Source organism: Aythya ferina (assembly GCF_964211825.1).
Source record: "Aythya ferina genome assembly, chromosome: 1".
Classification (NCBI taxonomy): domain Eukaryota; kingdom Metazoa; phylum Chordata; class Aves; order Anseriformes; family Anatidae; genus Aythya; species Aythya ferina.
The window spans coordinates 51,066,700-51,355,057 of record NC_140296.1 but is presented as its reverse complement, the minus strand read 5'-3'; the positions used below and the strand labels follow the sequence as shown (position 1 = coordinate 51,355,057).

General features: G+C 37.8%; 1 long non-coding RNA gene across 2 annotated transcripts; it reads left to right on the top strand.

The window, feature by feature from the left end:
* The first annotated feature begins 63,037 nt into the window (after positions 1–63,037).
* Positions 63,038–201,787, top strand: LOC311430307. Of its 2 annotated transcripts, none has more exons than XR_014688687.1 (2): positions 63,038–63,279; positions 198,625–201,787. It is a non-coding gene; the product is annotated as an uncharacterized lncRNA (long non-coding RNA). The 2 variants fall into 2 exon arrangements; XR_014688688.1 differs by lacking the exon at positions 63,038–63,279 and adding an exon at positions 195,041–195,721.
* The last annotated feature ends 86,571 nt before the right edge of the window (positions 201,788–288,358 follow it).

Below are 288,358 nucleotides of genomic sequence, written 5' to 3'. Positions count from 1 at the left end.
GCAGATGGTGTCAGGTGGAACTGTTGTATTTGTGATCCTTGTGCCTCTTTGAGGATCAAGGACTGCTTGGAAGAGATGAAATCTACCTGAATACGAGGGGAAAACAAACAAACAAACAAACAAACAAACAACAAAAAAAAAACCTTTGTCAACAAGCTCTCCAATGTGATTAGGAGGGTTTTAAATTGGTAATGACAATAGAGGAAGAAGATAAAAAACACTGAACTGAGGAAGTGTAGTAGGACCAGATTGGCAAGTAAAGTGCTTGGGGTCATATGAACAAAAGGGATATCATAATCAGCAGGACAGGGCTGAAGTGGGTTCATAACAAAAGTATTCATCATGGCTAGGAGATTAACCTCAAGATTTGCTGTGGAGGTAAAATCTGGGGGCATCATTTGACAGAGCTATACCTTGACAGAAACAGACAGCAAAGATTCAGTTAAATTCTGTGTAAATAAACTCATCTCCACTGAGGTCCTTGACAAGTTGCAAAACAGGCAGTCACTACTGGTGTACAATAGGGCCAATATAGTTTAACATCTTTATTAATGACCTGGACAAAGGAACAGAATGCACTGTCAGCAAGCCTATAACTGGCAGGGGGATTGGAACTAGATGATCTTTAAGGTCCGTTCCAACCCAAAACCATTCTATGATTCCATTCTACAAATGATACAGAACTGAGAAAAGTTGTTGATATGCCAGATGGCTTAGAGGGAAATCAAAAGGCTGGAGAAACTGGGACTGGAAAAACAAACAAAAAAATTTCAGCAAAAGGGAATGCAAAATTGTATCCCTAGAAAGGAGTAATTCCAGGCACTAGAACAGGCAGTGGCCAAACTGAAGGAAAGCAGCTTTGCAGGAAAAGACCTGAGCATTCTGTTGCACCACAGATTGACCATAAGTCAACAATGTGCCCCTGTGTCAAAGAAGGCCCCTTGGCCTAAGCTTCCTTGGCTGCATTAGAAAAAAGCATCACATGAAAATCAAGGAGATGATCCTTCCCCTCTATTCAGTACTGATGAAGCCGCATCTAGAATGTAAGGTCAAGATCTGGGCTTCCCAGTACAAGACATGGAGCTACTAGAGTTAGGCCTGAAAAGGGATACAAAAATGACTAAAGGACTGCCCCATCTTGCATCAAAGAGGCTGAGAAAGGTGGAACGGTTTAGCCTAGAGAAGAGAAGGCTCAGAGGAATCTGACCTATGTGTGAAAATACCTGGTGGAGCAGGAGGAAGATAATGCAGCCAGATTTTCCTCAGTGGTTGGCAAGTTGGAAGAGCATGAGGCAATGCTCACAGACATACAAGAAATTGTTTTTATATGTAAGGAAAAAACTTTTTTACTGTAATGCTGATGGAACATTGGAGCAAATTGCCTCCCTGAGATGTGGTTGAACCACCTTTTTGTAGGAGAACCTAACTAGCCAAGCCCTGGGATACCTGCTTTAGGTCACCCTGCGCTGAGCAGATTGGACTAAATGACCTCCAGTTCTTCCAAACTCAGCTTTTCATTATATATATATATATATATATATATATATATATATATGAAGAATTAATTTATGGAGGCTCTGACTTTTGATTTACTTTTATATATATCATCTATATCATGTATCATATATATATATATATATGTATCAGAATACAGCTTTACTTCCTTGTAACTTTTTTTCCCCACTCTTTCTAGTTCCATCCTGACCTTTTATTTCTTACCTTAACAACTCTCTCAGTGCAAATCAACCCCCCCAAAACAAAACAAAACAAAACAAAAAAACAAACATACAATAACAAAAATGGAAGTAAAATATTTGATTTTGTGTGAAGATATTTAACTAATAAATAAAGATATTTAACAGATGTTACAAGCAGATGTAAAGTACCAATGTAAAATATATTAACAAAGTTTATTGACAATCAGACCACGGACTCATATTTATTAGACACATACTTACTTTCAGATTTTTTTTTCATGCTTCCAACAGTCAAAGATGACCTCTGAGCTTTGCTGTCACTACTGCAATCAGATTTCCAGCTCCTAAATGCTTTCTACAGTAGAAGGCTTTTGTTGATCTATCATTTTTTTAAACAAAAGTCACTTTCACTTTTCCACTTAATTTGCTCTCTAGTTCAGTCAAATATAATTCCCGAATCAATTGCTGTTCCTGATTTTTAGAAAAGAGCAAATATTTAAAAATATATATATATATTTAAAAAAAGAGCAAAAATTTATCTCCATTTTGAATGGAGATAAAAATATGAAAGGCCACCAACTTACTAAGTGACAGATCAACATGTTAGAGTTCCAGAGAGAAAAGAATGTTGTGAAAATATTTCATCTTCTGAGAATTACGTGTTGTAGACATATATTCACAGCACCATGGGGAAAAAAAAAAAAAAAAGAACTTCAAAATATCAGACTGCAGGTTGCTCTACCAAACTCAGAAAAAAATATGTCATTTATAATAGATGTTTGTCAGAAGGATCATAATTAAAATAAATAAATAATAAAAAATAATAATAAAAAATAGCACTTCAAGTCCACGATAATGTTAACGAGCTCAAAGTTTAGTTTTCTCCAGAATACCTACTTTAACATCATTATTAATTTATTTCCATGACTAATTTACTAATTTTCACAGTGGCAAAGTATAAACATTAGCTGGTAAACCAAAAATTCCCATACGTTTTGAAATCACCAGGGTGATAATTAAGAAATCTCAAAGATCAGTCTGTTTCTGAATTCAGGACAAAATATACATAATAGTTTAACTCAAGATTTATCTTTTTTTTTTTTTTTCACTTTAAATTTTAACAAAACAGCTATAAATATTTATACTAAGAGGACAACATTTTTACTCCATTTCTTTCTTAACTGAAATACATGCACAACCACGTTGTCCACGAAATGATTAATTAATATACATTTGAAAACAATGTTGATCTCTTCATTACAATGAGATGCTATGTTATAGCTTTGTTAATGTAATTATTAAAAAATGTATCTTCAAAACATTTCAGCTGTTCCAAAACTGAAGAATAACTAAGAATAAGTATATGATTATATACTAATAATGTAACAAGCTCTACAGTATGACTGTGATTTGCCACAAAGAATCTAATAAATTGCCACCTCAGTTCAAACATCTGCCACAGTAAGTGACAGTGATTACCAAAGAGGGGTATTAGGCATCTTAGCCAATAAAAACATTGAAGAATCTTGATATACTGCGATGAAGAATGTTTGAGATTTCATAATTATATTTTTAACATCTGGAAAAAATATGGATGTTTCTGAATCTTAATGTTGCCCTGAGTTTCTTGTTCTAAGACCCTGTTTTCAGTTAGTTTCATCATAACTTTGTCAGAATTTAACTATGATGCCCTCTGGTATCATGGATGGCATTAATATACACTGTTTGATGATTACTATTTTCTACCTAAAAGATTTTGTCTTTTCTGAGAATAATGTTGAATGTTTTGTTTTGTTTTGTTTTGTTTTTTTTTCTTGTTTACTCAGATATCATTATGCTACAGTTATTTTATTTTCTACACATGGTGAAGAAAGGGAGATAATATTTAAAAATGTGAGGAGTTTTTTTTTATTTTTTTTTTTTTCAAAAATAAATCTTTCCTTCCCCAAGGAAAAGAAAAAAGTCTGTTTGAGTCTAGTGGAAATATTTGATATGTATTTTTATATCATAGACACAATGTATACACAATCCTGATAAAAATGGGTCTATGAGAAATAGTCATTAAATCAAGAGGTTCTGTTTGATTAGCTTGCGGCCAGCACATCCTTAGGCAAGCTGTGCTCTGCCTCATGTCAGGTTTTTTTTGTCAATAAGATTTCCATTTTCTTGGTCCAGATTTGAGCCCAAGAGCTAAGAAATTTAATTTACTGTGAATGATATTATAACTTGATTTTTTTATTATTATTTCTATTACTATTGACATTTTATTGCTAGTAAAAGAAGATAGGCTTCATATTGACATATTATTCAATGAAGGGTCTCAGGACCTGCCAATACACATTTTGGCCAATGTAGAGTTTATTTTGCTGTAACAGCTATCAAACACTGAAGTGTGTATTTCCTGATTTGCTTCAACTTAAACTCTGTGACTGTCACATAGGATAAAAGTCTGGCCAGCCATAATGGTCATAGTGTAACAAGTTATATCCTTGTGTAAAAAAATAATCTGAGTAAACTCTGAGAATGAGGATGAAGGAACCTTATCTCCATCAAGCTCCTTTTAGTGTAGACTTGGGACAGTAGTAACGCACAGAAGTTACATTGCCTTTCTGCTTGAAGAAACTGACACCATCAGCATTATGACCCAAAAGTACCCCAGAAGGGTGTACATTTAGGGTGACCTAAATGAAGAAGTTGGTATGAGTTTTCTCATATATGAATTTTAAATGTATTATTTATATGACTTTTCTGTAATAATTGGGAGTAAATGTTATTGTAACTGGAGAAATAATAACACATTTTTAGATTGTTAAATCCTTAATTAAGGTAACAATAAAGCCTTTATTCCATAGAAATGGTGTTTTCTGTTTTGGTCATAGCAATATTTTGAATTTAACAGGAACAATGATCCTGGGAGGGAAAAAAAAAAAATTAAAAAAAGAGGAAAAAATAAAAAGCAAAACAAGTGGAAAGGAAATTCCCCAAAAGAAAATAAAAAATAAAATATATGAAATATATAAAATGTAATAAAAATATAAGTATAAATATAAAATAAAAATATAGATTATAGATTATAGATTATAGATTATAAATTATAAAATTTAAAATATAAAATAATATAAAATATAAAAATTAAAAAATATAAAAAAAAGGAAAACTTTCTATTGAAGTTATTTTGTTGCAGCAATTTAGAGATTCCATTAAATTTGGAGTTGCTTGTGTAGATTGTTGCTTATGTATTATGTTTATGTATTATGCTTATGTGTTTTTGGGTGACAAATCACTTTACTGTCCTGAATAGCAACGTGAATTTTCCTTAAATTCTGTAATTCTGTATTTTTATTTATTTATTTATTTATTTTTTATATGAGACAGGGAAAGACAAGTATCAGAATTGAAGATAGTAGGACTATCTTGGAAATATTGTATGGAAATATATATAGAAATATTTTCGTCCTCTTATAAATAAAAACCCAATCTGCCTCTCTGTTATAATACAAGTCAAATCTGATCAAAAAGCTTACCATGCATGTGTGAAGTTATTATGGATAAATCTTGAGCTCTGTGGTGTTTGCAGAGAGTGTCTTTTTCAACTTGAGAGTTCATTTTGCGGTATTCACTTTATGGTTTATGAACTGTCTGTAAATCTCTTTCAGGTATTCCCTAAGAGAGTACTGGGTAGGTAATGAATATGTTAATTTGCTGAATTGTTATGAATAATTTGTTAATACCAGATAAAACTAAAAGATACCCTTGGCTACCTTAACTTCCATGTCTGGATATTTGTTCAGTTATTCCTTAGTCTAGTTTCTTACAGGATCAAAACACAGAAGTGCCTAATTCTGAGGTTTGCTCAAAACCCAATAAAATTTATCAACATGAAATTGTCTCAAAGCACTGATGATTTTAATTCAAATAGGTGGTCAAAAGGTGGTTCATTGCCTCCCATCCCATCCTTTTCTTAAAATATTGTAAGTTGATGCAATGAAGAAAGTCTCAGTATAACCTTCTGCATAAGAGGACTCAGGAACAGAACCCCCATATTTCAGGAGAGTGCAAAACCTACCAAAGTTCAGGTAAACTGGAGAACTATGTGCTTTTGTGTTGAAATATTGACATCCAAAAATCAGAGTTGCAAGACAAGTAGTAATTTGCAGTGCAGGATTAAAAAGGGGTAGACTTCTATTGTGTTCTCTTTACAAAGAGCTCAGAGCTATTATTATTATTATTATTATTATTATTATTATTATTATTATTATTTTAGCGTAAATTGATTTATCTGTTCAAGACTTCAGTATTCCTGGTATACAGCTTCCTCAGGATAATTTTTTATTCCACTCCTCATTTTTACTTCACCCATTGTATAACCCAGTCATTAAGGCCTGCTAATCCTGCTAATTACACTGTGGATTTCCTCAAGATAAAAACAGAACTTAATCTCAAGTTTCCTGTTCCTTGGTAAATGTGATTAGCACTGCATTATACTGCAAGGAGTGGATGATACCACGCTTCCTTGTCTATGCATACTGTTAAAATAGTAAATTCTGCTCAGATAGATACTTGAATTTAAGAGAAGACTGTGCAGGATCATGAGTGAATCTACATTGCAAGTACATCTACAGTGGGCTGCAGCTCAGCATAAGGTTTGGTCAGGACTCAGATATATAGCAATAAGAGTTTATCTACATAATAAGCATCTCAGCATATCCCTGCTATTTATCATAAAAGTCAAGAATGAATGGAGACTCAAAACTTTTAGGAGCAGCAGTGAAATTTGAAAAGGGAAACGCTACACAGTCCACTAAGTGTTTTGAGTAGGTAGTCACTGTCTATAAAAAGAACTTAAACATACAGAACTTAACTCAACTACAACACTTAAGTGTCTAGTGTACATATATATACATAAATATATATATAAACATGAGGTTAAAATGATTTAGGGTGGAAAATGAATGATTTAGGTTGGAAAAGAACTATAAGATCATCAAGTTAAATTGCTAACCTAGCATTGCCAAGTCTACCACTAAACCATGTACTAAACCAAGTACCACATCTACGCATCTTTTGAATACCTCTAGGGATAGTAACTCAACTACTTCCCTGGGCAGCTTGTTCCAATGCTTTACAGTAAAGAAATATTTCCTAATATCCAACTTAAACCTTTTCTGGTGCAACTGTAGGCCATTTCTTCTTGTCCTATATTGCTTTTGGCTTGTGAGAAGAGACCTACCCCCACCTGGTTAACACCTTGTTTAAGGTAGATTTGTAGAGAGTGATAAGGTCTCCCCTGAGCCACCTTTCCTCTAAGCTAAATAACCCCAGTTCCCTCAACCAATCTTCATAAGATTTCTTCTCTACTACCTTCACCAACTTTGTTGCTATTCTTTGGACATGCACCTCAATGTCCTTTTGTAGCAAGGGGCCCAAAACTGAACAGCGTATTAGAGGTGTGGCCTCACCAGAGCTGAGTACAGAGGGATGATCACATCCCTAGTCCTTCTGGCCACATTATTTTTAATACAAGCCAGGATGCTGTTGGCCTTCTTGGCCTCCTGAGCACACTGCTGGCTCGTATTCAGACAGCTGTTGACCAATGTCCCCAGGTCCCATTCTGCCAGTCAGAATTCCAGCCACTCTTCCCCCAGCCTGTAGCACAGCATGGGCTTCTTGTGCCCCAAGTCCAGGACCCAGCACTTGGCCTTGTTGAACTTCATACAGTTGTCCTCAGCCCATTGATCCAATCTATCCAGATTCCTCTTCAGAGCCCTCCTACCCTCAAGCAGATAAACACTCATGCCTAACTTGGTGTCATTTTCAAACTTACTGTGGGTGCACTTGATCCCCCATCCAGATCATTGACAAAGATACTGAAGAGAAGTGGCCCCAATACTGAGCCCTGGAGGACACCAGTCATGACTTGTCTTTGTCTGGATTTAGCTCCATTCACCACATCCAGACAATTTTTTTACCTACGAAAAAGTATACCTGTCCAAGCTATGTGCATTCAGTTCCTCCAGAAGAATGCTGTGGAAAATGGTATCAAAAACTTTACTGAAAGCTAGTTGGACAACATCCACAGACTTTCCCTCATCCACTAAGCACATCACCTTGTCATAGAAAGAGATCAGGTTAGTTAAGCAAGACCTGCTTTTCATAAACCCATTATGATTGGGCTTGATCAACTGGTTGTCCTGTAGGTGTCACATGATGGCACTCAGTATAATCAGCTCCATGAGCTTCCCCAGCACTGAAATCGAACTGACAGGCCTATAGTTTCCTGGGTCCTTCTTATGGTCCTTCTACTAGATGGGTGTCACATTTGCTAGATGTCAGTTGACTGAGGTCTCCCCTGATAGCCAGGACAGCTGATGAATGATAGCAGCTTGTTGAGCACTTCTACCAGCTCACAGTACCTGAGGAGAGATCCCACTTGATACCATTACATATAAGTGGTACAGCAGGTCACTAATCATTTCCTTTCGTATTATGGAGGCTTCATTACGCTTGTCTTCCAGTTCAGTGGGCTGGGTACCCAGAGAGGAGCTGGTCTTACTACTAAATACTACTTCGGGAAATAAGGCACTAAGTACTTCATCCTTTTCCTCATCCTTTTTCACTGTGTTTCCCCACACATTCAACAAAGGATGGAGAGTCTCCTTAGTCCTCCTTTTCATGTTAATGAATTTATAAAAACATTTTTAATTTTCTTTAATGACAGTAGACATATTGAGCTCCATTTGGGCTTTGGCCCTTCTAATTTTCTCCCTGCACAGCCTCATGCCATCTTTGTAGTCCTCCTGAGTGGCCAGCTCCTTTCAAAGGTTTTACACTCTCTTTTGTTTCTCAAGCTCTAGTCAGACCTCATTGTTCAGCCAGACTGTTTTTCTTCCCCTCTGGCTCATCTTTCAGCTTCTGAGAACGGCCTGCTGCTGTGCCTTTAGGATTTCCTTCTTGACGAGTGTCTGGCCTTCCTGGACTCCTTTGCCCTTCAGGACTGCCTCCCAAGGGACTCCACCAACCAGTCTCCTAAACAGGCCAAAGTCTGCCCTCTGGAAGTCCAAAATGAAAATTCTTGCTAAACTCCCTCCTTACTTTTCCAAGAATTGAAAACTCCACTATTAATTCATGATTGCTATGCCCGAGACAGCCTCCACCCTCACATCACTCATAAGTCCTTCTCTGTTCAAAGGCAAAAGGTCCAGCAGGGCACATTCTTTAGTTATGTCACTCACCAGCTGTCAGGAAGTTATCTTCCACACACTCCATAAACCTCCTAGACTGTTTCCTTTTTGCTATATATTGTATTTCCAGCAAATATTTGGTAAATTGCAGTCCCCCATGAGAACAAGAGCTAGCTATTATGAGACTTCTCCCAGCAGCTTACAGAATATCTCATATGCCTCTTCATCCTGGGTAGGTGTCCTATAACATACTTCCACCATGGCATCTGCCTCACTGGAGTTCCCCTGATTCTTACCCATAAACACTCAACCTCATTGTCAGGATTATTAACCTTTAGACAATCAAAACACTCCCTTATATACAGGGATACCCCACTGTTTCTCCTTCCTAGCCTTTCACTTCTGAAGAGTTTATAGCCATCCACTGCAGTGTTCCAGTTGTGCCAGTCCATGTTTTTGTAATGTCAACTATGTCACAGTTTTCCTGCTTTGCAATGGCTTACAGCTTCTCCTGTTTGTTGTCCAAACTGTGTGCATTGGTGTAGATGCACTTCAGCTGGGCTAGAAAACCTGTCACCTTTTTTTTGGGGGGGGAGGTGGGAGAAGTCCTAATTCTTGTGTGGCCTTTCTCAGGCACTTCTGTCATTTCCAACTCATCAATATCCCTTGTGCCTTTGCTGTCACATGTTTCTCTATCTTCTACCTCTACTGCGATGGCAGACCAAGGGACCTTGCTAACACACCATCCCACAGACACCGGCATAATGCCCCCAGGCTTATCTCTAGGAAGCCCATTTTTATCCCTTTCCCTCTTCAAATCTAGTTTAAAGCCCTTCCAATGAGCCCTGCTAACTCCTGAACAAAGATCCCTTTCCTCCTTTGAGACAGATGAACCCTGTTTGTTGCCATCTGGCCTGGTGTAATGTAAAATGACCTATGACCAAAAATAAAAAAAAAGTTTTGCCAGTGACACCAGGCTCAAAGTCAGGTGTTGATCTGCTGGCTTCTCCTGTTTCTTCCCTCATAATTTCTAGCACCTGGAGGGATAGAGAAAAACACTACTTGTGCTCTTGATCCCTTAACCAGTTGTTCCATGTTGGCCCTGAAGTCTCTCTTGACTGCTCTCAGACTTCTTGTTGAAACTTCCTTGCTACCTACCTGAAAAATCAGTAATCAGTAATAACCTGAGGGCCACAGAAGGGAAGAAAACTTTCTTCACATCTCTAACTTGGTACCTAATGAGGCAGCAGACTTTCCTATGAAGTGGATCTGGTCTGCATATTAAGCTTTCTGTTTCTTTCAAAAAGGAGTCTCCTATAACAATGGCCTGCCTTTTTTTTTTTTCTTGATGGGAGCTGTTTTGAGGCAGGGTGTAGGCTGACTTTACCTTGGTGACATTAAAATGTCAATTATTTTTTCATCTCAAGATATAAGATTTTTATTTTTTATTTGTTTTTTTCATTTTCTCTTTTTTCTTTAAATCTTATGACCTCTGCAAGTTATCAATTTCCTAAAAGGGATATCTACTTTGGAAAACTTTTGTAGTAATTTTCTGATCCTGTCTATTTCCACCTATGCAATTTTTGAGTGCAGCATTGATTGCCATTGAACACTATAATTTTGATTAAAGGATTTCCAGCCTTTATGTAGCAAAGATCTGGGTAAGAGGAATAGGATGGAAAGATCATTTTATTTCACAACATTCAGAACATAGTTTCATACATACCTACCAATGCCAAGATATGTTTATTCAGGTGGTCTGTCCAATTTGCAGAATTGAGGACATTTACATCTGTGCACGTCTGTCCTTCTATTTATTTATTTATTTTTTAATTTATTTATTTTCAATGGTGCAATGGGCAGCAGACACCAAACAGGTGACAATGTACAGATTTTGAATATGCTTTTTGTACCTGAAAATGATCTGACAGTAATTAGTCTCTCCATCTTGACTCATTTTTATGAGCTATCACTGTCCTGTATCATTCAGTCTTGTGCGTCCTGAGAAGCTGCACATGGATATGTGCTGCAATCTGGATGACACACTAGAAAAGGTATCATAACACATTCTATTTTATAGTGTTTTTTACATTTTTGTGTGTGTGTGTGTGAGTTTTGTTTGTTTGTTTTTCTTTACAATTTTGGTGCTTCTACACATATAGTCTGCAACTCACAATCCATTCATAACAATCTTCACATTTCTAGTACAATTCCCAACATCTGGGGTCTGCGATACAGCTAGCTGCCCTTGTGGAATTCTAACCTAAAATATATTCAAAATGGGTCTCTGAATAAATTTTCATTTCCATATAAATATGTGCTTTTTCTGTCACAGCAGCAAGCAATAAGATTGAAATGAATATGTAGAGCAGTAGAAAATCTGCTGGTCTGGAATATAAGTTTTTGAAATCTGGAATATTTGAAGGATGCTCATGATATGGAATTAGTTCGTTTTCCTTAATGGAAGCAATAGTGAAAGTGCTGAAGGATAAACTCTTAGGAATAAACACAAGGAAAGTTAATGCTGACTAGTGAATTTAGGTTAGCTGATGAAATGTTAATATTTTTTTCTAAGTAGAAGTCAGATGGGTGTATGGTGTATGTAGATCAGAGAGAAAGAGTTCAATAAAGGAAGAATGAGTGAAAACTAATGCTGGCTTCACACAGTTTCAATTATTAAGTTATGTAATATGTTTGATTGAGACAGAGTTTATTTTCTGCATAGCAGACCCTGTGGGGCTATGTTTTGAATTTGTACCTAAAACAGTGTTGATAACACACCCATGTTTTAGCTATTGCTGAAAACTACTTTCACATCATTAAGCTTTTCTTTTTCTCCCACTCTGCACTCCCAGTGAGTATGCTGCAAGTGGACAAGAGGCTGAGAGGTGACACAGATGGAAGTTAAGCCCAACTGACCAAAGAGATATTTCATATAGTACAATGTCATACTCACCAATAAAACATGGAGTAAATGAAGAAGGGAGGAGGAGTTGGCTCCAGACATTCAGTGTATAAAGAAAGGCCTGCTTGTGGGAGTTGATTACTGTTTATTTTTGTTGTGTTGGTTTGTTTCTCTTTTATTCATCTATTAAGCAGTATTTATCTTGATACATAAGTTTTCTTGTCATCCCTCCTCTCCCCCCCCCCCTTTTTTTTTCTCTTTCTATTTTCTTCCCCCATCTTCATGAGGGGCAGTAGAGAGGGATGGAATGTCTTTGTGGGTGTTTGGATGCTGGCTGAGGTCAAGAAATCACACTCAGAGATACCTTTTTCCACTCCTTACCATTAATTTTCCTAATTTCCAATCAGTGCTAAAAAGAATAAAAAATTATTTGAATTAATTTTTCATTGCCCTACATTATTATTAGAATGGTCACATCTCTACTTCTTTTTATATACAAAAAAGCCAGCAGAACAATAGCCAGCTTGGAGTGTGGATTCACAAAGAAATAAAAGATTTTGTGTAAAGATTTTTATTTTATTTTTATTTTTCATTTTAATTTTGAAAAGGTAATAATTTATGAATAAAAAATGAACAGCAATATTAATAAGATGTGGTGTAGCACCTAATGCTACAACCAGCATACTTGTTAGACAGAATTTCACATTCCATCAGTCTCTCTTTCTTCTGCTCTGAAATAAAAGAAGCCAGAGGGAAATTTTAGATATGTAAAAAAAATAAAATAAAAAAAAAAATAAGGAAAACGGTACATGTAACACTCAGCAGCATTACGTTGTTACAAATATGAGGAGGTATTTGTTCACATGTCGTGTAACCATCATAGAGAGTTGTTAGCAGTGTATGATAGAGAGCTAGATGTAGTATTTATGAGATTGCAGATCCTTAGTATAAGTCATGCTTGTTAAATGACTTTTTTTTTTTTTTTTTTTTTTTTTCCTAAACAGAACAGGTATCAGATCAAATTTATAGGTGAAAATATTATAGTGGCTAGGTGAAAAAGTACCGGAATTGAAAACTGGAGCTTTCCCTTAAGAAAATAAATTGGTGTGTTAAAAAATTGAAGATTAATTTTTGAGAAAATTATTTACACTATCAAAGGGAAATTGTGTTGATTTCAGGAGACTTTGAAAATCTTCTTGAAAGTCTTCTTGTGGTTTTCACATGAAAATATTTTGTTTAGGCTCTGTAACTGTAGTCACAGAAAGATGTAACAACAGATATTAATAATTTCAGCCATATTAATAGAAAAAAGTTTATGTTTATTAAAGTTGATTCATACAATTTCAGGTTTGTTATTGTTTCTTAATGACTTGAATGGTTTGTTGTTGTTGTTTTCTTTGTTTTGTTTATTTGTTTCTCTGCTGGTTTATTTTTAATATTAGCAAGGATGGGATTCAACACCAGGTCTCAGATGCCCAAATACAAGGTGTAAAAGTAGGTGTCTATATATGAATCAGGTCTCTAAATTCCTATGATAGTCAATGCAAGTCTTCAAGTCATGTCATATTATCTCTTCTGCATAGATAACTCAGATCTCCAAATGAACCTAAATGGCACTAGACATATGTCTCTGGTAAAGAGCACTAGGGTCATTTTAATAATGGATAGAATTCCTCTGCTAAACACAGAGATCACAACACTTGATAAACCTTAGGCTGAACAATACACCCAGATGTACTGCATGGCAGATATAACACAAGATGTCTAAAGACCTGTATTATTCTGATAAAAACAAACAAAACTGACCCTCCACCTAAAATAAATAAGCAAATAAATAAACAAAAAGATTAAAAAATTGTCATCCAAGCAGAAAACTATAAAATGGCATTAGAAACCTAGAGTTAGCAGCAGAATCCTGCCCATTGGCCCTTATAATTAACAAAACTTTCTTTGTAACATATATAAAAAACATTGGGGTCATCTCATCAGATTTTAAGCACTGAATAATTAGTTGGCCTCTTTAATCTAATATAATTGTAAGCAGGGATAAAAATTGCAGAGGACAATCGATCTGATACTGCAATAAATTAGACAGGCAGAATGAATCACTCACTGAGCTAAATTCTGAAAAAGCCTAGTAATATAATCTAAAAATAGACCAATCTTTCCTTATAACTTCTAACATTCAATGAGAATGTCCCCTCATAGTGACTCACCTTTATCAAAATCAATGTGTAACTTCAGTATCTAAATTTAGAAGACTTTTAATCCTTATGGCCTTAGCTAAATAATACATTCACTACCACTTTCAGAAGCATAGTCCTTTTTTACCTAGCAAAATGTTCCTAATGTAAAGAGTGATCATTTTCTGTTTAGTTACAGCATTTATCAGGGAATAAATCAGGAATAAAACAGGTAATTTATCAGGGGAATAAGGAAATAGAAGCTATTAGGAGATTAATTTATGTTTTCAAATATTATAAATACTTTTGGCCAGAAGGAATACATAATTTAAAAGTTAATTCTGACATATTAACATAGAGACATTACATTCTGGAACTGCCAAAATGTTTTGTTTCAGAGCTATTCTGAATGAAATATTCCTCTGGTTTGTTTGTTTTAAAGCACATAATTAATTTAACAATAATGGCAACAACAACAAACAAATAAGACAATTATTTCAATTCCAAAAGTAACCAAAATATTTAATCTCCTCTACATTCTAGTTTCACTTTTTTTTTTTTTAATTTCATTTATATATATATATATATTAATTCCACTGTTCAGATATACACCCCTCATTAATATAATATATAACATAAAATATAATAAATATAAGTATAAATAATATACAAACATACATAATATATAAATATATAATATATAAATATATAATGTATAAATATATAGTATATAAATATATATATATTACTAATAAATACAATTATTTATTTATTTTACTTAAATCTACATAGCCATTCAATAAACTTCAGTTTGCTTGTCAATGTAAAGTAAGTGTACAGCAGATTTTTATGCTATCAGAAAAAAAGATATTTCCGTAACCTTTTCAATAGTTTAATAGGCAACAAGTTGTGGTAAAGAATTGAAAGGTTGGAAAAGATCTCCAAGATCAACCATAATTTATACCTACATAAGAATATCTTCATAGAAAGTGCGCTGTCTATTTTTTAGTCCTTGGAAGTATGAGTACTCCTTGGAAGACTGAGCATTTTATTGGGGTTAATCTATGGCCTACTCCTGGGGAGGTCCACAGGACTTACTAATAACACTCATAGACACTCATAGACAGCGGCATCGGGAATGGCTAAGAAATGCTGTGATTGTACTGAGAGGTTAGACAACTTTAAAATCCACTATAAGATTTAATATTCTTCAAACTACGCCAAGGCCTGAGAGGAATGTTTTGAATTTGCTTCTCAGGAAATATTAGGCTAGTGTTTAAGATCAGAATTCTTGTTTTTTTTTTTTTTTTTTTTTTTTTGGTTTTGTTTTGTTTTGTTTTGTTTTGTTTTGTTTTTTGGTTTGGTTTGGTTTGGTTTTTTAATTATGTGGATCTCTGTATGTCCTAATTTTGTCTGGGATAATTTTCTTCACAGCTGTTGCGAGGACATTTGTTGTCGACGGAAGGAAGACACAGACGCTCAATATGAGTGATCAGTGAACTTCGATTTATTGGATAGCTCAGTCGTCTTTTATCTAATTCAATATAATTAGCTCATACATATTGCAAAAGTTAAGCTCATGATTGGTTAGTGCATTTCTCTATTTTATCAGCTAGTTTCTCACTCCCATCAACCGAAATAACACAGTTAATACTTTCCCAAACCACCAACAGATACCGTGTCCTTGTGCCTGATTAGCTCCCAGATGTTACGTACTTTCTCAGACTCATATGAGCTGCGTTCGATACTTTTTTAGCTCGCGACCTCCTAGTTGCTCAACATTCACATGACCATTCCTCCACAATTCCCCCGTTTTTATTTTGGGCTACAAATGCCTTTTCAGTGAGTTGTTCAAGCTTCCTAGATAAGCAGTTAAAGACTACCCACGCAGCAATTATAATCAACATAATTATAAGCAAAAAGCGAAGTCCCTCTTTGATTAAGTAAAAAACCCATCCCCCCGCATTTCCAAAGACAGATTTAAGCCAATCATCAAACCAATTATTCTGTATCGTATTTTTTTGTGTATGATCCTTTAGCCATTTCAATTGATTGTAAATCGATTGACCATGATCAGAGAGATTAAAGCAACACATTCCTTCTACATCTTCACATCCATGTCCTTGAGCTAGTAACAAAAAATCAATTGCGGCTCTATTTTGTAATACAGCATGTCTTAGACTCTCCATGTCTTGTGACATTTCAGAAAGAACTTGTGTTGTTACATTTGATTGTTTAACAGCCCAACAAGCAAGCTTATTAATGTTAATCAAAGCGTGTGCAGTTCCCACACCAGGCACCAAAGAAGCAAAGAATCTTTCTGCTGGACCCCATAATTCTACACCATCATTACAGTCAGAACCCAAAGTTTTTAGTTCTCGTTTAATTCTTCTGCTCCTTGTCGAGTTCTGCCACGAGTGCAAATCTGAAGCAAAAAGTGTGAGTCGTCCTAGGTAACACGGACCTCCAAAAGCATTGGCTGGTATTCCTTGCCATGCACGGTCCCCACAGATTAAAAACACGCCAGGTGGCAAAGCTTTGGCCTGACTTTGAAGCCAGGTCAAATTGGTGTCACCTATTCCATACGCCCCAAGTGGTACACTAATGTTACCGGTGTTGTTCCATCCACAGTAATGTCCACTGGCCTCAAATCCAAGGGTCCTTGATGTTACGTTGGTCCAGTGCGTTTTATTTTGTTTCCCTTCATTGAGTACAAAGCATGTTTGTGTCCAGTTACTACTGCTATTCCCTACTACCACAGACCCCAGGAGATTCAGTTCTTGAGGGTCCCATGGCAGTGAGTTATTAAGAGCTTGCAGGGCAGCAACTACTCCATCCGAGACGTTTGCAGAAAGGGATCTACTGAGTAGAGCAATACTGGCAGAATATGGTGCTAACATTTCACTCGGTTCCTTTGGATCCCCTATTGGGACCCCAAACAAGCATGTTCTGAAAGGGTACATAACATAACACAACTATACAACTTAACCCTAATAACACTACAATTACTGTAAGCACTTAATGGTAACACAATTAATAGTAAGTAACACAACTTAATAGTAACACACTTAAACCTAATCACTCGATAGTGATCAAAGGCTGTTCTTGACAGTCCTTGAGGTGTCACAGCCCACGTCATTGTCAGAATAATTATCAGGAACCTCTTCCTGGTCGTCTTCGGCGTGTGCGGATTCTAAAGCTGTTTCAGTCCGCTTTGCAGTGATCCACTGGGTACCTGTTTCTGGCACCACTTCAAAATCTCTATAACATTTTTGCAAGTAACCCTTTAACCACATTTATCACAATACTACATGCAATGATGATTGACACCACAGCGAACAAAATCTTTAATCCCTCTTTGATTAATCCCAGTAACCATCTATGCATTGTTTCAAACAAATCAGTGAACCATTGATTGAAAGGATTGATACCATATTGACTCTTTCTCATGTGCTCTTTCAAGAAAGTAATGGATTTGTGAATTGACTCATTACGATCAAAAAGTTTTAAACAGTACGTTCCCTTAAGTTTCTCCAAGTGGCTACTTCACACAATGACCCCATACTTGTGAAACATGATTTTGCTCGACCAGTACTAATTTCCTATGATTTCAGCCTGTACTATGGCAATAAATGCGCTCTCACTAACACAGTACACAGCACACTCACACACGCAGAGCACACTTGCACATCCAGAGCACACTTGTACACCCAGAGGCCTCTTGCACATCTCACTCTCAATCATACCACAACCTCAATCATACCACAAGAATATAATTTAGAATGATAAGCAAACAATACGTGCGGCCAATATAATTTAGAATCATAACCAACCAAACAAGTATTGTCTCTCATTGTGTTCCTCATGAAGTGACTTGCAACACTTTGTTTTAAAACCTTACCCTTACACAAATACTTTCAACACAAAATACCTGGACATTTAAGAATAACACATACAATTATTAACACTCCAGTTAGTATCCCTTTTGCATTGCAAGGTAAACCTCTTATAAAAAGAATGCCAGAGAGAAGCAGCACAGCCGCTACTGCTTCCATGGTTATGTCAGACAGGCTGCAGGGTCCTGATGTCCATCCCTCTGCTCTGTGCCGACTCGCCACACAGTGAGGGTCGGCTGACATTCAATTCCGCGGAACTCCGAGCACAACGCTGCTCGTGGCGGTGACTGAGGGGGGGGGAGGCTCCCATTGCCCCGTAGCCCCCTGAGGCAGCGTTACCGTTCTCACTGAAGGCGGCAGTGGGCAATCCCCAACTCCAGCACTTCCCGGTAATCCCAGTTGCTCTGTAACGGCAGCAGCGACTCTCTGCTCAGCCTGAGGTGTAACTAAAGTGTTAGTGATTGTTCTCCAAGGGTTCAATGTTCAATAATTTTTTAGCAGCCTTATTTTCATTAATAACTTCATCAAACAATTTGTCCCCAAATTTACGCCACTCTGTTTGTTCAAATACTGTATCAGGATTGAAAAAACAACCCTGTGCTACTCCATATGCTAATAATCCTGGTAAATCCTTTTTGCAGTCTATAAGCTGCGTGCTCTGCTTTTCTAAAAAGCATTTGAGCAAATCATACGCCGCTTGTCTCTCCATACCTTTATATACGTCGGTACCGTTGCAGCCTTTAAAAAGACCTCGGCGGCGCTTTCTGGCGGGACCCTCTATAGGCTCATCCCGGGTGCGAGGACTCCCTTTCCGAGCTGCGGGTGCAGGGGTTCCAAGTTTTCATCCCTTTCACCTTTCAGACCTCGGGTGCGGGGATTCAGCAATTTTGCGTCCTTTTCACCTCCTGAGCTGTGTTGCACGACCGGTTCCCATATTCCGTCCAACCGTGGCTCGCAGGTTCAACTCCAGCGGAGTCCCTGTTCCCGTTCAGATTGGTCCCTGTTCGGGCGCCATTTGTTGCGAGGACATTTGTTGTCGACGGAAGGAAGACACAGATGCTCAATATGAGTGATCAGTGAACTTCGATTTATTGGATAGCTCAGTCGTCTTTTATCTAATTCAATATAATTAACTCATACATATTGCAAAAGTTAAGCTCATGATTGGTTAGTGCATTTCTCTATTTTATCAGCTAGTTTCTCACTCCCATCGACCGAAATAACACAGTTAATACTTTCCCAAACCACCAACAGATATCATGTCCATGTGCCTGATTAGCTCCCAGACGTTACGTACTTTCTCAGACTCATATAAGCTGCGTTCGATACGTTTTTAGCTTGTGACCTCCTAGTTGCTCAACATTCACATGACCTACTTCACTTAACCATTCCTCCACACACAGCAGCTGGTATATGTCATGTTTTAAATTTAGAATAAAAATAATATTGTTAATGAACTGTTGTTTTAGTTGTTGCAGAGAAGTCCTTACAGAGAAACAAGGACTTTTCAGCTTCTTGTGCTTCCCTGACAGCGAGAAGAATAGGGGTGTACAAGAAGCTGGGAGGGGACAGAGCAAGGACATCTGACCCAAACTGACCAAAGGAATATTCCATAACATATTATATAATGTGGTACAATAAAAACTGGGAGACTTGACCAGAGTGGAGAGCTGCTCCAGGATTGGCTGGGCATCACTTAGCAGGTGGAGAGCAATTGCATTGTGCATCACTTGTTTTAAATATATATATATATATATTCAATTATTATAATAATAAATACTATTTTGTCTTTTGTTTCTATGCTAAACCCTCTTTATCTGAACCCACAAGTTTTTTTTCCCCACCCCACACCTTCTAGTTTGTTCCTCCATCCCACTTGGGAGTAACAAAGTGCTGAGCAGGTACATTTATGCTGTGTTCATGCTTTTATTCATACAGTGTTTGTGGAAGAATGTAGGAGCCAGTCTCTGGACCCACATGTATATAAATAAGTAAATTTTGTTACCAAACTCCTTATTCACCTTGTCGAACATTTTCAGTAGTTCTGGTAATTTGTACTTAATTCTTACTTCAAACAATACCTTCTTAGATTTTATAGCATGCTGTTGATTTTTTATTTATTTATTTATTTAATTATTTATTTGTAATTTCAGGAGTTTTATTTGTCTTTAAAACATTTTTTTTTCCCCCCTGGGTACTGTATCTTATTGTTAACATGCAGAAGCTATTTGCTCCCAAAGTATTAAGGCAGAAATATCTGAATAGATCCACATTTCTAAATAAAACCGCAATGAGTTAGATGGTTTAATATAGTTTAATATGGCAATGGTTTAATAAAAGATCCCAGATCATCCTTTTTTATCTCTATTTCTTAACTGATAAGTATTTCCTTAGCTCTATTTTCAGTCATTATACACAGTTCCCTTCAAGACATTCTGGTTCCCAAAAAGTCTATAAAGACTACAATATAACAGATATGTCTCCTTCCATTCTGCATAATTCTCTATCTTCATCCCAGTACCCCTCGCAGCCTTGAAAACTACAGCATGTCCTCAGTCAGTGATTTGGAGTCTAAAACAAAAAACTGTACTTTCACATTTTAAAAACACCACTTCCATATAGCCCTCAAAATATTTCTAAACTTTTGGTATTTAATTAAACAATTTTCCCATCTGAAGCATCCCACATGGAACCCCAAGGAGATGAGGGTCACATATTGTGCCTTTTATATACACTTTTTTATGCCTTTTATATACTTCTCAGTGTGTGGGTATGCAAGCTGTTCTGTGCCATTTGGCCAGCAGCAGTAGGGACTGTTCTCATAGCTCTATGAAGGGACTCATATGTTCAGCGCCGTAGATGTCCACATGAGGTCTTTGACATAAAATGACAATTCTTGTTTTCTTCTCATTAGATTGGTGAAACAGCTGAGAAGCTTCTCAAGATGTCTGTTGAAGCCAAAATGTGCTCATGAATGTGCAATCACCCATAGCCTTCAAGAAAACATCGTATTTATAATCTAATACATGAAAAAAGAAGAAAGGATAGATTCTATGCAAAATAAAGTTCCCTCAACATACATTCTTTGAAGTATTAAAAGACTATGACTAAGAATGGTAGTTCTAGCAACTTCTTACTGTTTCTTACTAGAAGCAGTGGTGGTTAGTCACCTTTAAGAAAGACTGCACATGATTACTTGACACAAAATTGTAAGCACCAGACAAATAATTGAAAAAACAAACAAACAAACACATCTTTCTATAGAGTGGATTTCTGACTTAACAAAGCATGAAGGGAAAAAAAAATAATACATCTAGTTCAAGAGTTGTATACAATGTCCCCTGTCAAACAAGTGAGAAAGGTTTATTTATGCACATTTCTATTGTGTTTTCATGGGCAAGTCTCAGCAGGAGGGTATGGATGGGTGGCACTGCAGGACTGGCCTCTGTGAGAGGAGACTGGGGCTGCCCTATTCTGGATACAGCCAGTTCCAGTTGGCCCCAGCAGTCCCACAGGCTGAGTCCAGCACCTGAGATGATGGCACTTTCTTGATGACATTAAATTTCTTTCCTCTTGAGTATTTTTTATTTAATAGAAAGCAAAACATGCATGGCAGTGAGAAAATAACAGTGTGAGACAAAATCTTGTAAAAACCAAAGTTAGAGAAAGAGCAGATGTAGAAGGTGCTCCAGGTGCCAGAGCAGAGATTTCCCTGCAAGCTGTGGAGAGGACTGTTCACATTTCTGCCCACGCTGGGGCAGACAGATATTTCCTGAAGGGAACAGTAACTTCTGGAGAGGCCACAAAGGAGTAGTTTTTTCGTGAAGGCTTATCAGCTTGTCAAGGACTGCAGCCCATAGAAGGACCCAGTCTGGACCAGCGGACAGGAAGGAACATCAGAGGAACAACTATGGGCTTACCACAACCTCCATTTCCCATCCACCATTCTGTCTATGCCACTCAAGTAGTAGGAGAAGGTAGAGGAGTGTGGTGTTTTTACCGTGCTGGGCAGCTAAACCCCACAACCGCTCTCTCACTCCCCCTCCTTTAGATAAGGAGGGGGAGAAGTAAAGCAAAGAACAACTCACGGGTTGAGATAAGGATAATTTAATTAAAGGGAAATAATTATAATAACTAAATAAAGACTACCATGAACTAAACAATTTAACTAAGGGGAAATAAAAGGGAAAGGGGAAAAAGGGAGGAAAACAAACAAACAAAATAAATGAAAGCTATATGGAAGTGCAGAGGAAAGAAATTACTCTCTACTTCCCACAAATGAGCGATGATTGACCACGTCCTTGAAGCAAGGCCTCAACGCACACAGCCGGTGTTCGAGAGGAGGACTGACGTCTTCTCAACGAGAGCCCACCCCTCCCCTCTTCTTCCTGTTTCCACCTTTTATTGCTGAGTGTGACACCACATGGTATGGAATATCCCTTTGATTGGTTTAGGTCAGCTGCCCTAGTGATGTTTCTCTCCTCACTTTTTTGCCCACCCCCTAGGAGGGTTAGAGAAAGGCCCAATGCTGTGCCACTGCTGCTCAGCAGTAGACACAACACTGGTGTGATAACACTGCTGTTCCAGCTACAAGTACAGAGTACGGCACTGAATGGGCTGCTGCCGGGAAAGTTAACATTCCAGCCAGACCCAGTACAAGGAGCTAGAAAGGAAGGGGTGAAGTAGAGCCTGGGAAGAAAGGGGGAACAGAGGGAAGTTGTTTGTTGTTGTTATTTTTCCCCTGATTTTTATTTATTTTGCACTATCCATTCCTATTCTAATTGGCAGTAAATTAAATTATCTTTCTCCAGGTCTGTATACGTGGCTCAGCCCAACACAGAGTATAAAATGTATTCCTTTCTAACAAATGGATATGCCCAGCATCCTGAAAGTGAGCATATTATAGACACTGGTAATAAGAATCACATTTCTACTGTGATACAAGTGAATATTGCAATCGCTATATTGTGCTTGTGTAGTGATTTCAGTACATTGTTAGATTCTCCAATACTCTGCTAATTCAGAATTTTTGTGTACCATCAGTTATCTTTGAATACGTAAATTTGATATTAAACATTACACCCTCAAGGCATAAAAAAAAATCAGAGAGTATTGGTCTCTGACAAGTGTGAACCATGACATTTTCTTCATAAGTCTAGCTAATGCATTTAATTAAATTTTTCTGCCACATGCACAGACACACACATGTATATGAATTATCAAAGACAAGCACTGGTTGTCTAAAGTTCAACTTAATTACTCCTACACAAACATTTACAAGGTTTTATGTTGTTCTAAGACATTGTCAGAAAGCATTTACTCCAGAAGGAAAAAGTCTCTTCTAAAGTCCTTTGTCCTGTCTTCCCTCTTAATTTACTCTCAGTCACCTCGAATGGAGATAGGCTTTCTTCAGACAAGTTGAATGCATCTGTTAGCCAACACAGACTATAAATTTTACTTTAAATAGACATGCATTTTTCAGTCAGCGGTGTAGTTCTCTAGATTCCACTAGTGATACTGATCTTATAACCTTTGGTTAAAACAAGATCCTAGTCACTTGGGTAGCTTTATCACAGACATCTATGTTTATATGTCTGAATACAAAATTGAATCCTATTGCTGTATTAAAATATATAAATAAATAAATAAATAAATAAAAATGTTACCAGGTGCTGTGGTTAACCTGGCAAGTAGCTCAACTCCACACAGACATTCACTCATTCCACCACCACCCTCCCAAGTGTTATGGGGAAGAAAATTGAAGAAAGGGGTGAAAGAACTCATTAATCCTTCATTAGGATGGTTTAATAAAAAAAGTTTTATTATTCTGCATATACTATGGAAAACCTCTTTAGCCAGATACTGGATTATCTGTCCTGGTTCTGTCCTCACCCAGCTTGTGGTGCACCCCCAGACTCCTGGCTGATGGAGCACTATAAGAAGCTGAAAAATCCTTGACTTAGAGTAATCACTGCTCTGCAACAATTAAAACATCAGCCTGTTATCAACATTATTCTCTCCTAAATCCAAAACACTGTCACTTAATAACTGGACAACCAAGACTCACAACCATGCAGGGAATACAGGGAATACAGAGCTATACCAAAGTTGTGTATAACAGAGCCATATGAAGGATGTGAATATCAGGTTGTGAATCCTAGCATAGACCAATAACCACTGAATCATGCATTTGTCCCCTTTGAATTTTGTAGTTTCATATTGCTTAAACATTTGTGATTCATAGGTTTGTAACTTGGGTTATTAGATTTAAATTACCCAACCAGAGTAAAGAAACAAAATTAATGTTACTTCTTTTAAAGCACATCAGAAAGCCAATGGGAAGCACATAGATAAAGAGCAAGAAAATAAATAATATTAGTTTCAGTTACAAGAGTGAGATATTTTTGTTCCAAGTAATTTCCTTCTCCAACCTCTGAGAAAAAGTTCTTTGCTTGCTATTAAACATCAAAAACCTTCTATAAATACCAAACACATCAGCAACTGTTGCTTAAGTTTAACATTTACTTTATCCACATTTTTGCACCTATTTTTTTTTATTTTATTTGCAGTGGAACTGTAACAGAAACGTTACTGTATTTACTGGATGAAGGACATACTCTAGTTACATTAACACTCCTTCAAAAAATTGTTTTATTCCAAAACTATTAATCCCTGAAAAGCTGGCATACAAAAACTTTTATTTACACGGGTGATGTGTGAATATATTTTTCTTCTTTCTTCTTCCAGTTGTTTCACTATTCACTCTTGTCTGTGAACAGACAACACACACACACACACACATATATATATGTTTTATTTTGATTTAATCTTCCCTTTCTTCACAGCAAGTAGTCAAACCATCTTCAAAATATAATTCTTATGAAAATGAATATCTGGTATCATTATTAAATCACAAACAATGCAAGAGCACAGCCATAAGAAAAAAAAAAAAAAAAAAAAAAAGTAAAGTGTGAAATTTACATCAAACTTTTGATTAGAAAGTGCCAGAGTTTTCCATATTTCCTAAAAGAATAGTAAAGGATAAAGCAATAAATAATTAAATAAATAAATAAGAGTTAGAGACAGTATTGCCATATGCCAGCTGTCTTTTTAACTTCATACAGTGCAGTTAATAACTTATATTTTCTGTCTTTATTTAAGTCTGTTTCCTCCTTCCTTGTTTCAAGGAGGAATGCACATGTTTACATATATGAGTCATAACTGTTGATTTTTTCATGCTCTGTACTGCAATTAAATAATAGTCTCTGCTTGTATTTTATTTTTTTTTTTTTTTTGAAGATCAAGAAAAACAAAAAAGGCAATCAGATATTATGTTAGAAAATAATAATAAATAGTAAGTGCATAGATAAATTAATGACGATGATTCTGCTAAGAAAGACATATTTCAGTTGTTCTAGCAGTAGATAGGGAGAAGCTAATTGTTTTACTAGCAGTTAACACCAGCCAAATGAGAGAGACATTTCTGAGAAGTAATCTGTAATAAAATGTCTTCCATATATGGGATAATCAGTGTTGAAATTTTCAGTAAAATATCTCAGCTTAAGAAAGATGAGGGCAAAAAGAGGGACAAGGATTCCTTGGGGCACATCCTAATACAACATTTTCAAAACATGAATAGAAAGAAGTTTTTATCAGTGCTGCCACTGTCTTTTACTGATTTTAGCAATCTGTGGATGCACTTTTGGTACAAAAATCTACACCATTCTAATGGATGTTAGAAGAGGTACAGGTTGTCATCTTTTCCACACATTGTGTATGAACTCAGTTCATTGTCAAGAATATCAGGAATTAGATCTACTTCCATATTGAAAATCCCTGTTATATTAGAGTCCACATTTTTGAAATTCATATAGATCGAGAACTTTCACCTTGATACATATATCTGGAATAAGTAGAAGTCTGTATTTACAATATCCCTAGTTACTGATACACTTCATTCACTTCTGAAATGTAAAATGTGGCACAGGTGAATGTTTCTGAAGCAAAACAAAGCTTATGACATCATAGTTATTGTCAGAAACAATTCATTGTTACCTGTAAGAGCCAGGTAGTTGGTAATTTTTTTATTTCTCAAAGAGTATGCAAATCAATGTCAAGCATATTTTATCTCAAGGTCTTTCTTATTGGAAGCAACAAAGAACAGAAGATTAGAGTTTGTATGAAATATATCATGATTTATTATATTAAAAGTTCTATCATTTCCAAGTTCATATTCTAAATGTTCTTCTCTCTTGTATCATCAAGTAGATGCTGTCATTTTTTTTCCAGACCATTATACTTCATGATATATTAACGCTGGCATCACTGAGGAGGTTAAGCAGTAAAAGCTACCTTGTGATTTCATTTTTTTTCTGATGTTGTAGATATTTAACTGCATTCTTTTTCTGAGAAAATTAATTTCTTACAAACCTCTTCAAAATGGAAAAAAAGGACTGTAATTAAATGTAGTTAAAATGCTTTAAAGCAGGTATCCATGGGCTAGTGAAAATTTGCAATCTAAAACATTAGAAGTCTTTAGAAGTTCAAACAAATATAATAGAAATTTCAGAAGTTATTATTTCATAAGTATGTGTAATGCTTACAGCAAATTGTAAAGACTAAAAGCAAAACACAAACAATTGGTCATTACATTCTACTAAATACTGTGAAATACTTTTTTTTTTTTTTTTTTTTGGGGGGGGGTGGACCTTTGGAGGCGGGGAGGATGAGTGTATCTAAAAGCACTGAAATGGAAGTGTGTTGTTTCAAATATTTATAACTGACCACAATTGCTACTAGCAATGATAACTCTACTCTGTGGTTATCAGGTTGCACTTCATAAACTGTGTCTAGTTCTGGTATCCACAATTCAAAAAAGACACAGACACACTAGCGAGGATTCAAAGGAGGGTCACAAAGATGAAAAAAGGGCTGGAGAACCTGCGCTATGAGCAAAAACTGAAGAAGTTAGGTCTTTTTATCCTGGAGAGGAGAAGGCTCAGGGGAGACCTCATGACAGTATTCCAGTACCAAAAGGCAGATACAAAGAGGATGGAGATGTTCTTTTCATAAAGATACACAAGAGGATACATAAGAGGACAAAGGGAAAAGAATACAAGTTGCACTGGGAGAGGCTTCTCCAGAAAATATAAGACTTTATTTATTTATTTATTTATTTATTTATTACAGGAAAGACAATCAATCAGTGGAATAATCTCTCATTCTTCTCAATCTAGAAGAATGCCCATAATGGGAGGTTTTCAAGATGAGACTGGACAGGATGCTAAACCTAGACATCCTTTCCATAAATTTCCAGGGCTATTCTATTATTTCATGATTTTATGAATGGTTTCATAAAAATTCTCAAAGAATTTTTTGTTTGTATGTCTATATAGAAAAGAATAAACTTACGTAGCATTCACTTAGAAATGTTAATCTAGCTTTCTTTGGGTTAAAATAGGAAAATATCTGTTTTTAAGATCTGGAAATGTTAGTAGCCCACTTGCCTGTTGCAGACACAGATAAAGTAATGAGCACAGATTATATTATTGCATCACCACAGCATTGCAACTTCATGGCAGCAGGTGCTGTCACAGATGTAAATCACAATCCTAAGTAGTTGTCCTATAAGGATGTCTTCTGCCAGACTAAGCACCCTTATACACATGACATAAAGAATGTCATTAATACAAAAGGAAAAATACCAGAAAGACCAGAGTTACATTTGCTACAATACACTCTGTTTTCAGGACCATGCATTCATACTACAGCTTGGCCAGCAATTAAATTATTGTAAGTTGCCAATCCAGGTGGACACCACAAGTGTATGTAGGAAGCTAGCTGCTGGTCAAGCTTGCAAGTGAGTCACTCCAGAATGCAATTTAATGTGCAACTTCAATCTTTATTCTACCATGAGGGAAACGTTTCTAAGTGCACCAAGCTCAAGACACTAAGCTCAAGACAGCAATTACAGTGAGAATTCATATCAAGCACCACATCTGCTACCACACTAAAGCATGTTGGTATTCTGTTGTGAGATGTATATTTGTATATATGTATTGTTAGTCAAACTGGACAAAGACTTGTAGCTTTTTTGAAGTGTGATTTGTGGTACCTCTCATTGTTCAGGGTCTGCCTGAATAATCAAGTTACAGCAAAGTAACTCCAATCAGGAGGCTAAGGACTAGTAAATGAGTTTAGTAGTTTAACAAATCAACAAATACAACACGTAGGTAATACCATTAGTTGTTCATGGCTTTCTGTTATTTCTGTTCTTCTCATTATAAGGAGGAGAAATAATTGGAAAACAAATAAGCTGTCAGTGAAACCAGTCATGAGCAGTCAGTGTTCTAAATATTTTATTTCCTGGAAGTGGTTGACTTCTATTCTGAGACATTATTTCTAGAACAATTCTCTTCCTTGAGGAGCTCATGTATGTGTGGATGTGGACTTGGCGAGTTATTCATTTACTTGAGTTTCTCTCAGCTTTCAACTCCAGTTCATTTTGCCTAGGGTTCTTGATTCATAAACACACATCAGTTCCATTTTCATTCATCTACTTAATATTTAAAAAATCTGCAGTATTCAAAGACTACATGTTCTTGCAATTTACCTTGGTATGATTATGCAGAGATAATAAATAAATAAATAAAAGAAAAAACTCTTCAAATTTGTAAAAGATCCTGTCTGAATACAATTTATTTCCAAAAAAATAAAAATAAATGTAAGCAGCACATGTAACAATACCATTATAAATTCATTAAACAAAAAAGAAATAAATATAATGTATCAACTATTGCAGTACATTAAAATAAATTGCTTCTGAAATCTGTGAAAAGACCCTAAGGCATCCATTGCTAAAAGAATATCAGCCAAAGTGTTTGGTGATCCCTCCATTCAGTTTCTCTTTATATATCAAATACAAATTTCTTGTCATCTTGGCCTTTCACAGTTGATTACCATCTCTCATTTCTTATTTGTCACTGACACCAACTTGCTTTTTCTATCACGCTGTATTTATACTGCTTAAATTTTCAGTCATGATACCACTACATTTTCCCCTATATTTGCTGTTATCCTTTAGATGGTGTCCTTCACTCTAAGCAAAATAATAAGCATTTGTTGTTTTTGTTAATTGTTGTTTTCACCCCATTAAAAAAATAAAATTTGTTTGCTATTCCTAAGTCAAATGTCAAGTACTCATTACTGTGATTGTAGAGTATATAGTGAAAATATTTTGTTGGAACAACCTCTATAAAACATTTCTGAAACATTCTTTTAGAAGATAATATTCTTCCCGTAGTTATTGTGGAGTTTTCTTCTAATTCAAGATTAGCTGTTTGAGATTCAGTTCTTGAAGTATTTTAAGTTGCAATATACGTGTTACTTCATATATACATCATATATCATATTCACATATACATCTCTATAGCATGGAGATTTACCTTTAACTGTGCTTGTTAGTTATATCATTGGACATTCATGTAGCATTTGATTACCTGAGAACAAAATAATTTATTTATTTATTTATTTTATGGTAATAATATAACTTTCCTTCAGCAATCTTCAAATAGAACTTATGTACATGGTTTCATATTAAGGAATGTTTGATCATTTATTGATGATCAAAATAATTTGAGAAAAAACTTTATTATGAGAGATTGCAATCTTGCGAAGTATATATATATCTTAAAGACTAATTTCATAAAATTGTAAATAAATAAGTGAATAAACAGGACTATGATTGAGAGGAGAGAGAAAGAGAGAGAGAAAGAGAGAGAGAGAGAGAAAGAGAGAGAGAAAGAGAGAAAGAGAGAGTGAAAGAAAGAAAGGAAGAAAAGAAAGGAAGGAAGGAAGGAAGGAAGGAAGGAAGGAAGGAAGGAAGGAAGGAAGGAAGGAAGGAAGGAAGGAAGGAAGGAAGGAAGGAAGGAAGGAAGGAAGGAAGGAAGGAAGGAAGGAAGAAGGGGAAGGGGAAGGGGAAGGGGAAGGGGAAGGGGAAGGGGAAGGGGAAGGGGAAGGGGAAGGGGAAGGGGAAGGGGAAGGGGAAGGGGAAGGGGAAGGGGAAGGGGAAGGGGAAGGGGAAGGGGAAGGGGAAGGGGAAGGGGAAGGGGAAGGGGAAGGGGAAGGGGAAGAAGAGAAAGAAAGAGAAAGAGAAAGAGAAAGAGAAAGAGAAAGAGAAAGAGAAAGAGAAAGAGAAAGAGAAAGAGAAAGAGAAAGAGAAAGAGAAAGAGAAAGAGAAAGAGAGAGAGAGAGAAAGAGAGAGAGAAAGAGAAAGAGAAAGAGAAAGAGAAAGAGAAAGAGAAAGAGAAAGAGAAAGAGAAAGAGAAAGAGAAAGAGAAAGAGAAAGAAAGAGAAAGAGAAAGAGAAAGAGAAAGAGAAAGAGAAAGAGAGAGAAAGAGAAAGAGAAAGAGAAAGAGAAAGAGAAAGAAAGAGAAAGAGAAAGAGAGAAAGAGAAAGAGAAAGAGAAAGAGAAAGAGAAAGAGAAAGAGAAAGAGAAAGAGAAAGAGAAAGAGAGAAAAGTAAGGATTCTTCAATTATATATTGATTGTGGATCACTTCACAACAAATTTATTGTCAGCTGGATGTCATTTTGCATGATCAGCATCTATGAAACTGTTTCTGGGGCTTAGATTTACAATACTTTTTAAATTAAGCAAAATATTTTCAGGAAAGCAGAGTATTATCTAAAGACCCTTAATAAAGTTTGACCAATTTTCTGTATGACTATATGCACTAAATAATCACAGTAATATAGAATCATAGCATCATACAATGCTTAGGATTGTAAGGGCTCTTAAAGATTATCTATATCCACACCCTCTGCCATGGGCAGGGACACCAGGTTTCTCAAAATCCCATCCAAATTGGTCTTGAAAACTTCCAAGGAGGGGGCGTCCACAACTTACCTGAGCAAGCTGTTCCAGTGCTACACCACCACCCTCATAGTAAAGAATTTCTTCCAAATATTGAATCTTAATTTACTTTTTTTTTTTTTTCTTTTTCAGTTTAAATCCATTACTCCTTGTCCTATCGCTACAATCTCTGACTGTAGTGATGAGACAAGATCATGAAAAAAGGACAGGATAAATTTGGTTAATAATTTTTTATTAACCAAAGCTCAAAGTTCAATTCAATCTGGGGAAAGAACAGAAAAGGGACACTTGCACAAATAACAGTCTGGAGTGACTGCCTCTGACAGAGAATGACAGAACTTGGCTGGTTTAGTTTGGCAAAATGAAGACTGAGAAGAAAGGTGACTTCTCTATAAATATAACATGAAGAAATGTCATCAAAAATAGCTATTAAAACTAAAGAAAAATATTGGCTCAAAACCTCTTGTATACAAACTAACCTTGAATACATTTTGGCTGTAAGTTAGCAGAAGATTTCTAACCATCTGAGAAATAAGGTCCAGGAATAGAATTGCAATTAGAGTAGTGTGGAAAAACACTGAACTCTAAAAAACAAAACAAAGCAACCAAAAAGAGCAAAAACAGATCAATCCAGTTATTAAAATAACTAGGAAATGTGATTCCTTTGTGAAAGATGGAAACTTCTCATTCCATAACTGTGTCAGGCATAGTACACAGAACAGATCAATTGGAACAAGATCTCTTTTTGATATTGAATCTGTTAGAGTTGTTTTTTTTTTTTTTTTTTTTTTTTTTTTTTTTTTAATAGACTGTAACCTTAATATATAATTGAGTTTAAAGAACACCTTTATTTTTCATTCCTTTCAAAGAAAGACTTATTTAACCCTCCCTAGAGTTCCCTATTCTGTCATTTTTCTTCTTGTTCTTTGTTGTTTTCTGAGTTTTAATGCAACTTACTTTGTGCCTCCTCTGCTGTCTCTGGGAGATCATTTTATTTATGGCCTATCTTGCTTGACTTTCTAAGGCTGAATCTCTTCCTTGCCCTTTGGGGATAAAAGGTGTGTGCATATATATATATATATATGTATATATACATATATATAAAGAAAATAAAATGAACTTGTTATACATATGTTTTGAAGCATTCCTAATGTGATGTTAAGAATAGAATTCTGCACTTTATTTGCATGATAGCTTGAGAAAGAATAAAAATCAAATGAGGTAGAAACAACAACAACAACAACAACCACCAAATTGTCAGAAGTGAAATAAACCATGTATAGAGCATATGAAAGCATTATCACTAAATATATTCAGTACTCATTAAATGTCATTAATTTGATCTATTTTTGAGTTGGTCATGATGTGCCAGACAGATGGAGCAGCCAAATAGTATTTTACTCTCTCTTGACGTCTTCTAGACGGTCTGGAAGTGTCTGGAAATCTATCTTCAGGTATTTTCTTTGTTTTTAATTTGTCTGTCTTTTAAAGATTGCAAACACTGAATTAGTCATTAATATTAGTTATTAAGTAGTTACATTATTAATTATTAGTTATTAAAATATTAAGTTATTAGTTATTAATTGGTTACTAATACTTATGTTTAAAATGACATATAATTATTCATGGAAGAATATTGTCCTAGTGGAGCAGTACTACAATTTTTACAGTCATGGTAGATTAATATGATATAATCAGCTCAGTCTTGCTTAATATCTTTCCCCCAGAAAAAGAGGGGAAAAGACTCTTTTCAAAGAGTATAACTGAATTCACATTATTGATAGTTGGCTGGATAACTACTGTTTCCAAAAACAAAATTGACAAAAATATATTGTTAATGAAGACAGATATTTAACTAAAAACAACAACAACAACAACAACAACAACAACAAACAGAATATGTATACAACCCCACTATGGGAATACTATATACTAGCTTCAAGAGGATCAAGCTTTATGATATTAGATAATTAGATAATTAGATAATATTTAGATCTAAATTAAGTTGTTTTCTCTTTGGCCAAGCAGAAAATCATTACCTTAATGGATAACATTGCTAGTTGTTCAACAAATTATAATTTTGCAAATTCTTTTCAAAACCATTACATACAGGTAGTCAAAACTATAGGTAATCAAAATACGAGTAATGGGATAGAAGCAATGTGTAATTAAATGTTTACTATCTGCCTATAGTTTCTGGTGTTTCAAAAGGTAGCATGAAATAAAAGCAGAAACAATCATTTATTAAAATGTCAAAATCAGTAAGATCAGTGTAGTGAAAGACTGACATTTGAAAAAAATGTTATCCTCTGTGAAGGAAAAACATAAATTAATATAAAATAACAGTTACATAAGAGAAAGATTTTACTGCAAAGTTTCGCACTTCTTTGGAAATATATTTATGTTACTGTAGACTTTCTTCTGAAATTTGGGAATGTTAATGATTTTGGGAATGTTAATGATTACAGAAAAAATAATTGGTGTTCTACTTAACAGCAAAAGAGATCTTCACCTCCTGTTAAACGTTAGAATCTCTGCCTGTTCTGGAAAGATTTTACCTGAAATACACAGGATGGTACTAAGATAATATTTTCCTCAAGGTTTGCCAAATACTTATACGTGAAATTTTAAAATATAGCTCATTGTTTGTTTGTTTGTTTTTCTTTTCATTGTGTTTTTCAAAAATAACCTGTATTTTTAATATAAACTATTCTTATCACATTCTGATATGTCTGTGATTCTTATAATCTTCATGCTTTGACAAAAACAACAACAACAACAACAAAAACTGCAAATATCATTGTTCATTTATAGATTGGATACATGTTCTTTCATGTTCATAATCTCTTATGTATAGAAGAACTGAATTTTCTCTATTTTTCAGCATATATACAAAAACGTAGTGACCATCAGGTGTAAATTTAATAACAAATTTCTGGAATGCTCTGCAGACAAGAGACAGACAAATATAAACTTTTTGAGGTTCTAATATAAGCCATATTTCATTTTCCTTTACATAGCCTTAAAATTATTGTTAATGTTGTATTGGGTTTGCGTGGCAAGGTTTAGGTAGCAGGGAAGCTTCAGGCATCATCTCTGTGAGAAGAGTCCAGAAGCTGCCCTATATCAGATGAGAGCCTGCTCCAGCTGGCTCCAAAAGGGACCCACTACTGACCAGACCCAAGACAGTGAACAGTGCTGGTTCTGCCTTTGTGAGAGCAGATTTAAGAAAGGGAAAAAACTGCTGTGCAACATCAGCTGGGAGAGCGAGGAGTGAGAAACAACCCTGCAGACTCCAAGATCAGTGCAGAAGGAGCCAGAGGAGGTGCTCCAGGTGCTGAAGCAGAAGTTTCCCTGTTGCCTGTGTAGGCTGTCCACCTGCAGCCCTTGGGGTACCACAGCAGAGGTTTCTACAATGCAGCCTGTGAGGACCCCCCAGTGCAGAAGGTGTATCTGCCTTCAAGGAAGCTGTAGCCCATGGAGAACCCCTGCAGGAGTAGACCCCAGAACAGAGCTGTAGCCTGTGGAGAGGAGCCCATACAAGAGCAGGTGACCTGGCAGGAGCTACCACGCATGGTGGACCCATGTTGTAGTATTTTGCTCCTGACAGATGGAACCAATGGTAAGGACCCATACTGGAGCAGTTCTTGAAGAGCTGCTCTATGTGGATCCACATAGGATCATTTTGGGAAGGATGACATCCTGTGGGAGGGACCCTTTGTTGGAGCCAGGGAAGAGAGTGACTATGAAGGAATGGCAGAAACAAAGCATTACAGGGTGACAACAAGCCCCATTCCCCTGCACCACTTGGGGGAGAGGAGGTAAGAGATGGTGGATGCAGAGGAATGTGAGGAAAAGTTTGCTTTTAGTTTATCATTCTAGTCTGTTAGTAATAGGCAATAAATTATATTAGTCTCCCTATGCTGAGTCTGTTTTGCCTGTGACAATAATTGTTAAGTGATTTTCCAGTCCTTACCTCAACCCTTAAGTCCTTCCCATCATATTTTCTTCCTGTAAAGCAGGACATTTCCTTCTGCTGAACTTCATGAGACACCTAGTAACCCATTCCTCCAGCTTGTCAAGGTCCTTCTAAATGACATCACAACTATTTGGAATGTCAACCTATTTTTGTATCAACAGCAAATTTGCTGGGGGTTTACCCTCAGCATTACCTTGGTTGTAAACTACAGCTGTTGTTTATATATATATTTAAAGTAGATCTTTGTAATATTTGCATTTGGCCACCTCCAAGCAGTGAAAGAGAACAGGTAGGAAGTCAATATATTTCTCTTGTAGCCTGAGTGGCTGATTATGCCTCTCTTGGAGAGAAAGGAAATGAGAGATATTACACTTTATATATTAATACAGCATGTTCTGATCTTTTTATATGCTGTAGATGCAGCAAATTTGCAGCTTCTCCTGAAGAACTTTCAGTTTATTTAACTATTAATTGGTCAAAGGAAGATAGAAAAACTCTTTTCCTTTGGTCAGTTAGTAGGTGAGCCACTTTCTTCCATGCAGAAGGCCCAGATCCAGATTTCTCTGCAAATTAGCAGGTATTTTTTTCAGATACAATAGCAGAATTGATTTAGCTTTTGTATTTTTATATGATTTGTGCAGTCCTCTGAGAGATAAAGCAGTGACAACAAAATCTGACAAGACTAGTTAGGAAGACTTTATGACTTTTTTTTTTTTTAGTTAAAATAGCCTAATTAATAAATTAGATACAAGGTGAGTCTCAAACACTTACAAATAGCAACAAAGAAGTTCACAAAGTAGTTAGATATTGTATAAACAAACAAGTGACAAACTAAAATCTGGACTAAATCTGTGTCATGAGTATGAAGTAAATTTATGGTGTTTAAGTAATATTTAACATGGGGAGTTACTTTTTTATTATTTTTTTTTTAAGCAAAAAAAAGTAAATGAATGAATTGAAATTAAATGAACCTGTTTGTAAATGTGAATGTCTTCATAGAATTATTGGGCTATAATGTTCTTCTATAATGTTCTTTCCTTCCTTTTTTTATTATTTTTATTGTTATTTTTATTTTTTATTTTTGTCAAATTGATATGGTTGAAGATGTTAAGCAGTTTTCAAGTCACTGATTTGGTTGATCTGACCACACCAAAAACAATGAACTACTGTGGAAAAGAGATGAGAAACAAACAAACAAAAAAGTCTACGTAGATTACATAGGTAATTGAGTGAGTGGTGTGTGGGGTATAAGCAGAAACAGAATAATATTGAGTAGTAGCACTAATCCTATGTCCCGAGTCATCTGTGCAACAAATCATCTTGCAAATTGTGCCATTATAGAAGTGAAAGTGCGGAACAGCATTGGCAAACATGGTCTGGTAATATATGAAAGGAACAAGTAGAACAAGACAGTAATGCAGTTTACAAGACAAAACTTTACTATGAAAAATAAGCACTGAAAACAATGAACATGAACTAGGACTTGTTCAGGGATAATTAATAAAATGTTTAAATGATCAAAAAAGAGAATAGCAGAATCAAAGATTACAAATTTCCAGGCTTAAAAATAGTGACACACATGTCACTATTTGTGACTCTTACTGAGTCACAAAATGACTCAGTAAGACAGAAAAGCATGGTATTAAAAAAAAAAAAAAAAAAAAAAAAAAAAAAAAAAGGGCCCCAAGCCCCAAGAATGTTTTATAGCAATGGAATACAAGATGAGACTTAAGAGAACTACAGATGACATTGTTTCCATAATGCCAAAGGCAAAATTTTCCTGTTCTTTATTTCTGTAACATATTTTAAAATAGGTAACAACTTTGTAAAATAGTGCCTTCAGCATGAGGAAAATGTGTTGTAGTTTAGCTGCCCATCAGGGACCTAAGTAACCCCCATCCACTCTCTCTGTCTCCCCACGTGCGATGGGGGAGAGGATTGGAAAGGTAAAAGTGTGAGAACTCATGGGTTGGGATAAAGACTAGGTGTTTTACTAGGTAAAACAAAAGCCATGAACAAAAGAAAAGCCAAACAAGGAATTGAATTGCTTTTTCCCATTGGCAGGAAGCTACTTCCAGGAAAGCAGGGGTCATTGTGTATAATGGGAAGACAAATGCCGTCACTCTGAATGTTCCTTGCCTTCCTCCATCTTTACCTCAGCTTTTACTGCTGAGCTTGATGACATATGGTTTGGGATATGTGTTTTATCTGTCTGTGTCAGCTGTCCTGGTTCTGCCCCCTCCCAGCTCTTCATGCACCCCCAGCCTACACCTTACACTAGCATAATAGCTAGTATAAGCAGAAAGAAGAAGAAAGGTCCTTGGCTCTGTGTAAGCACTGCTCTTCAACACCTGAAAACACTGCTGTGTTACCACTACTATTTTCATAAAGAATCCAAAACACGTCATTGTGTGATGCTCTACAAAGAAAATTATCTGTCTCAACCAAAACTTTGACAAGTCATGATAAATGAACCAAAATACCAAAGCAGGCAAAAAAGCAATAGTATAGTCTGTAATTTAAGTTATCTTAGGCCTTATTCAAAACTAGCTTTTCCTAGAAAGAAACACCAGCAGATGAAAAACAAACAAACAAAAAAATAAACAAACAAAAAAGTTAAAAATCATTGGTGTAATTCTATTTCCATAAGCTTGATAACTGACTTATCAGACTAAGGAATTATCTAAACCTAGGAAAAAAGTGATACTTGGAAGCACACTGAAAGAGCTTGGAGGTGAGAATGAAAAAATAGAGTAGTCAACTATTTAAAAGGTTTATGATATACATATTTTTCCATCTGTATATTTTTTCATCTTTTGCATATATTCACTATAGTAACTTGGAGTGTTCTTCACAAATAACAACTGGACATTCAGTTTTAAGATCAGATTACAAATGACTGAGTCTATAAGAGAAGGTATAAGAAGTTCAACAACAAGAACAACAGATGTTGGTAATTGTGGAAGTTTCTCAGTGAACTGGAAAAACAGAGTGTTTAACTCAGAAAATTCTGAAGAAACAAAAAAAAATAAGAGTTATGTTTAGATTGCCTAAGTCTTTATCCTTTGTTATCAATATCCCAGAAATTGAGGCCTCATTTTTTTTGAAAAAACATGTTCAAAAAGTGTGGTGAAGGTATGAAAAGAAGAGACAGTGTTTTGAGGATTTTGAAGATTGGTCAGCTCTAATAAGCAAGCAGGCAAAGAGCAAAAACAGGTATGTTTCCCTCAGGTTCAATTGTACTAGTTGCTTGCATGTTCATTTAGTGTTACTCATGCATTTATATATGCTATATAAATTTGAATTAACCAATAGTATTCACATGCACTGTCAGCTTAAGACTCTCACCACTTTTGTTATTTGCATTATTTGACCCTCTACAGAATTTCTTCAAATATTTCTTTGACATCTTGAAGACAGCTTACATAGGGACAATGGAAACTGCATTTTTATATTTCTGCACCGCTTGTAGAGTGTTTATGAATTCACTGATGAAGCATGAATCCTTGTAATTGGCTATTGTTATATATTTTGGTATTCTTTATTGTATTATAAAATAATATTATAACTATTACAATGTTATTTTTAATTATATCATATTTTTATATTATGTTATGGTAAAAATCCAGTCACAAGGAAAAAACAGTCAGTGTTAGATCTGGGTACAGACAGAAGAACTATGAAAAATTGTGAAGTAGTCTCCTGGATATTTACGGGCATCTCCAAAAGCAGGCACTTAAGCATATAGATGAAGTTCATATCATCTAACATTAAATAGTCAATAATTTTACTATTTACATTTGAACTATTCACATTACATTCCTTGTAAAGACAAAAAAAAAAAAAAAAAAAAAAGAAACCAAAAAATGTTCAGGGAAACTTTTTCATTTTACTGCAAAAGTCTTAATTAGACAATAATTGTATTTAGATATTCAGTTGATCTAATTTATTTGTTAATGTTAGAATAAGAGATTTATATTCTGGAGGCATTTATTCTTTCCATCAATTATATATTTATATAAAAAGTCTGGAATGACTGACTTAGATCATTAGTAAAGTTTGTAAGCAGCGTATATTTTGTGAAAATATCAGTCACAAAAACAGAGAATTAGTGTTCTTTGGGCAACAGCTAAAGAACAAGTTTAAGGAATTAAGAGCACACTGAGGTGGACCTAGAAATTTAAGTCCTTCATGGTTTACTTTTACTGTATTTTGAAAGTCAAAACCTCTTGTAATAACTTTTTATTTGTAAGAGTGTATTAACACTCTTCTTTCAACAGTCTTTTCTATCTCACCACAGTTTTGTTTTTTTCCTCTCTAGCCCTCTCTTCCTTTTCCTTCCATTCTTATAAGTATATTTTTATTTTTTGCTAAGCATATTCTTTTGACACAAAAAGGCTGTTCTAAGGTGAAAGACAATTTTTAAAAATATTTAAGTGTGAAAACCAATAGATAAGGGAAACGTTAATTGACTTAATTTACCCTTAATGTAGTATATAATCTGAGTTTCAATTATATTTGTCTAAGTAAAGTACAAATGCAAAATCTGACCACCATAGATATCTCTATTTTACAGTCTCCTGAATTAGTCATTGTAAGGATAAGAAAGAGATACTTAGGAGGCAGTTATTTTTATCTTAATGTAGAGGTCTAAAACCAGTTGGCCAAATAACACTCAAAAACAGGTGTAATTCTTCATTTATGATATATGATAATATAATAATGTCCTGCTTTACATGAAGACAATTTAAAGCAAAAATGTAATGCTGATGACACGTCCAGTGAGCAATAAGCAGAAACCTAGAAACAGAATATGGCAAAGGAACTATCAGCTTTGTTTTTGATCTACATGCATCTCAAATCAGTTTCAGGAGAATTATAAAGATATACATGCTAAATTACATGCTGCTTAAGCAGAAAGTCATTCGAACTGTATTTAAATTAAGGTTTAACAGAACTGAGTTAAATAGGCTTTTTTTTTTTTTTTTTTAATCAGGTTAAAATAAATCTTTATAAATGAATAAGACTTTTATTCAATATCTTCATTATGGGTTTCTTCTATCAGACATGGATTGTCTTATTACCCTTATCTAAGAAATGCATTATTATGCTTTGGTTCATTATCTACACACCAATTAATTCATTTTTTGCTTCATTTATCCTTTTCCTTTTGACTTCTGCCTCAGCAAATTATCTCTTCCATGAAGAGCAGGTGAACAGAGAATAAAAAAGACTTATTCTTGGGAACTAATAAAATTGTAATGTTATGTTGTCTGAAATTTTATAAGGCATTTCAGATAGACGCTTCCTTTAAAGTATAGCTTCCTATTTTGTCTGCATAGCTAGCCTCCATAGGAAAAAGCTCAACAATCATTAGGCTTCTTTGAGATCAAATGGTCATATCAAGTGATATCAAGTCTCAAGGTCATATCAAGTCTCAAACGGTCAGAATAAAGTGCTTCATCTGTGCCACTGGCATGCAATCATATTTAAATTAAATTGTTTCTATCTTACAAATTTTACAGACTTTTATGCTTTTGATTATTTAGTATATGATGACGTTGTAATTATTCATTACCAAAGTTCATAAGTGTTTTCTTTATTTTTAGATATCAGCGATATCATCATCTGAGTTCATATGAGATTTAACTATATGGATTTTGGACTGGTTATTTAAAACTGTTTTTAAATTATTATTATTTATTTTATCATCATAAAAGCAATCTAAATAAATTACTTTTTAACAAATATCAAAACCCTAAGAAAATTAACCTTATTGTTATTATTTGTATATTCAAAGCTAATGATCATAACAACTAAACCGTTTTTTGTCACTAGGAGTATTCAAGAGTTTCAAATAGAAATGGATCAGATGGTCCAATGTTACTTTTTCCATAATTCTACTTTTCTACTTTTTTTTTTTTAGTCATCCAGATTTATCTGCTTTTCTTAAATATTCCTAAAAGAATTCTTTCACATAAATTTATAGAAACTGTTTTGTAGTCCTTAGTATGATCTTTAAAGGGATGTCTCTGTGGATAGTACAGCTCTCACAGTTGGCTATTAATGGACCTTTGGCATTTATTCTAAAAGTTCCTTACTTAGGTGAAAGTAATTTAGAAGTTAATTAGATGTTAATTTATGTACACTACTACCTAGAAAGGAAAAAAGTTAGTGGGATTTTTTCAAATAGGGAAAATAAACTTATCCATCTTAGAAGTAGAACCTGAAAGGTAGATAATTTCACTGCTTTTCATCAGCAGATCTACATTATTTAATAATTGGATACCCATCCATATATGGTGGGTATGGGCTTCCAGTTAAACAATAATGTCTTAACTCATTATGGAATCATAGCCATCAAAACAATGTAAATCCACCCTATTTTCTAGAAATATGTTTCATTTGAGTCACACAGAAGAACTAAAAGTTGTCCAGCTTTGAGTGAAAAATAAATAAATAAAATCACAGCTAAGATATGAAGTCATTATATATATTGAATTCTATACAGTTTTGCTCTAAAATCAACTGGAAACTGTTTACATTTCTTCAAATTTCTATATGCCATATATTTTTATTTTTATTTACAATTTTTCTTCAACTAATTTGGGAAATACTGCAAAGACATAGGACACTAACAGTGTTTCATTCCTATAAATGGTGTATTTACATATATATATATATAGTTAAGTCATAGAAGTATTTTATAATGTTAAACACAAAATAAGCATCTAAAAGTAGTTATGTTTTTGCTTAAATGGTTTGGTAATAAGAGAAAATTAGAGAAGCCCTTTGCAGCACCCAACTACAGCAGCTACTTATATTACTAGTGTAATGTAATACTAGTGTAAAACATTTTCATAAATATTAACATTAATAATCCCTTCTGGATATAACAAGAAAATAATGAAAGGAAAATTTGTTCTATACTTACTAGACAAAATAAATAGATATGCAAAGCATCATCCCTGTAATAGTTTTGATAATATTCAATTTAACACTATGTTAAAATATAATGATAGTCTCATACAGTCTCATACATCTAGATCCTTTCGTGGACCTTTTAAAACATACATCATTTACAGTGTTAAAAAGTTGTTTTCCTATCTTGTTACAATATTTTCTAGTCACAATAACTCTCAGAGCCCTTCTACCTTCCATGATTCTCAAAACTTAAACTTCGGTTGTTTTTACGTTAAAACAAACAAACAAACAAACAAACAACAAGAACAACAAAAAGTAGTGAATTAAGTTATATAAGAGTAGTGAAAATGTTGAAAGTTGTCATTATTAATTCAGGTATCGTATCAGTGAAATTGTGGGGAATGTTGTCTCAAAGCAGTACATAGCAAAATATGTTATAATACATTTCCTGTCCAAGTAGTTCACAAGTGCAAATGTTCCTTGTCTCTCAAGGAATCTGCATGAGATTTTTCATGATCAGCAAAAGGCATAAGCACATGTGTTAGTTTCAGAGACCTCAAGTCATGTTGACTTTCTCAAGTGAACAACTTTTTCCTTTTTTTTCTTTTCCGCTGCAGAAAAAAATAATAATGCAACTACTATATTTAGAATTGAAAATTTATATTTGTATCTCAAAAATAAGCTTGTATTTTGAAACATTTTATAAGTGGGAAGGAAAGGAAATGCCAATGGAAATTGTGGACATGAAGAATGTCAAATACCATGTTGTTGATTTCAAAAAAACTCTTTAGCCCTTCATCCTTTGTTCAAATTACAGACATTGTTCCTCTCGATTTTTTTTTTTTTTTAATTATTATTATTTTTTTATTTTTTAAATCAAATATCAAAAAAGGAAGAAATTAAATATATTCAAAAGTATTTTCAGAGAAGCACATTCAAAATGTGGGCAGAATTTCTGGGTAGTTTCCCAGGCTAACTCATGAGCTTTAGTTAAACTCACTGGGAGGAGTAAAATGCCTATGATTGTAGGTCTAAATCTTTCTTGCAGTATTGTCTGCAATCTGCAATCAGCAATCTGCACTGAGATATTAATTTCCCAAGCATGATACTTATTATGATCTGTATAACATTATGTTGTCTGTCTAAGAAAATATACAGTTATGTATTAACATATGTATAAATATATAAGAATGTTCATTTCAAACTTTAATGTAACATCAGAAAGTAAATTGCATGTATTTTTTGATATATCTTAAAGTGATTCCCTAATTATTTTATCAAATCTGTCCATATTGTCAATAAAATGATCAGAGTCATTGAAAAACACACATCTTTAATGCATACCATTGTACTTAAAAAGCCTAAATCCACAGTTATCCAGACTGGATTGTAGTTTTAGTGTGGGATTGCTTTTGGATCACTCTTCCAATTTTCCCAGAACACTAGGGACAGGACAAATTGATTTCCTCCGCATCTAAATCCAGTGTGAAGTTAAAACTGGGACTTACATCCAAATCCAAGAAGTGGGCTGTGCTCTGAGTTTCTGTAGTTATATTTCAGTGTCTTGGAAAGGAATTCTCATGTTATCAGCAATAAACATGGAATCTTATACTATATAGCTAGTTTACAGCTATCTGAGAGAAAACCTGAACATGCTAAGAATGCCCTCGTTTCCTTTGAGTGCAGAGCTCCAGACTTCAGCTGTACAGTAAATATATCTATCAGATGGGATTTAAAGTATGTAGTCTGCCTCTTAAAAGAGATGTTTAAATGAGGATGGCTCACTCTTTTTAAAATACAGATAGCATCAATTGACTTTTGCATACAAATTTGAGGCTAAAGCACTCATCCAGAAAATGAGATAACTGGCTTCAGCTTTCATGCTGCTCTGAAGGGATTCAGATTCATGCAGCCCATTTTCTAGGAAATTGAATGAACCATTAAGAGTGGAGTGGTTTTCCATTTACTTTGAGGCAGCTCCCAGTGCTGCAATGGGATTTATGGGTTTAAGAGAAAAACAAATAACAAAACCTTAACCCCATAGTTTCACTGCTAGAACAACAGTTGTAAGTTTGGGATCCTATTCTCATGACTGCTAACATGCTATAAACTAGATGGTTATTGGAGAAAAAAAAATAAAAATAAAATAATAATAATAAAACAAACAAAAACAAAACAAAACAAAACAAACAATCAAACAAACAAAAACAAAACAACAACAACAAAAAAAACACAGAAATACCTTTGTGAATAGCGTATGGTGAATAGTTTCTTCCAAATTATATAACCACCAGACCACGGTTTCAAGTTTTTACATGTGTTTATTTAATTATTTATTTTATTTTTCCAGTGAAAGTACTTTTGGTTTTCTTTTTGCAGAGTGATCCATTTCCAAGATCACAGAGATCATCCCTTCTTGATCATTTCTTATCTTTGCATTTCTGTCTTATAGAGATGGCTCTCTTGCAGAGCTGACCAGGAGCTGGGCTTTGTGGCTTTTGTGCACAGACTGCTAAACTCTAACATAGAGGAGTTTACAGAAGGGCCTACAGAGGGAAAAAAAAAAAAAAAAAAAAAAAAAAAGAAAGATTATAGCGTAGTTTAATGCTTTGTCCTAATTCTTTTGATAGAGTCCAGACACCTCTTTGCCTCAAGTCTGAATCACAGTGATAATACAGCAAGAAACAAGTGTCTGTATGCCCCGATTAGCATTCTGCTGAGAAATCTTGTGTATCTTTGCCTGAAGCTTTCAGAGTCAAAATATAGGCTCTGACTGAAATGTGAGGTAAGCACTGCAAGAAATAGGCACTCATTATAAATTACTTTCTGACACTTGAGCATCTAAAATCTGCTCAGGTCTCATTTACCTTCTGAATCTCACTTGAGGCATCTAAAATGGGACATCACAGAATCATAGATAGAGAATCATAGAATGGCTTGGGTTGGAAGGGGCCTCAAAGATCATATAATTCCAATACCTTTGTCATCATCCTGCTGGGCAGGGATGCTACCCACTAGAATAGGTTGCCCAGAGTCTCATCCAAACTGGTCTTGAACACCTCCAGGGATGAGGCATCCACATCCTCTTAGGGAAACCTGTGCCAATGCCTCACCACTCCCACAGTGAATAATTTTCTCTAACCTCTAAATCTCTCCTCATTTAGATAAAACCATTCCCCTCATAGAAGGCTAGCAGATTTATCAGGCATGATTTACCCTTGGTGAAGTCATGCTGGCTGTCTTGGATCACCTCCTTGTCTTACATGTACCTTGGCACTGCTTCCAGGAAGATCGTTTCCATGATCTTCCCAGGCACATTCCCATCAGCAAAGGTTAGGTGTTGAAGTCCAAAATTATAGTTTATATAACTCTGTTTAGCAGTTACACAACCTTTGCACAGCTGACAGATTTTATTCTGAAACTTCCCTCAACACTGCATGTGTGAGAAGTATTGATCTTTGTGCACTTAAATGGTCAACTCCATCTGTAAAGAATGGTGACTCTCTCCTAATGATCCTTGTTTGATACATTTTCTTTGCACACTGAAGTTCAGCTACTTCTGAAAAAGCAATTATGCATTTAGAACCTCACTGATATATTTATTTAGTGTCTGTCTTTTGGACAACACCAGTTTGTTGCAGTTATACAGCAACAAATTCTCCATCAGTTTGTTCACTACAACTAAAGTACTTTATGTGGGGCAAAGGAACACAGCTTATATAAAAATCTAAGAATTATTTTTAGTCTAACTAAAGTCTTAACAGTCTAATCATGTACTATTACTAGCCCAATTACAATTACACCAGTGCTTATAGTTCAGATTTCATATAGCTAATATGATACATACACCAGCCGTTCTCTGTGGTTATGCTCAATCTTTCAGTGTCCTCTAGGCATTGACAGTCTAGTGAGTCCCTGAGGTCATTTGCTTTATCTGGGATGAGCGCAGTGGTGGGGTCAGCTGGTTTCTTCCTTCTTATTCTAGGATTCACCAAGGGTTATTTTCATGCATTTGTCACAATTCACATTACATCCAAACATATATGTTGTTTATTTTGCAATAAGTCACTTTTTCTTTGTTAGCCTTATAACTGGTTCCACACAACTTCCAAGAGTGTTTTCCTTTGAAGACCAATAATCAACCACTGGCAAAATGCTTATACTCTTGAAGCCCTCAGTACGTCCCTGTGTACTGTGTACTTTCAAGGCTCCTCATATAACCTCATGCCAGTACTCCTTTATATTTCATTTTATTGTAAAATCAAAGATAATTCACCCCTCTCTGAATAATTGTTGGTTAACACCATCTGTTAGTTACAAATGTATACATATAGAGTCATTAATGTTGGAAAAGACCTCCAAGATCATCTGCTCCTAACATAATCCTGTTACCAATGTCACCCACTAAACCATGTCCCTAATCACCAGGTCCAACGTTCCAATAAACACACCCAGGGATGGTGACCTCACCGCTTCCCTGGGCAATCTGTTCCAATGCCTGACTACTCTTTCTGAGAGGAAATATCTCCTAATTTCCAACCTAAACCTCCCCTGGAGCAATTGTACCATACAAATGTACAAAGCCAAGCAAAGTCTAAAACAAGTTGTTTAGATAACTGCTGTTACAGCGAAAGAAGCCTGATGAAGCTCCTGGTGAGGCAAGCTTGAGTAAAGCCTATGATTCTATGAGGTATCCGTGGTTACCTTGCACAAACTGTTACAAGTGATAAGAGCACTGTGTCTCTAGACTACACTGCATTCACATAGGAAGATCTTGTATATATACTTACTATTTCTATCCTAACTTGATAAAAGTGCTCCAATAGATGAAAATAGGGAACATGATTTATTGGAGCATCTCATGGTTCCCTTTCATTCAAAGACCTTTGTCTTGTTGTGGCTGCTGAAGTTTAGTTGGGGTGAAACTGGGCCAGATCATGGAAAAGAAATACTCTAAAGGCTCCAAAATACATTAAATAAAACAAAACTTAGGACTTGCTGTTGAAGTTTATTCTCTTCCTTAGACATCAATTTTTACAACAGTTAGAGACAGGATACTGAATTAGACTAGCTTTTCCTCTGACCAAGACAGACTTTGTAAATGTTTTTTGCTGTTGCTGGTGTTGTTAATTGTTTTGTTTTGTTTTGTTTTGTTTTGTTGTTGTTTTGTTTTTGTTTTATTTTGGTATGGTTTGTTTCAGTGTCAGTGTCATACAGTTCTAGGCTGTATTCTGCTCATCATAAGAGTTGTTGTGAGGCAGGGGGTCCTAGGAAACACACTCATACTTGCTGGGTTTTGTCTGAAAGTCAAATACCTGTAAGCATTGTAACACCAAAGATGTATTTACCTAAAATTTGAAAAGACCATAAAATAATGTATATTTTCTGTCCAATTGTGAATATACTAATACAATAGCTATTATTATTTTTTATTTCATTCATTTCAATAAGACATGCAGGTTATTTCAATTTATATTAGGAAAGTTATAAACATGAAGTGGAAAGGAAAGGAAAGGAAAGGAAAGGAAAGGAAAGGAAAGGAAAGGAAAGGAAAGGAAAGGAAAGGAAAGGAAAGGAAAGGAAAGGAAAGGAAAGGAAAGGAAAGGAAAGGAAAGGAAAGGAAAGGAAAGGAAAGGAAAGGAAAGGAAAGGAAAGGAAAGGAAAGGAAAGGAAAGGAAAGGAAAGGAAAGGAAAGGAAAGGAAAGGAAAGGAAAGGAAAGGAAAGGAAAAGGAAAAAGAAAAGAAAAGGAAAGAGAGAAGAGAAGAGAAGAGAAGAGAAGAGAAGAGAAGAGAAGAGAAGAGAAGAGAAGAGAAGAGAAGAGAAGAGAAGAGAAGAGAAGAGAAGAGAAGAGAAGAGAAGAGAAGAGAAGAGAAGTCAAATATTAGATAGATATACTGTCAAATATCTACTATTAGAAGCAAAGGGATTTTAATTCTTTTGAAATACCTATCTTATTTTATCAGAGATAAATATTTCTCTAGACCAGTCTAAGTGTATGCTTTAGTTACATTTTTCAATAATATTGAGTTAAAAATATAACGTAAATATATGGAGTAAACATATTGGTATATAACTATCAAGCTTCATCTTGTAATATGAAAGTGTTATTCAAAGCACAGATCGATGATATTTGCATATGAATTTCCATGTTTTCATTTCCTGCTTCTATTTCTCTTCAAAGGCACAAGACTACTTTTTTTTTTTTTTTTTTCCTTATTTTACTGTATTAGAAAAGTGAATAGAAGTGTACAATGGGCAAAAAATACTTCTATCCTTCTGTGATTTTGAAGATATTCTGGGAAATATCTAAATGACTTTTTTCTGGTTTTGTTTATTTGCTTCCTTGTTTGGTTTTTGTGTCCTGGTTTGTTTTGTTTTGCTTTGTTTTCATTCAATTACGATAACTTCACAGTACTGCTACTACATGCATATTTCACTGTAATGCATTTTAGAAATGTATTTCTTAACTATTCTAGTCTAATGCAATACCACCCTTTAGTTTTTCTTTTGTTATTTGAAGAATGGCAAATCTTTCAATATGTCTAATAGCTCTTAAAGGCAAATAAGTTTAATAGCTGCTACGAACAAACTTATACAAAATTCAATTACTAGAGTTCAAAGCCTTGCGCTTCTTGCTTCCAATTAATCATAAGTTATTCATGGTCTCTCTTGTGACACCTTGTTATTCATTCTAGTTATGTTGAGAAGGTAATGCACTTTTGTTCATAGAATTTTCAATTGTATTTTTGCTCTCACTTTGAGCCAGACTTTTGAAGACAAGGTAACATTTCTATTAAATTTATTTGTCACTGATTCAGGGCTTCTGTGAGGAAAAATCAGGTAGAATAATACATCAGTTATACTGGCACTGAAGTGTTTTGTGTGTATGTGTGTGTGTATTTTGAAGTAGTGTTTAATAAACTCATACAACAGAAAAGATTACCTAAATGCACATGATCACTTCTCCCATTTATATCATTCTCTAGTGTTAAAGTGAATAATAATCTTAATTGCATGTTGATCACAGGGCATATTCTGTCTTCATGACTTTCAGATTTGAAAGGTTATTTGTATAAAGCAAAATATAAATCAATCTTTAATAACCTAAGTTCAATTCTGTTAATTTACAAATAACCAGATAGAATTTTTATCTTTCTATACCAATTAAAACATCAGTCATGGTTCATTTAAATAAAAATGTTGCTACATTTCCCATAACATCCCTATCACTGCAGAGTAATTGGAACAACAGAAGATGATTCATATTTCATGTAGGTTAGATGTTCTTCTCTCCTTTTCATTATGGATGGATCCTAGGAACACTAAACTGACTTTGGTTCTCCAAGTTAGGGCTTTGTTTAAGTGGCCTGAGTGAAGCTTGGGGGTCAGCTTCAGAACTGGGACTGAGACAAGCAAGACTCAAAACAATAACAAATTACTGAAACCAGTCAAGGCTGAAACATTCACCAACAATGGTGTGCTGTTTTTATTAGCATATTTGCTTGTATGAAAATGTAAAGACAGCATTTGTTTTGTAGGTCATTTGGAATGGCTCAGTTTGAAAAGGAAAAAAAAAAAAAAAGTACTCTCTTAGGTAATGAGAAGAAATTAAATAACTTAAAGATAACTTTAAACTATTTCCACAAATAAATAAATAAATAAGATTGGTCTGTAATGATGGATGCATTTCATATGAATTATGATCAGTAGATCACTTATGCATATGAAAGCAATGCATGTAGACAGAATAGAAGATGCATAAGGATGTAAGCTTATATGTCTGTTAAACAACATTTTAAACAAGACAAGAAGGAAAAATGAGTGATTAAAATATACAAATTTGTACTATGATGTACCGTAGTTTAGTTGATTGCATGTGAACTGTAACTTTATACCACTGTGTTAAAGAAAACTTCACTGGATAATGTTTGAGGTTACTTTAAAATTATTTTATACAGACCAGTAGTGCTGGATGCATGAAGGAAGTATTTGGTTAAAACTATTATTTCCCCAGTTTAGGAATTTTTTAGAGCTCTGATTGCACCAACAGGCTGTGCAAACTCTTCCCCCCTCCTTTTTGTTTGCCTACCAGTGCTCAAAGACAGATCTGATATCACTCAGTGAGAAAGACCTCTGAGAAGCATTCTTGGGGCCCCTCCCCCAAGAAAAGGAATTACCCTCATCCTTGGTCTTTGCATGAGTTACATTGCAGCTCTTGTCCTTGGCTGAATGCATCAATGGTGTGAACATTGGTTCTCTGGCTTGACTTTGTTAATTTTATTTTATTTTTTCTCATCTCTACAGATGTGTCTAGGAGTTGGGATTCTCATCGGAACTTGGTTATCTGCAGAGCCTTCCCCTGGCAAATGACCTAGATAACAATATGATAAGATCATTATGTGAATGTAAATTGTGTGCATGGATCACACTGAACTCTCTGGTAGGTCATTTCTCCAGTGTTTATCATGTTGAAGATGAGGACAAACATCAACAATGTTAAATAGCAACTGTGGTATCACAAAGGTTTCTGAAATAGAGAAGTTACCTTGATTAGGAGCATGAATTTCTGTTAAAACTGGGAGAGATGGCTGAGAGGAAGCAGCATCCTCAACAGGGGTCTGACCATGCCACCATTATCCCTGTGCTGCCCAAGCCAGGCAATACAGCCTCTCTGTAGGGTGCAGGGTGACTGTGTGAGGGTAGTATGCTGGGCACGTGGGCTTTGGACTGTGGGGCAGCACTCAGGACACCTTGGGCTGCAGGAACACCTCCCAGGGTTGGTGGCAAGTGCATTATTGTTGGAAGATGCATCTTTGGTGTCAGGAGCAGCAGGAACACAGAGAAAGCTTGTGCAGCTCTCCAGAGGAGGGGAACCCCTATGGCCAGAGAGGGTGTGATAGGAACCCTGGTGGCCAGGGGAGGAAGGAAAGTTCATGTGGATGCATGTGTTTCTGAGGGGGACTGGTCAGAGCTTCCTAGGATTAGCTATATGATGGTACTTAGAACTGTGTAGGTATTAGTTTACATCTTATAAGTGTATTGAGGTATATCTGTTCTATTAGTGATGAAAGTCTTGAAAGTATATTCCACTTATTGCCAAATAACTACGTTAAAGAATCAATAAACTGCTTTGATCCTGACTTATCTATCTATCTATCTATCTATCTATCTATCTATCTATCTATCTATCTATTTATTTATTTTGTCTCTCTGGAAAAGCTATCATCTTCTTTTGTTTGGGCCCCGTGAGGCTGCTCCCTTTGCTGTGCCCTCCCAGTCCCTCTGGAAACTCTTGCTCTGCCCTGAAAAGGACATTGCAACAATCTGTATACATTTATGATACACAAATCATGCACAATTTTTGCATAAAAATTTGCACTTTATTGTTGTTATTAAGGACTTAACCAAGTAATTTTATATACTTGTGATAATAGTGTTATTGTTTTGAGGAAATTAATCCTGTGATCTGTAAATAAGATGTTTAGAAAAAAGCATGGTATCTTACTGGCAAAGTCACATTTTGAAGCTGAAAGCAGTATTTTGAGCCAGCAGTGTGCCCTGGTAGCCAAGAAGGCCAATGGGATCCTGGCATGCATTAAAAGGAGCATGGCCAGCAGGTCAAGGGAGGTGATCATCCCCTTCTACTCTGCCCTGGTCAGGCCTCACCTGGAGTACTGTGTCAAGTTCTGGGCTCCTCAGTACACAAAAAAGACAGGGATCTCCTGGAAAGAGTCCAGTGGAGGGCCACAAAGACGATACGGGGCCTGGAGCATCTTCCCTATGAGGAAAGGCTGAGAGACCTGGGTCTGTTCAGCCTGGAGAAAAGAAGACTTAAAGGGGATCTTATTAATGTTTACAAATACCTGAAGTGTGGGAGACAGAGGGATTTGGCCAACTTCTTTTCAGTGTTTTGTGGGGACAAGACAAGGGGCAATGACCAAAAAATGGAGCACAGGAAGTTCTGCACCAACATGAGAAAGAACTTCTTCACAGTGAGGGTGACAGAGCACTGGAACAGGTTGCCCAGGAAGGTTGTGGAGTCTCCTTCACTGGAGATATTCAAGGCCCATCTGGCTGCTTACCTGGGCAACCTACTCTATGGAACCTGCTTAGGCAGGGGGGTTGGAGCTGATGATTTCTTGAGGTCTTTCCAACCCCTAATATTCTATGATTCTGTGATTTTACAGGAGGGAATTTGATGTTCTGAACTTTTAAGAAGATTTAAGTGCAATCTCAAACATATCCTTCAGACATGGTATTTGAAAAGAACAAATGTTTTCCTTGGTGTCTCAGCACTCATGGGACTGACTCTACAATGTCATTGAAAGACTTGATTCCAATGAATGAAGAAAGAAATTGAACAAATTCAGCAAAATACTTGAACATGGACATATGAGATAAAGGTGATATCAAATAGTTGTTGATGTGGTCAGCTATTCTATAGAATATATAGCTTTTAATTTGTTTTGTAAAATTTCATCCAGGTATTGTAGTATGGTGATAGTGATATTATATACTATTAGAATGGGTCAATATTTACACATATGCGTATATTATATATATATATAAAGTATACATATATATATATAATATACATATATATATATATAATATACATATATATGTATAATATACATATAATACATACATAGATGTGAACCACATTTCTGTGTCACAGAATCACAGAATTGTCTAGGTTGGAAGAGACCTCAAGATCATCGAGTCCAACCTCTGAACTAACACTAACAAGTCCTCCACCAAATCATATCACTAAGTTCAACATCTAAACATCTTTTAAAGACCTCCAGGGATGGTGACTCCACCACTTCCCTGGGCAGCCCATTCTAAATCCTAACAACCCTCTCAGTAAAGAAGTTCTTCCTAATATCCAACCTAAACCACCCCTGGCACAACTTTAGCCTTTTCCCCCTCATCCTGTCAGCAGACACATGGGACAATAGACCAACCCGCACCTCCCTACAGCCTCCTTTAATGTACTTATAAAGAGTGATAAGGTCACCCCTGAGCCTCCTCTTCTCCAGGATGAACAATCCCACCTCCCTCAGCTGTTCCTCGTAAAACTTGTTCTCCAGACCCCTCACCAGCTTCGTCATGGCAAGGTTGTTACTGGCAAATGAAAAACAAATATTATCACAGAATCACAGAATCACAGAATTTCTAGGTTGGAAGAGACCTCAAGATCATCGAGTCCAACCTCTGACCTAACGCTAGCAGTCCCCACTAAACCATATCCCTAAGCTCTACATCTAAACGTCTTTTGAAGACTTCCAGGGATGGTGACTCCACCACTTCCCTGGGCAGCCTGTTCCAATGCCTAACAACCCTTTCGGTAAAGAAGTTCTTCCTAACACCTAACCTAAAACTCCCCTGGCTCAACTTAAGCCCATTCCCCCTCGTCCTGTCACCAGGCACGTGGGAGAACAGACCAACCCCCACCTCGCTACAGCCTCCCTTGAGGTACCTATAGAGAGCGATAAGGTCGCCCTTGAGCCTCCTCTTCTCCAGGCTGAACAAGCCCAGCTCCCTCAGCCGCTCCTCATAGGACTTGTTCTCCAGGCCCCTCACCAGCTTCGTCGCCCTTCTCTGCACCCGCTCAAGCACCTCGATGTCCTTCTTGTAGCGATGGGCCCAAAACTGAACACAGTACTCGAGGTGCGGCCTCACCAGAGCTGAGTACAGGGGGACGATCACCTCCCTTGCCCTACTGGTCACACCGTTCCTGATACAAGCCAGGATGCTGTTGGCCTTCTTGGCCACCTGAGCACACTGCTGGCACATATTCAGCCGACTATCCACCATCACTCCCAGGTCCTTCTCTGCCTGGCAGCTCTCCAACCATTCCTCTCCCAGCCTGTAGCTCTGCTTGGGGTTATTGCGCCCCAGGTGCAGGACCCGGCACTTGGCCTTGTTGAACTTCATGCAGTTGACCTCAGCCCATCGGTGCAGCCTATTCAGATCCTCCTGCAGAGCTTTACTACCCTCAAGCAGATCGACACACGCACCTAACTTGGTGTCATCTGCGAACTTACTGAGGGTGCACTCGATGCCCTCGTCCAGATCATCGATGAAGATATTAAAGAGGACCGGCCCCAGCACCAAGCCCTGGGGGATGCCACTAGTGACTGGCCTCCAACTGGACTTGGCTCCATTCACCACAACTCTTTTGGCCCAGCTATCCAGCCAGTTTCTAACCCAACAAAGCCTGCGCCAGTCCAAGCCAAGAGCAGACAGTTTCTTGAGGAGAATGCTGTGGGAAACAGTGTCAAAAGCCTTGCTGAAGTCAAGGGAGACCACATCCACAGCCTTTCCCTCGTCCACCCAGCGCGTTACTTTGTCATAGAAGGAGATCAGGTTCGTCAAGCAGGATCTGCCTTTCATAAAGCCATGCTGACTGAGCCTGATCGCCTGCTTGCCCTGCAAGTGCTGCGTGATGACTCTCAGGAGGATCTGCTCCATGAGCTTCCCTGGCACTGAGGTCAAACTGACAGGATATTGGACAGGATATTGACAGGATATTGACAGGATATTATGCGAGGTATGCCATGGACATTTTAAACGCAGTGCCTCACTAGAAATTTGTTAGCAATAATCTACCAAGAAAAGGTGGACAGTGTTCAGATCAAATGACTGTAAGAAAATGGTAATCTGAATTGTTCACAAATTTGGATATTACTGAAGAGAAATACTCTTTTACTGCCCTGCCTGTTTTTGGACTAGCATTCCCACATTGTCATCCCATTTTTGATGCTTGTTTGGCATTTTCATACAATAACCCCTTCCATCATTTCTGAGTGAGTAAAATAATAACATTTGAAAATCCCATTTTACCTATATATTCTCATTTAAAACATGATTTCAAATCTCCTGGAAAATTATCATTAACTTAACCATATTTTATTATGTTCCTTCTAATTCTATGTTTATTTTATTGTTGTGTTTGTGTTTTTTGTTGTTGTTTTGTTTTGGTTTTTGTTTTTTGTTTTTTTGTTTGTGTCCTGGTTTCAGTTAGAACAGAGTTAATTTTCTTCCTAGTAGCTGGTAGAATGCTATGTTTTGGCTTAGGATGAGAAGAGTGCTGATAACACCCCAATGTTTTAATTGTTGCAGAGCAGTGCTTATACTAAGTCAAGGACATTTCAGCTTCTTGCTCTGTCCTGCCAACGGGCAGGCTGGGGGTGCAGTAAGAGCTGGGAGGGGACAGACCCAGGACAGGTGACCCAAACTAGCCAAAGGGGTATTCCATACCATCTGACATCATGCTAAACAATATATAGGGGTGGCTAGCCGGGTGCGGGGCCGGACTGCTTGGGGTTAGTCTGGGCATCGGACAGTGGGTGGTGAGCATTGTGCATCATTTGTTTGTATATATTATTATTAGTAGTACTATTATCATAATTGTATTGTTATTGTTATTTTCCTGTCTTATTAAACTGTCTTTATCTCAACTCACGGGCTTCACTTTCCATTTCTCTCTCCCATCTCAGAGAGGGAGGGGGGAGGGTGAGCGAACGGCTGTGTGGTGTTTAGCTGCCGGCCGGGTTAAACCATGACAGTTTGTTTGTTTAAATATATTTAATCTTCCTTTCTCTAGGAATCTCTTCTTAATCTTTACATTCAACAGTGTAATTCAAGAGATTTCATGTTATTTCATTGAAAACAGAACAAAGTAAAGAACTAATCTCTTCTTGAATTAGATATTTCAGACGTGTTTTGATTAAATCTTCAGTCAAATTTTGTGTATAAAACTGAATATAATCTTTCTAATATATTTTGCTACATTTACATACATAAATGATCTTTCCTGTAACTAATTGATTATAAACCTGTGAAAAAATAACTTGATGGATTCTCTATAAACAATACTTTTACTGATTTCTAGTAAAGTACAAGAAGCTAAAGAACTTGAAAACAAGCTAACCAGCAAAAATTGGGGCAATATAAAGAGTAGTCTTCTAGAGAAGACTGTATACCATAGTTATATGGTATACCACTCCTAAAGTGCATATAAATTAATACCATAAAACCATATTTTCCTTCTAAGGTATGATGTTCTTTACCACTTCCTTTTGTAAACATTTTACGTTCTCTACACATCTTTTATTGTAAACATCTCCCCATTGGAATGTCTGCAATAGGTTGCCTGTTTTCTTTAAGTAGTTTTGGCCATGTACACTTTGTAAGAAATCCAATTTTCACCTAAGGATGGAACAAAACAGACTGCAGATCATCTTAGGTAAAATCATCAAATTAAAAATGGGTTAATAGTAGACTTCTTTGCTAAAAAACTTGGTATCAGTTGTCGGTATAAGTTGGAATACCTGAACTTTATTTTTTAACGCATTGTTTCTCTTTCTTTACACATGCTTTAGAAAGAAAGGAAGAAAGAAAGGATGGAAGGACGGAGGGAAGGAGGGAGGGAGGGAAGGAGGGAAGGAGGGAAGGAGGGAAGGAGGGAAGGAGGGAAGGAGGGAAGGAGGGAAGGAGGGAAGGAAGGAAGGAAGGAAGGAAGGAAGGAAGGAAGGAAGGAAGGAAGGAAGGAAGGAAGGAAGGAAGGAAGAAGGAAGGAAGGAAGGAAGGAAGGAAGGAAGGAAGGAGGAAGGAAGGAAGGAGGGAAGGAAGGAAGGAAGGAAGGAAGGAAGGAAGGAAGGAAGGAAGGAAGGAAGGAAGGAAGGAAGGAAGGAAGGAAGGAAGGAAGGAAGGAAGGAAGGAAGGAAGGAGGAAGGAAAGGAAGGAGGGAAGGAAGGAAGGAGGGAAGGAAGGAAGGAAGGAAGGAAGGAAGGAAGGAAGGAAGGAAGGAAGGAAGGAAGGAAGGAAGGAAGGAAGGAAGGAAGGAAGGAAGGAAGGAAGGAGGGAAGGAAGGAAGGAAGGGAAGGAAGGAAGGAAGGAAGGAAGGAAGGAAGGAAGGAAGGAAGGAAGGAAGGAAGGAAGGAAGGAAGGAAGGAAGGAAGGAAGGAGGGAAGGAAGGAAGGAGGGAAGGAAGGAAGGAAGGAAGGAAGGAAGGAAGGAAGGAAGGAAGGAAGGAAGGAAGGAAGGAAGGAAGGAAGGAAGGAGGGAAGGAAGGAAGGAGGGAAGGAAGGAGGGAAGGAAGGAAGGAAGGAAGGAAGGAAGGAAGGAAGGAAGGAAGGAAGAAGGAAGGAAGGAAGGAAGGAAGGAAGGAAGGAGGAAGGAAGGAAGGAAGGAAGGAAGGAAGGAAGGAAGAAGGAAGGAAGGAAGGAAGGAAGGAAGGAAGGAAGGAAGGAAGGAAGGAAGGAAGGAAGGAAGGAAGGAAGGAAGGAAAGGAAGGAAGGAAGGAAGAGGAAGGAAGGAAGGAAGGAAGGAAGGAAGGAAGGAAGGAAGGAAGGAAGGAAGGAAGGAAGGAAGGAAGGAAGGAAGGAGGGAAGGAAGGAAGGAGGGAAGGAAGGAAGGAAGGAAGGAAGGAAGGAAGGAAGGAAGGAAGGAAGGAAGGAAGGAAGGAAGGAAGGAAGGAAGGAAGGAAGGAAGGAAGAAGGAAGGAAGGAAGGAAGGAAGGAAGGAAGGAAGGAAGGAAGGAAGGAAGGAAGGAAGGAAGGAAGGAAGGAAGGAAGGAAGGAAGGAAGGAAGGAAAGGAAGGAGGGAAGGGAAGGAGGGAAGGAGGGAGGAAGGAAGGAAGGAAGGAAGGAAGGAAGGAAGGAAGGAAGGAAGGAAGGAAGGAAGGAAGGAAGGAAGGAAGGAAGGAAGGAAGGAAGGAAGGAAGGAAGGAGGGAAGGAAGGAAGAGGAAGGAAGGAAGGAAGGAAGGAAGGAAGGAGGAAGGAAGGAAGGAAGGAAGGAAGAAAGAAGGAAGGAAGGAAGGAAGGAAGGAAGGAAGGAAGGAAGGAAGGAAGGAAGGAAGGAAGGAAAGTGTTTGTTTACCTTTTCAAGAGCAGCTTCCTCCTGGAATTCCAATTTTCTTGACCTTCTCACCTTTCCTTCCCTCTATTGTAAAATACATGAATAATCTTATTTAATTTCAGCCATTACATTTTGCTTTAACTGTTATATTTCAACTGGTACAGAGGATCTTGGTTTCACTGTTGTGCTTGCTTGGATGTACTCATAACAAATTTTGTAATTTAAGGAAGAGAAGAATGTTGCAGACACAGAGGAAGAGGAGGAAGGATAAAGAGAGGAATGGAACCATAGAACTGATTATCTTAACTGAAGTATTTCAGCATCTTTATGCTTTTTTTTTTTTTTTTTTAATTGTAAAATAAATCTTTATTGTAAGAATCTGCTAATAGAATCATTTATCAACACCCTCATCTCTATTCAGATCATCTATGAAGTAATTAAAGTATTATATGTTCTAGAAATGGTATATTCCAATGCTAGTAATAGACAGGATTTTAGAAGATGAAAACAAAACCACTAAGCATAGAACAGAGTGATGAAGAATGATAATGCACATAAATGATTGCATTTCTATGCTAGCATAAGCCTCTCTTGGGCTAACTTGTTATGCAGATATTTCCCCTTTGGCTGACAGAGTACATCTGTTTTTGTTAGTTTCCTTGTTGTGCACAGCATAGTTTACAAACCAAGCAATTAGAAAGGATAATTTTCTCTTGATGTGTTGGTACTATGATGGCTTCCTATTGGAATAAGATATTTTACAATCAATAGTTTATTATAAAATTACATCCAGGAAAAACAAGCACATATTCCATTTCTGAATGTAATTAGTATGAGTCTTGCCTTTTTTCAGCAGGGAAAAGAAGGACTCCACACACACACATTCTAAAAACAAATTAGTCCAGTAGTTGAGAAAAAAAAAAAAAAAAAAAAAAAAACATAAAATATGAAAATTAGGTCACTCTTCATAATAAGGGTAGTTTTGACAAAGCCTATCTATCAGGTTGTAGCTATTATTTTTAAAACTCTTTTTCTTGAGGGATGCTGTAGTGACCATATCAATGAATGACTGTTTTCAAGTCTGCTTGTTAAAGAGAGTGTGAATTTTTAATTCAGAAACAGGCCTGACTTCATTTATTCCTTCCTTCATTATCACAATTATGTTCTACTACATGGGGCTACTGTCAATCATTATTTGAAAAATTAAAGATAGTAAGCATTATTTTTTAAATAACAATGAACTAACACTTCATTTTATGAGCTCTCCTATTACAGATGGTATTTTGAGGGAACATTCTTATTATTGACTATTTAAAATCTCAAAATGGTTCAGATTTGGATTACTTTATACATTTCCTTCACTCCTGAAACAGACCAATATGTCCAATAAAGACTGAGGCAACCTAAGGGGAATAACAACAGCAGCAACACTACACATTTTAATTTCTAATGTAATATTTCCTCTCTATTTCATAGTGACCAGAAAAACAACAACAACAACAACAAAACAAACCACAGCTATTTCAACAATTGTGACTTGATCCTGATACACTGGAAATGTGATTAGTTTGAATACAATATCATTTTTTTTGTGTCATGGAAAAAAAATGGAAAGAAAATAGACTTGTACTTCATTTGAATATATCAAAATCAATAGTATATATATATACATGTATGTAAGGTATTTTATGCTAATTAGAAAAAAAAAAACTTCCTTTATTGAGATAGCTATTTTTACAATTGAGGTGAACCTATCTGCCCATTTCTGTTGATTGAATATATAGTTTAGAAATCTAGCTGAGATAGAAAGTTTAATAATGGTTAGGTGACATGTTAATTTAGATGGCTAAGTACCTGTAATATTTTGCTAATGTCAACATAGCTAATATACAGAATAAGAAATACTCAGGGCAATAATTACACATGAATTGTATACAGTTGGTGAAATTGTAACTCTTCCTGGACATTACATGAGAAATACTGTATTTATCAATCTAAATATTTGGCTTAAAAACAAACAAACCAACAAACAAACAAAATAGTTCACCTCAGACTGTTTATAAAACTGGCAAGGCAACAAGAAATACCAGAGAAAAAAAAATAATGTTCTTTGTTAAGATAGTTCAGATTTATTACTGCTGTCTACTCTGCTAACTTGAAATAACTGTTGACATATATACTATAAATTTTATTATCAACATGAAGTAGCTGGAGGCAGGCAGCCAATCTTCAAACTCGTCTAATAGCAAAGCATATTCTATAAATATAAAAGACAGTATTGTTTTTCAAACACACTAAAAATGTCATAAATAAATGTCAAAGTTATAAAAAGCTTAAGCAAGATGTGTACTTTCTGCCATAGAAGATTTCACTGAGATTTGCCCTAAGTGTATACATAAATTTGTGCTCAGATTTGACTCTAAGCTGTTATCTCTTACCTACTTAAAGATAAATGTATGCATAAACAGAGGTATCATTATTCCATTGAAATAGCCAGGTTTTTTTTCTTTACAAATGCTATTTTTACATTGTAAAAAGCTTCAATTGTGCATTCTAAAGTTGAATAATGTTTTAAAGGAAAAAAAAAAAAAAAAAAAAAGACAATAACTGCACTATAGACATCATTGCCATAAGAAGTTTACCATTATATTCTGTAATGGTTTTCATTGCGACTTACTAGATCTAATGAAGACAGCTGTATAGGAATTGCATACTACAATTGTTATTTTTACTCACTGAATAAAAGACCTACACTTCATTTGGAAATTAAATTATTCATCTGGGTAGAAAAGAGAGCAAATAAAATACAAAACATTGGGAAAACAAGACTTACATTAATTTTTATGCATTTCCTGTGGCAATCATTTCTGAACCCCTGACAGATTGCAACTATGGATATGATTTTACTTACTACAGTTTGTTAGAAGAATAAGATCTCAGTGATAATGCTTTTTTTTTTTTTTTTTTTTTTTTTTTTCTTCAAAGTGTATAAGTAAATATTTTGATTTGGGCTTCAAATTCTTCCTTCATCTTTTCTGATTCCTATGACTCACTTCTGTAAAAAATCACAGTGGCCTGAATATCATTACTAAGATACTTTGAAGGGCAATGTTAGGTAAAAGCAGACACTAGACAAAAACAAAGACAAAAAATCTTAATAACAGCATTTTTTAAGAAATCTTTTTTCACCATTTTCTGTTCTCATAAAATTTTAGAAGAACTAAGTCAGTACTAAAAAAAAAAAAATAAAATAAAATAAAAAAGAGAGAGAGAAAGAGAAGAGAAGAGAAGAGAAGAGAAGAGAAGAGAAGAGAAGAGAAGAGAAGAGAAGAGAAGAGAAGAGAAGAGAAGAGAAGAGAAGAGAAGAGAAGAGAAGAGAAGAGAAGAGAAGAGAAGAGAAGAGAAGAGAAGAGAAGAGAAGAGAAGAGAAGAGAAGAGAAGAGAAGAGAAGAGAAGAGAAGAGAAGAGAAGAGAAGAGAAAGGAAAGGAAAGGAAAGGAAAGGAAAGGAAAGGAAAGGAAAGGAAAGGAAAGGAAAGGAAAGGAAAGGAAAGGAAAGGAAAGGAAAGGAAAGGAAAGGAAAGGAAAGGAAAGGAAAGGAAAGGAAAGGAAAGGAAAGGAAAGGAAAGGAAAGGAAAGGAAAGGAAAGGAAAGGAAAGGAAAGGAAAGGAAAGGAAAGGAAAGGAAAGGAAAGGAATCTCCATACCTTTAATCTCACTAGGCACAAATAAAGAATCCAAATAAATTAACACCGGAACAAGAATGTTTTACTGAGACTACAGAAAGAGAGAAACCTATCTTTATCAATATTTTACATGTGTAGTATTTTAAAATAAATACAGCTTTTAACATTTGTACCCCTAAATACCTGATCTAATTATACTGAAATTTATATATATATATATATATATATATATATATTTCTCATTGTATCATGCCCTACTGTAATGCATCCAATGTTGCAGAAAATTGATGCTGATAATGCAATGACTTCATATTTCCTTTTGTGGAAAAAAAAAAATGCCCTGACAAAGATTTTCTAATAAATATGAGCAAGAAAATTGTTCCAATAATACAGTATCATTATTATGGAGATTAGTTATCTCTGTGATGAAGGTTCACATCCAAGTTTCCTGATAAAGCTTTTTTTTAAGATCTTCAATACTTCACCCTTGAAAATTGCTTTGGTTTAGTAATAGCAGCTATAATCTAATTGGAAAGGAGAATGTTTTTGTATGATTTGAAGAAAAAAAAATGCAATTCATATACTTTATTTTTCATTTAAAAAAAAAAAAAAGAAGTGTTTTCAAATTTATATATCTTAATATTATCATTGATAAATTAGTTTATTGCAAGTAATCTATTAATGTTTTAATACACAGTTCTCCTTGAAGACTCATGCGGGATGTGTCCCATTATCATATCACAGGTCTTTTTTCTCAATAGAAAAAAAGAAAAAAGAAGTATATCAAAGGTAATGAATACATTAAAAATTCTAAATTTAATGTTATTTGCCACTCTGCTTAAGAATCAAGACAGTTTTTATGAAAGTTTCATATTAGAATGAAGTGTTACATGTTTCATTGTAAGTATGTTTAAATTTAATTTAAAACATAGGACAGCTTTAGGGAGAGAAGGCAATGGCCCAAGTGAAGTGCATCTACACTAATACACACAGCTTGGGTAACAAACAGGAGGAGCTGGAAGCCATCGTGCAGCAGGCAGGCTATGATTTGGTTGCCATTACGGAAACATGGTGGGACCACTCTCATGACTGGAGTGCTGCAATGTCTGGCTATAGGCTCTTCAGAAGGGACAGGCAGCACAGAAGGGGTGGTGGTGTGGCTCTCTATATCAGAGAGTGTTTTGGTGTTGTGGAACTTGAGGCTGGGAATCATAAGGTTTAGTCCCTATGAGTTAGGATCAGCATGAAGGCCAACAAGGCAAGCATCCTGGTGGGGGTCTGTTATAGACTGCTGAACCAGGATGAGGAGACTGATGAGGAATTCTACAAGCAGATGGCAGAACTTGCACAATCACCAGCATTTGTTCTCGTGGGGAACTTCAGCTTCCCAGATATATCCTGTGTGGTGTAAATGCCTGAAGTAACTAGGAAAATAAAACTAACATTCACATTTTAAGGAAAAGGTACAGCATTGAAGAGGCTTTCAGGGTAGGGCATAACTGCATTATCTGAGCATTCCCTAGGCCCCCAACCTTAGATGCTATCGCGCTGGGGAAACCTGGTGTGCTAGCCCTAAGGAACAGCACGGAGTGTAGAGTGGAGTGGAGACACCACGGCTAGGCTCTGTAATCAGGTGGGGCCTCGATTGTTCTTGTGCACAAAGCTGCACTTTTTGCCACCCTAAGCCAAAGACCTGTCATGTTTTGACAAATGCTGTACCCTAGTGTACTTTTTGCTCATTATAATATCATTGTAATACCAAAACACACCTCCATCCCAAAAGCTACCCGCCTCCAAGGTGCGACCACCCCTCACTGAGCATGCGTTCTGAATTTCTCGGAGCCTATTACTTTAAATGGAGACAGGAAAACTTTACACCAATCATAACTAAGATATGCTTGACTAGAGCCACTCAAGCTCCACCTAAAAGATAGAAAATAATATAAATTGGCCCAAGAGAAAGGGGATGTTAGGGAAGATACCACCGTCAGGGGAGATACCATCCCGAGGACAACATCCTTAGGACCTCCTGACTCCTGGGATCAGTCGACGGGCTGAGCCTCTCTTCCCCCCCATTGGGATGCCTTTGGGTGAGATCTGAATACTTGCTTATAAATCTTTCTAGAGTCTTTGATCCTTTTAACGCGTTTATTTCTAGGCTGCACACCTGTGACACCTGTAAACACCTGTCACATCTGTTACATCTATAACATCTATAACACCTGTAACATCTGTAACACCTATAACACCTGTGTATTTCATGCATACTAGCTTGCTTTTGCAGACAGTCCCTATCGCCGGCAATCCAAAAGAACCTGATTATCTGTTGCTGTAATAAACCATACTTGATTGCATTGTGATAACTCTCATTGAGTGCAACGAGGGTGAGGGTGGTTATCCGTGATAGTTCAGTGTTCTGAATCTAACCAGACCCCCAGACGGTTAATGCATTTTTGGTGAATGTCTGAATGGACCCCCAGATGGTTAATGTGTTTTTGGTGAATGTCCGACTGGTTCAGTACCCTGAATCTGACCGGGCCCATAACGGTTAATCAGCTACACCCCTTAACGCGACAATCCTGGAAGCACAACACAGCTCAGAGAAAGCAGTCTATGAGGTTTCTGGAGAGTGTGGAAGACAGCTTCCTGATGCAGCTGGTTAGTGAGCCTACCAGGGGAGGTGCCCCGCTAGACCTTCTCTTCACAAACAGAGAAGGAATGGTGGGAGATTTGGTGGTTGGAAACTGTCTTGGGCAGAGTGACCTTGAAATGGTAGAGTTCTCCTTTCTTGGCGAAGTTAGGAGGGGGACCAGTAAAACTGCAGTCTTGGACTTCCGTAGGGCTGACTTTGAGGCGTTCAGGACACTGGTTGGTAGAGTCCCTTAAGAGGTGTTTCTGAAGGGCAGAGGAGTCCAGGAAGGCTGGACAGTCTTCAAGAAGGAAATCTTAATGGCTCAGGAGTGGTCTGTCTCCACGAGTCCAAAGATGAGAGAGGATGAAAGAAGACCGGACTGGCTGAACAGAGAATTGTGGCTTGATCTTAGGAGAAAAAAAAGAGGGTTTATAATATTTGGAAAAATGGGCAGGCCACTAGGAAGGACTATAAGGATGTTGAGAGGCTGTGCAGGGACAAAATTAGAAAGGCCAAAGTTCATCTGGAGCTCAAACTGTCTACTGCCACTAAAGATAATAAAAATATTTTTATAAACACAACACAAAAAGGAGGACTAAGGAGAATCTCCATCCTTACTGGATGCGGAGGGAAACTTAATTACAAGAGATGAAGAAAAGGTGGAGGTGATTAATGCCTTCTTTGCCTCTGTCTTTAGCGGCAATACCAGCTGTTCTCTCGATACCCAGTACCCTGAACTGGTGAAAGTGGATGGGGAACAGAATGTGGTCCTCATAATCCACCAATAAATGGTTGGCAACCTGCTACAGCACTTGGATGTACACAAGTTGATGGGGCCAGATGGGATCTACCCGAAAATACTGAGAGAACTGGTGGAGGAGCTGGCCAAGCCACTTTCCATCATTTTTTGGCAGTCCTGGCTATCAGGCAAGGTCTCAGTCGACTGGCAGCTAGCAAGTGTGACGCCCATCTACAAGAAAAGCCATAGGGGAAAAAAAAAAGCCATAGAGACCAAGGGAAACTAGGCCTGTCAGTTTGACCTAAGTGCCAGGGAAGCTCATGGAGCAGACTCTCTTGAGTGTCATCATGTGGCACTAACAGGACAAGCAGGTAATCAGGCCCAGTCAGCATGGGATTATAAAAGGCAGGTCCTGCCTGACAAACCTGATCTCCTTCTATGACAAAGTGACACGCTGGGTGGATGAGGGAAAGGCTGTGGATATCGTCTACCTTGACTTCAGCAAGGCTTTTGACACCATTTCCCACAACATTCTCCTCGAGAAACTGGCTGCTTATGGCTTGGACTGGCGTACGCTTCATTGGGAAAAAACTGGCTGGATAGCCAGGCCCAAAGAGCTGTGGTAAATGGAGTCAAATCCAGTTAGAGGCTGGTCACTAGTGGCATCCCCCAGGGCTCAGTACTGGGGCCAGTCCTCTTTAATATCTTTATCGATGATGGGGATCAAGTGCAACCTCAGTAAGTTTGCAGATGACACCAAGTTAGGTGTGTGTGTCAATCTGCTCAAGGGTATGAAAGCTCTGCAGGAGGATGTGGATAGGCTGGACTGATGGGCTGAGGTCAACTCTATGAAGTTCAACAAGGCCAAGTGCCAGGTCCTGCACTTGAATCGCAACAACCCCAAGCAGCGCTGCAGTCTGGGAGATGAGTGGTTGGAAAGCTGCCTGGAAGAGAAGGACCTGGGAGTATTGGTTGATAGCTGGCTGAATATGAGCCAGCAGTGTACTCAGGTGGCCAAGAAGGCCAATAGCCTCCTGGTTTGTATAAGAAGCAGTGTGACCAGCAGGTCTAGGGAAGTGATTGTCCCCCGATACTTGGCTCTGGTGAGGTCGCACCTCGAGTACTGTGTTCAGTTTTGGACCCCTCGCTACAAGGACATGGAGGTGCTGGAGTGTGTCCAGAGAAAGGCAACAAAGCTATTGAGGGGTCTGAAGAACAAGTCTTGAGGAGTGGCTGAGGGAGCTGGGTTTGTTCAGCCTGGAGAAGGTTCAGGGGTAACTTATCACTCTCTATAGGTCCATTAAAGGAGGCTGTAGTGAGGTGGGGATTGGTCTATTCTCCCATGTGCCTGGTGATAGGATGAGGAGGAATGGGCTAAAATTGTGCTGGGGAGGTTTAGGTTGGATATCAGGAGAATCTTCTTTACCGAAAGGGTTGTTAGACATTGTAATGGGCTGCCCAGGGAAGTGGTTGAGTCACCATCCACGAAAGTCTTTAGAAGACATTTAGATGTAGAGCTTAGTGATATGGTTTAGTGAAGGACTTGTTAGGCCAGAGGTTGGACTTGAGGTCTCTTCTAACCTAGACGATTCTGTGATCTCTGAACTAAACTAAGGAAGTGCTGCTTCAGTCAACGTGTATTCTCCATTTTATCTCCTAGTTAACTCTGACGACAGGCAGAGGGTTTTTTGGCTTGTTTATTTGCTTATTTTTAATCTACCTTTTCATGTCTGTTGCTCTGCACTAGGATCCTTCCTTTTCATTTTGAGTTGTAGATCACAGCTACCATATCAACACACTCTTTAGCACCCAGCTCCTTTGTTGAACCTGGCCTTTTAATCAATTTGAAAAATTGGATTACTTTTTAAAAAAATAATAAATAATAATTTTGCGCTTGAACACCTACTGGTCACCGAAAATTAATGGGCATCTTTGACCATAGAAATGAGATGGTTCAGTTCTATACCAAGGTGATAATATGACCTTTCAGCAGCACCACTTCTTCCCTTCCAGTGACCTTACTCTGGAGAGTAGTAAAGATAAATTGTTTGTGAAGTAGTCATATACATTAGTGGAAATCACTATGAGAAAGTCCATAATAAAATCAATAAAGCTGCCTTCTATGTCTTAAATAGTGTGCAGTAAATTTGGATTGTGGCCATACCTTCAACAATGAGAATAAAACAAAAATATTGAGTAACTGGGCATTAAGAATCATCTATTCAGGGCAGTGAATAAGTAAGGACTAGGAACAGAACATCCCAACCTTGATTTGAAATCACATTGTGCCTTACTTGTGCATAATATATAAAGGATATATACAGGGAAGAAAAAAAAATATGTAGAATTAGACAGATGTATGTTATGCATATAGAAAAAGTGAGGTAACCATTTTACTACCCACTTTTTCCTAACCTTTTATTCATTATTTTTTATTGTCTGTAAGCTGAATCAAATTCACATTAACATTTGTATTCTTTCCAAGGTGATGTGGAGCAGTGACTTCAGTAAAACAATTATTGATTGATTGATTGATTCTACCCCTCACAACCTCCTTCTGGACAAACTGTCCATCTCTGAAATAAGCAGGTTCATGCTACACTTGGTGATGAACTAGCTCAGTGGTAGAGCTCAAAGGTTTGTAGTGAATGGGGCTATACCTGGCTGGCAGCCAGTCACTAGTGGTGTTCCGCAGGGCTCAATTCCAGGGCCAGTCTTAGTTAACATTTGCATCAATGATTTGTATCAATGATTTGATTATCAAAAAATAACATTTGTATCAATGATTTGGATACAGGGCTGGAATACATCCTCAGGAAGTTTGCTGACAATACCAAACAGGGAGGTACTACTGACTCCCTGGAAGGATGAGAGGCCTTGCAGAGGGATCTAGATACATTTAAGCATTGGGCTTCAATGGGTCATCAGATTGCCAATGCTACAAACTGGTAGATGAGTGACTGGAAAGCATCACACAAGATAGGGATCTGCGGGTGCTGGCCAGCAATAGTCCCAACATGAGTCAGTAATGTGCCCTGGCAGCCAAGAGGGCAAACCACATTTTGGGGAGCATTAAACCCAGCGTAGCCAGCTAGTCAAAGGAAGGGATTCTCCTGATATATTTAATGTTAGTGTGGCTCACCTTGAATACTGTGTGAAGTTCTGGGCTCCACAATATAAAAAGGATGTTAAGGAACTTGATTTATCCAGAGGAGGGCAACAAGGCTGGTAAAAGGGCTGCAAGGCATGTCTTATGAGGAGAAGCTGAGTGTACTTGGGTTGTCTAGTTTGTAGAAAAGAGACCTAAAAGGTGATCTTATTGCTATCTACAGCTTCCTGAGAAGAGAAAGTGGAGGGGGAGGTGTCGATCTCTTCTCCTTGGTAACCAGTGACAGCATGTGAGGGAATATCACAAAGCTATTTCAGGGTAAAATAAGACTTGATATAAGGAAAAAAATTCTTTACTGTGAGGTTGGTCAAACACTGGAACAGGCTTCCTAGTGAGGTGGTTGATGCCTGTAGTGGGTTTACATGGCAAGGTTTTGGTAGCAGGGGGCCATAGGGGTGGTTTCTGTGAGAAGGATCTAGAAGCTGCCCCATGTTTGGGAAGGGCCCCATGGCTGACCAGAGCTGAGCCAATAAACAATGTTGTTTTGCGCCTCTGTGAGAGCAGAGACAGGGAAAAAAACGCTGCGCCACACAGCAGCTGGGCGAGTGAGAGGAGTGAGGAACAGCCTTGCAGGTGCCAAGGTCAGTGAAGAAGGAGGGGAAGAGGTGCTCCAGGCACCAGAGCAGAAGTCCCCTGTGGCCTGTGGTGAGGACCATGGTGAAGCAGGATGTCCCCCTGCAGCCCATGGAGTACCACGGTGGAGCAGGGTTCCACGCTGCAGCCCGTGGAGGAGAACATGGTGAACCAGGTGGCCCTGCACCGATGGAGGCTGCCGCCTGTGGAAAACCCCTGCTGGAGAAGATTCCTGGCTGGACCTGTAGCCCATGGAGAGGAGACCAAACAGGAGCAGGTGACCTGGCAGGAGTTGCTGCCCGTGGGGGACCCAGGTTGGAGCAGTTTGCTCCTGAGGGATGGACCCTGTGGTACTGACCCATATCTGGAGCAGTTCTGGAAGAGCTGCTGCCTGTGGGAAGCCCACGCTGGATCAGTTCATCAAGGACTGTATCCCGTGGGTGGGACCCCACAGCACAGAGGACGAGAGTGACTGAGAAGGAGCGGCAAAGAAGCGCTGTAGACTGACCATAACCCCCATTCCCCCGTTCCCCTGCGCCGCTCGGGGGGAGGAGGTGGAAGAGGGTGGATGAGGGGGGAAGGTGCTTTTGGTTTCTTTCCTTTGTTTCTCACTTCTCTAGCTTGTTAGTAATGAGCAATAAATCTTACTATCTTCTTATGCTGAGTCTGTTTTGCCCGTTACAATAATTACTGCATCATCTTCTCATCCTTATCTCAACCTTTGAGCCTTTTTCATCATATTTTCTCCCCATTCCTCTTTGAGGAGGGGGAGTGAGAGAGCAGCTGTGGTGGAGCTCGGCTGCCCACTCGAGTGGAACCACAATGCCCCATACCTGTGAGTATTCAAGAGGCTTTCAGAAAATGCCCTCAATGACAGTCCAGTGGGTGGCAACTCTGCCTGTGGAAGAGAGAGTTATATGATCTTTACATTCCATTCCAATACAAGGCATTGTATGATTCTGTGATTCTATGATTCTACAATTCTTTAAGTTCTGGTTAGCCCTGAAGAGGTCAGGCAGTCAGACTAGATTATCCTTGAAGGTCCCTTCCAACTCAACTGAACCATTCCATTCCATTCCATTCCATTCCCTCTTGGCTTATATCTAAGTGCATAGAAAGTGATTGTCAACAGATTCCCTAACTGCACCTGAACTGCAGTGTTCACTACTGTGAAAACCTGTACTGCCTTTGGGATATTACAGATTACCAAATCATAGTCTCCTGAGGGCTGGTGAATTACATTCAGGCTTTAACATGCCCTCTGGATTATGTTCCATTCAACAGTACAGATTTATCTAAATTATGATGGATTTGGTATATATTTTCTTATCTGGTACTTTGACTAGATAAAATTATGTATGCAGTTGTTTAGTAATGTTGTTGTTTATTTTCAAGTCCATATTACAATGTATTTAAACAAAAGTAGGCAAGAAACTTTTCAGGAGGATTAGTGAAATTTGTGATAATTTTTTCTTGGATTACCAGTTTGGTCCATAATCTGTTGCCCTTGTTTTAGACACCTATCTTTGAATTATGCAGTTAATTAATTCATTTTATAATCAACAGAGAAAATAAAGTAGCCCTAGAGGATAATTAAATTTTATCCTGAAGGGGGACAGATAAGTCTATATCTGCTTACTGTTATTTCATCCCATTAGCTATGAAAGAGGAGTCTGGGAAGCTAGTCAAAACTAGATGTTTGTCTTTAAAATGTTTTAAATTTCTTGAGATGATTCCTACACTAAGTTTTTTTGAATTGATGAACAAGATCTTGAGTTGGCTTGTTCAGATTTTCCAATAACATTAAAAACAAACAAACAAACAAACAAACAAACAAAAACAGTTCTTTGGAGTATTAAAATCTTAATCATAAAGTTGCTGAAAATATATTTGTTTGTTTTCTTCTCTGAAATGTGTTCTGCACCATGGTCAGATAGGCAAGTGGTTTCAACTTAAGTCCAATGGTATTTCTTAATGAATATTTTTCTCTTAAGGAGAAAAAGTTATTAACCTCACATTAACCTTATACTATTAATTCTATTATTTTGCAATAGAAAGCAGTACCAGCAGAAACAGCTATGACAACAACAAAACATTTTGCATAGAAATCACATCACTTCTCTGTCAGTCTTTCGCTAAAAATAAAAAGGAGTATCTTACCATTTTAAAATTATATAAAAAGTAATACTTTAGACAGTAAGTGATCACCAACGTAATGAACAGAAGGAATTAAGATTTCAAGTGAAATAAGATATGTGAGATCACTTTAGAAATTGAAGGACTTTAGTCTAGGACTTAGGCTTGAGGGTTAAGGTATGAAAGATTAAAAGAAAAAAGGATGCAATGAAAAAAAATGGTTCAGAAGTTCCACAACAAACGTCAAAAAATATCAAGCTAATTGAATTATTCATTACAAATATAATTAATCTCAAATTTTGTCCTTTTTTTTTTTTTTTTTTTTTTTTCTTTTTTCTGTTTGTGAATTGCTTGTAAACTAATCCTGAGTCTTTGAATGTATTTGTTATTCATATGCATTTGCCTATGGCCTGTTCACAGCTGCTCACATTCCCTAGCTTTCACTATTTATTATTTTTAGTGTATGATTGCTCATCTTATATGATAATATTTTTGCTTCCAGGTTGGCTCACACTGGCTACACTAAATAAGACAAAGAACAGGGAATTATTACCGCTATGTTATGAAAAAAAAAAAAAAAAAAAAAGACAAAAAATTATTTGTACTGACTTCAGAAAGACATCCAGAATTCACAGACTTTTTTAGATGGTTAGTTGCAGTTTGTGTAATCAGTAACAATGGACAATAATGGCTCACTCAGAACAATTAACTCTTTGATGAGTATTAGTGAGGATTTTTCTATATTGTGATCTACATTATTTGACCAGATGTTCCTACTCTGTTCATATGTGATCACAAAGGCTCTCATAATCACCTATGCAGTATTAGTTACTTGTTTTTTAAAAGCTGTATTTTGTAGACAAAGAACCTTTGTGTAATAATAGGAAGCGTTCATTGTAATATGCTGACAGCTGGAACTAGATGATAAATAAAGCAAAGATTTTTCAAGTTAAGAACACGTTCTGAACACTGGAAGTTCTTCCAGAAATGATTACCATAAAACCAGCATGGACTCATATTCTTTAGTCACAGCAGAAAGGGAAGGAAAAAATAAATAAATTATACTGTCAGTTCAAGGTATGGGTTATAGTTATCACAACCATCTGCAATATCTTTCATCATTACCAACTGTATTACATCTGACCTCTGAGTTAAGAAATGTGTCCTATCTTTAAAATTGAATTTCAGCTGTCCTAATTCTATCCATCTTGAAACCAGATATTAAATATATGCTAGTCATATATTAAGGAAAATAAGAATATCATTCAGACAATTCATACTAAGCCAAGATAAATGCTTTAAGCACTTACTGTCCCCTGGAGGATACCTGTCCTTCTTGACTATTGCAAGGTAATTGAACTGGCTGCATCATATTTATATAGTTAAAATTAGTTTAGATGAATTCCAGCATAGCCAGCAAAACTTCATGCAACAATTCCAATTGCCTATATTTGAACACCTTATCAGATCATAATTTTGTAGGGGATCTAATATGTACCTTATTTAGACAAAGTGGGCTCTTTTACAAAATCAGGTAAGTGGCTTAATGCAGAAAAGTGTCTCTTACAACTGAGTCTGTATCAGTGAACCTTATTACTTTTTTGTATTATAGTCTAACTTCAAGAGAAGAGTCTCCTTCCTCACAGGTTATATTCTAAAGTGATAATTCAGTTCATTCAATTCTCTGGGGTGAAGAAGCAGGGAGATAAGTTTCCTCAGACTGATAAACACTCAAAATTCATATTTTTTGCTTCTTTTATGGATACAGGTTGTTATGTAAGAACTCTTTGAAATTAGGAATAATTTGAGTCTGAAAAAACTCCAAAATAGATTTTTTTATTACTTTCCTTGATGTAGGTTTCTAAATTATACCTAAAGAATACTTAAGGATTTTAATTTGTGAACATGTGTGTATGCATGCAAATCTTCATCATGCAAAAGTTCATCAAATCTTTTCCTTTATCTAACCAGATAGTTTCTTAATTGTTAGCATCCACATTTCACCAGTCACAGAAACAATCACAGTGGAATGATTGATTGTAATTAGTCTTTTCTCCAGTGACATGGACAGGCAGCAGACCTGCATTGAAAAGGAGTGTCCAGATGGAGGACCTCCTGCAACAGGTGGGTGAACTGCAGGAGCTGGTGAGAAGGTTGAATAACATCAGGGAAATTGAGAAGATACATAGCTGGTTTCAAGCACTGTCTGTATCAGACTAACAGCCAAAAATTCCCCACAAGTACACAAAGAAAGGACGGATGCCAATGATGCAGAAGAATGGAGGCTTGCTACAGCAAGGACCAGAAGGAAGAGACTTAACCTGAAGCCTGTGGTGAAGGTTAACCTGAAGTTTGAAGAAGCAGGACCTGTTACATTAGGGGAGACACTGGTGATGACTAAGCCAACCCAATCTATTCTCTACATAAAAACTAGAACAATCAGGTAATGTGTGATAGTTGCAGGTGACACTCTTCTGAGAGGTATGGAAGCACCCATTTGCTGATGTGACCCATTCTCAATAGAGCTGTGTTGCCTACTAAGGGCTCATACAAAGGATGTTACAAAAAGACTACCAAGCCTCATGCAGTCCATTGACTACTATCCACCGTCCTTTCATGTAAGTAGCAGTGATAAAATCAGGAGAAGTCCAAAGTGTATCAAGGACTAAAGAGTTCTGGGAGCAGAGAATTTGGCATTTCATGCAATTGATGAGGGGATTCTGAAAGCTGCTTTTGTTCAGTTTATAGAAGAAAAGGCACTTGGAAAGATGCATTTGTTGTGGTTTAACCCTGGTAGTTTTTTTCTTCCCCTCCCCTCCACCTCCCCTCCCCTCCCCTCCCCTCATCCCTTTCCCTTTCCCTTTCCCTTTCCCTTTCCCTTTCCCTTTCCCTTTCCCTTTCCCTTTCCCTTTCCCTTTCCCTTTCCCTTTCCCTTTCCCTTTCCCTTTCCCTTTCCCTTTCCCTTTCCCTTTCCCTTTCCCTTTCCCTTTCCCTTACCTAATATGCTTATTTACTGCCAAATGCCAGAAGCTTCATAGATGTATTATTCATGTACACAATGAGATTTGTTGAGAATACTCTCGCATCACGCACCACTCATTTTTTGATATATTGCTGTTAATGACTACTTATTTAAAGTCTGAGAATATTTTTAGATGTATCGTGTTTTCCAGGTCTCCTCAGCTTTCTGAAAAGTTGAGAAACTTCTCCATTAAGTGAATGATATACTTTCACTTGCCTTTCCTTTTTTTTTTTTATGTAGTAAATGTATGTAGTTTTAAAGTAGTAAAGGTATGTAGTAAAATACCTTAGATGAAGGAAGCAAAAAGCAACTCTGTCAAGACAGTATAGTAAGTATGCAGCAACAATTAATTTGACCAATTGTAAGCTTCTGCTCCTGAGTTATTCACTCTACACAGCTGTTATGGTCAATAGAGAGAAAGAGGCACTTCCAATAAGCAGTCATAGCAGCAATTTCATAGGAGATGTATAAAACAGATCAAACGAATAGCACTCTTGCCATTTTACAAAGGAGCTTAGGAGGACTACTCAAATCTTAATGAATCACACTGAGCTTCCTGACTTGCACTTTAACAGACATTAAACTATATCTGAAAATAATTGGAATAATAATGTCCAATGCTAAATGTGCTTTTATGTGAAACTTAAAAGATATGTGTTTGTTGCGTTTTTTTTTTTTTTTTTTTTTTTTTTTCCACTCATAAAATAAAGATTATTTAAAGATTATTTTAAATAATAAAGATTATTTTAATAATTTTGCTTCAAAATATTGGGGGATGATCTGCTGGAGAGGAGCTCTGAGAAGAAGGACCTGGGGGTCCTGGTGGATGACAGGTTGACCATGACCCAGCAGTGTGCCCTCATGGCCAAGAGGACCAATGGCATCCTGGCGTGCATTAAAAGGAGTGTGGCCAGCAGGTCAAGGGAGGTGATCCTCCCCCTCTACTCTGCCCTGGTCAGGCCTCACCTGGAGTACTGTGTCCAGTTCTGGGCTCCCCAGTACAGGGGATCCCAAGATGGGGATCTCCTGGAAAGAGTCCAGCAGAGGGCCACAAAGATGATACAGGGCCTGGAGCATCTTCCCTATGAAGAAAGGCTGAGTTCCTCACTGATATGCGAACTTCTTCACGGTGAGGGTGATGGAGCATTGGAACAGGCTGCCTAGGGAGGTTGTGCAGTCTCCTTCTCTGGAGATATTCAAGGAAGGCCTGTCTGGACACCTACCTCGGCAGCCTGCTCTAAGGAACCTGCTTTGGCAGGGGGGGTTGGACCCGATGATTGTTCAAGGTCCCTTCCAACCCCTACAGTTTTGTGATTCTGTGATTCATTTAGTTATTTTTTTTAAATATCTAAATAAAAGTAAATACTATAGTAAATAGCATAATGGTATTTATAGTATAGTAGTATATAGAGTATAACAGTATATATAGTATATATAGTATATATAGTATATATACTATATATAGTATAGTAGTATATATAGTATAATAGTATATATAGTATAATATTAAAAAAGTAAATACTTTTGAAGATTGCTCTTGATTTATTTTTAAATTAAATTTGGTATTTTCATATTATTTCATGCACTCTCAATAAAAGCATTACAAAACATTTAACTAAAAAGTTTCATAATCTATCTTAAAATTACTTTTTAATGGGTGTCTGTGGTGTAAATGCCTGAAGTAACTAGGAAAATAAAACTAACATTCACATTTTTAAGGAAAAGGTACAGCATTGAAGAGGCTTTCAGGGTAGGGCATAACTGCTTTATCTGAGCGTTCCCTAGGCTCCCAGCCTTAGATGCTATCGCGCTGGGGAAACTTGGTGTGCTAGCTCTAAGGAACAGCACGGAGCATAGAGTGGAGTGGAGACACCACGGCTAGGCTCTGTAATCAGATGGGACCTCGATTGTTCTTGTGCACAAAGCTGCACTTTTTGCCACCCTAAGCCAAAGACCTGTCATGTTTTGACAAATGCTGTACCCTAGTGTACTTTTTGCTCATTATAATATCATTATAATACCAAAACACACCTCCATCCCAAAAGCTACCCGCCTCCAAGGTGCGACCACCCCTCACTGAGCATGCGCTCTGAATTCCTCAGAACCTATTACTTTAAACGGAGACGGGAAAACTTTACACCAATCATAACTAAGATATGCTTGACTAGAGCCACTCAAGCTCCACCTAAAAGATAGAAAATAATATAAATTGGCCCAAGAGAAAGGGGATGTTAGGGAAGATACCACCGTCAGGGGAGATACCATCCCGAGGACAACATCCTTAGGACCTCCTGACTCTTGGGATCAGTCGACGGGCTGAGCCTCTCTTCCCCCCCCATTGGGACGCCTTTGGGTGAGATCTGAATACTTGCTTATAAACCTCTATAGAGTCTTTGATCCTTTTAACGCGTTTATTTCTAGGCTGCGCACCTGTAACATCTGTAAACACCTGTAACACCTGTAACATCTATAACATCTGTAACACCTGTAACATCTATAACATCTATAACATCTGTAACATCTATAACATCTATAACATCTATAACACCTCTAACATCTATAACACCTATAACACCTATAACACCTGTGTATTTTATGCATACTAACTTGCTTTTGCAGACAGTCACTATCGCCGGCAATCCAAAAGAACCTGATTATCTGTTGCTGTAATAAACCATACTTGATTGCATTGTGATAACTCTCATTGAGTGCAACGAGGGTGAGGGTGGTTATCCGTGATAGTTCAGTGTTCTGAATCTAACCAGACCCCCAGGCGGTTAATGCATTTTTGGTGAATGTCCGAACGGACCCCCAGATGGTTAATGCGTTTTTGGTGAATGTCTGAACGGACCCCCAGGCCGTTAATGCGTTTTTGGTGAATGTCTGACTGGACCCCCAGACGGTTAATGTGTTTTTGGTGAATGTCCGACTGGTTCAGTAACCTGAATCTGACCGGGCCCGTAACGGTTAATCAGCTACACCCCTTAACGCGACAGTGTCAGGCAATGAAATAATATACAGTTGAAAGAAGAAGATGAAAATATGTATTTGGCTTACAGGAAACTGTATTTCCTAATAGAAAGTATTTAGAGGAAAAATTTTAACCAGTTCCACAGAAGACTACTTGTGGTGTCTCTTATGCTTCTTTAATTTTAACCATTTACTAATTGGTGTAGTTAATCGTGAAAACTGACACATATATTCTGAGAAGAAAAAAACGCCTCTGTTTACAAAGACAAGCTTATTATACAGGTCAGTGAATGATTCACAGTAAATTATTTATCAAGGGAATTCAGTATCTCATGGTGAGTTGTCTCAGAGCCAATTACCTGTTTCATTTTGAATACATTTATGAGAAGCTATATAAATATTCTTGTTCTCTGGATTGCTTATATTTATGACATTTATTTTTGTATGACAGAGTATGCTGAGGCAGAGATAGCAATAGTTTTAAGTTCCAACAAGGATGCCAGCTTTGTAAGCAATGAAGATCTAGGGACAACCTCTGAGAATCAGACTGTCTGGGCACAACTGTGTTTCTAGATCAAATTATGTACACCATTCACATAATGCAAGTAATATGTGTAAAGGCTAAAACTTGATGCATTTAAAAAACAGGAAAAAAAAAAAAAGACAAGTAAATACTAATAGATCTTCTAAAGTTAGGAATTAATGGAAGATATGAATGCAAGACTGTCATTCCTACCTCTATGTTCTCCACTTTAACACTTCTTTGACATCTGCCTTTATAGTTGTAATGCCATTTTAAAGTGCACTACTGCTTGCAGTGACTGTAGACCAGCATAGTGTTAGTGCATAGTATAGCTAATATTAGCATGTTAGCACACTATTCTAATAACTTTAGTTTTCTTCTGCTTTTTCTGTTTCATTAAAGTATGAAAAAGTAGCTTACAGAAGCAGATATTTAGGTTTTAGTAATCAGCACCATCAACTCTTCAACTCATCAACTCTTTAGAGGATCCCAAACTCTTGAAAAGCCATTTAGAGAAAAATTAAAAATAATAAAAAAAATAAAAATTATGTAATAGAATAAATAACAGATAAATAAATAAATAAATAAATAGTTGATAGACAATAATGACAATAAACAATTAATTAATAATAGACAAACTATTTAGTAACTTAGTGTAGCACACACATTTTCTGAAAAGACAAGTCAACCCTTTAAGATATCACCTTCCTTTCCTCTGCATCATTGTTTGACTAGCCATCCCTGTTCTCCAGATCTCAGGAAGGGACACTGCAGAGTTTCTGAGGAAGCTGATACTGATCACTCTTCAGTTCATAGAATCATAGAATCGTAGAATCGTAGAATCATAGAATTGCAGAAAGGACTGGGTGGAAAAGGACCTTAGAGATTATCTAGTTTCAAACCCCCTGCTCTGGTGAGGGTTGCCAACCACTAGAGCAGGCTGCCCAGAGCTGCATCCAGCCTGGCCTTGAATGTCTCCAGGGATGGGGCATCCACAACCTCCCTGGGCAACCTGTTCCAGTGCCTCACTGCCCACTGAGTGAAAAACTTTCTCATAATATCTAACTTAAATCCCCCCATCTTAGTTTAAAACCATTCCCCCTTGTCCTATTAACACTTATAAACAGACATTTCCCCTCCAGTTTATATGCTCTCTTCAAGTACCGGAAGGCTGCAATGAGGTCTCCCTGAAGCCTTATTTTCTCCAAGCAAAACAAACCCAGTTTCCTCAACCTTTCTTCATAGGAGAAGTGCTCCATCCCTCTGATCATCTTAGTGGCCCTACCCTAGACCCGCTCCAAGAACTCCACATGCTTCTTGTGCTGGTGGTCCTAGGCCTGCACACAGTATTCCAGGTGAGGTCTCACAAGAGCAGAGTAGAGGGGGACAATGACCTCCTACCTGCTGGCCACCTCTTTTTTAATGCAGCCCAGGATGCAGTTGGCCTTCCAGGCTGTAAGCACACACTGCTGGCTCATGTCCAGCTTCTTGTCCAGCAGGACCCCCAAGTCCTCCGCAGGACTGCTCTCAAGTTCTTCTTCTCCCAGTCTATATAAATACCTGAGATTGCCCCAGCCCAAGTGCAGCACCTTGCACTTGGACTTGAACCTTACTAGGTTCTCATTGGCCCACTTTCCAGTCTGTCCAGGTCCCTCTGGAAGGCATCCCTTCCCTCTATTGTATCGACTGCAGTGCTCAGCTTGGTGTCATCTGCAAACTTGATGAGGGTGCACTCGATTCCATCATCTACTTTACCGATAAAGATGTTGAAGAGCACTGGTCCCAAGACCAACCCCTAAGGGACACCATTTGTGACCGGCCTCCACCGTTGACCACTTTGACCGACCATTCAACCAAGTCTATCCACCTACCAGTCTATCCTTCAAATCCATACCTCTCCAATATAGAGAAAAGAATGTGGTGAGGGACCATATCAAAGGCTTTGCTCAAGTCCAGGTAGATGATATCCATCACCCTTTCTTTGTCCACCAATGCCATCACTCCATCATAGTAGGCCACCAGATTGGTTAGGCAAGATCTGCCTTTGGTGAAGCTGTGCTGGCTGTCTTGGATCTCCTCTTTATCTCATGCATGTCCTAACGTGTCTTCCAGGACAATATGTTCCAGGCACAGAGGAGAGGCTCACTGGCCTATAGTTCCCCAGATCTTTCTTTCTCCCTCTCTTTAAAATGGGAGTAACATTTCCCTTTTTCCAGTCACCAGGGACTTCACCTGACAGACATGATTTTTCAAATACGGAGAGCGGCTCGACAACTACATCAGCCATCTCTCTCAATTAAAAGCTCTTATTTCTTTTCACTGCTGCAAGACTGAGACTGAAGATCAGCCTAATATTTTTCAATCCTTATCTCCCTGAAAATTCTGCTGTCACTACTTACTGTTTCCAAGTCTGTTAAAAAAGTAAGAGATGTTACAGTTTTTCATGCTGCATCCTTATTTTTTTTTTTTTTTTTTTTTTTTTTTTTTGTCCCAGTTTTATTATCTTTTTGTGAGGTAGTTGCAAAATGAGTTCAAAGCTTTTTGATGTCAGACTGATATAAGTCCATGATTACTTAAGGCTGTTAAAATCTATGTTCTTAGAATCACAGGGCCATAAATAATTCCATCTGGAAAGGACTTGGGAGATCTCCATTTCAAACTTTCTCAAAGTAAAGCCAGCTCTAGAGTTGCTCAGGTTTTTATCCAGATAGAAAACCTGTAGCCAGATTTGACTTATTCCTTAAAATATATCTGCTAACTTCCATTTCCATTTTAGATATTTGTTTGCTTCCTTTTTTTTTTTTTTTTTTTTTTTTTTTTTTTTTTTTTTTCTGTTTGCATGTTTCCTTTCCAGAAATTATAACATGGTGTGTTTTAATTACAGGAAGTTTTAAAAACAAAACACATCTCTAATTGGTAATAAGCAACTGAGCAAGAGTAAACATTCTTCATTACTAGCAAAATCAGCTCCTGGTTTCCTGCAGAAAAGCACAAAACCTAAAAGATATATGTATATATATGTAACATTAAAACTTAAATGCTACAGAACCCTAGATAACTTTGATTTCCAAAGTTCTGATATGTCAGACTGGGGAAATCATGAAATATCACTTACCAGGTCAGGAATACAAACATCAATTACAGAAGAAAATTATTGACAAGTCATTTACAGCATGTTGGAACTTCTCCTCTTTCAGTTGTTACTATAGTTTAAATAGTCTTGGTTTTATTGATTCATCATACTTCACATCTCTGTTCCCAGGGTTGATGGTGTAAGGGTACACTTATCTCGCAGAATTCATCCTTTATTATAACTTTACTATTAAGTTAATGCAATTACACTGATCACAACAAATGGGTCTAAAAGAGATTTTTCAGAAGTTCTGTAGTCCTCTGTCACAAAGGTAAAATATTTGCATACAAACCCTTCTGCACAGTTGTCTAAGATGTTATTAAAAACTGAAGAACTGATGGAGATTCCACAGCATTTTTTGCAAGTTATGATACTTTTATTTCTTTTTCTAGCCTCTCTATGCATGCTTACTCTATTATCTACATAAGAGGTAAAAATGTTTTACTCCCTATCTCTTTTATGTTTGGATTCTGTTATCAAATCTTTTCTTCAATCTTCTCCATCTCTTTCCAGCTTTCCACCTAACTCATGATGTGAAATCTTGACTTATCTTCCCTGAAGTCACTCCAAACACTGGGTTCAGTTTTAGTGCTTCAAATCAGAAGTAGTTCTTCAAGTGAGGCTTTAATAGCTTTTTGCAAAGTGGAAGGATTTCTTCACACTTTACTTATAACACTAACTTTTATATATGTCAGTTTTCTGATCACTTTCATAATAAGTATCCGTGGAAGTTTTACTACAATTAATTTCAGAATTCAATAGGCAACTACCCTGTTTAATAGAGAGAAAGAAGCCATGAAACACAAATTCTCATCCAATTTTAAGTAGAGGATGCATACAATAAAATATATATACATACACAGACATATCTAGGGCATGGCATGTAATAATATATGTGCATATATAATTAATATATATATAATTAAATATACAGTTCTTATAGTATTTTACAGATATATTCCAGTGTTGTCTTCTAATGGCATTCTGTTATTATGAGATCATTTCTATTTTCATTTCACTAAAACTTTAGGAATCCAAAATTTCCAACTATTGTACTGGGTCTGGCTGGAATGTTAACTTTCCCTGCAGCAGCCCATACAGTGCCGTACTCTGTACTTGTAGCTGGAACAGCAGTGTTATCACACCAATGTTGTGTCTACTGCTGAGCAGCACTGGCACAGCATTGGGCCTTTCGCTAACCCTCCTGGGGGGTGGGCAAAAAGTGAGGAGAGAAACATCACTAGGGCAGCTGACCTAAACCAATCAAAGGGATATGCCATACCATGTGATGTCACACTCAGCAATAAAAGGTGGAAACAGGAAGAAGAGGGGAGGGGTGGGCTCTCGTTGTAAAAATGTCGGTCCTCCTCTCGAACACCGGCTACGTGTGTTGAGGCCCTGCTTCAAGGATGTGGTCAATCATCACTCATTTGTGGGAAGTAGAGAGTAATTTCTTTCCTCTGCACTTCCATATAGCCTTCATTTATTTTATTTTTTTGTTTTCCTCCCTTCTTTTTATTTTTCCCTTTCCCTCTCCCTTTTTCCCTTTCCCCTTTGTATTTCCCTTTAGTTAAATTGTTTAGTTCATAATAATCTTTATTTAATTATTATTATTATTTCCCTTTAATTAAATTATCCTTATCTCAACCCGTGAGTTGTTCTTTGCTTTACTTCTCCCCCTCCTCATCTAGAAGAGGGGGAGTGAGAGAGCGGTTGTGGGGTTTAGCTGCCCAGCACGGTAAAACCACCACAACTATGCTTATGGTTTCATTATATATATATATATATATATATATATATATATATATATATATAATATATATAAATATATATATATATATACACACACACATTTCTAAATGTTTTGTGAGGATATGAATGCCTACATTACTACATTGTGCATTTCTGAAAGGTGAAAGCTGCATTGTTTTTCTTCTTTGCCTGATGGATAAGCAGTTTGATTTGAGTGAATGTTTTCTTCATGGGATTTACTTGTTTGGAAGAAATATGGAGAATATAGAAGATATAAGATCAGTGTTATTGCTCCATGGGTTCACAAGAGCAAGAAATACTTTCCTCTGTGACTCAGTTGTGCAGGAGTAAAAAACAGTGTGGCCAGCAGGACTAGGGAAGTGATTGTCCCCCTGTACTCGGCTCAGGTGTGGCCGCACCTCGAGTACTGTGTTCTGTGCTGGGCCCCTCACTACAAGAAGGACATTGAGGTGCTGGAGTGTGTCCAGAGAAGGGCAACAAAGCTGGTGAGGGGTATGGAGAACAAGTCTTATGAAGGGCAGCTGAGGGAACCTGGAGAAGAGGAGGCTCAGGGTTGACCTTATCACTCTCTGTGGGTACCTTAAAGGAGGCTGTAGTGAGGTGGAGATTGTTCTGTTCTCTCATATGTCTGGTGATAGGATGAGGGGGAATGAGCTAAAGTTGCCCAGGGGAGGTTTAGGTTGGATATTAGGAAAAATTTCTTTACCGAAAGGGTTGTTAGGCTGCCCAGTGAAGTGGTTGAGTCACCATCCCTGAAGGTCCTTAAAAGATGTTTAGGAGTAGAGCTTAGTGATATGATTTAGTGGAGGTCTTGTTAGTGTTAGGTCAGAGGTTGGACTAGGTGATCTTGGAGGTCTCTTCAAACCTAAATGATTCTGTGATTCTGTGAAAACCTTAAATAAATATATCCAGCTAGGAGTCCCCACCTTGGATAAGAAGCTCCATCTAGGAATCTTTTATTTTACTAAGATAATTTTGATACTGTTCTACGTCTGAATTTGGATTCTTCCTTTAAATCATAGAATCATAAAATAGTTTGGAGGATGGGGATTCACAAGAAGCTGGGACGTTTCACACAGCCAAGACAGATGACCCCGACTGATATCTCCAGCTAAGGGATATTCCATACAGTATGGTAACATATTCATCAGTAAGAGCTGGAGGGAAAGAAAGAGGATGTTCAGAGTTATATATTCATTTTCCCAAGTAACTGTTATGTGTGATGCAGATAGCTATCCTAGAGATGACTGAACATATGCCTGCTGAAGGGAAGTCTTGAATTAATTCTTTATTTTTCTTCACACAGCTTTGGCTTTACTTCTTAAACTGTCTGTATTTCAACCCAAGAATTTTCCCACTGTTACCTATATGATTCTATACTTCATCCCTTTTGCAGGGTTGCTGTGCGAGCCTTAGCTGTTAAGGGTAACCCATAACAGAATCAGAAGACAAAAAATCAGATAAAGGTGATAAAAATGAATGGACTCAGAGTGATGGTTTTACTCAGATGGGCAGCTGAGATCCACCACAGTTGCTCTCTCCCTCCCCCTCCTGAACGTGGAAAGTGGGAGAAAACAGATAGCTACATTACCTGGGGAAAGGCTCTGAGAGTATTTAGTAATTTAGTAATATTTTAGTATTTAGTAATGCTTTCAGCATACAGCATGGCAAAGAAGCTTTTAGAAGGTATTATGGTAGTGGTGGTACTGATTTTTACATTGTCTTTTACAGTGTTATTTACAATCATGGCTTTAAAATGGCAACCAGATTCTATGATAGCTGGTCTATGATATTATATGACTCATGATATGATATGAAGATGTTCTCTCAATGGAAGGAGACAGACATGTCTAAAGACATCTAAATGCCTAAAACAAGTGAAATAGTTTGTGCTTCTAAGATGGAGATCTTCCCTCACTGATTGTAGAAGTAGTCTCAATGATTAGTTGTGGTGGTTTTACCCACGTGGGTAACTGAGCTCCACTACAACTGCTCTCTCACTCCCCCTCTTCAAAGGGAAGGGGGGAGAAAATACACGTATGATGGAAAAGGCTCAAGGATTGAGGTAAGGACAGGGGCATCACTCAACAATTATTATAATGGGCAAAACAGACAGCATAGGGAAATTAATAAAATGTATTGCCTATTACTAACAAGCTAGAGAAGTAAGAAACAAAGAAAACAAGCTAAATGCACCTTCCCCTCATCCACCCCCTTCCACCTCTTCTCTTTGAGCAGCACAGGGGAAAGGGGGAATGGGAATTGCAGTCAGTCTATAGCGCTTTGCCTCCACTGCTCCTTCACACTCACTTTCTTCCTGTGCTCCAGCATGGAGACCATGGGATACAATCCTTACTAAACTGGTCCTTGCACAAGCTTCCCACAGGCAGCAGCTTCAGAATGCTCTTGTGCACCATTTTTTTCTCCCTTTTCTTAAATCTACATTCACAGAGGCACAAACGACAACACTTATTGGCTCTGCTCTGGGCAGTGGCGGATCCTTTTTGAGCTGCCTGAAACTTTTCTAATCTAACATGGGGCAGCTTCTGGATTCTTCTCACAGAAACCACTCCTGCAGCCCCCCACTACCAAAACCTTGCCACATAAACCTTCTACACTCAAATGCTATAGCAATTACATTTCTTATCTTAGCTAGTTATGTCTCTCTTTGGTCATCCTTTTGTAAGTGTCTCTCTCTATAGTATTATCTATCATTGTCAATGAAGAAAGATTTAATTAGTTAAGGCTAGACAGTTAACTTAAAGAAATCTAAAATTACCAGAGAATAATGATATTTTGTACATAGAAGACATTGAGAATTCCCTTTTTAAAAATTCTGATGGCCATTTTTTTTATATCTATTGATATACATACCACGTTAGAAAAATAAAATTAAAAATAAAAATAGGCATGTTAAGATGTTTAAAACATTTCTTAAAAATAAATAATAATAAAAAATCTCACCATTAATTTTGTATACTTCTATAACAATTTGTTGTGGTTTAACCCAGCCAGCATCTAAGCACTGCACAGCTGTTCCCTTCCCCTCTTCCCTCCCTCTCTGGGATGGGGGAGAGAATCAGAAAAAAATGAAGCCTGTGGGTTGAGATATAGACAGTTTATTAGGACAGAAAAGAAAGGAAAATAGTAATAATAATAATAATAATAATGTGTACAAAACAAGTGATGCACAATACAATTGCTCACCACCCACTGACCAATGCCCAGCCTATCCCCATGCAGCCAGTCCCCCCACCACAGCCAGCCCCCCATATTAATTGTTCAGCATGACATCAGATGGTATGGAATATCCCTTTGGCCAGTTAGGGTCAGCTGTCCCCTCATAGCTCCTGCTGCACCCCCAGCCTGCCTGCTGGCAGGACAGAGCAAGAAGCTGAAAAGTCCTTGGCTTAGTGTATGCACTGCTCTGCAACAATTAAAGCATCAGTGTGTTATCAACATTATTCTCATCCTAAATCCCAAAGCACCATACCAGCTAGTAGGAGGAAAATTAACTCTATCCTAGATGAAACCAAGACAATTTCTGTAGAATTATTGTAATTTATTGAGAATGGGTTAAGCAGGATTCATTTGTACATGTATCTGGAGAGCTGTATAGCAACATAATATGTCCTGGTCAGAGTACTGAAGTGCAATGCACATACAGTGCATTGGGGGAAAATAGGAAAAGTGGGTTGCTGACTTGTATGGATAGTCCTGTTTGGATTTTCCCTCCCTTTTTTAGGAATCCACTCTCCTATAGACAGTTCTACAGAAGTTCCACATTTTTTCTAACATCACAGAATCATAGAAAAGCCCAGATTGGAAGAGACCTCTGAGATCATGTGGACTATACTTCCATGGTAATAGCAGGACCTAGACAAGATTGTCTAACACCTTGACTAGCCAAACCTTAAAAGTCTCAAATGTAACATCTCTTATATCACAAAGGAATTTACAGTAAGTTTTTAGTTGTTACTACATGCTGTAAAGTATTTTTTTTAGGGTAGTATGAGGTATAAAGCACAGACTCCTTATTATTATTAATAATTATTATTGTTAATTATTAATTATTAATTGTTATTTTAATGGGCTGATTAAAGTGATTTGGTGGAATTAAAATGATTTTACTAGAATTAACAGTATATAGAGATTAAAAATACAATAACATTTGTACCAGTTGTAAATGCGATATTAATTACTTCAGAATAATACAGAAAAGGTTTGCATGCTCCATTTGCTGCATTTCTATTTACTGCATACTGTATCTGTATTTGTTTTAAATTGCTAGACAGTAACATTTTATTTTGACAAAAAGTAATACGCATATGAGTGCATTTTAAAACCATAATAATTTGGGTTATCCAGACATTCTCTGGATAAGCTTCTCATGACAGCTCTCTAGATTCTAATTTTGTCCTATATTGCTCTTATTTATTTATTTATTGTTTAACTAGCTTATCAGTCAAGGAACCTCTGGTGACAAGAAATGAAGACAGCAAAGAACATATCAAGTTTATTGTAGTATTTAAAAGGAAATGAACTGAAAATGATTGATGAATATAAAAAAGATATCCAAGAAACCATATACAACACTTACAAAATATTTTCTAAAAGCTGTTTATTTATTTATTTATTTTTAATGTTTATTTTATTTTTACAACAGAGAAAAAAAAATATAAGTCATACCACAGAGGTCTTAAAGTAGGAAATAACTTATTAACCAGGAAAAAAAAAGACAGAAAAAGAATAAGGTACGATTCACATACACACAAGTGATCACTTTGCAAATTTTAGCTGTGCAAGTCTTCAGAGTGGGTGAATATTAGTGTTTTAATTTATATTAGTGCTTGTCTGGAACAAATTTACCAGGTGACACCAAGTATGTATCTTTCCAGTTCTTTTACTATATACTTCACATTTATTTGAAATTTAGCTAAACTGAGATATGTTGTAGAGGGCACCTATGAACTTTAGACATTAATGGACACTCAGTCCATGAAACTAGACTAGAAACAGTCTGAAACAATTACTCCTGAATGCATATAGTGTATAAGTTGGATTTTCAACATAAACTATTTTTCCAGAAAGACCTGGATAGAATGGACAGAGTATGTATATGTTATCAAAAATACATACATATCAGTTCTAAATGTGTTATTCCAGAATAAACTCTAGTGATTGCATAATTTGGACTTTGTTAGTTTAATTAAAACGTTGGTTGTATTGCTTAAACTTTAATAGGATTGTAAATTAATTCTTGTTTCCACATACAAAAGGTGGTTCTTTAGCACACATAAACTGAACGTGATGTTTCGTCTTGTACTGTGCTCTTGATATAAGTCACAGCAATCTCGATATATTTTAGAACTATAAAATGTCTGCAGTAAAATTATAGGAGTAGGACAGGGTACTATCTTCTCTGACACTTGTGTGTGGCCCTATTTCTCTTAATGAATTATAAATGATGTATTCCAAAATACTGTCTTCTGAGGGTTAATTTTTGCCCTGATATTGGTTGATAGATTTTTAAAATACTAAAGCACTGATTCTTCTGTAAGATGAGATACTACCAAAGAATAGCAGTCTGAACTTAAATATAATTTAATGGTTGCTTTGGACAAAATCTTGTAAGACGGTTCCCTTCCCCACTGTGCACAGAAAAAGAACGTGAATTTGGGGAAAATGTTTAGTAAGGGATACGTAACATTTATGTAGATGTGTGTGTGTCTACATGTGTCTGATGGATGTTGCAATGCAAAAATAAATAGAACCACCTTTTTTATTTGAATGGATTTAATATATTTGATTGTTCAATTGTATGTAATAAATGTAAAAAAAAAAAAAAAAAAGCAACAAACTTGCTTGTTCTGAATGATGATGATGAGGTAATTGTGATACAGGAGACCTATAATAATTGTGAGTGCAAAGATCAAGAGATTGCTGGAGAAAAAATATATTTTAATTACATACAAACATACATTTTAGGGAAAAGAAAATGAAAATATGATTATTTTTTGTATAACGGCTGCATAAAATACCACTATAATGAATTATTCTAATAATTCCAAGTTTGTTTTTTGTTTGCTTGTTTGCTTGTTTCAAGAGATTGGATATAGGATAAATAGCCTAGGATGAAACTATATAGAAAGAAACTCCTATAATTTGAAGACTGGAAAGCTGACTCATACTCTCAGATCTTCCTGACATCCAAACCTTCAGGAATGAGGGAGGACAATTTTTTCGTTGTTACTGCAGTTGAGTGATGATGTCTCAAAGATGTGAGACTGTGTTCTTTCATACTGTGTTCCCCATTATCTTCATCTTGTCCTTTCTCTCTCTCAGTTAACCTTTCTTTAGCTGATATTTACTTTATTTACTTTTAGCTGATATTACTTTGGTATTTACGATGCCCAGCCAAAGAAAATGACATTGCTAGATCTGTAAACTAACATTTTATTCTGGAGGTTTGAAGCAAAATGATAGCTACAATAGTCCACTAATACATTCTCAAAAATAAACGTGATGATGAATCAGTATAAAAATGTAGATGTTGCTTATATTTTCCTCTCTTTTTCTACTGTTACCAGTTATTCTCTTTTTACGTATTCTTTTTATTCGTTCGTTTTTCTGCTCTCTGATGAGAAGCAATATGAGCTGCACAATTCAAAGAACACTAAGTCTTTATGTTCATTTCTTTGCTCTTAAGAGATCTTGGAAACAAATTATGGAACCTAAAATTACCTATTCCATTAAAAATGTAAAACATGAGGTTTGAGGTGTATAGTAATATAACTCATGGCAACAGATATACAAGACAAGTCCTACAAATAAGAAAATACAGAGACTCTACAAGGTAAAACTGTTGTTTAAATTCATAATTTTGTAGTTTATTATATTTCCCATCATTTTTTAGATAGCTTTTAGCTATCTAAAAGCTAGACATGTATTTAAGAAAATTAATCAAGTTATTTCTATGGTCACCAGAAATAGATGGATGAGCAAATTGTCTGCTCTAACACAGTGATGTAAGAGAACAAAGAAACTTTATAAGTATATTGTTCTTTTTCAAACACCAGTGAAAAGGGAACTAGACAACAATTATAAACTAATTTTTAGATGGTTAAAAGTACTTCAGGTAACTACCACTATAAACTTCTCATGATATTCAACTTTTTAATAAATGCTAAGAAATATTCTGTATTTTTGAATAAATCCATATAAATTTTTTCATGCTAACTGCTTTTTATGGTCTTTTGTTTTCCAGTTTCTGGCATGAGGAAAACTAGAGTTATTAAAATTCTTTGAAGGGATGAAGTCAGATAAATGAAATATTGAGAGAAAACTTAATGATTATTATTTATTATTATTATTATTTTTTTTTTTACCTCAATGTCTGTAACAGTTTCAGCAATAGGAATTATTTAAATATATGTTAATTTAATATATGTTAATATATGTCAATATATGTTTAATATATGTTAATTTAATATATGTTAAATTACTGAAATCCTAGGATATTTCCTGATTGCAGAAATATGTTCTATCAGGCCCCAATTCTGCATTTAGAGGTGCTATGAACTGTTGTACCCGTGTCAACCTCATTCTGATTTGTGAATGAGAGCACTGAATATCACAAGGTAAATCCTGAAGTCCTATCTGGTCACAGCTCTCATTGATTTCACAGCTGAAGGACAAAACATAGTGCAAATTTCAACATGAATAATGATTCACCTGAAATAATCCATTATTAAACTCAAGCACACATTTGTTTTACTTTGGAATGAAGAGATTTATCTCTCCTGATGATAAGTGATGTGTCTCCTTTTTTTTTAACTACAACTTTTGCTGAGGGATAATGGGGTGATGGCAATAGAAAGAGGAATTTTATTTGCATTTTTTTTTAAACAAAACACACACACACAAAAAAAAATATTTATTCACTATATTTTAGCTGAATCCCTTCATATGTAACTGATTACTATAGTTTTTTGTCCTCTCTGATGCTGTAACATTAAACAACTCAACTGTTACACTCACTATCTTTCCTTGCTTTTACAACAGCTGTTCCCTTCTACCAACCATTCTGAAGCTGGAAAAGTAAATGACTTTTCCCCCTGCCAACATTACATCTCACAAACTTCAGTGGGTTTCTGATTATGTACTCAAGCTCAAGCAGTTTTCTTCCATTTTATTTATTTTTTTTTTTTTTCAGGATGTCTTTCTTTCCATCTATGAATTCAAATCACCTATGTGCAACAGTGTTTTATGTCTGGGCCTCACTCTACCACCTGTGGATCAAAGCAAAATTGCCTTTTCGCCTGCAAATTCTGTCCTTTTGGAAATCTAAACACTATGAAATAAGATTAGAAAGCTGAAGGAGATTTTATCTTGAGCTAGTGTGTATCATAATGAACTTTAATGGTCTACCGATTCAAGAAAATCAAAATGTCTTTGAAAGAAAGTGATATTTCGATGTATGGATAACATCACTATTTTAATATATTTACCTCTACATTTGACTCCACATAGACTGAACTGTAAGGTGTTTGGCCTTACACAGGAACAAAGGAAACTTATTTGAAAATAACCAAACCAACCAGCCATCAACAACAACAACCAAAACCAGCAAGGTTACAAAAGTTAAACATTTATTTTTATAGAGAAAATAAATACAGAATTCTGATGGAACTCATTTTGCAAACACTTTTGCAATGGAGTGTAAAAGATCACTGGAACTACTCTTTCACTATATCATTTATGGTGGCTAACATATTACTGACAAGAAATTTTTCCTTATAATTTACGAGTTCATCCAAATGGTCTCAAACCCTAAAACATTTAGGATACAGAGCACAGCACTAAACTTCCTATAGCCTCTTTCTGAAGATAACATTAAACACCTAGTCACATTCTACATTGTCTCATCTAATAAGAGAGTATCTGTCTTATGTTGTTAGTGATATTTAAATTTCTATGCATTTTCTTTCATTTATATAGTACACAATATGTTATAATAAAATATTGTTGGTAGGGTGGCTTTATAGGTTATTTTAAGTATGTTGTAAATTATGTAAACAAATAAATAGCAAAACATGGAAATGAGGAGAAAAAGGGAAGTGGAAGGAAAATACATAGAGAAATATTAATTTTAAAAATTCTGTATGTCTTATTAGTGTTTGAAAATTACAAAATAAATAAATACATATTTAAGTAGTTAAATAACTTGACTTTTAGAATTATTATGAAGCTTCAGTGGGATTCAGTGAAAGTTATGTCTGATTAACGTTTTAGAAAATTAGACTGTCCTAAATATCTATGGATTCAGCCAAGTACTTTTACAGGCTTCAGTTTTCTGTGGTCTAGGTTTTTACTTAAGGGTCTAATCAGGATATAGAGAGCTGAATATGTGTTTGATAACACTGCCATATTTGTTGTTGTTTATATATATATGTATTAATTTTATTATTTTATAGTGTGTTTTTTTTTTTTTCTGTTGTTTTTAATGTATTTATTTTTACTTATTATTCATTTCATTATATATGTTTTGTTGTTGGTCAGTATGTCTAGGTGTGCTTAAAAATGGTTATTTCATTGTAGCTAAATTTGAAGTGAATTTATCTCATCAAATTTTGCCATATAAAATAGATTGATATAGATCACTTGTCATTTTTTTAAAATCTTCTAGTAAAAAAAAAAAAAATTATGATATGCATTGTTTTCTCTGTCTTTCAACAAATTATTCCATAGGCATGGCTGGAATATTTAATTTGACTAAAGGTTCTCTTTCTCTAATTTCATTTCTAATTTGCTGAGGCGATCGGCTCCGGGGCAGACGTATTCTGCAGCGGAGCAGGGGACCGAGGTGGGCAGGGCTTTTTGTCCGGCATTGAGGCCACTCGGGGGAGCTGCCGGGACCCGGCAGTCCTCACGAGGGAGGCTGACGAGGCGCGGGCGGAGCCAGCAGCGCCCCCTCCCAGGCTGTTTAAAAGTTGCCCCTAGGGAGCGCGAGCGACCAGGAGTGCGGCGAACAGGACGGGCAAACAGGGCGTGGTGCGTCGAAGGGCGTGGCGCGGCAGTTCGCGCGGGCAGGGCGAGTCGGGGGCCCATCGTCGCTCTGTTGCAGCTGCCTCTCCCATCGGTGCTTGTAACCTGCTTGCGTAGAACCTGACCATGGTATCAACCAGGCAGAAAACCCTGGCCTCTGCATCTCGTGCGGCATCTCCAGCCACGGTCACCAGTGTGGCTACTCAGACGGAGGGCTCGGGGAAACATGCAGCCATCCAGGTCCTGGGCTGCAGAGTGTGCCCCAGCCTTCTGTCGGTCTCCGACAGCAGTGGTGGGTATACCTGTGGGAGGTGTGCCCAGGTTGAAGAACTGCTCAGCCAGGTAGCGGAGCTCCAGGAGGAGGTGAACAGGCTCAGGAGCATCAGGGAATCAGAGATGGAAATTGACTGGTGGAGGTGCACTCTACCCTCTCTGAGGCAGGCTCACGAGCCTGCCACAGCACAGGCGTCTCCTGTTATGCAGAAGACGGAGGCTCCCTCCTCCTGCCAGGCAGCGGGAGGAGACCTAGATCAAGGGGGGGAATGGAGGCAGGTGCCTATTCAGGGTGATAGGCGAGCCCTCTCTCTGCCCACCTCACCTTCTCATCTACCCTTAAATAATCGATATGAAGGACTAGAACAAGACAATCTGAATGACAAAGTAGATAAAAACCCATCCCAGTTGGAGGGGGCGCCTAAGACAAGGTGACCTACACATCACATTGCCACATCATCCTTCAAAAAAGAAGGAAGGGCTATTGTTATGGGGGGCTCCCTCCTGAAAGGGACAGAGGGACCGATATGCCGACCGGACCCAACCCGCAGAGAAGTCTGTTGCCTCCCTGGGGCTCAGGTGAGAGACTTTGCCAAGAAAGTCAAGCACCTGGTATGGCCCACTGACTACTACCCGCTACTGGTCTTTCAGGCTGGTAGCGATGAAGTAGCAACGAGAAGTCCGAAGGTGATCAAAAGAGACTTTAGGGATTTGGGGCGACTACTTAGAAGATCAGGGGCGCAGGTTGTGTTTGCCTCTGTCCTTCCGATAGGGGGGATCGAAGCTGAAAGGCGTGCTGTTCACATAAACTCGTGGCTTCGAGACTGGTGTGACCGGCAGAACTTTGGGTTCTTTGATCACGGGAAGGTCTATGCTACACCGGGCCTGATGGCACCGGATGGGATGCGCCTCTCTCGGAGAGGGGTAAGGATCTTTGGTCAGGAGTTGGCAGGGCTGATAGATAGGGCTTTAAACTAGAGTTGAAGGGGGAAGGGGCTAAAACCAGGCACGCCGGTGAAGACCTAAGGGATGGTATGCTAGAATCAGAGGGGCTGTGTGCCAGTGAGGTCCTTTGGTCAGATCCACGAGGTGCTGAGTGTAAGGAGACGCACCTGAAGTGCTTCTACACGAACGCATGCAGTATGAGGAATAAAATGGATGAGCTAGAAGTCCTGGCCCAGTCCCGCAACTACGACATCATCAGCATAAGTGAAACCTGGTGGGATGAGTCCTGTGACTGGGGTGTTGCGACAGATGGTTACAGGCTCTTCAGGAAGGACAGGCAGGGTAGGCGAGGTGGTGGGGTGGCGATGTATGTGAAGCAGGGGCTGGACTGTGTGGAATTTCAGGTCGGCAATGGCAAAGTTGAGAGCCTCTGGGTAAGGATCAAGGGACGAACGAATAAAGGGGATGTCGTTGTGGGAGTCTATTACAGACCGCCTGGCCAGGACGATAGCGCCGATAAATTATTCTTTACAGAACTAAGAGAGGCCTCGAGATTAACTCCCCTTGTCCTTATGGGGGACTTCAACTTGCCAGACGTTAACTGGGAGTGCCACACGGCTGACACGAGCAAGTCCAGGAGGTTCGTGAAGCACCTAGATGATAACTTCTTGGTGCAGGTGCTAACGGAGCCAACTAGGAAAGGTGCCCTCCTAGACCTGTTGCTAGAAAACAGAGAGGGTCTGGTGGGAGATGTGGTGATTGGTGGCTGCCTTGGTCATAGCGACCATGAAGTGGTTGAGTTCAAAATTTACGGTGACAGAAGGAAAAGTGCCACCAAAACCTCATCCCTAGATATGGGGAAAGCGGACTTCAGGCTGCTCAGGGAACTAGTCAGCAAGGTCCCCTGGGAAACTGCTCTTGAAGGCCTCGATGTCCACCAGTGCTGGTCATTCTTTAAGCGATGCCTCCTAGAAGCACAAGATCAGGCAATTCCTAAATATCGCAAGTCAGGCAGGCGGGGCAGGAGGCCGGCGTGGCTGACCAGGAACATTCTAATGGAGATTAGGCGGAAACAGAGAGTGTTTCGCTACTGGAAGGAGGGCCATGTGTCATGGAAAGAATACAGGGATGCTGTTCGTGTTTGTAGGGAGAAAATTCGTGTGGCCAAAGCACACCTAGAGTTGAAGCTGGCTGTGTCTGTGAGAGAAAATAAAAAGGGTTTTTTTAGATATGTGAATGGAAAAAGGAGAACTAAAGAATACATAGGGCCGCTCCTTGATAGGGAAGGTCTCCTCACAGACGATGACATAGGCAAAGCAGAGACGCTCAACGCCTTCTTTGCCTCTGTCTTCAATGCCGATGATGGGCTTCGGGACCCAGGGTGCCCTGAGCTGGAGGACCGGGACGGTGGGGATGACAGACTCCCAACTGACCCTGAATGTGTGCGGGATTTGCTACTCCACCTGGATCCCTACAAGTCCATGGGTCCGGATGGGATTCATCCCCGGGTGCTGAAAGAGCTGGCGGACGTCATCGCGGAACCTCTCTCAATTATTTTTCAACAATCCTGGGAATTTGGAGAGGTCCCGGTAGACTGGAAGCTGGCAAATGTTGTGCCGATTTTCAAGAAGGGTCAGAAAGAAGACCCTAGCAATTACAGGCCTGTCAGTCTCACGTCAGTGCCTGGTAAAATCATGGAGAAGATGGTTCTTGAACTTATTGAGGCGCACCTGGGGGACAAAGCAGTCATTGGTCCCAGCCAGCATGGGTTTGTGAAGGGTAGGTCCTGCCTAACTAACCTGATTTCCTTTTATGATAAGATCACCCATATGGTGGACCAAGGGAAACCAGCTGATGTGATTTTTTTGGACTTCAGCAAGGCTTTTAACACGGTTTCCCATAGGATCCTACTGGACAAAATGTCCACCATACAGCTAAATAAAAACATCATACGATGGGTGAGCAATTGGCTAACGGGCAGGGCCCAAAGGGTTATGGTAAATGGGGCTGCATCAGGCTGGCGGGCGGTCACCAGTGGGGTCCCTCAAGGCTCCATTTTAGGGCCATTACTTTCCAATATTTTTATAAACGATCTGGATGTAGGAATAGAAGGTATTTTGAGCAAGTTTGCTGATGACACCAAACTTGGAGGAGTTGTGGACTCGAGGGTGGAAAGGCCTTGCAGAGGGATCTGGATAGGTTGGAGAGCTGGGCGATCACCAACCGCATGAAGTTCAATAAGAGCAAGTGCCGGGTCCTGCACCTGGGACGGGGAAACCCTGGCTGCACGTACAGACTGGGCGATGAGACGCTGGAGAGCAGCCTAGAAGAGAGGGATCTGGGGGTCGTGGTAGACAGCAAGTTGAATATGAGCCAGCAGTGTGCCCTGGCAGCCAGGAAGGCCAACCGTGTCCTGGGGTGCATCAAGCACAGCATCGCTAGTAGGTCAAGGGAGGTGATTGTCCCGCTCTACTCTGCGCTGGTGCGGCCTCACCTCGAGTACTGTGTGCAGTTCTGGGCACCACAGTATAAAAAGGACATGAAACTGTTGGAGAGTTTCCAGAGGAGGGCTACGAAGATGGTGAAAGGCCTGGAGGGGAAGACGTACGAAGAACGGCTGAGGTCATTGGGCCTGTTCAGCCTGGAGAAGAGGAGGCTGAGGGGAGACCTCATCACAGTCTACAACTTCCTCGTAAGGGGGTGTCGAGAGGCAGGAGACCTTTTCTCCATTAACACCAGTGACAGGACCCACGGGAACGGGGTTAAGCTGAGGCAGGGGAAATTTAGGCTTGACATCAGGAGGGGGTTCTTCACAGAGAGGTTGGTTACACACTGGAACAGGCTCCCCAGGGAAGTGGTCACTGCACCGAGCCTGTCTGAATTTAAGAAGAGATTGGACTGTGCACTTAGTCACATGGTCTGAACTTTTGGGTAGACCTGTGCGGTGTCAAGAGTTGGACTTGATGATCCTTAAGGGTCCCTTCCAACTCAGGATATTCTATGATTCTATATCTCTGTGGATGATTGTTGTATCCAGTTTTATTTATTTGTGTCTGCAGCAGAACCAGTCTAAATTTGGTTGATTTATATGGGAAAAAGAAAACACACACAAAAAAAAATTATCTCATGTCATAACCCCAAGCAGAGCTACAGGCTGGGAGATGAGTGGTTGGAGAGCTGCCAGGCAGAGAAGGACCTGGGAGTGATGGTGGATAGTCGGCTGAATATGAGCCAGCAGTGTGCTCAGGTGGCCAAGAAGGCCAACAGCATCCTGGCTTGCATAAGAAACAGTGTGACCAGCAGGGCTAGGGTAGTGATCGTCCCCCTGTAATCGGCTCTGGTGAGGCCGCACCTTGAGTACTGTGTTCAGTTTTGGGCCCCTCGCTACAAGGACATTGAGGTGCTTGAGCGGGTCCAGAGAAGGGTGACGAAGCTGGTGAGGGGCCTGGAGAACAAGTCCTACGAGGAGTGGCTGAGGGAGCTGGGCTTGTTCAGCCTGGAGAAAAGGAGGCTCAAGGGGGACCTTATCTCTCTCTACAGGTACCTCAAAGAAGGCTGTAGCGAGGTGGGGGTTGGTCTGTTCTCCCACGTGCCTGGTGACAGGATGAGGGGGAATGGGCTTAAGTTGCGCCAGGGGAGTTTTAGGTTGGATGTTAGGAAGAACTTCTTTACCGAAAGGGTTGTTAGACATTGGAACAGGCTGCCCAGGGAAGTGGTGGAGTCACCATCCCTGGAAGTCTTTTAAAGACGTTTAGATGTAGAGTTTAGGAATATGGTTTAGCGGGGACTGTTAGTGTTTGGTCAGAGACTGGACTCGATGATCTTGAGGTCTCTTCCAACCTAGAAATTCTGTTATTCTGTGTGATTCTGTGATTCATCCTCTAATTTTTTTTCAGGAATACTGATGGATTATATCTTATAATACCTATAAATACGATGATTTATACCTATAAATCATCTGGAGTATGTCTCTGTATATCCATCTACAAATGCACAGAGGTATAGACTGCAGTTTGAGATGAGTAGTTTTCAAAAAAAAAGCAGATGTGCATTTATGATCTTATGAGTTGGTAATGTAATATATCACACCTTCAGAAAGCATATTTGTCTATCAGTCCATCAATCTACTGAACTGAATATAGAAATGTGCTCAACTGAAAATTTTAACATTTTAACATTTTGGAAACATGGAAAATTTTTTAACATGGAAAGTTTTATAACATCCATCTTATTATAGAAGAAAAGCAAGCCATCAATATGAAAAAAACACTTTCAGATTCTGATTGAGTAATTACAAGTGAAAAGGTAAATAATTTAATCTAAGGCTAATTAAATAATTAATATTATATTGATTTCTTCCAAAACTAAAGTAGCTCCATTTCTTTCAAAACAATATAAAAAGAAGTGGTATTCAACGTTTGAAAATTTCTGATGAGATAGAATTTATATTTAACCCAGAAAAGATTAAAAACTTCTATATTTATTTTAAGGGTTGTGTTCATTTAAAGGTTATTTTTATTTAATTTTCAGCAGAATTGTATTTCTCTGCCTTTCTTTGTATTGATTGAGATAGTTGTATCCACACAAAAATAAATTTGCTTAAACACATTAATGGAATATTAAGACAGCCTTTGGAGTGAGATAGTTAAGATTTTGGGGCCCTAATACAAGTAATACTCCATTGGGAAAAAAGAACTTAGAGAAATATAAGGTGATTAATTTTTCTGCTGGATCTGCACCACAGCTACTAAAAATACAATAAATATTGAAAAACAAGTGATCAAAGACAGACAGAAACAACCAATGCTTCTTTAGAACATTTTAATGTAATATGTGTAGTAGCAGATTGGGCATAAGTCAGGGGTCATCACAACACTGTTCATAGAATCACAGAATCATCTAGGTTGGAAGAGACCTCCAAGATCACCTAGTCCAACCTCTGACCTGACTAACAAGTCCTCCACTAAACCATATCACTACTCTCTACATCTAAACATCTTTTAAAGATCTCTGGGGATGGTGACTCAACCACTTCCCTGGGCAGCCCATTCCATTACCTCTTTTGGTAAAGAAGTTTTTCCTAATATCCAACATAAGCCTCCCCTAGCACAACTTTAGCCCATTACCCCTCGTCCTATCACCAGAAACAGCCTCACCTGAGCTGAGTACAGGGGGACAATCACTTCCCTAGGCCTGCTGGCCACACTGCTTCTTATGCAAGCCAGGAGGCTGTTGGCATTCTTGGCCACCTGAGCACACTGCTGGCACATATTCAGCCAACTATCAACCAATACTCCCAGGTCCTTCTCTGCCAGGCAGCTTTCCAACCACTCATCTCTCAGCCTGTAGCTCTGCTTGGGGTTATTGTGCCGCAGGTGGAGGACCCGGTACTTGGCCTTGTTGAACTTCATACAGTTGACCTCAGCCCATCAGTCCAGCCTATCCATATCCTCCTGCAGAGCCTTCCTACCCTTGAGCAGATTGACACACACACCTAACTTGGTGTCATCTGCAAACTTAATGAGGGTGCACTCAATCCCCTCATCCAGATCATCGATAAAGATATTAAGGAGAACTGGCCCTAGTACTGAGCCCTGGGTGACTCCATTAGTGACTGGCCTCCAACTGGATTTAACTCCATTAACCACAATTCTTTGGGCCCAGCTACCCAGCCAGTTTTTAACCCAATGAGGCGTACGACAGTCCAAGCTGTGAGCAGCCAGTTTTTTGAGGAGAATCTTGTGGGGCACTGTGTCAAAAGCCTTACTGAAATCAAGGTAGACCACATCCATGGCCTTTCCCTGATCCACTAAACTCATCACTTTGTCATAGAAAGAGATCAGTTTCGTCAAGCAGGACCTGACTTTCATAATCCCATGCTGACTGGGCCTGATCACCTGGGATCATTCCCACATAGACTTTCTGATGGGAGGGAAATCTTTAGTAAGATTTCAAACTTTTGTAAGTGCCTAAGTTTATGGGGCATAAAAAATAATAGTTATTGTATAGCTTCTTACCAATATGCACTTGTAGGCTTGTAATTTGTCCAATGGGAATAAAATTGTTTAGTCATTTTCTGAAAAATAATCGTAAGCATACTAGCATACTTTCCACTTTCCCTGCTGTGATTGGGGGAGCAGTGACTTTCCGTCCATGGCCACTGGAATTGCAAGGGAACAGATGCATCATCTCAATGTTCATAAATTCATGGGGCCTGTTGCCATTCACTCCATAGTGTTTAAGGAGTTAATGGATGTTATAACTGGACCACTCTCAACCATTTACCAGAGGTCAATGGAGTCTGGGGAGCTCCCTTCTGACTAGAAGCCATCCAGTGTTATATCAATCTACAAAAACGGCGTAAGAGAAGACTCAGGAAACTACTAAGTACTGTTAGTCTGACCTCAGTCCCTGAAAAAAAAATATATGGAAAAGATTTCCCTGGGGGATACTAAATGCCAGTTAAAGAACAGAGCTATTTCTAGGCAGAGCTGTGGTGGTTTTATTCCGGTGGGCACCTGAGTTCCACCATGGCTGCTCTCTCACTCCCCCTTCTCAAAGAGGAAGGGGAAGAAAATACAATGCAAAGGGCTCAAGGGTTGAGATAAGGATGGGGAGATCGCTCAACAATTATTGTGATGGACAAAACAGAGTGAGAGTAGGGAGACAGCAAGATTTATTGCCTATTACTAGCAAGCTAGAGAAGTGATAAATAAAGGTAAGAAAACAAAAATGCCTTTTCCTAATCCACCCTCTTCCACCTCCTCACCCTTGAGTGGCTCAGGGGAATGGGGGAGGGGAGGTTGTGGTCAGTCTATAGCGCTTCCTCTCTGCCACTCATTCTCGGTCACTCTCTTCCCCTGAACGGTGGGGTCCCTCCCACAGGATGCCGTCCTTCCCGAGCTGATCCTGCATGGGCTTCCCACAGGCAGCAGCTCTTCAAGAACTGCTCCAACATTGGTCTGTACCATGGGGTCTATCCATCAGGAGCACACTGTTCCAAACTGGGTCTGCCTTAGGCAGCAGCTCCTGGCAGGTCACCTGCTCCTTTGTGGGCTCCTCTCCACGGGCTACAGGTCCAGCCAGGAATCTGCTCAGGTGGGTGTCCTCCGTAGGCCACAGCCTCTGTCAGTGCAGGTCCACCTGCTCCACCGTGGTCTCCTCCACGGGCTGCAGCGTGGAACCCTGCTCCACCGTGGTACTCCATGGGTTGCAGGGGAACAGCCTGCTTCACCATGGTCCTCACCACAGGCTTCAGGGAACTTCTACTCCAGTACCTGGAGAACCTCTTCCCCTCCTTCTTCACTGGCCTTGGTGCCTGAAAGGCTGTTTCTCACTCCTCTCACTCTCCCAGCTGCTGTGTGTAGCAGCGTGTTTTGTTGTTGTTGTTGTTTTGCTTTGTTTTGTTTTTCCCTTTCTTAAATATGCTCTCACAGAGATGCAAACAACACCACTTATTGGCTCGGCTCTGGTCAGCAGCGGGGCCCTTATTTAACATGGGGCACCATGTTTGTCCTGGTTTTAGCTAGGATAGAGTTAATTTTCCTCCTACTAGCTGGTATGGTGCTTTGGGATTTAGGATGAGAATAATGTTGATAACACACTGATGCTTTAATTGTTGCAGAGCAGTGCATACACTAAGCCAAGGACTTTTCAGCTTCTTGCTCTGTCCTGCCAGCAGGCAGGCTGGGGGTGCAGCAGGAGCTATGAGGGGACAGCTGACCCTAACTGGCCAAAGGGATATTCCATACCATCTGATGTCATGCTGAACAATTAATATGGGGGGCTGGCTGTGGTGGGGGGACTGGCTGCATGGGGATAGGCTGGGCATCAGCCTATCATTAGCCTACCATGTCAGTGGGTGGTGAGCAATTGTATTGTGCATCACTTGTTTTGTACACATTATTATTATTATTATTATTATTATTATTATTACTATTACTATTACTATTATTACTATTATTACTATTATTACTATTATTACTACCACTATTACCACTATTACCACTATTACTACTATTACTGTCACTATCACTATCACTATCACTATCACTATTACTATTATTACTATTATTACTATTATATTTTATGTCCTGATAAACTGTCTCTATCTCAACCCATAGGCTTCAGTTTCTCGTTTCTCTCCCCCATCCCATAGAGAGAGGGGGGAGGGGGAGCGAACAGCTGTGTGGTCTTTAGCTGCTGGCCGGGTTAAACTACAAGATTCTTCTAGATTCTTCTCAAAGAAACCACACCTATGGCCCTCTGCTACCGAAACCTTGCCACATAAACCCACTACAACAGTCAGTATGGGTTCTTCAAGGGAATGTCCTTCCCTACTATTTTGATCTCCTGTAATAAGTGAACTGCTTGGTGGATGAAGCAAAGGAGGCAGATGTAACATTTCTGGATTTCAATAATGCCTTTGATTCTGTCCCTCATGATATGCTTCTGGACAAATTGTCCAGCTCTGAAATAAGCAGGTTTACTGGGAGGTGAAAGAACTCAAGGGAATAGTTCTAGAAGAACTAGTGAATAGTTCTGGCTGCATCCAGAACTATCCAGATCCCCTCCCATCTGCTTGTGCACCCTCAGCCTTCTCACTGTCCAGGCAATGTCAGAAATTGAGAAGGCCTTAACTCTGTATACACACTGATCAGAAACAGCAAAAACACTGGTGTGTTATCACCTGTTTTGGTCACATAGCACCACATGAGTTACTAGTTCCATGGCATGGGGCTTGGAATTATATGATCATTAAGATCATATGATCATCCCTTCCAATTCAAAACATTCTATGACTCTACGATTCTATACTATGAAGAAAATTAATTGTCAGCCAAAAGATGTTGCCAAAAATGGTACACAAGATTTATGTTGATTTGGAATATTCCTTGAGACATTTTGAAGGAATATTTTTGCAGTAATATTTAGAGAAATAAAAGCTTTAATTATTTATGAAAGGGTTGAATTGGAATACATGGGATTTCCTCTCTCCCCATAAACAGATTTCCTCTAAACCTGATTAAGTCTGTGTTGAGCATGGAATAGCCTGCCATTAAAGAAGTGTGTAGGCAGGCTTGCCTGCCCATTCTCAAGAAGTCTGCCATTTATCTTTATTCTTGATTATACTTCCTTTTTCTGTCATGCGCTGTGTTACAGCTACTTGCAAAAGTCTGTTTAGTTCTGTTATACATAAAAGGGTACACAAATGCAATGTAAGGCTGTCTTATTTTCTATTTCAAACTGGAAACTATTATTTGATCAACAAATCCCCAAAGCTCTGTGTCTGATTTTGACCTTCACTAACTATGCCATAACAGCATGCAGGAAATAACATATGGCCTTTTAAAACTAATTCTGAAATCTGGACTTTACTGTACCATTTTCATCATACAGAATTCTTAATCTTTGATTATGTACTTCAAATGCAAAGAAGTTTGCTTCAAAGATTCCTCAGGCATGTACCTAAAAATGTTTGACAACTTTGTTGAAAAGGCATGTGATAGAACTTAATATTATTACTATTATTAATGATAATAATAATAATCAACTGATTTGCATGTACAGTCTGTTTTACATTTCAAAGCATTGCTTGAGCATTCACTTTCCTGTCATAGCTTTCAGAGAAACATGAATGTTTTCATTTTACATAATTCATGCAGGGTTATAGAGCATTTTGTACCAGAAGCACATGCAGGAAGTTTTACATTCTAGTCCTTGTGTTTTCTTTTAAGGAAAAGAAAACAAGCAAACAAACAGACAGATAAAAAATCCACTTGTATTCATATTTAACATTGTGTGTGTGTGTGTGAATAAGAATCTGTTTGACATTTCAGTTAAGTCATAGCTCCAAAAAATTTTGCATTTCCCAATGCATTGATAGGCTACATAATGAAGATACTAAATAATGAGGATAAAAAAGATGGAGTTCCTGCTGTGTTTAAATGGGTTGTTACAGATTTAAGTTAAAAACTTCTTTCCTCAGTATAAAATGTGTGCTTTCTCTGTCCATGAAAAATGAAATCCGTGATAAGAAGCATTTAAGCTAATACAAGTATTTTTAGTAGAACAAGTACAATGTTGATATATGAGAGTGTGATCAACTCTGACAGGGGTTAGTGGCAGGACTAACCTAAAAAAAAGTAGCGAAAACATCTCTGCTGAGGTATTGGGATGCCTACACCTAATCTCTCAGTTTTTGGACTCACTCAAACTTTTCTGTTTGAACTATAGCTTATTTGGCTGTTCAGCTTACAAGCTGGTTGTTTCTGCTAGAGGTTGCTTAGAACTTTTGTTGTTATTTTCTTTCTTTTAAGAATTCACAGGTTTTTGTTTTGTTTCATTTTGTTTTTCTTTTTTGTTTGTTTGTTTATTTTTGTGTGTTTGGCTATGTTGCCAGAGAAGTTGGCCTTGTGGTCTGATATTTTAAGGGAAATACACTTATATAAAAACAGTTTACTTCATATTTAGGACTTCTGAAGCAGACATAGATGAATTCTACATGTATAAAATAAGAAAGGCTTAAATTTGGAAGGCAAGCTAGAAGACTTTAAATAATCTTTCAGATTACTTAAACAGCAGAAACACCAGTAAGCCTGTGAAATATTTATATCTAAGAAATAACTATTTATATCTAAGAAATATTTTTACTTCTACAAGATCACATTAATTTAATTAATAAGGCAAAATATCTTCTCCCTTGTGTGAGCTACTACATAAAACATAACAGAGGCAGTATAATATAAATATTTATAGAAATACGAGTATGCAAGTAAGCTTTATGCCTTAGGTGATCCCTTTGGCACACAGCACTAGTATCCAATTTGTGTGAATGTGAAGTTAATATATATACACACTGTCTATCTGCATTAGTTCCAGGAATTGACAATAACACCCATCAAGATTTAGTAGCATCTGTTTGCTGGTATTAGGATATCAAGGTGTTGCAAGACACTTATTTGATTTTGGTCAGTTCTTAATTAAAACTATTTGAATTCCTATGTAAAACTTACAAAATTAAGACATGATTTTTGAAGGGACTTTTTTTTTATTCTTTTATCTAACAAATCCATAAGATACAATTAGAAAAATAATTTCTGTACTACACGTGTTTCTGCAATGTTTGTGTTTCAATATCAACATGATATATATACATACATATATATATGTGTGTATATATATATTATATATATATATATATATATAAACAGTCACTGTTATCATTCACAGGTCATTTTCAAAAAATTAGTTATAGCTACCCGGTAACAATGTCATATGTTTCTTGAGTATTCATTTCCTGTAAAGGTGGATTTATGATGAAAGAGAGAAGGGTGTTCCATAGGGTTTCTGAACAAAATATAAGTTTCAACTTCATAGCATTTATAATGAGTAAGGGAACAAACTCCAAACCATCTTGTGGAATCTCTCATCTCCTCACTGTAACAGGGAAGACAGATACACAGGGGATAAAAACTGGAAATTAATTATCTTGGATTTCCCTCACTGCTTAAGGATAAGAAGTAGTACCAATTTAATTGTCCCATATGCTAATTTTAGAGACTGACTCAAGTTTCTTTTGTACTTCTCTCTATTCTTACCTAATGTTATTTCTCCTACTGATGATCTCTTCACAAAGATACAATGGTTACTGATTTTCAGTTGGAATTTCAGGATAGCCAGAAAATGTGAAGGTCAGGTGATTTATCTGGTGCAAATATGTTGACTTTAAAAGCTAGCTGAAAATTAATGATGTGGAATGTTTTGAAAATTTTAGATAACTATTTTTTTTTTCTTAATAAATAGTAAGATAGAATCAGATAGAACTTTTTTGTTTTGTTTTGTTTTGTTTTCTGGTTAATAATATTATTAGAGTGATGAATAATATTAGCTCAATGTTTGCAATATTTTATTAAGAGATTCTAAATATTAGGTCATTTGCTTTCACTGAACTTTTACATTCCATCTACTTTATTCAGAAAATAAGATAAATATTGATATTTATGTTAATTTTGCATTTGTATGGCTTTGTTTCATTAAAACAACAACAACAACAATAATAAAAACTCACAGATGGTGTTGTGTGTTAGTATATTACACATGTTAAGGAGAGTTTTGATTGATAAGTTGGTTCAGAGAGCTTTCTTGTTTATTTTTTTTCTTCACTAGATTCTTAAAGAAACAAACTAAAATGGAAATTTCAGCAGTAGTAAAAGAATTTTCCTGCATTTGTTTCTAAAAAATAATACAAATTCATACATCCAACTAGCATTAGCTTTCTCTTCCAAATAGTATGTTATGCAGCAAGTATGCTTCTGATTGCATTCTGGCAACCAGCTTCCATACCAAGTAACACAGATGCAATTCAAATTAGGAGGGAGATATTGTATCCATCTGGTCTTGTCTTTGTTTCACAAGTCACATAATTTTTCAGGTGAATCCTGTACAAACTCTTAATTTTTGTTTAGATATAGTTTCTCACATAGTTTCTCATAGTTTCATAATTTCTCACTGAGAGGGTGGTCATGCACTGGAACAGGCTTCCCCAGGGAAGTGGTCATGGCATTGAGACTGCCAGAGTTTTGGACTATGCTCTCCATGTGGTCTGAATTCTGATTTTAGTGTAGACCTATATAGTGACAGGAGCTGGACTCAATGATCTTTGTGGATCCCCTCCAACTCTGGATATTCTATGATTCTATGATAGTCCAACCAGTTTTTCGCCTATCTAGTAGTCCAACCATCCAGTTCATATCCCTAATTCTAGTATAGGAATCAACATCAAAAACCTTGCTAAACTCAAGGCAAGTAAGATCAAACAATCACCACCCTCACCCCTGGAGAAAGTAGTTCCTGCTTGGATCTTGTCATCTCACCACAAGAAACTGTCACAGTGATTGAGCCCATATGTATCTGCCCATAGCAGATACATACTGTTTTTTTCACAGTAAACTCATCCTTCCTGCACCAGGACATAGCTGACAGGAGGATTTGCTCTGTTGTCTTTCCAGAGACTGAAGTTAGGATGAGTGGTGTGTCATTCCCCAAGATCTCCTTCTTATTCTTGAGGATATGGGTGACACTTGCCACCTTCTAGTCCTCAGGAACCTCTTCCATATGCCATGAGTTTTCAAATTTGACATAAGGGGGGTGTCTAGATGAGAAGTATGTATTCTCTAAATCCACAATCTTTAAATGTGAGTAATACTTCACTTTTCCAGACTTTCACTACTGCTAGGGGACAGTGGAGGCCTGAGAGCAGGCCTTGACAGTAAAATATAAGGCAAAGAATGTGTTGGTTTCTCAGCCTTTTCCATGCTCCTCACCACTAGGTCACCTGTCTGGTTCAGCAGTGGGCCTACATTCTCCTTGGTCTACCAAGAAAGATCTTTCTGTTGTCCTTTACATCCCTGCAGGCCCAAGCAATGTTTCAGTATTCCTCCTTGGCAGACTGTCCCTGAGTTAACCTCCCATGTCATTCCTTTTTTTTCTGTTGAACCCCATTTCCCTATTTGGCCAAACAGGCCTCACAGTCCTCATGCATATTTTGAGAAGGTACATGACAGAATTATGCTTTTTAGATATTAGAAATTAAATGTTTTTGTGTAAGCCAGACATTGTAGGCATCTTATATAAACTATAAGGAGACATATGCATCCCTAGAGAATAGCACTTCTTACCTCTCACCTTATTACTTTAAAATGAAATGAATTGTCTTCTAGAAATGTCATTTATACCATAAAAAACAATGAAAGCAATATATTTAAGAAATTATTTTTCTAAACTGAACGTACGTTTGCTTTACATCAGCAAAGTCTTTTATAATATATTTTAACAATCAGCAGACAGTGTTCTCGATTTAGTAGCAGTAAATTTTCCAGGACTCTTATTGATGGCTTTGTATAATCACTGGTAGCAAAATATACATGTATATATTATCCATTTTTAATTTTATTTTTAAAATAAAGTTTTTTGTTTCTTTGTTTGTTTGTTTGTTTTTTATTGAGTTTAGATGAGTATTCATCTGATTTCTACAAATAAAATAATTAGTCCAGTTTAGAGCAGAGAATTTTGTCTACTTTGTTTTGTTCCATTTATTGATTAAGACACCATTTATTTATTATTTGCCAGTTAAATTTATTTATTATTTGTCTGTTAAAAAGTTTTTTCATTTTCTTTTAATTGAAAAAAAATGATTCACAAAGTACTACTCAAATAGCATGAAACAGATACTAATTTTAGGAATTGCATGTTTTTCCTGTGAATTAAAAAGAACATTATTTCTGAAGCAAATTGCAAAATTTATCTCTAAGAAAAAAAAAAAAAAGAAATTATTGGATTAGTGGGTGGTTCTCTTAACTTCGGACTGTATCACTTTCTTCATTACTCTGTCATCTGCTATTTCTTTCACTAGTTCTGAACATGTTTTTATTTTATTTTTTTTCTGAAAATGTGTAATAATTCTTTTAAATTACAAAATTCATTTTGTTTGGCACTGATGACTTAAATTCTATTTCATCTCAGGTCTTCCATGTTAATAATTGCTATTACATGTCTTCTGTTGACTCTCCAAGCAGGCACATTCAAATAAATGTTTTAGGATATATTACTGTGTGTTTGTAAGAAATATTAATTACATATTTTTATGTTAAAATAATGGAAATATATGTCCATTTTCTTAAACAATCAAAAAACAGAAGAGAAAGAGAGAAAGAGAGAGAGGGAGGGGGGGGAGAAAAGGAAAGGAAAGGAAAGAAAGGAAAGGAAAGGAAAGGAAAGGAAAGGAAAGGAAAGGAAAGGAAAGGAAAGGAAAGGAAAGGAAAGGAAAGGAAAGGAAAGGAAAGGAAAGGAAAGGAAAGGAAAGGAAAGGAAAGGAAAGGAAAGGAAAGGAAAGGAAAGGAAAGGAAAGGAAAGGAAAGGAAAGGAAAGGAAAGGAAAGGAAAGGAAGTGAGAAAGAACGAAAGAACAAAAGAACGAAAGAACGAAAGAACGAAAGAAAGAAAGAAAGAAAGAAAGAAAGAAAGAAAGAAAGAAAGAAAGAAAGGAAGGAAGGAAAGAAGGAAGGAAGGAAAGAAGGAAGGAAGGAAGGAAGGAATAGCAGTTATTACTCAGAAAACAGGGCTCATTTCACTCAATAGAGAGAACAGTTTTTCATCACTGAACTCAACTGCTATTTGTAAATTAGTTTAAGCACTGAAAAATTATTCCAAACTCACAAAAGAAGATATCCCATTGCCAAAGGAGGGATAGATGTTTGGAAGACATCTGCTTATTTAAATAGAATACTTTTAGGGAGAAAGCAGAGACAGAGAGAAAGGATAATATTTTATTTTATTTTAATAAAATAAAATGTTACCACTGGAGATGCATAGAAAGGACACATTTCTCCATTCTCATGCGTTATGAACTAATGCCACTCCTCTCCACTTCCACAACTTCTCTAACTTTCAATTCCCCTGGCACCAAAGTCAGACTGATAGGTCTGTAATTCCCTGGATCTTCCTTCCTGCCCTTCTGGTAGACGGAAATCATATTCACTAATGTCCAGTCAACTAGGACCTTCACAGTTAGCTAGGACTGCTAATAAATTATAAAAAGTGGTTTGGTGAGCACTTCCACCAACTCCTTCTGCACTCTTGGGTGTATCCCATCTGCCTCCATAGATCTGCATATGTTCAGGTGGTGTAGTATGTCACTATTTCCTGTTTGATTATGAGGGTTTCATTCTGCTCCCTGTCTGTCTTCTAGCTCTTTTCTCTCAGTCTTTTCTTCTCTAGGCTACACAGACCCAGTTCTCTCAGCCTCTCTTCATATGACAGATACTCGAGTCACCTAATCATCTTTGTAACCGTCTGCTGGACTCTCTTTGGGAGCTCCATATCTCTCTGGTACAAGGGAGCCCAGAACTAGATGCGCTACTCTAGATATAGCTTCACCAAGGCTGAGTAGATCAGGAGCATCACCTCCCTTAGCTTGCTGGCAACTCTATTCCTAATGTACTCCAGTATACCAATGGCCTTCTTGGCCACAAGGGCACACTGCTGGCTCATGATTAACTTGTTATCCCCCAGGACTCCCAGGTCCTTCTCTGCAGAGCTGCTTCTCAGAAGGTCTACCCTCAGCCTGTTCTGGTGCATGGGTTTGTCCAGGTCTTTCTGAATGGTATCACAACCATTGTATCAGTGTATCGGCGTATCAGACACTTCAAAGTTTTGCATCATCTGCAAACTTGCTGAGGGTGCACTCTGTCCCTTCATCCATGTCACTGATGAATACCTTGACCAAGACTGGACCCTGTCCCTGCAGAACACTGCTAGCTATAGTCCTCCAACTAGAATTTCACTGATCACAACCTTCTGAACATCTGCCATCTTCCTCAGCACTCATGGGTGTATCCTACCAGGGCCTGTGAATTTGTGGGTGTCATGTTTGCCTAAATGATCCTATCCTCCTTGACCAATGGAAATCCTATCCTCCTTGACCAATGGAAAATCTTCCTTTCTTCAAATTTTCTCTCTTGTCTCCAGGGATGGTCTGAAGACAGAGGGCTGGAGACATGAAGGCTGGTCTTAACCTTGAAGACTGAAGCAAAGTCTGTCTTCCAGTCTGTCTCCCTGTCTGTCTTCCAGCTCAGTGGGCTGGGTACCCTGAGAACAATGATTTTTCTGAAGAAGAGTTTCTCAAACTTTATAAACCCCTTTAATCAGAATCATAGAATATCCTTAGTTTGGAAAAGACTTATACATGTAAGTCACCAAATTCAACCATTAATCTAGCATTGCCAAATCTACCACTAAACTATGTCCCTAAGCTCCATATCTAAACATCCATTAAAAAGCCTCCAGGGACACTAATTCTTCCAGGAATTGTAAAATAAAGCTTTCTGACTTCAGAAGAGGGGTTTGGGCTGAAAAAGAAGGGATCAAATGCTGAAATAATTTGGGCTTTCAAAACAGAGTGTTGAACACTCAAAAGCCTTGTGCCAGGATGTACACACAAGGAAAAAAAAAAAAAAATCACCTTTTTGGTGATTTGGTGATTTTCTTGTTAAAATTTTGTTGCAGGCTGCTAAAATTAGGTTTTTCTCAAGAATTATATAGATAGACAAGTGTAGTGAGTAAGCAGTGCATTAAACTAGGGCATTGAAGCCCAAGGATTACTTTCCTCAAATAAGCTTACAAACGTAATTTATGTTTTGTTAGCTAATAAATAGGTTCCGGCAGAACTGATACAGCTGAACCAATATCTAACATCAGTTCATTGGAGTGTGGCTCTCCTCCAGGGCTTCAAATGTCAACATAGCAAAGCATCTTATGAGCAGGATGAAGTGAACTACATTTCATGTATGCTCTGGGTAGTTACATCAGGCACAATAATTTTGTCTGAGTTGTTAATAGATATATTACCTTCATATTCGTACATAATGGTAAATTTTCCAAGGTAAGGAGCCTGGGAACGATATCATATTTGCACACACTTAGCTTGTAATTCTTAATTGACAGTTCCATTTCTGAATAGTTGGACTTCTCCTTTATCTAACTTATCTCCTGTTCTCATGTGGCTGCAGTGCTACATTTTTTGCAGAACCCTTGATGAAGAAAGGGTGTTGAACAACAACAAGTTAAAGGGTAAACAGTGCTTTTAATGAAAATAAAAGCATAACGGTAAACATTTTTAGTCACATAGTTTGGACATTTTGATCAACAAAATTTACCATTTTACCTTCCAAAAAACACAGAGTCCATCAGAGTCCACCATATAGAGATGGTGTAAGATCATTTAATATGACTAAGAAAAACAAAAACAGATGTTCCCACTATCTAAAAGTCTAAATTTTAAATAGGAAATGATTTGTTTACACTGCCCATGTTAAATCCTGTTTAAGCAATAAATAAATTGCTTGATAAATTATATTGATATAAAAATAATATTAAAATTTGATATATTAAAATACATATATTAGATATAATATATAAAATAAGTATATTATAAAATAAATATATTATAAAACAAATATGTTAAAATATATAAAATATATTTAAATTACATTATATAATTATAATAATTATATATTTATATATTTATATATTTATATTATATTATATTATATTACATTACATTACATTACATTACATTACATTACATTACATTACATTACATTATATTATATTATATTATATTATATTATATTATATTATATTATATTATTATATGCCTCACATCGAGTACTGTGTGCAGTTCTGGGCACCACAGTATAAAAAGGACATGAAACTGTTGGAGAGTGTCCAGAGGAGGGTTACGAAGATGGTGAAAGGCCTGGAGGGGAAGACGTACGAAGAACGGCTGAGGTCACTGGGCCTGTTCAGCCTGGAGAAGAGGAGGCTGAGGGGAGACCTCATCACAGTCTACAACTTCCTCGTAAGGGGGTGTCGAGAGGCAGGAGACCTTTTCTCCATTAACACCAGTGACAGGACCCACGGGAACGGGGTTAAGCTGAGGCAGGGGAAATTTAGGCTTGACATCAGGAGGGGGTTCTTCACAGAGAGGTTGGTTACACACTGGAACAGGCTCCCCAGGGAAGTGGTCACTGCACCGAGCCTGTCTGAATTTAAGAAGAGATTGGACTGTGCACTTAGTCACATGGTCTGAACTTTTGGGTAGACCTGTGCGGTGTCAAGAGTTGGACTTGATGATCCTTAAGGGTCCCTTCCAACTCAGGATATTCTATGATTCTATGATTCTATATTATATATATTATTATTGTGTATTATTATATTATATTTAAATTATATAAGTTAAATATATTATGGTGGAAATACATTCCACCATAATATGTTTTAACATAGCCTAAATCCATTATAAATATTCATATTGATGCAAAGTTTGAGAAAAGTCTATCAAGTTATTCTGTTTCATATATTTATAAAATATTATTCAGTAATTTACTGATAGCAGCTTTAAAATCACTGGAGTTTTCATAGTGGAGGCATATGTCTTCTGTTCAGTACACAAGTAAAATATCAGTAAACAAAGGTTCAGAAGGGTTACGAAGACACTGTAGATATGTATATACTGAATATTTTGTTCTAGTTTACAGATTTGGGTGATTCCAAGTACATGACGCATTAGTTAATTCTGTCCCAAGCTTTTGTCTTAACTAAGAATTCAAGTCTATTTGCTGTCATTGTATTGATAAATTTCTAATGATAAGTATTTTTACTGTCATAACATTATTGATTTTTGTTCAATTTGTAATTATCCTCAAATCATGTGTGTTGTTATTCTGCTCTTTTACTTACTTCAGATTGCCTTTCTACTCCTTCTAAGTGCTAATTGTATTAATTGGTACTATATCATTGATACCTGTTACATACATATATGCTTGTTTCCCGGTAATATCTGGTAATTAATCATAGTATTCTTGCTAGTGGTGATTTATTTGTAATACTAACATTCTTTATTGAACAAAGCCTCTGTATCTTTGTGTATCACAGAATCCTGTGAACTCACTATTACAATCACTACATATCTGTGGGGTGGGTAGCTTTCCTCCCCTTTTGGATTGTGAAAAATAAGTAGATAAAAAATATAATTGAATTGGAAATACTGATCAAAAGAGTAAGATAAATCACAGCATTATGAAAGAGTTTTAGCTATATATTATATATATTAGTTAATAAAGTAACATCAACAAGTGTGATGGATTTTCCTCCATTCCTCCCTTTCTCCCTGCCTCACTCCCTTCTTCCCAATCCTTCCCATTTTCCTTCCTTCCTTCTTCCCTATCCTTCCTTCTTTCCCAATTCTTCCCAATCCTTCCTTCCTTCCTTCCTTGCTCTCCCTCTTCTCTCTTCCCTCTTTCCTTCCTTCCTCTCCCTCTTTCCTTCCTTTTCTCCTTATCTTTCTCTTTCACAGAAACCAGGCTCATTTCTGTGGCCACAGAAGCAGAACCTTTTGTGTCCCATGTGAGAGAGGCAGTGGGTTAAAATGCCCTTGATATAATATAGGGTTACTTGGCTCTATTTGGGGTCTGTCTGTTCCATCAACTGCCCAGCCAAATGCCAGCAATGACAAAATTGAGAGGGAAGCATTTTTTTTTTCACTCAATTTTGACTGGTTTGTGTGCCTTGTGATATGAATTGGAAGTCACCAGAAGGAATAGTTAAAACGTTTATTGCCTGGGGCAGGAAAATAATTAGGACTTGTTCTGGCTGGGTGCCTTGGCACGTCAACAACACTGACCATAGTTAAAAGAATGTTTGGCAAGGCTTTTGTCATTAGACTTTTTGAAATGCGTGAAAGTCTTCATGCCTGATGAGCCAAAAAAAAAAAGGAAACAAAAAGAAAAAGAAAAAGAAAAAAAAAACAAAAACAAAAACAAAAAGAAAAAAAAAAAAAAAGAAAGAAAACAACTAGTAAGCTGTGAACTTGTAAACAACAACAAAAAACACAGATTTTTCATGAATAGTGGAAGAAAAAACTATGGGTGACTAATTCAAAGTCAAAGACACTATTACTGTAAAATTACTACTTTGTGCATAAAAAACATACATTTGTGAAATAATTGTCGTGCTTCCACAGGGATATTTTTGATATTACATATGTATGTTTCTTCTATATGTAGATGAAACCTCAGTTCCACTTGATTACTGACTTTAAATTTAAATGTACCTAAAATAGGTTACCTAAATTTGCATAAATGCATATGATTAGTATTAATTAGTGTAGTGGATTTATATGGGAAGATTTCTGTAGTGAGGGGCTGCAGGAGTGGTTTCTGTGAGAAGAATCCAGAAGCTGCCCAATTTAGACTAGGCCAGTTTTAGCCAGATCCAAAGGGACCTGCTGCTACCAAGAGCCAAGGCAATAAGTGATGTTGTTTGTGACTCTGTGAGAGTAGATTTAAGAAAGGGAGAAAGAAATGGTGCACAAGAGCAACTGTGTGAGGATTGAGAAACATCCCTGCAGACACCAAGGTCAGTGAAGAAGGAGAGCAGGAGGTTCTCCACGCACCTGAGCTAAAGTTCCCCTGCGGCCTGTGGAGAGGACCATGGTAAAGCAAGCTGTCCCCCTCCAGCCCATGGGTATCACGGTGGAGCAGGTTTCCATACCACAGCCTGTGGAGGAGCCCCTGGTAGAGCAGGTGGATCTGCCTATAAGGAGACTGTGGCCTGTGGAGAAAGCCCACCAGAGCAGACTCCATGCTGGACCTGTAGCCTGTGGAGAGAAGCCTGCACAGAAGCAGGTGATATATCAGAAGCTGCGGATCATATTGGAGCAGTTTGCTCCTGATGGATGGACCCCATGGTACGGACCCATGTTTGAAGCAGTTCTTCTGAAGCTGCTGCCTGTGGGAAGCTTGCGCAAAGACCAGTTTAGTAAGGATTGTATCCCATGGTCTCCATGCTGGAGCACGGGAAGAAAGTGACTGTGAAGGAGCAGTGGAGACAAAGCGCTATAGACTGACTGCAATTCCCATTCCCCCTTTCCCCTGCGTTGCTCAAAGGGAAGAGGTGGAAGAGGGTGGATGAGGGGAAGGTGCATTTAGCTTGTTTTCTTTGTTTCTCACTTCTCTAATAATATTCTCTAATAATATTGTTGATTCTATAATCAACAATAAAAAAGAAAATGAAACAGATGGAGAAATAGAGAATCTCTTTACTGCAAAGAGAGATCTGGATAACTGAAAAAAAAAAATCATCAAAGCTTTCCCGGGAGGCAGAAAAGACCACACTGCTTTCTACTTGCCCAGACAACTGCAAAATATAGCAAAAACCACCATGCTAAAAACACTATTTTAAATGCAAATCCACGGGACCACTCAAATACATGCATTACCTGTAGTTATTGGTTATCTTAAGGTTTTAACCAAAACTGTTCTGTTCTAATGTTTATAAAAGTTTGCCTTGCATGACATTTGTCATGACATAGTTCCTAATAGTTCCTAATATTTAAGTGACTTGGCTTGTCACTTCAGGCAGAGTTCCTAATATTTAAAATTACCTATGCAAAGTTTGAAAAATTTTACATTGCAAACCGACAGGTGAGTCTCTGCAATGACCAGATTTTCCACAGATTTCCTACAGTGTCCTGTAGTTCTGTAGAAATATAAATAAATAAACCAGCAATTTTTCACTATTTGATATCTTCATGCCATTTATGATTCTGAAGTCATCCTCTGTACCTCATCCTCAGCTATCATTTTTCTGGAAGTGAAAGCCAAAAAGTATATTCTGTCTTTACACATATGAAGGTTTTTCAATTGTCATGATTCAATAGTCCTGAAATTATTATTATTATTATTATTAGGCCTACATATACGAGATCAGAACTGCAAGGAGTAGGATGTTTTGAACTTTTGAACTTTTTTTTTTTTCTTGCTTTCTTTTTTTTTTTTTTTTCATTCTGCTTATATATATATATTCTTTTTTTATTTTTGTAGCTGAGAATTATTTTTGCCTTTTCAAAGAAATATGTGCATAGATGTTTTTATTGAGCAGTGAAATATAATTTGAAAACACAATTTTCTAGATATTCATCATATTTTTGCCATGCACATTATTTTGCAATTTCTGTGTTAAAATTCAGAAGTTGTGAAGTCCTATATGATGTAAAACAAGTACATGTGAGATTCATCTTGTTGAGCTTTCAATGTCTGTAACATAAACAGGCTCTATTAGGCTCTATTCCTAGGAGACAGAGACAAGAGGGTGTTTTGAGATGAATGGTTGATTGTTTTTATTTCCTGCAAGGTAAAATGAATTGCACAGTAGAAACACTTATTGCTCCCCACAAAACATAATAGGATTCTAGGTGACTGTCTCAGATACAGACATCAATACTGTAGACACAGTTAGATGAGCTGAACTCTATTTCTCATTCAAAGTCTTTCTCTCAGAAGTCAAAGATGGAAAGACTTCATTAGAGATATAGCAAGTCTTTTCTTAGTATACTAGTTAATAGACTATCCATCCACTCTGATTAATGACATGAACAGTTTTAAGGCATATAAAGAGTTTTGGAATAAATTAAGCCTTCATTTATATATTCTCAGAGAAAGCACATTCTCAGTTCATACTAATGGACTTTTTTTTTTTTTTTTTTTTTTTCCCTAATTAATATATAAAATAACCAAGGAGAAACATAAAACAGTGTGAATGTCAGTCAGTCGTGAAACAAGATTACTTAGGGAGAAGCTACTGTCAATATTCTAAAAACAAATATTCTTTCCTGTACAATCTGTGTAGTTGTAACTGCAATCCAGAATATGATTGGATTAAAATTCCTAAAATAGTGACATGTTGAATTTCATAACGGGCATTTTATACCTTCTGAGATCAGTCTCTTAATCAACAAAGGAAAATATGTTTTTCTTATATTGAATAAGCCCCCCTCCCCTTTTTTCTTTTTTTTTTCTTTTTTTTTTTTTTTCTTTTTTTTTTCTTTTATGTGTTACAAATAAGGAGAAAACTAAAATCTAACCTAATTATCAAATCTAATCCCCCAGTCAACCGCTGTAAGGAATCTTGTTGTCTCCCTGAAGGACTGATAACCTTTAGGAAATTCCCCTTCAAGAAATAGATTAAAATTCATGTAACCAAGGCTTTTTGTAGTAGAAAACTGTTTATGGTCTTATAAAAGGAAGGGATGCCTGTGAGTATGACAGCTAACACACTCCACAGGGGATTTGTCTTTACAAACTTCTTTTCTGCTGGGGTTTATGAACTGCATAAGGAGAAGAATTAAAAAGAAAGAAAAATTGGTTTAATAAAAACTAAGCAACTTAATTAAGCTTACTGCAAGTATGGATTTTTTGCTGAGATCAGGATTTTTTTCTTTTTTCTTTTTATTATTTATTTATTTATTTGTTTATTTTTTACAGTAATATTCAAATAAGCTTTCTGGGAAAGAAACACAGATACATAATATAACTTCATAATGAAATCAATTCAAACTTTGTCTTTCTCAGCTTCAGGTTCAGCTAATACTGTGACTGCTACACAAAACCTTTCAAATAGGTACATTAATTTTCAGTTCATTTTGCACTGTCTCAGTTGATCCTTTTGTAAGGCAAAGTGTACTTAAATGATATAATGTACTTTAAAGTGTTTTCAAAAGTTTCATTATACACTATTCCACCATTGTTATAAAAACTGATGACTATATGCAGTGAAGAATCAAATAATGCATATTATAGCCAGATTTTACAAATAGTTGTTGTCATATATTTATTACAGATATACTGAGGTGATGTCTTATATGTATCATTTTCAGTATTAACAAACCAAAAAATTTTATTAAATGAAACACTAAAAGTGTTTATATTAAGTTTTAATGATATCAAAGCCTCTATTTTTTTTAGGTGATATTAAACTCTTATAGGTATGAATGTACTTTAAATAGCTGTTCCAGCTAAAGTATTGTCTGGAATGACAGACTTGTCTAAGATTCATTATATAATAGGGGAAGTGGGGGAAGTTTAATTAAAAAAAAAAAAAAAAAAAAAAAAAAAAAGTTCAAATGATCAGTGTGTAAAAAACAGGTTAAAGAAAACAGTTTAAAAAAATGCAGTACTACTTAGATTGTGTATAAAGGCATGTTCTAATAAATTAATCTTGCCCCCTGCCCCTGAAAACAAGCAAACAAACAAACAAACATACTTAGATGACTAAGTCTTTGGTATTTCTTTCATCACTTAAAATTCTGTCACTAGAATTATTATTAGAATGAGTACCTTTCTTGAGATACTTAAGTATCTGTATCTACCCTGAAGTAATTTCAGATCTGAAAATTGGGTATTCATGCTTTTTAAACTCCTGGGAGACATTGTATATGAGACTTGTTCAAACCAAGCTTAACTGACTCTACCAGAACAGAGCTCATTTAGAACTGCAACTGTAGCATGAATTACCAAACATTTACACAAAAAATATGGTCAAAGAAGGCTTGAAAACATGACTCCTGCAACCCATAGCAAATAAGTTCATGGATATAAAAAGGACATGACTAAAGCTCAAAAATGTTGATGTTACAGGAAGGGAAGTGTTGGTCCTTTCTCCTAATAAAGGAGAAACACCTAATATATACCTAATACAATACATGTATTCTTATGTACTCTTAAGTAAATCCCATCCTTCCTATGTGGAGACTGAATCGTTAGGCTAAGCTTTTGTAAAAAGGCTATTTCCAGCCCTCTGATCCTCACTTTCTTGGGTGTACATTGGCCCTAAACAGGGCCAATTTCCTCTCAGAATGTTACTTGCTCATTTCAAAGTTTTCTTGGAACTTAAAACTAATCTTAAAATTCTGCAGTACCTAAACAGAAGTCCTCTACTCCCTGTATCCATTAACCTGTAACATATTCAAAATACCTGTCACATATGTTCAAAATGCAGTATGGGGACACTTTTCTAGCTGCTTCACCTAAACTGTGATTTAAAAGAAGTTTCTTATTTATGTAATCTTACTCAGACAAAGCCTTTTAAGCTATGAGACTTTCAGAAGTGCCCTTTTGCAGTTCTGAGAGAAGCAAGTGTTTATCGTGTTGCTAAAGGCAGATGTCTGGCCCTACCCTTCTGGTTTAATAAAAGTTTCTCAATTTGTGGGCTATTTTGCACCTGGGCTAGGAACTCAACTGTTCAGCATAAACTGAAACAATGTACAGCATGTCTGAAAATTCTCATAAATTTGCTATGCTGTAGTAAAAATACTACAGTGTTAACTAATGTGGAATTTGAATCATAAATTTCTTTTAGGACCAAAAGCAGAATTATGCATCTAATAGAATATGATTTAGTAGCCTTTCCTTAGGTAACTTAAGTTGTAATCATTCATCTTTGCAAAATATGAAAAATTATTGATGAGAGCTGAAATTGATTGGCCCTGTGGAGAGCTATAAGCATAAAAAAAAAAAAAAAAAAAAAAAAAAAAAAAAAAAAAAAAGACCAAGTAAGAGAGAGACCATTTATATTGTCATGAGTCTCTTACATTTCTCAGAGACAATGTTTGCAAAACTATGTTCTCATTTTTGGTTACACTTGCAATTAAAATTCCTCAGACCCACATTTTCATTGATGGTGCATTTTTGATACTACTATTAGTTTTATTGAAAAAAATACATACATAATACGTTCACTTGAAAAACTTGTTTTTTGGGATCAATTCCTACAATTTAAAATTTACTTAAAATACCTCTGGAAAACTGTACAGAGGAGAAGGATCTGGGGGTGTTGGCCTGAACATGAGCCAGAACTCTGTCCAGGTGGTCAAGAAGGCCAATGGTATCCTGGCATGTATCAGGAATAGTGTAGCCAGCAGGATGAGGGAGGTGGGAATCCTCCTGTATTCTGCTCTGGTGAGACTGCACTTCAAATACTGTGTTCAGGTTTGGGCCCCTCACTACAACAAGTACATCAAGGCCCTGGAGCATGTCCAGAGAAGGGCTAAGAAACTGGTGAAGGGCCTGGAACACAAGCCTTATGAGGACTGGCTGAGGGAACTGGGGTTGTTTAGTTTGGAGAAAAGGAGGCTCGCAGGAGACCTTATTGCTCTCTACAGGTACCTGAAAATAAGTTGTTGCAAGCTGGGGGTTAGCCTCTTCTCTCAGATAGCTAGTGATAGGACTAGAAGGAATGTCATTGAGTTGTGCCAAGGGAGGTTTAGATTGGAAATTAAGATAAATTTCTTCTCAGAAAGAGTGATTAGCTTTGGAATGGGTTGCCAGGGAAGTGGTAGAGTCACCATATCTGAGGATATATAAGGAAAGATTGGACATGGTTGGTTTAGTGGGTGATATTGGTGGTAGGGGTGTGGTTGGACCAGATGACCTTGGAGGTCTTTTACAACCTTAATGATTCTATGATTCTATGGTTCTATGATTCTATAATTCTATGAATATTTATTCATAACATGAGATAGTTTTATTTTAAGTTTGGGTCACGTAAGCTGCTTGTCATTCTACTTTTGGTTATTAACTCCAGTGTAGTTATAGCATATCAGGCTATCCATACTCTTAGCACTACAGTGCTTAAAGTGCACGTCTTAATTATTCTTAGAACTAATAGTATTATCTCAAGAAGCCATTGAAGATCAACGTTTTTAAGTGGAAAACTTCCAACTTAGTTTTGATCATACAACACTTTGTAAAGCTTCTTAATATTTTTTCGGTGGCAGGGAGGGGTACAGAGAGGACACGGAAAGCCCACCTGTTAAACATGTGGCTCAGGGGCTGGAGCCAACGCAGAAATCTTGGGTTTTTCGACCATGGGGCACTTTATTTGACACCCGGCCTGATGGCTGCAGATGGGTCCCTATCTTTTAGGGGAAAAAGGATCCTGGGCCAGGAGCTGGCAGGGCTCATTGAGAGGGCTTTAAATTAGGTAAGAAGGGGGATGGGGCTGAAGCTAGGATTGTTGGAGCTGTGCCAGGGGGAACAATAGCAAGGCTGGGGGATAAGGCAATGGCCCAGCTGAAGTGCATCTACACCAATGCACGCAGCATGGGTAACAAACAGGAGGAGCTGGAAGCCATCGTGCGGCAGGCAGGCTATGACTTGGTTGCCATCACGGAGATGTGGTGGGACCACTCTCACGACTGGAGTGCTGCAATGCCTGGCTATAAGCTCTTCAGAAGGGACAGGCAGCACAGAAGGGGTGGTGGTGTGGCTCTCTATATTAGAGAGTCTTTCGAGGTTGTAGAACTCAAGGCTGGGAATGACAAGGTCGAGTTCCTTCGGGTTAGGATCGGCAGGGACAACAAGGCTAGCGTCCTGGTCGGGGTCTGCTATAGACCACCAAACCAGGATGAGGAGACGGATGAGGAGTTCTACAGACAGCTGACAGAAGTTTTGAAATCTTCAGCGCTTGTTCTCGTGGGGGACTTCAACTTCCCTGACATATCCTGGAAGCACAAAACAGCCCAGAGAAAGCAGTCTAGGAGGTTTCTGGAGAGCGTGGAAGATAGCTTCCTGACGAAGCTGGTTAGTGAGCCTTCCAGGGGTGGTGCCCCATTAGACCTTCTCTTCACAAACAGAGAAGGACTGGTGGGAGATGTGGTGGTCGGAAGCTGTCTTGGGCAGAGTCACCATGAAATGGTGGAGTTCTCTATTCTTGGCGAGGCCAGGAAGGGGACCAGTAAAACCACTGTATTGGACTTCCGGAGGGCTGACTTTGTGCTGCTGAGGACACTGGTTGGTAGAGTCCCTTGGGAGGCGGTTCTGAAGGGCAGAGGAGTCCAGGAAGGCTGAGCGCTCTTCAAGAGGGAAATCTTAATGGCGCAGGAACGGTCTGTCCCCACGTGCCCAAAGATGAACTGGCGGGGAAGAAGACCAGCCTGGCTGAACAGAGAATTGTGGCTTGAGCTTAGGAGAAAATTGAGGGTTTATAATCTTTGGAAAAGTGGACAGGCCACTAGGGAGGACTATAAGGATGTTGCGAGGCTGTGCAGGGACAAAATTAGAAAGGCCAAAGCTCATCTGGAGCTCAATCTGGCTACTGCTGTTAAAGATTGTCGTGGTTTAACCCGGCCGGCAGCTAAATACCACGCAGCCGTTCGCTCCCCCTCCCCCTCCCTCTCTGGGACGGGGGAGAGAAATGGAAATTGAAGCCCGTGAGTTGAGATAAATACAGTTTAATAAGACAGGAAAATAACAACAACAACAACAACAAAAACAATAATAATAATAATAATAATACAATGGTGATAATAGTACTAATACTAATAATATGTACAAACAAGTGATGCACAATGCAATTGCTCACCACCCGCCGACCGATGCCCAGCCTAACCCCGAGCACTATGGCCCCCTCCCCCCAGCTAGCCACCCCTATATATTGTTTAGCATGACGTCAGATGGTATGGAATACCCCTTTGGCTAGTTTGGGTCACCTGTCCTGGGTCTGTCCCCTCCCAGCTCTTACTGCACCCCCAGCCTGCCTGTTGGCAGGACAGAGCAAAAGGCTGAGATGTCCTTGGCTTGGTATAAGCACTGCTCTGCAACAATTAAAACATCGGGGTGTTATCAGCACTCTTCTCATCCTAAGTCAAAACACAGCATTCCACCAGCTACTAGGAAGAAAATTAATTCTGTTCTAACTGAAACCAGGACAAAGATAACAAAAAATGCTTTTATAAATACATCAACACAAAAAGGAGGACTAAGGAGAATCTCCATCCTTTACTGGATGCGGGGGGAAACTTAGTTACAAGAGATGAGGAAAAGGCGGAGGTGCTTAATGCCTTCTTCGCCTCAGTCTTTAGTGGCAATACCGGTTGTTCTCTGGATACCCAGTACCCTGAGCTGGTGGAAGGGGATGGGGAGCAGGATGTGGCCCTCACTATCCATAAAGAACTGTTTGGTGACCTGGTACGGCACTTGGATGTGCACAAGTCGATGGGGCTGGATGGGATCCACCTGAGGATACTGAGAGAACTGGAGGAGGAGCTGGCCAAGCCACTTACCATCATTTTTCGGCAGTCCTGGCTACTGGGGGAGGTCCCAGTTGACTGGCGGCTAGCAAACATGACGCCCATCTACAAGAAGGGCCGGAGGGCAGATCCGGGAAACTACAGGCCTGTCAGTTTGACCTCAGTGCCAGGAAAGCTCATGGAGCAGATTGTCTTGAGAGTCATCACGCAGCACTTGCAGGGCAAGCAGGCGATCAGGCCCAGTCAGCATGGGTTTATGAAAAGCAGGTCCTGCTTGACGAACCTGATCTCCTTCTAGGACAAAGTGACGCGCTGGGTGGATGAGGGAAAGGCTGTGGATGTGGTCTCTCTTGATTTCGGTAAGGATTTTGACACTGTTTCCCACAGCATTCTCCTCAAGAAACTGTCTGCTCTTGGCTTGGACTGGCATACGCTTTGTTGGGTTAGAAACTGGCTGGATAGCCGGGCCCAAATAGTCGTGGTGAATGGAGCCAAATCCAGTTGGAGGCCGGTTACTAGTGGCGTTACCCAGGGCTCAGTGTTGGGGCCAGTCCTCTTTAATATCTTCATCGATGATCTGGACGAGGGCATTGAGTGCACCCTCAGTAAGTTTGCAGATGACACCAAGCTAGGTGCGTGTGTTGATCTGCTTGAGGGTAGGAAGGCTCTGCAGGAGGATGTGGATAGGCTGGACTGATGGGCTGAGGTCAACTGCATGAAGTTCAACAAGGCCAAGTGCCAGGTCCTCCACCTGGGCACAATAACCCCAAGCAGAGCTACAGGCTGAGAGATGAGTGGTTGGAGAGCTGCCAGGCAGAGAAGGACCTGGGAGTGATGGTGGATAGTTGGCTGAATATGAGCCAGCAGTGTGCTCAGGTGGCCAAGAAGGCCAACAGCATCCTGGCTTGTATAAGAAACAGTGTGACCAGCAGGGCTAGGGAGGTGATCGTCCCCCTGTACTTGGCTCTGGTGAGGCCGCACCTTGAGTACTGTGTTCAGTTTTGGGCCCCTCGCTACAAGAAGGACATCGAGGTGCTTGAGCGGGTCCATAGAAGGGTGACGAAGCTGGTGAGGGGTCTGGAGAACAAGTCCTTAAAGGAGGCTGTAGCGAGGTGGGGGTTGGTCTGTTCTCCCACGTGCCTGGTGACAGGACGAGGGGGAATGGGCTTAAGTTGCGCCAGGGGAGTTTTAGGTTGGATGTTAGGAAGAACTTCTTTACCGAAAGGGTTGTTAGACATTGGAACAGGCTGCCCAGGGAAGTGGTGGAGTCACCATCCCTGGAAGTCTTTTAAAGACGTTTAGATGTAGAGCTTAGGGATATGGTTTAGTTGATATGGATAGTTGAAGGGATATGGACTGTTAGTGTTAGGTCAGAGGTTGGACTCGATGATCTTGAGGTCTCTTCCAACCTAGAAATTCTGTGATTCTGTGATTTTATGACTTGAAACAAAATCGAGGTGCTTGAGCGGGTGCAGAGAAGGGCGACGAAGCTGGTGAGGGGCCTGGAGAACAAGTCCTACGAGGAGCGGCTGAGGGAGCTGGGCTTGTTCAGCCTGGAGAAGAGGAGGCTCAGGGGCGACCTTATCGCTCTTTTTAGGTACCTCAAGGGAGGCTGTAGCGAGGTGGGGGTTGGCCTGTTCTCCCACGTGCCTGGTGACAGGACGAGGGGGAATGGGTTTAAGTTGAGCCAGGGGAGTTTTAGGCTAGATGTTAGGAAGAACTTCTTCACTGAAAGGGTTGTGAGGCACTGGAACAGGCTGCCCAGGGAAGTGGTGGAGTCACCATCCTTGGAAGTCTTCAAAAGACGTTTAGATGTAGAGCTTAGGGATATGGTTTAGTGGAGGGCTGTTAGCGTTAGGTTGGAGGTTGGACTCGATGACCTTGAGGTCTCTTCCAACCTAGAAAATTCTGTGATTCTGTGATTCTGTGATATATATGATTGAATACCATTAATATTGACTATTGCTCTGATTAGCTCCCAAATTGACAGTGACATACTGTAAGGGAGATGAGTGTGAAGCAGACAAATATTCTACATAATATATGTCTAATAAATACACCATTTTCATTAATCATTCTGAAGAGATTTTATTCCAAATATGTTCAATTTAAGCTGTAAGAATTACATTTACTTTTAAATATTAAATATTTTCCTACACCATGAATTAGTTATGTCTAATTCTCAGGAAAAATGAAGTATGACAGATTTATGTATTTTTATTTTAGGTCCTCATGGGTTTTATTTCAAAACAAGAGGTGAGGAAATTATTTAAGCACTAGATATTACCTAGGCATAATGCACGTATACATAGAAATATATGCTTTCTTACTCGAAAGCCACAGGAACTATAGGAAGTACAGTGAATGAACTTTTAAAGAAAAGGAAGACTATTTAAAAGAAATCTTTATAAGATGATGAAAGAAATATGTCCTGAATTCTGAACATTAAAGTATGCTTACTTTACAGTAACTGGTTTTATTATTTTTTTTCTACTTTGAAATTTCATGTGAATCAAAATAAAAATATTTCAGACAAGTATATGGACCAGAACATGAGTTTCTTGACTTTTCAGATGAATTTTCAAACAGAATATATGGTTAAGCTGATATAATTTTGCAACAGGACAATGCAGTGGGTAATATTGACTCAAAATCTATTTCTCTGTTGTTAACACCAATTCAATTATACATGCAACACACCTCCATTATTTGCTGTTTAAATGGTTGTTGTACTTGTTTTGTTTGTTTCTTTAAAAAAAAATAAGTTAAAATATATACTGAATAGAAACAGAAACAAATACAAACTGTGTATAGTACGTCTGTTCCTATTCCTCTGTATTTTTTGTCAATGTATAACATTTTTATTTTTAAAAGTTTAAACTTTCTCTATATGCTCTCTCTCTATATATATTTCTCTATACCTCTCTATTCAGTCCTTCATTTTGGCTAGAAAAAAACTTCCTTTATGTTCACATATATCTATATGTATTGTTTTCTGATTTTAAATTATTTTTTCTTAAAATGGATTTTTGTTCTTCCTCCACCCCTGGATGATGGCAGTCCTTCATTTCCTTATTATATAGCTACTGCAGATCTCAGGATATACATATTCAAGGCAGCAAAAGCCTTCACTTTTGAATATGTGACTACCTAACTACTTGCTACTACCCTCCTTACATAGTACTTCAACTCAGAGTTTAAATCTTTATGTTTTATACCAGTAACTATTGCAGCAATCAGGCTTGTCCAGGTTGTGCATCCTTCAAGGTTTTTAAGATCTGAATGGATAAAAATTATCACAATGTGGTTTTATCTCTAAATTGACTGATGTGAGCAAGAGTTAGACCTCTAAAGATTACTTTCAACCTGAATTATTCTATATGATATTATATGATTCAAATATCAGGTGTCTTCATTTTGTTACCAGTGGAACAGTCTAGGGAAAAATACTGTTAAAAAAAAATGTATAACATTAATTAAATCATCACCTGAAATCTAATATTTTCCTGTACGAAAGAGGAATTAATAGATTTTACCTAGAGTTGTATTGAGAAAGTTGCACATATATTACTTTATTAAATTTTCTTATTTATATTGTTTTCTCCAGATTTATTGCCCTAGAAAACCAGTGAACTTTAATGCCATAACCAATGAACAACTGTTACTTATATCAGACAAACCTGATATTCAATAATATCAGAAAAGGCAAATACACTATTTTAGGACTTGGTGGTTGTGATGAGAAACTGCGGAAAGATATTTTTGTTTGTTTGTTTGTTTGTTTGTTTGTTTTCTGTTTGTTTGTTTTCCTGACCTTTCTAAAATCTTTATTTTTAATGCATTTTTCTTTTGTTGTGAATTTATTTTCGCTATATGTTTTGTTCTATATATTGTATTTAATATTTTTATTTTACACAGAAGAGGCAGAATTAATTTATCCTAAATATGACCTTCTGAAATAACTTGTACAGAATAGCTAATATAATCATAAAAATACATATCTAAAATGGGAGACATTAATTATTTTTTGAAATTGCTTGCCTTATCTACTGAAAGAGCCCAGATGATTAGCATGGAATTAATGCAACAGCCAAAGAAAGGATAGTGTAATGTTATATAGTTAGATCAGTTCGGTTAATGAGGTTTACAGATTTTATTTTTTGTTCATAAGTATATTAAGATATTTTCAAAGATCTGAATCCCTGTGTTTCATTTGCAGAGACTGGCCAAGACTGATATATGCCAGATTTTATAAACTGATAATTTTACCACATCTTAATCTGGTTTATTTGGATTTTCTTCCAAATGAGTTGCCATTTCAAAGCACATGTCAGGAATAATACTTAAAAAATAGGTATTTTGGTCCAGAACTTTACTGATTTGAAAGCTATCTCTATATTTATCATCACATTTTTCTCAATAGCTTTAAATCTCTCTCTAAAGTTGGAAATTTAAAAATTTGGAACGCAAATTATCACTATCAATGTTCTTGCTCTATTATTCATGCACAAAATAAGCTATGTGTGTTATTTTTATAATGCTAGGTAAGAACAGTTATGTTATGCATGAGTGAGAAGATAAGTGTTAGTTAAGTCTTTGAGATGCACAAATAAGGTATTAATCCATTATTTAGATTAGGATCACATCTGGAATAGGTAAATATAACTCATCATATATAAACTCATAAACAGGAAATATTTTTATAGTGTTGCAGTAAGAACTAATTTTCATTGCTGAGTTCACAAGCACCCCAAAACGTAACGATAAATACTACAAAGTACAAAGATTTGTTTCTGACTGAAAGAAATGAGACCACTAAATCCTCTGAGATACATCACTCTCTTCTATTTGTTTCTTTTGTGAAGCCTTTTACATCACTTCCATGACTTTCAGGAAAGCTTCTTTCCTACACATAATTCACATCTAAAGGAGTTTTGACTCGATGCCTAGAAAGCAATTTAGCAAGCAATTTAGTTTTTGAAGGGAGTACTAAAGCTATCCCATAGCTTTTGTTCACGAGAACAGAAACAATCCAAGTGGAAGACTGTCAAATTTAATTTTGAAAGAGCACTCTTCAAGAAACTGAAAGGAAAAAAGCCTAGCACTGATCTGAAGGAGAAAGGAGTTAAAGACCTTCCTCCTTTTTTAATCTCTATAGTTTCTTTGAAGAATAACCTTCATTTTTATATTGTTGATCGGATGTCACAAGGAAGTTTTTCTAAGCTGTTAAAGCTCCAATAAAGAAAAAGGCCATAATGAGGAGAAATGCATCTAATACCATCAGAATGGTATCAGATGCATTTGAAATGGAATTTCTATTTTGAATAGAAAATAATACTATGATAATATAAAAGACAATTCTTAAGACTAGAACAAAGACCACAGACTTTTTTATTTTATTTTATTTTATTTTATTTTATTTTATTTTATTTTATTTTATTTTATTTTATTATTTTATTTTATTTTATTTTATTTTATTTTATTTTATTTTATTTTATTTATTTTATTTTATTTTATTTTATTTTATTTTATTTTATTTTATTTTATTTTATTTTATTTTATTTTATTATTTTATATTTTATTTTATTTTATTTTATTTTATTTTATTTTATTTTATTTTAATTTAATTTTATTTTTTTAATTTTATTTTATTTTTTCTTCCCTCTGACAAAGCTATGTCATACTATTTTAAATCCACTAAATGCCAGGTGTTTTTGAGTTGTCAGAAAAAGGTCTGGTAGCATGAAGATTCTATCGCACTATATAAAGTGTTTAAGTGATCCAATTATTTTTGAGTGTTTACATGTAATCACTTTGTTTTTGATTTGCTAAAAGCAAATCTTAAAGCAGAATCTAAATGTATCATCAGATCTCAATCATCTTGTTTATCATATTTTAAGAGGAGATCACATAATATACAAATAAAGAGCAACTACAGAATTCATCATTTTAATTAGAGTCAAATTTTCCAAATAACAACAGCTTCACAAAACTCTTATTGCATCTAGTAATCTAGTATGTAAACATAGATTTTGAGTATCTCTTAAGAGTCTTTTTTAATAGTCTTTTTTTTTTTTTTTTTTTTTTTAATGGAACACCTTCACTGAGGCCGGACGTATTTATTGCTTAATCTATATGTAATAGGATGCCTCAGCATACAGAACAAGAGAATCAATCTACTGTTGAAATCTACTAGTTCAAGTTATACTGTTTTGCTCCATAATGATGAGGCTTTCTTATATCCCAAAGAGTTGACAAATGTATCACAAAGTTAAAGATTAATATTTTTGAATCATGTTTGAAAATTTTTCATGTTGGGAATTTAAAAAGCAAAGCAAGGAAAACATTGGGTCAAATATGAACTAGGGTCTTCCTCTGTCTCAGGCAATGTGTAAAACAGCATTATGTTTAAGCTGAGCAATACAGAAAAAGATGAAAGCTGGAATGCATGTTTGGGGAAAAAAAAAAAAAATATTCTAAGAAGAAAGTAATATTTCCCAGTTCCATAGAAGGCACACCATTACACCTTTTTTTTTTTTTTTTCCTCACACCTTTCCATGATTTCATTGTTTGCTCTACTGATCCCTAGCCCTGTGTGACTGGGGGGGGGGGACCAGGACTGATGCGTGCTTTGGACACTGTTGTAAAGCTTACTTAGAAGAAACCAAACTGAAGTTTCAACAGATTCCTGTATACAGGAATTAATGATATTGCACTGTTTTCACAACAAAATAGTTCTTCAGCTGTTAGCAGTCTATCCTCCATTTCTTCCTTGAATAGATATGTTTGGTCTGTGTAGCTATATAACAGAAAGGGAAACATGACTTCAATGTATAATCAAATATCTGAGTAATTTCCAGTTCTGAGGAAACATAGCATTAAAGAAAAATAAATAAGTAAATAAATAAATAAATAATAATTTAAAAAGTGTAGAAGTTTTGAAAGATAGTAATTCATTGAATTAAATGCCAATGGTTGTACACAAATTGCCTCTTAATAAATCAAGAAAATAGGGCACAAGGAAATGTCAAGAGTCTTCCTGTCTAACCATTAAAAATGCACCCTTTAATTGAATCAATAAACCAGGAGGTAACATTATCTTCAACAGACTTGAATTTGTTCTTCACAAGTAAAATGAAAGATCTGCATCCAATTATACACCAATGTTATTGCATTAAAAATGGTTACTTTATTTTATTTATGTATTTATTTATTTTTTATGTGCAAGTCATGCTGGCTATTTAAATAAATAAATCCACTTCCGCTTTAATTTAATTACTGGGTATTTAAAGATTCTTAAAATCTTAATAACAGAGGAGTCACAACTCAGACTGAGAAACACTACATCCTTGCTCAGTTTTGGGATCTGAGTGTCATGACTCCATTTCAAGACATACCAGCTATTCAACATTTTTGTTTGTTTGTTTGTTTGTTTTGTTTTTCTCCATCAGTCCCTTTGTGTCTAGTTTGGGAAACGGGGTTATTGTGTAACTTTGAAGTGCTACCAGGGAGCCAAGATAAAAGAATCAGACTGTCACAGAAAGTATAAAAATAAACCCAAATAAACCCAGAACTGAAGAGAAATAAATCCTTACAATGCACATCATGTCAGATAAGACCTGAGGAAAGCAACAACTTCTTGAAAATCTCCCTTTTCCCCTCATTTCTGTAAAGGTCCAGTGGGAGGTTGAACATAACATCCAGAAACAGGAGCAAGTACTTGAAGGTTATGTGTGACAATTCTAACCATTCTATTAATGAGGCTTTTCTGCATTGATGTCATATGGACTGTTAAATCATTAACCAGTCTTAATTTTTGGCTCCATGTATATGATATGTTCCTTTTTTTTTTTTTTTTTTTTAAGTCCCTGTTGTAAGACTGAATAGGAGTAAAAGACTACAGAACAATGATTCCTGACAGCGGAATACCCTCCAAACAAAATAGTATAGATCAGATAAGTGATCAAGTTATGTTACACAAAGTTTCCCTGGAAAACATTCCAGATTTCAAATGAATAACATAATTTTCATATTTTTAATAATTTTACTTATTGTTTCTATTCTCCTTATGATAAACACAAACAAAACAAAAGCAAAAAAGCAAACAAACAAACAAAAAACAGACAAACCCTCGAAAAATACATAATCTCTATAATTTTTTATATAATTTATGATTACTTTTTATTTCGAAATTTATTGAAGTGGGAAAGAATACCATTTCTCTTGCTGTCAGCTCTTGCTATCATTTATAAGCAACAAGAAAAACTATCAGAAAACTATCCAATAATTTATATGTGCTAAAATTGGAAATGTGTCTATCTATGAAGAAAATGAATTAGACTATCTCATCATTTTGGTTCAGATCATGCATATACTTTTGAAGGTAATTTCCAAATAGTTATACTTCATGAGGGCTTGATGCAAGGAGTGGTTTTCAATGTGGATGAATTATCTGGATGTTGAACTCTAAGAATGCATATGATGCCTCCTCCTACATGGTTCTATCTAGGACCAAGATTTATTTATTTATTTATTTATTATTTATTAACTAAAACTCCAGAAATGCATGCTGTGTAGACAAGTCTTGCTTTTAGTATAGACTTTGTGTCATAATACATGCCAATGTAGCATGTCGCACAAGATGTTATTGCAACAATAGTTCACTAAATATTACTGTGAACAGGCTGTTTTTCTGATCTTTTAAATAACAATATCTATACTAAAAATATACTACTAATAATCAAGAACTCATCTTCTATCTAGTTCTTGGCTTTACATTTTACTGATAGTAACATAATATTGAACTTTTAGTCCATGTCTGTATGCAAAATTCCTACCTAGTCTTACCCACTAAAACATAACAATATTCTGTTTCCCAAAATAAATGATTAATCTCTTTTAGGAGAATTAAAATGTTTGAGAGAAATATTGATGGTCAGCTACACAGTGCTAGAACAAAGTAATATTTTTCCTACTATTTCCACAATAATAACTCTAAACTAACAGCTTTGACTTGGTGGAGACTACCTTTTTTTTTTTTTTTTTTTTTTTGCCTGAGCTATAAACCAACAAATTACACTAAATATTCCATCCTCGGACATTAAAAAATGGGACATAGGAAATAATGTAATTCCTGCTTAGTATTTTTAGAACTCTGTCTTCCATCCTGCAAGTGTAACAATTAGCTTTATCTTTTTTAATTATTATTTTTATTTTCTTTCTTTCTTTCTGCAAAGACCTTTAAATGTATACTGCATTTAAATGTATACTGCATATACTTCAGGTTTAAGTCACGCATGTCCAGAATTTTTAATGTAAAATACAACCATGAAGGTAATCCCAAAATCCAAACTAAAATACTATTAGCTGTTTAAAGGTAGCCCATAAGAAATGATAAGTATAAGGGTGTTTCTGATCTGTTGCCAGTTTTTACAGTAGCGATGCATGGACTGGAGAACAGTTAAGGACCTACTGTTCCAATGACTGCAAATATTATTTAAAACAGCATGCAATTTGTGTCTTTTCTTTCCAGACACAGATGCTGTTATCTGTTTTCTCTTCAATCTAATATCCCAAATGCTTGATGAATTCTAATAGTTATCTAGAGAATTAGAAGAAATATCGACTTCCAGTTTGGTCATGTGACATTCTAATCCACAATTCCAATTTTCCCAGATGGGTTTCTTAATATAGTCTATACATAGTCTAGGACAGATCATGCATTATAGATTCTGCTGTGGCTGATTCATGGTAAAGTAGAGAACACAAATAGGATAGCATAATACACTGCAGACAGCTGAGGCTCTCATTCCTACTGTAGGGCTATATATGCTTACTTCATTGTGTTGGGTGATAGAATAAATACAGAAATACATGTACATACAGAAATACATGTATATTTCAAATACAGTGAAAACAAAAACAACAACAAAAACTTTATTTTATTTTATTTTGCCCTGACAGTTATGCATTTTATAAGTTCAGGTTAATGTAGATTAAACACTTCTCTGGAAAAGTGGGAGCAAGATAAAAAGATATTTTTTGCATTATATTGGTCCCCCTGAAGAGTTCTGGAATCTTGTTTGTTTTATCCCACTCCAACCAAGAAAGTATTTCATGGCTTGGACCTTGAGCATGGGACATTGTGCCTACAGTTGTCATATTCCAGGTTATTACCTAGATAGCTAAAGGACAGATTGTGGTCAGAGTGCTCTCCTATATTCAGGTGAGTATGTCAGGTTTGTCTCTGTGAAGCAGGCATACATAGTGGGAAGAATAAGCAACACCTCTAGAGAATATTGCCAGATAAATTGGAAATGAAAACCTTGTGATAAAGTTATATTCATAGCAAATAGAGAAGTCAGGGTGACTTACCATTAAATAGTGATGACACAGGCAGATAAGTCAGAATGCAACCATGTTAGGTCCTGAGCCACCATTAACAGATCTCTTATATTACTGTAAACATATAAGTGCATGTTGGATTATGCTTGCTTAAATTTTATTTCAGATTCCAAATTAAATTAACACTTAGCTTTAGAAACAAGCAAACTAAATCTTCTCTAAAGTTACTTTCCTTTGATAGCTATAGCAAGAAACCCAAACAGAAGTGAATGGTCTGCATGGTTTTCAGTAAGAGGATGTGAGTCATGTTATGAAAACAGCTGAGATCTGCTGGGAAACACATGTTATATGTCATCCTGAGAAGGAATTTCTGATGTGATTAAAAAGAGTCAAATTATAATCAATGCCATTGTAACACTGGTAATTTACATTAACTCATATGTCAAAACAAGTTCTCAACAGAATAATGATTTATATACATGCCAATCTTTTATTTTTCTTTCTTTCTTTCCTTAACTGTAATTCCTCAATTGTGCAAGCAATCTGAATTGCAGAAAGAAAACATACTCTGGTTCCAAGTAATCTATCCAGTACAGAACAGAGGTGAATGAGTGAATGAGTCATTAACTGACTGATGAAGAAGAAATGATGAATAGGGTTAAATTTTACTTTAAATTTGTGTTCATGTTCATCTGAATTAAGCTTATCCTCCTTTTAACACATTTCAGACACAAGAATCAAATTTTAATTAGTCTAAATTAATAGCTGCACTTGAACTACGCTGTTGAAATGCATACTAAATACTGGTACAGTTGAAATACTGTAGCCTCTGCAGTAAAAAGAAAAGACACTGGTCATCTCAAAGTCTTCAGATGGCAAATGAGTTTTAAATTACTAGTAAAAATTAAATGGATAAAATATAAATTGTGAGCAGTGCTTGGAAAAGCATTGGGTGCTATGGAAAACTTAGGTGTACAGCTCTGGCAGCTCCAAATGTTGTTATGAAGAGAAAAGGAAACATACAATTTGGTAATGTTATTATTCTCTTTCACATTCAATTTCATAATGTTATTATTCTATTTCTTACCTCAGTTTTCCACTCAAAACCAAGTGCCACAATACCTGGCTGAAAGCTGTAGTTAGTACTACAATAAACCCCAATGTGTCCCATTTCTATACTTGAAGAAACAAAACTTTCTGAGATTCTGAAGCATTGAACTGTAATATAATTTTGTTTTCCTTCCCAGTATGTGTGCTTAACTCAGTAGTGACTTCAGCTGTGCACAGGTAATAATACAAAATATTTAAAAATTTATTTTCAAATATGAATAAATATGTCAAGAACATTTTATGCAGAAAACTGGGGTCACTAAGTTACACTGGCTACATTACAAGTGGTCTGTAATGGAGAATGTAATGGGTCTGTAATGTTCTCTAGACAATCAAAGAGATTCTGCCCTAGACTTGAAAGTGGGGATTTTCTGTGGCATCTTCGTGATGGCCATGGGATCTTGATCACTCCAGACATCTTTAAGATATTGAAGTGTAATACTTGTCCATTATTGTAGACATGTCTCAGAAAAGGCCTCTCAGGCTGATGGTAAAGAGCTACTGGTTGTACTGGAGAATTCAACAATGACAATGAAGGAGAATTTATTTATTTATTTATTTATTTTGGATTACCATGCAGAGGATTTTGCAACAGGGTCTGTATATAGAATAGAATCATAGAATATCCTGAGTTAGAAGGGACCCACAGGAATCATCAGGTCTAACTCCTGGGTCTGTACAAGACCACCTAAAAATCAGACCATATGCCTGAGAGTGTTGTCCAAATGCTTCCTGAATCCCATCAGGCTCATCACCATGATCACTTCCATGGGGAGCCTGTTGAGTGCCCAATCACCCCCTCAGTGAAGAAACTTTTCCTAATATCCAGCCTGAACCTCCCCTGTCACAGTGCTGATCTGACTTCAGATGTCAATCAGGCCCTGCTACATCAGATTTGTTATTATGTTCAGGCTCTGGCTTCCTTTCCATGAGGAAAGATCCCACCTTCACTGCTCTCTGACAGTTCTCTCAAGATGTATCAAGCCCTCAGGTGAATACCATGAAGTCTGGCCCTTGGGCTGTGCAGAAATTGTCCACAAAACAGTCTCTGTGTAGACTGCCAAGCACACTGCTTCTAGATTCCCTTAGTCTCTAATCACAGTGACATTCAGGATACATGGAAACATTTATCTCCAGAGACCAACAATACCTCTTGAGTGATGACTGTCTGGAAAGTCCAGGGCTACAGAGTTCCTCCAAGTTCTGGTCATGAGTTTTGTAGCACAAAACTCCCCTTACCACCAGGAGAATCAAATTCTACTCTGTCTCCAAAACAAAATTTACAGGAAAGACTTTTATTTATTTATTTATTTTCCTCAAGAAAATGTTGCTTTCATGGCCAAACTGTTTAAAAGGATGCTGGCTACACGGTGATCCCCTAGGGTCATCATATTGACTCATCAGGGACATGTACCACCAAAAATTTACTTGAAACATAAGGTTTGAGATAAAGTCTCAAGCTCCACCTGCAGTGAGGTAGAAAAGGGTAGGCCCAAGGAATGGATTGACTACAACCATCTTTTCAAAGAAGAAAGCTTTTGGCAGCACGAACTGTCTTTAGCAATCTTCTTTGTAGCTCTACTCTGTACACTGCCACTCCACTGCCTTTGTCACACACCTAACCCCAACTCCAATCTTAGCACTTAATCTCCCTGGCTCATGTTTACCCCAAAATCTCTAGCCATTGCCCTGTTGAGCCCTTGCTACAAGCAAGATTTTTTTTCTGGCAGTCCAAATTTTCTCAGAGTAGCCTCTCTGCAGACTCCATCTAACTGGCACAGTAGAGTGCCTTATGTCTAAACTTAAACCCAGCCTTTTCTCTCTACAACTTCCTGAGGAAGGGAGGTGGAGAGGGAGGTGCTCATTTTTTCTTCCTGGTATCTAGTGACATACTGTCACAGTCATAGGAATGACTCAAAGTTGCATTAAAAAAGGTTCAGACTAGGTATTAGAAAAAACGTATTTACTGAGAAGGTAACCAAACACTGGAACAAGATGTGGCAGGAGTCTGATGTCCCATGATTGTCTGGCCTTTGTAAAATGGTCTTAATTATATGTTTTATTTTTGGTTCAGCCCTGAAGTAGTCTGACAGTCAGACTTAATAATCTTTTTAGGTCCCATCCAACTAAAACTGTTTTTTTCTATTATTTGACGTGGCCTTTCCCTAAGACCTCAGCCGTGATGCTATTGAAGCTCTCAGGTGAAAAAGTAATTTGGCAAATGATACCTTAATTTTCCAGGTCTCTTCCACATCCTTTACATCTGGAGGTCTCGACTTTGTATCTTTCCCATACATAACCCAAATCCTTTCCCTCACAGATCCCTACACCATAATCCCCATTCCTTATGCTGTTCAAACAGTTGTCATCAGAGCACTCATTTTTCAGCCCATAATTTGCTTTAGTACCTTTGGCACCCTCACTCCAACTGTATCTTGAGGCTTTTTCTTTTTCCAAATCCTGACACTATTTCATAAGACAGGTAATGGGTGATCCAACCAGGGGTAACACGCAGATGAGTCTGCTATTCATTCAGAAGGAAGATTTGTTTGGGGACACAGTAACCAATGACAGCCTTGCCTTCCCAGCTTCCATGGAATAGGGGAGTTCACTAACCTGGGGGGAGTGAGGAATGAAAATATCAAAGACCTTGCACTTCAGGTAAAATGGCTTCAGCTTATTCAGTCATGTGGTAGTTGGGATCCCACAGGAAGCAGCTCTGAAGGGCAAAGGAGTTCTGCAAAGTTGCCAGGTGTTTAAGAAGCATATTGTCCATAGTGTCCAGAATAGTATCCAAGTACATCCACCCCACACAGAACAGCTTTGCTAACCAAGAGACTGAACTGATAATAGAGCTCCAAAGCAAAATAAATAAATAAATAAATAAATAAAATAAATAAATAAATAAATAAATAAAAATTTACAAGACATGAAAGTATGAAAGTAATTTAAAAATATCTTATTATCTAGGGATGGTGTTAGGTAAGCCAGAGCTCAGTTACAGTTGACTTGTGAAAGACAGCGTGGGGAGCTCCAGCTACTCACAGGACGGTGTCCTTCCCATACTGATCCAAAATGGGCTCTCCACAGGCTGCAGTTCTTTGAGAACTGCTTCAGTATCGAACCACAGGATGCAGTCCTTTGGGAATGGACTACTATAGTAGGAGTCCCCCACAAGAAAAACTGCTCCACTGTGGTCTCTTTGCATGGGCTTCAGTTCCACACCCATGTCTACTCCACTGTGGGCTCCTCCACAGGCTGCAGCATGAAGTTCTTCTCCACTGTGGTACACTGTTGGTTGCAGGGGAACAGCCTGCTCCACCATGGGCCTCACCATGAGCTTCAGGGGAACTTCTTCTCCAGTGTCTGAAACACCTTCTGCTCTCCTTCTTCACTGACCTTGGTGTCTGCAGGGCTGTTTCACTCTACATTTTCTCACTCCTCTCTCTCTCAGCTGCTGTTGCACAGCAGTCTTTTTTTCTTAGCTTTCTTAAATACGTCCTCACAGAGGTGCAACCAGTGTTGCCCTTTGGCTCAGCTTTAGCTAGTGACAGTTCCCTTTTGGAACTGGTTGGAACTGGCTCTTATTTAACATGGGGCAGCTTCTGGACTATTCTCAGAGAGACCACCCTTGTAGCCCCTCCCTGATACCACAAACTTGCCACATAAGCCCAGTATAACTCCCCAGTGCAGGTAGCTTTAGACTTACTCCTCTTCTTGATACCAAACAAGTTTACTTCTGCTCCTGTGTCTAGTGCCTAGACCCCAAGCTCTTGGTATTCACATAAGGCACCACTCCATTCAAGAATGACAAGTTAATGAGAGCATTATTCTGTGATCCTATAATTACTTTTGGCAGCCCAGTTTCATTACCAGCATAGCAGCAGTCCTCCTCTTCTCATCCCTGATCCAAATTCTATTCCTACTCCTTTTCCTGAAGCTAGCTACTCACAGGAGATGCCGCATCACAGAGAGATTAAAATTTATAGAGGACCATGTTTTGAAGGTCCTCAGTTTAATTTGCCATCCTCATTTCATTCCCAGTTGAAGTGCAGCTGCAGTTTTTCTTCTCTCTCTACTGCCTTAATGGAGCCTTACCCCAAGCCCTGATGCTAACCCTAACCTTAATATGAGCCATTCATGGGAGATACTACTCCATCTGAAGTTTCTGAGAAAAATATTACTTAGTCAGCTCTCACTCTCTTTTCTGAGCCTCCCTGATTCCCCCAAGGGGGTTCTGTAGCCTGGCCCCTTATCTAATGCCTTGTCTAAACCTTGGTCTCCATACTGGCTGCCCTCTTCCATTCTCCTGGGCGTCACTGGTGTCTTGACCCACAGTCTAAACTCCAAAGCATGTTAGTAGTAATCTGATGTCCCAAGTACACCTTCAGGCATTACAGCAAGCCCCAGAGATACCTTGCCCAGACTAGAAACCAATAGACACTGTGCACGCTACAGCTAAATGCAGTGGGTGTTTTAATGAGCATATATTCGAACCCAGGATTGGTAAGGTGTTCTGCTGGTTTACTCATGTGGGTGCCAATCTCCACCACAACCACTCTCTCACTTCCCCTCCTCAAAGGAAAAAGATGAGAAAATATGATGAAAATGTCTCAAGGGCTGAGATAAGGACAAGGAGATCACTCAAAGATTATCATCACAGGCAAAACAGACTCAGAGTGGTAAAATCTATTACCTACTGCTAACAAGCTAGAAAAGTGAGAAACAAAGGAAAGAAACAAAAACCACCTTCCCCTCATCCTCACTCTTTCACTTCCTCCCACAAAGCAGTACAGGAGAACAGGGGAGTGGGTTGCAGTCAGCCAATAGTGCTTCTCCTCCACCTCTCCTTCACAGTCACTCTCTGCCCCTGCTCCACGTGGGATCCCTCCCATGGGATGCAGTTCTTCCTGAACTGATCCTGAATGGGCTTCTCACAGGCAGCAGCTCTTCATGAACTGCTCCAATATGAGTCCATACCACAGGGTCCATCCATCAGGAGCAAACTGCTCCAACATTGTTCCCCCATAGTCAGCAGCTCCTGCCATATCATGTGCTCCTGCACGGGCTACTCTCCACAGGTTACAGGTCCGGCCCAGAATCTTCTCCAGCAGGGGTTCTCCACAGGCCACAGCCTCCTTCAGGCCATATCCACCTGCTCCACTATGGTTATTTCCACAGGCTGCAGGGGAACATCTGATCTTACGCCTGGAACACCTCTTCCACCTCCTTCTTCACTGACCTTGGTGTCTGCAGGGCTGTTTCTCACTCCTCACTCTAACAGTTATTGTTGTGCACAATTTTTTTTCCCTGTCCTGGTTTCAGCTAGGATATACCATATGATGACATCATGTTGATCAATTATTATAGGGTGGCTGGCTGGGCTGGGGGGACCAGCTGCTCGGGAATAGGCTGGGCATTGTTCAGTGGGTGGTGAGTAATTGCATTGTGCATCACTTATTTTGTACACATTATTATTAGTACTAATATTATTATTATTTTCCTTAATAAACTGTCTTTATCTCAACCCACAGGCTTCATTTTTCTGATTCTCTTCCCCCATCCCAGAGAGGGAGGGAGGAGGGTGAACGAACAGCTGCATGGTGCTTAGCTCTTGGGAGGGTTAAACCACAACAGTCCTTTTTTTAATAATGCTTAAATCTTAAATATGCTTTCACAGAGGTGAAAACAACATTGCTTATTGGCTCATCTCTGAGCAGTGGTAGGTTTCCTCAGAGCTGACCTAAATTGGCCCCCATCCAACATGGGGCAGCCTCTGGACTCCCCTCACAGAAGCCATCCCAGCAGCCCCCCCAACAAAATTTTACCATGTAAACCCATTATAGGTGTGAAGACACATCTTGGGAGGATAGGATGAGTGTTTGAGTTCAAACGCTGGGGCTTGACTGCCTGGACTCAAGCCAGTTTCCTGGCTTATATATAATACAGCTGGTGTCCTACTATAAGGCAGTTGTGAAAAAAACTAAGAGCCTCATAAAAGGTTTATCATTGTATTCCTTAGGAACTGATTTTAGGCAGAGGCTCTCAATATCAGCCCTTGTCTGTGCTGAAATTTCATCTCTGTTGCTGTCACATTTGTGTCTAGCCACACACTCCATTAGTCTTCAGCCTTGCATGTGAACTTGATTTGTGACAACAAATGTGTCCAATGCTCTAGGCTGAGGGCTGTCCCTGGCTGCCTCCCTCTATCTGCCCTGCTTCCTTGCTGGAACACCTGCTCAGCTGACCTGGGGATCCCCTGTGGCTCCTGTCCCTCAGCAAAAAGATAGCCTGCACCACACCCTGACAGTACTCATACATTTTACCAAGGTATTGACATTATTATTTGTTTCTTATGTTATTGTGTGCTCATGAAAAAAAAAAAAAAAAAAAAAAAAACAACGCATTTTACCTCCATACTGAGTTTTTCATTCCAACTATCTCTCAGGTAACAGAGCTATCCTAATACACACACACACACACACACAAAAAAAAAAAAAAAAAAAAAAAAAAAAAGTGGTATTGGAGTGCTCTATATGGTTTTGGATGCATCTGTTCCAGATCAGCTGTATTTCACCAGACATTTTTCAGTCACAAGAAGTTCATGCATGCTGAACTACCTGACAACATTGTGGATTCCTGATATACATGTATCTTGAGATAGCTCATTTAAGCAATGAGTCAAAGTACCATCAGCATCATCCTGATAAAGTTACATGACAGGACAGACTGGTGTATTAAAACAGGGAAAAAAAAAAAAAAAAAAAATTAGTCCAGAAAGCCAATCTCACAGAAGGCCTGAGTCCAATAGGCTTCAAGTTTTTGTGATTTTGTTTTGCCACCAGTAGAATGGAACTTAATGTCTACAGGCTTTAGTCACTATCCCTGGGGGTGTTTAAGGAGAGGTTGGATTTGGTGCTTAGGGAAATGGTTTAGTAGGTGACATTGGTGATGACCAGATGATCTTGAACGTCTTTTCCAATCCTAATGATTCTATGATTCTATGACTCTCCAATTAGACCATTTTCAGTGAAGAGAGGAGATAGTGGCAAGCACAAAAGCAGAGAAATTTAAGGAGTTTAAAATTCCAGCAGCTTTTACCATTGTTTATTCTATTACTAAGGACATATGCTTATGTTCTACAGTATTCCCTGTTTCTCAGATATTATCAAGAGTCAGATAAATTTTTGTGTGTGTATGTTTATTACAGTAAAGGAAGGTAACATACTGGTAGACTACTTGTACCTACTAAAGACTAGCTCTTAAAATTGTCTATGTGAAAACCCTCAATATAAACACTTCAATAATATACCTCATTCTGTTGCAGCACATAAATCTTCTTTCTTGGTTTTAGACTTTCAGTGAGTCAGATAGTGTCAAGAGCTGTTAAAATTTGGTTGGATTTGTAGTATTACCTTCCCCAGCAATTTTTATATGTGAAGCTAATGAAATTCCTTTACACTCAACAAATTTGGGAAGAATAAGATATGTCTACTTTCAGCATTCAGTGCAGTTTGGAAAATCTCCTGTAGTGTTGTGGTTTTGTTTGTTTGTTTTTACATCTTTCTCACACCTGTCACTATAAAACATAGTCAAATACAGTATTTTTATTCAGTATACTGGTTACCAGACTGCAGCCACTAATCTTGGCTCAGGCTGAAGGAACTGAGAGCAAACTGCAGCTTTGCTTCACTTTTAGCCAGAACTCTATTAGGCCAAATGAGAAAGTCTTTTAATTTTATTTGCATTAAATACTACTGGGAAAGGAAGGGAAACTATGCAGTTTCTGTATAATAGAAGTCCACTAAAATTAGTTGTGTTCTTCATATTCACTAGGTGAAAATTGTCTACACAGACCTTTTTTTTTTTTTGGCTTTGCCTACTACGTGTTACCTAAAGCTTTCTCAGCTAGCTGGCTTGAGAAAGAGATTCTCTCATTAGAACATGGAAAGAATATGCCTCACCATATGCATCACCACTTCAATTCCTGAAATCTACAGTCTACAAAGAAATTTCAGAAAGACTCTGTTGCCAGGACTAGGAATAGGGCTGGGAACAATGCCACAAGATGTCAAAAACAATCTAGCTAAGGACTAGTTTTCTGGGTACAAAAGAATAATTTGCATTTCCCACAAAATATATGCCTAAATATATGATAAATCCTTAAACATTAAACCTCTGCCTTTGAATTATTACGTTTAGCAGACCCATATACACATTTTTCAAGCTGTAGATAGGGAGAATATAGAAATGTTTTTGGGCATATAGCAGACTGATGAAGATGATAATGAGAAAGCAGGTGTCTGCTTTATTCCTGGCAAATAAAGAAAGATAAAGATCATAAAGATTATCTCTGGTGAGTTTAGAAAAAAAATAAAAATAACAATAATTAAGGAAATTAAAATATTGTTCCTACTCACCCCAACCCCACCGTATCAGTTTCCTCAGACACTGAAGTAGGGTCTAAGCCTTGGGAATTGTTTCAACTAAATAAACCTTTTTAATTTGGGGGAGTAAAGCAAAAGCAAATACATATATATATATATATAAATATATATATATATACAAGTCATGGCTTCTCTCAGCTATCCTTTGAAGTTATGAAGATTATTTGGTTCAACACAGCACCAGTCATTAGCAAGCAGAGATTTCCTGAATTGCTATGGTAACTTTACCTTTTCCATCATGTTCATCATCATTAGACTATATTACTAAATTACATAGTGACACGGTTTTTACTGGGCATCAGCATACTTTTGTTTATATCTATTGTTTTATGAAACAACATTATTTTACCTGTGCCTAGAATGGAACAGGACTAGGACAATCAGTACTCTTCCAGGCAATTTCCAGACATGATATGGAGAGAGTTAGCACTGACCATTTTTCATACTAATATAAAAAAAAAAAAAAAAAAAAAGTAGTCTGTTTTAGATGGTAAGAAAGTTTTATAGCACATTCAGGAACAGAGTCCTCTACTTTGTATCAGGGCCAGAAAACTTTGGCATTCTCTAATTTATCAGGATAGGCATAGGCCATGTGCTTGTGTCTTTATATCCCTTTCTCTCCTCTCAAATCTCCTTGGTAACATTTAAGGTGGGGCTACAGTTTCATCAAGGAATTTTGTAAACTTTACACAATTCAGGTTATTTTCTAGTATATAAGGAAATGTGAGTGAGAAGTGAGTGTGGGTGAGAAGTTATTTTTTTCTCTCACCATGAACGAGCAATAATTTGGATTTTTAGATGAAAATACCAGAAGGAAAACAAATAAACAAATAAGTTTTTATTTACTGCACCCATTTTCAACAACGTTTAGGCAAAAAAAGAAAAAAAAAAAAACCCTTCCCAAACTTATCTATCTTTCCTCGTGATTGCTTTAGTCCAGGTAGCCAGAGATGAACAAAGCATTACATATTTTTTATTTATTTTTTTAAATAATAAAACTATTCTTAGAAGAATATTGTCTTAAAACTGGATTTGATTATTATTATTATTATTATTATTATTAAATTAGAATACTACTTTTATTTCTTTTCTGATTCTGGACATGGTATTTTTCACTTTTACATAACTTATTCAAACAGACAAACAAATAAAGAAACATTTATTTCCATTTAATGTAGAAAGAGAGAAAATGGAAGGACTTTGATGCGGGATGAATAGCATGAATTCATGCTTATTTTCAGACTTAAACCATTTTTATTTTTTTTAATTTTTTTTTAAGAGTGTGCCATCCAGAAAAGATAATCTGTTCCTTCTCCCTTGCTCTTAAAACCTTCATTTTCTTCACTGCCTTGCAGCTTTCTATTTTTCCAAAACATGAAAGTTAGTTCTCATCTGATAACCAAGCAGCTGTGCAGGGAATCAAGTCAGAGTTTTTCAACTTACTCTAAAAGGAGGCAATTTTATTTTTTTCCTTTCTCTATCATCCTTTAAAATTAAGAGTTTTCAATATTACTTAGCTTCATTTATATTTTTGCAGTTGCTTTAAAAGATGTTCTTAAATATTGAATCCACTGAAAGGACATTAACAAACATTTCCACTATATATTTATTCATATATAAATATATTTATATATTTAAACACTGCTTGATATTATGTCTATGGATAAGCATCAAAAGAAGTTATATAATATATAGTGATATAATATAAGTGATATATATATATCACTTATATATAACTTATATAATATATATAACAGATATATAATATCTGTTACTTATATATGTCATATATTCCTCAACAAGAATAAAGATTTTACCTTGTCTGAAAACACTTATACATTATTCATACAGAAGAAGAACATTTTCAGAAAGAATGCAGGAGGCATTCACAGACTATTCATATTTTTATTATTATTATTATTTTTATTTTTTTCCATCTCCTCCAAATTTCCACATCATGAATTGTGTTAAATAATATTCAGATATATTCAGATTCCCTAATTTTTATGGAAGACAAATGTTAGCTTTAAAACTTGAACAAAGAATAGCTCATGTAATAAAGTTTCATTAGAAAAACACCAGAAAAGCTAGATATGTTTATTCAGTTCTGTTCAAAAGCAACATTTTTTTTTTTTCTCTTACTTTCTCTTATCCCTGTGCAGATATTACATTTCATATAAGGTGAAACATGACCAGAAAACATGTCTAGAACATGTTTTAATTAGTCTAGAAGTTTAAGATGGACTTTCACGTCTTGGAAAGGTAAAACATTTGTCTTTTTGTGAAAACAAACAAACAAACAAACACAAAAAAACAACAACAACAACAACAAAAAAACCAACACTGTGGTAGCCTAGCAAATACAAGCCTACTAGATGCAATAAAAGACATTCTTTTACACAGAGCCGAAATTATCTTCATTTACTGGCAATTGTGGAAATGTGAGGAAAGTGAGGAAATGTGTGGAAAAGTGAGGAAAGGCTTTCTAATATTTTAATTTTCTGGACAAAACAAACAAACAAAAACAGCCAAAAAACAAGCAAACAAACATAGAAACAAACAATAGAACAACAAACACCACAACAGACACCAGTTTATGGACACCATGCAAAATTAGCTGATTTATATGACTATCTATCCACACCTATTAGTGAGAAAGGTTATTGTTTAAAGGGAAACTGAAAATAAATATTTAGATAATATTAATAAAAATAATAACTTAAAATGTTTTGTTTCCAGGGTAACAATGTAGTCAGAACACCACTTTGCAAAAACTTTGTGAAAAAAAAATGACTTTTGTAATAACTTGAAAGCATTCAATAAAAATGTCAGGCTAAATGATTTTGTACTTAATTACTCATAGGAATAATCCTAAGAATGTTGTTAATATTAACATATATATATTATGTTAATATATATATCAGCACTACTTTTAAGCAATATGTAGAGATGATAGTATCAGATAAAGAACTTATGTAAGGGTACTTGTGATTTTTCTAAGAAAATATCTTCACCTTCTGTTCTCCATTTTTCCTTCTTTCATGTTAAGAATTTCAACAGTAAAACAAAACTAGCAAGTGGTAATAGAACTCTACCTCAATCACTATTTGAGGGTTAATAAATCTCAACATGTCTTTTCTACTGAATACTAAATACTGTATACTTAGGTACGTAAAAATCAGAATACGTAAAATAGATGCTTCTGTCCTTCTGGAAGAAGAATGAAATGCATATAACATTTAGAGTTGCTATCTAAGATGAGAAAATGGGAGGAAATAAAATGGCAAAGAGTTTGTTGTCAGACAGGAAGGAAGGTTGGAACTATTAGAGAATAAAATAATGTAAAAGGTGGTTGTGTTTTTGTTTCAATGACGAAGGTTTTTGTTGGTGATTTGTTTTTGTTTATTTAACCCTGTATTAACTATTGAAAGCCCAATAAATTTTCTCTGTGGGGGTTTGGCAACCTCCTTTTCTATTCTGTCTTTCTTTATACCAAAAGTGTAAGGAAAAATACTTACTCATTACAAAGATATTAATTCAGAAAATATATCTGGCAGCAAAAGAAAAAAAATGAACCACAAATAAACTACATTTATTGATGTACACATAGAGAACTTTCTGTTCAGAAGAATAAAATATATTTATATATATATATATATTTCAAGGCTACAGTTTCCGTAAGAAAAACAAAAAAAAAAAAAAAATTTTTTTTCATTGAGATATCTTCACAGACATTTTTATGTATCATTCACATAGCTGCCCTACAGACTAAAGCTGATGAAGGTGTTGCTCTATCATGACAAGGATTTGCTTTACTGACAGATTTAGCAAAATTTGCTAAAGTTTATGACAAAGGAGACGTTGATTTCTTGGATAGCCTGGGGACAAAAAAAAAAAAAAAAAAAAAAAAAAAGAGAGAAAAAGAGAGAGAGAGAAGAACAAACATGCACTCTGCAAAACAAAAGCCTAAGAGCCTAAGTGTTAAGGAATAACCCTGGTAACAGCTAAGCATCATGCAGTCACTTGTGTCACTCTATCCTCCATTGGCAGTTGGATAAAGAGGAAAGGAATCTAAAAAGCAAAAAGCAAGAAAACTTGTGGATCAAGATTTAAAAAAAAAAAAAAAAAAAAAAAAAAAAAAAAAAAAAGTTTAACATGTAAAGAAGTAGAAGAAAACAAAACAAAACGAAGTGATGCACAATCACTCTCCATCTCCCAAGGGCAGACTGATGTCCAGCCAGTTCCTCAGCAAAAGATGGCTAACAGCCCTAAATACACACTTTTCCCTTTTTATTTCTGAGCATGTATGTATTATCTCCTCAGCTAGTTCAGGTCATCTGTCTGGTTGTGTCCCTCCCAGCTTCCTGTGGGTTCCTGCCCAGCCTATTCACCTGGAGGGGCAGAGTGAGAAACAGATACCTTGACTCTGTTCAAAAATTTCTTATCCATAGCTAAAACACTAGTATGTTATCAGCATTGTTTTGAAAGAATCAGAAATCTAAGACATAGCACCACTGGAACTGTTATGAAGAAAATTAACTTCATCCCAGCCAGACCTAGCACACTAAGAGGAATGGAAGAAAAGTTCATTTATGGACTGTAGGTTCCTAAAAAGATAATGTTATTCCGAGGCCTGATTCTGAGACACACAGAGATATAGAGATACATATCTAAAACAGACTTAACTGTAAATTGAATCATAGAGTCATGGAATATTTTGGGTTGGAAAGGACCTTTAAGAATCATTTAGTTCCAAACTCCCTGCTGTGGGCAGGAACACTTGCCACTAGAGCTTGTCAAAGCCCCATCCAACCTGGCCTGTGAACTTCCAAAGACGAAGCATCCATAGCTTCTCTGGGCAACCTGGTCTAGTGCCCCACTACTCTCTAAGTAAAGAATTTCCTTCTAAGATCCAATCTAAATCTACCCTTTTTCAATTTAAAGCCATTGCTTCTTGTCCTATCCCTACACTCCTCTTGACTCTCTTCTGACTTCTTGTAGGCCCCTTTTAGGTACTGGAAGGCTGCTATAAGATCTCCCTGGAGCCTTCATTTCTCCAGGATGAACAAGTCCAGCTCCCTCATCCTGTCTTCAGAGGAGAGGTGCTCCAGCCCTTTGATCATTCTCATGGCCCTCCTCTGGACTCGCTCGTAGGTCCATCCATGTCTTTCTTATGTTGGAGGCCCCAGAGATGGATTCTGTGGAGTCTCACAAAAGCATGATAGAAGGTGAGAATGACCACCCTTAACCTGCAGGCTACACTTATTTGGATGCAGCCCATATGGTTGTCTTTCCAGGCTGCAAGCACACATACCCAGAACTTGTTTAAGTAGATCCATTTTCTTATTATATTTTCTTATTGTTCCTGTGAGGTGATCTAAGACCCCATCTTACATTTAAATAGATCCCTATAGATTACATGAGAAGTACCACCCATAAGGAAATGTATCAGTCTTGCTATTGTCTTCACTCACAACTGTTACAGGTTGGCAACTGGAAGCCAAAGGAAAAAAAAAATTGAGCTAGAGGTAACTATTTTCAGAATATTATTGCTTGCACTGCTGATATTTGATTACTTTTACTTATAACTTTTCTTAACTCTTTTTCCCATGTTTATACCTAGAAAGTTCCATTTCCTGTTCTATTTATATTATCTCTATTTTCAGTGTAAGTAGTTATGGCATTGACAGAGGGATAAAGTAACCTGTTATCTGCTAAAATATTCAACACATTAAATTACTGTTCAAAACTACTTCTTTGGCTGCAAAAAATCATACTGAGCCCTACAGACATACAGTAAATCACTGGATCGGATTTCAATTTTCATGCATGTAATTTTTTTCAAAATAAGTTTCTTCTGTAGCTGACAAAGTTTTAAGAGAATAGAAAACAATAGTGTGTTCTGGCATGATTTTTCCTGGGGCTAATCAGTATTATGAAATGTTATTTATATTGCATTTAAAAGAAGAGAGCTGTAAAATTTTATATCATTCTTTTGTTTTAAGTAACAACTGCCTATATGAAACATCTTGCCAATGTTGTTTTCATGCATGGAAGTTCACCTTTACAAAAAAAAAATATGTTTGTGTCTCTGATTTGACTATGGAGAAGTCCATACTTTTTACTCTCCTCAAAATTAAATATGAAGATGTCAGAAAAGAAAGATAAATAAAATAAAGTAAGAAGACTATTTATATTCAGATACTTTGTTTTAGATAGCAAGTCATACCAAAAGTTTAACAGATTGTCTTTTGGCTGCTAAATAAAGTATAAAGTGATCTCATTGATGTATGCGTTTTTCACAGGAAATCTGATTAAATAAAGTTAATGGTCAAAAATGTGTAAATTAAGAAATGAATAGATGTTCTGATTGGTTTATAAATTACACTAAAATACAACAAGCTGTTAAATTCCCAGTAACATATTTGCATAAATATACTGGGTCATTTGCAATGACCTCGTAGCACTTTACAACACCTAGCTTCTAGATAGTGACTAAAATACACTGACTGAAAACATCAAATGGTCACTCTTCAAATACAAAGGAAACACTCGTAGATCCCTTGGTGGGATTCTTCACACTTGCAATGTAGATGACTGTATCTATATTCATTTAAAGTAAGTAAAAAGAACTAGACAGTTTAAGTATGCAAGTCCAAGAATTATTTTAGAAATCTACATTAGGTTCAGATGAATCATGGCCTAAAGGTCTCTGTTTCTCTCTGTTAATTATAAATGGAGGACAGAATAGACATGTAAAGGTCTGGTCCAATATTCCTTTCATTTCACATAAATAAAATAGCATTATCCTAATTCCATTATAACTATTAATTTAAAAATATTGAAGTATTTCTAGTGCCATGGCCTTTTTTGATAATCCAGTCAAATTGGAGGAATAATTTGGGAAATTGCCAGACCTTAACAACTGGACACATACTCAAGGAAATAAGCCTAACTGTCCAACAATTTAATATATAGAAGTTCAGAAATACAGGATGTTAATTTCTTACATTCAGAAAAAAAATAATAAAAAATCAGTGTGACTATGAAATTCTTGACTGAAAGCAGGGTGAAGGTTCTAATGCCAGCAAGCTGTGAGAGCTAGCACATTTGGATTTATGAACACAAATTCCTCATTGGGACTGAAGGCAGGCAAGCAGCCAGTTCTTCTAGAGGTTTACAGCTAGGCACTGGTGGTGAGGTAATTCTGAACTGGCAAAGAAATCTGGATCAAGCTGATATCCTGATATTTTTGGCAGCCAGATGAGTGCCATCTAGATTTTTATTTATTTTTTATTTTTTTTTAATAGCTGAGTGATAATTGCCAGGGAAAACTTCAGGGTTTCAGTATTTCACTAGATCAGGTTGCCTACAACATACTTTGCTATATGCTAATACTTTGCTACATGCTAATGGTTATTTCTCATATGTCATTAATTATTCCTGCATATATAAAACTGTTAGACTTTAACAATCATATTAGATCACATGTGCCGTGCACATAAAATCATACAGATGAGGCTGCAGTCCCTGAATGACTCTTAGTCACAGAGGCCATGGTGATCAGGATTGAGAGCTGTTTTTTACCTGGAGGCAACCTTAAACTGGCAAAAATTTACTTCATTATGGAGAAACAAGGCAATCTACAATGGATGCTATATGGCAGAATGAGTAAACTCTTTGGATCTAAAGTGTGCTTAAAAGTGTTTTAAATTATTTTAAGTTCTTCCTGGTAAGCAGTAGTGTTATTTTAGGATTCTTAAATAGGCCTATAAACAACAGTTGAAATTGCTTCTGTTGTTTCTATTTTAGTATAACTTTATAGGATTGTGAAATGAAAGAACATGAAAAGTGAGAAGCAGTGGTCTTTAATACAAAGATCTTGACGCAAAATACACTTATAGTCCTGGAAATAAAAGACACAACCATCTTACCTTCTTCATCAATAATAAAACATGTATTCTAATTCTATTCTCTTTCTTAATCTGAATATCAAAGAAATTACTCTAATGAGGAACCAATAAAGGTGTTTATTTAATAATGAACCATTTTTTTTCTTCTTCTTTCTGAATAGATTGAGTAATACTAGTATACGTTACATTCTTCTCCTCTCTGTGCATTATTGGTCATAAAATAAAAGTGGAAAAAGGCTTGATCATCACCAATCTATCTTTTTTTCTTTTTTTTTTTTTTTTTAAGTTAGGCTTTACTGATAGAATGAGAAACCTAAAATGATAGAAGATCAAGTGTAGTTCTAAAACACTGCTGAAAACTTAATCTAGTCTTGATGTTTAAACAACACTAAATAGCATGTAAAACACCTTGCAACCTTGCAGCTCAGTCTTTGCTCTACTACCTTAAAGACTGCACTTCCCCAAATATGTGATGATCAGTAGCATGGCCTTAGTCTGAGTACATTTTTATATTTTTAACCTAAAAGAACATGTGATGCATTAAAAAACACTGTTTTTTTTAATTAAAATAAATAAATAAATAAATAAATAAATATAGGTTTGAATAATGAGCATAAATAGATTATCAGGAAAAAACAAACAAACAAGTGAAAACAAGTGTATTTCAGATATGCTAGAGCAAAAAAAAAAAAAAAAAAAAGTAATTGAAGCTGGGAATGTGTTGCTTTCTTTCCTAGATACTGAATTTTTCTTGATTAAAAGCTGTCAATAAATATTATGGCTAAAGCTTGCTACAATATTTTTAAAATAAATGATTATTTCTAGAAGATGTTTTATATTTCAGCTAACATAAAACCAGTAAATGTATTGCTTCTGATTACATTATGCTTTGACATTTTTAAGACTATAAGATTAAGATTATATTGATACGGACATGGAAAAGACGTTTGTGTGGCTAAAGCCCTAATCTTTTCCTGAAGAACAAAGTATATATGGACTAGAGGTAATCAAATACATTTTCTGTGATTATTCAATTTTCTGTTGAAATGAAAGTATTTATCTGGCATTAAATTCCAGTAGTTTAAAATCAAATCATCTGTGAGTTAACTTTATACATAAATGATTGTATTGGGCTTACAAGACAAGGTTTTGGTAACAGGGAGGAGCTACAGGGATAGTCTTGTGAGAAGAGTCTAGAAGCTGCCCCATGTTAAATAAGAGCCAGTTCCAGCCAGCTCCAAAATCAACCCACTGATAGCCAAACCTTAGCCAATGAGCAATAGTGGCAACACATGTGTGAAAGTGCATTTGAAAAAGGGAAATACAACAACAACAGCAAAACAAACAAACAAAAATTCTACACAGCCTACTGTGCAACAGCAACAGGGAGAGAGGAATGAGAAAATGGAAAATGCAGACTGAAACAACCCTGTGAGCACCAATGTCAGTAAAGAAGGAGGGCAGGAGGTCCTCTAGGAACTGAAGCAGAAGTTTCCCTGCAGTCCAGAGGCAGAACTACTGTGGAGGAGACTCTTCCTCTGCAATCCATCATCACACAGCAGAGTAGATCTCCAGCCCACAATGGAGCAGCTGAATATGGCCTGAAGGAGGTTGCAGCCCATAGAGAACCCCCACTGGAGCAGACTCTGGGCCAGAACTGCAGCCTGTGGAGAGGAGTCTGCTGATCTGGTCGAAGCTGCTGCCCATGGAGGATCTCTTCTGTAGCAGTCTGTTCCTGAAGAACTACACCCCATGGTATGGACCCATGTTGGAACAGTGCTTTAAGAGCTGCTACCTTTGGGAAGCTCACATAGGATCAGTTCAGGAATGATGGCATCCCGTGGTTCTCATGCTGGAGCAGGAGAAAAATGAGAAGGAAGGAATGGCAGAAAGTGGATTGACCATTCCCCATCCCCCTGAACCACTTGGGGGGAGAAGATGGAAAAGCGTGAATGGAGGGGAAGGTGTTTTTAGTTTACATCTAGTTCTCATTGCTCTAGTCTGTTAGTAATAGGCAATACATCTTATTAATCTCCTTATCTGAGTCTGTTTTGCCTATGAAGCTAATTGTTGGATGATCTCCCTGTTCTTATCTTAACCCTTAACATTTTTTCATCATATTTTCTCTCTGTACTTTTGATGAAGTGAATGAGAAAGTGATGTGGCAGTGTTTAGCTACCTACCAAAGTTAAAACACCATGGTCATAAAGAGCAGATAAGTACAGCAAAATCATAAATAAATGCCTTCTTCTGAAAATTATTATGTATATTTGGAGAGATGTGAAATACTTGATTTTTCTTTTGGCTGTAAATTTCTTCACAAAATAAAAAAATGTTGCATTTATTGTGAATACTTCATCAAAATATACTTCATCAAAATATACTATAAAAATATGTTGCATAACAGCTATTTTGTGCCTTCAAGTGTAAAGGATTCACTGAGTGACAGAATATTTTTTCAGTCACATAGTAAATACTACATTTCTTAAGGGTAAGCATCCCACTGTTAAAGTTCAGCGTTTGTCTCTTTCTGTATCCTAGATGCTTCGCTACTTCTATGTGTGAGATCAGATATAGCAATGAAGTATTTCTGTGAGAGGCAGGGAGTTATCAACAAAAAAAATATCACATACATAGGTAAAAAATCTATAAATAAAATAACACTCTGAGACAGTACTGAAGAAAGGAATAAATTTTGAAATGTCCTTCTCTGTGCCATGACATTATGAAATCGGAGTTTTATTTTTCTTCATTTAGATATATAACATATTTTTCCAATATATTTTTTTCCTTTCATTTTCACTATCAATTTTATATCTTTGCCTGTGTGAGAATCCTGATGCACTGAGAGAGTGGATCTTTTAACACCATTATTACAATAGTGAACAAGAACAACATTGATATAATTCTGTATTATTAATCCTATATATTCTGAAAAATCCCTTTTAAAATCTAAACTAATACCTTATATGACTTTTAGTGGTAATAATATGTTCTCACCTGCTCTTCTTCTGAAAAATTAAACCCTTCATGCAGTGATTGGTTTAATCCATTTTCAGACCTTAGTAACAATTTTCCTGTGTCCTCCTTCTCAACATATTCCCCCTGTTCCTCTCTTTTACATTAACAGAATTAGTTTTTGTTCACCAGGGACATTTAACTTGACATTTGTCATGTATATATCTACAGAATTATATAACACATATATATATGTATTCATAAATGTATGCATGTAGGAAAATACACATACATGCATAATCATATACATATGCACATATATGCATAATCCCAAACATTTGCAATGTATATATATCTAAAGTTTATTTTGTGAATAAATTGAATAGAGATCTCTTTTCAATGAAAGAATAGTTAACCTGATTTTGCTGTTGTTGTTGTTATAGTCAACAAGTTAAAGAATGTGAAATGATATCAAAGACTGAAATTATTGTGTTCTATGTATCTTAATTCCTATAAAATTATTATTATTATTATTTTTTTTTTCCTGTTTTGTCTTATTTTCTACTCCCAACAACTAGTGGATTTGAGTCACTGTAGAAGGTTCCAGTGGTGAGAGTACATGAAAGGGAGTGCTGCTGAAAACCACAACAGGGCTAAGAAGCTCAAGAGCCAATAAAGACTTTTAGTCAGTATAAAGGTTAGAGTAGAACTTAATGTGTAGATAAGATTAAATACAGAGTGTTAACTTAACCTCAGAGCAATAAAATTTAAGAATACAAAGTTCTTTACAAGTCTGACCTTTATGTATTATTAAACATAAATTAATTAAAAGTAAACAATTAAATAAAAATCCACCAAAATTATATCTTAATTAAGGAGTAGGAAACAAAATTTTACCAGTGACTTGGCTGAAAGAATCATTTTGTGTCTTTATTGCTGAATAGCTATTATGGATTCCTTAATTTACTAAGTACATGTACATAACTTCAAAGCCAAATTAGATTTGGCTATATGGGGTGGGTGTATAGACTGAAGCTCATAAGTGTTCATAACCATTTGTTGTGAGATGTTGTGAGACGTTCTGTCAACAGCTTTGTTGCCATCAGAATTTAAGTTCTCCCAAAAACTTCAGAAGTACGTATGGTATTCCCAGCATGAAAATATAGTGACATCAGTCACTATTGTGTCCATGCACAACAAATTTCATAGTAATCTAGCAATTAGAGCATTTCCCCTGCCCAACATAGATCGTGGGTTATCCTGGATTAGGAGACACAGTTTTGAGCTGTGTGTGTGACGTGGGGAGGTGGAAAGATGGCAGACAAACAAGATATTCATTACCTAATTCAGGTGAGCTGTAGATCTGCAAAAGCAACTTCATCTCCGCAATTAACTTCTGGGGAACTTTGTTAACTACCTCTGAACAATGGATTATTTCTTCATTGGAATTTAAATTTGATATTTAAGTCATCATTTCAAATAAGGTGTTTAAATCACTGACTTTTACTTGACCAATATTGGAAATATTAGTATTCATATTTTTTTTTTTTTTTTTGATAAATACCATTTGGGTGGCATATGTTAGCAATCTTTCTTTGTTGTCTAAACAAGGACTCTGTGATTCATCAAAATAGGTACAGTTTGATGGGGAAACAAAACAAATAAACAAGTAAAAAGAAAACTGAAATATTTAACTTCTCGTGGTCATCCTACTGAAACTAAATGTATCACTGTTTTCAGGGAAATTATCCAATAAAAGAAACCTCAAAATGGTGAAGTTCAGTGGAAGGAAATATGCTACATATTAGTTCTTTTTCTTTTCTTAAAAAAGGTACTTCCAAGAGAAAGATGATTTTACATAGTGCCAGATATCTCTGCTGCTGCCATTTATCATTTATCTACTTCTATTTAATGAAACAGAGCTTAATCTTTTTTTTTTTTTTTTAATTATTTTATTTTTTTAATAACATTTCTGGAAAATGTTCCTGAAAGTACTAGATTTTCGAGGTTAAAAGTTTATGAAGCAATGACATGAAACCAAAGTATCAATAACTATACAAATACATTTTTTCATTTAAAATATTCAAAATAGTTGAAGTCTATTTTTGATTCCTTTTTGATTCCTTCATTGTACATTTTAATAGCACATTTCACCATTCATATTATTACTTTTTATCCAGAATTTTTCCTTCTCTACTGAATGTTATCAAACTTAAATCTAAATGTTTTCCTTATGTTTATCTACTACTGAGTGCAATAGTGAGACTTCGAATAGCAATAGTAGTTGTATGAGACCCCACTGATGATCAAAAAACAAGATCAAAAAGTATAAAGTAGTTCAAGTTATATGCATTACTGCCAGAGGCTGAAAATGTTCCGGCTTCTGTTTCTGTGTGTGATGTAAGATTTTGCATACCACATCCCACTCACCCACCCCTCTCCTTCTGCCCACCTCCCCTCCCACCCCCACCCCATATTTTTTTAAAAAATAAAAGTCTTTCAGCTGTGTGCCCTTGCTACAAAGAACACCAATCATATAGTGCCACTAGAAAGATCATAGTCACCAGTAGAGGGAGATGCTCATTCCCCTCTACTCATCTACTCAGGACTAGTAGGACCTCATCTTGGGGACAGTGATAGTTTTCTCAGTATGAAAGAGAGTTAATGAACATGGAGTTACTGAAGACATTCCAGAAGAAGGTCACCAAGATAGTTAGGGGGCTGAAGCACATAAGATAGCACATAAAGAGGAGAGTCAAATTGTTAGCTTAAGTTACTCTAAACCTTAAGCCTTTACAACTGTAAGCTTTCCCCAAATCCACTATATAGCTGAATCTTTCAAATTATGCTAGCAAAAAAAAAAAAAAAAAAAAAAAAAAAAAAAAAAAAAGCTTCTGAACTGACTGAGGATTTAACAATAAACTGTTGTTTTAGCTAGTTGTTATTTTTGTCTACTATTAGTGCAACTGAATTGTCATTGTCAGCCGTGTAATAGAAACCTCAGTGCCAGAATAATTTCTCTCTGGAAATTCATTTTTTTTCTATCTGGAATGTTTTTCTGTCAGGAAAATGTTTTTCTATCTGGAAAAACATTTTTTTATCTTACCAGTTAAACAGGCTAAGTTTGGTGACAAATAATAGGTCAGACTAATTTTTCTGTAGGGATGGTCCTAACATGTCTGTTGTAACAAGCTGCTAATCCATGTATTCCCATGCAGGACATCTATCTGAAAGTATGAAGTGCCCTTAATTTAGTTTCATGGCATTTATCTGGTTTATAGGTTTTATAGAACAGTCAGAACCATAATATCTTAAATAACACTTGTAACCTCTTTTAAGAACTTACATTACAACACCATCACAAGAGTACTGATCACTATACGTTCAACAAAAATATCACCTAACACATATTTTCTCTGTCTCTACATGTATTGTATAATTTAACTTTTTTTTTTTAGCATATGTAGAAAATTACTGCAGTGGTCATTTCAGTCAGATCTGCTTTAAGTCATTATATGAACCTTGGTACTTCTCAGTGCAGTAAGGACTACAATCAATTTACATATATATACATGTATATATATTTCCAGAAATTATAATTCATTTAACAATTTAATATTCTTAAGAAGTTCCCTTTTCAGACACACATTTCTCTTCTCATGTGTTTCTTACATAGGCATGGGCACAGAAAAATCCATTTTTTTTTTTTCAATAAGCCCCCTAATTTGATTAAAAAACATTTAATCCAATACATTTTTAAACAATTTTCTGTTTGTTGTCCAAGATATTCTCAGTTCTACCAAATAATTTATTTTAATATTGAATGGATGAAAAAGGCAAATGTGGTATTTTTTTTCTATGATTTGAAACAAGAAAAAGAGTCAAATTTCTTGCAAGCCATAAACCACATATTTCAGGAGTAAAGAAACAGTAAAAAATACAGTTTTGGTTTCAGTAATTAAAAAGAATAATAATAAATAATAATAAATAAAATCTCCTGACCCCAACATTTTAACATACCTTGCAGAAATTGGAGGGTTTTATTAGTTTTTCCTATTTACGAAGCAATGGCCTTATGGATGCACAAAAAAATACTTAATGTTTTTTATTGCAGTCATGTGCTTTTTTTATTATCAAAGGAAATTGACAGACTAAGATAAATATTCACTTTGTGCTGCACTAGGACTTGAAAAGCAAACAGTTTGGTATGTTAAGAAATTAGTAATTGCTAATGAAATAACAAAACAATTATCTGTGTTTTATGTAGGATGTGAAAAAAATGCAATAATATTTGTCTGGAAAATAGTAGTTCTCTTGGAGATTTGTAGAGGTCTTAAAGCCATGTAACACAAATATGTGCAAGAATTAAAAAGGCATTTAAAACAAACAAAAACAACAATGCAAATGTAATTAAAAGTAGGAAAAAAAAAGGAGGGGGGAGAGATGTCATTTTAAAGATTTAAAATAATTTAAAAGATTCAAAAAAGCTATAAACCTAATAGAGTCAATCAAATGTGAACAATCAGTCTGAAAGTGAAAGTTGATGGTTAGTGAAAAAAAGTAGGTATCTGTGAATACAAGACAGCATATAAGGTTTTGACCAACTATCTACATGCATAAATAAAACTGATACATTATTTACTCAACTTATATATATATAAGTTATATATAAGTATACCCAACAAGCCAATATATATATATATATATTATATATATATATATATATATATATATATAATATATATATTGGCTTGTTGGGTACAGACCTAATTTCAGTTTCACCAAGTAGAAGGACACGGTTAAAAATTCAGAATTATATTTGGTGAAGGAATAAAAATTCAGGTATTAGAACAAGGGGCATCAGAACAGGAGTTAACATGGAGTTGTGGAATGGATTATAGCTTAAAATTAAATCAGTTAGAATGCCTTTTTATTATCTATCTCTGTGTAAGTCCATACTTAAGGAATAAAGTGTAGATTCTAGATGTGTTTTAGAACACCAGTCAGATTTGTTATGCTTAGTCAGGGACACTACTAAAAAGACATAGGAGTTTCAACTATAGTGACTAAAGAGTTTATTCAGTCTAAAGTATTCAGTCTAAAGTGCCTTGTATGCAACATGATTAAGAAGCTCACTGTGGAGCTTGAAGGCATTGACAAGACGACTGGGTATTGATTTCACACAAGTACTGCACCCAAGACTTAGGTCTTCTTTCCTTGTGACATTGAATCAAGCAAATGCCCTCAACAAGAGTTTGTGCCAAGCTCTTATTACTGCCTTTACTTGTGCCAAATTCTTTCATTCACCACAAGATGCCTGTGTTGGTACATGAAACATGAGATGAGGTCAAGTGCAGAGGATCTTGAAGTTCAGTAGTGTAGACCTACCTAATCTAGAAAAGTAAAGAAAAAAATTATTAAGGTATTCATTTGCTTTCACAGAATGAATCAAGTTTAATGTACTTTATTGTACATCCACTCTGTTCATTCACTCAATGTTAATTATTATGCAGTCACTGCCATACAAAAGCAAGCAACTGTCATTAAATATAATAGTGCTGCTTTTATGTTTATAGTACTGTAAAGTGTTACAACTACTTAGTGTTGATATATATTCTCAGACACCCCTGAAGACTTTTATATGTTAGAAAGATTGTATGTGTAGTAAAACTAAGACTTAGTGAATATAAAAATGCCATCCAGTCCTATAAACCAGGTTTTCCATTTGCAGCATATTTTGCAGATATGTCTCATGCAATTACTTGTAAAAACTTTCCTTGTTTTGTATGGGTTTGTCAGGTTCTAAGGGAAAAATAATGGACAAATTTTCCTTCTACATTTGAAAATCGGATTTCCAAAGGAATGAACAACTATCAAGCCTCCAAATCTCCGTATGAGTTATGCAATTTTTTTAATCTTTCTGCTGAGCTTACTGAATGACATACAATACTACAAGTTTCTCAGTTATTATTCTGGCAGATATTTCGATTAAGCATAAAGCTGAGCAAGATCAAATGTAATACATGTTTCTCGCGTAATTCTCAGTGTAAATTAAAAATCCTTCATAATACACATCACAAAGACCAAACTAATACAGAAGATGTACATCTTTGTTCAATTTCTAGAAGTGGTGCTCTGGTATGCTACTGTGTCACAGAGATTCAGTCTAAGGATAAGGAGCATTGCTAAAGCAGAACCTTTGAAAACATAGGCTAAGTAAAGGCTAAGGTATAATTACTGGGAGAACATGCTAAATAACTAGAGTCCTTCAATGTGTTTCTGTTTTCTTCCCTTCACAGTATAACAGTCTGTATGCAGTCAAGCATCCAGTTGTTAAAACCATAAGTGGCTGAAACTACATTAACTTTTCACTTTCAAGGACCAATAGAACTCTTCCCAGCAAGCACTTCATAGTGTGCTAGCTAGCTTCCCCATAGCTTTTCAGAATCACTAGCACTCAAATCATATTTGACTTGGGTGTTAATTTCGTGAGAGGAATCCTACACTTTGCAATATGGTCAATATAAACAAAACAAAGTGTATTAAAGAGAAAAAAGAAATTGCAGTAGAAATGTGGAAAGAATAGACATGTTTAAGTAAGAAGAAACAGAACATTGATGGTGATTTCATGAGTTAACTGAATATCCACATTTACAATGTCTTTAATCAAATTCAAGTTCTATGTTTTACTTGAACTAAGCCAATAATAATTTATTACTAAATCTTTCTAAAATTTTAAAGGTTAAAGGGTTAAAGTGAGAGAAACATGATTCCTTTACAATTAGTGGAAAAAAAAAAAAAATTAATAGTTTCTGATTTTTTATTGTGTAGAAAATAAAAAGTTGATTGACATAAGCTAGAGGGTATATAGTTCATTACACCTTCAAAGGAAGATGCTAAGTCAGAAGAGAATTTAAGAAAATGTTTTATGATTAAAATAATTTTATTATTAATATTATTTATGAAATATGTCACTCATGATCATAAGTTAAAACAAAGAAAGTTTAATATTATCTCTTAAAGGTGTTTTCTTTGACATGACTGACAGTGAGAAAATCAGCAAACTTGATTCTACAATCAGGATGTCACGCTAGAACAATATTTAGAGCAGCACTAACAAGGGACAAAATATTTACACAGTAGGTGTGTGCATTGGAGACCATGGAGTCTTACCTGTAGACAGCTGTGAATTAATTTCAATTCTTCTAAATCTACAGAAACTCACTGCTCAGGACAACATATAAATTTAAATATAAACTTAATTGAAGGATTGAGACTTAACAGTACTAAAAGAAAAGGGCTCACCTGGGCTGGGGTGGGGGGACAAAAAAAAAAAAAAAAGTGTTGCTGTGAAAAAAGGCAACTATTTGAAATTGTGTCTACACAGTTCTAGGGAAATGTCTAGGAAATGTCACAATGTCTACAGAAAAGAGAAAATTTAAGCTAATCAAAATGGGAAATAGATTAGGTCTACTATAATTTGTATCTGCTAATATCTGAAAAAATAGGGTAAATGTTAAAGTCAAAAATGAAGTGTAGGAGATCTAGAAATCTAAACTGATGGAGATGTTGGCATGTGGGAAACAAGAATATGTTTCAAACCTGAATATGATGCTGAAAAAGGAAAATAATTTAGGGTAGAAAGTGATTTATTGAGTTGAAAGGGAGTGAGAGGAGGAGGAAATTTGGCTATGAAATTTTGACAGATTTAAGAAGTGGAAATAAGGTGTGAAGAGTAAAAAAAAGGGCGGCACTTGCCTTTGCAAGATGTTGAGTGATAAACTCCCATTAAATAAAATTTTAGTTGTAAAAGCAAAAAGAAAATATATATATAAAATATATATATATATTTGTGATGGAAAAGAGAAGGATATCATCCTATTGGTTCCACCACAATCTATTTAGATGTTAAAAATTAAGACTATGTCACACTAGATGAGATTTATAAAAGAGTATAGCCTAAAATTAGACACCAGTTTTACAAACTCAGATCTACAGACAAAACTTAGTCAGAAGTAATACAGTGGAACTTCTAAGTTTGTATCTGTCCTGGTTCCGCTCGAGTGGGCAGCCGAGCTCCACCACAGCCGCTCTCTCACTCCCCCTCCTCAAAGAGGAATGGGGAGAAAATATGTGGAAAGGGATCAAGGGTTGAGATAAGGATGAGAAAATCACGCAATAATTATTGTAGCGGGCAAAACTGACTCAGCATAAGAAGATAGTAAGATTTATTGCTCATTACTAACAAGCTAGAGAAGTGAGAAACAAAGAAAAGAAACCAAAAGCACCTTCCCCCCCCATCCACCCTCTTCTACCTCCTCCCCCTGAGCAGCGCAGGGGAACGGGGGAATGGGGGTTATGGTCAGTCTACAGCACTTCTTCTCTGCTGCTCCTTCTCGGTCACTCTCGTCCCCTGTGCTGTGGGGTCCCACCCACAGGATGCAGTCCTTGATGAACTGATCCAGTGTGGGCTTTCCACAGGCAGCAGCTCTTCCAGAACTGCTCCAGATATGGGTCCGTACCACGGGGTCCATCCCTCAGGAGAAAACTGCTCCAACCTGGCTCCCCTATGGGCAACAGCTCCTGCCAGGTCACCTGCTCCACCGTGGTCTCCTCTCCACGGGCTACAGGTCTGGCCTAGAATCTGCTCCGGCAGGGGTCTTCCACAGGCGGCAGCCTCCATCGGTGCAGGGCCACCTGCTCCACTGTGGTCTCCTCCACGGGCTGCAGCGTGGAACCTTGCTCCACCATGGTACTCCATGGGCTGCAGGGGGACATCCTGCTTCACCATGGTCCTCAGCACAGGCCGCAGGGGACTTCTGCTCCGGCGCCTGGAGCACCTCTCCCCCTCCTTCTACACTGACCCTGGTGCCGTTCCTCACTCCCTTCACTCTCCCAGCTGCTGTGTGGCGCAGCGTTTTTTTTCCTGTCTTAAATATGCTCTCACAGAGGCGCAAAACAACATCGCTTATTGGCTCAGATCTGGAAAACAATGGGGGCCCTTCCCAAACATGGGGCAGCTTCTAGATCTTTCTCACAGAAACCAGTCCTATGGCCCCCTGCTACCAAAACCTTGCCACGTAAACCCACTACAGTATCATCCTTGAGAATGTGACACAAGAACACATGACAGGAATGACAGTACTTAGTCATTAGTCCTGGGAGTATTAGTCTTGAGAATATTTTCATATAAGCAGGAAATTTCTGGAAGATACCTGTTACCTGAGCAGCTACCCTGACATTTGTCCCACTTAAAGGTCAGAATGCTGTCTCATTCATAAAAGGATGGAAGGTCACATATGGGTTACCATAGCCTGAAGTCCTTGACTACCAAAATATTATTCCTGTGGTGCTAGTGTTATTATCTAAAAGTATTTTCCTTTATCTTAAGAATATCTTGACTATTATTTACATGTGATAGCCCAGAAAGTGTGAAATGAAATGTAAAATTTCATTGATCAGAATTGATTACAGAAGACTGAAGGACTCTGTACAAAGCTACCTAAAAAACAAACAAACAAACAAACAAACAAACAAAAAAGAAACAAAACAAAAACAAATAAACTGGAGACTATGTTTGTCCTTTATGCAGCAGGTGGGATAAAAATATTTTGCCAACATTGTAAATCAAAGGGACATAATGATGATAGAAGTTTGATTTTATTTCTGATTGCTTTATTTCATTTGTTTCTTCTGTGAGCTCCATAGTGACATCCAAGAGAACCTTTCATTGTTTCTATGGATTACTATAGGGATGAAATTTTCCACTTTCCAAACAAGACTATGGAATTTTGTTTGTTTGTTTGTTGATTTGTTTGTGGAAAATCTACATTGAAAAGATGGGCTTAGTATTTGGCCATATAGGCTTAATTCAAAGGGATTACTATAAAAGCTGTTTGTTACCTTACATTTGCTATATTCTCATATTATCTCCCATGTTTTGATTATAATACACAATAACAAGTAGGACCATATTTTGAACAGAGACCTGATTTTAGAGTTTGATTTTCCCGCAAATCTGAAGTGTCATGTAAAACAACTTTAAGATGGTCCCTTTTAAGTTCTTCCTAGATTCTATCTAATTAAATACCGATAGTATAGATGTAAATGGAAAAGGGAGAGCTATACAATCACTGGATTGGAGTCCATGTATGTTTAATTTTGGTTAGTCTTAAATTTTGCATTAAAATAAATTGGTCGATTGTGTCAAACTGCCAACAGTGTTCTGGTCAGACATAAACAACCTGGTTACCATGATGATTAGAATTCCTCAGAACTGGCCTCCTAAATTCTGTTTTAAGAACTGATGATTTTGTGGAACATTTATCAGATCATGGCTGGTTCACAGAATATTTGCTATTAATTTGTGGAAACCTGCCTGGTCCAGTGGTAAGGTATTCCTTGTTGTATACAGATGCAATTGAGAAATCAATGAATATCTATCAGGGAGCAGGATTGTTTGTTTGCAATAACAGGTTAGCACTTTTATTTTAGCATTTTCACTTCCAGTAAATATACTGGAATTAATTATACTCTCAGGTCAATTAACAAAAATGACCTAGGAAAGAAGGCACTTGGTAGTCATTTTGTCATTCATAACTTTTTAAGTATTTCATGTAAAATAAAATTTATTCAGCAGCATGGACTGTGGGTCTTCTTTATCCCTCTTTATTGAGGTGTTTTAAAACAGGGAAGCTGTCTTCCCTGGTCTTTTGAATTTCTGTCAATCTTGTTCCCTGGTTTCTGCAATTTCTTGTCCTTCCCATAGATGCTTTATCGATCTAGCTGTCCTGTACAAATTCAATGTGTATTCATTGAATACAGCATGATTTCAACAGACAGAGCAGACAACATAGATCTGGGAGCATCAGCAACCATATATTTGCTAGACTTTCTGTGTATGAAAATCTGCAGCTGGTCTGTTTATGTGACATAGACCCAGCCAGCATCTGTCAGAACCATAAAATGAGTCTTCAATCAATCTATATATACTTTTCAGAAGTTTCAAACAAACAAACAATAATAATAATAATAATAATAATAATAATAATAATAATAATAATAATGTTGGCTTCCCAAAAGAATACTATTTCTGTATTAAAACACCTAAAAAAGTTTTCTTCATTTATTTACTATTACTGTCATTTATGTTTAAATTTCCACCAGCAGTCTAGCTCCAGCTGCTGAAATGTTTTACTTGTCAAAGAGCTTATATTCAAGGTTTGGACAGTTTTCATTAATAGTTTGGGGCAGTCTTTATTCTTGATATTAGAGCACACTATTTTAACATAACATATATAACATATAAGGTTTAATTTATTTTTTCTTTTTCTTCTTCTTCATGCATTATAAGAAGCCTGCATATCAAGAAAGAACAGTGATAAAGATCAGTATACTGCTTTACCTCATCTATACTAATTCTAATATTTTCAACCATTTTTCTTAGTTTCTAAAAATATATAGAGAGAGACAAAAAAAATAAAATAATATAAAACATGTTTGCCTATATTGGTATTTATTTTATTCAGAAGTGTAAGAGAGCCTATAAGTATTTTTTCTCTTTTTTTCCATATGCAGCAAGAAAAGGAATGCCAATTCAGTCTTTTTATACTATGTTAATGATGTTTTTTTTTATTATTATTATTATTATTATTATTTCATAATAAGTATGATAAGTCATATACTGGAAGGCAACATATAAATATACTAGCCACTGACTGGAAGAAAAACAAACAAATAAACAAAGAAAACCACAGAACTTCAACAACATCAAAGACAAGTGTAATCTTTTTTTGCCTATTTTGTTTAATCTAAAATGAATGTCAGGGCACCCTGAAAGTGCATAGATACTCATTTTGAACAGAAAGCAAAAATAAGAAAAAATAGTGTGTAAATCAATCAAAACATTAACTAATTCATTCTTTATCCATCGGAAAGGAACATAGTTGGAACACAGTTATTTTTAATGTAGGATTAATACACGTATCCATATAGAATATATTTTTTATTTGTAACCGGAGAAGAGAGAATAATGGAAAAATGTGTCTTTCAAACCTCCTCTTAGAGGATCATCTCCCCAGATCTGTTTTTGTTTGTTTGTTTGTTTGTTTTGTTGTTTGTTTTTTTTTTCCATAAAACAAAAGTACAAAAAGTACAAAAAAGTACAAAAGCTCCCCAGTAAAACCTCTTCAAGCTACAAGAGTTTTTTGTTTGTTTGTTTGTTTGTTTTGTTTTGTTTTTGTTTCGTTGCATTTTTTGTTGTATTTTTTGTTTGTTTGTTTTTAATATGTAAATGATGTAATCAAGGAACAAAAACAATATTATGTGAAAGGTAATGATTTGATGGTCTCAACAGAAAAGCATCAAGACCTGTCAATGACTGGACATTATTTTCCCAAATGAGTGTTGAAGAACTACAAATGGATTTTAAATTCAGGGAACTATTTGATGCACTTGAGCAACTTTCTAACCCCAATCCAATCTTGTATATTTCAAGACATCATTTACATTTGTACACGATATACTAAAAAGAGCTAAATTAATTGAATAAATATTTTTTTTTTTTTAAATCTTGATTCTGTTCAGCTGTAGTATGTGATAAATAAGGCAGTTTCCAGATCTGAAAAGTTTTTTTTGTTTGTTTGTTTGTTTTCCCCACACTCTCTCTCTATATATATTTTTACAATAGCAGGTTAAATAATTTTCTGCCTTCTATTGGTTCCCATTAAGTGAAAGAATGGCCTGGTGATTGATTTATACTGAAGCTGGCTGGCAGCAGAAATTAATTTTTTAAAATGGTATGAGTTCAAAAACATACTTCACATCAAGAACATACTTCAAATCATTTTTTTTTCAGTTCTTAGCTACAGGATCAAAACACAGAAGTGTTGACTTTTCTGCACAGAATTGTTTCCATATGTCTGCTTTTGACCAGAACTGGAAAAAGTTCTGCTGATACTTGTATGATCACAAGGGAAAATTTCTGTTTTTACAAAGAAATATTTACTAGAATGAAATATTATTGATAAAAAATAAAATAAAATAAAATAAAATAAAATAAAATAAAATAAAATAAAATAAAATAAAATAAAATAATAAAATAAAATAAAATAAAATAAAATAAAATAAAATAAAATAAAATAAAATAAAATATTGAATGTAGGGGTGCTTACATGACTCATCTTTGGAAAACATCCTAGATACTATTGTAAGAAAGTGAGTGTGACCTGTGTGTGGAAATGGAGCACCCAAAACTGTCTGAGAGGGCTTGTGCCTGAATGGATCATGTTAAAGAGAAGAGGGCAAACATCAACAACATTAGACAGTAGCTAGGAAATTACAAAGAGACATTTAAGACAAAGGAGTTAGCCTGAAGAAGCATTGTTATTTATGACATCAAGGAGAGAAAGCAGCAGCCATGACAAGCGGGTGTACTTGCCATCAGCGTCCCCAGTGAACCTCTGCCCTGTCCAGGCTGGGCAGTGCAGCCTCCCCATGGGAGGGAGTAGCCTGTACCCAGTAGTGGTCTGACCATGTGGAGGTAACACACAGAGACCTCAGGGTGGGGGACACCTCCCAGGGCAACTTCCTCAATAGCAGGTTTGTTAGTTATCAAGAGCAGCAGGGGGGCACACAAAGCTGGGCAGTCACGTCTCTTGCAGCACAGAATCTCTTGTGTTTGAGTTTGTTGCTTATTGACTCTTGTTCTGTCACCTTCTCTTCTGTAGGCTTAAGGACTCCTTTGAGTCCTAAGGTCAGTGGCTTCAAAGCGTGGGTGGTGATGGGATGTTACTGTCTTTTGTCTGTAATCCTTCTGCAGGAGGAATATGATGCTAGTATCAATGATTTATTTTTTTCCCTCTCTAGAATCCACTTGAGGTCATTTTGATGTTTGCTAACATGTTTTACACATTTGGTCTTTTGTCATTTGTCCACAACTCCAATTTATAGCTAATTTTACTATAGTTTGTGTGTTTTATAGCTGTATGCTACTGTTTCTTGGTTCCTTTTGTCACTCAGGAAAATCAGTTTTGTTCAGATTCTGTATTATCTTAGCTGACCATATGTTAGTTGCTTATAACCAGAGTTTATAGTGCTAAGTTTTGTTCCCCTATGCCAAATCCTATCTCACAAATTCTGAAGGCATCTGCTATCATCCTAGCTATGTATTTCTCTATCCTACAGCTATTAGGATTAGATATGTGTTAGAACTGCAAATATCTAATTCTGCATGGATAACAGTTTCCTTTTTGTGTAAGATTATGGCTTTACTTTATAATGATATGAAGACTAAATTAGCCATAAACACCTGATTGGAAGAAATAATGTTGTAACAACTAACCAAACAAAACAAAGCTGCAGGCAGATCAATAAAAGTTAAAATGGAGCAGGTATGACAAGCCTCAATGCTGAAGCCTTGCACACTCGGTTCAAAGCCTGTAATCTGTTACTAGATGATAGACACAGCTTCTATTTTCCCATTTCCAGGTTCAGACAGTAGTGAATCTTAGTACATATTCCAGAGACACACACATGGACACACAGGATGCACACAAAAAACACTGATATGGCTAGTCACACAGACTGCCACAGATAAGATACTGCCTTTAACAGCACCCACAATACCCACACACTGGACTCATAAACTACAAGCACAGACAACAGAGTCCTCTCTTTCTCTTACAGAATCATAGAATATCCTGAGCTGGAAGGGACTTTCAAGGCTCATCAAGTCCAACTCCTGGCTCCACATAGGACCAGCCAAAAATCAAACCATATATCCGAGAGGATCTGGAAAAACCTTCTTAAACCAGAAAGATTGTTGCTGTGACCACTTCTCTGGGGAGCCTGTTCCAGTGCCTGACCACTGGAACAAGTGAAGAACCTTTTCATAAAATCCAGCCTGAACCTCCCCTGGCATGGCTCCATGCTGTTCCCTTGGCTCCTGTCTCTGGTCACCAGAGAGATCAGCACCTTCCCCTCTGCTCTCCCTCATGAGGGGGCTATAGACTACGATGAAGACACCCCTTCTCTATGCTGAACAACCCAAGTGACCTCATACACTCCTCATACTTCTTCCCCTCTAGGCCCTCTACCATCTTTGTAGCCCTCCTTTGGACACTTTCTAATAGTTTCATATCCTTCTTAAACTGTGGTGCCCAAACTGCTTACAGATGAGATCAGGCAGTGCAGAGTAGTGTGACAATTACTTCTCCCTTGACCAGCTAGCAATGCAAGGTTTTTTGCACTCCAGGATGCAGTTGGCCCTTTTGGCTTCCAGGGCACACTGTTAACTCATATTCAACTTGTTGTGGACCAAAAGCCCCAGATCCTTTTCTATGGGGCTTGCTCTCCAGCCTCTTATCCCCCAGTCTGTACGTATACCCAGGGTTCCCCCTTACAAGGTGCGGATTCCAGAACTTGCTATTGTTAAACTTCATATGTTTTGTGTTCACTTCTGGGGCCCTAACTGTAAGAAGGATATTGATCTTCTAAAGTGTGTACAGAGAAGAGCAACAAAACTGGTGAAGGGACTAGAAAACAAGACTTGTGAGGAGTGGCTGAGGGAACTGGGGTTATTTAGTCTGGCAAAAAAGGAGGCTGAGGGGAGAACTCACCATTCCCTACAACTTCCTGAAAGGATGTGTGTCAGTTTCCTTTCTCTGGTGACAAGTGATAGGACACAACAAAATGATCTCAAATTGCATCAGGGGAGGCTTAGATTAGGAAGATTTTTAGGACACTTAGATTAGGAAGAATTTCCTCATGGTCTGTATGTTCAGCCATTGGCACAGACATGTCCAGGGATGTGGTGGAGTCCCAGATCCTGTAGATATTTAAGAAATGTGTGGATGTAACACTAAAGAATATATTTTAGTGATGGCACATGGCAGGTCAGTCTAATGGCTAGAATTGATGATGTTAAAGGTCTTTTCCAGACTAAATGTTTCTATTAATGGCATAAATTGGACTATATAGTTTGTATAGATTGTATGATTGTATGATTGTACATACCTTTTCTCCCTCTTACAGTAAGATGACAAGATTTTCCTTTTTTTCTTTTTTTTCTTTTTTTTTTTTTTAGTTTAAGAACATAACTTTATTTTATTTTTATTTTTATTATTTTTAATTTTTATTTTTTTACTTTTATTTTATTTTATTTTATTTTATTTTATTTTATTTTATTTTATTTTATTTTATTATTTTATTTTATTTTATTTTTATTTATTTATTTATTTATTTATTCCTCTACCCTACACTTTAAAATGCAACCAAAAATACACTTACCAAATCTTTATTAATTCAGGTCATTACTGCAGTCACCAGAATACCACATGTTATAATAATTCTATGATAATTTATTTGTGGTTTCAGTGGAACAGAGCACATTGACCTGAAATATTTATAACTACCTGAATGCTGTGCAAGAAAAAATAATATAATTACTCAGCCAATCTTAAAAACTACTTTCTTCTTCATATTTTATTATGGAAATCATTATTGTTGTTCTATTTTGGTTTAATCTACCTGTTAAATTCCTCCAACTTCAAATTCTGTCAGAAGTTAGTAGTATGAAAACAGTCAGTATGACAATAGTCAGCTGTAGAAACATCAGTGTAGATTAAAACCTGCATTTCAACTTTTTTCAACATTTCAACTGTCTCCTTGACTCAATGTTGTTCTTTCAGGTATTCACTGGATGAGAGAGAGCTCTTCTAGAATTGTGGTTTGTTTTACCATCTGGATTGGATGACACCTAGTAATTAGATGAAAAAAATAAAAATAAAAAAATAGTGTCTCCAGTGGATTTCTATAATTATTCATGACTATTCATTATACATCATAATTCCACTCTGCCATGTTATCATCCTTTACAGGATACGTGTTCTAGAAAACACCCTAGTGCGCACACACACACACACACACAAATTCATTTTCAATGAATTGCTTAATAATTAAACTCATAGTTTGATTTGGTCTTATAAATGGAATATGTCACATTTTAATAAATAGACAGCTGTCCCTACTCAGACTCTTTAATAAATAAATAAATAAATAGATAGATAAATAAAAGTACCAGCTGGGTACTTTTAGGCAACTGAGAGGTGATGATGGTAATGCTCCCAACATAAAAGCTTATGGACTGTGATGTCAAGAGCTTGAGCTCCCTCTTAAGGCATTTATTCTAAGCAAAACTGAACAATAGCAGTGATCATCAACAGAGCCTTGCTGTTTTGTTTCTGCTTTTGATAATTGTAAAACTATTGCTAGTAAATAAACCAAACATTATTGATCCTTGCTGCTTGACAAATTTGTTTGGTAGTGATAATATGGAAGTGTTCTATATTTGCTCATACTTAAAAGCTAAGCCTATAGTAGAAGATTAATGGCTTCTTGGCTCTTATTTTTTATGTTACAGAATTAAAAAGGAACACTTTTTCTTCCTTTTATATTCATTTAATTTAAAATATTGTTTTATAAAGTTTTTATGTCTTAAAATATTTTGGTTAGAAAGTAGAGGTCTTTTTATGTTAAACATGTGCCTCAAAAAAGGTACAGGTTGATGTTTGCTGAAGAAACTGGAGTACATGTCCTGTGAGGAGAGCTTGAGAGAGTTGGGACTGTTCAGCCTAGAGGAGTCTCAGGGGAGATTTTTATAAATGTGCATGGAAGGTGACAAAGAGGACAGAGGAAGGCTCTTTTTGGTGGTGCCTGGTGACAGGACAAAAGGCAATAGGAACAAACTGGAACACAAGACATTCCATCTAAACAGAAGGAAGTACTTTGCTCTGCAGGAACACTGGAATGGGTTGCCCAGAGATCCTGTAGAGTCTCATTCTTTGGAAATCTTCTAAAGCCATCCAGACATGGCCCAGGGCAACATGTCCCTGCCTGAGCAGGGGTTTACACCAGATCACTTCCAAAGGTCCCTTCCAACTTTAACCATTCTATGATTCTGTAATTCTGTGAATGCAGAGACCTCACTTTACAAATGCTCTCAGGTTTGGTGCAGTGTAGTTTACAAATACTTCTCTCTCTCTCTCTCTCTCTCTCTCTCTTTTTTTTTTTTTTTTTTTTTTTTTTTTTTTTTTTTTTTTTTTTTTCCTGCATCACCCTCTTTGGCTTCATAAATAGTGTGGTGATCATACAAGATAATGAATGGCAAACCTCTAAGGTTATTTGGAAACTTTATCCTTCATTTTGAACCAAAATATAACTGATGTCTAAAACAGACAGTTCATTGCATGGCCTTTTACCTACTCAGATATTGTAGGTTTGTTGATATGACACATTGCATTTCAATTTGCATTTCAATTGTTATCCATGTTTTTCTCACCATGTCTACTTTTTTGTCAAACACAAGATTATTAGGAAGATAATGTTACTGGGGAAGAAAAAAAATCCCGTCTCTTGCTAAAATAATAATTTAAGTACATCTTTTACACTATATAATCTATACCATTATTCACTTATTATATGGAGTATAAATGGATATTGATTTATAGAAAATCCTCTGTGATTTATGTTTTGGCTTTTAGATCTCGCTTTGGCTTATAGATCCATCTTTCTTGTGTGCAATTGCTCTATGAGACCATCAAGAATAATGAAACAGCAAATTAGAGCCTGAAAAAAACAGGGCTACTTCTAAACACAGTGTTTAACTCTAAAACACGCTTATAAAGAATCAACACCAACGGTGATAGTACAAGGGAAATGGTATCAAGGCAGAGATTGCAATTTATTTGACAATAGGTAGATCTTAGTATAATTTCAACATAATAGAAATACACTTATTCAAGATCAGTCAATAGGATAACAGTTATTTGTTTTGTTTTGTTTTAATGAAATCATTTCTTAGCAGACAAAATTACAAGTCTTTATTTTAATAATTGATTTCTGATAGTAACTACAGATTCAAGATTCATAGGAAGAAAAAATATTTTAAGAAAAAATCAGTGGAAAAAATGACTTTTAGTTATCATAACCCATTGAGATAAGAAATGGGCATATTTTGATATAAATAAATCATAAAGGATCATAACACAATGGTTATGACTTCGTATTGTGAGATGGTAATGTGTTACAGACATTTGTAATAGACAAATGGTTTTGAATTTTAAGCCTGTATCTGATAGTAACCCTGACAAGAAAGACCATTTCAGTTATTCATTAATATATAATCACTGTCTTTATGTAAATTTTAGTTAGCACTATCAACACTAGCAAAAAAAAAATAAATAAAAAAAAATGTCAGTTCTGAAGCATAAGACCTTTTTCTATCATGGCTTCAGTTAATACATATATTTTCAGGGTGCAACACAAACCAAATTTATTTCAAATGTTAATGCATAATTCTCTATAGTTCTACTGAGATCAAAAGATGTATATCAAATTATAGTAATATAAAATGAATCTTAGTTCATGAAATATAAGAGCAATATACATGGATTTTGGAGAAAGTGGAATATGCCTTTGGAAACTTTTTTTTTTTTTTTTTTTTTTTTTTTTTTTTAACTGCATAGCAGTAAATCATCACACAAAATACAGATAATTCATGTCTGTGTGAAAATGCATCCTATTACAAATATGAAAGTATATATATTGCTTTTATATATAATCAATGAATATTTAATGAACACACTACATTTGTAAGTTCAAAGTAAATTGTGAGTTATACATGTAGCTCTTGCTAGGATACAAGAAAATTTTTAATAAGTTTTAATAGTCTTCTTTGAAAAAAGTTCTAAACACAAGTGTATTCCAATGTTGACCAATTGAAATAAATGTATAATATTGAGTGGAATCTTAAGTGTATGTATGAATTTCACCATTATTCATTTCAATGTTTTGGTCACTGTCTATTTTTCCTATTTAAACGCGTATTGTTGCTACACATTCCTAAGGAAATATGTAAATATTGTGTTTACTTAGACATTTCCTTAGAATTGTAATTTACTTATTTTTGTTCATGTAACAAGAAAAAAAAAATCTGAATTGAGGGCAATAAATAAATAAATTGTCTATGAAAGAATATCTAAACAACAATGACAATATGAAAAGTCACTTTTTTAGTCTGTATATAGTTTATGCGGTAAATAGTTTTGGTTTTCCTTAATTTGAAGCCTGTAGGGGTACTCACATCATTTACCTTTAGCTTCTAAAAAGCAAGGCAGATTATGTAGAAGTTGTCTTCACCTTAAACAAGCAAACAAATTCTATTCTTAATGTAAACATATTGCATAAGTACAGGTATACTCAAAAGACACAAATGTCCAGGAGGCAATTGATTTCTCATGTGTTAGATAGCTATCGTGGATAGAATTAATCAAGATTTGCAAGTAAATTTATTTGGCTTGATTATAGAGGGACTTAAATGAAAACTAACACTTAATATTATGTAATTTAAAATCAGTTCTTACATATTTTCAAATATTTTATTTCAAAAGTCAGTCATGTAGTATAATAAATGACTAAGTCTCATATAGGGTTACAATCAAAGTTTACAATTTATGAAATGAATAGAGGTAAGCAAACAGTGCTGGGTGCGCCGAGAGTCTCTGCTCCACTAAGACGCACACAAGTTACAACAGGCAGCTGGTTTTTATGCTCCTAGGCTAATACATATCATCACCACTTTTGGAAAAGGCAGGGTTATTATAACTAGTTTCCTGGGACCTGAACCATCTAATGGATGCATGCATATCAGTCTCCAGTGGTCCCTCTGGGGGTCGCTTGTACTGAAGGCCTGTAGTCTTCCTCTGTCCTGGTTTCAGTTAGAACAGAATTAATTTTCTTCCTAGTAGCTGGTGGAATGCTGTGTTTTGGCTTAGGATGAGAAGAGTGCTGATAACACCCCGATGTTTTAATTGTTGCAGAGCAGTGCTTATACCAAGCCAAGGACATCTCAGCCTTTTGCTCTGTCCTGCCAACAGGCAGGCTGGGGGTGCAGTAAGAGCTGGGAGGGGACAGACCCAGGACAGGTGACCCAAACTAGCCAAAGGGGTATTCCATACCATCTGATGTCATGCTAAACAATATATAGGGGTGGCTAGCCGGGGGGAGGGGGCCGGACTGCTCGGGGTTAGGCTGGGCATCGGTCAGCGGGTGGTGAGCAATTGCATTGTGCATCACTTGTTTGTACATATTATTATTACTTTCCTATTATCACCATTGTAACATTATTGTTATTATTGTTATTATTATTTTGTTATTATTATTTTCCTGTCTTATTAAACTGTCTTTATCTCAACTCACGGGCTTCACTTTCCATTTCTCTCCCCCATCCCAGAGAGGGAGGGGGGAGGGTGAGCGAATGGCTGCGTGGTATTTAGCTGCCAGCTGAGTTAAACCACGACAGTCTTTTTGGCGCCCAACGTGGGGCCCGAAAGGTTGAGATAACGGCAGATCTGACCACAGTGTGTTAAACTAAAATTGGTATAAGTATTAGACCTGCTTAATAGTCACTTGTCATAATGCTGATTGCTTTAATCTCAACTCTGCTGCGCCTGTTTTCCAAATTGAGTATTATAGTACATTATTTTCCGTACTTGCTCTCTGTCATTTTGTTTATCCTCTCCGGGCCCTGGTTTCAGATCATTATGGTACTGAGTGTTGTAGCAATGGCTTATGAGACGATGAGATATCTGGTCATGACTCTAACTTGGTATTTGTACTCAGTAACATCGTCAACTCTGTATTTTGGAAACTGTATCTTGGAAACTATTAGCAATTATACCTATTGTTTTTCTCCATTAGGGAGTCAATCTGTGGAGGGGAAAGGGGAAGATATTTTTTCTTACTTGATTACTCTCCCTTTCTCCTTCACCACCCCTGTATCCTCCTGGATCACTATGCCTTCCTCCTTCACCACCCTCTTACCCTCCGAGCTTGCTACAATAGCTCTCCAAGATATTGAATATCCTTGGGATACTCAGACCAGCATAGTCTTGTTGTTCTGCCTCCTGAATGCACTTCAGGTTCTGCTTAAAGTTAAACAACTACTTAGGAAGCTCATCCGGAGATCTGCCCGGAGGCACTATAGTTGTGGGTGGCAGGGAGTATGGGAGGATATGGGCAGGCATCTAGAGCAGTTGGCACCCCCAGTGTTTTGGAAATTCACCCCTGAACAACTGCAAAATCCTCAAAAACTGGCAGAATGCTTGAGAAAAAGGTGTCATGATTCTGGCAGTTCCAAAGTAACACAAATCATTGTAACATGCTGGGGCCTGGCTCATGCCTATCGAGCTGCCATTGATACTGCTATCAACTTAGTGACAGACCCTGTGGCCACTCCAAGCCCTGTGACAGATCCAACGGCCACTGTGACCCCTACGGTGGATTCTGCAGCCGCTCCAGTCCCAGCTTCTGCAGATGCTCCAGTCCCAGTTCCTGCAGATGCTCCAGTTCCAGCTCCTGCAGCCACTCCAGTTCCAGCTCCTGCAGCCGCTCCAGTCCCAGTTCCTGCAGATGCTCCAGTTCCAGCTCCTGCAGCCACTCCAGTTCCAGCTCCTGCAGCCGCTCCAGTCCCAGCTCCTGCAGCCACTTCAGTCCCAGCTCCTGCAGCAGCCCAGCTGGGAGGGGACAGACCCAGGACAGGTGACCCAAAGTAGCCAAAGGGGTATTCCATACCATCTGACGTCATGCTAAACAATATATAGGGGTGGCTAGCCGGGGGGAGGGGGCCGGACTGCTTGGGGTTAGGCTGGGCATCGGTCAGCAGGTGGTGAGCAATTGCATTGTGCATCACTTGTTTGTACATATTATTATTACTTTCCTATTATCACCATTGTAACATTATTGTTATTATTGTTATTATTATTTTGTTATTATTATTTTCCTGTCTTATTAAACTGTCTTTATCTCAACTCACGGGCTTCACTTTCCATTTCTCTCCCCCATCCCAGAGAGGGAGGGGGGAGGGTGAGCGAATGGCTGCGTGGTATTTAGCTGCCAGCCGAGTTAAACCACGACACCTCCCAGGAGGAAGCTTCGTCCTTCGGTCATTCTTCAGCTTCCCCCCCTCTCCTTATTTAGTAGTCTCTGGGCTGGATGTCAGAAAGTTGTGTTGCATGCAATGTAAGCAGTTATCTCAAAAAACTCCCCCATATTCTCCTATCTCCCAGACCCGAATCTCAAGGTTTACCCTTCAAACCCTCTATCAACATGAACTGCTACACCATTCTTTTGCAAGATACAAGAACTATATACACTAACCACTCTGTCTTGGACTTGCGGTTATTTATACAAGGGTATGTAAGACAGAAAGTCACATTTCATTATGAGGCCCTAGCATTGTTCCACATTGACACAAATCAGATCAACATATTTCACATGTAGTTTAATAGAGTCATCAAAGCTATCTGTAGATTAGATGAAAATGTATTGCTTTTTCCAGTTATTTCATCCTTTCTGTTCTGAACTTATATTTTTTAGATTTGTTGCAGACAGAATTATAAATCTCATTCATAAACAATAAGCGGCAATATATTTATTGATATAATGTATTGATCTAGAAAAGTTTAGCATTTAACAAGACAATGAGTTAACGAGATTCAAGATGACAGGGTACACTTCATTATTTACCAAAGCAGAAAAAAAATGCTCATGATTATAAACAATATAAATGACATTATATAAAAGACGTTACATACAACGTAAAGACTACATAAAACATTAGGTTAGGTGACTTTACATTAAGTAAAACCTTCTGTTAAGTCATGTGGTTCAGAGTAGACTCCTTTACTTTCTCAACTCCTTGAAACAACGAGGTAAGGACTCTAGGTGTGGCTGAATCCACTCATAGTCTAAAGGAGTATATAAACACAATCATTTCTTTATATCACTCAGAGAAGACCATAAAGTTTATCTAGTTCTCAGTTACTTCATAAATATCTGTTGTGAAAAGGGAAATTTAATGTCAAGGAGTAAGCGGTCTCTACCTCAAGTGTAAACTTTGAGAGGCATCCTTACTGAAGGAGAGATCCTGGTAGACAGCCTTCAGCCATGTAGGAGAGCTCAAAGGGCTATTAGTCTGCTCACTATTTATTGGGTAAAATGATTGGCTCATACTCATACTGTTTACCAGCTGATCTCAGTGGATGCATTGCCCAAATTAGCTCTCAACTGTTGAGCAAGATGTTTGCATATTAATCTCTCCCATTAGCTCCTCCAGTGTCTGTTTTGAATCAGACAATAACCAGTATTGTAGTTTCTGAACAAGGCTCTTTAGTTAGACCTTAGCTGCTGAGAAAGGTGCTTGGGTGAGACAATAAGACTAAAAGTGTGGTGTGAAAGCAGGGGAAGCAGGGGGAGCAGACCATCACAAGACTGAACTGAGTATTTCACTGCAAGTGCATATCACTTTATTTTCATTATCATATGAATGTAGAAGATTTAGATTAAACACAAGTAATAATTAGGCAACATTAATTCTTCTTCAGTATGCCTTTCTCTCCCCCCTCTTCCTCTTTTTCCAAAAATCTGGAAGTTTCTGTTTTTCTCCATCATCCACAGTAAAGTTGCAAAGATTTACCACAAATCTAAAGGATCAATAAAAATCTAGATGTTTCTTTAGAGCTATGCAGGAGAAGAAAGCCATCCATAAGATTTATTTATTAACAGTTTTACTTGAGTGGGCAGCTGAGCTCCACCACAACCGCTCTCTCACTCTCTGTAGTGGGTTTACATGGCAAGGTTTTGGTAGCAGGGGGCCATAGGACTGGTTTCTGTGAGAAAGATCTAGAAGCTGCCCCATGTTTGGGAAGGGCCCCATTGTTTTCCAGATCCGAGCCAATAAGCGATGTTGTTTTGCGCCTCTGTGAGAGCATATTTAAGACAGAAAAAAAAACGCTGCGCCACACAGCAGTTGGGAGAGTGAGAGGAGTGAGGAACAGCCTTGCAGGTGCCAAGGTCAGTGAAGAAGGAGGGGAAGAGGTGCTCCAGGCGCCGGAGCAGAAGTCCCCTGCGGCCTGTGCTGAGGACCATGGTGAAGCAGGATGTCCCCCTGCAGCCCATGGAGTACCATGGTGGAGCAGGGTTCCATGCTGCAGCCCGTGGAGGAGACCACGGTGGAGCAGGTGGCCCTGCACCGACGGAGGCTGCCACCTGTGGAAGACCCCTGCCGGAGTAGATTCTAGGCCAGACCTGTAGCCCGTGGAGAGGAGACCACGGTGGAGCAGGTGACCTGGCAGGAGCTGTTGCCCATAGGGGAGCCAGGTTGGAGCAGTTTTCTCCTGAGGGATGGACCCCGTGGTACGGACCCATATCTGGAGCAGTTCTGGAAGAGCTGCTGCCTGTGGGAAGCCCATGCTGGATCAGTTCATCAAGGACTGCATCCTGTGGGTGGGACCCCACAGCACAGGGGACGAGAGTGACCGAGAAGGAGCAGCAGAGAAGAAGTGCTGTAGACTGACCATAATCCCCGTTCCCCCGTTCCCCTGCGCCGCTTGGGGGTAGGAGGTAGAAGAGGGTGGATGAGGGGGGGGGAAGGTGCTTTTGGTTTCTTTTCTTTGTTTCTCACTTCTCTCGCTTGTTAGTAATGAGCAATAAATCTTACTATCTTCTTATGCTGAGTCAGTTTTGCCCGTTACAATAATTATTACGTGATTTTCTCATCCTTATCTCAACCCTTGATCCCTTTCCACATATTTTCTCCCCATTCCTCTTTGAGGAGGGGGAGTGAGAGAGCGGCTGTGGTGGAGCTCGGCTGCCCACTCGAGCGGAACTATGACACTCCCCCTCTCCTCAAAGAGGAAGAGGGAGAAAATACAACACAGAGAACTCAAGGGTTGAGATGAGAATGGTTTAATTAAAGGGAAAGGGAATGGGGGGATAAAGAAACAAAAGAAACAATAAGGCCTCACGGAAGCACAGAAAGAAGGAAAAAAAATATTCTCTACTTCCCATCAATGAGTGATGTTCAGCCACATCCAGGGAAGCAGAGCCTCAGAATGTGTAGCAGTTGTTCAGGAGGAACAGCACCACCACCACCACCACCACCCCCCGCCACGAGAACCCCCCTTTTTATTGCTGAGTGTGACATCAGGTGTTATGGAATATCCCTTTGGTATATTCCAAAGGTCAGCTGCCCTGGCGATGTCCCCTCCCCATCACTTGCCCAGCCCCAGCCTGCTGACTCTTGGTGGCTTGGAAGGAGTCCTGATGCTGTGCTAGCACTATGCAACAATAGACACAACACTGGAGTGATATCAGTGCTGTTCCAGCTATGAGTGCAGAGCACAGCACTGTGTGGGCTACTGTAGGGAAAGATGACTCCATCCCAGACAGACCCAACACAGAGACATGGGATGTATCCTATTCTGTGGTATTAAACTTACCATATAAGTGTCTTACCTGGATTGTTTTGCATGTATATGAGTCAGAAAGCTCAGTCTAGAGTCCTTAGGAGACAATTACAGGTAAAAAATACATGACCTTTGCAAAGTCCTGGAGAAAATGTGAATTGTTCTGTAAGGTCTCTGTAAAAGAACTAGATACAATAAAAGCAAGTTCAAAACAGTGAACTAGTCAAGTAGGCTGAATCTCCAGTATTACTTACTGTTTCACAGGCAAAGGCTATATATATCTCATGTTCACATTGTTTGGGGCTCTAATCTTCAAAAGCTGACTGGCGACCTCTCTGAAACAGAGCTACAGATGATCTGCAGTCCACAAACATGATATTTTACAGTATGAACCTAAGAATATTTATTGAATGACATGGGTATGATATGACATACCCAATCACATGGGTATGATGTAAGAGAATCTAAGGTTCTTTAAGTGTAAAGTATTCTGAACTGATTCTAGAGAGCCAAATCAAATGCAGAACTAGCTATGCAGAACTATGCTATCTAGCAACAAATAAGTGCCATTTCACTATTACTGTCAAGTGGTCCAGGTTTTGTTTTGGAGAGAAATATTTATTCATCAGCACTTTGAGTTAACTATGTTTGGAGTGATTTCATGTTCTATGATTTTTTCAGCCATTAGCTTGGCACATCTGAGCTTAATTGCTCTACAAAATAAATTCCAATGGATATGAGTTAGATATCACAATCAACTGCAATTAAATTCAGTTCTCTATGGATGTCAATAGATGTTCTCATTGAAAAACTTAAAGGAGAGTTACATTCTCATAGCACTCTAGAGCATTCATAGAGAAGAAGGGGGTAAGGGTAGGCCTGGACTACTAAATTCACTGCTTCAGAGTGTACTTGACTGCACAGATTGTCCCCACGCATTCTCTGGAAGCTGGTACTGCAACAGGGAACACTTTAAGAGCGTTATAAAAACTTCCTCCTGTAACAAAGGAATCCTTATTAAAAAGGGCAACTTCTAACACATTTTGCTGTGGTTGTGGTTTTGTTTGGTTGTTTTGTTTTATTTTGTTTCCAGTTTATACAGTTCTGTTGGTGGAAAAGATTTGCTTAGGTGTCCCAAAACATTGTTAGGACAGAGTAGCTGTAACTTTTAAGCTGTTCACAACTGATCTATTAAAAAAGAAATAGCTCTCTTAAGACTACATTATTTAAAATGTTAAAATATGATGCAAAAACATTTATTTCTAATTCCTGGGTCTTCCAGCTTATATGACTTGTAACTACTTATAACAAAGATGAAAATAAAAAATAAAAAATAAACAAAAAAATAATAAAAAGAGAGGAGAAGAGAGGAGAAGAGAAGAGAGGAGAAGAGAAGAGAGGAGAAGAGAAGAGAAGAGAAGAGAAGAGAAGAGAAAGAGAAGAGAAGAGAAGAGAAGAGAAGAGAAGAGAAGAGAAGAGAAGAGAAGAGAAGAGAAGAGAAGAGAAGAGAAGAGAAGAGAAGAGAAGAGAAGAGAAGAGAAGAGAAGAGAAGAGGAAGAGAAGAGAAGAGAAGAGAAGAGAAGAGAAGAGAAGAGAAGAGAAGAGAAGAGAAGAGAAGAGAAGAGAAGAGAAGAGTGAAGAAGGGAAGGGAAGGGAAGGGAAAGGGAAGGGAAGGGAAGGAAGGGAAGGGAAGGGAAGGGAAGGGAAGGGAAGGGAAGGGAAGGGAAGGGAAGGGAAGGGAAGGGAAGGAAGGGAAGGGAAGGGAAGGGAAGGGAAGGGAAGGGAAGGGAAGGGAAGGGAAGGGAAGGGAAGGGAAGGGAAGGGAAGGAAGGGAAGGGAAGGGAAGGGAAGGGAAGGGAAGGGAAGGGAAGGGAAGGGAAGGGAAGGGAAGGGAAGGGAAGGGAAGGGAAGGGAAGGGAAGGGAAGGGAAGGGAAGGGAAGGAAGGGAAGGGAAGGGAAGGGAAGGGAAGGGAAGGGAAGGGAAGGGAAGGGAAGGAAGGGAAGGGAAGGGAAGGAAGGAAGGGAAGGGAAGGGAAGGGAAGGGAAGGGAAGGGAAGGGAAGGGAAGGGAAGGGAAGGGAAGGGAAGGGAAGGGAAGGGAAGGGGAGAAGGGAAGGAAGGGAAGGGAAGGGAAGGGAAGGGAAGAGAGGAAAGGAAAGAAAGGAAAGGAAAGGAAAGGAAAGGAAAGGAAAGGAAAGGAAAGGAAAGGAAAGGAAAGGAAAGAAAGGAAAGGAAAGAAAGAAGGAAGGAAAGGAAAGAAAGGAAAGGAAAAGGAAAGGAAAGGAAAGAAAGGAAAGGAAAGGAAAGGAAAGGAAAGGAAAGGAAAGGAAAGGAAAGCTTTTATCCTTTTTTGAGTTCCTGTCATCTTCAACTAATGAGGTCTGAGTCCTAACAGAAAATGCTTTTTTTCTGCAAAGGAAAAAAAAAATGTGAGACATGTAAACTTGTCAAACCACATTAGTTGTATTTAAATGAGCAAAAGCATTGCAACTACTTCCAGAAGCAAAATAACCAGTGATCTGGAGAGATATAAAAAGGAACAAAGGAACAAAGAAAAAAACATCAGGATTCCTACATTTCATTGGGAACTAAAACACCACCTTCAGGGATTTATATAAACTTTTATAAGTTTAACCGTCATTTACTTCATTGCTGATATTTGTATTGAATCTAATTTGTCTTTTCCCTGAGCAAGACTTTCAGCTATAACTTATGGCTGCACTATCTTTGTAGGATAAATGGAAAGAACAGTTTTTCAGTTTTTTGAACATTTTCCAGGCACTGCTCTTAGATTTTAAGGCTGAGAAGATAATGAGGAAAGACTGTCTTAAGCAATTAAGTAGGCAGAATGATATATTTGAGAACAAGTTTGACTATTACCAGAGTATAAACACTAAGAAGTTAATGGGATAGTTTAGAGCAGCCTTAATGAGATGTTTACACATAGAAAACTTAACAAGGTGGGCAGTGGAGTAATGGGTCATCTGAAGTTGTAAGTCTTTAAGTTGTAAGTCGTGCTTACAAGGAGCGGATATATGGAAAGAGCCATCTAACCTATTAAATTCATAAACTGCAATCACAAGAAAGTGTGTCATACCTACACCAGCTTTCATAATCTAATCAAAGTATGTCCTAAAATCAACTAGTATAAATATATATATATATATATTAAATAATAATAATAATAAAATAAATCTGGAATCTTTCTTAATATTTACTTTTTCAGCTTTCTATAGAAAAAAAAATGAAAAAGACACTCATGATCTATATTTTGCTGATTTAAAGAAGTTTGTGTTTATTTGCTGTTGCTGTTGATGGTTCATTTGCTTTTATGTGACAGGTTTTATATTTCTTTGATTGGCCAAAAGAGATTTTTTTTTTCTTTCAGATTGAAATTCACATATAACACTGAATAAAACATTTCAGATGAAGCCTGTGCAGTATTTCATAGAGTGAGATAAGTGTTTGTCTAATTCAACTGGAAAAAAATGCCACTTATCTTTTTTCGCTTTTGCACTTTGATGTTTTATGTTCATATAATAATCATTTATCTTTATGTTGTTCTTTACCATTATTTTAGTTCATGAGAATTCTGTTTAGAGTCCTCAATTCTTTTCTATCATCTCTAAAAGTAAAACCTTGTCTTAGATCTCTTAGGTTTCAATTTTTTATTACTTCAAGACATACAGTTCTTTGTGGATTTGATCCTTCCTTTGTGTCAAGATTTTTTCCTAAATCTGTAGCTTAGAAAACTGCCTTCATATATTCATGCTTCTTGTACTAGGATTACAGACTGCAGCATTTATCAAGTCAGTCACAACCCAGCACCCTGAAAATCTCAAGGTGTCTCCTTCACCTCTAATCAAAGATTAATTTTCTACTTAGCTAGTACTGTCTATACTTTTTATTGTTCACGTATTATTGCAGCCTTCTCCAGTTTAACTCAACATCTTCATGTATTTGGCACTTTATCATAATCTTTATTTATATTCCGGTAAATTAATTTTCCATGTTTCTCTTTTTCATTTTATTTTCTCAGGGACTTATATTAAAGAATCAACAGAAAATCTGATACAACATCTTGTGTAATTTTTAAATATATGTGTAGCAAAACTGGAAATGATTAAGATGACTAGCTTAGAATCAGAGTAAATCATACAACACTGCTAAAAAGCCAGTGAATTTAGCTTATTATGTACTATTCTGGAAAAATATGTGTGGTATATTCATATAGACACATAGGACACTTGTCACGTTTGTACATTAAGGTTTCACAATCGCATTTGGAAATGTGATTTTTTTAAAAAAAAGCTTTTATAAATGTTCTGCAATTCTGAAGAGACAGATGATGCTCTGAGAAAGGAATTCACACACTAGTGTTTATATGACAGAAGAATTATGTGTGTTGAACTGTGATTTTTAAGAGCTGACATAATAAATGCTGACTTAGTTAAAGTTCTGAGGCTAAAATATGGAAAAGCAAACATAATGGAGCGAAGTGTTTGAAATTACGCTGCATGAATGAGTTTACTCTTTTGTTTCAGGACTGCAATGCCTCCTTAAAATTAGGGTTCTGATCCTGAAAGACAATTTCAAGATTAGACTTATATAAATACTTCATTTTTTAAAAAGTAGCTTTCTTTCCACCCTATGTGTGAAGTCTTTCACTGAAATTGGTGAAGGAACTTAATTTCTTCTTTCTACTCTGTTCAGCCACAATCTGCTGTAAATAAAAAGTTTAGAACATTTTATTTTTTATTTTATTTTTCTCTCTAAATATGGAGAAAATTGTACTTTAAATGTTCTAGCACCACTGCATTCTCTTAAAAGTGATTCCTTTTTAAACTTGAGAGAATACTCCGGGCCAAGCCAGCTTGCTAGTTAAGCTTGCTACCAGTGGTGAGGCTAGCAAATTATATAGCAAACTTCAGATGGCTTAGTTTTAGTAGAAGAGAAATGCAATGTATTATCAGATATTTTGTTTGTTTGACTGTTTATTTTTAATTATTATAACTTTTTGTATACCTTTCTTCCTATTTATTTTTTTTTCTCTAACAGCCAATGTTTTATGTAAGTGACACTACCTGGATGATGTCCCTGTGTTGCAGACAAATCAGGGAGAGACTGATTTTCTTTTTTTATTATTATTGTTTTGTTATATTTACAGTAGTATTTGGCTTGTATAGACCACTTGCATTTGATGCCAACCTAACCTGGTGTCGTGGTTTAACCCAGCCGGCAGCTAAATACCACGCAGCCGTTCGCTCACCCTCCCCCCTCCCTCTCTGGGATGGGGGAGAGAAATGGAAAGTGAAGCCCGTGAGTTGAGATAAAGACAGTTTAATAAGACAGGAAAATAATAATAACAGAATAATAATAACAATAATAATAATAATGATACAATGGTGATAATAGGAAAGTAATAATAATATGTACAAACAAGTGATGCACAATGCAATTGCTCACCACCCGCTGACCGATGCCCAGCCTAACCCCGAGCACTATGGCCCCCTCCCCCCGGCTAGCCACCCCTATATATTATTTAGCATGACGTCAGATGGTATGGAATACCCCTTTGGCTAGTTTGGGTCACCTGTCCTGGGTCTGTCCCCTCCCAGCTCTTACTGCACTCCCAGCCTGCCTGTTGGCAGGACAGAGCGAAAGGCTGAGATGTCCTTGGCTTGGTATAAGCTGCTCTGCAACAATTAAAACATCGGGGTGTTATCAGCACTCTTCTCATCCCAAGTCAAAACACAGCATTCCACCAGCTACTAGGAAGAAAATTAATTCTGTTCTAACTGAAACCAGGACACCTGGAGAAAGAGAAATAATTTTAGAAGTCATCCAGTTTTTCTTCCCCCCAAAAAAAGAGTCAGAGGATGATATAAATAATAGTTATTTATGTCCAAGAACCTCTTCTATCCAATTCTGCAGGAATATAATCTGTTATACTATACCTCTGAGAAGAAAAGAAGCTAACAACAACAACAAAAACTAATCGTGAGAAGATTGAGTTTGAAATATTACCATGGTAATCTACGACAACACATTAATATATGCACACACATACTAAGAAATTAGAATTTTAAGTGGAAATTTTTTGGAACCATGTAGTAGAACACTGAAAAAATGCAGGTATATATATATATTTTTTTTCAAGACTATCATTGGCTATAAACTAAATACTGTATAGCTTTATTTGTAATTACTGGAATTATGTAAATAAGATTAACAGGGAAAAAAAAGGATAGCTGAAATCTACCTTCCTTCTAGCCTTCCTACCCTCGAGCAGATCGACACACACACCTAACTTGGTGTCATCTGTGAACTCACTGAGGGTGCACTCAATGCCCTCGTCCAGATCGTCGATGAAGATATTAAAGAGGACCGACCCCAGCACCAAGCCCTGGGGAACGCTGCTAGTGACTGGCCTCCAACTGGATTTGACTCCATTCACCATGACTATTTGGGCCCGGCTATCCAGCCAGTTTCTAACCCAACAAAGCGTATGCCAGTCCAAGCCAAGAGCAGCCAGTTTCTTGAGGAGAATGCTGTGGGAGACGGTGTCAAAAGCCTTGCTGAAGTCAAGGTAGACCACATCCACAGCCTTTCCCTCATCCACCCAGCACGTCACTTTGTCATAGAAGGAGATCAGGTTCGTCAAGCAGGACCTGCCTTTCATAAACCCATGCTGACTGGGTCTGATGGCCTTTTGCCCTGCAAGTGCCACATGAATTTGAAGTGAGTTTGAACACTGAAATTAACTGAATGGGTGAATTATATTTTATGGAAGTTATGAAAAATTTCTAGCAAATACAAAAACAGAAAATAAGGAGTAGAGTGTTTCCCAAGAACTTACATTTATTTATTTATTTATTTATTTATTTATTTATTTATTTATTTATTTTTACTTCATTGTAACTCCTTTTCCCAGGCCAGGTTCTTTTTCCTTCCATTTCCATGAAATGCAATGCAATAAGTCCGTTTCTGGCTATTCCCCAATACAAAAAAGAACAGTCTTTTTCCTCAGCACAGAACAAAAATATATTACCAATTCAGTGCATTACAAAACTAAATTTTCTCTGATAAAGAAGTTAACTCCATATGACTACAGAAGGGTAGATGCCACAATTTGAATTCGTTGTCTGAACTTCTTTTATGGTTAAGATGGGAACTTCTAGAATAACTTTGATTTTATAAACTTCTAAAACAAGTATGGTGATCATTTCTGATAAGCATTTATTCATTCATTTATTCATTTATTTATTTTAGGCATCAAGTGCTATCTAAATGATAGGTCTAAATATAGATACATTGCATATAGTCAAGGACAGTTTAAGTTAAAAACAGTGACGATGCAAATGATGTGTAGAACATAACCTAAGAGGAAAGTCATAGAAGCAAGGTGTTAAAGATATTTCATGCTTCAATAGAAATTTGTGTTTTTACTCCCCCCATATGCATATATATATATATACACATACTATACATATTTACATAATAATACATAACTATTATTTTGTAAATTATATTATATTACCATATTCTATTCTACATAATATTAATATATAAATATATATATATATATTAATCATTGTATAGTATACATGTATATATATTGTATTATATATAGTATATTATTACATTTTATTATATATATATATATTTAAAGGTGATATGTCTTTCAGTGATCCTTCTATTCTCAAAATATCAACTCAGCACATCATGAAGTTTGGACCTTAAATGGATCAGCAAATAACAGCTAAGAAGACTGTCAGAAAACATTGCCAGTTAAAACAATAATTTTGGTCTTTGATTTCAATATTTTCATATGAGCATACAAAAAGATAAATTTATTTTAAAGAAATTATAGAATAATAAAATTATTTTACTTTGAATGTGTTTCTATTTTAACCATCACCTGATTCTCTTCTTTAGAAATAAGCAGATACTAAAATATTTTTAAATTAAAAATTTCTCTTCTGTGATATCAGTTTCTGAGTCTCTTACAGAACAAAACAAGATTAAAGTGGGTGCATGCATACAGAATGAACACACATTTGGAAAATATATGTCAATTTATGGTGGTTTTACATTAATGACTAGCTAAACTCCACCATACCACTCTCTCACTCCTCTTTAAAAGAGCAGAGGGATATGATGAAAAAGTGTTCAAGCATTGAGATAAATACAGGGAGATGACTCAACAGTAACCATCACAGGAAAACAGACTCAGCATAAGGAGATTAATATTATTTAATGCTTATAACTAACAGACAAGAGCAGCAAGGAACTAAAAACAAACTAAAAACACCTTCCCCCCACGCTCTTCTATTGCCTCCTGATGAGTGGTGCAGGGGAATGGAGAATTGAGGTTATGGCCCATAATGTTTCATCATCTGCCATTCCTTCACCTGCACTCTTCTCCTGGTCCAGTATGGTGTCCCTTCCATTTGTTGTGGTCCTTCCCAAACTGGTCCAGCATGGGCTTTCTACAGACTGCAGTTCTTCAAAAACTGCTCCAGTATGACCACAGGGGTGCAGACCTTCAGGAATGAACTATTACAGCAGGGGTCCCCCACGAGAAAATCTGTTGCACTGTGGTATCCTTTCAATGGGCTTCTGTTCCAGACCCAATTCTGCTCCTGTAGGGGTTCTTCATGGGCTGCAGCTTCCTTCAGGGCATGTTCACCTGCTCCACCATGGGCTCCTTCAGTCTGTAGCATGCAGATCTACTCTGTTGTGGTACTCCATAGGCTACAGGGGGACAGCCTGCTCAGCCTACCACAGGCTGTAGGGGAACATCTGAAGCAATCCTCCCCCTCCTTTTTCACTGACTTTGGTACCTGCAGGGCTTTTTCAATCTAAATCATTTCATTTTCATCTTTCAATCTCTCTTCTAGCTGCTGTTGCACAGCAGTTTTTGGTGGTGGTGGAGTTTTCTTTGTTGCTTTGTGTTTTGTTTTTTTGTTGTTGTTGTTGTTTAGTGGAGGACTGTTAGTGTTAGGTCAGAGGTTGGACTCGATGATCTTAAGGTCTCTTCCAAGAAATTCTGTGATTCCGTGATTCTGTTTGTTTGTTTGTTTTCGGTGGGAGGGTATCTTAAATATGCACTCACAGGCATGCAACCAGCATTGCTCATTGGTTCAGATTTGGTCAGTGGTGGTTCCCTTTTGGAGTTGGCTGGAACTGGCTCTTATTTAACATGGGGTAGCTTCTGAGAGCCTCAGATAAGAGGCTACCTGTCACGTTAAGGGGTGTAGCTGATTAACCGTTACGGGCCCAGTCAGATTCACGGTACTGAACCAGTCGGACATTCACCAACAACGCGTTAACCATCCGGGGGTCCAGTCAGACATTCACCAATAACGCATTAACAATCTGGGGGTCCGTTCAGACATTCACCAATAAAGCATTGACCGTCTGGGGGTCTGGCTGGATTCAGAACACGGAACTATCACAGTCACAGATAACCACCCTTACCCTAGTTGCATTTAATGAGAACTATCACAATGCAATCAAGTATGGTTTATTACAGCAACAGATAACCAGGTTCTTTTCAATTGCCGGCAATAGTGACTGTCTGCAAAAGCAAGCTAGCATGCATGAAATACACAGGTGACACAGGTGTTACAGGTGTTACAGGTGCGTAGCCTAGAAAGAAACACGTTAAAAAGATCAAAGACTCTAGAAAGATTTATAAGCAAGTATTCAGATCTCACCCAAAGGCGTCCCAATGGGGGGGGAAGAGAGGCTCAGCCCGTCAACTGATCCCAGGAGTCAGGAGGTCCGAAGGATGTTGTATTTCCTCAGGATGGTATCTCCCCTGATGGTGGTATCTTCCCTGACATTCCCTCTCTCTTGGGCCAATTTATGTTATATTCTATCTTTTAGGTGGAGCTTGAGTGGCTCTAGTCAAGCATATCTTAGTTGTGATTGGTGAAAAGTTCTCCCGTCTCTGTTTAAAGTAATAGGCTCCGAGAAATTCAGGGCGCATGCTCTGTGAGGGGTGGTCACACCTTGGAGGTGGGTAGCTTTTGGGATGGAGGTGTGTTTTGGTATTATAATGATATTATAATGTACAAAAAAAAAATTCAAAAAGTACACTAGGGTACAGCATTTGTCAAAACATGACAGGTCCTTGGCTCAGGGTGGCAAAAAGTGCAGCTTATCAGTCTTGATGTGCACAAGAACAATCGAGTCCCCATCTGGTTACAGAGCCTAGCCGTGGTGTCTCCACTCCACTCCACTCCACTCTCTACTGTTCTTTAGGGCTAGCACACCAATTTTCACCAGCACAATGGCATCTAAGGTTGGGAGCCTAGGGAATGCTCAGGTAATGCAGTTATGCCCTACCCTGAAAGCCTCTTCAATGCTGTATATTTTCCTCAAAAATGTGAATGTTAGTTTTATTTTCCTAGTTACTTTAGGCAATTACACCACACTACCCCTGAAGCCCCCTGCTATCAAGATCTTGCCATGTAAGACCAATACACCATTTCATATTTTCAATAAGAAAATTCTAATTCCTCTTTTTTATTACTTTATTTTTTCTTAGATTTTATAACCTTTCCAAAATTTATTTTTTGTTTGTTTGTTTTTCAATAATTTATCACCAGTCATAACAATGTTTTCTGAGATGGCAGTGCTTTGGTGACACAAATGACCTCCAAGATCACCTAGTCCAAACTCTGACCTAACACTAACAAGTTAACACTAAACCATATCACTAAGGTCTACATCTAAACATCTTTTAAAGACCTCCAGGGATGGTGACTCAACCACTTCCCTGGGCAGCCCATTCCAATGCCTAACAGTAAAGAAGTTCTTTCAGTAAAGAAGTTCTTCCTAACATCCAACCTAAACCTCCCTGGCACAATTTTAGCCCATTCCCTCTTGTCCTGTCACCAGGCACATGGGAGAACAGACCAACCCCTACCTCATTACAGCCTCGTTTAAGGTACCTGTAGAGAGTGATAAGGTCGCCCCTGAGCCTCCTCTTCTCCAGGCTGAACAATACCAATTCCCTCAGCCACTCCTCGTAAGACTTGTTCTCCAGACCCTCACTAGCTTCGTTGCCCTTCTCTGGACTCGCTCAAGCACCTTGATGTCCTTCTTGTAGCAAGGGGCCCAAAACTGAACACAGTACTCGAGGTGTGGCCTCACCAGAGACAAGTACAGGGGGACAATCACTTCACTAACCCTGCTAGCCACGCTGCTTCTTATACAAGCCAGGAGGCTGTTGGCCTTGTTGGTCACCTGAGCACACTGCTGGCTATCCACCAATATCCACCAATTATCCAGCAGTGTGGATAATCATATAAGCATAATCATATTCAGCATAATCATATTCAGCTGACTATCCACCAATACTCCCAGGTCCTTCTCTGCCAGGCAGCTTTCTAATCATTTCTTATCATTTTATAAACAACATATCTCACAAACAGCTTTCAATTTACTAGAATCTACCAGAGCAATTCTGCAATGTTTGACAAAACCTCAAGGTTGATTTGTGCCATAAGTCAATTTTCAATATTTTTTTAAAACTTAATCTTATTTTTCTAAATATAAGATTTTTAAGGTTAACAGACTGTATTGTTGTTGAATTTATCTTTTTTTTTTTTTTTTTTTTTTTGTCTGTAAACAAAATACAGGATAATATAGCTCTCTTTTTTCTATCTATTCCTATTATTCACCCAAGAGATGAATATATTCTCCATGTTTTTTTGTTTTGTTTTGTTTTGTTTTTGTTTTTGTTTTTCAAATTGACTAAATTTGCTTTGAATACACCTAAAAAAAAAAAAAAAAGAGAGAGAGAGAGGTAGTGATATTTGTCAAACATTTTTCTAAATTATATTTTTCAATATCTTAAAAATAACTTAAATTATTTTCATATATTATTATGTGATCCTACACTACCATCTTTTTCAAATTGAGGTTCAGAGAAAAATAATAATAAAAATGATGTTAAGACTTCTCATTGTTCGATAACTTTGTTGGTAACTGTAAAGTATTTTAGGGTCTCAGAATTTGTAAACAAAATACAAAAAAAATAAAATAAAATAAAAGAGTAGTATAAGCCAGATTCTAGGTCTATTACTTAGCTGTTCACCTGTTCACCTAAGCATTATTTAAAAATACTGAATTACAGTGATCTTTTGCATAGGCTAATGCAAATGCGGGAAATCTAACTTTTTGAGCAGGATAGTCAGTTGCCATCTGAGTAGTGATGACAGTGTCTGTTTCAAGGGTCCTTGCATCTTTGACAGGATTGGTTGAGAGTCATCAAACTGGTATGGTGGTTATGTTCTATAACCAATTGTCCCCTGATGAGTACTCCAGTACACATATGATCCACTGTTATTATCTCAAGCTGTGTACCAAACACATCCTAATTTATACAGAAGACTGTTCTAGACCATCCCTGAATATGCAAGAATAATATCTATTCAAGTATTTAAGATTATTCTTTTGCTGTATATTTTGGGCGATTCCATTTGTCTACATCAGGGACTACATGGGAAGTCTTCTGGACTGGCCAGACTTTTCTGAAGGTGTTAATCAACATGTTTAGGCATATAAATAATACCTATTAATTAGAAGCTGTCCGAGTGTATTTTGGGGACTTGACAAATTCTTGTCCCAGACAGTTCTGGTATCATTCGGCTAGTTCTGTTGTGAAGTGGACTAAGAGTTCTGTCAATAACCTGGCTTCAAATCCCCACTTAGAATTAAATCAGTTACTTTGCTGCAGATCAGTCTATTGTCTTATCTAAGCAGAGACTCTGGGGGACTTTCCCGCATCTGATGCCTGCCCTAATCTGGAATGAAGACGGGGTACTTCAAGCATGTGTTCAAGCACAGCCCTACTCTGTCAAAGTATTCCTCATCAAGTGCCCTCTATTTCTTGAAGAGTTCTTTTAGTTTTATTTTCCTGTTTACTTAGTACCAATTTTATTTTAGCGTTACCAGTAATTTTTTAAAAAAAGTGAAGAAAATGTACATTGCTTCTTATTATGAAATACAGGATTGAAAGAACCAAATTTTCACTAAGAACTATGTGGGCAAGTCACTCCAGTAAGTTCCTAATTGGAGCAAGTCAAATTGGAAAGCATGTATAAAGCAAGCAGGGTAACTGGTGAATAGAAATACTGAATATTTCTGTTCTGACTAAAACGGAATGACCACTTGGAAATCATGAAGTGTAAATTAGTTTGGATGAAATGTAGTGGGATAAATTATCTTAAACACTCAGAACAGGCTGAAATGTGTTCTGAATATTCTTGTGGGATTCAGCTGCTGATTCAGATTCATAAATTCAAGTGATTATGGGCAGGTAGACACTTATATAGTAAGGTTTCATTATAGTCTACAAAAATCTGATCAATATAGGCAACCAATAATTATTCATGTTACCTAAATTGAATGCATCCATCTGATCAGCTAAACAGGTCTCTAGACTCCTTTCACTGATTGTCCCAGAGACGTAGCATTACGTTCAAAGCTGAGCATTATATACAGTCAATAGTAAAGCATGTATTGGAAAATGAATCATCTTTCCTAAAGCCATGCTACAAATAACACCCAGTGAAGATTATTTCTCTGTCAGTAGTAGGTCAAACTTTATAGCTCTGTGATTGAATGTATCCTCTCAAAAGAAGAATGACCTTATGCATGCTGTCTACTTTTCAGAATTGGTGCTGTTGTTCACTCTTCACTTGCTGTTTGTGCTCACTCTTCATCTGTTCCCAGGCCTTCTCTAGAAAAGTGTTATTTAGCTAGAAGAAAAGCATAATGGAAAAGCATCTGTCTATGCCTGAGTAGAGTCTTTGTTAGTTTGCTAGTGTGAAACCCTTTAGATTAACATGCTAGCTGTGAGGTTGACTTCTCTGATGTAAATCATCTGAACAGAGATTTATAATTCTCAGGTTTCAGTTGCAACACTTAGCTTTCTAGAGTGTAAATATTACAAATTTCAACAGCAGAGAGGTGACAATGTGTTTCTGGAGGATCTATTTCCATATCAAATACTAAATCAATATCAATAAAATTTGCTGTATTTAGAAAGAATAACCATTTGTAAATATCAAACAAAAAATAGTGGTTAAACTTGTGAGCTTTGTTTCAAAGCTCTGATGAAGACTGAAGAAGAAAGCTTTTATTTACAAATGCAAATAAACTCTAGATAGCCAGAGTGGGTATTAAGATTTTATTGTAAAAACAACTAAAATGATTCTTAGGTAAAGTCCAATAAAATCTATATGATTCAGCAATAATGTATACTATTTCACTTGAGTGCCAAAAGAATGTATCAGGAATTCTGTTATATTAATTTCCTATTTAAAACCCAAGCTAAAGACATAGCAGTACAAAAGGTTTGAAGGTTGCACTAGTGTACTGATTTTTGTTAATTAGATTGGAATTTTCTTTGAAGGCATGCATTTTCCAATCCTTTTATGCTACCTGGAGAGATAGCATTGTGTACACTGTGTCATATCTCAGTTCACCAAAAAGAAAATCTAGCATTCTAACAAAGAGTTAAGGACCTCAATTCTTTCACACAGTGAAGAACTCAAAATAATTGGGTATAATATAAGATGTATATATACTCTTGTTGTGTATAATACAATAAGGTATATATATACTCTTGTTGTGTATAATGCAAATATTGGGTGTATATATATTTCATTTACTCAGGCTACTTTCTGTCATTACAGTTTTGAAGAACAAATAGGGGTAGAAGGAAATCAAGTGCAATGACTTGAATTGCATATTCCCTGTTAGCAATTTAACTGTTAGTTTAGTTTAGTTTAGTTTAGCTTAGCTTAGTTACTTGATCACATATCTTTCCTGCATACTTTATAATTGTTTACTGGACTGGCATGTTTAGTTAATTTTTAAGGCCTGTAATGTCTATCTTTAATCTATAGTTGAACTTCTTGCCTGGGAAAATATTTTCAGAAAACATACAGAAAAGTACATATACAGACTACTGCATGTCTTGTAGCTTGATTTTTATGTGAATTAACTGTACTTTTTGACATCTATGTTAATATATAGAATATTCCTACAGAACATACAACAGAACATACAAGAACCAAATTACCTAGTTTCTTTTCCACCAAAAAGATCCTTATTTAACAAGATATAAAATGCATACCTAGTTTAAAATATATGACCAACCCTAAAGAATCCTAAATAGAATAAATGTATAAATGTTTTGTATGTATTATACAAAATAGTGGTGTCTAGATATCTAAAAGTTTATTGACTGGCTTTGTGGGAGTGTGGCCATGGGGGTCAACAAGCCCCATGGTTGGTGATAACATTGGACTAGTAATGATGAGGCCATGAAGAATGTGAAGAATTTAGAAGGAACAAAGAAGGGTGATTCAGGAGCCTTGCTGTTGTGGTGTAAATGCCTGAAGTAACTAGGAAAATAAAACTAACATTCACATTTTTAAGGAAAAGGTACAGCATTGAAGAGGCTTTCAGGGTAGGGCATAACTGCTTTATCTGAGCGTTCCCTAGGCTCCCAGCCTTAGATGCTATCGCGCTGGGGAAACTTGGTGTGCTAGCTCTAAGGAACAGCACGGAGCATAGAGTGGAGTGGAGACACCACGGCTAGGCTCTGTAATCAGATGGGACCTCGATTGTTCTTGTGCACAAAGCTGCACTTTTTGCCACCCTAAGCCAAAGACCTGTCATGTTTTGACAAATGCTGTACCCTAGTGTACTTTTTGCTCATTATAATATCATTATAATACCAAAACACACCTCCATCCCAAAAGCTACCCGCCTCCAAGGTGCGACCACCCCTCACTGAGCATGCGCTCTGAATTTCTCGGAGCCTATTACTTTAAACGGAGACGGGAAAACTTTACACCAATCATAACTAAGATATGCTTGACTAGAGCCACTCAAGCTCCACCTAAAAGATAGAAAATAATATAAATTGGCCCAAGAGAAAGGGGATGTTAGGGAAGATACCACCGTCAGGGGAGATACCATCCCGAGGACAACATCCTTAGGACCTCCTGACTCTTGGGATCAGTCGACGGGCTGAGCCTCTCTTCCCCCCCCATTGGGACGCCTTTGGGTGAGATCTGAATACTTGCTTATAAACCTCTATAGAGTCTTTGATCCTTTTAACGCGTTTATTTCTAGGCTGCGCACCTGTAACATCTGTAAACACCTGTAACATCTATAACATCTGTAACACCTGTAACATCTATAACATCTATAACATCTGTAACATCTATAACATCTATAACATCTATAACACCTGTAACATCTGTAAACACCTGTAACATCTATAACATCTGTAACACCTGTAACATCTATAACATCTATAACATCTGTAACATCTATAACATCTATAACATCTATAACACCTGTAACATCTATAACACCTATAACACCTATAACACCTGTGTATTTTATGCATACTTACTTGCTTTTGCAGACAGTCACTATCGCCGGCAATCCAAAAGAACCTGATTATCTGTTGCTGTAATAAACCATACTTGATTGCATTGTGATAACTCTCATTGAGTGCAACGAGGGTGAGGGTGGTTATCCGTGATAGTTCAGTGTTCTGAATCTAACCAGATCCCCAGGCGGTTAATGCATTTTTGGTGAATGTCCGAACGGACCCCCAGATGGTTAATGCGTTTTTGGTGAATGTCTGAACGGACCCCCAGGCCGTTAATGCGTTTTTGGTGAATGTCTGACTGGACCCCCAGACGGTTAATGTGTTTTTGGTGAATGTCCGACTGGTTCAGTAACCTGAATCTGACCGGGCCCGTAACGGTTAATCAGCTACACCCCTTAACGCGACAGTAAAATTGGCGTAGTCGGCAGGATTGCTATGGATAAACGTCTGCAAAAATACAAATGTGCCCCTTCCCAGGCAGGGAAGGAGTTTTCCCAAAAGTTTTGGAAAGATGAGGAGAAAGTGGTAGAGTGCATTGAGCATTGTCAGGCTTCACGAAAGATTGGTCAAAGAAAGGGTAAAGGTGCGATTTGTGCTGTGTTAGGAGCCTGTTTGTCTTGTGCTCGGCAAAAAGCTAAGGAAACTCCTGCTCCCAAACTGATCTCTGATGCGGAACATACAGCTTTGAAATCAGAGAATGAGGTGTTGAAGTCATCATTGGCCTTTGAAAGGGAGACGGGAAAAACATTAGGAATCAGAGTGGATAATCTTTTGGATGAAAATAATAAACTTTCCATTGAGAATGACAAACTTGTGACTGAAAATGATAAACTTGTGAGTGAAAATAATCATCTTAAACAATTGCTGGAGAGGGTTAGTCATCTGTTAAATAAAGTACAGCCTTGCGCTCCGGTCAAGCAGATTCGTGGAGTGCTGCATAGTGTAGAACCTGAAAGCTGGGACAGTGATTTCTGGTCTGACAGTGATGATGGTGTTGAAGAGATTTCTGATTCTGAACCTCAATCAATTTCCTTGAGACCTTTGGTTAAGACTGAGACTGCTGTTGATGATAATGATGAAATCCGTACTACTGTGCAAACGATTCCGTTGTCACCAGCAGAGTTGGTTAAAATACAGGAGAAGTTCTCAAGGCGGTCAGGGGAATCAGAAGTTGAGTATGTGTGTCAAGTTTCTCTTAAAGGAGGAGATCGAATGATGTTGTGTAAGGAAGAAGTAGGAGGCTTTTGGAGACCTGGAGTATTTTTAACCACCACACCAGGAGCTGACTTGGCTGTAGCAGTACAGAAAGCAGCCTGCATTCAGGCAATATATGAAAGAGATAAATTAAGGAATTCCCCAATGTTAGCTCCTATTGACCCGGTTCAATTAACCCCTCTCATCCGTGGACTCCCTGATTGTCTTAAGATGTTTGTAGAAAACACCCAAGATCACATACTAGCTGCTTGTAGGGATGATGATAGTGGTTGCAGGCGAAATCCTAACTCCCCTATTCCCACCTGGAGTGAATTGGTACAAGACATAGATAAATACGGATGCCAAATAGGCTGGATTAATTCATCCAGTGTTAAATCCCAAAACCACTCTCGGCGAGTCCGCCAAATCCACACTAAAAATCCCAGATATCCCAAATTCAAAGAGAGGTTGAAACCTAATAGGGAACGAGGTGAGTTGTGGTGTCGGCAAAAAAACTCTTGTCCCCGGGGAGGGCAGTGAGCCACCCTGCTCAGCGGGTATTAGCAATTCAATGGCTCTCTAATGAACACTCTGACCCTATAATTGCCATTCCTGTTGAACCCCCAAAAATATTGGTAAATTTTCTTATTGATACCAGGACCCAAATGTCAGTAATTACACATGAGACAGCACAAACCCTGAGCATAACACCTGGTCAACGCAGGGTTAAATTCATGGGAATCAATGGTGTGGAAAAACAATGCCCCACTGCAAAAATTTCACTCTGGTTGCCAGAGGAACAAAAATTAACCAGAATAGAAGTATTAGTTGGTGCTGCATATACTAATATTTTAGGATTTGACATACTGCATGGTTGCATGTGGAAACTCCCTGATGGAACTGTGTGGAGTTTCGCGACACATCAAAGGGATTCAGGCACCGTGAGACTGAGCCTGTTACAAACATCCATACCCTTATCCCCTGCTAAAATCATTAATGATCGGCAATATCTGTTGTCAGCAGCAGTATTTACGGGGATTGACGGGGTGGTAACAGAATTGGAAAAAAGAGGCATTATTAAAAGGACCCATTCACCTTATAATTCACCAGTGTGGCCAGTAAAGGAACCAACCAGGCAATGGCATTTTACAGTGGATTACAGACAGTTGAATGCTAACACTATACCTTTGACTGCCGCAGTTCCAAACATGGCAGAGATAGTGAAAGCCCTCTGTGTATCTAACAGTAGTAATAGTGCTAACTACTCCCAAATATTTCTATGCATGGGAAATCAAAGATTGCTATTTCACCCTCTTTCTAACCCTGCCGGTTGAATACAACCGAGCATATTTTATTTTCTTTTGTGTTCACAGGAACCCTGAGCAAACTGTATATGGACAGCTGGAAGATGACGAATCAACAGTTTGGATTAATAATGCCATGCTTTACCCTGACCTTGATGCAATTACAGACCTTAAAGGAAACTTAGCTACTGTGGCTGTGCATGGAGCTGAGGTGTTTCACCATGGCATCTAACCATGTATTGTCACAGTATAGCACAGTCACTGGAACATCTCAAAACAGAAAGGACCTAAATCTCTCTACTTTAGTTCTACATGGAAACAAAATATTTTCGAAAGATGAATGGAGTTGGAATGATTCTCTAAGAATGGCTGAACTTCAAGCCATGTCTGGACAGACAATACAAATTGGTTGCCGAATAACTAACCAATCCACTTATAATCGGCTGACTGAAATTAAGACAGTATACATTGATTCACCAAACCTATAATTGTGTACTGTCTTTGGGGTTACAGAGGCACAGAAATATTATTTGAATTCATGGTTAATACAGAAACATCATCGACTACAAAGGATAAGAAGCCTCTGCCTCCGCAGATATTTGAAAACGAACCGACTCAGCCTCCCATTGGTCTAACTCCTTCCATCTTCAATACAGGCCCTTACATAATTCAACAACAAATTCTCTTTGACCCTAGTTGGTCCCTAAAAGAGGGCCACGGGATGCAACTGGGTTATTAGGGACAGGATTAGGTATATTAAATAGCATTGATGCTGAGGTTTTAATAAGTAGAATAACTGCTACTACAGATGACCTAAGGAAACTGGAACAACCAATAAAATCAACTTTATTGGCTTTAGGAGCAAATCAATGGCTTCTATCAGATATTTTACCCCATTGGGAACAAATTGAGGAAAATGATCATCAATTAATTGTAAATGCCCTTGGAAAAGCCCAAGGCAATACCTCCCTTGCCTTGAGCTGTATCCAAGCACAGTTATGGATACAATCTGTAGCAGCAGCTATTATTAGAGAGGGAGAAGGAGGAACTTTGCCCACTGAAATTCAAAAATTGATTTGGGATAATGCTTCAGAATTTGAAAAAGAATTTCAAGCATAGTGGCAATTAGTCAACTTTACCCATTATGCAGAAAATGATAAAATTGTTGCCTTTATACTTACTATAAGTAATGCCACCGTATACAATGTATATCCAATCATTGCATTAGGACTCAATCATAATGGAACCATACTTTATCCTAAAGAGCATAAAGTATGGGCCCATCAAAAGGGAGGAAAGTGGCAAACAATTGATGTAAATGCATGTATTGTGCATGAACAAAAAGGTTTCATCTGTGAAAGTAACACGCTGGAATCCCAAGACATTTGTCTTGACACTGAGCAAAATATTTGCCACTTTGAGATATATCCTAATGAAACCCTTGAAACTGTACTTGTATATATTGGGAAAGGTTGCGTTTGTATGAGAACTCATTGTGATTCTATAGTCGTAGATAATGCAGTGGTAGATATCAATAATCACTCTAATGTTTGTGTTTACAATTTTACCAAAATTCTAGGATGTGATTTTAAATACTCAGCTCCTGTCACTTCTTATCGACTTATTGCATCTAATTATATTCTGCTTCATGAACTGCTGCCTACTCCTATTGGAATGAACCTTACCTTGGTGAAGAAATTGCTGGTACATGAGGACCTGAAGCAGCTGATGACACAGGTCCGAGAAAATGGACGAAAGACTCTGATTACTGTCCATCATGATGCACAAGAAATACATCGAGTGATGGAAAGAGTGCAGAGAGATGAGAGACACCGTTGGTGGGACACTTTGTTTGGATGGTCGCCAGCTGCCAAGGGAATCTTCAACAAGATGTTTCACCCTGTTATTGTTCTGCTAATACTCACTGTATTATGTTTTATACTGACAATTAGTTTGTATGTTAAACTCTGGTTTATGATGAAACGCTTAGCATCTCTACACAATGTACATACACTCGATAAACCTCAATCCGAGAATGTATGTGATATCCCCGACATATTCCAACTGTCGTGAAGCTTGAGTGACTATAGTCACGGGGTGGATTATGTGGTGTAAATGCCTGAAGTAACTAGGAAAATAAAACTAACATTCACATTTTTAAGGAAAAGGTACAGCATTGAAGAGGCTTTCAGGGTAGGGCATAACTGCTTTATCTGAGCGTTCCCTAGGCTCCCAGCCTTAGATGCTATCGCGCTGGGGAAACTTGGTGTGCTAGCTCTAAGGAACAGCACGGAGCATAGAGTGGAGTGGAGACACCACGGCTAGGCTCTGTAATCAGATGGGACCTCGATTGTTCTTGTGCACAAAGCTGCACTTTTTGCCACCCTAAGCCAAAGACCTGTCATGTTTTGACAAATGCTGTACCCTAGTGTACTTTTTGCTCATTATAATATCATTATAATACCAAAACACACCTCCATCCCAAAAGCTACCCGCCTCCAAGGTGCGACCACCCCTCACTGAGCATGCGCTCTGAATTTCTCGGAGCCTATTACTTTAAACGGAGACGGGAAAACTTTACACCAATCATAACTAAGATATGCTTGACTAGAGCCACTCAAGCTCCACCTAAAAGATAGAAAATAATATAAATTGGCCCAAGAGAAAGGGGATGTTAGGGAAGATACCACCGTCAGGGGAGATACCATCCCGAGGACAACATCCTTAGGACCTCCTGACTCTTGGGATCAGTCGACGGGCTGAGCCTCTCTTCCCCCCCCATTGGGACGCCTTTGGGTGAGATCTGAATACTTGCTTATAAACCTCTATAGAGTCTTTGATCCTTTTAACGCGTTTATTTCTAGGCTGCGCACCTGTAACTTCTGTAAACACCTGTAACATCTATAACATCTGTAACACCTGTAACATCTATAACATCTATAACATCTGTAACATCTATAACATCTATAACATCTATAACACCTGTAACATCTGTAAACACCTGTAACATCTATAACATCTGTAACACCTGTAACATCTATAACATCTATAACATCTGTAACATCTATAACATCTATAACATCTATAACACCTGTAACATCTATAACACCTATAACACCTATAACACCTGTGTATTTTATGCATACTTACTTGCTTTTGCAGACAGTCACTATCGCCGGCAATCCAAAAGAACCTGATTATCTGTTGCTGTAATAAACCATACTTGATTGCATTGTGATAACTCTCATTGAGTGCAACGAGGGTGAGGGTGGTTATCCGTGATAGTTCAGTGTTCTGAATCTAACCAGACCCCCAGGCGGTTAATGCATTTTTGGTGAATGTCCGAACGGACCCCCAGATGGTTAATGCGTTTTTGGTGAATGTCTGAACGGACCCCCAGGCCGTTAATGCGTTTTTGGTGAATGTCTGACTGGACCCCCAGACGGTTAATGTGTTTTTGGTGAATGTCCGACTGGTTCAGTAACCTGAATCTGACCGGGCCCGTAACGGTTAATCAGCTACACCCCTTAACGCGACAGCTGTCTCAAACTGCTTGTTCTCCAGCCATTAAGACATGGAAGTTGCTAGGTGTTTGCTATTGCTGGGCAAAGTTGTTGACCAATGAATAGTTAGTGGAAAAGTACTGCTGTAGAGCAACTGATATAAGAAAGGAGCTTGTCGTCAACAGTAGAGTTGAAGTTATGTCCTCATTAAAGTAGTAGCAGTTACTGATCCTAAATGAACCCTGGTGTCCGTGCGGTCCTTATGCTGCATGACTATCATCCTGTCAGAGGGAATAGAGATGGGTATAGTCCAATTTCAGAAAATTGTGATAGGTGACTCACCAGGGGACCATTCAGCTGACCAAAAAGACCTTGACAGGCTGGAGAGGTGGACTGAAAAGAAACTCATGAAATTCAACAAGAAGAAGTGCAGAGCCCTCTACCTGAGGAGCAACAACCCCAGGCACTTGGGGTTGTAGGGACACGCACTTGCTGGGATTCACCTAGTTGGAACACATCTCTGCAGAAAAAGACCTAGGAGTCCTAGTAGACACAAAGTTAAACATGAGTCAGTAAGGTGACCTTGTTGCTAAGAAGGCTAATTTTATTCTTGTCTACATTAGGCAAAGTATCACATGAAGGTCAAGAGAGGTGATCCTTTCCACCTACTCAGAACAGATGAGGCTGTACCTGGAGTACAGCCATGGGCCCTCCAGTACAAGACAGACCTAAATATACTGGAAAGAGTGCAGTGTAGGGCCACCAAGATGATTAAGGGACTGCATTATCTCTCCTATGAGAAGAGGCTGAGACAGTTGGGACTGTTCCGCCTGGAGAAGAGAAGGCTCAGGGGAGATCTTATCAATGTGTAGGATTCAGTGAAGGAGGAGCCATGCTCTTTTCAGTGATGCCCAGTGACATAAAAAAAGGAAATGGGCTCAAACTGGAACACAAGAAAACACTTCTTTACTCTGAAGGTAATGGAACACTAGAACAGGTTGCCCAGAGAAGCTGTGGAGTCTCCCTCCTTGGGGACCTTCAGAAGCTGTCTGGACACAACAGTGGGCAACCTGCTCTAGCTGTCCCTCCTTGAGCAGGGAGTTTGGAGCAGATGACCGCCATAGGTCCCTTCCAACCTTAACCATTCTGGAATTGTTCCAGAAACAATTAGATCACTGGAGAAGTATGAATCTGCAAATATACATGCCAAATATACATGGGCCCAATCTTGCCCTAAAAGATGGTTAACTCCATGGTTAAAATAAAAATCTAAGAAGAATCCTGAGTTCTAAAGAATTTGCTTTCTACTAGGAAATAAAAAAATAAAATAAAATAATAATAATAATGTCTTAGTTGTTGTTGCTGAAACACACAAATCAGGAAAATGTGCTAAATCTGGATTATACCTTTATTTGGTTACACAGACATGCCCTAAGAAATCGTATTCAGTTTCTTTCCAGCTATGATCACTAAGTTCCATCCAAGATCACTGAGGATCAAAACATCTCTCTCTTGCTCAAAATGTGACTTTCTTTTTTTTTTTTTTTCCTTCAAGTGAACACCTGCCAGTTACATATTTGAATAATTCATCAGATTGCCCCATGAAATTTACCTAGATTTGTAAATTTTTACCTTTCTACATATGCTATGGTATTCCGTACTTCCCTAACATTAATTTTGTGTTGTTCGTATCATAAATAAGATAATCATTTGCAATGTGACAGAAAAAAAAAAAAAAAGTCAACTTGGAGACCATTAGAAATCGAAGATTCTTTTTTTTTTTTGAAATGATAAAATCCTAATATTAGTCTCTGATAATATCATAAAAAGCCTTTTTTTTTTTTTTTTTTTTTTTTTTTTTTTTAACCAGGTAAAATCAACCACAAATTAGAGAATCCCAAAATGATTAAGGCAAATCAAACAATTTTAGACTTCTATGAATAAGTTGACCAGTTTTGTGTATTTTATTTAATCTAAAATGATTTTGTACATTTTTTTCATCATAATATCATGTCAAACTGCCTTAAAGTAAAATTAAACAGAGCAACAGACCAAAAATATGAGGTTAAAAAAATAAATGTAAGGGAAATTTTTATATCACTTCAAATGCTTTACTCTATGGACCTTGCAGGATATTACTGCATATGGTGTTTAGAAAGACTGTGTAGTTATACATCTTTTTTTTTTTTCTTTTTTTTTTTTCAGTAATGTAATGTGCATATTAATACATGGTATACTTGTATAATTTTACATTATTATGAGTAGAACTAAGAGTATAATATTTGGCATGGACATTTCTACATCGACAATAAGAAACTTACAAAGTCTTTACTTTTTCCTTTGTTTTGATTCACTTGTACCATTTGGGGGATTTTGAATTACTCAGAATGTCAGTAATTCTCTCTTTACATATACTTTGTAACTTTACAAAAGAGACCAACATGTGATGAACAAACTACAGTATGTTAATATAAACAAAAATAGAACAATGCTCTAAATTTAAAAATAAGGAAATCATGAATTGAAATTATCTTTTTAAATATCTTCAGACTACTGTATCTCTCAGAGACAGACAATTTAGGCTTAAATTTGAATATTCTGACTATTGTAATTCAATCTGTTCAGCTGTTTCTGGGTACCTCTAAATTATTTGATGTTCACCTGAACACCTGTCATCTCTATATGCAAAAAGTGCAGTGGCAGTTTCAGATATATATAAATGAAGTAAATTGTATGTTCCCTAATATTCTGAGTTTTGTGCCTCTCTTATCTTGCATTATCTAGGGTATTTACTCCTATTTCCATGGGAGTAAAACAATATTGAATAAAATTAAAAAAAAAAAAAAAATGAAGTCCATTTAGTGTAGTAAATTACTATTCTTTGATGTATATAGGCAGAATGAAACCATCAAGACTGAACAGATAGGCTCAAATAAGTTTCTCAAGTTTCAGTCACTGTAATTAAGTCTAAGAAAAAAGAGAATTCCTAGTAATGCACACTATAACACAAGCTTAGTATTTCACAGAAAAAGACTGAATGTCATAGTGAAAATATAACTGAGAACATTGTAGACGGCCACATCCAGCTATCAAATCATTTTCTAACAGGGAAAAACAAATTAGCAGCAGCCTGTGGAACGGTCAGTTAGGAATGCACAATACTTAGAAGGTAAAATTTTGTCTTCACTCAAAAGTTGGCATTTTGATTGGTGCAACCACCTGTGTCTTAAGACATAACCATTATTTCTGGCTTTTCTTATGGATGATGACTGTTTTTTGTTCTTCAATCAGTATATCTAACAAATTCAGTATGGTGCACTGTAAAATATTGGCCTTCAAAAATTATGTAAGAGAACTGAGTAACTTACTGAATCATCAGCATTTTATTCTACAGCTCCAGCATTTTTCCTGTGATAACAATGTATATATATATATATATAAGAGGACATTTATCTTAATAGTAGGAATCTCCAAAGAGAAAAGATCTGGCACTTCATTGTTATGACCCAGCCTACTCTTAAGTGTGTATATATATTCAGCATATTTTATTATATAATATATATATATAATTTTAATTATCAAGACACTACTTATTTAATATTACTCTGTTCATCTGAAGGAATGTTTATTTTCTGTAAACACATTCAGTCAATTCAGCGATGAATGATGTGGATGACACAGTGACAGCTAGAATAATGCTGTCATTATTTTTTATTTTAAATCACTATTTAAAAAAAAAAAAAAAATTTTTATTTTTCTGCTTAAGAGTTGCCCCTTCTGATACAGTGCATAATGTCTTATTTCTGTCCTCAATAGCCCATTTAGTTTCTGGCTCTGATAAAGTTTGCTTGTTTCTCAGCAGCAGTAGGGTTAAATGTAAGTAGGTCAGTACTCTCATTCAGCCCTTATTGAAAGCTATGATTTATTCATTAACATTAAATCTTCTGTTATAGGTATTTGCAATGGTAGGGATATAGGAAACATAGAAAGGGAATTTTTCATCATATAGAATAACTGAACAGGATAATTTTAACCCTTATAATTTCTCTGAGCTTTAAAAACAGCAAATATTGACTGTGAATTATGTTAAAGACAGTATTTTGTTGTTGTTGTTTATTTAACCCTGTTCCCCAGGAAAAGTTAAATGACTATTTTATCTGTGTTTCCCCACTGACAATCTCTGAATCTATTTTATTTTATTTATTTATTTATTTATTTTCTCATTTCAGGAAAACTAGAACAGTCAGAACTCTCTAAGAGAATTACATTCTCAGGAATTTCACAAAAAATCCATAGTTGCTAAAGGAGATATAAACTATTGGGTGTTAATAAGTTATTTAAATATTTTTTGGGTTGGTACTCCAATTTCTCCCACTAAACATCACAGTGTATGTGATTTTGCTAAAATTATCTTGGGTGGAGACAGTATCAGTATATGCAAATGTTACTATCATTCTCCTGGGGAAAAAACAAACAAACAAACAAACAAACAAACAAACAAAAACTGATCTGTGTTGATTTTTTAAAATTTATATTTCACAAATATATTGCAAATATTTATTTCCAATCTGTATTTTAATTTAACGATATCATCTGTAATAAGTAATCCAATATTGTCCAGTGGTACTTTGTCTATCAATGAGAAGAAGACCTCAGTATTTATTAGATATAAATGAAAAATACTATATTTATTGTACATTTTAATGTTGGGAGAAAATAATTTACATTAAATAAATAAATAAATAAATCAGCCCTTAGATACAACCAAACAGATTTTACAACCTTTTACATCTGTTTTGTTGATTGTAAATGTCTTAGATCCCAACCTTCAGACTTGTGTTACAATTATGCAGATATAGGCAATCCCATCTGACATGTTTGCACGGCTGACTTTTACTAGGCTTTTAGGATAATTTCTTTCTTGTTTTGTTAGACTTCAGTACTGCAGAGTAGCACCTCTGCTGAAATGTCTGCACAGTGCTGGCAGCAGCTACATATATCATAAATAATGATTGCTCTGTGTACCATGACAACAGAGACTACTGGGGTGTGAAAGCAAAGAAACCACTAACCTCACAGAGGACGAGGTGTACATCCATTTTTGATCAGTCAGATAATGACAGGACAAGGGGGAATGATTTTAAACTAAAAGAAGGAATACTTAGGTTAGAGGTTAGGAGGAAATTCTTCACTGTGGGTGTGGTGAGGCACTGGAACAAGTTTCCCAGAGAAGTTGTGGATTCCAGGAGGTGTTCAAGACCAGGCTGGATGAGGCCCTGGACATTCTGCTTTCATGGGTGGCATTCCTTCCCCTGGCGGGGGGTTGGGTGGGGGGTGGGATGGAACTAGATGATCTTTAAGGCCCCTTTCAACCCAAGGCATTCTATGAACCTCTGATCCTATAATTCTAAGATTCTATGCTACGATGATTCTGTCACTCAATGAAAAACAGTTTCATGGGGTCATTTACTGAATAAACTACATGAAGGCTTGCGGTGGTTTTACCCTACTGGGCAGCTGAACTCTACCACAACTGCTCTCTCACTCCCCCTTCTCAAAGAAAAAAGGGGAGAAAATATGATGGAACGGGCTCAAAGGTTGAGATAAGGACAGGAAGATTACTCACGGGCAAAAAAAACAAAAACAAAAAAACAAACAAACAAACAAACAAACAAAAACAAACAAACAAACAAAAAAAACTCAGCATGGGGAGATTAATATAATTTATTGCCTATTACAGACAGTGAGAAATTAAAGTTAACTAAAAACACCTTCTCTTCTATTCACCCTCTTCTACTTCCTCTCCTCAACAGGTGCAGGGGAATGGTGAATGGGGAAGTGGGGAATGGTCTGTCCAGAACATCTCTACCATTTCTTCCTCCTCACTTTTCCCCTGCTCCAGTCCCTCGCACAGGATGTAGTTCTTCCCAAACTGGATCTTATGTGGGCTCTCCACAGACAGCAATTCTTAAAGCACTGTTCCAATAAGGGTCCATATCATAGGATGCAGTCCTTCAGGAACAGACTGCTACAGCACGGATTTCCCATGGGCAGCAGCTCCTGCCAGATCACCTGCTCTACCATGGGCTCCTCACCGTGGGCTGCAGTTCTGGCCCAGAGTCTGCTACTGCAGAGGTTCTCCATAGGCTGCAGCACCCTTCAGGCCAGATCTGCCATGGGCTTCTCTCTATGAGCTGCAGTGGGGAGATTGGCTTTACCATGGTACACTGTGGGTTGCAGAGGAAGAGCCTGCTCCACCATGGGACTCTCTACAGGCCACAGAGGAACTTCTACTCAAGGTAGTTCTCATTCTTCTCTCTCCCAGCTGCTGCTGCAACAGCATTATTATTACCATTATTATTTTCCTTTCTTATATGAGCTCCCACAGAGGTGCAGCCAGTTTAACTCATTGGCTTGGTTCTGGCAAGCAGCAGCAGGTCCCCTTTGGAGCTATCTGGAACTGGCTGTTCTCTAACATGGGGAAGCTTCTGGACTCTTCTTACATAGGCCAGTCCTAGAGCCCCCTGCTACCAAACCCAATACAAGGCTTCACTGCCAAGTCATACTAATGTTACCAGACTAACACTCAGTCCATCCGGTGACAATTGATCTGGTCCCACCATGACTAGGGACTCCTTTGAGGTGACCCTATACCCAAAAGCCTCTAAAATATCCTTTAGTGACTAAAAAGTTGAGGTGGGAACCCACAGACAATGTTGCACTCCCCTGCTACATCCAGGGCATTTCATATAAAGTGCCTCCAACCTTGAAACTCTGACACATTTCTTTGATAAGTGTGGTTGCTGTCAGGGTCCTGACTGCACTCCCCTTTCTTGGGGATTTTGGTTTCTGGGGCTTGGGGTTAGCACAAAAGTAGTGCAGGTAAGAGCTGTCTCCCCTTCTCTTCCCCTCCATTCCCTTTAGCGTCCCAGGCAGCCAGACCTCTGTGACAAGGAATGTTCACTGGGCTCTTGCAAAATAATATTATTCCTAGGCGTATCCTCTCCATGTTTGCTTCAGGCAGATGACCGTAAAACAACAAAAGGAGATGTCCATCTTTTAAATAATAACCAGATGGCAAGAGTGTTCATATCAGCTATTGGTATGCAATTTGTCAGTTTCCTCTCAGACTGAAAGGGTGTGTCTGTCTCTACCAAAGCTTCTTACCCTAAGGTCATACAATGCTACCAGAAAAACACCCTTTACCACAACTTTTAGCTTAGTATACTGTTCCTCTAAGACCATAAAATGTTTTAATACTTTATATCATAATTTCAATTTCTCTCTATTTCTATTTCTCTTGTTCTGCTATATCTAAGTAATATGAATGGGTGGAATACAAATTTCCGACTCTTCTTTACTGCTAAAATAGTTGCAGTTTATATACTATAAAGAGACATTATATATCACATTATTATGTTGAAATGATAATTGTTTCATTCAGTTAAGCAGTGGACGTATTTACATAACATTTCCATCAACACTATAAATTTCTAGTACTGAAGGGAATACATCTGGGCAAAAAAAAAAAAAAAAAATGCAAATCCCCTGAAATGTGGAACTTTCCACAAGTGTGTTTTAAAATGTATTTTGTGTGTGAAGTTTCAAAATTCAGGTGCTTAAAATGATTGATATTAAACCCTTGAACTGTCTGAACTCAAATTATCTTCATTGATCCATTTGCTTCCACAGTGATTTTTTTGTGTGTATGTGCATCTGCATGCTTTTAATAGTAGAAAGCTATATAAAACTATGGTTTCATCATATCTAACAAATACTTCTAAACATTAAAAACTGTAGCAAGTTGGTTTTGAATTTCAATCACATGACTTGGAAATGACTGGTATTTAGCTTTCAATTCACTATGCAGCATATTATATGAATGATCTCTTCAACTTATTGTGAAGTAAGAATATACTATATGTGTTCGTATAAGTAAGGATGAGTTGTGAAACCACTAAACTAATAGTATTTTATTTTTCTGACAATCTTGAAAGATATAAAAATACACATTACAATAAATACATTGAAATTTCACATCAAGGACTTGATTAGAATTTACACAGGAAAATTCCATTAAAAAATAACATGGACAATCTGATAAAGAAAAAATAATTATGATGATAGATGTATGTTACATTGCTCTGACAATGTGCAATGTGTCATCTATGAACACAGTGACAAATTACAACTTTCCATAAATAATAAGAAAAAAAAAAATCACAGAAAAATACCAAAAAGAGTAAAGAAGATGTGAGTTAGCATAAGAATAAAATATCCTACCATATTGATAATAATTATTAAAAAAAAAAAAAAAGCCAAAGTATATTACCATATACTAGGAAACAAATAGGGTTTTAAAGATTGGAAATTAAGTGAGTTCACAGCAGGAAGGTTTGCCATTTGAAATTAAGGTTGTCAAAGCAAGACAACAGAGCGTAAGAAACATTATTTGTAGCTTTGAAAATCTTGTCCAGGGTTCTCACAACTTTTTAGGCCTGAAATAATATTTAATTATTTAAAAATAATTAGGGATTATATGCAAAACAAGTTTTAAGGTATATTTCTGATACAAATCAGAACTGTCTCAAGGAATATTCTCAAAGTTGCTACTATTCCTCATGAAATTGACACTATTCCTTATGTCATTTATAGCAAAACACCAGCTAATGGGTTTCTGTTTTGAAATTACACCACATGTAAATTTACAGTATAAAGTCATAAAGTATAAAGTAAGTAAAAATGTAATTGGCATTCAGAAACTTTCTTGACACATGGAACCCAGAGATCTTTCTTTGACATACAAGAGTTGGGTAATCCGTCTTTATAGTTTGTGATATAAGGCAGATTTTCTTACTAATGTTGCATGTCCTGTAAAATTGCAAAAATGAAAAACAATATTTCATAATGTTTATATAAAACCCTGTTTATTTTTGTATTTTTATTTAACAAACTAAGATCATCGAGTATAAGTGTTGTATATTGTAAGTTCTTGAAAAAACCATATTTTGATGTTTCAGTTTAAAAAAAAAAAATCAAATTCGTTCTTTTTCTAACAATTCTGAGTTACAAAATAGTTATAATACAGCAAAATCTCTAAATAAAAATAGAACTATTATTTAAATAAAAGGTAATAGATTAACAAAGGAAAAGAAGAAAACAAAGAAACAAACAACAAATGAGAAAGTTGAGAGACTTTTAACTGAAACTTTGTGAAAGAAATTAGATATTGCTAATAAATGGAATAATCACAAAAATCTTTACTGAGATCACAAATCCCACATTTGAAAGGAGTGCTTAGAACCTTTATGGATTACATCAGATATAAAAATAAAAATCAACTGTTCCCCTCCCCCTTTTTTTAAAACAAACAAACAAACAAACAAACATCAACACTAAAGTTTAGGGGTTCATATTAATATTGTTAATATACTGTGGTTTTTGTGTGTGTGTGTGTGTGTTTTTTTTTTTTTTTTTTTTTTTTAAATCAGAAGTAACACAGAAGTAACACAGATAAATTTGCAAGCATTTTATGAAAGTGCATCTTCTTATTTTGAAAGAAGATTGAAATAAAACAATATAATCATGAGAAACAATATAATGATGAGAACAAAATTAATGTGAAATACACAGTAAGTCTTTTTGTTTGTTTTTACCTGCATGTATAAATATATAACATATCATGATTCTGAGATATGTGTCATTTGGGACGAGACTAATATTAATAGATTAAAAGAGAAACAAATTAGAGGAATGTGAATAGCAATTTAATATAAAATACTTGCACAGTGCAGATGTAAAAATTATATGTAATGTGCTAATGCTTGAAATAATAGAAAATATTGACTCAGAAGTTTAAAAACTTCTATTTTCAAATGTGCCTGTGTATGGTTTGCTACAGCCTACTCTACAGAAGGATGTAAAAACAAATCTTTCTCTCTATTACAACCTACCAAAGGTAGTTTCCCACTTTGGTCTCATTGTCAGGCCTCAGAACCTCAGTTCTCTTTCACAAGGATCTTCATCATCCTGTTTACCTATAGAATCAGAATGGCTTGGGTTGGAAGAGAACTTAAAGATCATCTAATCCCTGCCCCTGCCCCCCTTACCTCCACGGGCAAGGACATGTTCCACTGCAGCAGGTTGCTCTAAGCCCTGTCCAAACTGGCCTTCTAATGTTTTCTTATGGGCTCCTTTTTGGTGCTGGAAGGCCGTGAAAAGGTCTCCCTAAGAACCTTCCCTTCTCCAGGCTGAACAACTGTAGGCTGAGTTCCTCAGGTTCCTTCCAACTCAAATGACTGGAGTTTCATTAAGTTAGACAAATTTTATCTTCAAGAACTTAATTTTGGTTTACTCAACAGACTTCAGAGGGAAACAGGATGCCTGGCTACTCAGTCTTGAGAAACTTAGGCACTTGGGGCTTCTAAAATAAATAAATAAATAAATGTGTGTCTGTATATATATATATTTATTTATATACTTATATATTTATATATATACTTATTATACTTACGTAGTGTATATATATATATTTATATATATTTGTTGTTGTTGCTATTATTTGTTTCTTAATTTAAATTATTTAGTTTGGATAAATCTTTGAACAGCGTGCTGTGGGGGAAAGTGTCCCTGTCCACGGCAGGGAGGTTGCAACTAGTTGATCTTTATGGTCCCTTCCAACCCAAGCCACTCTATAATTCTAAGAAATTTAGTGGTATTCACTTCCTTTGGTTCTTTTGAAATATTCCACTTCAGATATACAAAAACCTTAGAAAATAATCATTATACATTAAACTTTCTATTATTTCTTTACAAGTAAATATAATTCAGATTTGTTTATAAATCCTGTGTCATTTGTCTTTCTTTTTAATTTTATTTTTCTTGTCTTGATGGTATAAATCACACTACATAATATTGTGCTCTTTTTGAAAATGTAGTTGGTCATATAGTTTTAAAGGTTATTTATTGAAACCAGAGTGAAAATAACACCTACTTTTAGTCTAAATAAATAAATAAATAAATTATGCTTGTTTTTCACCCTATACTTTTCTTGTGATGTGATCATTGAAATAGGAATGATCACTTTAAAATCAGAGAGTTCTGATAATATGAATTCAATAGCCTAATAGGAAATTATGCTGAAGTTATTTTTGTTCTTTTTTAAATTTTATTTTAAGTGGAAACAGTGTATTTGTGCAGGAAAAAAAAAAAAATCTCTACTTTAACAAAGAGAAAAGATAGGTAATTGGTGTCACATGTACATAAAGCATATATAGTACTTTAATTTTATTAAAACTTTACAAATTAGAGCAGGTGGATTTCTTTTTCTGGTCCAGGTGCAACCAATATCATAATCTCTAGGGAATAGGATGCTCACTGCAGCTGTTGCCTGGCCCTTAGTTCCTCTTCTTACTCAGCCTTCAGCGTGGTGTTAGATATTTGTAGATGTATTTTTCCCCACAAGGCTACTGTTTTCACTATTTATTGTTTTCTGACTGAGATGCTCAGCATAAATGGACATGGCCTTGTTGGTCATGTCACCCTAGGGTAACATCTCTTGTCGGCATTATATCTATATTTATATATCTAGTTGGTAGTCTAAAGCCTGTTATCATATTTTGGCTTTCCTGCCCTCAAAATGTTAGAATGATATAAGGTTACTTTGAATTTATCTCTGTGAGGTCTGTGAGGTTTTTTGTTTGTTTGTTTGTTTGTTTGTTTTCTTCTTCTTCTTTTTTTTTCCTGACATACTTAAAACACTAGAGTAGGGCAGATGAATAGGGACAATGTGACGTAAATGATGGAACAATGCAGTAAAAATCTCATTAATCTAACATATTTTTTTGGCATGCTTCACCACATGAGAATTTTTAAAATTTTACCAAACACCAAAAATGTTGCATAATATTTATGACATTGTCAGCAAGGATTGTAACCTGTTCTGGGTTTACTGTTTCTGCAATCCTATTAGGCATTGGCTGACTTACATTTTATTTTGTAGATTACAGACCCTGATTAAAATAAATGTGCTCGTCACAATTTTATATAATAGCATGTGTGTTCAAGTATTATCTAGTATACTCTTTTTTTTTTTTTTTTAGTTTTAAATTATTTTATTTTTTAATTTTTCTAAATAACAAATATCTTCAATCTGTAGCTAGTAATTGGCAAAAAGTGAAATTCACTTCACCTGAACAGATTATGGAATTTTAGAATAGATTATGGAATTTAGTCTTGTTAGATTGAACTATCAGCTAGACTGAACATTTAACCAGTAGGTTTACTTGTACATAAAGGTACAATTTTTCCATTTGTTATATTATTAAGAAGCCCTGTTTTCCATTTGATTTTCAAACCACCATCTTAAATGAGGTCATAATTTCTGCTTCACTATAAATTCAGAAGCAGTTTCATGCAGTACTTTTTGTTCCACTAACTTCTGACCTTTGTGTCGCTTATTTTTGTATACAACACTAACAGGTTAATTTATTTTCTTCAGATTCTGGCCTACTTTGCTTTCTATTTATTTATTTATTTATTTATTTATTTATTTATTTATTTATTTTTCCATGTCCTCACTAGTATTGCAAGTACAAGTACATCCATGGAGTCAAGACACAGTGGATCTCTATTCCATGTTTACAGACTAGTGTCCTAATATTCATACTTTTTCTCTTATTATATCTGTTAATTTTATCAATAGTCATAAAAGATTTTGATGGTCAATAAAGTAATCAATATTAAGATTCATGTTATTTAATATATGTTAATTCTCCAGAAAGCATATGTTGTTATCAAGCTCCATTAACTAACATTAACTAAATAACATTACTGTTTATTTGAAATTTAATGCAACTTTCATATGGATTGATTGTTTCATTGTTGTGACAATCTACTGTGCAATTTCATGTTTGTTTTTGTTCTATTTAACTGTTAACTTCAGCTAGAAACATCAGTCAAAGGCAGAATGCTAAAACAGAAGGGCTCTCTGTCCTGTATAGCTGAACTCAAGACTTCTCTCTTTTTCTTATCAGTTGTTGCTGTTCTATTTTCAAGTCATTCACATCACAAAGATTCAAGTGCACATTTCAGCCTGTATTTAACATTCCATATCTTTATGTTAGTCAGGGTTCATTGTTGCTGTCTTAAACCCTAAAACTTGTTGTTTTGTTTTGTTTTACCAATAACTCACTTCCAGTTAAAAAATAATAATAATATTAACAATAATAATAATTAAAAAATCATACCAGAGCATCATATTTTATGCAAAAACACTGCATTTGCTTTGTGTTTGGCATGTTTGTTGATGTATCCTTGATATAGCCTTGCTTTCCATTAGCAACTTTACTGTACTAATTCAACTTCAAGGTCATTTCTGCCATAATTCTGTGAGGAATGTTTTAACAATTCGTGTCCATAAAGAACAATTCTGTTTGAATCCTGTCTGCCTCTGGGCCCTGCACTGGCAATTTAATTCTTGAACCACAGATGCAGTGTGTCCCAGTCTCCCCCTCATTCTAGTCAATTTATCACTTCTTAAATTTATGAACCTGTTTGCTTTTGTTATTCCGGACTTCTATTTCTAACACTGCTATAGATGTGTCTGTGAATGGCTGGGGAAGAATGTTTTAATTACTCGTGTGTCTGGGAGTTTCAGAACAACTGATAACAACTAGTGACTGTTATGGGATACTATGCGGATCTTTGGTATCTGGTTAGGGGGGGCCGAGAGATAAAGAGGAAGGAGAAAGAAGCTGAAGGGCGGCTGGGAGACAAGACTTGAAGAAGATGTTCCGTAAACTTGGTATGGTGCCCAGTAAGTACAAAGGTGGAGAGGAAGACTATGAGCCTTCAGCATGAAAGACCCCTAGAGACCCCCAGAAGAGACCCCAGAGGAGACTGCGCATGCTTCAGTAGGAGGGACTGCACCCCGGAAGCTAATTTTAATAATCTATTTTTTTTAGAAGTAGTAATGAATATGTATTAGTCTAGGAGCATAAAAATCAGCTGCTTGATGTAACTGGTGTGCGTCCTGGTGGAGCAGAGACTCCCGGTGCACCCAGCGCTGTTTGCTTACCTCTATTCCTTTATATTCTTTCAATAAATCCTATTTTTTTATTTAATCCTAATTTGAATCCTGAGCCATTTATAACAATTCCATTAACAGCCTAACAGTACAATCCCATTTTATTTTATTTTATTTTATTTTATTTTATTTTATTTTATTTTATTTTATTTTATTTTATTTTATTTTATTTTATTTTATTTTATTTCCCTGATTGGTACATTTCATGAGTCTTCCAGTTAATAAATACCTTCTGTTCTTGGTTGGAATACCAATGCTTGAAAAAACTCCATGATGCATGTCAGTACAGATGCTACAGTTAAAGCTCTCAGCAGTACAGCTACCCCTGAATTCAAATTAAGAAATCCATAGCCAAAACTACGTGTCACCTATACTTATGTTATATTGAACTGAAGAATATAATATAACTACAATCCTGGAAGCCTAGAATTTGTAATTTCTATGAGGAAATATACATTTTCTTTTAGCTAGCCAAGTACTTTAGAACAGAAATGTTGTGAATTTACTTTCAACGCTTTTCTGATTAACTATCTTTTATTTTAATAACGACTAATTCTCCTGACATAAATGAAAAGTAACATTGAGATTGCACACAAATTTTACAGGTAAAAATAGCCTTAAAACAAATTTATCTTCTTTGCTATGATACATTGTTATTACTATTAATTTTAGCCCTATTCTTCCCATTTTATCTGTTCTTCTTATCCTTCTTAAAAGTCAGTCTGGGTCTAGTCTCAACATCCGCCATGAGTTCACCTTCTGTTTTTCTTCTACATGAGAATTAAGTACTTTGGGGCACATTTGATCAAGGGCAAAAGCAAAACGGCACAGTGCTGTCTCGATGCCAATTCACCCATTACTCAGTCCATAGAGTACTTACTTAAAGCCTTACTTAAATGGTTTGTTGAATTGAGGGAATTTTATGATTCATTCCCTACCACCTGATATGAGTCACAGTCTCTCCACTTGATGCTATTCTACTTAGCATTCAGTGATCTGAATGCCAAACAGTATTACACTATGATAGTGAGGTAACAAAGACAATAATTTTAAATTTTCTTTATACTTGATTCTGAATAGAGACCTAAAATCAATTCCTGTAAATTTGAAGAGAAAACTGACAGTGTTAAAACTATATTGAGCAATATATTTCAGAATTTCACACTCTGTGTCTCAGTAAATAATTACCCATTTTATGAGAAGTAGAACATACATAGATAGAAGATATTTAGAGGAGTCCATCATTATCTATCTATCATCTTGACTATAGTAAGGTTTGGCCTTAGTAAAAAAGTTCACGCTCTCCCATAACATTCTGGTTGGTAAGATGTCAAAATATAAGTTAGAATCCTTCACTGTGAGGTGAATTGAAAATTGGCTGAATGGGCAAATTCAGAAGTCTGTGATCAGTGGCATTGAGTCCAATTGGAGGTAAGTCACTAGTTTTGTACACTGTGCACAGTCATGGGACCAGTATAACTTCATGTACTCATTAATGACTTCTGCAGGGCCTTCCTATCCTCCAATAGATTGAAACCTCTGGCCAACTTCGTGTCATCTGCAAACTTACTGAGGGTGCACTCAATTCCCTCATCCATTTTTTTTGTTTGCTTTGATATGTTTTTGACATCTTTATCAATATGCCTATTACTATAACACGAAAAAGCTCGATCTTGTATCAGTATTTTACAGAGAAAACAGACATAAAAGCAGAAAACAGAAGGATGATCCCTGCCTCACGGCATTTACAAGTTAAATATAGTACAGGAGATAACAGATGTACCTAGACAGACAAGAGAATACTCAGAAAGAATAAGGAAATACCAGTCAGTGGGAGAATAAATGATCTCTGCACACTAGCGGTCTAAACATCATTGTACCTTTTTCTCTGATTATAGATGTGTCTTCATTTTTTAATGCATCTTATTACATTTATTCCAAAACATCTAAAGATAATTTATATACATATATATATTTATAGTACTCCCAGATCTTTACAGTCCAAAAAGCTCCTGTCAAAAGAATTTCTCTTATCTGCCCACATCCCTCCCAGTGCTGTTTGAAACATTTCAGTAGTTCCTGATTATGTTCCAGGTCAAATTTATATCAGTTACTTGGCTAGCTTACTCTACATTTCTTAACACCTTGTCTTTACTTCCCACGATTCTATTCCAAGGATGGCAGCTTTTATTGCATCTTATTGCATTTTATTTTTATTTTTATTTTTATTTTTATTTTTATTTTTATTTTTATTTTTATTTTTATTTTTATTTTTATTTTTATTTTTATTTTTATTTTTATTTTTATTTTTTTTTATTGCATTTTATTTTTATGGCATCTTTCGTTCTATAATGTGTCACTTGTCAAGATCTAAATTTCTAAATATAAAAAAAAAAAAAAAAGTTAGTAATTGCCTTCATGAGGATGATCTAAACTGCCAAAATTTTCTGTATACTTAGTGAAAGACAGCTGAAGGTCCTCTGTGACTCCAGGGGCTAGTATGTAGATTTCTGCTTCCTGTCTGTATGGGAAACTATATTTCTCTGAATTCATGCTCATTGAGTTGAGAGGAGCAAAAAAAATAATTTCTGGTAGCCACAAATATCTACTAGTATACCATTGTTCATCCTTGAAGCCATGTGCAGAAGTCAAATTCAAATTCTTTCAAGTTTTTTTTTTTTGTTTTTTTTTTTTTTTTTTTTTTTTAATACCTTATAGATGATATATTTTTTCTCCATATAATATGTTCAAAGCCATGTCTCCACATTCCTATGAGAAGTAGGCTTCTAATCTCTTGGCTCATATGAGATGGGAATCTACCTTCCTATGGATCTGAATACAGATGGAATACTTTAGATTTAGTTTAACACAATCTCATTTGTCAGCTTTCTCTTGTGACTTCTTGTTGGCTCTCTGTCTAAACCTTAAAGACAAAATAATCTAGTCAGTGTCTCTGGTCGATGCATTGCTTGCTGTGAGGGTTCCTTAGGCTACTTGCAGGCTAGCCAAGAAGCCTGTAGTATTTCTGGATATTTGAGACATAACTGCTGCCAGAGATTATGTGGTTTGGATAATAGCAGATTAGGTGGAATTTGTGAGGGGAGAATAGACTTAGGTCTATTCCTATTTTTAGAAGCCCATTCTTCCAACATACTTGACAATAACTTTATGCCTTCTCAGCCTCCTGACCTGGAAGTCTGGGATGGGGAGCAGAAGAAACCCTCCACAGTTCACATGGAAATAGTCAGAGACCTGTTGCTCCACCTGGACTGTCACAAGTCCATGGGGCCAGATGGGATCCACCCGAAGGTGCTGAGGGAGTTGGTGGATGTGATTCCTGGGCTGCTTTCAGCGGTCATGGACATCCATGGAGGTCCCAGATGACTGGAGACATGCTAATGTGATGCCCATCTATAAGAAGGGTCATAAGGAGGACCCAGGGAACTACAGGCCTGTCAGCATGTGCCAGGAAAAGTGATGGAAAAAGGTCATCCAGAATGAAATCATGGAACATATGGAGGACAGATGAAGGATCAGGCCCAGTCAGCATTGGTTCATGAAAGGCAAGTCCTGCCTGACCAACCTCATCTCCTTCTATGACTGGGTGACCTGACTGGTGGATGAGGGAAAGCCTGTTGATGTGTCTTCCTAGACTTCAGCAAGGCTTTTGACAGTCTCCCACAGTATTCTTGGAGAAGCTGGCAGCCCATGGCTTGGACAGATAAACTCTTTGCTGGGTTAGAAATTGCCTGGATGGCTGGGCCTATAGTGTAGTGGTGAACAGAGTGAAATACAACTGGCAACCGGTCAGCAGTGGTGTTCCCCAGGGTTCGGTGTTGGGACCCATCCTCTTTAATATCTTTATTGATGATTTGGATGAGGGAATTGAATGCACCCTTAGTACGTTTGCAGGTGACAACAAGTTGGGGGGAAGTGTTAATCTGCTGGAGGGTAGGGAGACCATGCAGAGGGACCTGGAGAGGATGGGTAAATGATCAGAGGCCAATGGGATGAGGTTCAACATGACTAAATGCCATGCACTTTGGCCACAACAACCCCATGCAATGCTAGACGCCTGGGGCAGAATGGCTGTAAAGACGTGCAGAGGAAAAGGATCTGGGGGTGTTGGTTGATGTCAACATGAGCCAGTGGTGTGGCCAAGAAGACCAACAATATTCTGGCTTGTATCAGGAATAGTGTAGCCAGCAAGACCAAGGAAGTGATCATCCACTTGTATTCCTCTCTGGTGAGGCCACACCCTGACTACTGTGTTCAGTTTTGGGTCCCTCACTACAAGAAGGACATTGAGGCCCTGGAATATGTCCAGAGAAGAACTATGAAGATGACGAAGAGCCTGTAACACAAGTCTTATGAAGACTGGCTGAGGGAACTGGGGTTGTGTAGTTTGGAGAAGAGGAGATTCACGGGAAACCTGCTTGCTCTCTACAACCACCTGAAAGGAAGTTGTTGGAAGCTGGAAGTCGACCTCTTCTCACAGGTAACTAGTGATAGGACTAGAGGGAATGTCCCTGAGTTGTGCCAAGGGAGGTTTAGGTTGGAAATTAGGAGAAATTTCTTCTCAGAAAGAATGATCAGGCATTGAAATGGGTTGCCCAGGGAGGTGGTGGAGTCACCATCCCCGGGGGTGTTTAAGGAAAGGTTGGACCTGGTGTTTAGGGACATGGTTTAGTGGGTGACATAGGTAGTAGGGTGATGGTTGTACCAGATGACCTTGAAGGTCTTTTCCAACCTTAATGATTTTATGATTTCCTGAAATGTTACTTTTAATTCTCTGACTTCCACTTCAGTTGTGAGGAGGGAAATGTATAACTTTTATATTATGGTTGAGTCTTTTATTTTGTTTTGTTTTGTTTTGTTTTGTTTTTTCCTGCAGGCTTCAGAACATGAAGGGCTAGGCCTGATCCACTGGTTGTCCTGTATTTGCCAGGTGATGGCAGTCAAGATGATTGGTTCCATAACTTTCCTTGGCACCAAGTTCAAAATTACAGGTCTGTAGTTCCCTTCCAGCCCTTCTTGTAGATGGGTATTATATTTGTTAACCTCCAGTCAACTGGGTCTTCTCCTGATAGCCAGAGCTGCTGATAAACGAAAGCAACTTGGAAAGCAACCTGGTGAGCACTTCTGGCAGCCCACTTAGTACCTGAGAATGGATCCCATCTGATGCCATAGACTTGTGTACATCTAAATGTTGCAGCAGATCACTAATCATTTCCACTTGGGTTAGGGGGGACTTCATTCCACTCCCCATCCTTGTCTTCCATCTCAGGGGGCTTGGTACCTGGAGAACAAGTGGTCTTACTAAAAACATAGGCAAAGAATACATTGAATATCTCAGCCTTCCTCTCATCTCTTGTCACTATGTTTCCCTCTGCATCTGTTAAAGGATGGAGATTTTCCATAGTCCTCTTTTTGTTACTAATGCTATAGAAGCTTTTTATTATTATTATTATTATATTTTTTATTTTATTTTATTTTATTTTATTTTATTTTATTTTATTATTTTATTTTATTTTATTTTATTTTATTTTATTTTATTTTATTTTATTTTATTTTATTTTATTTTATTATTTATTTTTATTGTCTTTAACAGCAGTAGCCAAATTAAATTCCAGTTGGGCTTTTGCCCTTCTAATTTTCTACATGCATAGCCTCACTACATCTTTGTGGTCCTTCTGAGAGATCTGGCCCTTCTTCTAAAGGTCATAATCTCTCTCTCTCTCTCTCTCTTTCTCTCTCTCTCTTTATTATTTTTTTTTCCCCTGAGTTCCAGCCAAAGCTCTCTGCTCAGGCAGGCCACTGGATCCTCTTTCAGCACTTGGGAATAGACTGCTCCTGCACCTTTAAGACTTCCTCCTTGAAGGAAGCCCAGGCTCCTGCACCTTTAAGACTTCCTCCTTGAAGGAAGCCCAGGCTTCCTCCTTGAAAGAAGCCCAGGCTTCTTGGACTCCTTTGTTCTCAATACAAGAACTTTATGTATAATAAAACTGTAAAAATAAAACTCATATTCATGAAAACTTGAAGGTTTTTCTTGTTGGATTTCTTTTTTTCTTTTTTTTTTTTTTTTTTTGCTGTATTTTTATTATAGTTAAGAAAGTATCTGAATAACAATTTTGTTATTTTTCTTGAACATTGATATTTATTCTGTCTAGTTCTCTTGGTATTCCTCCTAGCAAACAAATCACAAAAAGCTATTTTGGCATGGAGACTGTAGGTACTATATATTCCCACATGTTTATTAGAAAAGAAGGAAAAATATTATCTAGAAATATAATTTATTTATCCTTTCTTATAAAACTTTTCAAATACATATTATGTAAGCATTCTGAACAGATGAGAACAATGTGTAACTCTGGTTACACTACATAGCCTGCTTACAGCACATCTAGTAATTAAATATTATTGTTTAATTTATTGCCACTTTTGCATTTTTGTTGAATTAATGGTATTTAATGAGAAGAAAAATGGTACCAAACAAAAGCAAAAAAAAAAAAAAAAAAAAAAAGCATACCAGCAACCAACCAACCAACCAATCAACACAAAGCCCAACCACAACCAAACAACAACAAAACAATTTATTTCTGTTTTCAAAGATTATTGGTATACCAAATTAAAATATACAATACAATTTTATTAAGATAAGAGCTGATTAAACTGTTCATCAAATACTTTTTCTAATGTTAACAGGAAGTCTGTAGGAAATGTGCATGTGAAACTTTGTATTGTTTATAACATGTAAAGGATTAAATGTGAGATATTGTATTTCATACCATAGTAACTAAGTTAGAAGTAAATGGAAGGTTGCACCCTTTTGTTTTATTTCAAATAAAAGGGTGTTTAGTTTCTGCATTTCCTTTCTGTATTTCAGGTTTCTTTACAGAAAAAACTTTGCTGTCAGGGAATATTTTGCTGCAGCTCCTGTTACAGTGGATCACAGAATAATTCAGGTTGATCTCCATTGCAATCTCCTGCTAAAAGTTGGCTCAGCTATGAGATCAGACTAGGCTGCTTAGGAATTTATTCTCTGAGGTCTTGAAAATATCTGAGGATCTTTTGTGTTGGCTACTCAAGTGGGCAATTTATGGGTAATATTTGAAAATTCTCGTCATGTACTCATATACAATGATTACCGTGACTATAACTCATTTTCTACCCTTTATATAACTCATTTATATTCTGACTAGCCTGCTTCAGGCCAGTTCAAGAACCCCTAATTTGTGCAGGGAACTGTTAAAATACATATTATTTTTACCCTGGAAAATAGTGTAGTGTGATAGGATTAGATCTGTGGAGTTAAAGCCTCTCAGAGTGCTTTATCTGTCCAATGGAAAGAAAGGTTGGAGCCCATTCAGTTCAGTCCAATTTTATATTAAACCGCAAGATGCAGTTTTCAGGCTCCAAGGTCAGTATGCAGTGCAAATCAAAGCACAGCAGTAGTAGAGTAAGTGAGGAAATCCAGGAGATTTGCTCCAGAAACTACAATATGATCCAAACTAAAAGAAAATGTTATAATATCCTAAGTATAAACATAAATTATCCTTATGTGAGGAAGGAACAGAACTGGCTTAAATGTTCTTAGTCATTGAACAAGATGTTTAGAGATGACCAGTAGGAAGCAGTAGATGAACAAATACGGAATCTAGTCCTCTTCTTAGACATTGTGATGATGGTATTAGTATTCATCTTTTTAGTAACTTTTCAACAGAAATGCTTAGAAGGACCTTCAGGTCCTCTACAGGTTGTGTACATCACTTCTGTTTAAATTTCAGTACTGTGTAGCAAAGATTATATGTTTTGTGGGATCTGGAGGAGAACAATTATGCAAATTCTAATTATAACCTATATATTTTTCTTATCTAAGTAAATAAATATTCTGAAGTCTCGTCCCTGCTTCTTTTATCTAATGTTGGTCTAATGTAAGACATAAAACACTCTAGTGACAAAACTACTGGGATCTGATCTCCTCCCTTGTTCCCATTCCAGCTTTTTCTATCCCTCTCTTTTTAATTTAGAAAAAATAATTTGGTTAGTTAATGTTGATCAAAGGACACCGATTTGTAGGACTGTGAAACTGAAGGACAACTGGGACAAAGTGAAATGTTAACTGTCTCCTATATAGATATAGAGAATAGTATCATGTTGATGAGTTATTTTGTTTGATACCTAACAAAAGTAGAAAAAAACAAAACAAAGAATTGTAATCCCAGGAACTAATCTCTTCTGGGCTTATTATCTTGATACTTTCCATGAGTTTTCCCAATTTATTTGCAGGTGTGGACTCAAAATGGAGACCTTCCAGGTCTCAAAAATACTTTGAGGAGGGCAGAATAACATTTCCTGAAAGTCTTGAAGTCTTGTTAAAATGTTATGGAGACAAATGCAGGGTTATATTTGTTTGAAAGCTTTCTGGAATCAAAACCATAAAATGTTAAAATATTTAGTGACCTTTTTCATTGTCCTTCAGTAAAGTTTTCAATGAGAATCTTAAGTCTCAGTCTTAAACCACAGAGTACAAATGACTACTTGAACTAAAGGAGTAGCTTCAGTAATTAGCAGCTCTATTATGTTGCTACAGTTTTTAGAGATCAGGCACAACAGGGGAATGCAAAACTAACTGTTTATGCATTGTACATGTATATACAGTGTGGAATAAATGGCTAAGTCCCAAATAGGGTTACAATCGAGGTTTACAATTTATTAAACGAATAGAGGTAAGCAAACAGCTCTGGGTGTGCTGGGAGTCTCTGCTCCACCAAGACGCACACCAGTTACATCAAGCAGCTGATTTTTATGCTCCTAGGCTAATACATTTCTATTACTATAATTACTACTTCTAAAAACAAAAAAACAACAGGGTTATTATAATTAGTTTCTGGAATCCAAACCCTCCTACTGGAGCATTCATATCAGTCTCTGGTGGTTCCTCTGGGGGTCTCTCATGCTGAAGGCTCATAGTCTTCCTCCCTCTTGTCCTTCTCCTTTGTCCAACTTGGCTCTATGTCAGAGACTTGTGCAGCGTCCCCTGCAAGCTTTGTCTTTTAGTTGTTCTTCAGCTTTCCCCCTCTCCTTAATCTCCTGGCCAGATATCAGAGACTTGCAGTGTTCTACACAATTGTCATAATAGTTAGCAGTTATTCTGAACCCCCCCAGATATCAGAGACTTCAAAGAAAAGCCTACAAATACATTTCCCTTCAAGCTCTCTATTGACATGAATTGCTAAAACATTCCTTTGCAAGATACAAGAACTATATACATTAACCACTCTGTTTTTCTTAGACTTGTGGTTATAAAAGGGTATGTAAGACAGAAGGTCACATTTATCATACCATGCGGCCCTAGCATTGTTCCATATTGACACAAATCAGATAAACACATTTCACATGGTGAAAGTTATAAAAAAAGAAAAGAAAAAAATAGAAAAAGAAGAAATGAATTTCACACTGTTAAACAAACATGCTTCTAAAACACTAATATAAATAACATAAAATCAATATCCTGTCATTCTAAGAATATAACCTTATTCTGTCAGGCCTTGTAGCATTGGATGAGTAATGGAAAGGCTTTTACTCAACTCAGAGTGCACTTGAATAAATGGGAGGTCACTCAGGATGTGTTCCTCACCTGTCTGTGGTTTCTATTAATGTTACTTCCCCAGTGTAGTTGCTGGCTAGTGGATTACACAACTTTTACAATGTAAGCTTCATAAAACATATCAACTCACTAAGTACATTTTGTTTCTTCTGAAGTTATCAAATATTAAATAAATGGCTTTTTTTGTTTGTTTATTTGTTTTTCTTCTCTTGATGTTTAAAGCAAGATTTTTTCTGTTGCCTAAACAGGTAAAAACTATTTTATGTACAAGATCATTTCAACGATATATGAGATGCCCTGCAAGCATGCTTGGTGACCCTGTTGGTGAGGATGTATTTTAGGTGATGTGATTCAAGTCTTAAGAGTTTGTTTTCCTCCTAAGAGAAGATGGTCTTCTACAGCTGAATGCTAATCAAGTATTTATTCTAGTACTGGAGTCCTCTTAAAAAGGCACATAAACTATTTTCAATCTTAGAAAATAAGAATAATAAATAAAATTATTTTTATAGTAATGAGAGAAGCTCTCGTTGTGAAAACATTTGTCCTTCTGAACAACGGCTACGTGCGTTGAGGCCCTGCTTCAACAACATGTTCAAGCATCGCTCGTTGGAGGGAAGTAGAGAGTAATTTCTTTCTTTTGCACTTCCATGCAGCCTTCTCTTTTAATTAAATTATCTTTATCTCAACCTGTGAGTTGTTTCTTTCCTTTTCTTCTTCCCTTCCTCTTCTGAGAGTGAGAGAGCAGTTGTGGTGGAGTTCAGTTGCCTAGCAAGGTAAAACCACCACACACAGAATAAAACTGTACTTTCAAAGGAATGCAATTGGTCTTATTTTTTCCTGCAGTCTGTTAAACTGGCATTAATTTGTTTCATCCAAAATGTAGTGTTTATATAGGACATTTGAGCTAAGAGTGTAGTGGCCATAAACTCACTATGGAGTAAACGGAAAGAGAAAATTACTAATTTTCTGAATGTACCTCTACAACTGCCCATCTCTCAGCAGAAACTAGATTCCCGATGTAAGCAACTCATTTATGATCTGAAAGTTAGGTGATAATAATAATAAAAATAATGATAATAAATAATAATGATAATAATTTATAATATTTAAAACAAACAAACAAACAAAAAAACAGGACCATCTGTTCTGGTTTCAGTTTAGATAAAGTTAATTTTCTTCCTATAGCTGGTATGGTGCTGCATTTCTTTTTTTGTTTGTTTGTTTGTTTGTTTTTAATATAATAATATTGGTAACACACTTTTAGCTTTTAGGTTTAGCTTTTAGATTTTAAGTTTTAGTTTTTGCTGAGCAGTGCTTACACTGAGCCAAGGACTTTTCAGCTTCTCATACTACCCTACTCATGAGGAGGCTGGGGATGCAGAAACTGAAAGGGGACAGAACAAAGTCAGATGACCCAAAGTGTCCAATGCAATATTCCATACCATGTGACATCATGCTGAGCAATAAAACTGGGGGAAGTTGGCCAGGGGGCTGCCATTATTTAGGGAGTGTTTGGGCATCAGTTGGCTGGTGGTGAGCAACTGCACTGCACATTGCTTTGCTTATTGCTGTTGTTACTGTATATTTGGTTTTGTTTTTGTTTGATTAGTTACTTTCTTATTAAACTGTCCTTATCTCAACCCATAAGTTCTTGCACTCTTTAATCCATCCCTACATCCACCCATCCCACTTGGGAGTGGAGTGAGTGAACAGTTTTGTGGTTTTTAGCTCTGCTGTGTTAAACCACAACACAATGTTAACAAATTTTAATAAGGATTCACTAGCAATGTAAAGATGAATTTCAACATAAAACATGGTGGCTGATAATAAGACATGGTAGCTGATGATAGCAATATATTTTCAATATAATATGTATAAGATAAATCCAAAACCATCTTCTTTAATTTTAATAATAAACTTCCAATAGTAAAAAACTTAGAGGAAGAAGAGTAACTTAGCTTAGTGATATGGTGTAGTGGAGGACTTGTTAGTGTTAGGTCAGAGGTTGGACTCAATGATCTTGAGGTCTCTTCCAACCTAGACAATTATGTGATTCTGTGATTCTGTGAAGAGTAGAAAATAAATACCAGGTATTCCTGTAGTTTTACTGCTCCAAAGACATATATTTTGTTGGTTTTAATGAAAAGGGTGACTTATAGATTATTCCATTTATAAAAACTTTTAGCAAATATATGGTAACAACTTTTGTTATGTTGATAGAATTGGAAAAAGACCAAAAAGTAAAATGAAACAAAATCATATTTTCCAATGCAAGAGACATTGTTAAAGACTATATGGTTTGTGGGTACTTTATTATGTACATCTGCAGAAAATAAAACAGAATAATGATAAATTTTGGAATGTGTTACATGGGAATGATACTATGAATTTTCATTTGAAAGTATTTAACAAGTAGTTTAGCAATGGAGATATATGTGCTATAGAGATACAGGTGGTCACAAAAGGAGAACTGAGAGGAGCACACAGCATATGCTTCTTTCCATTCATTTTCCAGTAAATTAATTCCCTGCAACAATATACATTACAGCTGTATCTATTTTTATAAGGAAAAAGGACTGCAATTGAATCAGATACTTACACTGTTAATTACTCGTTTCAGGACCTTACCTGAACTAACAATTTATTTGAGTATTTCCTGTAGCATTCATATGGGATGGATTTTTGCGTCATATTTTTGAAATTATTTATATTCTTCATATAGCTAATCAGTGGGCACTATTCAGTATTGTCTACATAATGATTTTTCTAAGGAATTGTCTAATAGTCTGTTACTGTTAGAAACATTAGATTTCAAAAAATAAAAAATAAAAAATGCTGCAGTATGAGATCATAATATACCTTAAAAATGCTCCCTTTGGGCATTTATAGCAGGTCAAGCTTACACTGAATTCTATTATGGTATGAGATCATTCCACAGAGTTTACACTGAAGAAAATGGTCATGGCAACTATGTGTTCATGATAACAATATTAGTAAATGTCATCAACTCGAGTTACTCTTTGAATTATAGCAACTCTGATATGATTCAGAAAATAAATAAATAAATAAATAAAAGCCTACTATGAGAATAAAAGCCTATTTTTGCTAAATGAATAGGATCAGACAGTTTAATGGCCTTGAACTAACTTCTTAAGGCAATGAATTGGATTGTTCAAATAGAAAATTAGTTTGCATAAACTAATTCTAAGTAACTTCCCTTCCCTTCCCTTCCCTTCCCTTCCCTTCCCTTCCCTTCCCTTCCCTTCCCTTCCCTTCCCTTCCCTTCCCTTCCCTTCCCTTCCCTTCCCTTCCCTTCCCTTCCCTTCCCTTCCCTTCCCTTCCCTTCCCTTCCCTTCCCTTCCCTTCCCTTCCCTTCCCTTCCCTTCCCTTCCCTTCCCTTCCCTTCCCTTCCCTTCCCTTCCCTTCCCTTCCCTTCCCTTCCCTTCCCTTCCCTTCTCTCAGATATTTTTTTTCACTCCTTGACCAGTAAACTCCAGAGGTATGGTAACCTTAAGTTTCCCATGTTCTTAAATGTCCCAGCTAGCAGTAGAGAGATAATAATATTTCTTATGAATTAATAAAATGTAATATTAGTAATAAACATGGGATGTATACTGTTAATAGTTGTCCCCAGTTACTATATGAAGAACAGATTTCATAAAATTGAGTACAGTAAAGTATTAAAAAAAATGTCTAGAGAGAAGACTGCAGAAAAAAAAAATAATTAATGAAACAAGAAACAATTTGAATGTCATCTGGTACATCTAATTTAGGTATCTTATTTAGAGTCTAATTTACAAAATATATGCTCCTAGACCAAGAGGACCATCCCATCAACTGAAGTTATACCTTCTGCAATGAGTGATTAGAAGAGTTAGATGATGTTACCTGAGGATCCAGGGAACTATATTCTCCATTCCTTATGCTAACACACAGCTACTGTGGAATCAAGACTACAAAAGTACATTCAGAATGTAAGAAAAAGCTGAAGACGTTCTATCTTAGGGAGCATTTAGCTGGGAAGTTCTTTCTGTTCCTCAGTTTTCAATACTGGATTTTTATTTATTTATTTATTTTAAATCTGGCAGAGATTTAAGGACCTTTCAATTTAGGAATGGAGTGTAGCTTGTTAACAGAAAGCTTCTAGCAGCTTTTTGGAGGGATTGATGAAATGGCAGAAAAGTATCATTGAAGAAATATCAGTTGAGAGCTTTAATGCAAGCTGGATACTGATCTCTCAAAAATTGCCAGAAATAGAAATTCAAATCCTCTTGTTTAACTCTGTTGTTGGCAAAATGGAACACGTCATATAAACATGTAGCTAGCATATATTATTGATACAAATAAGTGCAAAACAGTCTAATAGTACAAACTACCTGCTTTCCACGGAGAAGCCTCATTAGAATGACACTTAATCATTAAAAAAAAAAAAAAAAAAAAAAAAAAACCAGTAGTGATTATCTATTCTTCCTCCTGTGCCCTGTGCTTTACTTTCCATTGCCCTGCCATCTCAACAGCTACAAGGTGAATCAGAAGATCACTGATATGGGCATGGTGTCGTGTGTCCCATCCCTGCTCCCCCCAGGACACACTTGAGTCTTTGTGTGTGGGCTTCTCCCTCCCCAGCTGCCATGTGCCCTCTGAGGGCTCTGCAACCAAAGGGCTGTTGTTCCCCTCTGACCCCAAGGTTGTCAGGTCACTGCCTGCTGCTCCCCAAGTGAGGGACAGCTCTTTCCAGATAGGTGACAGTCACAGGATGGTGTGATGTGGGGGGAGAGGTAGAGGGAAGTAACAACAGACCAGTTCCAATCAGCCAAGGCTGTCCTAGTGGCCTGGGAGAGCGTTGCTCTACCCATGCAGTGGCCACAGAAGACCTACAGTGTAATTGGTCACATTTTCTTGTAGATAATCTATTAAATGCTTTATTTGTTCTCTCCAAACATGAACACAATCATTAATAATTGAACCTATTAACCTATATCCTAATTCATCCAAATTTTTACCTGTCTGGTTGTTCTCACTTCCACACCCTAATATCCTAACTGGGATATATGAATGGGAAGTTGCTCAAGACAAAATCAGTGATACCCATGGCTCCCCATTTCTCCACAGATCTATCTGTTTTATCACAGAAGACAATCAGATTGCCTAGGCCTGGTTTATCCTTTACTTTTGTACTGTTCCTGGTGTCTTCTCCTTCATGTTGATAGAAATGTGTCCCAAGAGGTATAACACCTCACATCTTCTGAAGGACCAAATTCAGTCTAACAGCAGTGTCCCCAAATACATATGGGGGACACTACCAACAGGAGGAATCCAGGCACTTCAGAGTTTTGGCGGCACAATGAGAACCAACAGACAAAAGTTGGAAGAGGAGAGGTCTTGACTGAATATGAGAAACTTACTTGTTGTGAAGGCAATCAGGGTGCCCACAGCAACTGTACAGGCTCCAACCTTGGCGATTTTTAAGATAAAACTGGACAAAGCCCCATCCGTTCTGGTCTGACTTCAGAAATGAAGTCATACTGCTCTGAGTAGGAGTTTGGAATAGAGACTTCCTGAGGTCCCTTCCAACCTGAAATTTTCTTGTGATCCTACAATGATAATTGCCTTTCTCATATATAGGGTGTTTTATAAGCATCTCTTTGGGGGAAAATAAATAAATAAAATGCATTATAAGCAAGTAAAGAAGAGGATAGCTATACCTAGGGCTTTTAGACATGTTGCTTGAAGTGTCTTTTGATTTGGCATTTCAAGAACATTGTGATTTCTATAAGATAATGAAATCTAACCTGAATGGGGAGCTTCAAGCTCACTTTAGCACAAGTATTCTGTTTCTTTACATTTATTGTTGTTGTTTTCTTTGCATACATTTAATATGGTAGTTTAATATTTATAGTAAACTGAAGCACTTCCTGCCAATAATACCCGTATCTTTGATTTTTTTATTTTTATTTTTTGCTTTTATCTAGTAAATACCATAAAGAATTAATGCCAATTTATTTGTTAAAATTAAAATTTTAAGCTGGATCTGGTCAGATTTATTCTGGCTGACATTCAGAAATCATTCAATTGAAATTAGTGGTCTAAATTGTAGCTCCACAAATTGACGTATAATTCCAATATGTTCAAATAATAAAGATGTTGGTTTTGGCTTGTTTGTGTTTTTTTTTTTTTTTTTTTTTTTGTGGTGGTTTTGCTTTCACATTTTCAAATGTAGTTTCTTTCCTGTTTCTCCTTACTGCAGAAGAATAATACTCAGTTTTTCATTTAGGCCAGCAGCAGTGAATTTAAGTACCAATAATCTGTCCATACTTCATTGCTTTCTAGTCCATAGACTCCTCGGCATACATGAACTATCAATTCTCGTGTGTCTGGAACAAATAAACATAAGGCATCATTTCAGCATATGATGAGATGCCACTGTAATGAGATAACTAGTGGAACAAGATGCAGCTCAGTATTAAAAATCAGAATGAAAATGTGGGCAGTGGAAAATAAAATGAAACCATGCATAGTGCATTTTACTAAAAAAAAAAAAAAAAAAAAAGACAAATATTTATCATTTTGTTGTATTATGTTTACATATATATATATATTTGCTCTTTGCTTTTAATCTGATGCAGAATGTTGCAAATGCCTATTCAAACCCAGATAGATAAGAAATGTGAGAAAAAATACAGTAAGTAGGTAATTAGTTATTTTGAATTGAATTGCTTTGTCAAGTACTACGATGCTTTTTCTGTCCCTGAAACTAGAAATCTTATTTTAGTCTATTTGTAGCTCTAAGAAAAATAACCTTACAATGCAGCTTAGTAATGTAAGAACATAGAATTATCTGGAGGCATATATTCTAAATGAAATCCTCTGTCCTTAATTATCATCACAGTGATATTGCTTTTGACTGTTACACTTGTGAATTTGGTAATAGCTTCATTGGGAATTTGACTTTTGTTTGCAACTGAAGTTATAGCTTGTTCAATTTAGAAGGAAAGAATAGTGAAATTTTGCTGCTAACTCAAATGTGGAATTTCCATGATTTGAAGCAGATCTGGAGAATGACCCTTAGAAAAGTATTTAATATTCATTTTATTTTCAAAGGCTTTGGGGGAAACTAGAATCCAAAGACTAGATGTTACTTACCTGTGTAGTAAAACAAAATGTGTCCATCAGTGTTTGTGCTTTTTTACTGATTAAGATATCTGAGAGAATAATCTTGATTACTAGATTAAAACTATTTGTTTATAACTTTAATTACTGAAGAGAAGCCTAGGAAATAAATGTGAATTTAGATAGTCGTTTTCATATAATAATTTGTTCAAATGGAAATATATAAAAAATAAGCCAAATCAAGTGCTAATGATAAAAATGCAAGCGGATACGGAAATATATATATATATACATATTTATATATATGAAAAAAAATAATGTATATTTTAGGTTAGGAAATTCATACTGGTTTATAACTCTGTTGTCTTCAACTCAAGGCCCCAGCTACAGCAGGAAACTACATTATAAAGTGCCTAACAAAAATTAATATGAATGTGACCTAGCTTCAAGAAAGATAGAAATAATTAGTTTTTTGCTTGTTTAGAAAAGATTGAGCTTGTCAGAGGACATGACAGTAATTCTGTGAAAGGTTTCCACATAAAGTCCATTAATAGTGTTATCTCATCCACAGGAATGGGACAGTAGATGGGACAAAATACCAATAATTTTTTGGGGGGGTTAGACATTTAGATAAAAAGAATAAAAGAAAGTTGTGTCTAGCTAACAATATAATAGGACGTATGGGCAGCTGGTACAGTTTTCATAATTTATGTTTTTAAAAGAAGGTCAAAATCTTTTGGGTGACAGAAGTGTTGCTGATTTTGCCACAGTGTCCGGGAATGGACTGTGTATTTTCATGGTCAGTTCCAGCCTTACGTTGTATGATTCTTTTCACAAGCTGACAAAGTTCTATTTTTAAACTAATTATGTTTTTTCATCTTGTTCCTCTTGTTCAGAAGTTGTTCTAGGTGTTTCTGGTGACTACAAATCTAATTTTCAGTACAAACATATTCAGGATTGTCTGTTATCAGCTTCTTTTTAAACTTTAGCAAACTATGATCTTTCTCTTCCAGTGAGCCATAATATCCATTCTTGTGATCATTTTGTTGTTTGTTTGTTTGTTGTTGTTGTTTGCTTCTGCTTGAATAAGGTATTTTGAGCACAGGTTAATAGAAAATGTGTCGTACAGTGACAATACTTTACAATTCCTACAGTAGATCTTGAAACAGACACTAAAAACATGTTTGGCTGAATCACTGTCTTACTACAACAGTACTCATATCTATTGTGGGCTCCATTCAGGGATATGCAGTCATGCCTGGGATAGACACAGGCACCTTTCTTGTATTTGAATTTAAGAAAGCAATTGTAAACCAGAATCCAGTTCCTGCTTATAATATGGTACAATCTAGTCATTTTTACCCCCTTCTATTTCCTCTTTATGAAATACTAGCACAAACCAGAAGTTTTGATAGTCCCTGATAGAATCTATTTCCTGTCCAGCTTTAGCTATCTAAAAGTTAGGTGGTCTATTCATCTTTGTTTCTTCTGTATACTGTTTTTTTTTTGTTGTTTTTTTTTTAATAAGTTATCATTACTATTTAAAAAATATTGCTTAAGGAAAGAAAGCTAAAAAGAAAGCTAAATGATGTGGTAAAGACAATATGTAAACATATTCCTGAGAGTAAGCAACCTTACCAAATCTTACCAACATTTGGCAGGAAAGAATGGGAATATTAATATTTACATCATATATGAAGCAACATATAAATATTATAGTTTATAGGATTAAATGAAAACACAGCCATGTGGACTCTAATCATCAGAAAATCTTATATTTGTACAAATACAGAATCACAATTAAAGATTTACAGATGTGTAGCACAATAGAGTATCTTTTTTGGCCTGTACACATATTCCACAAAGAAATATGAACAGCTTTCCTTTTGTTTTATATACATGAATATATACAAAGAAATACATGGTGTACACATGCATATACTATTAAGAAAACTACTTTCACCCTGAAAGAGTTGGGGTTGTCCAGACTGAGCAAGAGAAGGCTTCGTAGAGATCTTAAAGTGGCCTTCCAGTACCTAAATGGGGCGTACGGGAAATCTGGGAATCAATCATGGAATCATAGAATCATAGAATGGCCCAGGTTGGAAGGGCCATTCAAAGATCATGTAACTCCTACTCCCCTGCCATACGCAGGAACACCTCCAACTAGGTCAGCTTGGCCTAGGTCCCATCCAGCCTGCCTTTGAGCACCTCCAGGGATGGGGCATCCAGAATTTATTTGGGCAACTTCTTCCAGAGCCTCACTACCCTTACAGTGAAGAATTTCTTCCAAATGTCTGGTCTGAATAAATCCTCTCTTAGTTTAAGACCCTTCCCTCTTGTCCTATCATTATCTACTCAAGTAAAGAGTCCTTCTCCAGCTTTTTTTCACAGAATCACAGAATTATCTTGGTTGGAAGAGACCTCAAGATCATCGAGTCCAACCTCTGAACTAACACTAGCAAGTCCTCCACTAAACCATAACACTAAGCTCTACATCTAAATGTCTTTTAAAGACCTGCAGGGATGGTAACTCCACTTCCTTGGGCAGCCCGTTCCAATGCCTAACAACCCTTTCAGTAAAGAAGTTTTTCCTAATCTCCAACCGAAAACACCCCTGGTGCAACTTTAGCCCATTCCCCCTTGTCATGTCACCAGACACATGGGAAAATAGACCAACTCCCACCTCACTACAGCCTTCTTTAATGTACTTATAAAGAGCAATAAGGTCACCCCTGAGCCTCCTCTTCTCCAGGCTGAACAATACCAGTTCCCTCAGCCACTCCTCATATCACTTCCCTAGCCCTGCTGGCCACACTGTTTCTTATATGAGCCAGGAGGCTGTTGGCCTTGTTGGTCACCTGAGCACACTGCTGGCTCGTATTCAGCTAACTATCAACCAATACTCCCAGATCCTTCTCCACCTGGCAGCTTTCCAACCACTCATCTCCCAGCCTGTAGCTCTGCTTGGGGTTGTTGTGCCTCAGGTGCAGGACCCGGCACTTGACCTTGTTGAACTTCATACAGTTGACCTCAGACCATTGGTCCAGCCTATCCAGATCCTCCTGCAGAGCCTTCCTGCCCTTGAGCAGATCGACAAATGCACCTTCAACTGGATTTAACTCTATTCACCACAACTCTCTGGGCTCAGCTTTTTAACACAATGAAGCATACGCCAGTCCAAGCCATGAGCAGCCAGTTCCTTGAGGAGAATATTGTGGGAAACAGTGTCAAAAGCCTTACTGAAGTCAAGGGAGACCACATCCACAGACTTTTCCTCATCCACCAAGCGCATCACTTTGTCATAGGAGATCAGGTTCATCAAGCAGGATCTGCCTTTCATAAACTCATGCTAACTGGGCCTGATCACCTGGTTGCACTGTAAGTACCACATGATGATGATCAAGATAATCTGCAACATGAGCTTTCCTGGCACTGAGGTCAAACTAACAGGCCTATAGTTTCCCTGGTCTACCCTCCAGCCCTCCTTGTAGATGGGCGTCACATTTGCTAGCTGCCAGTCGATTGGGACCTCCCCCGATAGCCAGGACTGCTGCTAAATGATGGAAAGCGGCTTGGCCAGCTCCTTCGCCAGTTCTCTCAGTATCTTCAGGTGGATCCCATCTCTCTCTATCGACTTGCATACATCCCAAAACCACTTTTATAAGACCACTTTAAGTACTGAAAAGCCACAATGGGGTCTCCCCACAGTTTTCTCTTCTCCAGACTGACCATCTCTAGCTCTCTCTCAGCTTTTCTTCATAGGAGAGGTGCTCTAGCCCTCTGATCATCTTTGTGGTCCCCCCTCTGGACCTGGTCTAACACATCAACATCTTGTGCTGGGTGACCCAGACCTGGACACACTACTTCAAGTGGAGCCTCACAAGGACAGAATAGAAGGAGACATTCACGTCCCTCAACCTGATGGCCATTCTTCTTTTGATGCAGCCCAGCATGAATTTGGCCTTCTGGGCTGCAAGTACAAACTGCCAACTCATGTCAAACTCATGTGTCCCGTTAGATGGCTTCCCTTCTTTCTTTGGTATCAACTGCACCACTCAGCTTGATGTTATCTGCAAACTTGCTGAGGGTGCACTCGATTCCATTGTCTATGTCACTGATGAAGATAAGAAAGCAACGGTCCCAAGACAGACCCCTGAGGGACACCACTTGTCACCGGTCTTCACCTAGACATAGAACCATAGATCACTACTGTGGTAGTGATAACACTGCATGGTGCAACCATCAGGCCAATTACTTATCCACTGGATGGTCGATCCTTCAAATCAATATCTTTCCAATTTAGATATTAGGATGTCATGTGGGACCATGTCAAAGGCCGTACAGAAGTCTAAGTAGATCACATCGATTTGTCTTGCCTTGTTGACTGATGCAGTCACTCCATCATAGAAGGCCACCAGACTGGTTAGGCACAGTTTACTCTTTGTGAAGCCATGCTGGCTGTCCTGGATCACCTTCTTGTCCTGCATGTGCCTTATCATTGCCTCCAGGAGGATTCTCTCCATGATCTTGCCAGGTAATGGAAGTGAGGCTCACCAGTCTGTAGTTCCCTGTATCTTCCTTTTACCCTCTTTAAAAATGGGACTGAAGCTTCCCTTTTTCCAGTCACTAGGGTCTTCACCTGACTGCCATGATTTTTCAAATACAATGTAGAATGGCTTGGTGACTACATCATCCAATTTCCTCACAACCCTGGAATACTTGTCAATGCCTTAACTTTCCTAATCTCATCCCTGCACATTCCAACAGCATTTCTGTACCCTTTCCAGGGCACATGGTCCTGTGTCCACCATCTGTACATTTCCTTCTTTTGCCTAAGTTTGACCAGCAGATCCTTATTCAACCATGATGGTTTCCCACCTTCCCTGTTTGATTTCTTACATATGGAAGGGACTTTTTGTCAGGGACTGTAGTGACAGGACAAGGAGGAATGGTTTTAAACTAAAAAAGGATAAATTTAGATTAGATATAAGGAGGAAATTCTTTATTCTGAGGGTTGTGAGACACTGGAACAGGTTTCCCTGAGAAGTTGTGGATCCCTCATCCCTGGAAGTATTTAAGGCCAGGTTGGATGTGGCTTTGAGCAACTTCAAAGTCAGACGTGTCCCTGCCTATGTCAGGGTGGTTGGAATTAGGTGGTCTTTAAGATCTCTTCCAACCCAAACTATTCTATGATTCTCCGAATATATAATTCTATAAATAGTAGGAAGAACAGCCATGCTGGAAGGCTTTTGAGGAACTACAGAGGTATTCTTTTTTGTTGCATTTGTTGTTATTGTTGTTGTTGTTTGTTTGTTTTTCAATGTCACATTCACCTGGCAATTAAACTAGAATAGTTTTAGTGTATTTAATAGCAAGTTCACTAACTAGACCAAATACTTAGCTTTCAACATAATGGGATTAACTCACCTGGAAATGTTGAGTACTTTGATTTATACACCATGGAGACACTGAAACTTCTGTGAAGGAAATTTTGTCCAGGTAAAATGCTCTGGAGGGGTAAATTTTTGTTCACAGTGACAAAGCTACAAGTTGGTAAATAAATTCAGTTTATGCAGGAATTTCTCACAGTTACACTAATTACAAGATACAAAACTGTGTGTATTCATGAATTGCATTTATCAAAACACCACTTCAAAAAACATAGATTTTACATTAGTAAGAAGACGTTAGTATTTAACTTTTCACTAATTAATTAAAAGTTACATGTTGAGCAAATTATTTACTTCCCAAGAATATAAAACTTGACAGGAACATCCACTTTATTTTTTATTATTTTTTTTATTTTACTTTTTCTTTTTTTCCTAAAGTCTGAGATCTTAAAGAACACTCACATATTGGTAAGGTGCATTGTTTAGTCCTGGGAAATAAAGGACAATATATAGATAGTTTTTTTGTTTGTTTGTTTTTTATCTTTGCACTAATAGTAGTAGTACAGAGTACACAATTTTGTCCATTTAACCACATTTTTTTACCACGTTTCAGTTGGTTAAAGTACCCTTTAGTTTTTATTCTTCACTCCTGATTTTAGAGTTACATTTCTCCAGTACCTGCCTTTCAATGTTGAAAGGTGAAAAGATCTCACACAGGATATTCAGCAAACATTGTCTAGGATCTGTGTATGTGGTGATAGTAAGCACATTCAAGAAGAGAATGTGAATTTTATGGTCCCTTATTTGGCTCAGAAAGGAGTGATAGCATGCTATCCATAATATAGAGGTTGAAAATTTTCTTATGCATTTTAAATAGCAGAAAGTGATACCACAGGTGACATGAAAATAGATTTTTTTCAACAACAAAAAATATCAAAACAATCAAAGAAGAGTGAAGTAGAACTCCACAGAAAATGTAGTGTGAAAATCAAATTGTCAGAACCAGCTGTTTCACCCTAAACATATTTTTCTAAAGATACTTTTATTTTATTTTATTTTACATTTTATTTTATTTTACCCTTAAATACTTGGTAATGTGCATTGAAAGTACTTTAGATTTACAAAAGAAAAATCAGGACTGAACAACCTAATTACCTTCTGTGGAATGACTGGATCTGTGGAGAGATGACAGCACTTCCTATCCTTTACCTCAGCTTATGGAATGCTTTTGACACTGTCATCCACTGTATTCTTATATCCAGATATGAATGGTACAGATGATACAAATGGTACAAATGGTACTCCTTTGGAAACCAGAGTCCTCTTTTGTATATTGAAGGTTCACAAAAGGAAAAAAAAAAAAAAAGAAAAAAGAAAAAAACACTAGGAAGGGTCTCAAAAGGGACTCAGGCCCTTAAAGTATATTGGTAATTGGTTTCACAACATGTCTTTGCAGATGTACATCATGGTGAGAAATTAAAATAATATTTGAGTTGTTCTGTAATCCTTTGATGCATAAAACAGGAACCTCCAGCTTCTGAAGCTTCCATGTTCAGCACTGGGAAAAAAAAATCTGATAAAAATGTTTTCTTAAACTTCTCTTTGTTTGTTTTATCAAATAATGTTAGACAAATAATGTTTGTGTTTTTATTGTAGAGGGTTAAAATGCAAAAGCTATCCTGCAAGAAAGTACCGGGAAGAGTGGGAAATCTCAAGGACCTTTGAATTTGGGCTTCATCAAGTGGAAACTGGGATGCTCTAAGAAAATATACTGGAGACAACCTCAGCTGACATTGTAGCAAGGGATTTGAAAGTCTTGCAGACCTTGGCTTAAATGAAGCTTTTTCTCAGAGGATGTTTTCAGGTGGTTGACTCAGATGTGGTTTTCTGTAGTGAGGAATTCTGAAAAAAAATTAAGACATGACCTGAGAAGATCACTTCAAGTGAGGAGGGCAATTGATCTGCTTTATTAGTGCAAATTTAAATAGAAATGTTTTACATTTTAATAGACAGATTGATATATCAAATATATACATATATTCCCCTGGGTACACTACAGCTTCTCTTATTTTCATTCTTACTTGAAGTGGGAAATCTCTCACAGTCTTCTCAATATTCTAATTAAAAAGCAAGAAAAAAAAAAAGGAAAAGAAAGAATACCCATTACCCTACCATAGTTGCAACTATTATATCTATTGAACTGAATTCAATCTTTCAATTCTGTTGAGAAAGCAATTAAAGAAATGCCAGCTCTGAGCAAACCTTTAAAATTAAGTATAGTGTTACAAACTAATGACTGCTTTTCCGAAATGTGTGAGAACCATATCTTACAACACTTTTTTCTTCCTTTGATTTGTGTCACTGTACCCAACATAATTGCGTCTCTACATAAACATAAGAAAGAAAAAATACATGAGATGCAATAAAAAGATGATATGATGATGTTGATAAAGACAATAAAGTTATTGAAATTTTTGTATAAGAACATTGTTATTCCAAACTGCATATTTTAATTTACTTAATGTTTGTCATTGTGATTGCTTAATCATTTCTTGGTTATATTTATAAACCAAATCTGCATCTTTACAAAATTCAGAGCAGATTAAAATTTCATGTGATACAAAATTCCTCCAACTGCTTCTCTTCTGATTTGTTAGGAATCTGTTACAACATGAATAGAATAGATTCTGTTAGGAATGAATTGCAGCAACCAAACCCATTATTTTTATTTTTTAATAAGTGCTCTTAAAAGAAAAGTCCTTCTTTTTACTTTATTAATTGTCCTGGTTTCATCTGGTGTAGTTAACTTTCTTCCTAGTAGATGATATGGTACTGTGTTTTGGATTTAGAATAAAAATAATGTTGGTAACACACTGATGTTTTAGCTTATTTTAGCTGTTGCTGAGCAGTGCTTTTCAAGGACCTGTTAACTTCCCATAGTGCCCTGCCAGTGAGGGAGTTGTGGATGCACAAGAAGCTAGGAAGAGACACAACCAGAACAGTTGACTCAAACTGGCCAAAAGGATACTGTGGTGTAATTGTCTGAAGTAACTAGGAAAATAAAACTAACATTCACATTTTAAAGAAAATGTACAGCATTGAAGAGGCTTTTAGGGTAGGGCATAACTGCATTACCTGAGCATTCCCTAGGCTCCCAACCTTAGATGCTATTGTGCTGGGGAAACCTGGTGTGCTAGCTCTAAGGAACAGTACGGAGCGTAGAGCGGAGTGGAGACACCACGGCTAGGCTCTGTAACCAGGTGGGGACTCTATTGTTCTTGTGCACACCGAGATCGATAAGCTGCACTTTTTGCCACCCTGAGCCAAGGACCTGTCATGTTTTTGACAAATGCTGTACCGTGGTGTACTTTTGCTCATTATAATGTCATACCAAATACCAAAACACACCTCCACCCCAAGGTGTGACCACCCCTCACCAAGCATACACCCTGAATTTCTTGGAGCTTATTACTTTAAACGGAGATGGGAGTACTTTTCACCAATCACAACTAAGATATGTTTGACTAGAGCTACTCATGCTTCACCTAAAATTGGCCTAAGAGAGAGGGAATGTTAGGGAAGATACCACTGTCAGGGGAGATACCATCCTGAGGAAGTACAACATCCTTAGGACCTCCTGACTCCTGGGACCAGTCAACAGGCAGAACCTCTCTTCCCCCCCATTGGGACGCCTTTGGGTGAGATTTGAACACTTGGTTATAAATCTTTCTAGAGCCTTTGACCCTTTTAATGTGTTTATTTCTAGGCTGCACACCTGTATATTTCATGCATGCTAGCTTGCTTTTGCAGACAGTCACTACTGCTGGCAATCCAAAGAACCTATGTACCTGTTGCTGTAATAAATCACACTTGATTGCATTGTGATAGCTCTCATTAAGTGCAACTAGGGTAAGAGTGGTTATACGTTATTGGTGAATCCGTGACTGTGATAGTTCAGTGTTCTGAATCCAATCAGACCCCTAACGGTTAATGCGTTATTGGTGAATATCCAACTGGACCCCTAACAGTTAATGCAATATTGGTGAAATCTGAGATTGTGATAGTTCAGTACTCTGAATCTGACCGGGCCCGTAACGGTTAATCAGCTACACCCCTTAACACGACAGATATTCTTTAACATATGATGTCATGCTGAACAATAAAATGGGTGTAAGTTGGCCAAGAAGATGCCATTGCTTGGGGACTGGCTGGGCATCAGTCAGCTGGTGGTGAGTAATTGCATTGTGCATCACTTGTATATTTGTATATTCTTACCATTATTATTATCCATTCATTTTCTGTCCTATTAAACTGTCTTTGTCTCAACCTACAAGTTTTATATTTTCTGATTCTCTCCCCCATCCCACTGAGGGGTAGTAAGATCAGCTTTGTGATGCTTGTCAGTTTACACAACAGCAGTTTTATTTATTCTGTCAATGTTTACCTGAGAATCCAGACAAGCATATCTCTTTATCCCTCAAAACTGATAATCTTCAGAGGCTTGTCTTTAAAAAGTGTATAAATCTGTAGGAAATAATTTCTGTAGACTAATGGGAAAACAAACAACAACAACATACAGTGTTTGCCATCTTTTTTTTCCCTGATATTTCAGCTCTCCATGTTGGAAATAAAATGGGATAGTATATAATTTTGGTCCTAAAGGGAAGTGAAGTAGATAGATTGATATTGAGAAATAAAACCTCAATACTCATAGGTGACTCAGGTCAGTGCATCTAATTTTGTAATGACTTTTGTGCTTGGAGTATTTTATGTCATATTTCTTCTTCAGGAATTATTTACTATGTGGTCATTGAAGACAAAATTCCTGACATTTACAAAACTCCTGATCTTTTCAGATTCTTTTTATTGTTGTTGTTGTTTTATTAATGAATGTGGAAATATTTTACAGTGAGCCCAGTTGGTAGAATATTCACTTCTAAAAGTTATAAAAAACAAAGAGGTATTCCAATTAGTAAAATACCACACATTTTACAATTAATAATAATTTTGTTCTTAATACCCGCCTGAGGTTTCAGACCAATAAAACTTACTTTTCAAGAAAATATTTGGTTATACAGTGCAGAAGTCTCAGTCTTACCACTGTGATGTAGTTCATGAGGCTTTATGATGAAGGTGAAAGGAGATATCAGTATGTCCAGAAACTTACTGGGGACCAGGACTGGGGACCAGGACTGGGTGAAAGAAGTCCTCCAGCTCCCCAACCCAACCCAATTCTAATTTTTAACCCCAAAGCACTTACCTGCCAGCTTCTGAATTTGACTCACTGACAAACAACTTCACAGGGAAGTAGCACCACCAGGGTTTTCCGGGTAGTCACCGCCGATGTTACTAGCTCATAGATTCTCCAAAACTATTTCTCAGAGATGGCAGAAAACATGGAAAAAAAGCCATCTATCTTGAAACACTGAGTCCATTTCACCAGGACAGTAGAAAAGCACCCTAAGTAACCTGAACCTCAAACTCCTCTGGAGTGGCAAGCCTTCCCATGGTTCCTCATGCTTCCTATATAGCAAAGGTCAAATGATCCCCACCTGGCAGATTTCACTTCACATGTGTGGAGTCATGAGACCTTGTGGAATAGGCTCAACAAGCTCGTTTCAATGTTTAAGGTTTAATTGCTCCTTATTGCTAACAGAAGGAACCTGACAAGGGGATCAGTGGTTAGAGTTGACCTAATTAATTAACTACAAAAGGCACGTAAGGGTCATATTTCTGCTAGTCATTCTGTGAGGAAAATTAGTACAGAGCCTGTTAAAATAAAATAAATCAACATAAAGAGAAGAAATAAATAAAAGAAAAAAAGAAAATGACGTAAAAGGCAAAATTGCCGTCCTGGATTTTCATCTGTCTAGTCACAACAGATAAGGAATATAGCAATCAGAAAGACATTACTTGACATTAATGTTGCTTAAATTTGCTTTTCTGAGATCACTTCTTTATGCCGGACTTGTCAAAATCTAGCGCCATGACCTCCGACTGCAGTATTTACTTTGGCTGCATATAAACTATCACGTATCAATGCCAGGATCCGGATCCCCACTCCCTATTCAGGTCAAGGACCGGGCTGAAAGTTTTGGCTTTAATTTGGTTACATGACTACATTGCTGTCCTCGTGGTTTCCCCTAGCCAGCAGCTAAGCACCACACAGCCGTTCTCACAGCCGTTCGTTTGCTCAAGGCTTGCTGGAGCTGTGCCAGGAGGAACAATGGCAAGGCCAGGGGATAAGGCAATGGCCCAGCTGAAGTGCATCTACACCAATGCACACAGCATGGGTAACAAACAGGAGGAGCTGGAAGCCATCATGCAGCAGGCAGGCTACTACTTGGTTGCCATCACGGAGATGTGGTGGGACCACTCTCATGACTGGAGTGCTGCAATGCCTGGCTATAAGCTCTTCAGAAGGGACAGGCAGCACAGAAAGGGAGGTGGTGTGGCTCTCTATATTAGAGAGTCTTTTGATGTTGTGGAACTCGAGGCTGGGAATGATAAAGTTGAGTCCCTTTGGGTTAGGATCGGCAGGAAGGCCAACAAGGCTAGCGTCCTGGTTGGGGTCTGCTATAGACCACCGAACCAGGATGAGGAGACGGATGAGGAGTTCTACAGGCAGCTGACAGAAGTTGCAAAATCATCGGTGCTTGTTCTCGTGGGGGACTTCAACTTCCCTGACATATCCTGGAAGCACAACACAGCTCAGAGAAAGCAGTCTAGGAGGTTTCTGGAGAGCATGGAAGATAGCTTCCTGACGCAACTGGTTAGTGAGCCTACCAGGGGTGGCGCCCCATTAGACCTTCTCTTCACAAACAGAGAAGGACTGGTGGGAGATGTGGTGGTCGGAAGCTGTCTTGGGCAGAGTCACCATGAAATGGTGGAGTTCTCTATTCTTGGCAAGGCCAGGAAGGGGACCAGTAAAACCGCTGTATTGGACTTCCAGAAGGCTGACTTTGAGCTGCTCAGGACACTGGTTGATAGAGTCCCTTGGGAGGCGGTTCTGAAGGGCAGAGGGGTCCAGGAAGGCTAGGCGCTCTTCAAGAGGGAAATCTTAATGGCGCAGGAGCAGTCTGTCCCCACGTGCCCAAAGATGAGCCGGCATGGAAGAAGACCGGCCTGGTTCAACAGAGGGTTGCAGCTTGAGCTTAGGAGAAAAAAGAGGGTTTATAACCTTTGAAAAAAAGGGCGGGCCACTGAGGAGGACTATAAGGATGTTACGATGCTGTGCAGGGACAAAATTAGAAAGGCCAAAGCTCATCTGGAGCTCAATCTGGCTACTGCCATTAAAGACAACAAAAAATCTTTTTACAAATAATTCAACGCAAAACGGAGGACTAAGGAGAATCTCCATCCTTTACTGGGTGCCGGGGGGAAACCTAGTTACAAAAGATGAGGAAAAGGCGGAGGTGCTTAATGCCTTCTTTGCCTCAGTCTTTAGTGGCAATACCGGCTGTTCTCTGGATACCCAGTACCCTGAGCTGGTGGAAGGGGATGGGGAGCAGAATGTGGCCCTCACTATCCACGAAGAAATGGTCAGCGACATGCTACGGCACTTGGATGTGAGGAAGTCAATGGGGCCGGATGAGATCCACCCGAGGATACTGAGAGAACTGGAGGAGGAGCTGGCCAAGCCACTTTCCATCATTTATCGGCAGTCCTGGCTATCGGGGGAGGTCCCAGTTGACTGGCAGCTAGCAAACGTGACGCCCATCTACAAGAGAGTCTGGAGGACAGACCTGGTGAACTCTAGGCCTGTCAGTTTGACCTCAGTGCCAGGGAAGCTTGAAGAGCAGATTATCTTGAGTGTCATCATGCGGCACTTACAGGTCAAGCAGGCGATCAGGCCCAGTCTGTATGGGTTTATGAAAGGTAGATGAGGGAAAGGCTGTGGATGTGGTCTACCTTGACTTCAGTAAGGCTTTTGACACCGTCTCCCACAGCATTCTCCTCAAGAAACTGTCTGCTCTTGGCTTGGACTGGTGCACGCTTCGTTGGGTTAGAAACTGGTTGGATAGCCAGGCCCAAATAGTCATGGTGAATGGAGTCAAATCCAGTTGGAGGCTGGTCACTAGTGGCGTTCCCCAGGGCTCAGTGCTGGGGCCGGTCCTCTTTAATATCTTCATCGATGATCTGGATGAGGGCATCGAGTGCACCCTCAGTAAGTTCGCAGATGACACCAAGTTAGGTGCGTGTGTCGATCTGCTCGAGGGTAGGAAGGCTCTGCAGAAGGATCTGGATAGGCTGGACCGATGGGCTGAGGTCAACTGCATGAAGTTCAACAAGGCCAAGTGCCAGGTCCTGCACCTGCGGCACAATAACCCCAAGATGAGCTACAGGCTGGGAGATGAGTGGTTGGAAAGCTGCCTGGCGAAGAAGGACCTGGGAGTATTAGACCAGGGAGGTGATTGTCCCCCTGTACTTGGCTCTGGTGAGGCTGCACCTTGAGTACTGTGTTCAGTTTTGGGCCCCTCACTACAAGAAGGACATCGAGGTGCTTGAGCGGGTGCAGAGAAGGGCGACGAAGCTGGTGAGGGGCCTGGAGAACAAGTCCTACGAGGAGCGGCTGAGGGAGCTGGGCTTGTTTGGCCTGGAGAAAAGGAGGCTCAGGGGGGACCTTATTGCTCTCTACAGGTACCTCAAGGGAGGCTGTAGCGAGGTGGGGGTTGGTCTGCTCTCCCACGTGCCTGGTGACAGGACGAGGGGGAATGGGCTAAAGTTGCACCAGGGTTGTTTTAGATTGGATGTTAGGAAGAACTTCTTTACTGAAAGGGTTGTTAGACATTGGAACGGGCTGCCCAGGGAAGTGGTGGAGTCACCATCCCTGGAAGTCTTTTAAAGACGTTTAGATGTAGAGCTTAGGGACATGGTTTAGTGGGGACTGTTAGCATTAGGTCAGAGACTGGACTCGATGATCTTGAGGTCTCTTCCAACCTAGAAATTCTGTGATTCTGTGATATTGGTTGATAGTTGGCTGAATATGAGCCAGCAGTATGCTCAGCTGTTTGAGAAGGCCAACAGCATCCTGGCTTGTATAAGAAGCAGTGTGGCCAGCAGGGCTAGGGAAGTTATCGTCTCCATGTACTCGGCTCTGGTGAGGCTGCACTTCGAGTACTGTGTGTAGTTTTGGGCCCCTGGCTACAAGAAGGACATTGAGGTGCTCGAGTGAGTCCAGAGAAGGGTGACGAAGCTGGTGAGGGGCCTGGAGAACAAGTCCTACGAGGAGCGGCTGAGGGAGCTGGGCTTGTTTGGCCTGGAGAAAAGGAGGCTCAAGGGGGACCTTATTGCTCTCTACAGGTACCTCAAGGGAGGCTGTAGCAAGGTGGGGGTTGGTCTGTTCTCCCACGTGCCTGGTGACAGGACGAGGGGGAATGGGCTAAAGTTGCACCAGGGTTGTTTTAGATTGGATGTTAGGAAGAACTTCTTTACTGAAAGGGTTGTTAGACATTGGAACGGGCTGCCCAGGGAAGTTGTGGAGTCACCATCCGTGGAGGTCTTTAAAAGACATTTAGATGTAGAGCTTAGGAATATGGTTTAGTGGAGGACTGTTAGTGTTAGGTCAGAGGTTGGACTCAATGATCTTGGAGGTCTCTTGCAACCTAGATATTTTGGTGTTTCTGTTGCAGTCTCCCAGCTCAGAGCCAACCACCTGTTAGTCTGGTGCAACGGATTTGTGTGTTCCTTGCACTAGCTGTTCCTTCACCTCCTCTTCACATACAAGGACACGCGTCTCTTTCACGCTCCTTCAGGAGTAAACAAGCCATTAGAGATTTAATTTCCCTTTTGAAGACTTACAGGGATGTAGTAACAAAAGCAAAGGCATAAAACGGTACCTGAGGCACAGGCTACTTTTAGCCTGCAGCAGGCTATAGGTGTGATATCATCCTTTAATATCCTACATATATCATATATTATCATATCAGGAAACGTAGAAAACTGCCTGTTGCTTCTCAGGTTTAAACTTTTCCCTTAAAAGGTGTATGCAAAGGTGTAATCAGCTGTTTGAGTACAATTCTCACTTACACATGAACATTTTCCTCTCCCCTTCCCAACTCGGAGTGCAACAGTTTTCATCATACTGTTATAAATTCCTAGCCAACTCAGCTTTATGAGATTTATTTATGGGGTTAATAAAAGGCAAGTAAAGAGCGCTGGGTGCGCGGGGAGTCTGGGCTCCTCCAACATGCACACACGTTACATCAGGCAGCAGCTTTTTCTGCTCCTAAGCTAATACATGTCCATTACTACTACTGGAAAAGGCAGGGTTATTATAATTAGTTCCCAGATTCTGAACCCTCCCACTGGCGCATGTGTATCAGTCCCCGGTGGTCCCTCTGGGGGTCCCTCGTGCTGAAGGCTCATAGTCTTCCTCCCAGGCATTGTCCTTGTCCTTCTTTGTCCATCTTGGCTGGATATCAGGCATTGCCTCTAACTCTATACAAGACAAGAAAGAGAGAGAAGCACACCTTTCTACTCTGTCAGCTACTGGCAGACCTAGAGAGAAAAAAAAATGAAGTTGTTAGTTAACAAGTAATGTTGGTTTAAGGCATTTCACCAAATATGTAATATTTAATAGAAACCAGACAACAAATGAAAGGGAAGAAGAAACAGTAGAAGGTACTTGCATGGCCTTAATTTACATGGCAATGGACAACAACAACAACCTGCAATGATTTACAAGTGCCTTCCACCATTCACCCTTGAGACAGAAAACTGGGATTCCCATATGATGTAAGGGGAGTGCAATCCCTCTCGAAACACAAGAGCCTGGCGGACGCTACTGAGTACTGAAAATGTTAAGGCTAGGCAGCACCGAACTCAGAGAAGGGAGGCTGAGTCTCCCTGGCTGTTCACATAACAGACAAAAGCCTCAGCTTTTAGCCCTAAGCAACGATTCGTAGTGCCAGGTGGGGAACTAGTTCTTAAACCAGGGACCGTTTCAGCATCTTTAAAGCTACAGAAAGGCTTGAAGGCTCTGTGGAATCATGTTCCTGGCGCAAAAATCTGGGGACCAGGACTGGGCAAGTAGGGCGCAAGTGTGTTGGGGAGCAAGCTCTCTGGGCTGATTACCAGGGCTTTAAACTAGGTTTGATGGGGAAGGGAGGGGAGCTAAAGGGGACAGATAAGGGCTGGGGGAAGTCCTCACTGCTGTTATAAATGGCTCAGTCTTCAAAATAGGACTATGATCAAAGTTTACAATTTATTAAAGGAATAGAGGTAAACAAACAGCGCTGGGTGCGCCGGGAGTCTCTGCTCCACCAAGACACACACCAGTTACATCAAGCAGCTGACTTTTATGCTCCTAGGCTAATACATATTCAATACTGCTTCTAAAACAACCAGGGTTATTATAATTAGTTTCCGGAATCCAAACCCTCCTACTGGAGCATGCGTAACAGTCTCCAGTGGACCCTCTGGGGGTCTCTCATGCTGAAGGCTCATAGTCTTCCTCCCTCCCTCTAGTCCTTCTCCCTTGTCCAACTTGGCTGTATGGCAGAGACTTGTGCAACGTCCCCTGCAAGCTTTGTCTTTTAGTCATTCTTCAGCTTTCCCCTTCTCCTTAGTCTCCTGGCCAGATATCAGAGACTTGCATAATGTCCCATGCAATAGTCATAATAGTTAGCAGCTATTCTGACCCCCCCCCCCTCCCCCCCCCCAGGTATCAGAGACTTCAAGGAAAAGCCTACAAATGCATTTCCCTTCAAGCTCTCTATTGACACGAATTGCTAGAACATTCCTTTGCAAGGTACAAGAACTATATACATTAACCACTCTGTTTTTCTTAGACTCGTGGTTATACAAAGGTCTGTAGGACAGAAGGTCACACTCATCATACCATGCAGCCCTAGCATTGTTCCATAATGACATGAATCAGATGAACACATTTCACAATCCCCCATCTCCTTTTTCATGACATTAATTTGTGTTTTCCTTTCCAATCAAGTCAATACTTGCCGAATTGATACTAATTGGTATCAATTTGGGATCTTTGTTTTTATTATCATCAGGGAATGGGTTTTCTCCTTCCCTGGTTCTGGGTCAACAGGTACCACAGATATTTGCATTCCTTGTATTACCGAGTGTATTAGTCTGGTAATACAAGGTATTAAACATGGAATTATTAACAATCCTCCACATATCCCCAGTACAACCATCCTTATTTTAGCAAGCCAATCACCACCCATAAAGCCCCCTCCCATCATCCTCTTAGATCGATTCCATCTGAAATCTGAACTGGGACATGTGCAATTTTCTTCATTTCTCTTACAAGTTCATTTACAGCTTTTCTTTCTTTTGTGGTTTAAGCCAGCGGGCAGCTAAACAACACACGGCTGTTCGCTCACCTCCCCCCCTCCTTCTCTGGGATGGGAGAGAGAAATGGGAAAGTGAAGCCCATGCGTTGAGATAAAGACAAGAAAATAATAACAAAAATAATAATGACAACAATGAAGATAACAATATTACTAGTAATAATGTGTGTGAAACAAGTGATGCACAATGCAATTGCTCACCACCCGCTGTCCGATGCCCAGCCTAACCCCAAACATTCTGGCCCTCCTCCCAGCTCTTGCACCCCCAGCCTGCCTGCTGGCAGGAGAGAGTGAGAAGCTGAAACGTCCTTGGCTTGGTGTAAGCACTGATCTGCAACAATTAAAACATCAACATATTATCAGCACTCTTCTCATCCTAAGCCAGAACATAGCATTCTACCAGATACTAGGAAGAAACACCCTCATCAATCTCTAAACAGCAATTACTAAGGTTAAATTTTCCACAAACTTCTCCTTCTCTAGTAAATAATCCAAAGCTAAGTGATTTTGATACAAATCAGTTCTCATCTTGATATTTTGCTTTGCAATTAATCCAAGTGCATCTCCGGTTTTATTTACAACTATTTCTATTACAGCTTGTAACCTAATTATTCTATTAAGTATATATATTGGGGTGCTATATCCCCAGGATCTGTCTTCTGCCCACATAGCTGGATCATAGTAAGCAAACGCCTTCAATCAAGGGGTTGGGCCCGCTTTCAGGGTCGATTTGGGTTTGTGTTACCATTCAGCCTGTCAGGGTGATCAGCTCCTGGAAAACAAATCACAGTTTTATATGGGTTTAAAAAAAAGGTTCTTACATTGTTTTCTTGGGACAACCTGACCTTAGTGTGGGAGAAGTCTGGTCAAGGCCCTCTCACTCGGCAGTCAATACCCATAAGGGTTGCCTCCCTCGGTAGACCATACACACCACAGTGGAGGGTCCTGCCCTAGGGTCTTGCCTTCTCCCTTTCCTCCCTTCAGGCTTGTCCCCTTTATTCGGCATCCTTAATTCATGCAGAGCCTTTTTGCCAGCAGATTAGTTCTTCCGTAGCTTGAGTTTCAGTTCCCCAGGAGCGGACTCAACCCTCCAAGTTTCAGTAGTTACTGGTCCTTTTATTCTGGATGCATGGGTCCAACACCTTTCTGCTCTGAGGTAGTAAGTAAAACAAGGTACAATCCCTCCCATCGGGGGTTCAATGATTCTTCCCTCCAGATGTTTATTAAGACCTTGTCTCCTGGTTGTATTTTACACATAGCAAATCCTAAAGGTGGTGTTTGAGCCATCATTCCAATTTCTCTTAGTTCTTGTAATCTCCTTCCAATAATAATTGCACCTTTCTGGATGCTATGATCCTCAACTACATTGTTCCCTATAGGCTAGTTCTCAAGGCTCTTCCCTTGAGAAGAAGGTATACCATATAACATTTCATATGGTGATAATCCAGTCTCACTGTGTGGTTTACTTCTTATGTTTAAAAGTGCATCTCATACAGGGCATTTGTGTCTCGATCATTAATTTAGCCAATTTTTGTTTTATTGTTTTATTCAGTCTTTCTACTTTCCCTGAGCTTTGTGGGTGCCACGGAGTATGGTATTCCCACTGAACACCTAATGATTGACATAATTTTATTATTTTAGAAGTCAAGTGTGTGCCCTGATCAGAATCAATGTACTGGATTATCCCATATCTGGGTATCAGGTGTTCTAATAGAATTTTTACTACCATTTGTGCCGTAGCTTGTGCTATGGGATAAGCTTCTACCCATTGCGTTAAGTGATCTACTATTACCAATAGATATTTTATCCTCCCTACCTCAGGCAATTCAGTTAAATCAACTTGCACTTTCTCAAAAGGCCTATAAGCTGTTTTTTCTCCCTCCCGTGGCTGCTTGTAGAAACACTTTCTTATTTATCTCCTGCCAAGTTAAGCAACATTGTATAATTTGCTTTGCTGTTTCAAAAATCCCAATGCAACCAAATTGTTTAAGTAAATGATCACTTAAAGCCTTTGTACCCCAATGTGTTTGTGCATGCAAACGTCCCAATATTTGCTTCTCATAAGCTTTTGGCAATATCTCTCGCCTGTCTGGCAGTGTCCATTTTCCTTCTTCTAATTTAGCCCCTATTTTCTCCAGTTTCGTTTGTTTGCTTTGTTTTGTTTTCCATTGCATTTCAGAGTCAGTCCAAGAATTCCATAGGGGTTTCTTTTGGATCTTGTTGGAACACATTCTCAATTCCGAATTTAACCAGATTTTGGTATTTACTGTTCATTATTTCCGGGGTGACTATAGTCTCAGTGTGGGGTCGGTCAGGGGAATGCAATTGTCAGCAGTTCCCTGAGCGGTCCCATTGGTAATCTGAGCTCACTCATAAACTCAGGTTGTTTTAAGAGTTAGCTGCTTCTCTGTGTCCATGACAACTCTCTCACATCCATCATGGTCCCTCTGCCCCAAAGGGCTCACATCAGTGATTTTGAGATCACAGCCTCCTGTTGAGGCAGAACTATTAACATTCCTACATCCTCTTTCCCTGCTCATTCAACTTCAAACAGCTCTTAAATACTACATGCCACACCTTTAACACCTTCAACAACTCTTTTAACCCTTCCTTTATCTTTCTCCAGCCTGTACTTTTCTCATGCCAACACCAAAGGCTCAGTCAGGGGCCAACTTAATTCCACTCCTTTTCCCTCTAAGATGCTGGAACAACATACCAGTATAATACATTTAATCCTATTTTCCTTCTCTCCTCAAAAACAACATTAATTGCAAGATAGTGTTATAGTCGATTGATCCATAAAGCGGCCACCATTGATTGCAATACTTAGTGAAAGTCCTCTTGCTTTCTGTGTCCCCAGTTCTAACAATATCCTTCCAATGTGCCAATATGCACCCAAGGAGGCTTTCTTTAAAAGGTCTTTGTTTTGGATATTACTCATTTCCTTGATTTCCCATTCCCTTTTATTTATTTATTACTATTCCTTACTAGTTACTGTCCTTTGTTTCAATTTCCACGCAAACCTTTTTACTGCAGGTTTTTACTATCTTTTTCTAATCTTCTTCCCAAATGTCCCAATTCTCTGGGATTAAACGCTTCTTCCCACATACAAACTTTACTATTTCAGATTATTAATGAGCCCCGTTCCAATCATAAATCCATGGAACTTCAGGAAAACAGCTGAGGCATTCAGCCTTCATCTTCTAGACTAACATTACCACCTTTTCCACAAAAATTTACATTTCAACAGGACCGAATTTCAAGCCAAATGCCAATTTTTCTCATGCACTTTGTTAGTAAGCCCATACAAAACAAGGAATCACTCCTGGGTATCCATCAATATGGGGGTTTAAAAAGGTATTGAGGCCTAAATAAATTCACTCTCCCCCTTCTTACCAAATCCGCAGGGCTCGAGCCTGAACCACCAAAGAAATGACTCTCTCAGTTCTGCTTTGATAATCAGTCAGCCCCCTCCCCCCCCCCCCCCAAGTACTTGGGAAACTGACCAAACTCCACAGCAAACACACCAACACTTCTCAACTGTTAGTTACTTAGATAATGCTCCCGCCTTTTTGTCACACTCAAAGCATTTAAGAGCACAAATAGGCTCACAAGATACACTGCCAGGCCCATATATTGGGCACCACCAATCAAACCTTGGATAAAACAGCACTTCTTTTTGGTCTGTCACGCACTTTGTTTGTCTCCGCCCAGTCCCCTCACGGAGAATACGGAACCGCGGATTGGAACTCCACATTTGTTTTGCGGCGACACTGTGTTTCACTCACACTGCACAATCATGCAATCACACAAAGAGGCCTCTAGTGCATCTCATTCATGCCACAAGAACATAATTTAGAATAATAACCAACCCAAATAAGTATCGTCTCTAACTGTGTTCTTCGTGAAGCAACTTGTAACACTTTGTTTCAAACCCTTACGCTTACACAAATACTTTCAACACAAAATACCTGGACATTTAAGAATAAGACATACAATTATTAACACTGCAGTTAGTATCCCTCCAGCAGCTGAAAACATACCGTTTGTCTGCAGCTTCAGGAGGTCTTTGTCTGCTCCTGCAGTGAGAGACTGAGAGTGGAGTCCCCTCTGAGCAAAAGACTCAGGGTGCACCTCGGGGTATCTGCTCCGCAGCCAATCCCACAGCCGAACAGGGTGTCTCCTGCCTGGCTCACAGAAAGATGACTCCACGATCAGTAAGATTGTAAAGTAGGTAGGTTTACTCAGTTCTGGGCAGCACGGTGGGGGTAGTTCCACCAAAGTCATGCACGCCTCATGTGGCAACTTGCTTTGGTTATATCTAGTAAAGAGTTACAAATACATGAAGTTTCCCAATGCTCCTATACATAGGCATAACCTGTCCCTTTGTGAACAGTCCTCTTTATCTCAGACCTCTTGTCCTTCTCCTTTGTCCAACTTGGCTGTATGGCAGAGACTTGTGCAACGTCCCCTGCAAGCTTTGTCTTTTAGTCGTTCTTCAGCTTTCCCCTTCTCCTTAGTCTCCTGGCCAGATATCAGAGACTTGCATAATGTCCCATGCAATAGTCATAATAGTTAGCAGCTATTCTGACCCCCTCCCCCCCCCCCCAGGTATCAGAGACTTCAAGGAAAAGCCTACAAATGCATTTCCCTTCAAGCTCTCTATTGACACGAATTGCTAGAACATTCCTTTGCAAGGTACAAGAACTATATACATTAACCACTCTGTTTTTCTTAGACTCGTGGTTATACAAAGGTCTGTAGGACAGGTCACATTCATCATATCATGCAGCCCTAGCATTGTTCCATAATGACATGAATCAGACGAACACTTTTCACACTACTGCCACCATTGAAGACAAGGAAAAACTTCAGAGCTCTCCCATAGGATTGTCTGAGGGCTCCTCAGAGAAGGTAGTATTCCCAATCCCCCATCCAGTACCTTCTTCTTGCATGCTCGCGGGGTAACTGTACCTGCTGCTTCCCTAAAGTGCCTTTACACCAGTGCACGGAGCATGGGAAATAAACAGGATGAGCTCAAGATCTGTGTTCGGTCGTGGGCCCACGATCTCGTTGCAATCACTGAGACGTGGTGGAACACCTCACATTAGTGGAACGCAGTCATGGAAGGCTATGTCCTCTTTAGAAGAGACAGGCTGGGGAAGCAAGGGGCTGGGGTTGCCCTTTATGTGAGGGAGCAATTAGAGTGTAGCCAGCTCCAGCTGGGGGAGGGTGATGGACAGGTGGAGAGCTGAGTAAGAATTAAGGGGTGGGCTGGTATGGGAGACATGGTGGTGGGGTTCTACTACAAATCTACTAGATTCATGTGCGCTAAGGGAGCTGTCAGATGCGATCGCTGAACCTATAATCTTGGAAAGGTCCCGGAGAACAGGTGAGGTGCCTGAAGACAGGAGGAAAGCCAGTGTCATTCAGATCTTCAAGAAGGGCAGGAAGAAGGATCTGGGAAACTACAGGTCAGTCAGTCTCACCTCTGTCCCTGGAAAAGAGTTGGAGCAGCTTGATTGGGATGCCAAAATGGACCAGGACTGGGGACCAGGACTGGGGACCAGGACTATGAGTAATTTTAGAAGCTCAGTCCTGTCTTCTGGTTTCTTGAACAGATGTTAACCTTTTGTACAGTATGAGTCAATAACAAGTCAATACCCTGAACCATTTTGTGCAAAAATCATGAGGGGGAAAAATGCATAAATAAAAATAAATTTTAACTCTGGAGAGTCTTCAAAGATAGTCTAATTCAAGACAAAAAAAAAAAAAAAGGCTGAAAGCAAAATATCAAGAAATTAAGCAAGAAAGGCCAGTTGCCAACATATCAGAGCACAGCTGTTAGACTTAACAGAAATCTTAAGCCCAGAAAGAAACCTAGTATACATACATAAGTATGTGCTTTACAAGCATGGGCAAGAAAAACTGTGGTGGTAGTTCTTCTATACACATTATAGAAGAATGTATATATAGTAAATCTCAGTACATATAAGGAATATTTAAATGTAATATACATTGATAACATCATCCTTGAGCCATCTCTGTTCCAGACTGAACAGCAGCTCCCTCAGACTTTCCTGATGGGAGAGGTGCTCCAGTCCCTTCATCATCTTCATGGCCCTTTACTGAACTTTCTCCAGTATGTTCATGTCTCACTTGCACTTAGAAGCTCATAACTAGAAACAGGTCTCCACATTATCTCACTAGTTTCTGCCAGAAAACAAATAAACAAATAAATAAATAAATGAGAATTAAAATAAAACAATCAATTTAATTTCCAGGCAACAGTAGAAGTTTTTACATTTAAGAAATTTAAACGTGTTTGCAAAAGTCTTAGGAAGCTAAATGCAAACATATATATTTTGAAGTTCATATAGCTCCAGGATAATGTTATGCAACACTGTTTACTGGCTTAAGATAGTCCTCTTAGCATGGCTGGCTGTTCTTTACATTTCATTGAGTTTTTGTGAAACAATAAAGATGGAGAAATGTAAACTTTCCATAAATCCCTAAAAACTATTAACTACTACATAAGAATTTTATTTTATTTTATTTTATTTTATTTTATTTTATTTTATTTTATTTTATTTTATTTTATTTTATTTTATTTTATTTTATTTTATTTTATTTTATGTGACAATTCAAAAGGTTATAGAAGAGTATAGTATCTTTTCAAAAAAATTACCATACGCATAAAAATGTGAAAATGGTTAGCATAATATCTAAGTAAACCAGACAGTGATGACAGCAATGATGTTTTGAAATTTATTGTGTTTAGAAACAAAACCTTACTGCTCTAATTTAGGTTTATTTAGTAGAGACTACTCACAATGCTAAATATTCATTGCAGAGAATTTTCTTTTGCCAGGTCTATTTGCATTCAGCAACATATACAGCGTTTGCCTTAAAATTGCCACATGGTTTTATGAATGCAAAGAAACAATTCTGCAATAGAGATACAGAGTTTTACATAAATATGTGTGTTCACAACCATTAGGTACGTAGGCAAAGTATAGAATCACAGCAAATTAAAACCCACCTTAGGAAAAAAGAAAAAAAAAAAAAAGGAAAAAAAAAAAGGAAGGCTATTATGTTTTGAGGACATATTTCAGTTTCTCCTAGCTTCACTCTAAGAGAGGAATAGCTGAATAAGATAGGATGCACAAAAGTAAAATTCCATTAGAAAAGACAAAAAAGATTGCTTCCTGTAAGCTTCTATACTGCCTTTTTATTTGTCTTCAATTATTCATTTGAATATTCATACACATGGAGACAAATGTCTACAGGTAGATTGGACCTCTCAAAATACTGAAATATTGATCTGTCAGAACCAGTGTTGGTCATGGGAATTCAGTCCCATGACAGATGTGTTCCTGTACCCCATGTCTGTAGTACAAGTGCTACATAAGGCTAACAAAAATTAACCACCACCTGACATCTGTGTGCCAGGTGTGATATTTGTAAAGTATACAGATCTGCTGCTACCCATGTATAGCTGCAGTATGGGATCACAAAGCAGGGAAGAGACAGGTATTCTGAAAATGTAGCTCAGTCACTTAATGGGCTTCCAGAGACTGACACACTTATTATATAAGGATTTATAGGATTTGTGCCTTTTTCTCTGATATTATCTTCAAGCAATTGCTACAAATGTTATCATAGAGATTATCTTATCTACTTCTTTTATTCCGCTTCATTTCAAACAGTGAAGTTTAAAGACCGTATCCTCCAATATTACTTTTCCTGGTAGTTTACTTAGACATCCTGGGAAAAATAATAGCACTAATTAAATACATATATGTATATATATTTGTTTTATTCTTACTTGCCTCCCTTATTGGACCAAAACAAATCTCTCAAGAAAAACAATCCCAAATATTATTATTTTTTTTTTCTGGGCATGAAATCTAATTTTCAAATGCTGTTTCTAATGTCTCTGTAGCTCTTTGTTGCTTTGTTCCTCTATTCTGAAAGCTTCTTTGTTCCACTTTATTAAAAGGTGAAAAAGCACTACTAGAGCTTTGTGACAAGAGTTTTGTCTTATCAACAGAGAACAGAAGGAGTATTTGGAACCTGTTAGTACTGCTCTTTAAAAAATTTGCTGTGTCCCTCTCTCAGTAGTAATGTATGTGTATTTCTTCCTCTATGGTCTTGCAGTAAATTCTGTAATAGGTTGTTGTTGTTGTTGGTTGTTGTTGTTGCTGTTGTTGGGGTGTGATGCAATAAATCAATATGCAATTTAGAGAAGAAGGAATCTAATTTTATTTCCTCATCTATAGTTCCTAGGTTAAAAACCCATAGCTAATGGAGTTTTTTGAAGGAATTCAGAATCCTGACTCATTTTTTGTGCTTCTGACAGTAAATTTACTTAAGTATTTCAATGATGTATAGAAATAGGCCTTTGTATAATTCTAGGAACCAATTCTTTCTTCTCTGAGCTATGTCTTACTGATATAATTCAAGTTTTATTAATATTTGCTACTAATTCAAATAAACAATTTTGTGCACAATAAAATTCACATTAATATTGACTAATCAATTTGATTAAGCAAAGTGCCAAGATGTTGGTAATGCTCATATGGTATTTTGACATTTTGGAGACCTTGTTGAAAGACAACCCCAAAGTTAATAATGAATCAGATTTCCTTGAAGACAGCTTTTGTTTTGTAGAATGGTCATAGACTGATCAGTAGGAGCACAGTAAATAGATCTAGTATTTTATCCATCAATTTTTCTACAGAAGGGCTATAACATGCAGTATGATTATTATACATTCTTTTGACAGACATTCAGTTTTGAAAATAAGTTTCCAGTTGCTTGGTGACTCAGCCAGGCATGTGCAGTCCAAACGGTTCCTAAAATGACAATTTTCTGACGCAGGTGGTGGAGGAGCCGATGAGGCGGGGAGTGCTTCTGGACCTTGTCCTTACCAAGAGGGTAAGGACAAGCCACTGGGCTTGTCAGGGATGTGAAGGGGCAGCTTGGGATGCAGTGACCATGAGATGGTGGAGTTCAAGATGGAACTTGATGGAAGAAGTAAGGTTAAAAGCAGGATTGCAACCTTTTGCAAAATTTTTGCAAACTTTTGGAGAGCCAACTTCGACCTCTTCTGGGACCAGCTTGCGAGTATCTCATGTGCTAGGTTGCTAGAAAGAAAAGGTGCATGTGAGAGCTGGGCTACATTTAGACAGCGCTTCTTCCAAGCTCAGGATCAGTGCACCCCTAAGAGTAGGAAATCGGGGAAGGGGGGCAGGAAACCTGCGTGGATGAGCAAGGAGCTCATCGATAAGATCAAAAGGAAGAGGAAGATTTATGAAATGTGGAAAAAGGGCCTGTCCTCTTGGGAAGAGTATAGAAGGGTTGTCAGGGCCTGCAGGGACACAATAAGGAAGGCTAAAGCCCACCTAGACATGAGGCTTGCAAAAGAGATAAAAGATAATAAGAAGGGTTTTTGTTTGTTTGTTTGTTTGTTTATTTTTTAAGTATGTTAACAGTAAAAGGAAGACTAGGGATAATGTGGGTCCCTTGCTGAATGAGAGGGGTGTCCTAGTAATGAGAGATGCCGAGAAGATGGAGATACTGAATGCTTTCTTTGCTTCATTCTTTGCTTCAAGGACTCCTCAACCCTGGAGGGAGGAGAAAGAGTCTGGGAAGTGGATATCTCCTCCCTTGTTGACAAGGGAGAGGTTCGGGAGAATCTGAATGGGCTCAATGCACAAAAATTCATGGGTCCCGATGGGATGCATCCACGTGTGCTAAGGGAGTTGGCAGAGGTGATTGCCAAGCCACTCTCTATCATCTTTGAAAGGTCTTGGAGAACACGAGAGGTGCCTGAAGATTGGAGGATAACCAATGTCACTCCGGTCTTCAAGAAGGGCAGGAAGGAGGATCTGGGAAACTACAAGCCAGTCAGTCTCACCTCTGTCCCTGGAAAGGTGTTGGAACAGCTTGTTCTGGATGCCGTCTCCAAGCAATTGGAAGAGAATAAGGTTATGAGGAGTAGTCAGCATGGATTCACCAAGGGGAAGTTGTGCTTGACCAACTTCATTGCCTTCTATGATTGCATCACCAGCTGGGTGGATGAGGGGAGAGCAGTGGATGTCACCTACCTTAACTTTAGCAATGCTTTCAATACTGTCTCCCATGACATCCTGCTAGCAAAGCTGAGAAAGTGTGGGATAGAGGAGTGGACAGCAAGGTGGGTTGAGAACTGGCTGACTGGTTGAGCTCTGAGGGTGGTGATAAGTGGTGCAGTCCAGCTGGAGCCCTGTGACTAGCAGTGTTGCCCAGGGGTCAGTGCTGGGTCCAGTCTTGTTCAACATCTTCATTGACGACCTAGATGAGGGAATAGTGTCTGCCCTCAGCAAGTATGCTGATGACACAAAGCTGGGAGGAGTGGCTGACACACCAAAAGGCTGTGCTGCCATTCGGCAAGACCTGGACAGGCTGCAGAGATGGGCAGGAAGAAACCAAATGAGGCTTAATAAGAGTGAGTGTAGAGTCCTGCACCTGGGAAGGAACAACCACATGTATCAGTACAGGCTGGGGGATGACCTGCTGGAGAGGACCTCTGAGGAGGAGAACCTGGGGGTCCTGGTGGATGACAGGTTGACCATGAACCAGCAGTGTGCCCTTGTGGTCAAGAAGGCCAGTGGGATGCTGGCATGCATTAAAAGAACCATGGCCAGCAGGTCAAGGGAGGTGATCCTCCCTCTCTACTCTGCCCTGGTCAAGCCTCACCTGGAGTACTGTGTCCAGTTCTGGGCTCCCCAGTACAAAAAAGACAGGGATCTCCTGGAAAGAGTCCAGCGGAGGGCAACAAAGATGATATGGGGCTTGGAGCATCTGCCCTATGAGGAAAGGCTGAGAGACCTGGGTCTGTTCAGCCTGGAGAAAAGAAGACTGAGAGGGGATCTCATCAATATGTATAAATACCTGAGGTGTGGGGGACAGAGGGATCTGGGGACAGAGGGATTTGGCCAACCTCTGTTCAGTGGTTTGCGGGGACCAGGAGTAATGGCCACAAGATAGAGCACAGGAAGTTCTGCACCAACATGCGAAAGAACTTCTTCATGGTGAGGGTGACAAAGCACTGGAACAGGCTGCCCAGGGAGGTTGTGGAGTCTCCTTCTCTGGAGGTATTTAAGGCCTGTCTGGATGGCTACCTGGGCAACCTGCTCTAAGGAACCTACTTTGGCAGTGGGGTTGGACCCAATGATCTTTCGAGGTCCCTTCCAGCCCCTTCAGTTCTGTGATTCTGTGGTTACTCAGAAAACTGAGTAATTACTCTCTATATATGTTATTACAATGAAAATAATTGCTTTTAAAAAAAAAAATCCTCCATATTTAGATTATTTTCTTGTGAACTTGTGAACTAAATTTAAAATTAGTTTGTTTTTATTAGCTGAAGTTAGTTGAAATAATTTTGCAACTGGATATTTTTGCAACTCACAGACAATTTTATTATGACAGAAAAGTAATCATAGCTTTTATATACATAAAGATTAAGCAATATCAGTTTCTACATTCCTAATATTAGTGACATCATAGAAGAGTTTTCTGAAAATGCTTTCAGATTTCACCACGCAACATGCAATCTACAAAGGTTTTATTTACCATTATTTATCATTATGATGCACTTCTGTTTGTTTTGTTTTGTGGTTGTTCTTTTTTTTAAATATTTTTGTAGCTGTTCTTTTTTTTTTTCTTTTTTTTTTTTTTTTTTTTTTTTTTTATTTTTTCCTTAAATAGTGTCTTTAGTTTGATTGTGTATGTTAGGGTCTCTTACTTTTTCTAATATATATAGGTGAAAACACCTATTTGATAGCATCCATATATCTATATATCTATACACAGCTTCTACATATCTGTATATTAACATTTTCTTCGCGGTAGCTGATTTTGCTGGATATATAAGACTTAAAGAACATTCAATATAATTTGGTCATGGTTAAAGATGTGTACTTGCATTCTGTTTTTAATTAATTGAATTAGCATAATGCCTTTTTTTTTTTTTTGGTTTCATTTCACAGCTGCTGCTTCTTACTAAATAACTCCTTTTACCAGCTCTAGTAACTAATACATTCCATCTCTGATTGCAGCAAAAAATAAATCATCAGCATAACCAAAGTTAATTAAAAACTATTTACCTATGTAAATCACACTTCATCTCATCCTTTAAAAATAAGATTCTGGTCAGGTTGAATAAAAGTCTTTTTGTTCACTATATTTGACTGATGCTAGATATTCAGTAGCACATTAATTCAGGCTGAAAATAACCTGGGGAATGGACTGTCTTTTAAGCTGTAGGAAATGCTATGAAAAATAGAAAAGCAAAATCACAATACCCTAAAGAAAGTAGAATCAGGGAATTATAGAAAGGTTCAGGCTGGAAGGCACATTAAAGGTCATCTAGTTCCAACCCCACCTGCCATGGGAAGGGATGCCACCCATGAAAGCAGGATGCCCAGAGACTCATCCAACCTGGTCTTGAACACCTCCAGGGATGGGGCATCCACAGCTTCTCTGGACAGCCTGTTCCAGTGCCTCAGCACTCTTTGAGTGAATAATTTCCTCTTCACTTCTAACCTAAATCTCTCCTCTTTTAGTTTAGACCCATCCCCCCTTGTCCTGTCATTCTCTGATTGAGCAAAAAGATGTTCTACATCCATTGTACTGAAAAGTTGCAATAAACATAGAATCATAAAATCATTAAGGTTGGAAAAGATCTTCAGGATCATCTGGTCCAACCGTCACCCTACCACCAGTATCACCAACTAAACCATGTCCCTAAGCACCATGTCCAACCTTTACGGGTTCTCTGCGGGTCCAGAGAAGGGCGACGAAGCTGGTGAGGGGCCTGGAGAACAAGTCCTACAAGGAGCGGCTGAGGGAGCTGGGCTTGTTCAGCCTGGAGAAGAGGAGGCTCAGGGGCGACCTTATCGCTCTCTATAGGTACCTCAAGGGAGGCTGTAGCGAGGTGGGGGTTGGTCTGTTCTCCCACGTGCCTGGTGACAGGACGAGGGGGAATGGGCTTAAGTTGAGCCAGGGGAGTTTTAGGTTAGATGTTAGGAAGAACTTCTTCACTGAAAGGGTTGTGAGGCATTGGAACAGGCTGCCCAGGGAAGTGGTGGAGTCACCATCCCTGGAAGTCTTCAAAAGACATTTAGATGTAGAGCTTAGGGATATGGTTTAGTGGGGACTGCTAGCGTTAGGTCAGAGACTGGACTCGATGATCTTGAGGTCTCTTCCAACCTAGAAATTCTGTGATTCTGTGATTTACTTGAACACCCCCAGGGATGGTGACTCCACCAACTCCCTGGGAAACCCATTCCAATGCCTAACTAGTCTTTCTGAGAATAAATTTCTCCTAATTTCCAACGTGAACCTTCTCTGACATAACTTCAGGCCATTTCCTCTAGTCCTATCACTAGTTATCTGTGAGAAGAGGCTGACTGTCAGCTCCCAACAACTTCCTTTCAGGAAATTTTACAGAGCAGTAAGGTCTCCCCTGAGCCTTCTCTTCTCCAGACTAAACAACCCCAGCCACTCCTCATAGGACTTGTGTTCCAGAACCTTCACCTGCTTTGTAGCCCTTCTCTGGACACATTCCAGGTCCTCCATGTCCTTCTTGTAGTGAGGGACCCAAAACTGAACACAGTACAAGAGGTACAGCCTCACCAGAGCAGAGTACAGGAGGACGATCACCTCCCTTGTCCTTCTGGTTACATTATTCCTGATACAAGTCAGGATGCCTTTGGCTTTCTTGGCCACCTGGGAACACTGCCAGTATATGTTCAGGTGAGCATAAATCAGCATCCCCAAATCCATTTCCTGCATTGGGTTGTTGCGACCAAAGTGCAGGACCAAGCACCTAGCCATGTGGAACTTCATCCCAATGGCCTCTGCCCAGCTACCTATCCATTCCAGGATAATAATAATTAAAGAAATGTCAGAAAATATACTGGTATAATTGTATTTGTATTATATTTTTTATTTGATTCGTAGACTATACATGCTTTTGTCAACAAAGACAAAAGAAGTATATTTACTGGTTGTATTCTCACTAAAACAAAAAGATGACTATGTTTAATTTTATAGAAGCATAGATAACCTGAAACTGCAGATAACAAAATCACGTAATTTAGAAGACATTTCCTATAATAAATAAATAAATAAATCAGTGCTGTATGGACTTGCTATTCTTAAGTAATATATTTAGCCATGGAAAAAAATAATAAATTATTTATTTTTCATATTAAATCATCCATTATCTGACAATTAATTAATTATTCTCCCAGAAACACGAGCTGCAAATTCAGCACTTTCATCAACACTACAACAAGCTACAGCCTTATAATCATAGCATGCTATGTACATTATGTTTTTCATAACTGACATTGCAGCTGACTGCTAACTTAAAGGAAAATTTTGTGAAAATTATAATTATATTAATTGTGAAAATTAACTGGTAATTATTGCAGATTGATAAAGTTACACTAATTCAAATATGAAATAATATAACTCAAAGCTAGGCAAACCTAGGTGTATATAGCTCACACAGAATACAGCCTTGGAAAATACATCAAGGTATCTATGAAAACAGAATTTTACTACATATAAACAAATATATATATGTATATTCTCTACTTATGTACACATAAACTATATATGCATAAAACATGCCTATGTTAAGACACCCTTCTGTCTTAAGAAACGATTCATGAATAAAGCAGACCTTCCTAAAATGAGATTCTGTTTTCTTCACCAGCCTGGAGAGTGGTAATTATATCTAACCAAGCAGGATATTCCCAGCCTATACAGACTTTGTAATAGAACTCAAGAAAGATTAGTTTAACATGAAGATATAGAAAAGTTTCCATTTTCATGAATATTAAACTCTAGCTCATATAGTGTCTTGTGGCGGAAAGGTTGAGTGAAATGTCTCCTGCTATTATAAACATATCCTTCAAGTCCTTTTCTACACACAGAGTTTGTAAAACTGGAAAATCTGGAAAGTTTGGAGCTTGGATTTCCTGTTCCCAGAGGACAATATTAGCTTAAACACTATTAGCTCAGTTACGCTAGACATTATTAATTAAAATAAATGAAATGAAATGAAATGAAATGAAATGAAATGAAATGAAATGAAATAAAATAAAATAAAATAAAATAAAATAAAATAAAATAAAATAAAATAAAATAAAATAAAAGTATTGCCTACGTAGACATCCAGATTGCATACAAGTGAAAAATCTCATTCTAGTTTATGTGTTTGGAAAGAAGATGTCTCACTATACAATGTGGTCATATCTGGTAAAACATCAGATGATTTAATCCTTAACAGTTTTGTTTTGTTGTGCTTTGTTTGTTTGTTTGTTTGTTTAATTCATAGAATCATAGAATGGAAAGGGACAGAAGGAGCATTAAAGATCATCTAGTTCCAAGCCCCCATCCCATGGGAAAGGATGCTACGCACTAGATAGGTTGCCCAGCATCTCGTCCCACCTGGTCTTGAACACCTCCTGGGATGGGACATCCACAACTTCTCTGGACAACCTGTTCCAGTGCCTCGCCACTCTCTGAGTGAAGAATTTCCTCCTAACTTCTAACCTATATCTCCCCTTTTTTTAGTTTTAAACACATTCCCCCTTGTCCTGTCATTATATGATTGAGTAAAATGTTGTTCTACATCTTTTTTATAAACACCCTTTAAGTACTGAAAGGTCGCAATGAGGTATCCCCAGACCCTTCCCTTCTCCAGACTGACCATCCCTAGCTCTCTCTCAGCTTTTCTTCATAGGAGAGGCGCTCTAGCCCTCTGATCATCTTTGTGGCATCCCCTCTGGACCTGGTCTAACACATCAACATCTTGTGCTGGGTGACCCAGACCTGGACACACTACTTCAAGTGGGGCCTCACAAGGGCAGAATAGAAGGAGACATTCACGTCCCTCAACCTGATGGCCATTCCTCTTTTGATGCAGCCCAGCATGAAATTGGCCTTCTGGGCTGCAAGCGCAAACTGCCAACTCATGTCAAGCTTTTTGTCCATCAGAACCCCCAAGTCCTTCCCTGCAGGCCTGCTCTCAATGTGTTCTCCCAGTCTGTCCTCATGTCTAGGATTGCACCAACCCAGGTGCAGTACCTTCCACTTAGACTTGTTGAACCTCATTAGGTTCACATGGGACCACCTCTCAAGACTGTCCATCTCCTTTTGGATGGCTTCCCTTCTTTCTTTGGTATCAACCGCACCACTCAGCTTGGAGTCATCTGTAAACTTGCTGAGGGTGCACTTGGTCTCATTGTCTATGTCTATATCAAACACTATCAATTCCTTGGACAGACCCCTGAGGGACACCTCTCGTCACCAGCATCCACCTGGCCATAGAGCCATTGACCACCACTCTCTTGGTGCAACCTTTAAGCCTACTCCTTATCTACTGAATGGCCCACCCATTGAGTCCATATCTCTCTAATCTGGAGATCAAGATGTCATGTGGGACCATGTCAAAGGCCTTGCAGAAGTCCAAGTAGATGACATCAGTTGGCCTTCCCTTGGCAGCTGTCACTCAATCATAAAAGGCCACCAGACTAGTCAGGCACGATTTGTCCTTCGTGAAGCCACACTGGCTGTCCTGGATCACCTCATTGTCTTGCAAGTGCCTTGATATTACTTGCAAAAGGATCTTTCCATGATCTTGCCAGGCACAGAGGTGAGGCTCACTGGTCTGTAGTTTCCTGGGTTCTCATTTCTTCCCCTTTTAAAAAATGGGAGTGATGTTTCCCTTTTTAAAGTCACCAGTGACTTTCCCTGACTGCCAGGACTTTTCAAAATGATGCAGAGTTTCTTGGCAACTCTACCAGATAGTTCCCCAGGACACTAGGATGCGTGTCATGAGGCCCCATAGACTTGTACTTGTTTAGTTTCATCAGGTGTTGAAGCTAAACTTTAATTGGAGGAACTTTCCTCTACCCCCATTTACATTATCAGAGAAACAAAAGATTTGGGAAGCCTGACTGGCAGTGAAGAATGAAACAAAGTAGTAGATCCTGCAGTAGATCCTGACAACAAGGTGTCTTATTGGTGTGGTCTTTATCTCCACACCCATAACTTTATCACTCATAAGCTCTCAAGCTTTCCCTGACTGTTTCTCAGAGGCATCTCTTAACAATCAGTCCCTTTCCTAATGCAGAGGGCAACACACACCCCTTTTCCCTTGCCTATCTCTTCTGAAGAGCATGTAGCCCTCTCTTCTAATGTTCCAGTTATGTGAACCATCCCACCATCTTTCCATGATAGCAATCAGATCATATTTGTCTAATTGCACCACGGTTTCCAACTTCTCATGCTTGTTTCCCATGCTGTGCGTGTTGGTGTAGAAACACTTCAGCTGGGTTATTGGTCTGAACGTATTTCCAGGAGAACCCTTCTTGATTGCTTTGGGACAGTTCACTAGTTATTTCCATGTTGTTACTTTGAGTGACAATGTTTTCAGGTATGCTTCCTTCACTCAGAGGTTTATCCTCTCCTCCCACCGCATCACCTGGAGTACTGTGTCCAGTTCTGGGCTCCCCGGTACAAGAAAGACAGGGATCTCCTGGAAAGAGTCCAGCGGAGGGCCACAAAGATGATATGGGGCCTGGAGCATCTGCCCTATGCGGAAAGACTGAGAGACCTGGGTCTGTTCAGCATTGAGAAAATAGACTGAGAGAGGATCTCATCAATGTTTACAAATATCTTAAGAGTGGGAGACAGAAGGATCTGGCCAACCTCTGTTCAGTGGTTAGTGGGGACAGGACAAGGGGCAAAGGCCTCAAAATGAAGCACAGGAAATTCCATACCAACATGCGAAAGAACTTCTTCATGGTGAGGGTGATAGGGCACTGGAACAGGCTGCCCAGGGAGGTTGTGGAGTCTCCTTCTCTGGAGATATTCAAGGTCCATCTGGATGGCTACCTGGGCAACCTGCTCTAGGGAACCTGCTTTGGCAGGGAGGTTGGAGTCAAGGATCTCTTGAGGTTCCTTCCAACCCTTACAATTCTGTGATTCTGTGATTCTATGATCTAGTTTAAATCCCTCCTGAGAAGCCCAGCCAATTTACTGCCTAGAACACGCTTGCCCCACCTGGTCAGCTACACCCCATCTGGTGTCACCATGCTTGGTCTCTCAAAAGTGTGTCCAAGATCGTAGAACCCCAAACCTTGAGCACGGCACCAGCCTCAAAGCCAATCATTCGCTTGGTCCATTCATCTCCTTCTTCCTGGGCCCCAGTCACCAGCTGGGAGGACAGAGAACACTACTTGTGCTCCTGATCCATTCAACATCTTTCCAAGGGATATAAAGTCCTTTTTGATATTTTGGAGCCTCCTTGTTGTGTCATTTCTTGATTCTATGTGAAAAAGTAGGAAGGGGTGGTAGTCTTTGGGACCCACCAGACTTGGTAGTGTCTTCATAATATCACTAATACGGGCCCCTGGCACAGAGGAACGGGGATTATGGTCAGTCTATAGCACTTCAGGGACAAGTGGGAGACCCAGCCACTGTGTCTGAGCGGAGACAAGCGTCCACTCTCCCTTGTCATGTGAATCTTTCACATGTGTTGGTTCAGGGCTGCAAGCTTGTTTACCTTCCCCTTGCCAGTACTTAAGGCAGGGCTGTTGCTTGGACCATGCCAGCGTGTAATACCATTTGTCAATCTCCTGCTTATATTCCTGGATATTACTGGTTAGTTCCTCTCATAACAGAGCCATCTGTTTGAAAAGCTAGTCCAGATGGGCACACTTGCACCCATGACACCCACCTCTGTCTTCAGGACCTAGGGGAACTTCCAGAGACTGGAGTTCCCTGGAACTGAGGGTCTGGGCAGCTCTTTTGATCCATGGGAATGCTGTTTGGGTGTAGGCCTCTGCCCAAGGAGGTTACGGTTCTTCCTTTCCTTCCCAGGTTTCAGCCTCAGACCAGCGGCACAGCAGGAGAACATAATTTATATCTCAGTAGAAGGCCCTTCATCTGCTGCTCTGAGACTACAAAATGACCCACCTGCCCAAGCTGCCATGCACACTGCCCCACCCCACCCTGACTGACATGCCATACCCTGTTTGCCTGCCCTGTTCACCGAGCTCCCAGTTGCTCACCCTAGGGGCTAGTCCCTAGGGGCTGCCTTTGTATGACAGAGAGGGGACATATAGTACTTCCATATTATTAAATTCAGAGGTTCTTAGCTGCTCATTTTTACCCATATTGTAGGTTTTTAGACCTCAGGTAAGATGCCTCCTGTATGACGGCCTTAGCTCAGAAATATTCCTGAAAGTTAGACATATAGGGAGCTACATTCCTTCTGCTGCCATCAGTGCTTATCACGAGCTGCTGTCAGCTTGGACATTAACAAACAGAGGAACAAGCCTAAAGCTGATAGATTAGATGTATTAAAAGCTTCATTTTTATGGCAAAATGTTACAGATCCACCAGCAAATATGTTCAAAAGCTTTTGATATGGGGTAGCAAAAAAATAACGTCTGCTTATTCCTATTGTGTTTCTTGTAGGGGTCTACTCTTTCTATTGGTATGCTGTTATTAGTAGTGTGAAATCTGAATTTTGGAGGCCTATGCCTTTAAATCACCTTTGGATTTCATTTCTGGCTTCCAGTGAAGTTTAGAGTATTTCAGAAAGAATTTCACTTCTGAAAGTGAAGTTCTTTTACTCCAGGAGATACCTGCAACTTGTGTTCTTCTATTGATTTTCCTCATTTTTCCTACAAGAGGAACCATAAGGTTGCCAAAAATCTCTCCTTATTCCAGTTGCTGGACTGCAGGATGATTTTCTTGTTTGAAACAAACCCCTAGATTTGGATGGGGATATTTCTCATTTGAGCTCTTTGATAATTGAGCATACTATTTCTTAACACAATACTTTGATTACTCTTATTCCTATTATACATTTAGGAAAGCTCAATGACAGGGATTTTAATAGTTATATTTTCAAAGTTCAAGTGAGTTCCATCAGTTTGAATTTTGTTCATTTTTGAAACTGCTTTTAAATAAGATGAATAAATGAGACAATATTTTGGAAATAGGTCCTAACAATTTTCTATGTCACTCAGAGCAGGTATAGAGAGTAGAATTGTCTGAACACTTTCTTCATTTCTCCTGAATTCTCTGAAGAGCTGACATGAAATAATTTACATTCTCCTGTTTTGAAGAATTTAGTATTTTGTTAAGAGTGAAAGCATCCAGATTATCGAAAGAGCTCTGGTACCTTTAGGTTTTGTTTCTAGTAGAGTTCTCAAGTCTATCTACTCCTGCCCTCAAACTGAAATGTGAAAAATATGGAGAAAGAAAGAGTCTGACTGAAATTATATTTATATAATTTCACTGGAATTATATTTATATAAATAGTTTAAGAAAACAAACAAAAAAAAAAACATAACTTCAAAATTACTAGCAAACTGATCTATTGCATTTATTTGTATGTATGCATGATTATGTACTACCACAATTTTTTACACAATGTGCTATTTAAACAGGAGTTCCTTCAGGATGAGGATTTATCATCTTCAATATTGTAAAATGTGACAGTTATTCTATGACATATGCATCATAAATGGGGAGCTAATTTAAGGAGTGGTATTGCTGACTGAGTAATAGTAAAAGTTATTTATTTCTTGTATAAATTAAGACTATATGTTAGAACAACTGCAGCAAAATCTTCATAGGCTAGGGGAATCAAACAGATAACACAAGTGTTCTAATGATACCTCTGATTACTCTGGATGCAGTTATATATATACTAATATATATATATGTTAATAAAGGAAGAGTTAGCATGATCCTATGTGTTTTATATTTAATTTCTCCCCATTTTCAGTTTAATGCAAAACTTTCAGATTTATATGAAACTATTTAGTATCTAGAGGGAAATTTATTTATGCCAAATAATTTACAAAAATTTTGAGTTTGTAATAAACTGCACTATAGAGGGCAAATAAAGATATAAAGTATTGAAAAATACTTTTGGTTGGGTATCATAACATTCATTATCATTATAAATGTACATACTGTGCTAAAAAGAATTTTAATATCTTACAAAATCCCCATAATATAGATTTGTGTCACAGTGGGGTATACACTATTTTGAATTCTGAGAACTTTCATGTACTTCATGGACTCTAAGGGTCTGAGAAAACTATTTAGCACGAGAAGAGCTGCATTATTTTGAATGAAAAAAAATAAACAGTACTAAAATGTTTGACATTCTTTGGGACCATTCACACAGCTAACAGTCTTCAGATTCAGTATTTGTCTATAATTAATTACTATATAAGTTGGCTATAACCATCAGGCTTCCCACTGGTATTACATTCTGACAGAAATCAGTGGAATATACTAGTTACTAGAATTTAGCTTGGAGAAATAAGCTTACATTTAAATGTAGGTATGCTTGAAAAGTCATCTGCTTCTGACAACAGAAAAATGGATACCTGCAACATCATATATATACATATATATGTATATATTTCCCGTCAAGATGGAGATTCTATACCATTTTTGTTCATTTTATTTTATATATATATACACACACACACACACACACACACACATATATATATGTCATCCAGTTCACTCTCCCAACATAAGTGGATTCACTGAAATGCTACAGAAAGGACTTGTTTGCTTTGAAAATAAAATGAAGGAAAGTCCTTCAAAAATAATATAAAAAAAAAAGTATTTTTTTGTTTGCTTGCTTTTTCCCTATGAGATACAGTTTATTTTTTTCAAGCTATGGCACTTCCATAGTGTTTGACTATTTATCGGATATGAAACAAAATGCCATTCTTTTTGATGTTTAATCTTTGCTAGCATGAAGCCCAAACGAGGAGGTGGGAAAGTTAGTGTTATAACATAAAAGAATTTGTTCTCTCTCTTATCCATATTATCTCTGTAGTTTCTAGTAAAGATCTACAAGATCCAAAGTGACCTCTTCACTTACATCCTCCTTCCATCTTTTGGCCCTTGCTCCTGCCTGTGACTCCATTACTTTCCACTTCAACACACATGACATCTTGAGCCCTGCTGTCCTTTTTCCAGTTTCTTTTCCTAACAACGTAAGCATAATGTAATATCCAGCAGCTTCTGAAAGCCCTTCATTCCCTTTTTTATTTTTTTGTGTACCATGTCTTCTCTTCATCAGTGAACTCCTTGAACTGATTATAGCAATTTCCACAAGTTCCCTTCCTCTCCATCTATCCTAGATCCTCTCCAATTTTACTTTTATTGTGCATGAAGTATATGCTAACATCAAGGCCTACAATGACCTCTTCACGTCAAGTCTCAGGGCCTTTGCTCCATACTTGAACCCTGCTGTTTTTATCATGACTGATCATATATTCCTTTTCAAAACCATGCCATGCCTTTAAGACACTGTCCTCTCCTCACCATTTAACTCTTCTGACTTGAACATGTAACAGAAGGGCCACACCTGTGAAATAAATGAACTGTAGTAGCCTTCTAAAGCTAACAGAGATTTAGAACTAAAAGTACAAATCTTCTCTGATAAAGATCCTGTCTTACTGCAATATTAATTTCTTACATAAGCAAGAAAGGCCTGCTTCTCCATGGTTTATATAACTATTTCATCTTGAGGAGGTTTATATTCCACTTCTAGTTCCATATTATTATTTAAGGTATGGAGGAGAAGTAAAGGAAGCCAGGCAACATGCTATCACCCTGTTCAGAAGTATATTATAATAGATGTAAAAATAGTCCTAAAGTATCATCTCATGAGACAATATAGCATGTCTGCACTATCATCAGGTTTCTGAAGAAAACATTAAGGGTACAGAGAAAAAAAAAAATACTCCTCATAGCTAAGTGAAATATTTATAAAACTTTAGTCCTCTAAACCATGAGTTACTCATTTGGATCTGGATAATCCATGAAATTTAAGAGACCTCTGATAGCTTCAGTATTTTAATTGATTCCCAGTTTTAAATTCGGTGAGTATCACCTTAAACCTCTGAAAGTATTATGGATGCTGTCTAAACAGTTCAAGCTCTTCCCAATTATGCAGAACTATTAAATTAATGTTAATATGAAATATATGAAAACTAAAAGCTCTGTGAATTCAGAAATAGTCTGGTTTTGAATTTCAAATAATTTTCAGTGCATTATTTCAGAATTTCTTTGCTATTTTGAACGTTATGTGTAAGTACTTAGAGAATATGACACTTGGAAAAGAAGAAAAACTGTTTCTTCAAATTAATTATTTTAACTGTAGGCCAGGAAACTCCAGTACCTGACCTGAAGAAATACACCTTGGCTTATCTTTTGTAACATGGAAGAGATCTACTTACCCTTTTGAACAAATTGGATTCATTCTAATTATTATACAGACATGTTTAATTACTTTCATATGTGAGAATTAAAATTGTGTTTTTGGAGTGGAAAATTCCACAAACCTTGCATATACAAAAGTGATTGTGCAAGCATAACAGTGGCATAACTGTGGGGAGTATGTTAAGCAGATAAGGGGTCCCACTGTCCCAAAATAAGGAGGATAGCTAAGAAAAACAAAAAATCACAGGAGGAATAAAATTGTACATATATGGTATACTGAGTCGTTTATGAACCTGTATTACTCAGCCAACAAGGAAACAGGGAAGGAATCAAGCATCTGGTAATAGGGAATATAAAGTTATGATATATTTTTCTTTTGCTGTGCGCTCCTGCTTGTAGGACGCCTGCCATTGCAATCACGAATAAAAATGCTACTTCATTGAGATACTAGACTGCACCAGTGTTATAGCCTTTGGATTGTTTCTCAAACATAAAAGATCTGGAGAGAGAAAATTCAGCTGCCAAAAACAAAAACAAACAAACAAACAAAAACCAACCAACCAAACAAACAAACAAAAAGATAGATAAAGTCATATCAAGTAAAGTGAATGTTTTATAGACTTTGAGTATTTATCACCGTAGTCAACATTCCACTTACAAAATCACAGTAGCCTTGTATTCTTATGAGTAGAATCTTTGGTGTAAATACTGTTTCAATTCTGATTTTATGACTATATTTTATGCTGTGAAATCAAATATGAAGAGAGGGAAAGAGGAGAGAATGGAACAGGAAGGGACAGGAAGTGAACTAAAGGCACCAATCAAATTAAAATGTTAGCAAAATCTTGCAATAGCACAAAGTAAAATCCTTATTGAGTTGTAATCATTACTCCCTAGTCCCTAAATTCACAAATAAAAGCAGCTACTCTCACTCTTCTTGTTGATTGCATCTGGCTTTTTACCATTCTTCCTCCCTTATGTTTCTGTTCACCGCACTTCTTAAAATGCATTGTCTCTCCTTTTCTACTCCCAGGACCTGGTCAATATACCTCGTCATGCCTAGCGCACACAGGAATAAAAATGTGTGGAATGAAATGCCTTTTGGGAAAAGAAATACCAGTTACAAAAATAAATAAAATAAAATAAAATAAAATAAAATAAAATAAAATAAAATAAAATAAAATAAAATAAAATAAAATAAAATAAAATAAAATAAAATAAAATAAAATAAAATAAAATAAAATAAAATAATGGATAACTGGTTTAGTGTCCTTGGAAGTGCTTTTTCCAATGATCTAGCAAGGTAGACTACTAAATCAGGGAACATCATAACTGTAAAGCTGTAACAACAGCCAGAAAGAGCTAAATGAAAGCAGTTCTAGTTTTATTGGCTAGTTCAAAGAGGGTTTGCTCCTGAGGGATGGACATTGTGGTACAGACCCATATCTGGAGCAGTTCTTGCAGAGCTGCTGCCTGTGGGAAGCCCACACCAGATCAGTTCAGCAAGGACTGCATCTCGTGGGAGGGACCCCACAGCACAGAGGAGGAGAGTGATCGAGAAGGAGTGGTGGAGAAGAAGTGCTATAGACTGACCATAATCCCTGTTCCTCTGCGCCGCTCGGAGGGAGGAGGTGGAAGAGGGTGGAAGAGGGGGAAGGTACTTTTGGTTTCTTTCTTTTGTTTCTCACTTCTCTAGCTTGTCAGTAATAGGTCATAAATCTTACTATCTCCCTATGCTGATTCTGATTTGCCTGTCACGATAATGACTGTGATCTTCTCATCCTTATCTTAACCCTTGAGCCCTTTTCATCGTATTTTCTTCCTGTTCCTCTTTGAGGAGGTGGAGTGAGAGAGCAGTTGTGCTAACTGCTCAATTGAACCTGGAATTTATTTACAAAAACAGCAATTGGCCAGTACTAAAATCATGCCAGAAAACATACTAAAAATTTAAATGTATATACAGTCGTGTTCTCCTGTCTTGTAGTTTTTAATTTACCAGAATACATAAAGAACATGATCATTACCTTAACTGCATTAACAGAGAAATGCATTTCATTGTTGATCACTGAGCCTGCAGGATGCTTTGATATAACACAGAACAGAAACTGAGCAGTGCTGAATATATCTGGCCAGGATGCTAGATTATGCTGTGAGTTTTGTCAGGACTCATTCACTGTCCTGGTTGCTTATGATGGTCACAACTCTTCTTGAATCTGGCTGAACTCTGACATATAGCTAGCCTAAACTAGTTCTTCATTTATATATGCAATTATTTATTTCTTATATTCCTTCCGATAGTAAGAGAAAAGGGAATAGGGAAGGGAAGGGAAGGGAAGGGAAGGGAAGGGAAGGGAAGGGAAGGGAAGGGAAGGGAAGGGAAGGGAAGGGAAGGGAAGGGAAGGGAAGGGAAGGGAAGGGAAGGGAAGGGAAGGGAAGGGAAGGGAAGGGAAGGGAAGGGAAGGGAAGGGAAGGGAAGGGAAGGGAAGGGAAGGGAAGGGAAGGGAAGGGAAGGGAAGGGAAGGGAAGGGAAGGGAAGGGAAGGGAAGGGAAGGGAAGGGAAGGGAAGGGAAGGGAAGGGAAGGGAAGGGAAGCACAGTATTGACAACTTAAAAGTAATCCCTAAAGTTTCATGGTATTTCCTTAAACGTGAATGGCATGATACTGCATTTGTTGTTTTGTTTCTGCTCATGTTACGGTTTTGTTCTTGTTATACTGCTGTGAATAACCAGTTTTGTGTTTTACTGGGAATGTATGATAAACAAAAAACATCTCAGAAAGATTGTGTTGTTTTATTTATTTTATTTTATTTTATTTTATTTTATTTTATTTTATTTCATTTCATTTCATTTCATTTCATTTCATTTCATTTCATTTTATGACGAGGTATATTGACCAGGTCCTGGGAGTAGAAAAGGAGAGACAATGCATTTTAAGAAGTGCGGTGGACAGAAACATAAAGGAGGAAGAATGGTAAAAAGCCAGATGCAATCAACAAGAAGAGTGAGAGTAGCTGCTTTTATTTGTGAATTTAGGGACTAGGGAGTTATGATTACAACTCAATAAGGATTTTACTTTGTAAAAAAAAAAAGTATTTACAAAGTATTAGTTCTTGGGAATATTTTTTTTCATGATTGCTGCTGTTAAGATGTGGTTCAATAGCTTTGAACACCTGTAAGCATTGTAACAGAATACATTAAATCTTCTCTAAGTACTTATTTTCCCTTTATTTTGTATACACTAACTTTTTATAAGAAAGGTTTATCCTAAGAACCCTTATAGGATGTATGAAGAAATACTGCAGCTTACAGATAAAAAGAGACCCCATACTTTGTTTTGAATTTTTATTTCAACTAAGAGTTGAACACAGACTGTTTTGCCTAGTTTCATTGTATTGAGTCTCTCTAAATTCTTGTCTGGAGTAAACCATTATGAAATTAATTGCTGGTCACTATGATAGATTCATATATTTTAAGAGGAATCTGAAATCAACATATCACTGAAAGTTCACTTCAAATCCATAGTTTAGAATTAACACTTTGTGTTTTCTTCTCTTCATTATTATTATTATTATATTATTTATTATATATTATTTATTTATTTAAAAATAATAACAAGAAATGGGCATTATGCTTATGCTTAGGAAGGCAAGAACAGATCCTTTGAAAATTACTGACATATATATAAAAAATATATATAAAACATGACTTTCAGGGGAAAAAAAAAAAAAAAAAAAAAGATATCAAATATCCCCCAAAGTCCCCCACCACTGCCTTTGCTTCTTCAAATTAGGCATTAAGTCTGAAGATCAGATTTCATGTTTCTGTAACAGGCAACTTCAAGCACATTTATTATTTTTTTTATAGTAAAATGCAATGAAGTAAGTGTAATTGAATTGAATCTCAGGAGCTGCGAACTAATCTTAAAATATTTGAAGAAACTTACAATCGTAGAATCATAAAATAACCCAAGCTGGAAGGGACCCACAAGGATCATTGAGTCCAACTCCTGGTTCCACAGAGGTCTACCCAAAAATCAGAATTCAGACCATATGACTGGGAACGTATTCCAAATGCTTCTTAAACTCCAACAGGCTTTTTGCCTTGACCATGTCCCTGGGGAACCTGTTCCAGTGCACAAACACCCACTCAGTAAAGAACCTTTCCTGATATCCAGCCTGAACCTCCCCTGTCACAGATTGACTTCATTACCTCAGGTCACTAAAGAGAATAGATCAGCGCCTGTTCCTCCACTCTCCCTTGTGAGGAAGTTGTAGACTGCGATGAGGTCTCCCCTCAGCCTCCTCTTCTCCAGGCTGAACCAGCCAAGTGACCTCAGCTGCTCCTCGTATGTCTTCCCCTCTAGGCCCTTCATCATCTTTGCAGTCCTTCTCTGGACACTCCAATAGTTTCACATCCTTTTTGTACTGTGGTGCCCAGAACTGCACACAGTACTCAAGGTGAGGCTGCACCAGCACAGAGTAGAGTGGGACAATCACTTGCCTTGACTGACTAGCAATGCCATGCTTGATACACCCCAGGATATGGTTGGCCCTCCTGGCTGCCAGGACACACTGCTGGCTCATATTCAACTTATATTCAACCATACCCCCCAAGATCCCTCTCTGCAGGGCTGCTCTCCAGTATTTCATCCCCCAGTCTGTATGTATAGCCAGAGTTGCCCCTTCCCAGGTGAAGGAAGGGCATTTGCTCTTTGCTTGCTGTAAAAGTACAGAAAGTAGAGAAAAAATGTGTTTGGCCTGAAGGCTTTTCCCTTCTTTTATTACACTGCATGGATTAATTAAAAGTTAATCACAGTGTGCCATAGAATCAGAAACAACAAAAAACTTTTTTTTAAGCATTTTTAGCCAATAAAAACTTAATTTTAAAACATTAGGCAACGATTTTTACATCACCTCCAAAATCTTAAGAATTTCCTTTAAATTTTTGGGCTCTTCTTATTTAATTTCCATGCATTTGCTTGTTCACTTCTTTAAAAAGACAATTCAAACTGGATAGGGAGATATTCCTTAAGACTAAATGCTAATGACAATAAGTACTACTGCAAAAATAAAATAATTTGAAAATGAAAGGATCTAAGACTTTTTGTCAGGGTGTCAAAGGGGGCAGCAGCTCCCTGGGGTCAGGATGCCAGCAGGTAGGGAGGGGGAGTCCCCAAGGATCCCATCAGCCACAGCCCATACCACTGCTACAGCTAGGGAGAATTGCAGACTTTTGGGGGGACAGAGGGCAGCCCCAGCTCCAGGCATCAGGAACTTCCATGGGGATTTGGATGAGCCAAGCTCAGGCTGGGACATCAGCCTGTGGCTGGGGATCAGAATCAGGCCCTGTGAAGGGGAACTAAGATCAGACATATATATCACCACAACATCCAAGAAGAACTATGGGGATGAAGTTGAGACAAGGCCAGGAATATCAGCCTTCAGGCCATGGATGGGCAGGGCAGGGCTGTGGGGACACAGAGAATGGTCCTGCTGTATTCTCACTAGGTCAGGGACTAGCAGTCCCAGGGAGCTGACACAGGGTCCTATGCTCTGGGAAGGACAAGGCTCCATGAGGGCTATTAAGTTCACATAAGTGTCCTCAAGGTCCCAAAAAGCTCAATACTTCTCAATACTTTTTCAGAGTTAACCTTTCTGAGATACTGACCAGGTTAATTTCCAGGCTTTCTTCTTTCTTCTGGGGCTAAACAACTTCTTCCTTTTTATTTATTTATTTATTTATTATTTTATTTTTCTCATGGGTTGTCTCTCTGAATTTAAAACTTAGTGGAAAGGTGCATGCTTTTAACAGGAATCTCTGAATCAGTCCCTGGAAACATTCACTGACACCAGACTTCATATTTTTTGGCAAATCAAAAATTTAGAATTCTGGTTCAAGCTCTCTCTTTGAGGTGAGAATCTTATTTTTAAATATTTAAGTAACTTCAAAAGCTTTCTAAAGTAAGCATAGGGATATGGAAAAGCCACTTAACTCTGAATCATATTATAAACCAGATCAAGGCAGTTGGAAAATGCAACAACTATGAGAAAATGAGAAGTTAATTTTGACCATTAGCATATGGTGAGCGTGATGAAGCATCTTACTGAGGGGACGTAATTGCTTCTCAACACCTAGAGACACAAAACTATAACTAATGGTAGTAACAGTACATAGGAGAAGACAAAATAAGGAAGTTCTGATTTTACAGTATTTATGAAAACACAAGAAACTCTTGAGTACTAAGATACTCTAAAACTACTCAGAAAGATATTCTAAAGCTACACAGAAAGATAAGGAAAAGAAAATAACTGTCTCTGAAGACATCTGATCTATAGCAATTTATTATTAGCTTCCTTGTTTCCCTTAGATTTTGTCCAACTTTTAATTACTTTGTAGATTGGCTGCACATTTAAATTTACTAGTGCTTGCCTAAAGAACTGGAAACAGATTATCTGTTAGTAACTTCCTTCAACATATATTTTATATTTTTTATATTTTTACCTGCAGATATTACAGGGACAAATTTGATCAAATATATTACATGACCTGAATACATAACACTGCTTGAAAAACAAACAAACAAAAACATAAACAAAAAACAATGCAGCAAACAAAACAAAACAACCCACCAACCAAATAAACAAAAAACATGTTTTTACTGTCTTGGGTTTATATGGCAAGTTTTTGGTAGGAGGGTGAGAGGCTGCAGAGGTGGTCCCTAGACCCAAAGACCAGAGGCTGTCCCATGTTAGATAGGAACTGGTTCTAGATGGATCAGAAAGGAACCCACATTGGCCAATGCCAAGCCAGTGAGTGACACTGGTTGTGCCTCTGTGACAGAATCTTTAAGAAAAACAAACAAACAAACAAAACAAAACAAAACAAAAACAAAAACAAAAACTGCTCAACAGAAGCTGAGAAGAGTGAGAAAATGTGAGACAAACAATTCTGCAAATACACAATGAGTCAGTGAGGTGGAGGAGGTGCTCCAGGCAACAGCCTGTGGAGAAGCTCATGGTGGAGCAGGCTGTCCCCATGCAGTGCATGGCGTACAATTGCAGAGCATATTTCAGTGCTTCAGCCTGTGGAAGAGCCCACAGTGGAGCAGGTGGATCTGGCCTGAAAGAGTCTGTAGCCCATGGAGAGCCCCCACAGGAGCAGGCCCTGGGCCAGAGCTCATGTTAGAACAAGTGATCTGGGTGGGATCTGCTGCCTATGGAGGGCCCATGCTGGAGTGCTCTATTCCTGAAGGACTGCACCCCATATTGGAACAGTTCTTGAAGAACTGCAGTCTGCGGGAAGCCCACGTAGGAGCAGTTAGGGAAGGACTGCATCCTGTGGGAGGGGTCCCACTCTGGAGCAGTGGAAGAGATTGAGGAGGGTGGAGAGGCTGAGGCAAAGTGTTCTGGACTGAGCTCAACCCCCATTCTGACTCCCCTGTGCCACTTGGTAGGGAGAAGGTAGAAGAGGGTGAATGAGGGGCAAGGTGTTTTTAGTTTGCTTTTAGTTCTCACTGGTCCAGTTTGTTATCAATAGTCTATAATATACATTAATATAATGAGTCTGTTTTGCTTCTGAGAATAATTACTGAGTGATCTCTCTGTCTTTATGTCAGTTGCATCATATTTTCTCCCCCTGTTCTGTTGAGGAGGGGGAGTGAGAGAGTGGTGTAGCAGTGCTTGGCTACCTACAAATGCAAAACCACCATGCACTTAATTTTGTATATTAGGTATGTACCTTGTTTAAAAAACAGCATTAAATATTAAAATAAATACTAACAGCTGCTATCCAAAATGAAAATAGGTATAACCTTTTTGTTTTTGTTTTTGTTTTTGTTTGAAAAACTAGTAATTTGTTTCACTGCATAATGGAATTCAAATACCTCTTATATCAGAAAAATTTAATCGTAGAATCACAGAATTGTTGAGGTTGGAAGGAAACTCTGGAGATTATCTGGTCCAATCCCTCAGCTCTAGCAGGGACACTTAGAACTGCTTACCCAGGACCATGTGCAGACAGATTTTGAAGATCTCCAAGGGAGATCTCCAAGAGACTACACAATGTCACTTGTAAACCTGTGCTAGTGTTCCATCACTGAACAGTGAAGTGTTTCCAAAGTTTAGATGGAACCTCTTTGGTTCCACGTTGTACTTATTGCATCTTGTCCTGTAACTGGGCAGCAATAAAATGAGTATGGCTCTGTCTTCATTGCACCCTCCCTTCAGGTATATATAGATATTGATGAGATCACCCCTGAGCCTCCTCTTTGCCAGCTCTCTCAGCCTCTCCTCACCGAAGAGGTGCTCCAGTACCTTAACTATCTCGGTAGCCTTCTATTGGACTATTTCCAGTCTGTCCAGGTCCTTCTTGTACTGGGGGGCCCAGAACTGTACACAGTACACCAGGTGTGGCCTCACCAATGCTGAGTAAGGGGAAGGGCTATCTCTCTTGATCTGCTGGTGATACTTTGCCCAATGCAGCCAAGAACACCATGAGCCTTCTTTGCATCAAGAGCACATTGCTGGTCATATTCAAAATTGTGTCCACCAAGACTCCTAGGTCCTTTTCTGCAGAGCTGCTTTCCAGATGGATTGCACCCAGCATGTATTAGTGTCTGGGGTTGTTCCTCCCCAGATAATTAATAAAATAAATTAACCAGAATCACAGAATCATAGAATCACAGAATTTCTAGGTTGGAAGAGACCTCAAGATCATTGAGTCCAACCTCTGAACTAATACTAACAAGTCCTCCACAAAACCATAACACTAAGCTCTACATCTAAATTTCTTTTAAAGACCTCCAGACATGGTGACTCCACCACTTCCCTGGGCAGCCCATTCCAATGCCTAACAACCCTTTCGGTAAAGAAGTTCTTCCTAATCTCCAACCTAAAACACCCCTGGTGCAACTTTAGCCCATTCCCCCTCATCCTGTCACCAGGCACATGGGAAAATAGACCAATTCCCACCTCACTACAGCCTCCTTTAATGTACTTATAAAGAGCAATAAGGTCACCCCTGAGCCTCCTCTTCTCCAGGCTGAACAATCCCAGCTCCCTCAGCTGCTCCTCGTGAGACTTGTTCTCCAGACGCCTCACCAGCTTCGTCGCCCTTCTCTGGACTCGCTCAAGCACCTCCATGTCCTTCTTGTAACAGGGGGCCCAAAACTGAACACAGTACTCGAGGTGCGGCCTCACCAGAACCGAGTACAGGAGGACGATCACTTCCCTAGCCCTGCTGGCCACACTGCTTCTTATACAAGCCAGGATGCTCTTGGCCTTCTTGGCCACCTGAGCACACTGCTGGCTCATATTCAGCCGACTATCCACCATCACTCCCAGGTCCTTCTCTGGCAGGCAGCTTTCCAACAACTCATCTCCCAGCCTGCAGCTCATCTTGGGGTTATTGTGCCCCAGGTGCAGGACCTGGCACTTGGCCTTGTTGCACTTCATGCAGTTGACCTCAGCCCATTGGTGCAGCCTATCCAGATCCTCCTGCAGAGCCTTCCTGCCCTCAAGCAGATCGACACACACACCTAACTTGGTGTTATCTGCGAACTTACTGAGGGGGCACTCAATGCCCTCATCCAGATCATCGATGAAGATGTTAAAGAGGACCGGCCCTAGTACAGAGCCCTGGGGAATACCACTAGTGACCAGCCTCCAACTGGATTTGACTCCATTCACCACAACTCTTTTGGCCCAGCTATCCAGCCAGTTTCTAACCCAACGAAGCGTGCGCCAGTCCAGGCCAAGAGCAGACAGTTTATTGAGGAGAATGCTGTGGGAAAGGGTGTCAAAATCCTTACTGAAGTCAAGGTAGACCACATCCACAGACTTTCCCTCATCCACCAAGCGCGTCACTTTGTCATAAAAGCAGATCAGGTTTGTCAAGCAGGACCTGCCTTTCATAAACCCATGCTGATTGGGCCTGATCGCCTGCTTGACCTGTAAGTGCCGCATGATGACACTCAAGATAATCTGCTCTTCAAGCTTCCCTGGCACTGAGGTCAAACTGACAGGCCTAGAGTTCACCAGGTCTGTCCTCCAGACTCTCTTGTAGATGGGCGTCACGTTTGCTAGCTGCCAGTCAACTGGGACCTCCCCCGATAGCCAGGACTGCCGATAAATGATGGAAAGTGGCTTGGCCAGCTCCTCCTCCAGTTCTCTCAGTATCCTCGGGTGGATCTCATCCGGCCCCATTGACTTCCTCACATCCAAGTGCCGTAGCATGTCGCTGACCATTTCTTCGTGGATAGTGAGGGCCACATTCTGCTCCCCATCCCCTTCCACCAGCTCAGGGTACTGGGTATCCAGAGAACAGCCGGTATTGCCACTAAAGACTGAGGCAAAGAAGGCATTAAGCACCTCCGCCTTTTCCTCATCTTTTGTAACTAGGTTTCCCCCCGCATCCAGTAAAGGATGGAGATTCTCCTTAGTTCTCTGTTTTGCGTTGATGTATTTGTAAAGAGATTCTTTGTTGTCCTTAACGCCAGTAGCCAGATTGAGCTCCAGATGGGCTTTGGACTTTCTAATTTTGTCCCTGCAAAGCCTCGCAACATCCTTACAGTCCTCCTCAGTGGCCCACCCTTTTTTCCAAAGATTATAAACCCTCTTTTTTCTCCTAAGATCAAGCTGCAACCCTCTGTTGAACCAGGCCAGTCTTCCATGCCGGCTCATCTTTGGGCATGTGGGGACGAAACGCTCCTGTGCCATTAAGATTTTCCTTCTTTTAGAGTGCCCAGCCTTCCTGGACCCCTCTGCCCTTCAGAACCGCCTCCCAAGGGACTCTATCAACCAGTGTCCTGAGCAGCTCAAAGTCAGCCCTCCAGAAGTCCAATATAGCAGTTTTACTGGTCCCCTTCCTGGCCTCACCAAGAATGGAGAACTCTACCATTTCGCGGTCACTCTGCCCAAGACAGCTCCCGACCACCACATCTCCCACCAGTCCTTCTCTGTTTGTGAAGAGAAGGTCTAGCAGTGCTCCACCCCTGGAAGGCTCACTAACCAGCTTCGTCAGGAAGCTATCTTCCACGCTCTCCAGAAACCTCCTAGACTGCTTTCTCTGAGCTGTGTTGTGTTTCCAGGATATGTCAGGGAAGTTGAAGTCCCCCACGAGAACAAGCGCCGACGATTTTGCAACTTCTGTCAGCTTCCTATAGAACTCCTCACCCATCTCCTCATCCTGGTTCTGTGGTCTATAACAGACACCCACCAGGACACTAGCCTTGTTGGCCTTCCTGCCGATCCTAACCAGGGACTCAACCTTATCATTCCCAGCCTCAAGTTCCACAACATCGAAAGATTCTCTAATATAGAGAGCCACACCACCCCACCTTCTATGCTGCCTGTCCCTTCTGAAGAGCTTATAGCCAGGCATTGCAGCACTCCAGTCATGAGAGTGGTCCCACCACATCTCCGTGATGGCAACCAAGTAGTAGCCTGCCTGCTGCACGATGGCTTCCAGCTCCTCCTGTTTGTTACCCATGCTGCATGCATTAGTGTAGATGCACTTCAGCTGGGCCATTGCCTTATCCCCTGGCCTTGCCATTGTTCCTCCTGGCACAGCTCCAACAAGCCTTGTTTCAGCCCCATCCCTCTTCTTACTTAGTTTAAAGCCCTCTCAATGAGCCCCGCCAGCTCCTGGGCTAGGATCCGTTTTCCCCTTAGAGATAGGGACCCGTCTGCGGCCATCAGGCCGGGTGCCGAGTAAAGCGCCCCATGTTCAAAAAAAACAAAATTTCTGTGCTGGCACCAGCCCCGGAGCCACGTGTTTATCAGGTGGGCTGTCCGTGTCCTCTCTGTACCCCTCCCTGCCACTGTATGGATAAACGAAAACACCACCTGTACTCCCGCTCCCTCCACTAATCACCCCAGCCCCCTAAAGTCCTGTTTGATAGCCTTGAGGCTTCTCTCTTCAACGTAGTGACTGCCAGCCTGGACTATCAAAAGAGGATAATAGTCAGAGGGGCGTACCAGGTTGGGAAGCTTCCTGGCAACATCCCTGACCCTGGCCCCAGGGAGAGAGCAGACTTCCCTACAGGTAGGGTCAGGCCGACAAATAGGTCCCTCTGTTCCCCTGAGAAGGGAGTCGCCCACAACAATCACCCTTCTTTCTTTCTTGGTGGAGGCAGTCCTGAGGCATGGAGTTGACTTCCTCGCCCTAGGCATCCTCCTGGGTAGGCTTCCTACCTCATCCTCACTCACAGGTCTCTCAAGCTTCAGGGCCTCAAATCTGTTGTACATGTATAAGGGCACCTGGGAAGGTGGAGCCAGAAGGGGAGGGCATCACCTGCGAGGTCGAGCAGGGACCTGTCTCTGTTCCTGCTCAACTCCCAGGTCCCCTCCCTCTGCCGACAGTGACAGGGCAGGTGGTCCACCCCCTTTGAGGAGTCTCACCTCGGTACCTCTCTTTGAGGCCCTGCAGGGAGTTGCTCCACCAGTCTATCTCTCACTCGCACTCCCTGATGGCCCTCAACCTCTCCACCTCCTCCTTGAGTTCTGCCACCATGCAGACCAGGTCGTCCACCTGCTCACACCTCACACAGAGGTCTCTCTGCCTCCCACCAATGGCAGCAACAGGCTCAGACACTCCCCACATCCAGTGACCTGAACTGCTGCATTTTTGGACTGGCAGTCGGTCTGGGTGTGTACTGACTTTCTGGAGAGAGCACTGTGCCTGGTGGAGACCATTGCTGCCTACATAACAGGAGACTGCTGTTAGAGGAGTTGTTCGTATGGGCAGAGGGAACACTCTGCCCTGCTTGTGAGAACTGTCGCGCTAAGTGCCGCGCCATGTTTGATCAGAGGGGTTGGATCAGTTGACTTCCAGAGGTCCCGTCCAACCTCAACTATTCTGTGATTTTTGTGATTCCATAACTAAAGGCTATAATGAAAGCTTGACAGTGAAAAATTAAAAACGAGAGAAATATAAAATAATAATAATAATAATAATAAAGGTTAAAGCTTCATATTCTTCTATTCTCTTATAATAAAAAAAAAAGTAAATTATTTTTTCCTATTTTAATCTAATCATCAGTATAAAATTAGAAAAAAAAAAAAAGAATATGGACATTATTCATATAATTCTGTGTGTCTATTAAAGTATAGGATTAATTTTTTTTCTATACCCCTACAAATACAAACCGCAGGTTGCTTCTATTTTTTTTTTTTTCTTTTTTTTTCATGAATGATTCAGTCAGTTACAGATATGAAATTTACTGCAAATATTTTGGTCTTTTGCAAATTTTTAACAGAAGCTAATAAGTTCAGAAACAATAGGTATAACAATAAATAACAATGTAGTTTTCATAGTACTTCACCATATTCTTCTGCATTTTTCATATCTGTAAATACAAAAGGCAGGCTACCAAAGTGATTTAAAATTACAGTCTGTTTCCAACTGTCTTTACAGTGACTCAGTGGTGAAACGATCCTCCCTCTCATTTTCTCTGCCTTAACAAGCCAGAGTCCACTGTCAGATAAAATAGCAATGTGACTGATACTGACTGACAGAAAACACTGAGACAACCTATGGAAATTAGAATTATGCTTCATGTTTAAACACTATCTGAAAAAAAATATATAAATAAAATAAAATAAAATAAAATAAAATAAAATAATAAAATAATCTCAAACCAACAAACTAGATTTTTGTCTTACAGAGTCATGCATTCTCAGAATTTAAAAACAGTATCTTTAAGATATGTCAAGTCAAATTTTAAATGTTATTATTCACTAGAGAGAAACCAACACACACATGCACACACACACACACAAATCAGACACACATCTATGCTTTTAGCCTGATTCTCCTGGCGTTCCTTATCTTTTTTATAGGAAGTCTACAACTGCCTCTGAGTAAAATAGAACTTCCAAGACTTTTAGTTAATAGCCTAAAATGCATCATCAAAAAGATATTTCTTAAAAGGCACAATGTCATTTCAAATTATCTTACAACTTTGTTACTGAAAAAGCAAACAAATTACAAAATAATTACCTGTGGAAAAAAAAAACAAATGTCTTTGGGTTGTTTTACAGTGGTGCCAGCCTCCATTTCTTTCTTGTGGTATAAAAGTCTCAAGATCTGATCCAAAACTGTCCTATTTGTACCTAAATAGAATTTTGGAACACTGGACATATTTTTATGTCCCATATGGCCATTTATGGCCATATATTTGGACATATATTTATGTCCAATATGAGTTTTTTATAAACTTGGAAAAAGAAAAACAAACAAAAACTTTAAGATTTGAAGATTTCAAGTAGTAAATACAGCACGATTGGTTCAGGTGATATTTTTTGTCACTAATAATTCTACCTGGAATTTGTTCAAATTAAGGTTCAGTACACTCATTTTTGAAATTATGACTGAAATTGTGGCACTTCAGAAGGATCTTAGACTATGCAACCTATCCAAATAATAACTGGATAATAAGGATAATTTGAA